Raw genomic sequence first — 255,621 nt, 5'->3', positions numbered from 1 at the left:
AGAGTGTACTGCTTAACCCTTTAAAGCTGGTCGGAGCGGAATGCTCCGTTTTGCATAACTATTTTTAAGTCCCGGTAACACTGCAACCATGTAAGCTAGCGCAATAAGTTTTTTTGCATATGAAACCAGAGTTGTACTTACATCTTGTGCCATCAGCTTGTCCTAGGTCACGGTTTCCTTCCACATATAACTTTGCAAAAATTGTATAAAAAGCACTTGCAGCAACAAAAACATAATATTCCAGAAACACGCTTTGCCGATCCGATCAGCTGTTTGTAACACTTCCTTGTCCATCAGCGCGAACTATCGCATGTCCGCCATGACCTGCCCGAAACCGGAAGTGACGTAATTTGCGGAAATGTAGGGGTTTGTTTTTTTTTGTTTTGTTTTGTTTTTTACCATCAGGGCCTCATGAGCCTATACTGGTGTTTTTAAAAGTTATGTTTGACTTTATGACTTTCTGTGTCGTTTCTGGGATGCTTAGGACTCATATTACACTGCTGGAAATAGTTTATTTTGATGCATATGCTGCTTTTTTGCAAATTTGCATTATAATATTTATTTTTGTTTTTCCTGCAGTATATAAAAATTGGTGTATTTCAAAAATAAATCTATGAAGACACTCAAAATAAATTTCCTGTGGTAGTGTGCAACTTTTATGTATTTACAGTTTTGAGGGATAAGCCTCTTAAATTTCTCTAACTAGAAATATACGTTAAAAAAACAAAAACGATTTTCAATTTTTTTGTAGTTTATTGCACTTTTTTGCAATTTATGTAATTACAATGCAGACATATTATTAAAATTTGGGCTATAATGGTTGTATTGATGTATATCAACTTGAAATGCTCCCAAAAAAATGGCTCCACAGCATGTAATAATATAATATAAGCTCTGGTGCATTTGGTTCTATGGTAGGTCTTAAAGGGTTAATGCAGACGTTCCCAAAGTGTGGGGCCCGCCCCCTAGGGGGGGCGCAGAGCCATTGCAGGGGGGGCGCGGCATGAAAAGGGGAAAAAAAAAAAAAAACAACGCTTGGACACTGCTAGCACGGGGCGCCCACACAAAGGCAAAGCAGGAGATGAAGCATCGCTGAATATGTTTCCAAACCAACTTCATTCTAAGCCAAAGACTAGAAAATATGGTGAAGCATATCTTCCCTTTGGTTTCACCTGCACAAGTGCCGAGGTAGGTCTCCTTGCAGGATTGGTTTTCCCTTTGTTGGGAGCAGCGCTGGGCTGTTTAAATCATGGACAAACAGTATCCCACATTCTTGATTTGTAGTTCACAAACACTTGTTGTAATGACTAACTACTCTTGACATTTTGGAGATGTTAGCTCTTTATACAGTAAAGTTACAGTGGGATACAAATAACATCAGGCTGATCCTGCCACAATTTGTTCCCCGGTTCAAATCACGGACAAACAGCCTCCAACAGTTTTTTATGTTTTTGAACCCATTTTGCAGAGGGATTTTTTGAAAAATGTATTGATAGCAATGTTGAATATTATTACACAGAAAAAAACAACTACATGTAAAATAATTACACCGTAACGCCTCTGCCTTTGTAAATGGAGGGACAGTAACTGCATGTATATGTAACCGTGTAAAACCTGCAGATAGTCAGATTAACAATATTTCGTCTCTACCTGCCATTCTGCAATTCATCTCATGTAAACAATAACGTGCACACAGTGTGACATGAAAAAAGGCACATACCTTTGACATTGCATGAGAACTCTGTATTCCTCGTCCAGTAAACGCAAAAAAGGAGTTTTAAAAAAATCTCCGTTCTCGGTGATTCGAAACGCCGTTTACGTGTGGACGAAACAGCTGCGTTTTCAAAAATACCCGTGTAGGTGTGGACATAGCGTAAAAGAGTTTGTAGTTTATTTTCTTACTACCTGTAATTTATTGCAGATTACTTGTAATTATTTGCTTAATTGTTTACTAAATGTTTGAGGTGTGAAATAAACCGCAATGGAGCAAAATATGGGTGTGTGTGGCTGGAGGATGTGTTCGTGCGTGCGCGTGCATGCGTGCGCGCGCGCGCGAGGGGGGGCGCGAACATTTTTCTTGTAAAACAAGGGGGGCCCAGCAAAAAAAGTTTGGGAACCGCTGGGTTAATGAATGCCTCATGGTAATAACCAACACACCATCGTTCACTAGTTGTGACGACTGTTCGATTCAGTGTGATTCATCTTTGCATAAAGCTTCACTGGCACAGATATTGTTCTGAGTGTTGCTGCTGCAGCAAAAATAAAAAAAATATATATTACATAATATAACATATAAATAAATTGGAATTACATAAGCGAGTGCAGAGATGCAGCAACTTTTTCTTGGATCATCGGCTGGGGATTGAGAGCTGGCAGATGATGGAGGGAAACAGTCAGAAAGAACCGAATCAAAGCGATGATTCAGCAGTGGAGTGAAAGCCAAACAGAAGGCATGTGGCCGCGAAGTTCGCAGTGACACAGCATTGAGAGAGAGAAGACGCTTCAAATGCAACCCGGAAGAAAGGAGCTCCCCTCAGAAAGACGAGAGAACGCAGCATGGAACGATCTCTTCTGATGTGTTTCTAATGAGCGTGTTTATGCAGTACTACTGTACTGCGTGGACACGTTAATGTAGCTGTGACATGGTTGATAAGTTGATTTAAGCTAAGAGAGGTGCCATGAGACCGTTCAGTGCTGTGATTATGTACAGAGTTCTCTGAATTCCCTTTATGCTGCTGCAGCGACAGCACTGTTTTTGAAAACGGCTGTGTCCATCAGTTATGTACTCAATGCTATTCCTGCATCTTCCAAACATTTCAGAGAAATGGTGATATCTTCCACTGTCCTCAGAGTAAATAAAGCAGCAGCACTCTTAAACTGAACGTGAACATCACGTTTGATTTCCTGCTTATTGTCTAGAATCCCACAAGACGACCAGGATAACAGGAAATATATCCTGCTAATAAAAAACAGAGAGATATTACAGAGCAGTAGTCTGGGGACGAGGTAAATCATGTCCTGCCTGCCTTATGGGGCCATAATTAATCATCCAGTAAGACATGAAAGTTGTAGCTGAAATTATAAACCCATCAGAGAAGTGTTTACTAAGGTCACAGACATATGAGCCAGGGGGCATTTTATGGTAGACTGATGGCGTGCTGTCTTTCTCTTGCTCTCAGGTGTGATAGAGCATGCCGGAGGTTTTATATTTCTCTGTTAAATCTAAGCTGTACAACTTCTGAAACCCTATGATGTAGCCTACACCGTCACCTGATGTGCACCTCCCTAGAAGTGTAACTAAATGTTGCATCTATGAAGCCTGCAATTATTATGAGTAGCCTGTTTAGCAGCACAGATCAGTGTTAGAACAACTAAAATCGCCTCGATACAAGGACTCACAGATATCAGCAAACTCTCCCTTGGTTCCCTGTATTCTGTCTTCTGAACTCATAACTGACTTCACAATAAGGAAACTGTTGGACCAGTGGATTCCCTACACTCCTGCCCAATTCCCCGTTTACCTTGCATTATATTTTTGAGTTGTCACTGTTCATTAAACTGTAAACCCATCCTTGCATTGTGCATTGGTGTCTTTTAGAGAAATGTTAAGAAAGTATAGCTTTCTAGCCCACTTAGAGAAACCATGCCCCACTGGTGCCTTTGTAGTGTGGTGGGAGACGTGTCCATGTAGTCACAACTAATTCCAGAGGACACCTGCACACAGCCTTGTGCACACCCTCAAATAAGGACATTTATGTCGGCCCAAAGTGGGCTGCTAAGTGCTCACTGAGGGTATTAAATGATAGTATGATGATTAATTGTTCTTTAGCATTGATTTTCCACAATCCTCTCCACTCTGAAAACCGTTTCTCAAAAAGATATTCCCTCATTTGAAGTTTTAATGATGATGATGATGATGGTGGGCAGTGCTGTATGATCCTAATCGTCCATAGGTGTCGTATTTACTACACCGCCTACTACTGTAAGAACCAACCGGAATAGAAATGTGTCACCGTAGGGTAAAGGTGATGTCTTGGAACAGCTGGTTCTCAAACTCTTTGGGTGTAATTATTTATTTTTTCGTAGGTCAGTCCTCAGATCCTGTGAGTCTGCACATCAGAGTGTGTTTGGGAAAGATACTGAACCCCAAAATGCATCTGTGCAAGTGTGTGCAGGATAGTTTGAATGTAGTGTGAACAGATTATGTGGATTAGAGTGCTCAGTTAGAAAAAAGTAGCACGTTAGTTTCACTTCATACTCTTCGCTCGACCTGCAGTGGCTTTGTGCCCACAGTTTGAGAACCACTTCTCTGAGTCGACACTAAGGTGGAATAAAAAATCTCCTGCAGTATAACAAACACTTTGTCACTCTCAACTCATCCCAGCCTAACACATTACCTGGAACCTCACCTTGTCATATTTTAATGTTAAGCCTGTCTCCTTTAGGGTAATATTCTGATGAGGAAAAATAAAACCTCCCGCTTTCCAGTTTAGAAGATGAAGGCGTGTGTTAAAGTCTGTCAGACCTCCCTGCATGGTGAAAAACGCCAGATTTAACGCAGGGTTTGGCTAATGCTTTTTCAATGTGCAACAGGTCCTGACCAGATATTACTCTGTCACTAGTCAGGAGTGAGAATGGGGTGAATGTTTGTTCTGGTATTGAAAATCCATACTGTTAAATACTATGCAGTTTAATAATATACCTTACTATTTGTATACAGACTATCCCAGAAGTCTGTGCACCTGTTTTGGTGAGTGAAATTCTAGCACTTTATTAGTCTGTAATTTCACCTTATTTAGCAGCTATACAGTATTTGTTTGTTCATTGCACTAATATTGTTTATGGATGTAGTTTGCTAAGCATGCTAGCTACCGTTAACTGATTAATAAACCCATTTCATCCAAAAACTGTCACATGTTACTTTAAACATCAGGTCACTGAACAGAGGCCTGTACTACAAAGCAAGTTCACCATATCCAGCATATTTTTTCTTTGGCTGACTTCATTTACCCTAACATCGGCAAGGTACAGTAAGTGTATAAGTTAACTCAGGGTTTATCAGTCTAGTGATGAGCAGCTTACATGAACAGCAGGGTGCATCTGCATGTGACCATAGACAGGTCCACTGGCAGCAGAGCAGCTGATGCTGGAAGCTTTGAATGGGCTTTGCTGAAATGAAAAAAATAGAAATGTTTCAGACATATCCTTTAATTTCATTAAACACAGGTTTGGTTGATCTGAGTTTGGACACCAAAATGCAATCAACTATTTCGGGACCCAAGTGCATCACATAATTTAAGTAAACCCACTTCTGGTAATACTTTATGCACAACCAAAAGCACTATGCTCTATAATATGAAAACCACAATGGCCTTACAGTAATTTGATGCTAGCTTCTTTATGATTTTAGTTCATCCTATGGTAGCACAAAGCACATTATTTAATAAAGTCATGTTAAATCTACTTATAATGATGAAAATCAATCATGGAGTCTCCATAACTCAGTTTTATCCCCAGTCTTGAGTGACATAAGCAAACATCTGCTTTTGGATGAAAACTGTTTGAGGGAATCTGATGGTCTAAGGCCATCACAGGAAGAGGTCCTGAGAAACAACCCCAAAAACATGTCTTCAGTCAAAGGCCCAGAGTCTAATATTAATGTTGTGCTGCAACTTTACCCCAAACAACTGTCAGCATCTTCTTCACAGCAACATACTGTAATGAATGAATGCTCCCAAGCAGCATCACACATTTAGAAACATTTGTTAGTAACGCATGGATTGAATTTAGATTAAAATCAAAGAGGATAGAATCATAAAAATGAACACAAGTTTCTGCTTATGTAGCAATCTAAATGAAATGTTTTTGATGCTGTGCATCTTCATATGACTAGAGGCAGCTGAACATAAGGCCAGCCAGCTTTTCCAAGTCTCCCTCATCAATGACTTCACTGCTGACCCAAAGACAGCTTGAATCCTGTGTCTGTTTCTCCTGTTAGCTACATGCAGGTAGCTCAAAGACTCATTAAAAATCCTTCTTCTGGTCTTGTGTTGTACCCAAATCCCAAAGGAATGTCTGGAAATCTCTTGCGATTCCACTTAACTGTCTCAGACTGACCTTCACACAGAAAAACAAGCAAATAAGCCTCCATGTATAAAAACATTTATTTTAACCTAAACCATTCATCTTTTTCCTAACGATGGGATTTTTTTGTCTGTACTCCTAACCCAGCAGTACGTTAAGTACATAAACTGAAAAGTAAGTGAAAACAAACAAAACTAAATGGAAAACACAAAGCTACGGTGGCCCTGAGAGGCCAAACGGACTGCAACTTCAGAAAACACTTGCAAAAAGAAAAATGCTGCAAAAAGAAAAACACTTGCAAAAAGAAAAATGCTGCAAAAAGAAAAATGCTGCAAAAAGAAAAACGCTGCAAAAAGAAAAATGCTGCAAAAGCACACACAACAGAACGGAAATGTTTCTGGGGAGACAATAACCGGACGGACCAGTTGCACGAACCAAAACATGTATGTATGGTTGTATCCCAATTCAGGGGCTGTTTCCCAATTCAGGGTCTGCAGCCTTAAAGTACGCAGCCTTAACAGTCCTCAAGGGCCGCGTACTCAAAGACAGCTGAGGCCGGAAGTGCAGGCTTGTAGGCTTGTGAAATGGGACAGTCCGTTGCGCTGCCCAGGTTGCCTAGCAACCATGATACTAACAGCTGGAAATGTTTCATACAGCTTTGTTTGACAGAAATGAAAGAAAAACACTTGCATTTTTCTTTTTGCAGCATTTTTCTTTTTGCAAGTGTTTTCTGTTGCAGTCCGTTTGGCCTCTCAGGGCCACCGTACAAACTTCCTAAATACACAATGTGAAATGTGGTCCACTGGTTGACACTCTTGTAATTTAGGTCACCATAACTCACCCCTACAGTCTCATTATGCAGACTTTGTCACTCTTGCAAACAGGACTTGTTTTCTCTCCGTTTCCAATACAGCTGTTACACAACAAAGTTTGTCTTCTACTGGCCTTGGCAGCGAAAAGGTTTTTGATAGCTGAGTGTTACAATTCGGAGAAATGAGTCAAGCTTTGGCTGAAACTTATTACACAAAAAAAGTACAAAAAGTAATGCATCAAGTAAGAGAGGAATGATATAACTGAAGGGAGGTTTTTAAATATTAAACCTGGACAAAAATCATTTGAATCAAACTGTAATATGTCAGTAAAATCCTGCCCTGCTCTCTGCTTCTGCCCAAGAAGCATCTGTTATACAGCTTATAAACATTTTGCCGTGTCATAGCAGGAAAATCCAATTTGTCATCAATAGCGCTAATGAGTACTGCTTTAAAATTTAGGTGAGTCAATATCCAGAATCCTAGTATTGACCATGCTCACTTAATGAAGAGACTGAGTGGTGCTGAGACATGGCTAGTTAAGCGTGTTCTTTTTCTGCTGGTAGACAAAGCAGAGAAGAGCTCTACAGTTCACCAATCTACTTTTCGGATCCACTTTCACAACTGAAACCTCTACAGCCAAACCAGGCAGCTATGAACTGTTGATGGGGTTGAAAACAAAGTCAAAAAAAACAGAGAGTGGAAAATACAATATGTCAGAAATGTGCTTTTACATTCATTAATAGTGTGAAGTTGTGCAGGTTTCTTAAAAGGCATTCGTGCTATCAGCATCTTGTTTTTGTTGGTTTGTTTTGGGTTTTTTGGAGCTCGATAGTGACCATTTTTAGATGAAAAGGTTGAGTACTAAGTTACCAGCTAATGCAAGCAAAGTGGCTCCATATACTGTAGTGGTGAATCACACTGACACAGAAACCTTCAAGCTGGTTACAGTTTACAGACAAACAGACAAAATCACTCACTAAAGCTGAAACCTTCTCACATCCTCATTTAAAATATTTGATACAGCAATACATTTAACTTCTGTATTAAACTGTAATAATTTTTTTTGAAAAAACAGATTTGGGCTTAACCGTGTAAGTTCTGGGTTAACCTTAGTTTCCCGGATGTTTACTGGGGTACATCACAGCGTACTCATCAGTTTTCTTGAAAATATCACCATCATTCCTTGAAGATCCTTCGGACCTCGAGTGGATGGACTATAGGAGGATTTAAGGCAGGGGTGGGCAATCTCAGTCCACGAGGGCCGGTGTCCCTGCAGGTTTTAGATCTCACCTTGGGTCAACAGACCTGAATCACATGATTAGTTCGTTACCAGGCCTCTGAAGAACTTCAGGACATGTTGAGGAGCTAATTTAGCCATTTAAATCAGCTGTGTTGGTTCGAGGACACATTTAAAACCTGCAGGGACACCGGCCCTCATGGACTGAGATTGCCCACCCCTGATTTAAGGTCTAATGGTGTGTTAAGTCTTTATACTTCTGGGTCTTACCTCAAATTTTCATGTAGACCAAGTGTCTGTTTGAACTATATTTTTATATTTATTATTTACTTGCTCCCAGAGTGTTAAACACCACCAGTAAGTGCAACTGACGGCATAAAAACTACAACTGTCTTTGCAGATCTAAATCAGATTCCCCCGACTCTAAATGAGTGTTATACTCTGTTGTTGACCTTTCTGGTTTCATACAGGCTAAACTTTATTAATAAAGGAGTTCTTTTCCTGTGCACAAACATTCATGCAGTGCTTTTAAAACTGAACTACTGTACCCTGTTTTCCTGTTACTGCTGATTTGTTACGCTCAGCCTGTATTGTGTGTTTAACCTCTTGACATTTTTCTAACATTGCAATTTTATTTTCCTTTGCAAAATCAGCTGCTCTGCTGCCAGTAGGCTTAAGCTGAGGACACTTTTTGTGCCAGTTTTTGGAATTTTCTGACATTTTTTTTAGCCCTGGAAGTCAGACAGGACTTCACAAACCAGTGGATGATACCACAGTGACCATTAGAGAAACCTCAGTGGTTGCCACTTGGTTCAAATTCATTACAAGGATACTGCTTCCCTTACATATGTTTATATCCTGTAGTAGATATAAACATTCATGTAATTGGAGGTAGCTGGAAAAATGTTAATGTGTTGATGCGGCGTTGGATTAGAAAATGCTCAAAAGACTCATGATGTGTTGTGACAAGTGATGCATTTTAGTATTTTGATATCCAAGCTTGCGGTGGGATTTATATTTGTTAATGTCACATCGGATGGAGGTAAGCAGACTCAGAGGCGGTGCTCGCTGGAGAAGTTTCGAATGTTTATTTACAGACAAGAGGAAACCACAGGGCACACAGATGAACAGGGTTAATCTGGGGGAAGATCCAGGTTATAGCGAGTCCAAACATCCAATCCTCAATATCCACGTACACGCTCACGGTTGAAGGGGGAAACTCTCTCTCTCACCACACTCCAGGAACACAACGAACGGGACAACCACCTGCACGCAAGGAAAACGAACAGTCACCGAGGGAAGCTGCATGGAAAAGCACAAGAAGTCAACTAGAGAGGAGCCAGGGTTTCACTGACGATGCAGGTCAACGTTCCAGCGATGAATGGCTGTCCATTTGTGCCTTAAAAAGGGCTGTGATTGTTCATCTGTTGCAGGTGGGTGATGAGCAACAGGTGAATGGACTCAGGAAGAGTTGAGAGTGTGTAGTGTTGATCGTGGGCTCACTCAAATGAGGGGGAGAAAACAGGAGAATCCACTGGGATATCCAGGGCCATGACAGTTAAGAAAGGATCTCTCTCCTCTTCTGGAAATTAGAGATAATTTCAGCACATTGATTTCTGATTCTGGATTGTCCTTGAAAACTTTGAGGATATTTTTGACTCACAGATTGAACCCTCACATTACACTTAAAGAGGTTAACAGAGGTTTTGCAGAGGTGAGAGACAAATGTAAATAGAGCTCTTTAGTTTCCTGCATTTCACTCTAATGCAGACAGATTCTCATCTGCTTGAACATACTGTGTTTCCCTCAACCAGGAAGGCGCAGGGGGTGTGTTCTTTATATTCGTCTTTTGTGCAGCTCTGTATATGATTTCTGTCTTGGCCTCTTTTATCTCCATCCAGCTGAAAAGCACCACAAGGTGCAGGTATACAGTAGCTGCTCCAGGAGGGAGACACAGACAGTTAATATTTAATGGCTGTAGACTTCCAGCTCATGAAGAGCTGGGGACCACATGAAACACTGTTTGATGGTTAAACCGAGTAGTGAGAAATCAGCTGGGTGAAACCTTCGGGATAAAAGCGACTGGAAGCAATTCATCTCTTCTTTCTGCTGGAAGTCGTTCATCTGAAGGAATTAAATATTGTTTTGGATCACAAAAATTGTTGTTTCCCATTTCTGTGATTCTGCACAAAGTATCAGTGACAGTGTGATGCTTACACAGACACCAGCATATCAAGGAATACCTCTCAGCAAAACAAAGAAAAACAAGGGAGTGTTATTCATCTACACATGATAAAAGGTCTGGATGTTAAGCCTTGTACTACACAGACTGTGTGAGACTCGGATTTCAGTCGCTGATGAGCAGATGTATAAAATGTCTGTTGATACACTTGTGCTGGTGTTCAAATTGGCCAATAGTGACTAGATTAAAGCAGGAGGCTTGAGGCAAAGAGGTGCACACCAACCAAATGTTTCGTTGGTGCCTGGCAGCCTTTAACAGACGAGCACTGATTGACCTACAAGTGATTCATTTGTGAAGAGCAGCCTGATCAACAAGAATAACCAGATTACATATATTAGACTGAATTTTAGCAAAATCCTTTATAAACCAGTCACCTAATTTAAATAAGATAAACACGCAGCCTGTAATTTCACCAGAAATTTCCAAAATATGTTTACATCTCCGTCTTCATTTGGTGCCTTTCAAATTACGTCCATGTGCACAATTTTTCCTGTGCTATCCCAATACTTTGTTATCTACGGAACCCCGCAGGGGACATGGGAGAAAAAAAAGATTAAGACGGACTTTTGCGAGATCTCGCAAAACTAACTTGGGATCTCGCAAAAGTTTTGCGAGATCCCGAAAACTCTCGCAAAACTCTCGCAAAACTCTCGCAAAAGTTTTGCGAGATCCCGAGTTAGTTTTGCGAGATCTTGCAAAAGTTTTAGCCGCATTCTAAACATTAGCTTTGAGCTAACGGGAGGTCGAGACCTTTTTTTTTTTTTTTTTCCAATATAAAACTTTATTAAGAAACAGTATACAGAACATGTATACAATCAGAACAAAATTAACATATGCCAGGGGGTGTAATACAAAGAATTACAAACATTCAAATAATTTGTAATTACTACAAATAGTAATAGTTTTCATAGCCTTTTTGTTAAGTGATCCACTAATCAATTTTATGTAACATAAAACATCATTATAGTAATGTTTAAAATTAGGTTTTTTGTTACTGTATTTGCATTTATGAAAATAAAATTTAGCTAAGATAACTAACAAGTTTATTATGAAGTAAACATCTTCTTTTTTTTGCTTTCGAAAGAAACAAAATACAACATTTTCCCATTTCACAGTAAAGTCTTTATAGAGATGTCCAGCAATGAATCTACTGAAGTCTTTCCAAAATGTTCTGTCGAGACCTACTACAGCCGGGAGGAACACCGCTTTCCCGACACATCGTGCCTCGACCTCCCGGTCGGCTTCGAGCCAGCGTCCGAAGAATGCGGCTAAAACGTTTGCGAGATCTCACAAAAGTTTTGCGAGATCCCGAGTTTGTTTTGCGAGAGCTCGCAAAAGTTTTGCGAGATCCCGAGTTAGTTTTGCAAGATCTCGCAAAAGTCCGTCTTAATTTTTTTTTCCCTCCCATGTCCCCTGCAGGGCTCCGTAGTTATCACAATATTTCCAAAATTGCCAGTGTGTGAATCCATGATTTGTTTCATTGAGAGAGAATTATTTCTAATGATTTCACAAACAAGGCTATTTCTATGAAAATTGAAACAAATGACAGAGGCATTTATTAAAAACTCGTTATAAAAACAAAAGGTAGAAACAAAGACAAGTTTCAGTCCTTCTGGCAGTTTTAAAGTTTAAATAAAGACACAAACAGTCAGACATGGCCTCCATCTTGACAACAAAAGGCCATTCTGCATCTGCGGCACTGTTATATAAGACTTTTTGAAGGATGTTACCTCTGTCTGTTGATTTGTTGTTATAACTAGCTGCATGTACAGTATTTTATAAGAGATTGTTCTAGGAAATGCTAAAAAAAAACATTTAGTCATTGAAATAAATATCTGTGAAAAAGAAAATGTCATTAAATAGAATATACCTTCTGTATTTCACATTCTGGTGGGTTTTATTTTCTTCACAGCTGTAAAGAAATTCGTCAGCCTGCTGCAGACTTCACCACAGACACTCACTTTCTATCTCTGATGACTCCACACAAAGGAGAGCTGAACTTTTCTCTTTCAGAAAACCACAGCCTTCACCTTCATCTCATTTTTGTTTGGCTTTGCTGCAGTTCTGCTGAAATGCTGCAGCAAAGCCTGCACTCATTTATCCTGGTCGTGCCTTCAACAGTTTGACTCTTTAGCACTTCCTTTTATTCTCGTTCCAGGCTTTTAAAGACAGTTTCTCCTTTTGCTGTGTAGGCTTGAAAAAGAAAGGAACTCCTCTCTCCACTGATGATTACTGCCCATTGCTTTATTGTCTGTATTTTCTCCTGACCTCAGTGGTTGAAAAATGAAACCAGTGTGGATGTGCTAAAACCTCCAGTTCCTCTAATGGCCACTTGAGGCTGGGTGCAAAAAAGAGGGTCAAATCCCATAGATTCCCATGTTAAACACACAGTAATGCATCATGTTCTGTAAAATCCTGGTTGTAGTGTGTCTGTCCTGATGACTATGTATTTCCAAAAAAAATATTAAAAAAAATAACTAAAAACTAAAAATATTTTTAATGAAAAATATCTAAACATCAAAGTATGTTTAATAATGTAGCTGTGTTTTAGCAATAATGCAGGTGACCTCTTAAATCTTCCGCATCACTCATGATGGCCAAGATGGTCAGTCAAAGAAAAATTATTGGTTAACAGAATATATCAGAGAAACAGATTTACTTGCTAATGCTACGCATATAATTTGGACACATAAGGCTTCAGGAAGGGGTGATTTAGTTTGACTGAGAAGTCAAACTAAAGTCAAACTAAACACATTCCTATTCCTAAACACATTCCTATCAGACAGGACCTTTTCTGTTAGGACTGATAGGTTCTCCTCTAACACTGCTGCCCTAACCTGCGGGGTTCCACAGGGTTCAGTTTTGGGCCCATTATTAATTTCCTTTTATATGCTTCCTTTAGCTGGCATTATTCAGTCTTTTAGTGGCCTGTCTTATCATTTCTATGCCGATGACATTCAGCTGTATGTGTCCTTTAAGCCTCATCAGCTGGATAGGCTGTCCACCCTAGTCCAGGCTTTAACTCAAATCTCTGATTGGCTTTCTAACAATTACCTTGTTTTAAACATGAACAAGACAGAGACCATGATCATAGCTCCTCCTGATCTACATCCTAACCAGTCAGGTTCTTGCCCCTTTCTGTTCTTCTGCTAAGCCAAATATTCGAAATCTTGGAGTAATATTTGATTCTTCTTTGGGCCTTGACTCACACGTAAAATCTCTGTCTCGTTCCTGTTTCTTTCATTTAAGGAATATTTCTAAACTGCGACATATGGTCTCCTTAGCTGAACTGGAAAAAATTGTCCATGCATTTGTGTCATCGCATTTAGATTATTGTAATCTAAATGTAAAAAGAAAAAGAAAAAATAGACTTTATTCATATGGTTCTATGGTTACAATGTACATATTTACAGTGGCTTGCAAAAGTATTCGGCCCCCTTGAACTTTTCCACATTTTGTCACATTACAGCCACAAACATGAATCAATTTTATTGGAATTCCACGTGAAAGACCAACACAAAGCGGTGTACACGTGAGAAGTGGAACGAAAATCATACGTGATTCCAAACATTTTTTACAAATAAATAACTGAAAAGTGGGGTGTTTGTGGCTGTATTGTGACAAAATGTGGAAAAGTTCAAGGGGGCCGAATACTTTTGCAAGCCACTGTAAATATGTACATTGTAACCATAGAACCATATGAATAAAGTCTATTTTTTCTTTGACATTTGATAAAATGTTGCTTTAAAAAATCAAAAAAATGCCAAACAATTTTATTTATGTAGCACTAAATGAAAACAACAGTTGCATCAAGGTGCTTTATGTTGTAAGGTAAATGTCCTACAATAAGAAAACCAGAGAACACCCCAACGATCAGACACCCCCTTGGCAACAGTGGAAAGGAAAAATTCCCTTTCAACAGGAAGCTCCCAGCAGACTAGGCCAATTGTGGCGTAACATTCTACTTTAAAATACCAGAGGAACCAAAATTACAGATTCCTCCCAGCGTTACTCGAATCCAGAGTAATGCCATTCAGAGTAAGCATCTAGCTAGATACCACATTTCTAAGATTTTTAGGGCCAAGTTCAATAACTTTAGTTTAATCTTAATTTAAAAGCAGGAAATTAAAGGTCACCTGAGTTCTTTATGTCTTTAAGGCTTCCTGCATGAAGGCAAGCAAAATCTGTAGTTAAAAAGCAGTGTGTGACATCATGTTGGTGACGTACGGGATATCAAATAATGGTTACGACTGAACTTAAAAACTAAGTGCAGTCAGAAACTCATATGCAGCAAGATATGTAACTCTGGAGAAGAGGCCAATATGAGAACTATATGAAGATGAAAATAAAAACAAGCCAAAAAGGTCATAGTTTATGTTCAGTCAAACAACTTGTTTCTTTAAAAACAACAGGGAAAATGGAGAAGACAGAAATGCTGCAGAGAGAACAATAGCAGAGCTGTCAGAACAGGACTGCAGGATCACTGTCCTCTGTCAGAGTCCTCGGGCGCTAAATAACGAAAAAGCAAAGACGCCCGCCTGCTCAGTGCCTCTGAAACACAGCGACCGAGAGGGGAGACGGAGGGGAAGATTGAGTGATTGCAGATGGGAAAACTGTGAAGCAAACAAAGAACTGCAGAAGAAACTGTCAGATTCTCTCTCTGAGTGTCAGCTCCTCCCTGACCAGTGAAGCTGAATGATCCAGTAACAACAGTTTACTGAAGACAAAATCCAAAAGAAGAAAACTCCAGTAGCATTTATACCGCTAAAGCCTTACCTTCACACAATTTATGGAAGACTGTAGTCACACATTAAAATATGACCAGGTGAGAGGCACAAGTAGGAATTTATGTGTGAAAGGTAATGCTCAGGTGCCTCAAACCATCATTTTTGTAAAGTTCAGGCTGAACTTTGGTTGAAATTTTTATAGATGTTTAACAGAATATTTATCTACTTCCTAAGCACACATCTACCTGATGGGTTTAAATGCTGGTTGAGCAGCTGAGCTATCAACTAGATCCCCTGTAAACAAGCATTTAGTTAGAGTGTGCTGGGAACTTCTGTCAGACACTCCAGTCCACAAGATGTCCAATTGCTTCCTCCAGCACAGCTTCAGTTGTATTCATCAGGGACTTTGAGTTGAATAATGAGTCATATAAAGGGTTGGTTAGCCTGTGAGACACCAGAGGCTCCGGAGGCAGAGTGTTTTAGGCATGTCCTAGTACAACGTGGCCCTAGAGCAGACCCAGGACTTGCTGGAGAGATTGTGTCTCTCAGTTGGTTTGGGAAAGCCCCGGTTAATTTGGAAGAGATGGCTGAAACTCGAACCTGGATAAGCAGCAGGTTGGATGTTTACATGTACAGAAACCTCTTAGTAGCAGCAAAACACCTTTCAGACCTCCTAGTTTCTCTGTTTTCAAAAGTTCTCGACCAGATTGCAATTTCAATGTATTTTTTTTTATAGATGGGGCTTTCGAATTCCCTGAGATCCCTGATCTCATCAGCGATCACTGCAGCAATTTTTAAGCAATATCAATGAGAGCAAACATTGTTAGTTTGCAATCAGTCATCAAGGATATCATCGCAGTCTGTTCACTGTGTATCTACAGTATAGTATTTGTCCAGTGTTATAAGATACATACTTCACTCGGTCCAGTCTGCGGTTTTCATCAGCTGATCCTCCGACCCCTCCTGCTGATCAATACTGCCCCATCTGACCACTTCTATTCCTGGCCACATCCCTGCAGAGTCAGCCCCCTTCCCCCCCCTGGCCCTTTTCCGCTTGCCTCGCTGGGACCAGGCTGGCACAGCGGTGCAGGTTGCCAAGTCCAACTCATTTAAAGAGAGACACTCAGCGACAACACGTACAGGATATGGCCAAAGTGATGTTTGTGTGCGGTTACCACATGCAGCCGTTGTAGCTCACAACATAATTCAACATGAATATTAGACACATATTAACAGCTGACAAGCACTCTGCGGCAGATCAAGGACATTTATGATTTATTTACAAGGTTCCCAGAGTAAAAAACTGAGTGACCCAAAAATATAATGAGAACAGTGCATAAAAAGAGCCACGCTGACCCATATTCAATTTAAATATGGGGCAAGTACATAAAAAGATACAGTTAATCTGACAGTTTCTTTTTGGCAGAGAGTAAAACAGCTTTGCTTTTAAAAATGACTACACACACACACACACACACACACACACTGATGGACTTCTAAGGTGTCTTCTGTACTTGCTGGCTTTTATCTCTGACATCCTTCTCTGCATCATTTGCAACCTGGCACAAGAGAAAGAAAAACAAAGAGCAAACAATTTAACCAATGACACGTAATACAAACTATTTCACTGAGTCAACAGTATTAAAGACCAAAAAAGAACAATCTTAAAAACCGTTTAAGTCAGCGTAACTGATGGTCACATTAAAATGAAAGTCATTTAGTATTCAGTGTCACCTCAGACTGCTAAAAAAAAACCCACTTGAGCTTTTGTCTATTAAGCATTTCAGAATTACTCCTAGAAGTTTAACTGAAAATTAACCTCAAACTGAAACGCACTCATACTAAGTGGGATGTGAGAGGTATTCATTATGCTGGAAGACTGCATAACATTGCTCTTTTGCGCTGCAGAGGAGTAGAGATTTTGGTCACATGTTGGTTTCTCCTACAGCTCCGGCTTTATAAATATTAGTAGTAAAATGTGACATGCAGAAAATATTAGCACTTTATTATGTGTCGATTTTATATATATATATCGGCATTAATCGATTTATTAACCTAACATTGATGGTTGAGATTCATCGTTTTGAACATATTACTGTCAGGGCTCTGTGTGCAGGCGGATGGAGAAGAGGATCCAAATGCAAGACTCTGAGACTGAATTGAAACTGAGAACCTTAGATTTATTGCTGGTGACAAACGAAAACATGAACTGAACAATGACACTGAGAACTGGACACACAGGCATAATTCTGAGGGTACGACGCAACACTGAGCACAGGAAAACACAGGGCTAATATACACAGGGTGGTAATCAGGGAATGGGCAACAGTAGGGAGACACGGCTGGGAGAAATTGGACTAACGAGACAGGGGGAGCAAAGCTGCACATACTAACATACACAGTGTTGGGAAGGTTACTTTTAAAATGTATTCCATTACAGATTACAGAATACATGCCCCGAAATGTATTCTGTAACGTATTCCGTTACATTACTCAATGAGAGTAACGTATTCTGAATACTTTGGATTACTTAATATATTATCATGCTGTTTACAACTACATGAATGTACTATTGCTGTGATTTATTACTGTTACTGAAGGTCCGCGGATCCGAACCGTAGTAAAGGGACCTCTGACTAATACATCGGTTCGGTGTTGGGCTCGTAGCCGAAAACTAGCTTTACTTTGTTGTCTGGGTCAACTTTGCTAGCGAGAGACAGAGAGAGGCGTTGAAAGGCTGCTCCAACGGAACTTATTGTTTTTGGAGGAAAACACGAACACGGTGTACAGTCGAGTCTTAATAGCTTACTTACAACTGGGCTCGTCAGGCTCTCTTCTTGGCTGCAGTGGTTATTATTATATTTACATGCTTCCAGCTCCCGTTTTTGCTCGATGACAGCTCGTACTTTTCCTTTTTCTCCCTCCCTCGCTCACAGACACATAACGGGTATGGCAGTCCATTCTCCCTGCAGCACGGACTACACTGCCCATGATGCTACATTCTTTAGAGCTATACCTGTAGCATTCTGCCTGTTAGCTTAGCACAACAACAACAAAAAGGCCTCTCTCACCCAGGAAACATGCAGAGAGAGAGCGTCACCCTGTAACCATGACAACCGTAACGCTGCCACCTGGAACAACAGAACGTAGCTGTCAAACAAAACCCAAACAGTCCTGACCCGCCACAATATGAAACAGGGAAGTACCGCCGTGTAATCCATTTATTTCAACAAAGTAACTGTATTCTAAATACCACCTTTTTAAACGGTAACTGTAACGGAATACAGTTACTCATATTTTGTATTTTAAATACATAACGGCGGTACATGTATTCCGTTACTCCCCAACACTGAACATAAGACATAGACTTTCACAATAAAACAGGAAATAAGACACAAGGACGCAGACTAAGAAACACAGACTTAACACGGGCAGAACTAAAAATAAACCAGGATAAGCTGGAACATAGAACATCATTATAATCATCATCATAAGCACTAAGAGAATAAGAAAACACACCAAAGTAACTTAAAACGCAGATTCATCATAAAACCCAACAAAGCACCAGAGAAACATAAAGAACAATCCATCATCCAAAAACAAACCAAAACATAACTCAAAATACTGGGTCAAACTAACAGTGGCTGGTGTTAGTTTGCAATTCACATAATTTTTTTCACAAGTCAGTGATTTGGATGTGTGACTGAATACTTTTGGCAATGTAGTGAATGTTATTTAATTATTCATAATGAAAGGTTCTTCTTTGGCACCAGGTGTGAAGAACAAAAACAAAGAAACATCATTGAAACAAACTGTAAACAGTATCAGCCCTGAAATTCTTAATTGGTGCATCCCTGGACTGTAAGCTAGTAGATGATGATAATATGATGATATTAACATATGCAAACAGAAGCGCTCTGGTGTCTTCAGAAAATGTCAACTGTTGAGTAAATATATCACATGATTGTTTTTAATTAAGTTGTAGAGTGCTCACACTGAGACGCCCAGCTGTGTGAACAGTTTGATTTATGAATCATCCACTCAAACAGTTATCACTTTTTTAAAAGCTTCTCTATTTTACCTTTATTAGACGGGCAGGTAAACAGGAAGACAGGAAACATGGAGATGGATGATTTTTTTTTAACTTCTAGAGTGAATCTGCTCCTCAATAATATTTTGCCACCATTGTCTTACAATAAACTTATAATTGCAGATACATTTGGAGTGATTTGGGTTTTCTTTTTTTTTTTTTTTACATTTAGTCAAGATTTGGACTGAAGGTGGACCAACAAAGACAAAAACATCTGAAACTGAAGTAAAAGTGAATGTTATTGAAAAGCTGATAAACTAAAGTCCAACAAACAATGGAAAGAAAAGTGAAAAACACAAACTGGTAAACTGGTATCAGAACCAGAATCAGCTTTACTGACCAAATCTGTGTACACATGTCACAGTCTGGCTGCAAAGCTGACTGTGTGGAGTGAGGAGGTAGACCCATGAGCAACACGCAAAGAGACAAAACAAAACTTGAGCGTGACAAAAACGAGCCATTTATTAAGGCTGACAAAAAACGAACAAAACAAAAGGCAAAGATGAAACTAAACAATAACCTAAACTGGGTGAACTAAGATTAAAACATGAAAAAACCTTGAATGTTGGACAGACTAAGGCTACGTTCACACTGCAGGCGAAAGCGCATCAAATCCGATTTTTTTGACCCTATGCGACCCAAATCCGATCATGCTGTGACAGTGTGAACGGCACAAATCCGATCTGGGTCACTTTCGTATGTGGTCCTGAATCCGATACATATCTGATGTTTTAGAAAGCGACTGCTGTTTGAACGGTCAAGTCGCATTAAATCCGTCTTTTACGTCACTGACACAAGACGGACGCCAATTATCAGCGCCAGAGAAGACATCGTGAACGCTTCCTGGCCATCCAGTGTAGATGTCAGTGAAACTGTTGGGAAGACAACGTGAACATTTTATTTGTACTGTATAATCTGCAGATTCTGACAGAAATCTGCAACTATCCTTTGAAGCACCGCTTCTCTCTAAAACAGCAATAAGGATCATTATTAGGTTATCTACATTATTATGTAAATAACAAAATAACTTAAAGCAAAAATTGGGAAACGTAAAGTCCGAAACAAGTCTTTATATTAAGGGCCATCAGTCAAACAATATTGTTTGGTCTGGGTCTAAACAGAGCGCGTTGTGTGTGACGTCTTCTTTTGCGCATGCGGGCCGCTTTGAGCGTTCACACTAGAGCACGTTTGCTGTCGCATTTTATTTGTAGTGTGAACGAGCAGACAAAAAAATCGGATTTGATCAAAAAATTGGAATTGAGCATTAAGACCTGCAGTGTGAACGTAGCCTAAATGCACACATGAGGTGATGAGGAGAAGTGGAAACACAGCTGATATGAATGAACATAACAACATCACAGGGGGAGAGTAAAATTAAAACATAGGAACACAAGACCTCTTCAAAATAAAAGAGGAAACATAATGAGGTGCAGACATGACAACAAGAACTTGACAACACAAGACACACAGACATGAAACACATGAAGGACAAGGGAGACTTAACACAGGGGTTGAAAACAAAGTGAATCTAATAACCAAATAACTATAACCTAGGCCTGGTAGAAATGAACTTAGAAAACCTTAGAAAAGAACTTAAACATCAAAATAAACTAAAACTCAAAATGTTGGGTCAAAAGATCCAGGATTGTGACAACACGTACAAGGAACTGGACTCTATTTCCAGAATCAGAATCAGAATCAGACAGACTTTATTTATCCCCAAGGGGCAATTAAGAGATGAGGTAGAAGAGACTCATGGGAGGGAAAACAGATGATCTGACAAAGTGAAAGTCAAGTCTACACACACACACGCACACACACATATATATATGTTTATACATAAAGAGCTGACTATAAAATGGGACACGGATGGTAACAATCAAACAAAGCTAAAATAAATGATTGTGGAGCAAACAGAGAGGAACAAAATTAGGAACTAAAACCAAAACAAGTGAGAAAACCCTTAAAGCAGGGGTCCCCAACCTGCAGGTTTTAGATCTCACCCTGGGTCAACACACCTGGATCAAATGATTAGTTCATTACCAGGTCTCTGAAGAACTGCAAGACATGTTGAGGAGGTCATTTAACCATTTGAATCAGCTGTGTTGGATCACAGACACATCTAAAAACTGCAGGACACCGGCCCTCGAGGCCTGGAGTTGGGGACCCCTGCCTTAAAGTAAAACAGGAAGCAACCACAAGAAGACAAAGGCTCTCATGAAAAGCATCAGTAAACCTTATGACAGAGAGAGTAATACAGAAGGCATGGGAAGAAAATAACAGAACAACTTCAAACTAAACCCGTATAGAAACCATACTAACCATAACTTAGCTATGTCACAACGAGAATTTTCAACCAAAGTAATGTTCCGCTGATCGATACGGACCCCATTCGCTTCCCGGGAAAGTATCCTGATGGTGGAGAAGTGATTTTACTTAAAGGGCAGTTTTCCGCCAGGGGGATTCATCATATATTACTGCTCACATTATAGCATCCTACCACAGCTCTGTGCTGCAGCAGCAAAAACTGGAGCCTAACAACGAAGCCCATTAGCAGCCCGTGTCATTATTTTTCCCCCTCACTGCAGAGGCCTAGCTTGCAACTCGAGTCCAGTTAGTTTGGGCCCTATAGCAACACTACACAAAGCAATTTGCTCCCAATGGCCACCCAGGATATTTCCAGCGCATTACAGAGTAGATCAGCATCAGCAAGTTAACTGGAAAGAGAGCAACACAGAGACAAAAGCGAGAGCCAGATGGAGAAGGAGATGGAGAACTGTCATCGCGTTACAGGTGACTACCGTGCTGGTCAAGGTGCTGAATGGGTAATAAAAGGGCATCGTAATGGAGTGGTAATGGCAATGTGGTCATTACACGAGGCTGAACCAGGGTCTCAGTTGGAGGAAAGAAGATGAGCCCACGCTGTGTCTGCATCAGTGAGTGACGGCCCCCACTGGAAGTGGTGTTAATATACTACCGGATATATTAGCTATTAGACACGGACACATTATGTCATGGCTGGTAATTATGTAGAGGTATTATTAGTTCTGTTGGTGGTCATATTGCTTCCTGGGAAATTACCTCTGTAGGTGGAGCTCTGTTAAATTAACATAGCACCCTTGAGTCTGTCCTGGGAGAATAGCACAACATCAAATAGAAGAGATTATTCTTCTCTCTTATTTTAAATTGTAGCTTTATAGACAAAAATATTCCAGTTCACTGAAAACTGCTCTGTCACAGCTGAGCCATTTTTAGCCTGCTTTAGTAATCAAATGTTTTACAACTTAACCTGTTTAGAGGACATCCATCTACTTATGTCTACTGATTATGGACTAGGGTGGGCTAGATCATTTTTGCTGTATATGAATGTTAATTGTGATGTGGTCACACATTAAACACATTGACATTAAACTGCTCCATCCTCGCTCCCTCTGAGCTGCTAAGTGGACAGGGTTACCACCTTTTCTAGCAGAAGCCTTTAATTTACTTTATTACTGCCACTTTTTCCATGCAATCCTACTTTCAGTGGCAGGATTAAATGATTTCCAGTGCAGTGCAACTTGTCCATAATTTCTGTCAGTACCTATCAAGAGATACCACACGGAAGGTAGATGGGCAACAAATACAAGCTGCCAGATATTAGACATACCCATGATAGTATGCCGTTATTTCTGTATTATGAGTTTTAGGTACCTGTGGATCCCTCTGGGATAGCTTTGTGTGTAATGAGCTGCAGGTGAGCTTCTCTAATTGGCTGACTGAATAATTGTGTTCATGAATATATTCATAGTTTTCCATCCTGTGACCATCAGAAAGCCCTGTAGACGAGCAAAAATGGGTAACAGTTTCAAGCCAAAACTCCAAAATTGTACAGTCCATTTTTTAATGTTTCAAATTATAAGTATATAGATTATTATTCAAAAGGAAAAAAGCACAACCCCAATTTTTTTCAGCCAGTAAAATAATTTCTGCTAGTACCTTTCATATTATCATATAGCAAATCCCTCCATTTACAATGTTTTATTCTGGACGAGTCAATAAAAGCTGACTTTTGTGTTGTATTTTCAAGGTGCCTGACATATAATCGATTACTCTTACTCCTTTTATACACAGCAGCATATTCAGGACTCACTCCCCCCCCCCAAACGCAGACGCACAGTTGCAGGTCCATACAAGGACTTAAACATCATGATCATATAATTTGGGGGAAATTAATAAGATTTTGGTATGAATAGAAATCAGTCTCTCTGTGCCATCAGTCATCTTTGTTTCCTCACTAATGCCTTGCTTCTTGCTTCCTGACAATTTTTCATATGCTATAGTTTGGTTTTCCTAAATGATAATAAGCATCAGTGAACAAGACTGAACTGAGGCAGCTGTCAAAGCCGACAGGCAAACACTGGTCCATTGGAGCCCAGGTTCACTGAATTGGAGACACGACTCCACCTGGTTACAGCAGGATGATTATGTTAGTTTAAAAGAATAAACAGTTTTATTTGTTGTTATCTATCATGTGCCTGGTCTCACTCACAGCTTCTGTCAGATTTTTTAATCCGATTTGGTGCTCAGCTCAGATAAAATAATCATTGTGGGTGATTTTAACATCCATGTAGATACTGAAAATGACGGCCTCTGCACGGCATTTAATTTAATAATTATTAGATTCAATTAGTTTATCTTAAAATGTAAAAGAACCCACCCACAACTTTAATCCCACTCTAGATCTTCTGACATACTGTTAAACTGAACATTTAACAATATTCCCCCAAAACACTCTTTTGTCTGATCATTTCCAAAAAACACATCACTGCAGAATTCATTTCATCACTCTACATGTCTTTCTGAAAGTGCTGTAACTAAGTTTGAGGATATAATTCTGCCACTAATATATTCTTCAATGCAATGTCCCAAAACAGTGCAGAGCAGCTACCTAAACTCTACTTTTACATCTTTGCTGCATACGACTCTGGATACTGTGGCTCCTCTGAAAAACAAAGCCTCATATCAGAATACTTGACTTCCTGGCATAACTCAACTGCGCTGTGATTTGGCGCTTTATACATAAAATTGAACTGAATAGCACCAAATTACAACAACAGTCATCTCACGGCACTTTATATTGTAGGGTAAAGATCTACAATAACTGAGATAAAATTTCAGAACCCCTTATGTGCAAGCACCTAGTGACAGTGGGAAGGAGAAACCTCCTTCTAACAGGACAGAAACTGTAGCAGACTAGAGTCAGGGAGACGCAGCCGTATGACACAACTGATTTGGCTTGAGGAAATTGCATCAATAATATTTTAAAGAGGTTAACACAAATAGTTATGAGAATATAAAATTGCTTGTTCTATAATTATTTTACATCTGTGCCAGATTGTATAATCTTGAATGACCCACCACAGCTAACCTTAAGTGCTCTGGACACGACGGGTTTGGTGCATTATGGCCACTGTGCTTGAACACCTTTCGAGCAGCTGTGAAACAGTATCTAGTAGAAAGTCATCCAATTTAACAGTAGTGATTATCTATGCTGACAGGCCACTGTTAGTCTGTCACGTACTGGTGTGTGGTGAATGGAAGGAGAGGACCCAAATGCAGGACTGCTGAAAAAGTGCCCGACTTTATTGACTAAACTGAGAGGCTAAACATAAACGACTGAATGACGGGAAACACGAGAGGAGTCGGAAACTCGGAAGTCGGAAGAGGACTGGAAACAACTGAATCTAATTAACCCTTTAAGACCTACCATAGAACCAAGTCCGCCAGAGCTAATATTATATTTTTACATGCTGTGGAGCCATTTTTGGGAGCATTTCAAGTTGCTATACATCAATACAACCATTACAGCCTAATTTTTAATAATATGTATGCATTAAGTGCATAGTAATTAAATAAATTGCAAAAAAGTGCAATAAACTACAAAAAAAATTTAAAATCGTTTTTGTTTTTTTTTAACATATATTTCTAGTTAGAGAAATTTAAGAGGCTTATCCCTCAAAACTGTAAATACAAAAAAGTTGCACAAATAGTTTCCCACCACAGGAAATTTATTTTGAGTGTCTTCATAGTTTTATTTTTGAAATACACCAATTTTTATATACTGCAGGAAAAACGAAAATAAATATTATAATGCAAATTTGCAAAAAAGCAGCATATGCATCAAAATAAACTATTTCCAGCAGTGCAATATGAGTCCTAAGCATCCCAGAAACGACACAGAAAGTCATAAATTTAAACATAACTTTTAAAAACACCAGTATAGGCTCATGAGGCCCTGATGGTATAAAACTACATTTCCGCGAAAATGACGTCACTTCCGGTTTTGGGCAGGTCATGGCGGACACGCGATAGTTTGCGCTGATGTCTATTCCAATGTAGGAAGTGTTATGAACAGCTGATCGGATCGGCAAAGCGTGTTTCTGGAATATTATGTTTTTGTTGCTGCAAGCGCTTTTTATGCAGTTTTTGCAAAGCTATATGTGGAAGGAAACCGTGACTTAGGACAAGCTGATGGCATAAGATGTAAGTACAACTCCTCTGGTTTCATATGCAAAAAAAATTACTGCGCTAGCTTACGTGGTTGCAGAGCTACCGGGATTTAAAAATAGTTGCGCAAAACGGAGCGTGCTGCTCTGACCGGTTTTAAAGGGTTAATGGAACAGAGGAAGTAAAATTAAACATAATGCACACTGACAAGAGACTAACACAATAAAACAGGAAGCAGGTATCGGTTCACTAAACAATGGCAAAAGGTCCAAAACTGAAAACACTGGGTGAACGACCCAGGAAGCCTGACACAGACAAATATAACTTCAGCTTCCTAACCTAAATACTGACAGCTCAGTAAAGTTTGTTTTCAATATTGTAGAAAACAGCACAAGATTTGAGACAAAGATTTGATGGCTTTGACAAAGAGTTTAATTGCTTTCAAAAGCTTATTAATAAGTAATGAGATGGATTACTGTTTGCAGTTTACATTTGCACTTTCAAGACAGTGTGACTGATCTGTATCACAGGAAAAGGCGTCATTTTCTGCTTTCTTATTGTTATTTTTTCTGTCTGTTTTTCAAACTGTTTATCACATCTCCATTAAACTCCACAACCCCCAAATCTGTATGAATGATTAACAATAAAAAAAATCCAAGCTGTTTTTTTAAAAAAAACATGAACAGCTTGATAACATCTGCAACTCCAGCTTAACTTAGTTTAATTTCCCTTCATAAATCAGAAGATTAATTTCACATGCCTCAAAGCACTGGCTCTGTGTCTCACAGTTTGAGGAACAACATGTTTTCATGTTTTGTCTTGCTTTTCACGTGTGGCTTTTACCTATAAAAATGTAAAAATAAAAACAGACAATGTCAGACTGACATAGAATAGTTTAAAAGAGCAAGGTGACCTATTCCCATTTCGTCTTGTATTTCTCTACTGTCCCATCTGGCCTTTCCTATTATAGACACTAATTAAAGTAAAAATATCCTCGCTGTTGAGTGTGGCCTCAATCTTTTTTAAACACATGCTTGCAGCAACAGATCTTGACATTGCATGTGTTGTCTATTAAAAGGTGATTGTTAATTAAAGACACTTAATGAGTGTTGGAACTGACAAAGTAGAACTTTGATGGCTGATGGCTCAGATAATTAGTGTTGGAGAGCATTACTCTAATAGGCTATTATGGATCTTTTCTAAATAGATGTAAGACATGACAACACATGAGAGGATACTGTAGGGGTGCACCACTAATTATGAGTAGGGGCCACTTTAATTGTTTTAAATACAACCAGACTTGATGCATTTACAAACAGAAAACATGCAGGTAGTACTTTTATTTTACTCCTGTGCTGTCTGCATGCAGGTGTCTGGCTGTGTTCAGGTTCAGCCAATAGCCTTGGGTTTCTTTGCTTCAGTCCTCCTTGCTGTGCTGTCAGACACCCCATGAGCTGTGTCAAGCAATATTGTACCATTTTTCAAAGGGAAACCCTGAGGTTCTTTGAAGGATGAAGGAAGAGGAAATCTACTGAGTCCCAAATTATTGATATTGTAGCTACAGGTAACTTTTGAAATAATATAGAAACTCTGAGTAAACAAAGCTGCTAGGCCTGATTTTTCAGGAAGAAAATCAATCACAAGTGCCGATGACAAGCAGGAAAAAGTTCTTTCAAATACTGGTTTGACTCAATTTAATGATCAAACATGGTCACTGTTATTCTAATAATGCAGTGTCATTTTAAGTGGGATCCCACAGGGATCTGGATTGGGACCACTTTTGTTCAACCTAACAAATAAATATATACAAATTTTTTTTAGTTTTTTTAAAATGAGACTTTCAGGTGATGTTATGGTGCTCGACATTTGCTGTTACCAGTTACCAGAATCATTGTCAGTCGACACTCTGAGCATTGTTTAAACAAAAAACTAAATGTTATTATATTCAGAGATAACAAGGTTCAGATAACAAGTCAGTATAATAATCAACCCATCTATAATGTATTTATTAGGGGTGGGGGAAAAAATCGATACTGTGTAGTATGGTGATATTTTGTTTGCTAATAATGTATCGATACAGGGACAGCAGAAATCGATATTTTGTTACAAAAAAGTTTTTGTGCTCTGACTTCAGAGCATGTTGATTTTTCTGAGCAAGAATCCTGACATTTCTTCACTGTCCAAATGTGTTTAACTTGTTTTTGGCAGCAATAAACATGACAGTTTACTTATTTTAATTTAAGACATGTTTTATTTTAATTAAGTTTAAAACTTTTTTATTTAATGTAAAATTATATTTTGTTTTAATTTACTTTCAAATTCTTCAGTTGCTGAAGGGGCTGCATAGTTTTCATAAACTGCATAGTTCAGAATAGCTATAATTGTACCAGATGGTTGCATTCAGTTAAGTTGGACTAGACTGTAATACAAACCGTTCAGTTTGTTAACAATAAAACTGAAATGAGAGAAAGACTGAGTGTGAGCCTTTGATATTAGATAAAATGAATATTGATAAAGTTTACCTTTATGTACAGAATCTGAATATCGCAAAATATTTTAAAAAATTGCAATAATATCGTATCGTGGGATGTATGGTGATTCCCACCTCTAGTATTTATATCTCATAACCCTTGGCTACACAAATTTATATATTTTTGCTGATGATATAAAATTGTTCATTTCCGTGTCCCTAATGATAAAATTCCATAGACTCTCTTTAGAGACTGTGTAGGGCTTGTTATAGATGGTAAGCTGCAGTTTCATAATGACATTTCTAATTTGATAATAAAGAAATATCAGAAGCTTCTCAGCCCTAATGTGATTTACAGTGCATTTTACACAAAGTTCTTTACTCCATTTCTCTCTTTTTGAACTAAAAAGCATTTATTACTGCTAAAAGCTAATTGTCCACAGAAATCTGCTCTCTGCTTGTTTCAGTTTTCTGTATTCAAATCAATTAAAGCTCTCCCAGTGTCCAAGACCCTTAATGGCTCTGAACAACATATCAGACCCACTTTCAGCCTCTAAAGTCTCAAGGCACTCATATCCTTCAGCATCCTAAAGCTTTAAGCCAAGGGTGTCAAACGTACGGCTTGTGGGCCACATCCGGCTGGGGATAATTTCATATGTCAGTTATTAATGGCCTGTCAGTATGTGGGAGCTGAATCTTCAGCCCTGCTGAGAATCCATGCAGGCAGTGGTGGGACTTTATTTTGATGGGCACACCATGCAGCCAATCACATGCAAAGGCAGACTGGGATGATTATGTGAAAGAACGAAGATGTTCCAAGACAGGAAGTGTAGTTGTATAGGGCAGGTACACAGAGAGACGGGGGAGCTGGATTTAAATGCAAGCATGTCGGAAAAAAGCGACAAAAGGAGCACAAATGTTAAATGAGGAGCATCCGGCTGCATTTTAATGATAGTGGAGACTGCAAAGCGGAGGAAAGAATTTATAAAATTAGAAGCTGGATAAAGTAATACCTGTTTCTATTTTCAGCCATTTTCCATTGTGGAGGACAAAAACGTTCACACTAATGTAGGCCTTAAATCTCATGTGTGTTCTCCCTCTTTTAAGTCCATTTTATGAAAACAAAACTAAATTTTAAAAATTCCTTCCTTGAAAAAGATTAAAGTTACAGTTCAGCATTGAATATTACATCCTATAAACTAAATAAAAGTGTCTTTGAATGGCAGAGATGCAGAAATGTGTGCATGTAGCTCACAGCTCAGTGTCTGAGTCGCTCAGTGAGTCTCACAGGCCTCAGCGTGTGCTTCAAGCCATTTAGAATTCTTAACTTGTCTCATCTGCTGCTCACCACAAACAAGCACAAGCAGAAATTTTGGACTTTTAACTGTACTTTCACAAGTTTTACAGCTTTTCGTTCTGATAAAAACCTCAGTTATGGCCATTCATACTACACAAAGTAATTAAGCAATAAACAACCCCAATGCCCCCGCTACCGGGAGCGAGAGGGAGAACATCTGGTTTAATGTGATGTAGCCTGATCTGTTATTTAAATATAGACATGTGTGGTATCCATAGAGACGTCAGGATCTCAGCTGAAAGCTCGCAAAACCGTTTCAACAACCACCAAACAGCTAAAGAAGCAAATGGTTAAAGACAGATTCCTCAAAAAGATGTAAACACAAAGCACGGACCCACCCGTTCACCTGACGGCACAGACATGCCCTCAGGTGCAGTTTCAAAACCACAGGTTTCGTCTAGCTCTGACCGAAATTCACTGAACCTGCCAAAAAAGGACCTCTGGCAAGAAAGCCTAATTTCTGCTATTCAGTACTGAAGAAGTTTAAACGTTCAGAAATCATGCCAAATTACAAAAGGCATGTCTCTAATAAAACCTCCATAACTTCTGCTTTACAGTTTAAAACAAAACAACAACAACAAACTGGACTGAACTACAGAACCATGTAAAATGAGTTTGACACCTCTGCTTCAAGCAAATCAGGTTAAAAGATTTTATGAAAATTCTTCAAAAAAACAAAAACAAACAGCTGATCTGAAACTTGCACAAGACCATGTGTCAGTTTGTAACAGTTTTTGACTGTTTATGGCTTTTAGGATTTAAAGTATAGTATACATTGTTGCTGATTTGAAATTCTCTTCAATTAAAATCAACCTATTTATTCGTTTTGTTCTCTTTTTCAATATTTTTTTAATATACTTGGAGTAAAAACTCCTAGTTGATTCAATATCAAAGGGCAGTGTTAAACCTGTATAAGAGTGTTTCAGCTGAACTTTAGAGCTATCTTTCACTAAGTGGTTTTTTGATCTTACAGAACGAAGGAAAGAGATAAAAAGGTTGACCTTTGACCTTAGCAGCCAGGTGCCATCTCTGCTAACTTGTCTGACCCGTGTGTTTAGTGATCCGCCTGAGTCAGATCTGGTTTCACTGCCCAACCACAGTCTAATTGTATGTCAGACACACAAGAGTGGACAGAGAATGAGAGCAGACCAGAGGAAATGAGACAGGATCTCTTAGTGCGTGCCAGTGAAAACTAATGGCAACGGAGCCAAAATGTCTCAGCTGCCATTAGAAAACCCTGCTGCACAAGTCTGTGGCTGGTTTTCTTTCACTTTAAACATGTCTACTTTTATTTTTATAGAACATTTTTTCCAGTCAGTATATTTAAACACAAACCGCATGCCTATTTTCATAACCTAAGTAACAATAGTTAAAACCCATTAACAACCCATTCTACAAAGTTGCAAGTTTACATTGCTATCAGCTTTGCCAGATAATGCATATCTAAAGGCTGTGACACTTTGTGATAGTTATACCTGCTAAACTCCAGCATGTTAGCTTTGCTTTTAAATAAGATGCACATGCTTTGCCTCACAGAGCAGCTATTTCAGCTGACATGTAACGCATTGTGAGTACCTGTCGCAAATCTGATAAATCATACTCCTTTGTTATTTGCTGATTATGAGGGGATGTAATATTTATTTCTGTAGTTGAAAACAATTTCAAACTGCACAGTATTGATCTGACTGTTAGAAAGAGGTTAAAAAAAAAGGAATCGGGCCTCTGCACGTCCTTCTTTGTACAACGTGCATGCAAAAACTGCAAATAACAGCAACATTAAGTAAACATTACAAGTACAACACATTATTAAGTCATAGAGATTTTTGAACTGAATGTAGTTGCGTGATATACACTTGAGGCTGGCTCCAAAAGCAATCTTACAGTAAAAAATAAACATGTTTGCAGCATAGTACAAAAATGATTTTGGTCTCTATGCATAATTCTTCCTCCTTAACAGCTTTATGGTGGGTGAATATTTATATAACATCCATCTGGATACTGGAGATAGAGGTATGGCTGCATGGACACACAGGTGTCCTGAGACAAGGAGCTGCAGCCAGTTGCTGTTTGTTTCCTTTTTACTAATTTGAGAAACTCAACTGGAACTAAAAGCTCATGTTTGTATTGTTGATGCCTTTGAGAATCTTTATGTAAATATCTATTAAACATTATAGCATATTGTGAGATACCAACTGTCCAAGAAGTTTGTTTCTTCAGCTTTGCTGAGTTTTTAGTCTGCTACTTAATTGGTAACCAAGTAACAGTGATTAGCAGATATGTGTGTCTGTGCATTGCACCCATATAGTTTATAGATGCAGCTTGCTAATTATGCTCGCTAGGGTTAGCTGTTGACTTAGTACCTCACCCTTTCATCCAAGTACGGTCACTTCTAGCACCAAAAACTCAACATAACAGGAGCCAAATGCTGACATTGAGACTTCAAACTGTGGAGTCCGGAAACAAACAGGATGATGGTGGTTATATATTTTATATGTGTTCATAAGGAAGTAATGACACTGACCTTTAATTTACATAACATGAACAAATGGGCATCGATTTATTGTGGAACATTAGTCAGCTTCCCTTTCACTGCACACCAAGATGAAAATGCCATATAGATTAAAAAAGAAAGAGGAGGAAGAAGAGAAGCACTGCTTATGAAACATACTGTACAGCAGTCAACAACAGCTGGTCTCAGGGTGTTTTTTAATGTACAACAATACATTTACATTTGATAACCCATGGTCTCACACACGCACAGTTCTGAAAATGCATCCGCGTGTGTAGAAACATTTGCACATAAAACTCTCTGCAGTCAGCACATTTGTAGATGGTAAACAAGCCTCCGAGCTTCTTTGCCATGCTGGTCAGGCTTTAGGCATTACTAGCGTACACAAGATTTCCTCCACCCCCACACACACACGCACAACCACACAGCTGTAAACATTAGCAATATTTTCCCATTTCCTCTGCAAGGCAGGCAGGAGAGCAGTAGATCTTCAGCCTTTCACCGGTAATAATCTCCTTTACACTTCACCGTGCCAGGGAGATGAATCGTGGTGGATGGGGTCACCGTGTGTGTGTGTGTGAGAGAGAGAGAGAAGGGGGCTCTGATGTACCATGCGAAGGCTGCCCTTTATGGTCTTTGCACGTGGGGTGCAGACAGAGGCCAAGGGCCTTACAGATACAGCCTGTGGAGGTGCTGAGCTGTTTTCACTAATGCATACGAGGTCACTGTTTTGTGTAAAGACCTCTAATTTTCCAAACAGCTTTAGGTCACCTTTTATGGCTGATATACATATTGTACTTTCAGTTGATATAGTAGCAATAATTATCTTAGATTATGCTATGTTTTGCTGTGAAAATGTGTTTTCTCGTATCAACAACACAAACATCCTTCCTTCCTGTGGACACAGAAATATCCATCCATCCAAAGAGGCTGATGCCGTCCCAGCTACAAACAGAGTGGTACCTCTGAGGCTCAATTACTAACATTAACAGCACTTCTATAAAATCTGCGTACAGTATGCAAAGTATAAACTTCTTGGTGGATATTTTTACTTCATGCATTTCTTAATATTCGGTGTATTTTTTGATTAATAAAACAAAACTATAAAATAAGTATTTCTTTAATGAGCTGCTGGCTGTAGTTTCCTATTTATTATTTATTTCATACCACGAGCACACTTTCAAACTATTACTTTAAAAAAGTACCAAGAAACCAAAATTATTGATGCATGTGCTCCCATGTGTCTCATACATTAATGAAATAGTCAATTTGTATTGTTGCTACACTGAGAGTTGAATTACTGCTTTTTTCCTCTTGTCGTACTTTACTATGATTATTTTCAGCTGCATGGGACAATCGTAACGTTAAATTAGCGAACCAGACATTAGCTCGCTGTACATCAGAGAGAGAAGCTAGACTCACACATAAGATCTTCACCTTGAGCCCTAATCACTAATGCATAATGGCATCAGACACTTAACCCACGTCACCTGTGTGGGTATCTGGAGTGTTTGGGTGGTTGAGTTCACAAAGGGCTCTAAAGGCAATAAAAATGAGCGATGTTGACCCACCATCATAAAATTCCAGTGTTTTATTTTGCATCTATTCTGACAGATTTTACTTTGCTTGGCCTTTTCTTGTTAAACTTTTCGCTGACCTTTACAAGTAAACATTCTGCTAGGAAAAACAGAACTGAGCAGTTTGATACTACAAATACTTTTTATTTACCTAGAATTCACAAAAGTCCAGCGACAGACAATAAATAACTAAACTGCTTTTTTAACTGAGGAATTTATTCCCTATTTGTTTTGTCTGCGTAACCAGTGTGTTCCTGTGTTGTGTCTGACGATGAAAGGTAAAAAGAAAGAAAGTCCTCCAAGTAATTAACTCGATCCAGCTCCTACAACCAAGTCGGGAAGAGGGTTAGCTCAACCCAACAACTTCCAAGCTAGCAAGAATTATCCATTCATACCCAGTGTTGGGAAGGTTACTTTTAAAATGTATTCCATTACAGATTACAGAATACATGCCCCAAAATGTATTCTGTAACGTATTCCGTTACGTTACTCAATGAGAGTAACGTATTCTGAATACTTTGGATTACTTAATATATTATCATGCTGTTTACAACTACGTGAATGTGATTTATTACTGTTACTGAAGGTTCGCGGCTTATTGTTTCGGAGGAAAACACGAACACGGTGTACAGTCGAGTCTTAATAGCTTACTTACAACTGGGCTCGTCAGGCTCTCTTCTTGGCTGCAGTGGTTATTATTATATTTACATGCTTCCAGCTCCCGTTTCTGCTCGATGACAGCTCGTACTTTTCCTTTTTCTCCCTCCCTCGCTCACAGACACATAACGTGTATGGCAGTCCATTCTCCCTGCAGCACGGACTACACTGCCTATGATGCTACATTCTTTAGAGCTATACCTGTAGCATTCTGCCTATTAGCTTAGCACAACAACAACAAAGGCCTCTCTCACCCAGGAAACACGCAGAGAGAGAGAGAGCGTCACCCTGTAACCATGGCAACCGTAACGCTGCCGCTTAAACAGAACGTAGCTGTCAAACAAAACCCAAACAGTCCTGACCCGCCACAATATGAAACAGGGAAGTACCGCCGTGTAATCCATTTATTTCAACAAAGTAACTGTATTCTAAATACCACCTTTTTAAACGGTAACTGTAACGGAATATAGTTACTCATATTTTGTATTTTAAATACGTAACAGCGGTACATGTATTCCGTTACGTCCCAACACTGAGCACAGGGGAGAGTAAACCTAAATGCAGTGAACAAAGAACACCAGGCCCTTTCAAAATAAAACTGGAAACCCAGAGACATGAAGATAAATCATGACATGAACTTAACATAACCACACAGACATGAAACATGACAGGTAGACGCACGAATCAGGGAGACTGAGTACAGGGGGAAATGACAGAAACAACTAAGAAATGAAGGACTAAATAGCCACCTAGAAATTAACTAGATCAAAAATGGATACAAAAATACATAAAACTCAAACACTGGGTCACATGACCCAGCCCATGACAGAAAAGAAATGACACCAACCTCTCCCACAGGGGAATTGTAGAAATGGGGAGGGGCCAAAGGGGTACTCTGGAATTTATAGGGGTGCACCACAGAAGAAGAGGAAAAGGATGAGGAGGGGACTGATAATGAACATAACTACAGGCTTGGAGGTCCTAAAAGTCAGGTATAAAAGGAACGGTTTGGGGTCTAGAACCCATTTTGTGTAATTATAACAATATGTAATTTATGGCCCAGTTACATCTGTACTAGGGCTGGGTATCGTCACTGATTTCTAGAATCGATTCAATTCCGATTCACAAGGTCCCGAATCGATTCGATCCACGATTCGATTTAATTCGATTCGATTCACTTCGATTTGAATCTCGGAAATTTTGACAGTCAGAAATATTATAATTCAGATCAGTACATTTACATTTTTTTGTATCTATAAAAAGGAAGCTGACACACACAAGACTTTATTAAAGGTGTGAGCGTCACAGCAGATGCCTTTGTGTCAAAGTAGCTGAAGATAAAACACAGAAAAACATGGAGATTTTCCTGGCCTGGGATTTTATAAAAATATTCTGCACTACATCAAAAACGAAAGAAAACCATTAATCAACACATGAACATTACCTCTGAAGTTACAGCGGTTTTATTAGAGACACAGCTAAGTGTTTTGTATTTTGCATAATTCTAAAAAGTTTAAATTTGTTCAGTATTGAACGGCAGAAATTAGGTTTTCTTTTCGGAAGTATATAAAACGGAAAAAAAAACGTTGGCCGACAGCGCTGTAAACAACGGTAGACTTGTGCGTAACAAGCGAATAATGCAGAAAACAGTACAGAGAGAGAGAGGGGGAGAGAGAGAGAGAGCTGTGCATCGTGGTCGAAGCAAAACAGCAAAAGTCAGAGTGAATACATGATGATGTTTATGTGAAGCGTAGTTTGGATCTTCTTTTGCTGCTGGTTCGGTCAATATTGTTTGGAGAGAGATCAAACTAACAGCTTTGGAATCAGCGCATAAAGGGCGTGAACACAAAGCGCGGACCCGCTGACAGATCAGAATCAGCGAGCTGTCGGCTTTCAGCCCCGACCGTGAGAAAGGCGACATCTAACTGATTCTGATCCGCTGGTCGCGCTGTGTGTTTAAGTCTTTGTGCAGAATCCGTGTTCCTGCTCTCATTTACTGTCTTAGCTGTTTGGTGTTTGTTGAAATTTTGTGAGATTTCACCTGAGACTCTGGCATTTCGGGCAAAATAAATTTATATTAAAAAATCGATTCAGGATTTTAATGAATTGATTTTACGTTATCCAAGCCAGAATCGATTTTAATCGATAAATCGATTATAAAAACCCACCCCTAATCTGTACCATAATGAATTTACAAACCACGGACAACATGAGTGTGTTAAGTGCTGGATTCATTACATGGACACAGTGTCAGTTTTGTGACTGAAATATGTACACAGGTTTAGGGGAAGAGAGCATTCAGATGAATCATACGAAGTGATTTACTACGATTCATAGCATGCAATTTACTGCAGACTGCATGTGTCTTATACTGGAACTTTCTTGCTTTGCATAAAAATGGCAGTAATTCCCACACAGTTGTGCAGTGTTGTTGTTAAAGGTCTTAAATTAAAGCTCGGTCTGCACCTCATTTACATTCTGATTGTTTTGATTCAATCCATCCAAGGCAAGATTACCCAAAAAAGTGTTACTGTCCCAAAACTTATCCATAACTGTACCATACTAAAATATGCTTTCTGTATGGTGAAAATGTGTTTTCACTTTTATGAGTAATTTATGACAGAACTAAAGTTTTGTATCTGGGTTGTTTTAATGAATCCTGAGGTGTCCCTTAAGCAGTATACATGACCTTGGATATGATTCTTGACTATTTTATCTCATGTATCTTTATTCATTTAAGCACATTACGCAAGTATAAATATTAATATCCCAGTCCAGAGGACATATATGAATGTGGGGCTGTTCAGTTTGTAGATCGCTCCGTCTTTGTGACATTTCAGTGTTTACACATTTAGAAAACATCACAAGAATATGTAAATCTCATGCTCACATTTAATTAAAATGCAAACAGCTTCACAAAAGTGCAATAAATAACTACACAAGCTGTCATTTACTGTAAGACAGCGCTTACCTTGAGCTCTTTTCCCTACACTATCCTTTGTTTTGTTTTGTTTTGTTGGGGAGTGGCAGTATGACCACATTCACGTGTCACTGATGGGCAAGTCTCTCAGGAAAGTGAATTACAGAAAGTGTGTGTAGGTATTAAGCACTCCTGCCTATGAATCCTTCACTATGAAAGCTGTGATTGTGCAATCGAAGTGCAGCAAGGTCGATAAACATCTGAAGTTTGAATGAGATCAATGTGCACTGTAAAAGAGTTTATGTGCAAATACATGATTCATGTGTGGAGACATACATTCTATTTAAAACCTTTTAAAAATAAAAACATCAAGGTTCAGCCTTTTACTTTAGCTTCTTTCACTTTAAGAAAAGTCAAGATTTTTTACAGCTTCATCGGTTTTCACCTTTAACTGCTCAGACCTCTTGTATCTATAGTCGGCCTCACATTCTTAGGCTCAGTGGTTCCCAAGAGTCATAGGGCCAGATCTGGGGATTGTGGGTAATCTCCAAAATAGTGCTGACAGGTGTGATTAGTTTTACAGGTGATTTACAGTTGTACTCTTTACAAACACAGGTGCAGTCAGTTCATTTCAATATCAAGTGCAAAAAATAAGACATGCGTATCACATTCTGATTCAGTAAAAGGACTAGATGTTACAATCCCTGACTAGGGATGGGTACCAGTATCCGGTGCCATGATGGCACCGGTTCTGACGTAAACGGTAGTAACCAGACCGAAAAGCAGCGCACATTTCGGTGCTTTATTTCAGTGCTTTTTTTCCCTGAGATGTCATACACTTTGGATTCTAGCCAATCATTTTACCTTTGCAAGCGTAGTAGGCGGGGCCAGGTACGTACGTTCTTTTAGAGCAGATTAAAAATGCCCAAAGCGAAGCGGTCAAAAGTCAAAGATGCAAACTCAGCAGCCTGCAACAAGTGCTTTAAGGTGATACTGTGATACTGTCAAAGGAGGTAACACCTCAAATCCGATGAATGGCAGATACTCCCTTCACCCTGGCCAAAAAGGCTAAAATGACCAAAGAAAAAGTGGAAAACAGTTAAACATGAGAGGTTTTTGGACAAAGTTTGTGTTTTTTCCATTGTTTAAGCACTGCTTCCAGCCAAGAACTTTACCAGGGGGACACATCATTGTGTGCCTCAACTTTCAGTCTTTTACCCAACCTAATCTGCCAATTTTTTCTTTCGTGGTTAGGTTTAGGGATTAGAGATCTGATCTACATTATCATATTAAAATTTGGGACACATCATCAGTAGTGGGCCTTGGATTCATCGGGTGTTTTGGCCATTATCACTAGACACCTTCATCTAAGGAGGCCCTGCCAGGGTTGATCAGGCCCCGGAGTGTCACTGGTTTATGTTAAATTGTTATTTCTCTTCTTCTTTCTTCTGTTTAGTTTGTACAGTTAATTTTCTTCTATCTATTCACTGCAACTGAGAAGTAATACTTACCTCTTTAACATTTATGGAGCCTCACTTCTTCAAAGGGATAGAAAAGGTGATAGAGAGAAGTAAGACAAAAGGGACAAGATAGGAGAGAGCAGAGAGGAGAGCTGGAAGGGGGCACCTGATCTGGCATCCCCCACCTCCCTCCCACCTCACATGCAATCCTGTCACAGCTTTCTCTTTGTAAATAATTACAGTACTTTTTTTAAGACAATACACCTAGCCCATAATCTCCCCAGCATGTCCTGGGTCTGTCCCGGAAGTCTAGACCCCCTCAGCTGGCTCCTGTCAATGTGGAGGAGCAGCTCTTCTCTCTGCCTCTAAGGCTTAGACCTTGAACCCTTTGGAGTGTCAGCTGTCTCTTTATTACAGAGATTTGGTAAAGTTTACTCTCCCCCAATCATGAACAACATCCTGACAAATTCCTCGTCTTGGGGCAGCACCTCTTCTCTAGCATTGTACTCTTTTCTGGCTGCTGAAAAGAGTGCAAGAGTTTTCAGTTTTTTATCTCATATTTATAAAATCATTGGAATAGTCTTACTCTCACTAGTCTTAACTAGTTTCCGTTAAGAAGAAGTCAATTTAAAAAAGTATTTACTGGTCACAACCTTGAAGTATCTATATGGTAAATCACCGGTCTCCAACCTTTTTTGCGCCACGGACCGGTTTATGCCCGACAATATTTTCATGGACCAGCCTTTAAGGTGTCGCGGATAAATACAACAAAATAAAACTAGTACCAGTACCGAAAAAAAGAAAATTTATTCATAACACACGTGAAAAGACCCAGGAAACCCGAGTAAACGATAAAAACAATAACAAAATAACGCTGAAAACCAATAAAAACCCTGAAAACTATACATTTCACACCTGAGCCTCAACTCTCGCGGCCCGGTACCAAATGACTCACAGACTGGTACCGGTCCGAGGCCCGGGGGTTGGGGACCGCTGTGGTAAATGGCCTGTATTTGTATAGCACTTTTACTAGTCCCCCCTAGGGACCCCAAAGCACTTTACACACCCAGTCATCCACCCATTCACACACTGGTGGAGGCAGCTACAGTTGTAGCCACAGCTGCCCTGGGGCAGACTGACAGAAGCGAGGCTGCCATATCGCGCCATCGGCCCTTCTGGCCAACACCAGTAGGCGGTAGGTGAAGTGTCTCGCCCAAGGATACAACGACCGAGACTGTCCGAGCCAGGGCTCGAACCGGCAACCTTCCAATTACAAGGCAAACTCTCAACTCTTGAGCCACGATCACCCCCTCTAGATGAAAGAGAGGAGAGGATGATTGACAGGTATCCCGTGATACTATAGAACTTGGAGTATGTGAGATGATGCACTTTCAGGCCTCAGATCAACACTGTGACGTTAGCAGTAACCTGACTGATAAGGACATGGCAGTGTGACAGAGAATGGGACACCTGGCACTGAGCCGGTCCCCAGGAGATGCTTGCTACCTACGCACAACGCTGACCGACTTATGGAGGGGGGGAAGAAAAAACGTAGACGCACCAAAATTTATGGCTGACATCTGCGGTGTGGTGACAGGCCACAAGTCAAGATCAGAGGCTGAGTTTGTAAGAACTCATGCTTTCATGATTCAAAATGACATCAACAGCACATTAGGAGCTGACACTTTTACCAAATATTTATGACAGAAACCTAGAGGAGCAGACTTTGCACACTGCGAATGCATCAGCTGTGCATAAAACATAATGTTGCAGATTAAACTTCTCATATATAAGTTTACGGTCATCATTAATTGGATTGTGCTATACAGAAATAAGTTTTTAATGAAGACGTTTTTACGTGGGGCGATAAAAAGGAGGCTGCACCTACTCCCGGGATAAATAAGGATGCACTGGCCAAGGCAGTAAGATATAAATATAGATATAAATGAGCATGCAGATGATGCAATTCGAATTTCAGCCAATGGTTTAAAGCTGGAATACTGATGCAGTGGTGGAGGCAATGCACAAGGATCCACAGAAATGTGCCGGTGAAAAGCAGCAAAGACGCAGCTCAGAGTGTGAGAGAAACACAGCCTGTGCAGAACACATTTAACTTAATGTCCAAACTGCAACACTGAATATGTTTGGACTGTTTAACTTGTGGCATTTCTTTATCAAATGGACCTCATGTCAGTCACAAACATGTGAAAAAAGTAGTTAATGTCACCATCTGATCTCTTTTAGCATTTTGTACTTCTTGTAACTAATGTTTTTCATGCTTTGAATTTAGTAACACAAAAGTGATTTTGTTACAAATTATTCTCTGGTGCTTTTTCTTTCTCTGTGCTCTCGCTCGGTTTTTGTTCATCTAGCATTTGCAGTCGATAATGAAACACTGTCGGCATTCCCTTGAAAACAATGGATCCTAATGAGATTATCCTGAAATCAGCTCAACAGTAGTATTAGTAATAGTACAAAAGGTGTTATGTTGGTCTACTGCTATTAGCAACATGTAAAGGCATTGTTAGCAGCAGAGACCACAGACTGCTTTTGGCAGTGTTAACATCAACAGCTTGCCTGCTGAAGCCCACTGGCTCCTTTCCAAAAAGAAATTATTTACAAAAAAAAGGAATATTCTCTCCTTTTCAGCCAGTGGAAGAGCGAACAGGAACAGAGCACTATTGTGACGGCTAATAAATGCTGACAGTGTGTTTAAATTCTGCTCAGGATTCAATAACTTGCACTACATCTCCATACCTAGCCTGACTGATTTGGCTGAACTGTCCCTACCACATGTGCAGCTTCTTGACTAATCAGTCAAAGAGAATCAGTGAACAGCGAGAAGTTCAGTTACAGTCCTTCCATTTGCTGTCCATCTGTCTCTATGGTTTCTGCTCTACAGCAGCTGCTTGCCAATAGCTGACAATCGCTTTGAAGAGATGCTCCTTCATACTGAATTCTGATTGGGCCAGTGCACAGTGTGATATGATTCACTGCCTTGCCTGACAGCTGTGTACCAGAGTGAGAAGGTGATGGACGGGAGGCAGAGTCATAGAGACGACTGAAGCTGGAGAAATGAAGGAGAGGAAGGCAAAGATAATAGGGAAAAAAGGACCGAGTCATCTGAACGGTGGACAAAATTGGATGTGGAGAAAAAAGGAGGGAGAAAGAAAAAAATAAGATTGAAAGGCAGAAGAGGAAAAAGTTAGAAAGAAAAAAGAAACGTACAGTAGAAAGATAAAGAGACAGGATGGGCAGAGGTGCAGGTGTGACATTAAAAGTCAGGTTTTAGCTGTTGAGCCTTGACACTGAATCCAAGATAAGAAGGGGGAGAAAAGATGAAGTATCTGTTACATCCTGTCAGTGAAGAGAACTGACATAAACATGCATACAGTGCACCTATAACAATCGGCCCTACTGCCACATAGCTACATTTTCTGTAGTTTAACAAAAGCTAAAACGATCAAGCACATTACTCCTATTCTCAAACTTTTCTGTGTCCCAAAGGAGAGATTTAAAAATATTTCTACTAGTTTACAAATCACTAAAAGGGCCGAGCTACATTTCAAATCTTCTTTTGCCTTACGAAACATCCTGAACTCTCAGGTCAGCAGGAACAGACCCTCTGTGTGTTGCTAGAATTAGAACAAAAGAAAGTAAAGCAGCTTCTAGTTTTGATGGTCCTCACCTGTGGAACAAGCTCCCTGAGATCAGCTAAAACTAAATCTTTATTAGGCTTATCAATAAACCATGTCTGCAACCTCCTCTTAAAGATTATTCACTGCAAGAGTTAACAGCTGTCTTTAGAGGACTGGATCCTTCTATAGTTTTACTGCTGTTTTGAAATTGCTTTCACAAAAGTTTCAGTAGTGAAACCAGAGAATCCTGTACTACACAACAGGATTCCATCTTAACCAACTTCAGGGTTAACCAAGGTTTTCAATGCTACAAAGGTAGAAAACATCACTTCTTTCTAGGGTAAATTGCCATGTAGTATAACCTGAACATGACAGTACGTTTATCAATACTTTTATCCATAATTGTGGTTGGTTAGAAGCTACCAACGGCACCCTTTCATGAGAGCGTGCAGGAGAAACTTGGGACACCAACTGTCTGCCATCTATAATCCAGTTTTGAGACGCCTTAACGCCCACTCACATCCTGGGCCATCTGACCTCAGGAATTCGCATGATAAGGTGGGGCCAGGTTTCACAATGAGCTCACCCGAAACCCTGGCTGATTGGGACCCGCTCAGGTGATTAGAGGATCATCAGGGGGTCCTTTTGTCCCTCTTTGGGGTGATACTCCCACCAGTTTTAAATCTGGGACTCTCCACCATTTGACCTTAGAACTGAAGAAGCTTCTCGGATGAGAGGTGAAACGTCTTCAAGCAACTTAAAGAAGTCCAGACGCTTTTCTTTGCAAGTTCCTTTGACTACGATGACCTGGATGACTGAGAACCTTCACAGATACTTAGGATTTAATAACCAGCTCTGCGTGACCGTTTATCCAGATTGCCAATGTTAAGGTAAATAGATCCTGGGTACAGTATGCTGAACTTGCATGTTGTCTACAGTAGACATTAGAGCACCAGATAAATAGACATCTGTGAACACTTCTAATTGTTGTTGTTACATTTCTGTCATCACTGCCTGTGCATGCTTTACTTAACAACATGCACAGATATACTGTTTATACATTGTAACTGTCTCTTTGCATTCCTCTTTCCAGCCCTCTGCATTACCCTGTGTCTAAATAATGCTATTCAGATAAATTTGACTTGACTGTGACAAGCTGTCTTTCATAAATTCATGAACGTAGAGTAGATGACGCTTGCATGCATGTGTGTGACATTTGACTTTGAAATCAAATACCAACATAGCTGATTCACTGCTCATCTCGTCAACAAATCACACTCTTGCCTCTTGCCTGGAGTAAAACACCATATTACTCTGATGCAAATCAGCTGCAGTGGGCGTGATGCATGGAACAGGATCTCTTTAGGAAACTTGCAGGCAATACAAGCCGCCACTACTCATGTTGATCTACTCTGCACCAACAAGCACATTCTGGCTTATGAATGGCCTGTGAGACGGAGCTTTACAGTGGGCTGCAGTGAAAGAGCCTGTGGGTTCTTTATAGTGACTAATGTGTGTGTGACTGAGCAAGCAGGGTTAGTGTGTGTGTGTGTGCATATAAGCTGAAGCTTTTTCCCACGGTGAAGTGTAAGCATGATGACATATTGCAAAATAAATAAATAGGAAAGCCCATACTCATGAGCTCAAACACATACCTGCAGCGGGAAGCTCAGGGGAAATGTGGGAAATGTGAGTGAAGAGCCACACGTGGGCGAGAGGGGATAATGGCACCGTGGGATGTCAATATGAGAGGCTGATGCTGCAGATCAGAACGTGATTATTTCAGAGGCTTCAAACTATATTTCCTCAGAGGTTATAATTAGTGTACATGGGCATGAGTGTGTGCATGTGTTATAAGAAGAGTTTAAAGTCAAGTGTGCGTGTATGTGGGTAAATATGACAGAAAGAGTGAAAGGGGACAGAAACACCGGCCTGAAGTCCTACCACTGCAGCACCTCATCATAATGAAGACTCACCAACAAAAGGTTTAGTGTTAATGCATCTGATATGATATGATATGACACACACTGGATACTTATGCAAACTTATGCAAAACTGCAAAGAGCTGTAAAGTGGGAGTCAGTAATTAAAAAAAAACAAAAAAACAACAACACAGAGGCGTGGATGTCCCGTCTCCTCTCTTGGAAACTCTCCTAATGCTCTGAATCCAGTTATTTATCTTTTATTTAGTCAGTGGTAGTTTTCAGCTGTGCTTAGTGGATTAATAAAAAGTTGGAATGGATCTGGATGTTGGCCCTGAATCTAGTTTTGTTGGAGATTTCTTCCTGTTACAAAAATAGGTTTTTCCCTCCTACTGTTGCCAAATCTGACTGATTTGGTGTCTCTCTCTAAAACTGTTGGGCCTTCAAATATAAGCGCTTCTACTGAACTGGCACTAAATAAATAGAATTCAAAGGGTCATCCAACACAGTGGTCCCCAACCCCCGGGCCTCGTCGTTTGGTACCGGGCCGCGAGAGTTGAGGCTCAGGTGTGAAATGTATAGTTTTCAGGGTTTTTATCGGTTTTCAGCGTTATTTTGTTATCGTTTTTATCGTTTACTCTGTTTTCCTTGGTCTTTTCACGTGTGTTATGAATAAATCTTCTTTTTTTCGGTACCGGTACTAGTTTTATTTTGTTTTTGTATTTATCTGCGACACCTTAAAGGCCGGTCCATGAAAATATTGTCGGGCATAAACCGGTCCGTGGCGCAAAAAAAGTTGGGGACCGCTGATGTATACCATGATAAAAAAGGCCCAACATTACCGCTTTAATTAGATTTTTAACAGCCTGGTACAAAAATGATTTTGGCTACTTTTACCCTTCACAATACTTATTCTATGGGTATTTTACATTAAATTAAGGCACATTATTATTTATTGGACAAATTCACTAAAAAATTTCCAAAAAGCACCAAAACCACAAACACAGAGTTCAGCGACTCGATTAGTTGTACAGCTACCTGTGCAGGCAAATTCACAGGTGTCTTTGTCGATGTTTGTATTCAATCTATGGATGAATACGTTATCCAAGCTTGCAAGCATTAGCTTACTGCTAATTACAACATAGCAACCATCAAAATGCTAACACTGAGGCTTCAGGAAGGGACTCCACAACCAACTATGCTACAGTCACACTGGTCCGTGGCGCAAAAAAGGTTGGACCGCTGATCTAACACAAAAGCAAACTTTAAAAAAACACCTCTGGCAGATGTTTGATGATGTTATCAGTGTGTATGACATGCTAGCACGGTATAGATTTTCAAACCAGTCTTTAGTTTGTTAAACAAAAGAAAATTAAGTGCAAAGATTTTCACAGGCAACTAAGTGCCTCAGCAATCCTGTATCAACAACAGCTCCACAGCTGCTAAAAGCCCCTAGTGACTTCGGAGTTCTTTACGAACCACAACACTAAATTACTTTTCAATCAATTTATTTATACAGCACAGTTCATATAACGAAAGTTAATAAACTAAATAAAAATCCAAGAATTAAAAGAGAAACACAAAATAGAAGAACTAAACACTTCATTAAAAAATAGAAAAGAGCCAAAAACGTATTATTAAAATTCTTATTAGTCCAAAAGAAAGTAATAAAGCGAAATAAAAACCTGGTGCACTCATTAAAAGCTAAATTAAAACAAAGGTTTTATGACTTAAATCTGTTTAAATCATCCAAAGCTATTTAAAGCTTGAAAAACAACAAACAAGCCTCAAAGTTTACGCTAAAATGTTGTCATACTCAGGAAACGATGGGTTAAGTGGTGGCTCAGCTCATTTTTGCCCCAACATTGGTTGGAAGGTTTAATAAAGCTACTGTTCTCTGAACACTTGAACATAAATGGCTGGACTGTTAATTTAACATCCTTATCATGGACCAGCAGGCACCTAGTGAACACACAACTCAATAGTTTAACGCAACAGTTCAATGTTATGCAACAAAGCTAAGGTAGGAATCTCATTAATGCCCAAAGCGTCCACGTCGGTGGGAAAGGCTTCTGAGAGAATTAATCCCACTCTTGACGAAGCCGACTATCACTGCTGACTAAAGCACCTTACAAGTGGGAGCGCAGCGGTCTGCTGCCAGCAACGGTGGAGCCACTAAGCGGGGTGGACTTCACATAATAGCCACTCAATGAAAACAAAAGCCTTGGCCCGTCAGCTGAGCCTCTCTTCCCCTCGCAGGAAAATCAAATAACCCCCAGTATCTCGTCTGCCTCGTCCAAGGCTGATACGTCCTTATTACAATGGATCGTCCTCAATTGATTTGTCTTTAGAAGCCTCAGGGGAAAAAAAGGCCCAATTGATTTTATGGTTTACAGGGAGGCCATGTGAGAAGTTTGAGCTCATGGTGAAGACACCTGCTTGGGGTAAAAACACACAGGTGTGATGCTGGTGTGGATGGCTGTGTTGGCGCCAAGGCTTCTATTGGATATAAACAAGGCAATTTGTCCGATGCTGCAGCAGAGCACTTGTCGTTATAAGTCAAGCACCAGGCGGTGTCAGCCCCACCGTCTATCAATCACTCACATGTCAGGTTGCCACAACAGAGCAGGAGGCTGCAGATAAAGGTGGAGACACGGTGCGAGGTCAAAGAGACACTGTTTTTCATTTCTGGGAGAATGAATACGAAACTGAACAAAACCCAGATAGTGTTTCTTTTTGCCTTTAGCCTTTCAGAAATATAAAGAAAAGTGTCATTAAAAGGTGTCAAACACACTCTCTGGACATTCATCTCTTACATTTAGATGCTGTGAAAATTCAATTGAAGCCCCTCATCATTTGCCTCTAACACGGCATTGAAGATAGGAACGGCATATCCACATGAAAGGGAGAATAATTTACTGCACAATAAGAACCAAGCAGTTAATCATGGCTAGATTGTTCAGACTAAAGGCACAGTGATTTATCACTTTGACTCATATGTCTTCAGGAACTAAAATATTCTACAGTTCTCCAACTTACAAAGTTTACTCTAATGATTCAGTAGTATTTGTATATCCACAGAGTAAGGAGGAATTTTACAAGAAAATTTAAAAAAATTACCCTTTGGATTATTTGTAATTATTTGCATTTAGAAATGTTCCTCAGACATTTTCTACCTGAAGAAAGATTAGTCATTTCTCATAGTTTCAGACTATGGAGCCGAAAGATAAACTGATCGTACTGTGTTAAATTGTTGGAATTCATCTTTGAGAGAATAACATTAACCCTTTAAGACCTACCATAGAACCAAGTCCGCCAGAGCTTATATTATATTTTTACATGTTGTGGAGCCATTTTTGGGAGCATTTCAAGTTGCTATACATCAATACAACCATTATAGGCCAAATTTTAATAATATGTCTGCATTAAGTGCATAGAAATTACATAAATTGCAAGAAAGTGCAATAAACTACAAAAAAATTGAAAATCGTTTTTGCTTTTTTAAACATATATTTCTAGTTAGAGAAATTTAAGAGGCTTATCCCTCAAAACTGTAAATACAAAAAAGTTGCACAAAATAGTTTCCCACCACAGGAAATTTATTTTGAGTGTCTTCATAATTTTATTTTTGAAATACACCAATTTTTATAAACTGCAGGAAAAACGAAAATAAATATTATAATGCAAATTTGCAAAAAAACAGCATATGCATCAAAATAAACTATTTCCAGCAGTGCAATATGAGTCCTAAGCATCCCAGAAAGGACACAGAAAGTCATAAATTTAAACATAACTTTTAAAAACACCAGTATAGGCTCATGAGGCCCTGATGGTAAAAAACTACATTTCCGTGAAAATGACGTCACTTCCGGTTTAGGGCAGGTAATGGCAGACATGCGATAGTTCCTGCTGATGTCTATTCTAACATAGGAAGTGTTATGAACAGCTGATCGGATCGGCAAAGCGTGTTTCTGGAATATTATGTTTTTGTTGCTGCAAGCGCTTTTTATGCAGTTTTTGCAAAGCTATATGTGGAAGGAAACTGTGACCGAGGACAAGCTGATGGTATTAGATGTAAGTACAACTCCTCCGGTTTCATATGCAAAAAAATTATTGCGCTAGCTTACGTGGTTGCAGTGCTACCGGGGTTTAAAAGTAGTTGCGCAAAACGGAGCGTACCCTCTCTGACCGGTTTCAAAGGGTTAAATTTCTAACCTGGTATTAAATTTAACTCATGATTTACTGTACAGTGAAGCAGCAAATCAGTCAAAATGTGGCAAAATTCAACTCAAATTTAGATCAAATCCACTTCAAGGTTATCTTATTGTGCACCTTTGAGCTTCTATTTCCAGTCTATGGTCTATTTTCACATTTTTCTGGATGTCCTGACAACATGTGACCAGATACTACAATTTCAACATGGACTTATAATAAAGCACATTACAAATAACTCCAGAATGTAACTGTCCGGTTTTGTGAAAGTGTCCACACACAGTGCAACAAATCAGGAATGTTGCCAGGAAGCTTGTTTTATTAAACACTGACGGGGCTGCGCACCTCGGCTTCATCCCTCAGGGTGAGACTGTCAGCACTCTCCTCTCCTGTAACATCATCACACATCTGAGGGAGAACTTTCAGTGCAAACAACCTAAAGTGTGGCTTCCTGCCTCCCTGAAGATTCGTCTTCTCGTAACGATATCCTCTTTCCCAAAATGAAATTCCAGTTGACAGATGACTAGTTTCAGCACACACCACCGACACATCGACAATGGAGGATGAGCTGGAGGTGGTGCAGAGATGCACTTGATCTTGCAAGTTGCAAGTCGAATTGTAAAACTTTATTGCACCTCATGCAAATCAAAAACCTTATTTTAACATCACTGTTAACAAATCTTATACCAGAACTAATGGGAAATAATTTATCTATTTAGTAAAACTGTCTCTAGTTATTTGTCCCACAAAATTAACCACAAGTTTAGCAAAAGCACAGCAAGTCTTGTTCCCCAATAATCCCTTTAGGTTCCTCTAATTTCTCCAAGTCATAGTTCTTCCTGCATATGGAGACACAGAGGGGGTGTGATGTATCCCCACATTTTACTCAGAAACACACAAACAAGATCTTTCCACCCAGTGATTTGTTGGAGCGGTTCATCAGTGCATGAACCTCGATATCAGGCATGACTCCTTCTCACTGACATTATTCACCAGCAGAAAAGGTCAAAGCACGATGGCAGCAGAGAGAAATTGATTAACTTGTCGATGTGTCTTTCCACATCTTTGAGTCACCCAAAGACCTTTCTCCTGCCGAACCGGTGTCCTGCGAACAGAGCAGCATCCGGCAGGAATCTGCGGTGTGACTCAAACCTTCCAACGCGACTGCCTGGGGGAATTTTTTTTCACCGTGATGTGGCTGGAATTGATGGCACTGTTGGGATACGGAAGCAGGCAACAAATATTTGTCGTGTCGTGCAGTGATGCAGCTTAAATTCACAACTCATCAGCAGCTAAAAAAAGACCTTAATCGTCTTGTGCCACCGTTTGAAACCTCGACGTCAATGAAATCCTCCTGTAGGTGAAACATTGGTCGTGTCCAAATTCATGGGCTGCATCCTCCTGAGGCCGTATTTGTAGACCGATTACGTCACAGCGACGCGCCGAAGGCTGTCCAAATTCGTAGACTCCTCTGAATGCAGCCGACAAATGCGTCCTCCTTTTCCCCGAATTTGAAGGATGAGTCGGGTGTGTTCTTCGTGGCCTACGATATCCCAGAATATCCCAGCCAAACTCCAGTTTCCAACAATGGCGGCCGCTACTAAGTTTTAAAATTATTCATACTAATCTTTCTGAGTCACAAAATAAACTTTTAACATATTTTCAGGCAAGAAAGTAGCTGTGTAAACATCAAATATCTGCTCGGTTTATCAAGATATTGCATATTTGCAAAAGTGCTTCGACGTTTTCGGCGACGTCTGCTACCCACCAGCTCGACAGCTAGCCGGGAGCTCGAGGGTTACTGATGCGGCCGAGAACGGCACAACTCCCGGCACATCATTTTCAGATCACCGCGGACTTTCGCTACTCGGGTTAAACGTAATATATAAGTCACTTAGACAACCTAAAAATGTTATTGTTGGGCTTTTTTCTGTGTTTTGTTTGTTTGTGAGTAAATCGGTTTGGCTGAGATTAAAGTTATTAGATTAGATTAGATAAAATAAAACTTTATTAATCCCTCGGGTGGGTTCCTCCTTGATTTTTACACAGCTGACTAAACGTCAAATAGAAAACTGATTAAACAGAAGTATGAGACGGTCGAGAATTTACGCCAGTGTCCTGTTATATTTTAGATAGCAAGGAGCAGACGGCTGAGTTTATTAAACTCCACCGAGACAGCGGTGACGCTAATCAGAAGGCTAGACCGTCCAATTTCCCCAGCCGTTTACTTCCCGTCTACCCAACCTTCTGAGGACCCGGCCCACGTAGACCGCGAAGGCCGGGTCCTCAGGAGGATGCAGCCCATGAATTTGGACACGACTATTGTGTCATGTGGGGACAGTAGAGCTATTCACATGACCATGTGTGTATATAAAACTGGATTTCACCTTTAATTTACTTAAAACTACACAAAGAAATTCTGCCGTAACATGGCGACCATGTTTACCCACAGCAACAGTGATGTAATGCATACAAATGATACTGTCCTGCATTGTTATGCTGAACAACATGTAAGTATGGAAGCATGATTATACATCAGGATTTGATCATCATTTAAAACTCTCATTGAAAAGTTTGCACACCCTGAAACTTACATGTCTTTTTAATAATAACACCCCATTTTTTAAATGCTTGATTTCTGCAACTTTTTCATCTTTATTGGAGCATAATGATCAGCTCCTTAAAAATGCAGCTGACCACAACCTCAAGAGGTCAGACACAACCTACCATTGTGCTTTATATATATTTTACTACTGGCGGTGGATCCCATACATCACTGTTCTCTATTCTGCTATTAAATGTCAGTCTCTGTATATTTTCTGACTTATCTTTGTACATAGATGTGTAAAAATCAGTATGGTCTTTAAACTAACAATATTTCACGTTTGTCCCCAGAGTCAGAAAAGAGCTAAGCAATAAATAAATAAATATATGTCACCATTCTTTCCTGAAATAAGCAAAGGAAAGACATAAAATCAGAACTGGCAACTGTGGGAGAAATTAAGTCGAGTTTAGAGGACTGAGGAAAGATTTATTGGTCAGTGTCTTGAAGTTGTTTTTCATATGTTATTGCAAATGATTAGTTAGACTTCAGAGATGGACTCAAATGCAGGAGGCAAAAGAAAAATAAGGGGCAAGGGGGGAAAAAACAAGCAGCACACCTTCACTATATGCTAACTGAGGGCTGATTGGGGATCAGACACAGCTGTGGAACGAGGTGCACGTGCAGGTAATTGACACAGGTGAAGACCATCAGACAAGGAGGAAGCAAAACCCAAAGCAGCAAACAAGAGGAAACATGTATCAAAGTAAAGCAGAAAATGAGCAATCACCATACGGAAACAAGGAGCCCCTCAACAATCAAAGATTAATGATAATCAGAAATGAATTCATTCATGGGGGAACACAGAGGAAATGACTTAAAGGCTACCAACATAGACATAAAAATGAACACTTAAAAAACACAGGGGGGACTAAGGCATTATTACAGAGATGGTCAAAGGAGCTTGCAAAGAAAAGCGTCTGGACTTCTTTAAGTTACTTGAAGACGTTTCACCTCTCATCTGAGAAGCTCGAGAAGAAGGTCAAATGGTGGAGAGTCCCAGATATAAACCTAGTGGGAGTTTCCCCCCAGCGAGGGACAAAAGGACCCCCTGATGATCCTCGAATCGCCTGAGCCAAGGTGTGAAACTGGGTGTGGGTCCCAATCAGCCACCATTTGACCTTAGAACTGAAGAAGCTTCTCGGATGAGAGGTGAAACGTCTTCAAGTAACTTAAAGAAGTCCAGACGCTTTTCTTTGCAAGCTCCTTTGACTACTATGACCTGGATGAATGAGAACCTTCACAGACATATTACAGAGATGAGACAAAAGGAGAAACAAACAGGGAAAAGTCGAGGGAACTAAAAACACAAGAGATAAACTCAGAAAAGGAACTGAAGCTAAATAGAGTAGAACTCTAAACGAGCACTAGAAGAGTAAAAAACTAAAGCTTACGGTAAAGATGTCAAAACAGGAATCCAGTATATCCAATATATATTCAATGTAAAAATCAAAACTCCAAACACAAAGTTATGTTATGTTTGCTGACAAATGTGAAAATGATGCCCAAAGCAAGTTAAACTAAAACTAAATTAATGTTTGCGGCTGTGTTTTCATTTCTCTGCCCCCTTCCTAAAACACACCTACTTATCCACCTCTCCATTTGTCCTTCCCCTCTATCTCCTCGTCTCCGATTCCTGGGGTTCAGCGATTGTTCCTGTTATTGCTGAGGAGCATACAGGGGTTTTGTGTCAGTGTGTTTGACGATGAGACGGCTGCGGTGAAAAATGAGGTGGGTGGTGGCAATTTATCAGCACTTGAGCGGCATCCTGCCAGAGGTAGGCAAGGCGGCACAAAATGCGATGCCGAGGGTTTACTGTGCGCGGCCATGGTGGAATTAATGCAGTTTCTCCTCCAATGCATCAGACAGACGGGAGGGAGGATAAATAAAAAGAAGAAGAAAAAGACGTTTCTCTATCTGCAGAATTCCACATAAAGCATCGGCTTTTCTCCTTTAGAAACTCCCTCAACATCTTACTCCTCTCCTCTTTCCTCCTCCTCCTCTTCTTATCCCAGGGAGTCAGTCTTTAAGTGCAACGTGTCCTTTTTACTTTCCCCTCTCTTCTGTTTTCTATGCAATTTGTATCTCTGCTGATGTGGAAACTGATGACAGAATGCCGATAGAAATGGAAAATATACAAGGAGAGAAACTCTTTTATAGTCCAATGATGCCAACTCTTCCTCTCGCCTCCTCCCAGCTTTTAGGTTTCAAATCATCTCGTTATTCATCTCCTTCCCCGTCATCTCTGCTCAAAACCTCCTAAATCTGATCACGCAAACTCCTGGCCATCCTTGCACTGCCCGACCCTTTTGCAATTTGTCTTCTTACTTATCACCCCATCGATGCATAAACACAGAAATGCACACTCATAGTATGCACACTCTTCACTGTTACTGTACTATGTCAGCCTCGGGCTAGCTGTGCAACTCTCTCCACTGGGAAGGGTGCAGGAAGGGAAACACACATCAAGGCAACCCAGAGTCAAGCAATAACAAGTAGAGAAGAAAACAGAAAGAAAACATGGATACCAAAAAAATGCCAGAGAGTCATGTTATTAAAAAAAAATCTTGGCTGAAGGTTGCCCTTCACTAGTTCAAAATTACTAATGACTCCATCTGCTAATATCTCAACACAGAGTAGAATGTGCCAGTGATTGCATCTGACTGCCAGATAAAGGAGGAGTCACAGAGCGGATTAGAGGCAGCTAAATATATACAAAGCACAAATAAATTTTGATGAAGCTGAGCCAGTGAAACTTGAACAAGTGAGTGGGGACTGTGAAATGAGGCCTAATAAGAAAAGGAAACGGGAGAAGTACAGAAGGGAGTCAGACAAAAATGGCTTCATCATAATTCCAGCTTCAATTTCAATATTCAATTCAACAGGGAGCATTTTCTGTTTTCTGTTGCATGCACACACAAAACACAGAGGCAAAGAAAAAGTACAAAACAGAAATGGTGAAAGAAACAGCCCAACAAACAGTAATAATGCGGTGACACTACTCGTCATGCCGCGCTGACAGGATGTGATAAAGCATATTTGGATTTGGGGATGTTAGAGATAAAGAGAGATTGTAAATACCGTAATTGTCGGGCTATAAGCCGCTACTTTTTGCAGAAGCTTTGAACCCTGCGGCTTTTAGTCAGGTGCAGCTTTTCTAAGGATTGTCCATGATTTTTGTCATATCGTAAGAGGATTTGTTTTGTTTGTTCCGCTGTTCTCCGGCACTACGTTGCCTGGCGGAAGGATTGGGGTTCAAGAGTGGTATGTTGGTCAAATGTCCGTCCGCCAGGCAACGTAGTGCCGTTCGAAGTAGCGCGAAAAACAAACTTCAAAGTAGCACTACGCGTTCAGCCGGAGCCGTGGATGATGAGCGGCGATAAACTTGCGAAAAGCAAGTTATGCTCAACTCCACCGGTGGATTCTGACAGCGTGGAAAAATGTGAAAACATCCACGATCACCAACGGATTTCGAAGGGCTGGACTGCTGCATGATGGAGAGGACACCGCCACGGCCTTTCTGAGGGTGTTCAACTCTGACACTGACAACGAGGATTTGTTTGGTTTTGAAAGTGACAACAAATGAGAGAAGCGGAGAGTGGATGACGAAGCCATCCTGAGCCTGTTCGTTTCCGACACTGGAGAAGAGGACTTTGGTGGTTTTAGTGTGCAGGAAGAAGAGAAAGATGGTGGTGAATGACTGACTTTTCTTCTTGTTAAAGCCGTGTCACTGCACCTGAGCCTAAAAGGTAGTCCGAATCTATTTTTCTGGTGTGCTGTAGGTTATTGTGATGTACTACATTTGTTACTCGTTTATGAAGCACAGTACATGTTTCGTACTTGTAATTACTGCTGCTTGTACATATACCTAAAAAGTTATGCAAATATGTACCCATAACTTGTTTTTCAAAATATTAATAAAAGGGGTGTGTCTCCAAACAGCCATCTCTTTCCTGACAATTCCCTTTGTGCATATTCTCTTACATATGATAAGTCAACATTGAAACACCTGCGGCTTTTAGTCAGGTGCGGCTAATGTATGTACAAAACAGGATTTTCCCCTGATTTTAGCTTGTGCGGCTAATATTCGGGTGTGCTTTGTAGTCCGGGAAATACGGTACACGCTGGGCAGCTCATTGGACACTTAAAAACACGATTCCATATATTTGATTATGAACAGAAGAAATATGTTTTGGATTTGCAGTTATTGTGAACGCCTACAAAACAAGCCCCGAGAACACACTGCACGCTTTAAAATGCAGGTTTAAGGCAGCATTAATCAGAGTTTTTTGCTGCTTGGGGCAGAATCGCACACAGAGGAGGCTGTAACCCAACCCTACTGCAGCATTAACAGATGACACTGGTTTTTGACAACTTAGGTTGTTATTTGTGTGTGTCATGTACTCATCAAAGTAACACGTCTGAGAAAGCATCGAGAACAAAGCAATGAAATCTCACCCAACAGAAGTGAGCACACAGTCAGACTGGCTGTTAAAAAGCCAACTGTTCAGCTAGACTATCTATATCACTTTAGTTGGAGGTAGAAAATGAGCACAGATGAAATGTCAATAAATTTTATTGCATGGGGAAAAAACTGTGTTTACGTCTCCATTTTCTCTTTAGCCTTTTGGTTTGCTGAAAACTTGTTTAACCTGCTCGTGTAAATCAGTGGCTCACAAATGATATCGGCTTCCTCACTAACAATCATCTCTAACTGTACTCCTTCACATTAACTTAAATTGTGAATTGACGGTGTGTGCGTTCAGCAAAGAGAATGAAAATGAGGAACAGATGGACACAGAGAGTAAGAGGAAAAAACTATTGTTACAGCTTTGAGCCCCTTATTCACCTGAACATGTTTTATTTACTGTCCCTCAGAAGCAGAGTTGGCGTAAGAAGTGTTTGTTCCACAGTCTGGGTCAGTCTGGGCCGAGCGCCTGACACACACAGCCGGAGGCTACAGTCCTGCAGGATACACTGAGCCGCGGCGCCCTCTGCACACAATGATGAAACAAACTTTGGGATATTGTGTCAACCTGAAATCTAACAATCATACTAAATTTGAACTTAAGGCACGACTTTTGATCTAAAATAATCTCTCTGTCACTAATGACATGTTTCAAAAGTAAAAGAATCCCTGTTTGATTCAATGGACTCGAGGTTTTTGATTCTACAGTTCAAAGTAACTGAAGTTAGCTAACATTAGGAAACTCCTCTACCTGTGCTACTGTTTTTCAGTCCCTTTAACCTATTGGTACATTTGGAGTTTATGTACTTATAGCGAGTTATCTGTAGTTTTTGCCCACATACAGAGCAGTTTACTCTGCATATTGTTTCATTTCATAATTTTCGTTGCATTTTCTTTGGCTTGTGTAGCCAACAGTAGTGTTTAGCAAGATTTAGTTATTAATAGGCCACCTTAATTGAGACTAGAAACAGAGGAGATGTTTCTGACATAACTTCAGCCACCCCCACGGTCTGCTGTGATAGGACATGATGATGTGAAGCAGTTAAAGTTCCAGTAAAACTTACAGAATCTGCAAAGAGCAGAAAAATGTGAAAAACAACCAGTTGCATGAACATATACATCTGCCACCACGGCACCAACAAGGATGGGCTGGTCATGTAAGCACATGGTTTAGAGTCAGGCGATGGGGAGTGTCCAGTGAAACAAATCTGGGTGGTTACAGTGCCATAAGGTGTTAAGATGCATCTGAGCAATGGCGCTTTAAGTTTTGCACCAGCCAAAGTCATACAAATCCACTTAACTCATTTACTTATGCTCTTTAAAATGTTGTACAGGTATTCTTAGCTGTCTAAGAAAAACATTTAGGCCATTTACACTAATATTTTCTGACTTTAATTTGCTAAAGAGAAATGAGAGCTAATTTACTTTGCTAAAGTATTAAGTTCACGTAACGTATCTTTTTTAAGTACGGCACATTAAAAATGAGTACATTTCTACCAACATATTTGCGTGAAGAAGCATAAAAAATCTCTCCTAACACGTGCCAGACTCCAAAAAAAATGTTAGCTTAACTCCAATATAACGCAGTCTGGGCACAAACACACATCTTCGCTCACGACGGGCCCGTTAATCAGTCCAAAGTGAGCTGAGACTGAGTGACTGTGTTTAAAAGATGTCAGACTGACAGCCGGTGATAGGCGGTGGTACCTGTGTTTCTGATGTGGAAGAATAGAAACACCAAATGCCTCTGTAGCTCCGTCCTCCAGTTAATACTCATGCTGAATACTACTTCCAGCAACAAGCTGTGTCCTTGTACTGCTATAAGTTTTTAATGAGTGCGGCTGCTCCCAACAGAGCTCATCGGCCCAACCTTGGCCCGACTAGTTCGCCAACATTATCCTTGACATTTTAGAAATGTTTTTGTAAAGGGCAGTAAAATTAGTATAACAGCAGGGTGTCGATTGAACTGATCTCACTAACTCAAACTGAATAGTTTGCAGATGGCTTATTGAAAGTTTGTGACAATGCTACAACGGGGCTATCAGAAGATGAAACAACAGAACCTGGACATACTGTAACTCACAAATACTAGCACTCAACCTGTTCAGCCTGTGGCTCATCAGCTTCTTCCCTCTGTCATTTTCTCTCCTATGGAGATGCACATACTTTCCAGCTCAATCTTTCTTCCTAGCCAAAAGTCCTTTTCTCCTTAGTGTCCAGCCTCACATGCTTCTCCCTCTATCCAGAGGATACAACAAACACATTCATGGCAGTTTCTTTCACCGCATCAGCTGGCAACTCCTTCCTACCACTCAGAGCTTGTCTCAAGTCCTTCCTGGACTCTTGCACAACATTCTTCCCTCTTCAGCTTCCACCATTTAATCCTTAACGTCTGCCTTCACCTCCTTCCTCTTCTTCTGAATCCATCCTACAGACTATCATTAAATGTTGCCTAGCTACAGTCTTCCCTTGACACCACCGTGGAGTCTCCTTTTTCAGAATGCACCTTCTGCATAGGATGTAGCCCACCTGTGTGTCACCCTGTGTTCCTCCTGGTTCTTGAATTAATCAAAAGATCAAACTAATCTATATTAATCTTATACTTGGGGACTTGGGGAATCCACATAGTTCATCATTTTTCTGAAACAAGCTATGCTTTCCCTGCTCCCTTTAAACCTTACTTACTAAACTTGGTAGTTTTCTCTCTGTCTTGTTTTCATCGACAACATTATTATGGAGCACAAAAAAATAAATGCTCACCAGAAACTTCATTAGTTATAGTCTGACCTGGTGCTCACACACACAAACGACACCCTTTTTGGCTCCTACCTCAAAGCACACTGTGCGCTGTCGATCTTACGTGCTGCACAATAATGTTTAATATTTAGTATTTACTGTTATATTCCCATATATCATCGTGATGTTGTTTATTCTATTACTCTCGTTTTCTTTTGCTTGTTTTCTTTTTTCTTTCTCAACAGGTGATCCAGGTGATTGATATATGTATTTTTTGTGTCTGCTTATTTAGTTGGTTTTTGTTTTTGTGCCCTTTATCTCCATCCCTCTTCTCCGCTGTTTTTCCCCCTCTTCCTTTCTCCCTTTTCTTTTCCTCATTCAAGTCTGTCCCGTATCTAGCAAGTGAAAATAAAAAAATAAATAAAATAAACAATAAAAGGTGAATCAAATAGACCATTACGACAAGGCTGGGATGGTCAATTTGGTAAAGTAAATCCGTTGGGCATCTTTCCTCGCCTTTATTCAATAATTCTGATGGCAAAAGAACCAAACGGGACAGGCAAAAAAAAAAAAAAAAAAAGTTATAGTCTGACCCAATTCTCTGGGTGGTCCAAAGACATGCATGGGGTTTGGTTATCTGGTGATTCTAAATTGGCCATAGGCATGAATGCGAGTGTTAATGGCTGTCTGTCTCTGTATTAGCCCTGTGACAGACTGGTAACCTGTCCAGGGTACACTCTGCCTCTCGCCCTATGGCAGCTGGAATAGACTAAATCCAGACTTGGATTTTTACAGTAATTCCCATGTAAAACACACAGCACCAAGTAGATCACTGAGCCCACTCAGCCTATAGATGAAGGGTTACATAAAACCCTACTGTAAACATAATGGATACTGTTATGACGCCTGTCATTTACTTTGTGCTGTGTTTAAATGCAGAACTGAGACGGCAAAACAGCAGAAAGACGAACTGAAGTCGAGGCAGAAGCGAACTGTCATGCAGAGTAAATCACAACAGGTAAGCACATCCAGCATACCTCTCTATCACTCACATTACTGATAAGCTTTTATCGTCTTGCCTTGACTCCTTTCCTTTTCTGTCTTACACAGCCATTGATTTGTTTTTCCACACTCTTGCTCTGTCTCTCTCCTTCTGCAGCTCCTGTTGTTTCCCTCATTTATTGGATCTCCTCATCTCCTCTCCTGCTGCTCCATCTTTCATGCATCTCTCCTCTTTCCAACAGACACAGAGACTATTTCTCTTCCTCTGCCACCCAGGGACAGAGTCTTCACAAGGTTAGATATTTTAAATCAGATAGGCTAGCACCGCCGGAGTAGTAAGTGTCCAAAACGGGTCAAAATTAGAGAGCTCCTTTAAATGATGTTGAACAGAAATACCTCACAAGTCTAAAGCTTCAAACACACTTGGAAAAGAGCTCATAAATCATTAGAGTCACCCAAAAATAAAAAATAATAACGATAAAAAACAAAATTGGATGATGAAATATTTTAGGCTTATGTTTTGTTCACATTACGTCTGATCCACCACAAACAGAAAGAGAAGAGAAACAAAAACAAAACAGAAGAAAATGAATAGATGGATGACCAAACAGTACAAAGCATTTAGTTAATTAAAAACTGGCATCAAAAATAACCTATTATGCTCTTGAAAAATATGTATTTTTAGCTTTAAACCTTAAACGAGCACTCTTTCAATTGGCTGCCCCTAAAAAACAAAAGCGATGGAAACCTGCAGATCCTGGAGTAAAAAAGTTTTCAGAAATCGAGCACTGAAATCAGTCTGATGCTCAGACAGACAGTAAAGAAAGCATAGTGGATCCACTCAAGTGTTGTTGTAGTGGGGTGTGGTTTGCGGCTCAGCTGTGGGAGGACAGAGGGGGCGGGTGGTTCAGGGGGCACTGCTAGGGGATGCTGCGTGGAACACCTGTTACATAACGTCCAATCAGCCTCCTCTATTCATGCAGTAGCACGTTGGGACCAGGTGGAGGAGCTACAGTGAGGAGGAGAGTTGACGGCAGCTGAAAATTCAGTATCGAGGCACAACGCCCAATCCGAGCACTGCGCAACAAATAAAGAGCACAGCAACTTGTGTCTGTGTGTGGTGTTAGGAAGGTGGTTCTCACCTGCTCCTATGCAGCATCCCCTTTTTTCTGATAGAAAAACATTTCAAAGTAGCAATTTCCTACAAAACGTTCAGCATGCATACAAATCATAGTCTTGCTATTCTTTAAATGAAGCGATTACCTGCCTAAAGTGTGTACTTCAGCTCAAACCACTAAGGTACAGTGCATCTGATCGAATGTGCCTGCAGTGAGTGAGAGAGTGAGAGGGTAAAGCTGGGTTAAGGCCTGGAGGAACCCGCTGTAGCCCTGCCTACTCAGCACAAAGCCTCTCTCGCTGTCTCAGTCTCTTTGTAGAGAGGGTGATCAAAGTGTGGAGCGCGCTCAGAGGATTCACAAAGTCAGGAAGCTTCTGAGCGGATGAACACGGACATCCCATTATGTTTCCAAGTAGGGTATCAAGGGACGTGACGGTGCACGCATCCTCAAGCGCGTGAGCGTGAGCTCGCTCGAGCATCTGCCCTCCAGACCTAAAGGTTTGATTCTGTGCACGATTAAAAAATACTCGGGGAAAATGAAAGATGATTGCGTTTTCGAAGCATCGGAGTGTGCTAACTGTCTACAGCTTTGATCCGTAATGAGGAAGGTAGGGTAAGATTCGGCAGCGCTGCCTGTTATTTCAGATGAGAATCAGAGGATCAAAGGCTTTTTCTCTCCTCATCCTTCCCTCTCTCGGACTGCCTGTGTGTCTCTGCTTTGCCTGAAGTGTCCTTGGTTCACCTCTGGCCTGTCCACACCCCCCTGAAAATGCAGAGAACCCGTCAAAGGCTCTTCAACATAAACTTGTCCACTCTTCTGTGGCAGGATGGAGTTATTTCCTGTCACAGAAGACAAGCTGTAGGACTGCAGCTTCACAAATACTGTAGATGACCTCTGACCTCCCTGAGGATGAAGGATAAAGCTCAAATATTTTCTTACAGACATCGACATTTGTGCCGTGCAGTCCATAGATGTTTGGAACAGCTTTACAGGTTCTTTCCTGCCGCTCTCCCTTCAATGCTTGAACTAATAAGCAGTAAGAAAACTGACTCTGAGACAATTTCAGTTTTCTGAAGACAACTCTATCTTCTGTTTGTTCATCTACATAATAGATTTGCTTAATTCCGGCAGCAAATTAGATGAGAATGATGAGGCTTTGTACCAACAATCTGGGCTTTACTTTTGGATTTGGGGAATTTCCTTTGAGTCACTGGCTTTAAAGCTTTTTTTAAGACTGCAAATTACTTTAGCGATGAAGTCACTACACATACTTTGGAGTGTGTATGTGTGAGCGTGTACAACAAAGTGTGAGACCCACACATGTAAGATTTTTACGCTTACCTCATTCTCTGAGTCACGTATCTGCAGATGGGAAGTGTATGCGAAGGTATTCTCTGGAGCGACAGTCGGCCTGCGGAGGAGGAGGGGGAGGATGAGGATGAAGTGAGAAAAAATGAGATTCCACATTTAACACAATGTCCCAAACTGTGGAGCTGCGATCCGAGGTGAGCAGGAACGCCCTCACACCCCGAAGTCATTCCTCAGAAGTTTGAAGTTAAAATTAAGTGCCTCGATGCTGACTTTGTACAAATCTCTTCTGTTTGCTACCAAATCTGGCAAACAAGCCAAATGATACAGCAACTGTTTGCACATACGTTTCCGAGGCAGCATCCTCAAACATCATTAGATTTCAGAAATTTAGTTTTGGGTGAATTAAAATCTCCAATTCTTAAATAGCAGCTCTGACTAAACTAACAGAAGAGACGACACGTGCAATATGATCAAGGGGCCAAAAACTTCCCCAGTTTGTTACTTTGGGATATCTTATATTTAAATATGTAAATGAGACACGATCTATTATCTGACACCACAAAGTGCAGGCTTGCCTATGCTTCCTTCCTTCCTTTCCTTTGGAATCAGCTCAGAGTTTGGGTTTAGGATACAAACACTCCCTACTTGGAAAACCAGGCTTGGTTAACGCTTCTATTTTCTGTCATTTACTTGTGTCTACTCTCCTGTACTTTCTGTTTTTTGTTCATGGCCTTTCTTTGCCCCTCTTTTCTGTCTTCTCTTTCCTCTCCCTGCGCCTGGTTCTGCCAGAGGTCTCTTCCTTTTTAACGGGGGTTCTTCCTCGCTTTCATGAACAAGCGCTTGCTCAGATGGGATCAGGAGATCATTGGGGTTTTCTCTTTAATAGAGTCTTTGCTGCTGACATTATAGAATACCTTGAGATGACTGCTAAGGGGAACTGGTGCTACATAAAGAAAATTGATTTGACCTTGCTGTGGGTCGGGGGGGGGGGGGGTTTAAAGTTTGATGTTTTTATAACACTTAAATGTACACGCACACGTCCTTGACACATTTTTCTCTAATACTCTGCAGGAAAACATGTTATTTCAGAACAGCCACAGTCTCAATGTGAGACGATACCAAAACAAAATATGTAACAGGTGAAAATGAGTTCATGAGGTAAGGTTTAACATTCACGTTTTTTCAAGCATCTTGGTATATTCATCAGATTATTGGTTTATTTGTTTTGCACTTGCATAAATTTCCTTCCAAAAACTGACTTGAACCTTTTTTACATTTGTGTGTTTTGTGGATATACAAATAAATCAATCCCACACTGGAAGAATAGCAGTGTTACCTGACATAACAGCAAAAAGTACAAAAATAAATAAAGAAAAGATAAAAAAAAATAAACCTCAGTTTGATCGTTTTTGGTTAATTTGTGACTTCTTTCCAACACATCAAACAGAAGTTACACTCACCAGCGTTTGATCAACGCTTTGATTCAGTGAGGCTGTTTCAGTTCATTACGCCACACTGATGTGAAATACTTGCGGGATAGCGGTGGAGTGTGGGTGTGTTGAGGGAGACGAGCACTTTTAAATCAAAAGTGAAGCTGCAGTGTGAGACAAACAAAAATGAAAAATAAAATAAATACACTTGACAAAATGTAAATCATCATGTTTCTCCCAGTGCAACATGCTTACCATAAAGCTGGGATTTTCTTAAGACTGGAAAACTAATAACTGGATCACCTCTATCACTCTGCTGAATACTTCTCATGCTGCCTAAGGCTACACTTAAAGGCATTTTAAGCCATCGGCACTCTCATCTAATCTGAATGTGGTGACGTCACATTTCCAAACTGAATCATGGATCTCGTTGAAAGACGATCGTTGAAAGTTCTCACAAAGTCGTCCAGCCACTCTGACGGAGCTGTGTGTTCAGACTGTGGTTGGAAAAGAAGGAGCTGATCACATTGGTGAACCGGTAGCACTACTGAACCACTACTACTGCACTACTGGGCTCCAGTTTCATCTGCCAGGTTCCTGTAGAACACTCCCACAAAAGACATTCTTTTTCTCAAGTGTTAGATAAAGATAACCCTTTATATGTGAACAGACACCGAGTGTAGCTCATGTTAACAGCTCACAGATGGTTTATTAGCATGGATGTACGCAGCGTCCAGCTGTGAACAGTGAAGCCAATGAGGAAGCGCTTTAAACCTGCATCCTTTTTCATAAGAACTTAGAACTTAATTTATTGTCATGTGTAAAGTTGCCTGCACAACTAAATTAGGTAGCAAAACCACAAAGGTGCAAGAAAGTGACAAATTTCAAAACAACAATATAAAAACACTATATACACAATACACAATATATATACTGTAATTGTCGGGCTATAAGCCGCTACTTTTTGCACAAGCTTTGAACCCTGCGGCTTTTAGTCAGGTGGCTTTTCTATGGATTGTCCATGATTTTTGTGATATCGTAAGACGATTTGTTTTGTTTGTTCCGCTGTTGTACGGCACTACGTTGCCTGGCGGAAGGGCATGTCCGTCTGCCAGGCAACGTAGTGCCGTACAAGTAGCGCAAAAAACAAACTTTAAAGTAGCGCTACGCGTTCAGCGGGAGGCGTGGATGACGAGCGGCGATAAACTTGTGAAAAGCAAGTTATGCCCAACTCCACCGGTGGAATCTGACAGCGTGGAAAAGTGTGAAAACATCCATGATCACCAACGGATTTCGAAGGGCTGGACTGCTGCATGATGGAGGGCAGGACACCGCCACGGCCCTTCAGAGGGTGTTCGACTCCGACACTGACAACGAGGATTTGTTTGGTTTTGAAAGTGACAACAAAGGAGAGAAGCGGAGAGTGGATGACGAAGCCATCCTGAGCCTGTTCGTTTCCGACACTGGAGAAGAGGACTTTGGTGGTTTTAGTGCGCAGGAAGAAGAGAAAGATGGTGGTGAATGACTGACTTTTCTTCTTGTTAAAGTCGTGTCGCTGCACCTGAGCCTAAAAGGTAGTCCGAATCTATTTTTCTGGGGTGCTGTAGGTTATTGTGATGTACTAAATTTGTTACTCGTTTATGAAGCACAGTACATGTTTCGTACTTGTAATTACCGGCACTTGTACATATACCTAAAAAGTTATGCAAATATGTACCCATAACTTATTTTTCAAAATATTAATAAAAGGGGTGTGTCTCCAAACAGCCATCTTTTTCCTGACAATTCGCTTTGTGCATATTCTCTTACATATGATAAGTCAACATTGAAACACCTGCGGCTTTTAGTCAGGTGCGGTGTCCTTTTTAGTCCGGGAAATACGGTATACACTTTATACGATGTATAAGTTACCAAAGAAAAATGGGATTATTGCACATTTGCCAAGATATTGCAGAGAATAACTGTATGGGGGTCTGCTCACGCGTACACCCACATCCACCCACGCTGACATACACACACTCAGGTTACCATAAGTTCAAAGGGGAAGGCCGCAGGTTTGTCAGTGTTCTGGTGCATTGAGTGTTCTGACAGCCCAAAGGTAGAAGCTGTTATTGTCTGTTGGTTGGATCGGAACCTTTTTCCAGAGGGCAGGATGTTGAATAGGTGGTGGTTAGGATGGAGGTGGTCTTTTAAAATCGCCCTGGATTTGAAGAGACATCTATAACTGTCAATGGAGTCCAGGGAGGGGAGTGGATGGCCGATCACCTTCTTTGCAGTTCTCGTGACCCTCTGGAGTTTCTTCTTATCGGCTGTTGTGCAACCGGCGTACCACACGGAGATGGCGTGCACCAGCACATTGTGGCTGATAGAAGGACACTAGTAGGTCAATCTGCAGCCTGTTCCATCTCAGAACCCTCAAACAAGGAAGGTGCTGCTGGGCTTTCTTCACTAAGGCGGTTGTGTTTGTAGTCCAAGATAGGTCCTCGGAAATGTGGGTCCTAAAGAACTTAGAAGTTAAAGGAAGACTCTCCACATAGGTCCATGACCACTTGCTTGGTTTTCCTGGTGCTGAGGGTTAGGTTATTGTAGTCACGCCATTCTGTCAGATGCTGGACCACATCTCTGTAGGCGGTGTCGTCATTGTTAGTGATGAGCCTTATCAGAGTGCTGTCTGTGACTTCGATGATAATGTTGCAGGGATGCATGGGGATGCAGTCGCTAGTGTAGATGGACAGGAGAGGACTCAGCTCACATCCCTGTGGTGAGCCAGTGATGAGTGACAGGGTGGATGATCTCTGGTTGCCAACCTTGACAGATTGTGAGTTTTTGATCCATGTAGAAGAGGGGGGAGTCCAAGTTAACCAGCTTGGCTATGAGGATGTCTGGGATAATGGTATTAAATGGTGACGATGCTATTGATAACCAGCAGGGGTCGACTCCTTGGGCTGCACAAAGACGTGTGGTTGTATAGAAGTTTGTGGAATAACAGCCCTTTGGCTACACCAACCATGACACTACGCTGAAGAATGGGTAACATCATGATGGCATTACTTGCTGTATATGATACACTGAGAAAAAGTAACCTGAAACAAATGTGCAATGTTATACAGTTTTGGTCGTGTGATTAACAATTTTCAATGGCTTTTAAATACATTCGATATTTAATAATAATTTAACCTTGACAATTAAATTCACTTCGGAAAGTTTTCTCTCAGTCTTCTTACTTTTACAGTATTTGAGCCCTCTGATTTTTTCTCTCTCATGCAATCAGCAAGCAAATGAGTTTCAAGGAGCATCCCTAACTTTTATAAACCAAGCATTTCCTGCTCTACGTATGATTATCACACTGCACCTGTTTGATCAACAGAAAACGGCAGTATAAATGCAGAGAAGAATCTGTTTAAAACTTGGCAGAGCTGTGGCCAAGGTGGGAGCTCAAGAGGTGAACAGATGTGCACCGTTGGCTCTCTGCAGGGGCTTTCGATACATTCAGGCCACACATATACAAACACTCACACAAGAAGAGCAAAGGCTCTGGTCCAGTGGCCCACGGCATGTCTTTATCCTCCAACTCCCCCAAAGGCCCTTAAGCCCTGCAGCTACGCCTGCATGCTCTGCTCTGTCTTCCCTTGAAATCCATCCTTCCTTTACCAATTCATTCTCCCTCTACCTGGAATTCACCTCTCATCAAGCCAAATCCTTTTTTATCACTCTACTCAAACTTTTTCCTCCAAACCTCATCCTTTCTCCCCCACGCCTCTCTCATGTCCACCCCAGGGCTTCCTCTTATGCTTCTTTCCAACTCTCCTCCAGCTTCTGTCTATGAAGGTCCACAGTCCAGTGACTGCAGCACCAGAATGTCAGACAGCCATATATTAACATTTAGACAGCCTCAGGGCCCGAAGGGAAGCTCCAGTTTTAAACAGTCACATCCTCTCAGCACATTCAGAAAAGTTGCACAGTCCGACTGCTACAGCTGGCACCGGTGGAGCTCTGCTGTCAATCTTCACCAATGTTTTATCCTGTCAGCTGTTCGACGTGACTGTTTTACGGCTGTGTAGCCTTCTCGTTCTCTGAGTTTCTCCTCACAGGCATGTCTCTTTTCTCTTCCACTAAAGACATCGTGCTGTGATGCTATCATTATCAAGCCAATGAGATGCTGCTCCACGGAGAATCTGGTCTTTAAAGCAGGACAAATGAGGAGATTCATTCTTGGCCTGTGAAGTTATTTACTTCGATTAATCTGTCAGGTTGTGTTATTTTTTTTAAATTGAGCCATAAAATGTCTAAACAAAAAATACACAACCCATTTAACCCATTTGGCAAAGCAAACTGAAATATGTTCGATTTTCAAAGAAAGAAAGATTAATCATTTGAGTCGAAGTCACTGTCAGACTGCCAAACAGCTGGTTTACCATCTTAGTCCAAAATAAACTATTGTGAATTGCATGCTTGAAAAACTGTGTTGATCCCCTAATTGAGCTAAATGGAGATAATGAACGGATGAACTAAAAAAGTATTATATCTGCTGCATGAGAATAGTTTAATGTTTGCACGAAAATTAAGCTTTACCGTGCACGACAGCCCTACAGATGATCGTGCAGAGGCACGCTGTGTCGTAGAAAACATACTTTCTAACCAGGAGCGAACATTTGTCTGCATTTTTGTTAAACATTTGCAACTTCTAGAATCATTCGATCACACACGTTTAAAGCACCTAAACACTAAACAATACCACAACATGTGTAAAGGTAAAGCAGCGGTCATAGTGTGTGTCACGTCAATTACAGACTGTGTGTAAAAGATGGGCTTAGCTATCGCTGGACCCGCTGCCTTCTGGATTCTGCATGTTGAAGACTCGTCCTTATCATTTTTGTACTGGTTAACACATTTGCCTCATATGCATCAGATCAAAACCAGGAAGAGACAGAAACCCAGTTGTAGGATAAATGGGAGGTTGTGTCAGGAAGGGCATCCCCAAAATCTGTGCCAAATTAAGCATGTGGATCAATCTGTTGTGGAGAAAGTATCTTTTTATCATTGTTGGTCACTGTCGTGTTTTCGTTTGTTTGTCTGGTTTTTTCGGGGAGGTGTTTAGAGCCAGAAGTGTTACGGTTCTGGGTCAGTGTTGACCCAGCATTTTGAGTTTCTTATATTTTGGTTTATTTTTGCATTATGGATTGTTTTTTGATGTTCTGGTGCTTTGTTTATTATTATTATTATCATTATAGATCTGTTTCTGTTATTCTTGGTGAGGGATCAGTTCTTAGGTTTTGGGTTCTCATGTGTATTGCAGTTTCTGTTCAGTGTCTAGTCTGTCTCTCAGTGTCGTGTCTGCATCTTTGTTTAGTGGTTTCTTGTTTCCTGTTTTATTGTGAAAGTCTTTGTCTTATGTTAGTGTGTGCAGCTTAGCTCCCCCTGTCTCGTTAGCCCTAATCTCTCCCAGCTGTTACCCATTCCCTGATTACCACCCTGTGTATATTAGCTCTGTGTTGTCCTCAACCCAGTGTCGCGTCGTACCCTCAGATCCTGCCTGTGTGTTCCAGTTAGTGGTTTCATGTTTGGTTTCTGTTTTGTTGGTGCCAGCAATAAAGCTGTGGTTTTCCGTTATATTTCCGTCTCAGAGTCCTGCACTTGGATCCACATCTCCACCTGCCCGCACACAGAGCCCTGACAAGAAGTGCCCATATTTAATGTGCAGTGAAAAAGCATCATTACTTGCATAAATACACTTTGTAAGTGAAATGCAGAGGCGTGTATCTGCTAATTAGTTGTAAGTAACAAACTAATAAAATACTAGAATTTCATTTACTAAACTGGAGCACCACCAAACGCCAAACAAGCAGTTTTATTTGTTAGATAATTCGATAAAAAATGTTCCAAAAGGTCAAGTTTAGTGACGTGATTTAGGGAAGGTGAGGCATCGCAAACAGCAATCGGCTGAGGTAATCTGTGCAGCACACCTGTCAATCAAAGCAGCCACGCCCCTAACAACAAGACCTAGCAGCATCCGAAGAGATGCTGTGTAATGCTTTCCTGAAATAAGCTGTAATAAACTTCTTGGTATATAGTTAGTTTGTTAGGAAGTGACTAATTGCTGGATGATTTCTTGATTCGAGAGTTATGTATTTTTCCATGAAGTTCTTGGAAAACATTTTGGATGCTGGACCCTTACTCCATGAATACTTTCACTATTACAGCATTATCATGTGAGGTCTATGCTGCCCCTTCAGGATGTGCCGAAAAGTCCCTCGATGATTCCTGACATCCACAGGATGCAGTGAAGCCTCGAGCATTTTATGTACTCAAATATTTTAGTGTTGCCTACAAATTCAAAACTGGCCTTTAAATAATATGTAAATGTGTTGCTTTATTCAGCAGATTTTACACTTAGCTTAATGATAGATTCTTGATCTCAATGGGACTAATGAAGACAAATAATGATTACATTTATAAAACCAAAAGTCTGGCTTGTAATGACTTCTAAATTTATTCCAGAAACTGCCTAAAACCCAAAAGTCAGCACATGCACGAAAACAAGTAGAAGTAAAGGGAAATCCATGTGAGCAAAAGCTCTGAAAGTTTCAGAGTTTTTCCTTTCCCCACAAATTACTCGACACTCCAACTTTGTGTAACTTTCGAAGACAGAGAAAAGTGAGACATATTATTATTCAGCGCTGGAACAGCAGGGCAGAGACGGGGTGGAGCGCAGTGATGATGTGAAGTCCCTGTAAGTACGACTCTTAGTTAGCGAGTCTCAGCGGTCTTACAGAGTCTGGTTCTTTTCTGTCTGCATCGTTTGTGAGGACCAACACCCACGGGTGTGCTGGCGTAGTCGTGTGTGTACGTGCATGCACGCGTATGGGTGAATTTGTGTTACTGTTGAGGTGACAACAACCAAAAATACACTAGCTCTGCAGGCCTGAATTATTCAGAGAGTGGAGACAGAGCTGCGGGTGGCGGGGGGTGGAGGTAGATGGATGGATGAGAGGTGGTGGCGGGAGAAGAAAAAAAAAAAACAAGCACAGCAAAGACGAACAAAGTCAAGAGAAGCAAGAAGCGAGAAAGCTGAGAAAGTGGGCACTCGTCAAAAGCATAAAACACACATGCCATGTACAGAAAAACATATTTTGTTACAGTCGGCAGAGGGTCTAGAATAAATTCATGCATCTGTAGACTGAAGGTCTTAAAAAACAAAATATAAAGCTATACTCTGTACTTCTTACACAAAATCTTTCTGGGTTTCAATAACTGCACACAAACCATGCATCAGCAATATCTCTCAAGCACATGCATACCTCCTCCTTCTCTTCCTCTATCTCTTTTATTCTATGCATGCAGGCTCCCCATTGCCAATCACTCACATTGAAATTCCATCTGTTTTTGCAATCTGGAAGCACAGCTGTCAAACATTTCTGTCTCTCTGGCCGACGCGGGGGATATATCAGAACCCAAAAGGGAAATTGGAGCGTGGAGTCACATATAGCGCCTCTTAGCATGGGAAACGCGTGCATCTTACATCCAAAGAGGAGTATAGGACTGCCAGGGAAGATGTTATTAGCATGGCTGACTCTGCAGGAAGGCTGTTCAGATGTAGTGTAAATAAATGTATATTGTATGAGAAAAAGAAAAAGAAATAATACAAACTTTATGATGCCTTTTAAGAATGTTACTTGTGTTAACTAATTGTTACAGAAGCACACAGCAAGTCAGATGTAACATCTGTAGGAGGAGCAGGAACATAATTAGCTACGTGTGTTTTGTAAAGCATCCAGGAGAGGTGAGGTCTGGAAACTCGCTGTTACTGTACATCTCAGCCAAATCCACAGAATCCTGTTACCAGTGGATGTCTTCCCATTAGTGTGCATAATAATGGATTTCAATCCCTCAAGTAGGCTTTGTTTTTCTTTTTTTCAAAATTTCTGCCTAAAAATCATCCTCCGAATCTGTCAGTTATGGCTACACAACCATACGGCCAAAATGAAAGATACGAGGCTGGATAACCTTGGATAATGTTGGAAGTCTCGCCATAGTGGGATTTGAAGTAGTCCAACAATTACTTTTTCAAGAAAACAACATATACCATTGCTTCAGCGATGTGTTTGAAAAATTCAATGCAGCTCCACCAAATTAGATGCAATAGCCTCCTGACTACCAGCAATGCAAATTTGTCCTCTGTAGAGCACCTTTCTAAACCTGAATATCTCCCATGCACTGCATACTACAGAATTGCCTCCTTTTGGTATCTACAGAGGACATTTAGGGCTTTCCAATGATACCAAATGTGAAGGGGTGGAGCTTTGGGAACTTTAGTTTTTTCATTAAGGAACATGGCGGCCATCGCTGCAAGCACATTTTATGGGAAGAAGAAAAGTAAGTGCATAAAACTTCTTATTGAGCAATTTTTAGCTATAAATGTTGTTAAAATATTTTAAATAAGTCTCTTAATAACACATAAAACCTAGTATGCTTAATTCTAACTTCATTTTAGTATAGTAGTGAAGTGTTTAAAAAATGTCCTCCGTAGTGGACATTTGTAGTCATTTCCTCCATTTTGTTCTGTTTTTTTAAATGACCAGAAAAGGAGTCCTTTTTAGAAGCAGAAAGAAATGTATTGCAGTTTGATGAGGGAAACCCAGATCTTGAGTTGTCTGATGAAGAAGATCATAGGGAATAAGCCCTTAAAGAAGAAAGAAGGAGGAGCATCAGAGATGGTACTCAGACCTGAACTTGGGGTCATTAAGTGGTTGGACAACAAGCCAGTTGTCATGGCATCCTCTGCCTATGGCAATCAACCTCAGGACAGACGCACAAGATGGTCTAAGAAAAACAAAAGGTTTGTCCATGTGCCAAGGCCACTGGCAATTGCTGAGTACACTACCAATATAGGTGACGTGGACCTTGCTGCCAAATGTTGAGTTTCTACAAGATGGTCTCTCGCACTCAGAAATTGACAGTATGTGCATTTTTCTACTTTTTGATCTGGCAATCACCAACTCGTGGCTTCAGTATAGCAATGACTTGCAGTTTTGGGGGAAGAAACAACTACAGTTCCTTGAGTTCAAACTTCTCCTTGGTGAAGAGTTGAAGCAAATATTTGCCATCAAAGTTTATTTTTACATGTTTGGCCTTCCAATGTCCTCTGCAGTGGACATGTGATATCTAAAAAATTAAAACTGTTTTTTCCCAAAAAACTATTTCAGTCTTCTAATTACCTTACAAACATTGGGGGATTTAAAAAATTTTTTGATTGGACAACATTTTTTTCCTGGTAGTCAGGAGGATAGAGGCAAAGCACCACCATCACCACCAGCTGAAGTGATGACAGCTTGATATCTTACAGTACTTGATCTATTCTCTCAGTGAATACTTGAACACGTGATAAGATTAAGATTTCAAACATCACAATGTTCATTTACAATTTCAGAATAAGGCAAAGTTTGCTCATTGGCTAACAGCTTGTGATGAACAAATTTTGTAGTTGTAATACCACTAGTCTGTATTACTAATAGTAGCACAAAAAGTAGTAATAGTTGTACCAAAATAAGAAGGAAGCATCAGAGGCCAGTTACATCCGAGTGAAGCCGTCTGACAGGATATAAATATGTTTGTCGAGGAGCATTAGCAGCATTAGGTTTCACTGTTGTCCATTAGCGCTTTTAACTGACTGCTGATGAAAAGGGTGGAAGGAGGAGGAGATCGATTTGTTGTGCGTGCGTATGTGCGCTGGATGTGTGTGTGCATGTATGTTTAGTGTCTGTATACAGCACGTCTGAGCGATGACATCAGCAGTGTGAGCACAGATGCATTAAGAAAAAGCTGCTCCTGTGGTTGTATTTTTTATTAATGGATTTCCTAATAGATTCTTATATGATTTTTCAGTTTGCTTTTAACTGGAACATACTGAGTGAAGCTAAATACTAAAGCTACTTATATTATTTTGGATGCGAACACAATTGCTGGTTCACAGAGAAATGTCCTTACAGTTATATTCTCTCTGGGTAGCATGACGTGAATAAAAGTCGAAAGAAAATATTAGAAGTGGTAATTAATTATCAAGCTCAACTGGTGAATGAAGCATCATAAAAGATGAAAGATAAAAGAGCCTGAAAAGGTATGTTTTCTTAAAACATAATATGTGACACTAAAAAGAGTGAAAAAGCACAAAAGGTCACCTTAGACAAGAATATTCATGAAGTGGAGTCTGCCAAAACTCACAGTTTCAGAAATCATTAGGTTGGTGGTAATTAATGTTTCTCATTTATCATTTAATAAATGCAATCCATTATTGCACCTCCCAGTTATTGTCTCCATTCATCATTTCATCCATAACATGTCAAAAAATATGAAAAAAGCTCCACTATAGCACCCAAGCTCTACATTATGGTATTTTTGGTCTAGCTTTCTTAAAACAGCAGTCCAAAACTGAAACATATTCGTAAACTAATTAGAGAAACAGGAACTAAATCACTTGGCGGGTAGAGGTGGCTGTGGCTCAGGGGTAGAGCAGTCATCTACTAATCGGAAGGTTGGTGGTATCATCCGTGCTCCGGTCTGCATACCAAACTATCCTTGGGCAAGATACTGAACCCAGAGTTGCTCCCGGTGTGTTCACTGGAGTGTGAATACGTGTAAATAGAAAAACACTTTGATATGTTTGGAAAGTGCACAAAGTTACTGTTGAGACTGTTTTGGTTGGTTAATAAAAGTCTCTTAAGTGGGCTTTGTGCCAAAACGTGATGCAAATACCACAGCTGAGGTTCCTGTTGAATGTTCGCCCTCATTGTGTTACAGTAAAACTCGGCCTGTCTTGTCTGGCAGCTTTTGCAATCAGAATTCGCATCTTAGACCGATGTTGTGCCACACACGTGCTGTAGGGTCTTGCCCGAACACAAAGAAGTACATGGAGTGACTTAGCCAGCAGAGATGGGCAATCTGATAACTTTTTTCAAGTAACGAGTAAAGTAAGGGATTACTATTGAAAACACGGTAATTAGATTACCGTTACTTTCCCGTAGGAACGCTGCGTTACTGCGTTACTAAAACCGTGAGTTTTTTGCGAGAGTGTCTCATGACAGTGACGTAAGCGAGTGCGACGTTCGTGACAACAGCTGTGTGCAGATCAACAATGGATAATATATCGAGTGCGGGAGAGAGTATGAGCGTGCAGCATTTAAAGCGTGGAAGTACTGACCTTACTTTGAGTTTGATTCCATAAAAAGTGACAAAAACATTAGTGTCCGTTGTGCGTGGGAAGAAAACTTCTTTTTACAGCGAAAAAAACCCTAAACTTCCAAGCAAGCACCGAGTAGCTACGACGTAATGGGAAATTCACAGAGAAACTCGCGGATTCTTCCACTGACCGCTGCGGCACACCTGCACCAGGATAAACCTCCGCCTACCCCACTCCTGCTTTACAGGTGAAAATAGAGCAACAGGACCGCTAGTCTTTGACTTTATTTATTTTCTGCTGTGTTTTACTTGCATCTATTTGAAAGACTGAGAGTAAACACAAAAAAATATTTTATTTTATGTGCTGGAATGTGCAGAAAATAGGTTTAAATATTAAACAAATTTCTTCCAGTCAGAGAATGTTGCATATAATTTAATGTTTGCTTTATGTGTAAAGTTAAAAGATTAAAACTAATAAAACAAGTTTTAAAAAGAGACTTTTCCATTTGATTACATTTTGTATGATGGATTATGCAGAAAAAAAAAAGAATTGGGCTGAAAGATCTATCACTTTATCACCTATTCAGGGTGTAAATCATGTTTTTAAAAAGTAACTAAGTAACTAAGTAATTAATTACTTTTGAAAATAAGTAATCAGTAAAGTAATGGGATTACTTTTTTGGGGATGTAATCAGTAATTAGTTACTGATTACTTTTTTCAAGTAACTTGACCAACACTGTTAGCCAGTCTCCAGCCCTCAATCCTACAGAAAACATGTGAAGGAAGCTGAAGCTTCAAGCGTCAGCCAAGAAACCTGAGACCAAAACCCTCCTTAGATGTGTGAAAACCTGGTGACCAACTACAAGAAACGTCTTACCCCTGTGCTTCTCCACCAAGTACTAGGTCATGTTTTGATTACTTCACTGACATGCAAGTTAATTGATGACTTTTATGAACTGGATTTTTCCTGGATTTTTGGTATTTCTGATATGATATGATAGATGATATATGATTTTTGATATTCTGTCTCTTGACTAAAATGAAACTACCATAAAAATTAGAGACCGTTCATGTCTTTGTAAGTGAGCAGAAATCAAATTGAGCTGGAGATAAAATCATTATTTCCCCCGCTCTATATGAAGCTATACATCTTAACACTGCAATCTCTGCGAATTAGAGAGAGCTGCCTCTCTCTAGAGATCCACGAGATACAGTGAAGTTCTCTACGAGACAATGAACGAAACCCAGAAAAGCTTTTACACGGATTAGATTTGTGTTTTTTTGATCTGCAACATCCCTCTGATGTGTTAGCCTCCCTTATCTGACCTCTGCTTGCTCTGCTCTTGATGTCACGGGGACCACAGGGGATAAGCTGGAAGGTGTCTGCTGGTCTTTTACCTCCATCACATGTTGAAGCGTGGGATACCAAAGGAGTGTGAGAATTTAATGGAGTGAGGGAGCACAACTGAGCTGAGGCGTGAATTAGCTCTGTGTGTGTGTGTGTTTAAGTCTTTCCACGCTAACATTCTGCTGCAGTGCATTCACACATGAGCCTTCACTGCAGAATCCAACCATGATGTCATCTTTCCCTTTCAACTTTTTTCTTTGTGAATCTCTAAAGCTGCTGAAGGCGGGGTTTATTTCAGTCGTGATGCAAGGTGAGAGGATTTTATCAGGGGCGGGAGAGAAGAGCAGAGAAGAACACAAGAATTATAGAACACAGGATTCAGATGCACTTGTGTTTAGTTTGAAGACATAAAAAAAGCCAAGGTCATTTTCCAGACTTATAACTGGAATAACCAACGAAATGGGAAAAAGCCCCACAGATATTAAAATCGGCTTTCCTTTAGTGTCATGAATAAGAACATTTGCTGCCTCTTTCCATCATTGTATGCTAAAAAGAATAAAAATAAAATCCAGCTCCCAAAAGAACAGTTCAGTTTAATGTTTTTAAAAATAAAAGGGCCATTTTTGTCATGATGGAGTTTATCAGTCTTTCAGTTTGTCATTACTCATGTTAAAGTTTGGTTCTGGGGCGATCGTGGCTCAAGAGTTGGAAGTTCGCCTTGTAATCGGAAGGTTGCTGGTTCGAGCCCCGGCTTGGACAGTCTCGGTCGTTGTGTCCTTGGGCAAGACACTTCACCTGTTGCCTACTGGTGGTGGTCAGAGGGCCCGGTGGCACCAGTGTCCGGCAGCCTCGCCTCTGTCAGTGCGCCCCAGGGTGGCTGTGGCTACAATGTAGCTGCCATCACCAGTGTGTGAATGGGTGGATGACTGGATATGTAGAGCGCTTTGGGGTCCTTAGGGACTAGTAAAGCGCTATATAAATACAGGCCATTTACCATTTCTTCTTTCCTTTTATTTATAACCCTGCCTGTGTGTCCTCTGTATATCTTACTCTATCACCTGAATTTTTATTTTACAATATGTTTATGTTTAGTTCTCTTTGTTTTCCTGGTATTAGTTTAGTATTTCAGTTGTCGGTATTCTCCCTCTGTTAAGTTCTCATTTCTGTGTTGATATTGAACACTTCCTGTTTTATATCGATAATGAGTTTCTTCTGTTTAACTCTGTTTAATTTGACTTTCTCCTGTCTCAGCGTTTTGTTTGTCATCACCTGTTTCTTGCTCCCCAGCTGTATCCATTTTCCTTGTCAGCCCTCAGTAGTTCTCGCACAAGTAGCCTTATCTTTCATTTGCTCGTTGTGCAGTTGTACTGTTCCCCCAGGTGCTCCAGGTGCTCCAGGTGCTCGCTTCCCTTATTAAAGGCTTTGGATTCTAATCAGCCAAATCAGCCAAAATAAACGGTTTGTTCTTCAAAATTCTACCTCAACTCTTGCATTCAGGTCCTAAACCTCCACATATTCAGAAGTGCAAAAACTTTTTTTTTTGGACATAACTAGAGTTCTGAATTAAATGATTTGATGCAAAAATAAAAATCGGTTGATCATCTAATTCAGAGAAAACAGAAAAAAACAGACTGAATCACATTATTTCAAACTGGAATAATAGTAATAGAGTTATTTTTAGAAGGTACACATGTAACATAATTTCAATGTTTGTAGGCACAATTTCAGCTAAGACATGATTATGAAAAATACAATTCAAATGAGAGGAGCATGGATGAAATACATTTTTAATGGGAGCATGATAAATTATATCAACATCTATGGATCATTAATGATTAAACAGCACAAAATCTGCGATATTTATAATATTGAATAGCACAAAATAATATATCAGTGATTAAACAAAATAGGCAGAGCAACTATTCAAACCATTAATTGCCAGACATGCCAGCAAGAATTTCATTAAAGTAAAGAAACTAGTTAGATTCAGGTTAACAATATTAGAAAAAACAGCAGCTATGTGGTGACAATCTTATTTTTCTTTTTTCTGCAACATGTTTGTGGATAGACTGATCAGCGCCTGTATGTGGCTTTATGAATTACAAATACACAACAGTGCCTTAACAGATTTACACTTTTATTACGTTCACAAGGTTGGTGGGCCTCTGCAAATGGAAATTGGAAATCCCAGTTGAGGGTTACGTTCCACATGTAACTATATATGTATTTTTTTAATATGTGTTTTTTTACACATATATGCACTGATGAGCACAACTTGCCACGTTGTTGTCAACAGGTTGTATTCTGTTTTTTTTTTTTAAAAAAAAGGTTAATTAAATAAGATGATTCATTAAATAAGACATTTTTTGCAGTTAAATCACCATCGTGCAGCAACTATATCACTATTTGTGAACATATTTCTAAATTTTTGCTTTAAGTTAATGAAGCTGTAACTAGATTCTGAATTTAAGTGGCTAATATGAATTTCTGTGCACGTAGACAGCAACTGATTTGTAACAGACAAGAAGTTTGCACTTTATTACTGTTTGTCACAAACAAATTTGATGTAACTGCTAACTTGTCCCTATTGAATTGAAAACTGATAGCAGACTGACATCTAATTGCTGTTTTTCCTGGCATGACTTTAGCATAAAGGCTGTGCTCTCTGATTACTAATTTGTAAGCAATTAAATAACTGGTTATTTGTATAGAACAATCAACACATTACTTTTTCCATTGCAACAAAAAAAAACAAACAATTTGAATACTCTAATGTGGTTCTTTGTAATCGCTGGAGGGAAAAAACTGAGGTTTCAGCCCTTCGTCCTGAAGCCAAGGAGCACATCCTCTTATCCTCTGAAATCATGAATTATCTCACATTTCTAGTTTTCATGGATCAGACTGAAATCAGTAATTAGGTTTCTCATTTCTCTCTCCATGCCTCTGTGGCAGTGTACAACAGCATCTATTCTTCACCCGTTCTCTTCATCGAATTATTCATATTCCTACCCTGTGCTTAATTTGTAAATCAGCTGCCAGAACAAAGACAGGGAGATACTCCAGCGGGTCACAGAAAAAAATGTCACAGAGCCCATCAAACAAATTCACAGAGCTTGGAGCACATCAGAGCTAGTCAGCTCTAACACTGCCTGATATATGTGATTCATGTAACCAATGGCACAATCTACACAGCTTTAACAAAGCTCACACCAAATAAAAGGAAGCCTGAATGCAAATGTTTATATATATATATAAAAAAAAGAACTTAGATGCTAAACTGACTTTGTGTGCACAGAAAACTATGAACATCAAGGGGTTTTTGTTTTTGTTTTTTACATTTTGTAACGGCGGATATGTAAATCTAGCTCATATTCACGTAATATAACGTTTGTGCTTTTATTTTGGCAACTTCCTGTGTGACCGGAAGTGAATGTAACGGTAAACAACTTGATGTACAAAAAAGACAGAAGAAAACGGTAAACTATTGCTAACGGAGAAAAGGGAGAGGAAAAACATGGTTAAATTGTACAAAAGTGAATGGTTCTAGCTACAGTCGACAGGGGAACAAGGTTTGTAATGTACATGATTTAATTTGAGCAATCTGAAATGCATAATATGTATTATATAGTTTAATAGAAAACGGTTAGACCAGCGTAATGAGCGGTTAAAATGGTGTTACATAAATAACATGGTAATTGTTTTATTTGTTTGTCTAGCTCTTACGTTGGTTCGTTGTCTGATACACGGCAAGGAATAATAAAGGTCATTCAACAACCATCAGTTCTGGCCTTCTCAGTTCGACTGGATGCTACACATTTTATTTATTAAAAATCCCCAAAACATCACAATGACCTCAAAAGAGAAAATTCAAGCACTTCAACTGAACGAGGTGCACACTCCTTTAAGAATCAATTACAGGAACATAATACCACAAATAAAGTTAGTTTTAATGTTTCTGTACATCCCAGCTTCAAAATAGAGGAGATCTGAGTTTGTCTGTTTTTGCACCATCAGCCGCTCAAGGTCACCTTCAGTACATTATGCTCATTTCCAGCTTAATTTTTTTATCGCTGAACTCTCATAGAGCAACTTTGAATGACTAACAGTTTAAAATCATCCATATTTATCTCATGCTGGTCCAGTTTGCTCCTCTCCTTTCACTCTAAGATGCTTTTCCTCTGATTAAACGGCGCTCACGAGCAGAACATTTGAACAGATCCGACCATATCAGAGCTCTCACTGACAAGCAAAGGACTCACAGTATTTGCACATGCATTGACCTCATTACTTGGGTCCTTTGCCATGTTTAATATGATCACTCACCATTTTAACATATTTGATTACAAATAAAGAAAAGCACAACAGGTCCCCCTTAAAAACCCTGTCAAAATGAAACCAGTGAAGGATGTTTTTCATCAAATCCTCCTTCGTAAGAAATAAGTAAGACATTTTTTTCTTACTTATTGCAAACACTTGTAATGGAGGTCGTGTTATAAATATATAATCTCAAGGCCCAGTCAGTAATAAAAATGTAAGTGCAGCATCAAGGACAAACTAAGGAAGGAATCTCTTTACTTAATATTAAACATGTTCCGTCTGGTTCAGCTCGCCTCTCTTTTTGCTACATACAGATTGGTAAAGGCAGAAGAGCAAAAACAACTCTTGAATACACGCTGAACCTTGATATAACCAAGCCAAAGAAATAGGAATGAAAAGCAAGCTCTCAGGAATACACATGCAAGCAAAATATAACAAATGCAGATGCTTCCATGTTTATTGAACAGTTTGAGGATGATGTGAATCATAGTTTTTGACCTTCAGCCACCAGACGGCAAGCAAGAACCTGCAGAAGATATCAAGCAGTCCAGTTTCATCATCAGCTCCAAATGAGCCAACATCTTTCTGAAAATTTTTTTATATATTTCCAGAAAAATTTAAAAGACCTGGAGAAACATAAAGAGGCGCTAAAGTTACTAAACATCAGCTGACTGACCTTTGCTTTATTGCCCCTCCTGGCACAAATATTAAGGACTGTAAAAATCTTGTATGTCTTTCACAATAATGCCCTGGCTGATCTTATTACTGACATTTTTAACAGTGATGCAGCACCTGTTCAGGAAGAGTGTCACCCCAGGCTATCATAAACTCTGTGTTTTGAAAACAGGACAGCTACATGTACGACATTTAAAATCTGTTTGTATGTATAACTCGTTGTAGGTTGCAGCTTATTGCTCGTCCAAACAACACAAGTGACTGAAATCATTGGTGACAGCAAAGACAAAAAAATAAATACAATGAAAGGCAAACGTGTCAACCTATCTTTCTGAGAACCCGTTTTTGGCCCTGTGAGTGATGCAGTTTTCTAAATGCTAGAACTTTTTGGCAGGCACGCATTAATATTTTACACCCTTCAGTCTTTTTAACCGTTAAGGTGCGACAGACTTGGAAAACTTGGACTCGTGTTAGTGAATATTCCCTGAGGCCTGTGTGTTTATGTTTGTCCTTCCCTTTCTCATACTAAAGAGAAAAACGGGTTATAGAGGACAACTTTTAGCCAAATTATGAGAAGTTCTTATCTAAATAACATCAAACTCAGCACAGCAGTTCCCAGCAACACACAGTGCATCGGATGAACTGTTGCTAAGCTACAAGAAGAAAAGACAGGTGGACAGAGAGGGATTTCTTGAATTATTCGTAACATCCAACAACCAGTTTTTCACTCCAACCATCTCACACGGTCATGACATCTGGGTATGACCTTAATGTCACAAACATTTGTGTGTCACATGCTCCAAAGTAACACGTTACTGCAATCACCCTTTTTCGTGATGTAATAATGGAAATGCAAATATAAAAATCTGCAATCGCACTACAGTTACAATTATTATTACTTGTATAACAAGAGTTTATTAGTTATCTGCACGATGGGAGGATAGGACGAAAAAGCACGTCTTTTTCTTCCTGGTAGGGGGAGGAAAATGGTGACGCAGTTTATGACTTGAGAATGATGTTAAACCCGAGTGTATGCTGACCCCAACCCAGCAGCCAGAGCCTGAACTTTAACAGGTAGCAAAGGCAGCGATGAGCAGTCGACAGAGACATAGTGTCACGATGAGTTGTGTGGCTGTCAGTGGCTGGACCCACCTTCAGGACTCAGAGACAAAACATGAAATTAAACGACAGCTTTATTTGCTGGTGAGTCACACTTGGCGATACATAAACAACAACTTAAACTAACTAGACTGGAGATGCTGAAGGTAGACGACAATGAATACACACAACAAACGTGGAGGACGCAACAACTGGCAGGGAAAAACACAGGGCTTAAATACATACTGAGGTGATTAGGGAATGTGAAACAGGAGGAGAGCACAGCTGGGACTCATCAGACATGACAAGACAAGGGGGGGCAAAACTCAACACATTGACATAGTACACAGACTTTCAAAGTAAAACAGGAAACTGAACAGACGTTGACTAAACTAGGGGATACAGTGACAGAACAAGAGACACACTGACAGAAATGACTGTATACTAACAGAAGTAACACAGAACCACGACCTAAGAAGGAGAACACAAGAAGTGCCAAGAACCCAGGGAGTTAGGAATACTAGCGACAGAAATCAAACCCAAGAGAATCAAAACACATCATGAAATCAAAGATAACTAATACAGAAAAACACTGAGTCCACAGACTCAGGACCATGACACATAGTACACATGTAAACACTAAAGAAAAGTCGTATGTGTGCCCTCAATAGAACACTGGTTTGTGTCGGTGAGCAGAATGCAGCATAATGGTTATGTTGTTACCTAGTAACTATGTGATGGTGTGTTTCAGGTCATTTTATGGAGTAGCATCAAAATAATGCAATAAGTAGTGTAACAATTTACTTTCTCAGGTGAATTATTAAGCAACGTAATGCACAACTTTTAAGAAAAGGAACAAGTAATGTGTAATATTTTTGAATACAATCAAGTGAAATGAGTTTTGTCTGTAGGATGGCAGGGCTCAGCCTTACAGGAGCTCAAACATCCACAGAGAGCTCAGCTGTTACTCCTTTTGTGTTAAAAGGAGCCAAGTGAGACGATTCAGTATCTGATCAGGATGCCTCCAGCGCACCTCCATTTGGAGGTTTTGTTGGGCACTTTGAAGACCCAGAAGAAGATCTGGAACCCACTGGAGAGATTATATTGTTGGGAGCCCCTAAGAGTTACTGCAAACCCATGCTGGGGAGAAGGACATCTGGAATACCCTGTTTAAACTGCTGTTACAGCAACCCGACAAGATGAGATGAGCAGAAGATAATGGTTTAAATGTCTGGCCCAGTACATTAAAGATAACATTTCAGTCAGGCTGAACCATCAAAGGATCAGATCTCCACTTCCTCCCACTTCGCCTTGAAAATCAAGGCACAAATATCTGTATGTTGTTTGTTGATTTCAACTCAGCACTTTGGCCTTTAGCGCCACAATCTGACGTTAGATGTTGGACTTCCTCAGACAGGAGCGTCACACCACAAACCTGCAGGTTTGAGTGTTCAGCCTCATCCTGTTCACACCGTTCTCCCACGATTGCGTTCAGAGACACAGAGAGAACTCTATCGTGAACTCTGCAGAGAGCGCAACCGTTCTGGTGAGATTATAAACACTGATGAGAGGAAGAGAGGATTTATATCTAGAGGAAATCAATAATCTTACAGCATGGTACACAGAGAATAACCCACTGCTCAACATCAGCAAAGGTAAAGAGACAAGGAAGGAAAAACACTCTCGCTGGAGCTTAGGTGGAGCCGACGCAGAACAAGAGGCTTACTAGATGGTCAGCCAAGCAACCTTTGGATGTGGAGTCCTACCAAGTATGTGCAAGTGTGGGACTGACACAGAATCTGTTTAAGTGTGGGTAGTTATATATAGTTGCATCTTTTTAGTTTGTCCACGATGAACATTTGCACACAAAAACCTGTCAAACGTATTCAGTTATTCAGTCTTCCTGTCAGGTTGATCTCTTTTTGATTTTGCTGTTTTCATGAGATGTGACTGTGATTTCAAAAGCCTGAAGGAGCGAGAGCAAACAGAACTCTGGACGTAACATCGCAGCTGGATCTATAAGGAGAAAGTACCTGTGGCAGAAGCCGGGAGAGAACACGAGGGCAATGCTGGGAGACACAGAAGGGAATGTGGATGTCAGAGACTGAAAGCAGAGCAGTCGGGCAAAGAAAGGAGGATGAAGAGGGAGGCACCGGTGACTGGACAGAGGAAGGTAAGATTGTTCCTGCTTCTCTCTGATGTCCACAGTCAGTCATTGCTGCTGCCGGCTGCCCCTCTCCCCACCAGCTAAAACACTTTGATGAAATAAACACACACAGGAGGAGGTGAGTTAGCCGCTGCTACTGTAGCTCCCATGGTGAAAAAACTGATTTTGAGTGTGAGTGTGTGTGTTTACAGTGCAGTCAGGTGGCTTGCAGTAATCATATGGTGCACTGCAGAAGCACAGCACAGCCTAGTGGCAGAAAGAAAAAGATGAGGTGAAGCTTGTTCCTCCTCTTCCTCAGGAAAACATTTAGTGGTTGTTTTTGCTATTTTATGTTGTGAGTAAAACTTTTAAGGCATTTAAAAAAGCACTCAACTTTCTATCCCGACTTACCCTGTTAACAGTGCCAGCATGCACTGGGCAGGAGGCAGAGTACGATATAGCTGAGCAACAAGAGAAAAGGGACACTAAAAAATTCATAGTGAACTTAATCGCCACCACTGGGCAACAATTCAGCTCACTTTATTGGGTTGTCTTAAATTTTTTGCGGGCTGCAGTTAAACAAAAGGAATCAACAGCACATTGAGCTTCACGCATAAATATTTTTTATCGGTGGCATTTTTAAAACCAAAACCAATCAGTGCAGAGGGCTCATGGGAAATCAGTAATGTCTATCAGAAAAGGAAAAACAGATGAAATCAGGTTAAAAAAAAATGTTGATTGTGGACACACCTCCAGCCTCAGTAAACATTTAATCAAAGGTTTGGTTGCCTCATGGCAGTGTGGCAGCTCAACTGAAGCACTGAGAAGAGCTAACAAAATGCACTCTGGCTTAAACTGCATTTATGTTTCACTTTAAGGGCACGATCTGATATCCTCGTGTTGGTGTTGTTCCCAGATCATCATACTAAAGGTTGTTCCAGGATCAACATTGCAAGTGACCAATCAGAATGTTGTGATGTCATACTTTTGCGACTTCGGGAAAAACCGGCGTAAAACAAAAAACTGTACTTAAGCTGTGAGAAACCACCTTTGTCCGCCGATCAACGGACCCTGACCCTGACCCTTTAATAAACGCTAAGCAGAATTGATATTTTCCTTGCAACATTGGAATTTCATAAATGCACGAATGGGTTGGTGCGCAAAAGAATAACGTCACAACATTCTGATTGGTCACTTGCAATGTTGAACCTGGAACAACATTTTCATGATGATCTGGGAACAACACCAACACGACGATATCAGATCATCCCACTTTAAGGAGCGATGGAAGCGTCTCACCTTTGCAAAGTAAAGGATGAAGGAAATTGACTAGTGGTGAGGGGAGCACACTTTTATACAAATGTATCATTTTGCATCTATAATTAGCGAAAGACCAGGAGGAAGCTCTTTAAAATACAAACAAACAAAATGTAACTTAAATAGCAAAAGATAACATACCAGTTATGCTCAAAACAACTGTAATATTTGTGCCTTTTTATTTTATTTTATTAATTTTTATATCAAGTATGAAAAGTATTTGAAATAAAGTATTTTAACATATCAAAAATTACAATAATAATTAAAATGAAAATGTTCTCTCTCAGTTAGAATATTTAAATAAATAAATATTTAAAATTTGAATTAAAAAGATAATTTAGCGCATATTTTGATCTACGAAGGCTCACTTTGTAAGCACAATGCACTCTGTGTCAATGTGGTGAACTGGTGGCACTACAGAGCTGTCATTAGCTGATTTTAGGTTTTTTGAAGCAACCAAAGCATGGTTACGTGGCTCTTAGTCGAATAAAAGAGCTTTTACTTGTTGTTGGTCATAGGGAACGTCTAAAGTAAGTCAAATATCATTGGTCTAATTAAAAAAGTTCACTCTGTTCATCATCCATTCATTTCTGTGCATCCCAAATATAATAGCAAAGTATGAACCATATACTTTCCACCTTTGCGAACATCCTGTCTGCCTTGCAGTTAAAAATATCTTCAGTGTCACACTATAGCTTTGTTGCACTTGCGTCTGACAGCCGGCATCATCTCATCGTTTGAAACTGTCTGCACAGTTTTCTGCGCCGGGGCTGGAATTCATATAAAAATACAGCCAAAATTGGAACATCCCTAATTTGGCTGCATATATTCTTCTTCTCTCCATTTTTACATGTCTCCCAGGCCCTGCTGCCAATAAAGCACTGCATAGCGTGATGCTCACACCTCCTCGCTTCACAGCAGGACACTGTTACACAAGTGGTGAGCACTGCTCGCTCCCTGAAACAGTGTTCTGCTTCTAAGATGAGAAGTTCAACTTTTGTTTCTGCTGTTCACAAAAAAGGCTTCTAGCGTTCCTGCAGCTGCTCTGCTGAACACTCATGATGGCTCAATGCACTTTTACAGTGTGTGTGTGTGTGTGTGTGTGCACATAGGCCCACCTGTCTGATTGGCTCAGGGACCCGGTATCGGCAGCATGCGTGTGTGAGGCGGACAGCTGTGTCCAGGCTGATCTTGTGGCCCACGGACACGTACACTGGCTTCGAGCTCTTGTCAGAGCTTCGCAGTGCCTGAATTCAAAGACAGAAGTCTGCTGTAACTTTTCAGCATCCATCTCGCTCTCCAGTTGTGATCATCATAAAAAATTTGTTGCGTTTGACTTTCGGCAGCGAGGGTTTTCTTTGAAGTCAGCAGCAACAAGACAACGCCTTTGTCAGAGGTATTTATTTCTATTTTCTGTGCATCTGTCCTTTGCCGCACCTTTCCGAGCACTTTGCCTGAGGCGCCTATGAGTGGGAAGCTGTCTCCTCCTCTTTGCAGAGCAGCTATCTGTGGAGGCAAAGAAACAAAAATCAAAGTCAAAACAGATGTACAGCTTGCCAAAACAAATAGCAGCAAGCTGAAACAAAGTATTAACCTCCTGCAGAGCCTTCACACTCGCGTCACTTTGTCTCTAACCTCTGCGTGGCCCCACTTTGCTGTCCAACTAGAGCTTCAAAATGCTAAAACAGGACCAAATCTTTATTCCACTGAAAGGACGGTGGGTTATGACTTTGAAAAAGAAAATCCAGACAGTCTTGTTCCCAGAAAAAAGCACAGCACAAAAAATATTGTTTTAAATTTTAATCTGTCACAAAAGGGTACAATAATAAAACTCCTAATACAGATTAATGATAATGTAATAATAATGCACTATTTACTTTATTGATCCCCGTGGGGAAATTCCTCTCTGCATTTAACCCATTTACTTAGTGAAGCAGTGGGCAGCCATTGGGCGCCTGGGGAGCAGTGTGTAGGGACGGTACCCTGCTCAGGTGTACCTCAGTGTAGCCGTTCAGTGGAATTGAACCCCTAACCTTCCGATCATGGGGCCCCCACGCTACCTACTGAGCTATCCCTGCCCCAAGTAGAACAATTAAATAAACTGTATTTTGAAAAAAAATGTTTTTATTATCTTTGTTATCTAATTTTTCACAAGTAAATAAATAAAATTATGAATGAATTCATTTAAAAATGAAGGCAAAAACTTTATTTGGACTTTTTCACTTTTTGGAAAAATGTCAAAATCTTTTTTCTTAAACTGTTTTGTCTCAACAAATTCAAATTCATGACATTTTTTAATATTCCTTATTTTCAATTAACCGCCACATATCTAAAGTAAATGTTCAAATAATTATAAAAAGTTAATGGTGAACTGGACTTTACGCAGAAGCAGAGCATAAAGTGTTTTATGAGCCAGCTGTTCCATGCAGGTGATATGGCCAATGATCAGACAAAACTGAATGAAAAAGCTGTGCTCCCCCCCTTTAGCGTTATTTTGTAGTTTGCAATCCTCAGTGGCTGTGTTTTTCCTTGAGTTTGAGTAAACTAGAGGCCTAGGACCATATTTCAAGTTGTGTTTGAGTTTTGTGAAACGAAAGCATGTGATCGTGCAAAAATATAATTATTATGTATGAGATTCAAAGAGAGCGATTTTGACTCAGCTAGTTACAGGTTAGAGACGGTCTTCTGTCAGAATCACTTGGATATGCCATCTCTGCAAGCTGTTAAATACAACCTGAAGCAGGACCGTGCAACAGATCGAATTTAGATTTCAACTGTAATGTTGTCTGCCATCAATTATTGAAATAAGATAATCAAGATAAAATGGTTATTGTGCCACAATCTGCTCATTCTTTTCTGTCACCGCTCCAACTTTCATTTCCTTCTGTCGCCCTCCTGCCACTTTGATGGAATATAGTTTCTTTGTTCTCAGTTTGTTTGCTGTCTCAGTTTTGGTTTTCTTTATTCCGGGTAATATTTTAGTTTAAGTTACTGTTTGCATTTACAGTGTTAGGAAGGTTACTTTTAAAATGTATTCCATTACAGAATACAGAATACATGCCCCAAAATGTATTCTGTAACGTATTCCGTTACGTTACTCAATGAGAGTAACGTATTCTGAATACTTTGGATTACTTAATATGTTATCATGCTGTTTACAACTACATGAATGTACTATTGCTGTGATTTATTACTGTTACTGAAGGTCCGCGGCTCCGAACCGTAGTAAAGGGACCTCTGGCTAATACGGTGGGTTCTGTGTCGGGCTCGTAGCCGAAAACTAGCTTTACTTTGTTGTCTGGGTCAACTTTGTTAGCGAGAGACAGAGAGAGGCGTTGAAAGGCTGCTCCAACAGAACTTATTGTTTTTGAAGGAAAACACGAACACGGTGTACAGTCGAGTCTTAATAGCTTACTTACAACTGGGCTCGTCAGGCTCTCTTCTTGGCTGCAGTGGTTATTATTATATTTACATGCTTCCAGCTCCCGTTTTTGCTCGATGACAGCTCGTACTTTTCCTTTTTCTCCCTCCCTCGCTCACAGACACATAACGTGTATGGCAGTCCATTCTCCCTGCAGCACGGACTACACTGCCTATGATGCTACATTCTTTAGAGCTATACCTGTAGCATTCTGCCTATTAGCTTAGCACAACAACAACAAAAAGGCGCTCTCTCACCCAGGAAACGCGCAGAGAGAGAGCGTCACCCTGTGACCATGGCAACCGTAGCTGTCAAACAAAACCCAAACAGTCCTGACCCGCCACAATATGAAACAGGGAAGTACCGCCGTGTAATCCATTTATTTCAACAAAGTAACTGTATTCTAAATACCACCTTTTTAAACGGTAACTGTAACGGAATACAGTTACTCATATTTTGTATTTTAAATACGTAACGGCGGTACATGTATTCCGTTACTCCCCAACACTGTGCATTTATAGAGGTTACGTTTTTTCTTCTATGTGTTCCCCTCTTTTAAGCTGATTCATGTCTCTCTGCTCCCCTGCTCAGTTACTGAGTTATTACTTCCTTACTGTTTTATTTTGGTAGTTATTTGTGTCCTGTGCCTTGTTTATAGTTTCACTTCCTTCCCATCCTTTCCTGATTGCCTTCACCTGTCTCTCCTAACCAGCTGTTTCCATTGCCTGCATTGATCTTCATATCACTGCCACCCTGTGCCATGTTTACTTGCAAGCAAATGTTCTGTTAAAAAAGACAAGTTTTTGTCTTTTGTTTTTTTAAGTTTTCCAAATTCTCTGAGTAATGGTGTTATATAATCACGATTCAATAGTGGCTAAAATACTTGTGATGAGAACATTTGTCCTAACCTAATCTATGTTATAAAGTTTGGACTTAATATTTCAGACACATTCGACAGCAAAAGCAAACATTTGATGTGATCATTCAGGCGTTAGACTTGAAGTGTCACTGAGATATAATGAAACAGCCAGACAGGACATAGAAACAGTCCTTGAGTCTGAAAAACCTTTAAATGTATATATTTTCCAATTAAGCTAGTTTTAAATCTAAAAAAAAGAACTAACTCTAATAAAAGACTAGAAAATTATTGATGTACTAACTGGCTCATCTTTGACGTCTCATGAGAGCCCAGACCAGATGCCTCCATTTTTCATTGAAGGATGTTGGACTCAAAGAAAGATTTTAAATGACCTCTCTCTTGATTTCTGTTAGAGCTAAAGTTTTGTTCTCACAGTCAAAGAGACGGTGCAAAGTCAGATGCAGTGATGCGGGCTGCTGTTGACAGGTGTGCTCTGGGTTATGGGCCAGAGCGATGAAGGGAGTTTAGCCTCCATGATGGATGGAGTGTCTGCTCTACTATGACTGATTACAGCAAGCAGCCAGCAGGGAGACAGGAGGGGCCGCACGGGGCATCCAATCCCGGCTGGGATGAGGCCAACAGTGTGTGTGTGTGTGTGTGTGTCTGTGAAAGAGAGGGTTTGATTCAAGAATAGGACTGAAGCCAGGGCACCAGAAGTCAGAAACACGGGGTAAGTCATCAATAACACACTAGTTTGAGTTACAGCCAGGCTATCAGCGAGAGAAGAGACAAAGAGAGACAAACAGGGAGAAGGAGCGAGAAAGGGGATAGAGTATGAGAGGAGGACCGATAAACTGGAGGTTAAGGGAGACAGGAAGAAAGAGAGGAGAGGCGACAAAGACCCGAAGGACTCTGAGCAACACAAAACTTCAACAGAGATACAATTTTCCAAAAGTGTACTGAGGACAAAAAGGAGGGAAAGAAACATTTTCTACCCTCTTTCATCCCGTCTCTTTTGTCTAAAGCTCGGCTCACACAAAGGCCCAATGCATCACTTCCAGCACAGGGACATCATGTTCAGCTTCAAATAAAAAACACCGAGCAGAGAGAGAAGGGCTTTCATGTTCATGGACACTGCAAGGGGAGGCACGTGCTTTAATGACGACAGAAGGCAGGCAATACAACCTAAAGATTGTCCATCTTAACAAGTTATCCGTTGTTCTTATTCACTGCTAAACAAACAAACAGCTGTCTGTTTTCAAGGTCTTTGTTACTTTGTTTTACTGACTATTACTGTATATAAAAGATGAACTTGTTTGCTTTAAGATTTCTTAAAGCCTCGCATCTGGCATTCTGCCCGTTGTTTTCTTCGCTGACACGCTTTTGACAAGAGGCTGGAGGTCTAAAAATCAGCCAATGCTTACTCGTTCGCTTTATTAGCAAAGTGAATCTATAAGTGCAGCACTGCTCATAGCACTGGAATTTCCCTCTCCACAACTGGAGTTTAGACGGTGTGTTAGTACCAAGGTTATTATCGTTAACGAAAACTAATGAAATAACGAAAACTAGAAGTGAAAAAACATTTTCGTTAACAGAAATAAAAACAAAAAAAGGAAAACTAACTAAAACTGGAATGAGTGTTCACAAAACTAACTAAATTTAACTGAATTTATAGCAAAAATGTGTTTAGTTTTTATAGATGTGTGCGTGTCATACAATAGTCAAGGGTGAAAATGAAGTTTAGTTTCCAGATTTTTTTCTTGCTGTGTCTCATTATGCCAGCAGGTGGCAGCACGTTAGTCGAGTCGTCTGTGTTGCTGCTCCGTCCACGCGCAGAATCATGTCAGGAAAAGTCGGAAGAAAGCGCCAGAGTCCAATTTGGGATTACTTTGAATATGACTGTGTTTTGGATAAAGCAAGTGTCTTGTAGTGGAAACAGACAAATTATGAGGGACATTTCTAAAGGGGAAAAAAATCCCACAAACCTTAAAGTGCACTTGAAAAGCTCACACAAGAAGGCTAACCTAGCTTACCTTGAGAAGGTAAGGGAGCACACTCAACCCTCATCCCCAGAAAACAGAAGCTAACCCCAGGCAAGGCAGCGTGATGCATCCCGAGACAACAGGACGGGGATATCTACACAACTGTGTGAGTCAATTACCTTCAAAAAGTTTATCAATTCACTTGAACCAAAATTACGAACACCCGGTGCTGCGAGAGTTAATAGTCTCATTGGGGCCAAGATATACGTTTTATAGTTGCCTGGTATCAATGGTTGTTCATCTGCCTTTATTTATTTATTTAAAGAACCCATAGGTGGGAATGTGAGTTGTCTGTCTCTGCGTGTTAGCCCTGCAACAGACAGGCGACCTGTCCAGGGTGCAGTATGGTAGCTGGAATAGCAACATACCCAAGGATAAGCAGAAGAGAATGACTGATATGATGAAACTGGGATTTTGTTACACTTAATTATTGCAAACACAACTAAAACTATAACTGAAACTAATCAAAACTAAACTGAAACGAAGGATTTTCAAAAAAATAAAAACTAAACTAAACTAGCAATCAAGCCATATTAAGCAGATAAGTGCACAAACACGACTGGGATTGAAATTAAATGAGGTGAAGCAAAATGCTATTTTTATACTTAAAATAGAATTTAAATAGGTGAGTTACAGAAAAAACACAACTCTATGTGCAATAAAGCTTCAAATATAAAGTTGGCATTTTAACCAGGTACTGTAGGCAGGTGTAGCTTTCTGGGCTGAGTGAAGCCACTGTTTTCACAGCAGCAGAGGGTGACTCCCCCAGTTTAAAGTCTGACTGTATAAAACTGTGAAATTCCCCTCCTGCTCACATCTATGACTTCAATAAACACTTTACTGATGAGTGTTATGTTTGACACATGTAGCCTTGGATCTAATATCAAAGATGCAACTGTACCATCTATTCATGAAGTGAACAAAGTTATCCGTAAACTTAAGGCAGAGAAAGTGACTCTTAAGTTTCAGCACTTGGGTAACAGTGAGGATCTGGCATTGGTAGCAGAGGATGGTTCCCAATTACAAAGTACCACCAAAGCTTGATGAAGCCAGGCCATACGAGTGCTGGAAGAATGAAGTCAATATCTGGAGACGAGTTACGGAGCTGGATAAAAAGAAACAGGCACTTACTACTTGCAAAACTTGACGCGGTGTTTCAGAGAGAAGCGAAAGGCCGCGCTTATGAAGCCTACTCGTGTTTTGAATCCATTGCAAAGAACCATCCTCTGCTACCAATGTTAACTCAAAAGACACGACGTCGTACTCTCATTCACAGCGCTTTATTCGTTCCGCCAATTTTCATACTAACAACAACAATACTTCGTGGGCAACAGTACTCTCGCGATAAAACAGAAAATAACAAGTTAACAATGAGTTTAAGATGTCTTTGATGTAAATTATGGTCGTCGTTGGACTCAAAAAGGATGATAAAGCAAGTTGAGCTTTAGGAAGGTATACCTTGTGATTAACAGCCATCAGTATTTGGTCTCATCTACAAGTTTTCACATTGGCTGGGACTTTACTAACTAATCGCTGATGTCATGTTGGCCTAACTTTACCATATGATTTTAAGACTGAAGTCTAACTTTTGTATTCAGCCTCAAGCGGTCATTTGATGAACTGCAGTTTTTGGCACTTCCCTGTTTCCGTTTTCAGTCTTGGAGGCTGACATTCGTTTACAGGCTCTTTTCTTTGAGTTTTTAAACTGATTTAAATCACTCTTACAAAATAGTTAATTTTTTCCCCCAAGTGATAAATCAGAAGATTGATGAAACTTTTAAATAAGTTATTAAAGCAGAATTCATATAATTTTATGCATCTCTAATAAAGGCAACCAAACTCCAAAAAATATCCCTGAGTTACATTTAAGTAAATAAATGGTGAAAATGTTTTGACCTCTGATCTTTTACATTTTGTACCTGACAAACTTTGGGTGACACCAAGACCACTAATTGCTATCAAGCCCAAAATAAACAGATAAAATTGGAGTGACATTAATATTCTCATCTCAGATGATGCATTGAGTATTTCTTCTTCAATCACTCACTATGTGTTAACAGACCTCTCTGCATAGAATCACTTGTTATTAATCTCTGTCTCTCTTCCACAGCTTGTCTTTATCCTGTCTTCCTTCTCTCACACCAACCAATCGCAGCAGATGGCTCCGCCCCTCCCTGAGCCTGGTTCTGCCGGAGGTTTCTTCCTGTTAAAAGGGAGTTTTTCCTTCCCACTGTCGCCAAAGTGCTTGCTCATAGGGGGTCATATGATTGTTGGGTTTCTCTCTGTATGTATTGTTGTAGGGTCTACCTTACAATATAAAGCGCCTTGAGGCGACTGTTGTTGTGATTTGGTGCTATATAAATAAAATTAAATAGATGTCTACTGTTTCTTAATGGAACTCAAACCTCCATGCAAAAATATATTTGTTTTACAGTGCGTCTTTAAAATTTATGTATATTATAGTTTCTCTGAGCACAGGCTCATCCTGCAACATATTATGTGCGTTTGTACATTAACACAATCCCTGTGCTATACAGTGTTTCATTTTCACCTTTCCAAGGAGGCTCCATCTGATAAAGACACACATACACACCTTTACTTTCGAGGTTTGCACATTTAATTGCCGCAACTAAGAGAAACTTCTGTAACCTTGAGAGACACTTCTCAGACTGCATATTGGTTTTCAGAAACCCTGTTTGCTGGAAATGTTGAAAGAAACTCTGACATCTGATCTAATCGAGTATGGCAGCGTATCGCTCGTCAGTGGTACGTGGCGGTGCGCTCGTAGCTCCAGTAATGGCTAATCTTGTTTCAAAAGAGCTAATTTTCTGAAATTTGGTAGGAAGCCTGATATGGCTTGTGTTTCACAGATTACTTCACAGCTAATTTCCCACCAAGCGCTCAAGCGCCAAAGCATCAAGCGTCGCAATCGTGTGCGTGCCTGTAGACAAATTAGAAAGAGCCCCAGAGAGTGACAATTACATCAATATGGGCGGGAAGGGACTTCTAAAATTTCACGCTGATCCAAAGCTAATAGCTTGAGCCAAACATGCAGCATGGCCGTGTAATGCCTGTGCTACCTGATCCTGAAAGTAAATGAGCCACATGTATTTGGACACATATTGTTTCAGTAGATAAGTGTGACTGGATCCTCAGGGGTGACCATGATAGGTGTAAACAAAGATCAGATTCCCCCAAGGGGAAAAAGGCAGGCGTAGTTTTTCTGACGCCAAAGCCACTAACACTAATTCATGAGATGGATACATTGCAGAGAATCGAATTAGCATCTTACGCGACTACATGAAGATTGCCGGGGTTGTAATCACACTATGTATCTGATGCTAACTGAGAAGTGGATCAGATGTCTGTCCGCTCCTCTCCAAAACTTTGGAGGACCACTCAGCATTAAAATGCTCATAACTGCAGACCTTTAGATTCTATTTAGAATTTGCATAATGGCTTTTCAGAAGTGACCACGCTTAAGCTCAGCTAATTCACTGTCAACTCAGACAAGAAGGCCACAGGGTGCGAGCTTTTTCTGTGAGGAATCTGGAAGTTTCCGAGGAAGATGACGTCTTAAATAATCTCCTGGAGCTGCATGAGCATGTGAATGTGTGAAGTTCATGTAGGATTCAGACAATGCATTTTTATTGATCTTTTTTATGTATCAATTTTTGCTTGGTTGCTCCTCCCGCCTCAAAAAGGAAATAGCTTTCACAGTTTTCACAGGACTGTGCAGTTCTCTGAAAAATAAACTTCATGATTCAGTTCAATAACTTCCTATAATTTCTATGGATGGAGTGAAGGTGTACTTACACAGATTCCTGTAAAAACCTCGGACTGTATAAGTTGTTTTACTCAGTTTGCACTGGTTTTGTTGCAGTCTATGCCACATGTAGTTTTCGGTTCATTCCTACTCATTAGTTGCATTCGGTTTGACTTGATGTTGCTTTTCATCCTTATTACATTAAAAATAGGGAACAGTTTTTTTAATATTTTCCTGTGGCTTTACTGGTCTGTCCCTCTTCAGTTCAGTTTGGGCTGAAGTGAAATGAAACTGACGCACCTGCTCGTTTCATCAGGTAGATTTAACTTTAAAGTGTTTTGTGTTTTTTCCCTCAGCAGGTCGCTGAGCTGCAGACTGAAACAAAGGGAGCATTTGCATATTAATGAAAACCAGGTTTTGCTGTCCCACAGGTATACTTTGACCAGTGCGCATTTGTCCCAGCTTGATTTGTATTCAAAAAGTCACATTAGCGTTAGCGACACAGCAAGGCCTTGGCTCGCAATTAAAGTCACAGTGAGAACAGTATGCACCCAAACAAAGCGCACTCTCACACACACACACATGTAGAATTAGAAGTTGTGAGTTTACATGCACACAAAGTCACACTGAAAAACAACTCTGTCCTTTGCTTCGTCCCTCTCTGACATTTCTTTGCTTTTCTCTTTACGTGCAGCGAGCAGAGAAAGCGATTACACTTTGAAAACTTAAATAATTCATCCGGTGACTCCTGTCAACACTGGGAGCTCTTTTACAAGAGAAACATGTGTACACGACTAAAAGAAACATTAAATATGAAGCAGGTTTTCTTCATCTCTTTTACATCAAAGAGCTCTGAAGGCCAAACCGCAGAGTGACGAGGCTCTGCAGCTCGCTGGGAGAAACAGACGTTCAAGTCTTAGACTCATCGTTTTGAAATGGCCTTTTTATAACACTGGAAACCACAATGGATACAACAATGCTGTATGACTGGAGACCTGAGCACAACAAAGTGCACACAAACCTACAGAATCTAAGTTTAAAACAAAGAAGATCTTAAATTTTAAAAAGAGATGATGTTTTCTCACTTGTGACTGATGCTCCTCACTCTTGTTGACTCCTTGCACCTGCAGCAAGTTTTTGGCCACGCCCACACAGGGCAGCCCTGACAGCACTCCCAGGTGACACGCCAAGCCAAACTCTGCAACGATCCAAACAGCGACAATCAAGTCACATCCAAAATGAAACAGCGGAGAGTAAACGTGCTTCAGCGAACTGCGCGATGCAAAGAAACGTTACAACAGAGGGCTTCACGGTGATTCACTCAGGGTTGATTTTATCAGTTGTTACACCCAACAGTCCCTTTAGTGAAAGCCAAAGTTTATACAGCTTGTCCTCAAACCTCGCTACACTCACCTTGAACTCAGTTAGTATTTTTAACAAGCTCGAGTGGAGCTGAATGCAAATCTGTGAAATAATGATCAGTGAAAATCAGACTGAAAGTTTTAGCTGTCTCTTTTTTTGAAGATGCGCTGCTGACGAGTGTCACGCTACGTACGACCCAGAGACCGAACAGCAGCATCGGCATGCACGTCATTTTTTCCATTTTCCTTTCTCAGAGATGAGTGTACTCTAACATCCCGAGCCGGCTCATGGAAAACAATCATTGGACATAGGTTATGTGTCACTTCTTTGGCCACACAGACATACAACCGCTGGTCACTTCCCTCCACCCTCGACAGATCTGAATCCCTGCAGCTGTCTCTTATGTCCCAAAATTAAGTTCAAGCTGAAGCTGTGTTGATATAAGCAACCAGGGGCGCTCCAGAATCTTTTCATAGGGGTGGCCGTGTGGGGGTGGCACACCAAAAACAGGGTTTTCAATTTTATTGCTGTTGTCAAATATAGGTTACTTGAAAAATATGGCAAAAAAAAGAGAGAAAAAACTGAATTATATACCTAGTTAATTTCCTGCTATTAGATTTGATATCACTCAAAATATGTTCATATGAAAACCAAATAAGATTTTAAAATCCAACCATCCCTTTAAAGATTCTTCCTCACTCTTGTGTTCACGTTTTTTAAAATTATTACCAACACAGAGGTCACAGAGGCGACTGGGGGGCGGGCAGCAAATTTTAAGGGGTGGCCAGCAGAGATGGGCAGTAACGCGTTACTGTAATCCGATTACTTTTTTCAAGTAACAAGTAAAGTAAGGGATTACTATTGCAAAAACGGTAATTAGATTACCGTTACTTTCCCGTAGGAACGCTGCGTTACTGCGTTACTAAAACCGTGAGTTTTTTGCGAGAATGTCTCATGACAGTGACGTAAGCAAGTGCGACGTTCGTGACAACAGCTGTGTGCAGATCAACAGTGGATAATATATCGAGTGCAGAGAGAGTATGAGCGTGCAGCGTTTAAAGCGTGGAAGTACTGACCTTATTTTGAGTTTGATTCCATAAAAAGTGACAAAAACATTAGTGTCCGTTGTGCGTGGTAAGAAAACTTCTTTTTACAGCGAAAAAAACCCCTAAACTTCCAAACAAGCACCGAGTAGCTACGACGTAATGGGAAACTCACAGAGAAACTCATGGATTCTTCCACTGACTGCTGCGGCACACCTGCACCAGGGTAAACCTCCGCCTAACACTACTCCTGCTTTACAGGTGAAAATAGAGCAACAGGACCGCTAGTCTTTGACTTTATTTATTTTCTGCTGTGTTTTACTTGCATCTATTTGAAAGAGTGAGTGTAAACACAAAAAATATTTTATTTTATGTGCTGGAATGTGCAGAAAATAGGTTTACATGTTAAACTAATTTCTTCCAGTCAGAGAATGTTGCATATAATTAAATGTTTGCTTGATGCATAAAGTTAAAAGATTAAAACTAATAAAACAAGTTTTAAAAAGAGACTTTTCCATTTGATTACATTTTGTATGATGATTATGCAGAAAAAGTAGAATTGGGCTGAAAGATCTATCACTTTATCACCTATTCAGCTGGTAAATCCTGTTTTTAAAAAGTAACTAAGTAACTAAGTAATTAATTACTTTTGAAAATAAGCAATCAGTAAAGTAACGGGATTACTTTTTGGGGGAAGTAATCAGTAATTAGTTACTGATTACTTTTTTCAAGTAACTTGACCAACACTGGTGGCCAGTGCCCCTCCTGGCCCCCCTTTGGTGGCGCCTCTGAATCCAGCGTTAATCGCATAGGTCCAGATGGACAAGAAGATGACCTTGAGGGAAAACTGGGCGATGATTGTTAGTTTCTCTGTACCTGTACAAACACATTATTCATTAAATGTGTGTTTTGTTTAGATTTTTGTTGTTTGTTTGATTTTTTTACAGTGAACTGTTAATATTTTTATCAGTGTTATTAAAAGTTTATTACATTATGTTATCTTTAAAGTAAAAACAGAACATCTAAAATCCTTTGTTCGGTCAGTCGCCTCACCTCTGTAATGAAAGAGACCATTCCCATCCACAAACACCACCTGTAGAGAGAACACAGCTGAAATGAGTTCGACTGCAGGAAGCTCGATATTACTCGCTTTTTCCACAGCAGACTTTTCCACGTGTCTGAGGATTAAAAGCACAGGTGAAATAATAAACAGAGCTACTTCAAAAGCCGAAGTTAGCAAGAGCTTCTCAAACTGATATTGGAACGCTTCCAGCTCCAACACACCGATGAATTTTTAAAGCCAAAGGTGACTCCGCAGACATATTTCTGCTTGAATCATAAGTCACCAGGAACACTCACTTGAAAGGTTGCAGATAAAGGGAGCAGTGACTGCATCTGTCCAGAGCTAAATGTCACTGGAAGTAAATCTGAGCTTGTGTGTGTGTGTGTGCATGAATTTCTAAGTGTGAATGTGTGTGCTTCTGCACACCTGCGTGCACGAGGACGACAGAGGGACAGAGTGGGAGGCGTGTGGGCTGCGACAAACAGAAGCGAGTGGGTGAAGATGAACAAGAGGCGTCGCTTTAGAAAAACAACAAAACCGAGAGGACAAACAGAGGAGCTTCATCGTCGGAGCTGCACTTCATGTGCATGAACGTGATGCGAGGTTTTAAAGCACTTGTCCAAATCCAGTAACGTTAGCAGGTTGTCGGTCTTGTTGGATTCATAAGTAACTTTTTCCACCTTGGAGGATTTATCGGTTATTAAAACATTTCCAGCTCACTGTGCCCTGGTGATGGGGATTATATCACTTCTTCTAGTACTACTACCATAAATATAATAATAATAGTCTTACTGAAGAAATTTTAATTACTTAGTTTGCCCAAAATCCTCAGGTTTCTAACCTTATCTGTAGGAATTATGCCAAAACTGCAAACCAAGGTTAACAAGCACAAACTAAAATGTTTTCTTTTCACTCTATTGTGAATATGAACCATCAGCATCAACAAAATAATGGAAAAAGAGTTTGTTTTACTTCCTGATCAAATAAAAATGCAAAAAATTATATATTTTTTCCTTTGTCTGTGTAGCTTTGAGTAGTTAATCTGACAGAAACGAACAGAACTCATTTCAGTAGTCACTAAAACAGGGGAGGGCAACTCCAGGCCTCGAGGGCCGGTGTCCTGCAGGTTTTAGATATCCCCCTGGGTCAACACACCTTAATCATGTGATTAGTTCGTTACCAGGCCTCTGGAGAACTTCAGGACATGCTGAGGAGGTCATTCAGCCATTGAATCATCTGTTGGCTCAAGGACACATCTAAAACCTGCAGGACACGACCCTTGAGGCCTGGAGTTGCCCACCCCTGCACTAAGAGGTCATTATTCAAGTTCTAGCACGTCCAGACCTGAGGAAGGAGTGTGGGCTGGTTCTTCTTCAGCCTCTGCAGAGCCTCCAGGAGGAAAGGAGTTTCTCTGAATGCCAGAAAGCCGGCTATGTAGGGGGCCGTCAGGGTCACCATCTGACTGTCTTCATACAGCACCTGGCAGGAGGGAGCAGAGACTGCTTCATTTCTTGTGACTGAATTTTACCACACTGTCAGATTATCACAATATTTCATTTCTCCATTGCAAGCAGCAATCTCCAAAGTCTCCACAGACACCCACACTAACATCTTCATCACCTTCATTCATCATAAAACCTTTTTTTGTTTTTTTAATAACCCATCTTTTTTAAATTTTGTTAGGGGCTGCTTTGATTGACAGGTGGGCTGACACAGCCAGTATCTGCCAGGTGTCACTTCTGCTGGCCTAACGAGTGTGTTACTGTTATTAACCTTTAAACCACGTTGGATAATTCTGCAGGATATCCATATTTCAGTCAGTCAGATGACCACAAGTATACAGAGAAGTTCATGGTAGACTCAGTGACTGCGGAGTGCCCAGGTCCTGTGGCTGCACAACAAGCCCAAGCACAATCATTGCCCCTCCATACAATACAATACAACTTTATTTGTATAGCACATTTAAAAGACCAGCGGTACACCAAAGTGCTTTACAATAAAAACAGGAAAATTAAGACAATAAATAAAAGACTATTAAGAAAGTACCACATATGTCATCAGGTTAAGGGCACTAATTATACAGCAATAAAAGGGAATATAAGAACAAAGTTACTAAGAACAGATATAGCTAAAAGATAAAGTACATAAATAAGAAATTGAACCAAATATAAAACAGGGACGCTAACTAGATGGAAAAGCTATGTTGAATAAATGAGTTTTTAAACGGGATTTAAAAGATAAAATGGAGTCTGACGCACGGATAGCGATAGGAAGGTTGTTCCACAGATTCGGTGCAACCAGGGCAAAAGCTCGGTCACCCCTAGATTTAAGTCTAGATCTAGGCTGAGCCAGGAGTAATTGGGCTGAAGACCTGAGGGCTGGCCCCGGGACATATAGACTAAGAAGATCGACAAGATAACGAGGGGCTAAATTATTTATAATTTTAAAGGTGAACAACAATATTTTAAATTCAATGCGATATTTTATGGGTAACCAATGCAACTCAATAAGAACTGGGGTGATAGAGGCTTTCTAGTGCCAGTCAGGAGGCGAGCCGCAGCATTCTGGACAAGCTGAAGTCTGTAAAGGAGAGCGGAGTGAAGACCAAAGTAGAGGGAATTACAGTAATCCAATCTAGAAGTCACAAAAGCATGAATGAGCTTTACAAGATCTTTATGAGGGACGTAGTGCTTAGCCTTAGCAATAAGGCGCAGTTGGTAAAAGCTAGATTTGATTACTGAAGACACTTGTTTGTTAAATATGAAAGAGCTGTCCAGCAGGACACCTAGGTCACTCCTGAGTCAGAGAAAGAAGTGGCAAAGGAACCAAAGGTATCAGCTGATAGGCCTCTAGGGATATGGTTGCCAAACATCACAATCTCCGTTTTCTTTTCATTCAGGATAAGGGAATTGTCTGAAAGCCATTCTCTGACTTCTCTCATGCACTCGAGGAAGCAGTGCAACGAAGGAGCAATGTCGTCATCATCTAATTGAAAATAAATTTGTATATCATCGGCATAGAGGTGATAAGAAATGTTATATTTTTCAAAGATTAAGCCTAGGGGGAGCATATATAATGAGAATAACATTGGGCCAAGCACAGAGCCTTGGGGCACACCACAGCATAAGGATGCAGTTGAGGAAGAATAAGTACCCAAGGTAACGTAGAAAGACCTGTTCAAAAGGTATGATTTGAACCAGTTAAGGGCTTCACCCCGAATGCCCACGGTGCATTCTAACCTTGTTAATAAAATATTATGGTCAACCATATCAAGAGAAAAAATCCAATAAGACTAATACAGCAGAATGCCCTGAATTAGTAATTAAGAGAAGATCATTAAGGACTCTCAGCAAAGCTGTTTCAGTGCTGTGGCGTGGTTTAAAACCAGATTGAATCACCGTGCTTACAGTTGTTATGAGGTGTTTGTGCTGATATGTTGTTTTTTTTCCAGATGTGGTGCTGTGCATTATAATCAAACATCTCTACTTTGGTTCTGCAACTCTTTGTTCAGATGCAACTTTGGGGGTTTTTGGAGAGCAGAAGAATTCTCTCGACAACCATTTGAACAAAAAAATATTTTTTTTTCTTTTAACATAACGTTTGCATGCTAATTGAGGCCTTGAGAATCTGAGATGGAGTTCTTGGGCTTTTGCAGTTTCTCTGACGATTGCATGGTCTGACCTTGGGGTGAATTTGCTGTGACATCCACACCTGGATGTTTATGCCATTGTGTTGACACACACCTGAATCCTACAGACCAGCAAACTGCCCAAACTTCTGCTTTAACAGCGGTGCTGCATTTGATTAGCAACATTGGCGCTTCTCAGCCTTTTATGTTCTAAGGAAGCAGTGAGTCTGCACTCAGCTTTTCACAGCACTGCACAGAGTCTTGTGAAAACTTACATTATTGCATGACTGTACATAAACGAGTCAGTCAGGGACACTGTCAGGGTGCTTTGGACAAATGCGTCCACCCTAGTGTATATGTAAGGGTGAGTCCAAAGGCGCAGACAAGCTGTACAAGATAATCACCAACATCGCCCATCTGGTACAAAATGAAACATCTGCTCCCGGTTGATTAAAGGCTGTGAGTATATTCTGAACATCTGACAATTTATTTCATTTAAGTGACCTGGTGAATTAAGTGGACACAGTTACAGTTTAACTGTATAAACTCCTAAAATTTTGGTGTACATCTGATTTTTAATCTCATCCTCGGGAGGCCTGTAGTGCAGAGCAAGTTCAACAGCAGGATATCTACTCATTGTCTGTCAGCCCATATTTTCTAAATCCCATTCAAATTAAACAGGGATCACCAATCATGAACATGGAGATGTCTAGAGCCGCAAATTTCTCAGAAGAATACACAACTATAAGGCTCAACACATACGAGCCAAGCAAGAGCAACAACATTGTTTCTCCATGCTTCATGACAGTTAGCTTACAGGAAGAGGATCTAAACTGGATGATCTGATATCCTCGTGTTGGTGTTGTTCCCAGATCATCATGAAAATGTTGTTCCAGGTTCAACATTGCAAGTGACCAATCACATTATTGTGACGTTATTCTTTTGCGCACCAACCCATTCGTGCATTTATGAAATTCCAATGTTGCAAGGACAATATCAATTCTGCTTAGCGTTTATTAAAGGGTCAGGGTTAGGGTTAGGGTCAGGGTTAGGGTCCGTTGATTGGCGGACAAAGGTGGTTTCTCGCAGCTTAAGTACAGTTTTTTGTTTTATGCCGGTTTTTCCCAAAGTCGCAAAAGTATGACATCACAACATTCTGATTGGTCACTTGCAATGTTGATCCTGGAACAACCTTTAGTATGATGATCTGGGAACAACACCAACACGAGGATATCAGATCGTGCATCTAAACTAGTTTTTAATAGGAGACTGAACTCAAGAGCTGCACCGGCATAAGATAAATGAGGGTTATTTTGAACTGTGAATCATACAAAGATACTTATCTGTCCATGAATGCAAATCTGGAGCAGAAAAGAGCCCCTTTGTTTATGTAAAACACTATCAATATTGCCATGCAGACTACATTTTGAATAGAACCACAGCGGGTTGTAAAATCAGCACAATATATAGTGTAAACAGGCTTTCCCATGTTGGCAGGATCCATGCATGTACCTCCCTCCCTCGCTGTCCTGTCTATTTTAAGCAGCATCGCCGCAGGTAAACATGTCTGCCATGATCTCCTTCCGAGTATGTGAGGTACCAGCAGGGTCCAGGAGACCCTCTGAGACCTTGTGCAGATTACAGGTGCACAAGCTGTCACAACTTTCTGACCAGCATAAAAAAATCCTGTTCTGCTCACAGTGAAGAGATGTGCTCACATCTCGAATGATGTAACATCTAACAGCATCACGTGTTATCGAGGCTGTTATCGGGCACGAGCTACAAATAAAACACACAAAAGCTGTCCGCTGAGTCGAGCTCGCGGAGGCTCACAGCAGAAACGTTTCTGAATACCTGCCTTGTCATCTGGCTTTAGAAATGCCAAACACCTTTCAGGATATGTCATTGTCATATTGTCGACTGCCGTGACCTTCATCTCCTCACAGGCGTATTTATTCTGTGAGATTGTAGGGCTTTTGCTTTTTTTCCTGTGTAACTTGCAGCAGCAGTGAGCACACCGTGGAACGTGGAACTAGCATTCTTTTGAGCCCCAAATAGCCTCAGGTGGCAATGTTGAAGTAAATTGAAAACAAGCAGGGAACATAATCACATTATTGAACAACATTTCTGAACACATTTCATTAGCCTCACTGGGTCCATGTATCAACAATGTATGGTGACATATGTCATTAATTATAATTGGAAGTTGCCAGCAGGCCGTGTTAATGCACAGATAAATAACTGCGAGGAGCAGTGCTGGTGAAAGGCTGCTGGGAAAGTAAATGAAATGAAAAGCCGGACTGGGAAGGTCACTTTGAGGAGCTCTGTTGCATATTAACACTTTCACTGCCACTGTTTTCAATTTATGTGTATATTTTAAAAATAAGCACATTAGGATACATACAGGATGGCGTTCACGCACAGCTTTCCTGTGTGTTTGCAATTCTATTTTACTTTAAATCAGATCATAATTTACAAAATTAGAGATCACGCTGCATTAAAGAAAAATTAAAAGGAGCGGCTGAGTGCATGAACTCATCAGGAAAGATTTTATTCAGGTTATAAATAAAACGAAAGGTTATTGTCTTCTTCTATACAACTGGATCAGAAGCTATATCTATGCATGAAGTTTAATTATATTTAACATTGTAATTACTTGACATAAACGTATATATTTATCAAAATGTTTTTCTCAAGGCCAAGAAATTTTTTTTTTGTCTTGGAATAAAGAAAGCCAACAGAAGAAAGCAGCAGCTCTGAGGAAAACAAATATGTGCTCCTCGGGGTTTGCATTCTTATATGCCTTAAATAACGTTGTTGGCATATGACTGTTCATAAGCCCCACAGGCAGAAGCTCACAGGAGAAGTTATCAAAAGGTGAGGGTAAAACATTTAAAATCACTTCAGCGGCTCCCTAGAATATACCGACAGCCCCGGCGAGAGCAAGAATAATTTCTTCCTCATGCCGCCAGCTTTCAGGAGTCATAAAAAAAGCTGTGACTTCAAGGCGAGGAAGCAAGAGGAGAAAAACGCCCATAAGGACTTTGTATTCAGTGCCCAAACAAAGTAAATGCGACTACTTTAAAGGTTAACAGCTGGCCTTGCGCAATATTCCAGCTGCACGTATTACAAAGCCTTCAAAGGCCAAGCATTTTTTTAAGGATAGCATTTTGTAATGTCATGTGTTTCCTTTTCATTAAAGGTGTCACTGGTGAAAAAAAATGCAGCCTGTGGAATTCAATTTCTGCTCCACGAAGCACTGCTGCTGTTCCCACCTGTCACCACTAGAGGTCAGAAAAGCTTAGATGTTTTTAACTCAAGTGTTTATCGAACTTTCTCACAAATTGAAAAATAGAAATTAAATTTTAATTTACATATATGAGTTTTAATCTGTAATCTTTTATTTATCTCAAACAAACAGAAACATATAAAGGGGGTTAGGGTTATAATGTTTTATGAAATATGATATATTTGGCATTACTGGGTTATTTTATCTCTGTTTGCTGGATGTAGCGCCCAGGTAGCTCACCTGCAGATCTGGGTAGCTGAGTACCACGAGCTGGGCACAGGCATTGACGTCATCCCCTTTGATGAAGGAGAGGTCCACCCCACCAACTCGCTCCAGACCTGAAAAGTCTGGGCTCCTCTGCCAATCCTCTGTGTCCTCCTCCAGCACCTGCTGCCTCAGACGTGCCTGCTCACTGCATCGGGAAACAAATATATAAATATAAACACACTCGCTGGCAATTACTTCATGAAAAAATACGAGGTAAAGTCTATAGCAGACAAAAGGGCTGTTAACAGCAACAAATCTGAAAATCTCACAGTGGCTTGATGAACCCAGGTGGTTTGACTCCCGCTGTGGTTTGTAGAACTGCAGCTAATTTAATTATTCAAAACAAGGGCTTATCTCGACAGCTTTCAAAACCACTGACATTCACGTCATGAATTTTTAATAATGTCTAAAAGAAGAATCAGTCAGCTGATTGTATTGTACTGTTGAAATGTAAATATCTGTAAATGCTGTAATTGTGTCTCTCTGCAGGACAGCAGGAGCTTCACACGCTCACATTAAGAGACATCAGGACATGATACAGACTAACGTGATGATATCGCTGCTCTTGTCTTTACAAACAAGTAAATCAATGAAAGGCTGATGAGGTGTGGAGGTGGCTCAGCTCCAAGAGCTGCCTGTGTCGTGCCAAAGTAGTTGGCCCTGACAGAAATTGCATCCCCTGCACAGCAGCATCTGTCAGCACAGTCGCTGCTTTTTACTGACAAATGACATTTTTACAAACTGTAAGACGGGTGAGACAAGCATTTACTGTCAAACAATTACTGCTGCTCTAATGTAGGATGAACAAACACTGAGTTCTTAAAGATACAGAGACACAGAGAGAAAAGAAGAATATAAACAGGAAATAAATACAATCATGATGAAATTAAATAATATGCTAATGAAAATACTGAAAATATATATTTTTAAAGAATAGAGACCTCTGGTATTTTAAGATATCATCACTCTATAAGTAGAATTTTTATCATTTTAGGATCCCAAAATATGGATGAGGTCGTTATAACTGTATCCTTGCGTTAAACGATTATAAGTAAAGCCTAATATGATTACACTCTACCACTGGTGCTGTTTTGGTATTTCACCAGCCACTGAAGCTGACTTCTTCTGGATGGGACACTTTGGAAAACTTTGAAGATAAAGAATCAGCAGCGTTTGGAGCAAAACGAGTCTAATGGACTTAACTGCAGAATAAAATCTGGGTTGTATTTAAGGTGTGCTGTGAGTAGCTGAGACAGAAAAGCACTCTGACCTTTCCCACTGCTGGAGCAAATCTTCTGCGGGAGAAGCGGACATCTGTCAGCCTGCTAATGAAGACACGACCAGCTGTGAAATTACTGTTTTTAAGAAAAGAAAACACCAACTGACAGCAGCAGGGAGCAGGCTGTTTACTTCCGTACTGCTGACGCGACTTTGAGGGCGGGGTCACTGGTGTAATAATGTGAATTCTTGTTTGCAAGATGGTTTGTTCCACAATGGATTGTGTTGCTGCACGGACGTTTTAGAGTGTCACACAAGTAAGGATTGTTAGGCTGTATGTTGCTGTTGTACATGGCACAGGACCAATCTGAGTCGCATGACTTGTTAATAAAACTTACTACCCCGTTGGGTAGGAAATAGATATTCTGGAGTCTGTCGTGAATGAGACCAGAATATAACAACTGGGACTATCCGGGTAAGTGCTGCCACCTAGTGGTTTAAACTGTTAACTACATCAGGTTTCTGCTCACACCGCATGCAGCAGGATGTGTTAAGGTCCGAAATATGGCTCCTCGTGTGGCAGTTCAGAGCAGGGCCGTGCAGAGAGGTTTAAAGGGGCAGGTGCTCAAAGTTAAAAAGGGGCACATTGAACGAGGCTGAATAACAACAACACACATTCATCAAGAACCTAATATGGGAAGGGCAGGGCTGTGTTGATCTGAGACTGTAGACATTAAAAAGTCCATAGGAGAGATGGTAGCTGATTAAACAAGTGTCATGAGATAATAACAAAATGCAAAGATTGGTGACAGTGCTTGGAACCATAAAGCAACAAAAAACTGTGAGAAATAAATTGGGCTCTGCCTGTGAATCACTCTTTGCTTCTTCCTTCCATCCCATCATTTCATATATCACTCTCCACTTGCTGTCTATCTGAGAACAAGGCACAACTTGCTATTGCAATAAACTATAATCTAATTATCCACACCTAACAACTCTTGCACTTAATCTATAATAAAATGATGACAGAAAAATGTTATAGCACTGCCTTTAGTAGCCTCACACAGCTCTACTGTTTCCTCCTCATGTCCTTACCAGGCATGTCTGGACAATGTTATATCATGAGTAATATTTTTTTTTAAATCCATCTAAATAAAACACACACATGCACGTACGCACAGTGACATTTTAGACCTTCTTCAGAATACTGTATATACTATGGGCATCATGGTGCTGATCCAGAATCCTTACATTGTTATTAATTACTAGAGCTACAATAATAAAGCAATGAGGAGGGGGAAGTAATAAATATGAAATAATGTATTTATGATTATTCCATTTGTTTCACTATCCACTCTGTGCAGGGCAAAGCTTATTACATTTTTAAACTGTAGAGATACAATAATTTTACTGCTGTAAAATCCAAATTTTGTCTTATTTAAAATATAAATCTAATATAATCTGCTTCTTAATGTATGTTCTTTAAAATGCAGCGTGTGTTTTTTAATATATTATAATTATAATACTGCATAATTATGTGGACATGCATATTAGATCGTTTTTTAGTGAAATATAATCTCCCCAGAAAGGCAGGGAAAGCCCGGAAACTTACTTTAAAACTAAATATGTTCCCTAAAACGGTGACAGAGCTACAGACCCATGACAGCGTTACACAGGCAGCCAGCAGCTATGACCAGCACTACTTGTGCAGGTAATAAAAGGACAGGTAATGTTTGTCGCGCTGTTGCACACACAGCACGCTCATTTGTTTCAGTTCGTCAGTTGCAACAAGACAGCTTACCAACATGTACATAATAAGCTAATACTCCTGTGTGCTATACACTACAGTGTACGCTGTACACCTACTTACTGGTTTTGTCACATCGGTCTGTGTCTCTGAGTTAACTTGTGTTTCTCCTACAGCTCCGGACCGCAAAAAATGCGCGTGCTCTTTGTGAGCTCGTTCCCGGCTCGTAACCAGCGCGTTCTGCCGTCAAGGGCGATCATTGGTTAAATGCGATCATGTGACTGATGCAAGCCAGATCCTTTTATTTAGCAAAACTGTGATTAATAGTTAAATATTATTGTTGAGGGGCACAGACAGGACTCCGCACGCGTGCACACATAAAAAAATAATAATAATATTTTTTTTAAAAAGTTGCCTCAACAAAAGAGCACTTTGGGCACCCATCAGGAAAGGGGCGGGTGCTCAAGCCCCTCTAGCCCCCCCCCTCTGCACGTGCCTGGTTCAGAGGATCCCTGTTCGCCCGTCTTCTTGTACCTTCTCCACATACTTGAGACAGCAGGTTTGCAGTTGGACTCGCAATGGTTTCTGTTTCCTAACTGAACAGATTAATATCCCTGAAGTTAAAAGTGATTTTGCCTTTTACCACCTCAGACGCCGTGCAGGATGGTCATGGACTGAGGTTATTAGTTAATTGCAATTAAAATAGAAACTAAAACCAACTGAAACTAAAAATGATGACTACATGACATGTTCACGTCCTCCACAAAATGTGGTATTTGAAAATATTCTCTAGTTACTACGTGAAACTAAACTTAAAAAAATTTACAGGACAAAAGCTAAAATATATAACTAAAATACTTTAGCCAGGTGAGAATATGGAGCAAATCTAGAATGACTGACTGTAATTTTTCAGTACAAACATTTTATTAATCATTGATGAAAAAATATATGGGCTCTTAAATGAGGGGTGAAATAAAAAGCACTGGAAGGAACGGTCAGTACAAATCATTACACAGTGATCATGTTGGACCACCTTTGTTCTTGATAAAACTGGATCCGGATGGGAGTCATCTCCCACCGCAGCACAGCAGGGGTCACTGAATAGTTTGATGAGGATGCAAATGATGTGAATCATCTGCTACGGCCTTCACTGTCCCCAGATCTAAGCTCATCTACAGGAAACATGTCTCCAACCCCAGTGTGTCAGCAAATAAGAGGATATGCTCTGGAAGAATGGTCTGAAGTGGCTCCATTAGATGTGCAGAATTAGAAAATAATTGCTAAAGAGCACTGAAGTTATTTAAGACCTTACTTAAACAATTTATGTTAGTTTTTAGAGACATTCAAGAGTGAGATAAATTGAATAGAAGATATTTAAGTAGTATTGTTTTGATAACCTTGTAAATTTTTTGTCCATTTTTATCCAGACAGGTTCTGAAATATGAAAAGCTACACAAATAAACAAACAAACAAGAAATAATACATCAGTGTGGCGCTGCCATGAAATCAAAGCCATAAACTTCACGATCCAAGGAAATAATCAGCCAGACCTTCAAGACAGACTCAATACAATGCATGTTTTTTTTCTTATTTAATTTCATCACAAATCCTTACCAGTACAGTAAAACATATTCAGCGTGTGTTCTGCATTAGTAGAAGTACCAACACAGATTTATTTACAGTCTACATAAAAGTCTGCGAGCGAGCCTTTCGTCTCTGTGGCAGCGACGCCTCCACAGGTTCACTCCTTGAACTTCCACTCCTGCCGGCACATGGGGCACTGCTGCTGGACCTGCTGTGAGTTCAGCCACTTCAGGATGCAGTGCATGTGGAAACAGTGGGAGCACTGACCCCAGACCAGCGGGCAGTCATCCCCAGGCACTTTGCCTGCAAAACAAACAAACAACAACAACAAAAACACACATTAGAGAGACTGGGCAGGATTTTGCATTCAGTTGCTGATTAGCAGATATCTTCTTGTAATACTAAAACAGGATACAAGTGTTTCCCCACAGACCACTTAAGTATATTTAAGAACTCATTTCATCCATTTATGTGAGCAGTGCCATCCCCGATCAATTTAGGCATTTGCTCTTATTTTGAAAGTTCAATTGCTGTTAATTAGCTACCCGTGACCTTTCCCGTGTTGCCTTTTCTCCAGTGAGTGGCTCACAGGCCTAGCTGCTGTTGTGGCGGTCTTCAATATCAACCTAAAGAACCTACGGGCAATACAAGATACTGCAGCTGGAGTTGATCTCCAAGATGGGTCACTGGAGCGGCCATCAATCCATTTTCCACCACCACTTATCAGTGATACAGTCAAGCTCTTCATCCTAACTCGGGGCCTCCTCCCAGTTGGACATGCCTGAAACACCACCAGAACAACCTCAACTGTCTCCTTTTGATCTAGAGGAGCTGAGGTTCTGCTTTGAGCGTCTCCTGACTAAAGTGCTCACCCTGTCTGTAAGGCTGAGCCCAGACAACACAAGAAGCTAATTTCTCCCACAAGATATCCAAAATCAATTTCTTTCAGTCGCCTCTCAGTGACACATTTTCCTTTATGCTACCATGTCAACAGCATCTGTGCTGTTAACAACCAGGAAGGTTCCTCTCCTCTTTAATCCAGAGGATGTGGTGACCATGTTTTCCAAAAAACAATTTAAATTCATCTGACCTATGAACAGGTTTTCTACTTCCCCTCAGTTCATTTTGAATGAGCCCAGAGGAGATGTTGATCATCATCACATACAGTTTGCTCTTTCGATATTCTGAGGCATTGCAATTTTATCTTGAGGAACATTTTTCTAAAATTGTTCCACAGCTTGTAGAAGCGTTTTTTTGTAGAGTGGTGATTTTTTGCCATCGTTCTCACTACTTAGTTTGTATAAACAGGAGGGCCAGGATAAATTTGGCATATTGTCGGTCGGATAATACGCAAAGCGTTATATGTATTAGAAGAAAACCCACCAAAGAATAATCTTGTTTTGTTATGTTTGCATCATTAATGCAGCCACTCGTTACTTAGTGCTATGTTATTAGCTCTGATACTCACAGTCAGGACAGCAGCCGTTAAAGGCCATCCTGCAGATCCCACAGTTGTCATCGTTGGCCACCCAGAGCCAGGAGGCAACCCCGTTCCACTGTTTGATTTTCACCTTCATCCTGCGGATCTGACAGGAGCACAAACGCATCACACCGGAGCAGCTAATGCTAGCACGATAGCTAATGTTGTTACGATCTCTGAATATTAATGTTCAGCAACACGTTCTTACTTACAAGGCAGCGACCACCGTCTCCTTCAGGTATCTCACACTCGTTAGGTTAGGCCGTTTCTTAGCAAAAAACAAATCATTTAGCGCTGGTTTGACCGACGTCTATAACATAAAAGTGATGTTTTAGCAACCCGGGCAAAAATCGTTTCTTCTTCTTCTGCTGAAAGACCGCCAGGCTGTATCCTGGGATGGGACATGCTGCCCTCTACAGTCAGTTTGGGGGAAAACCTCAAAATAAAAGAGCACCAAAGATCTGTTTTTGAATTTTTTTGAAAAGGTGATGGTGTCATTCTAATGTTTACAACTGCTTTTTTTTTTTTGACAAACATACTTATTTTAATGAACCTTTATTCTATCATTGAACATTTGAGGCAATCTCATTCATTTGGGCCTATCTGATATTTTCTATAATATAAGAAATAAATAATAACAATTATTTTTTAAGGGGCTAAACAGAATTGAAATTGAAAGATTTGCAGGATGAACACTTGTACAACAATAAATCTGTGATGTGCACATAAAAGCATAAAAGCGGCAACATCAAAACAGACAAGAGCATTAATATGAAAATATAAAGATACAAACAGCGAGGTAGTATATGCAAAATAATAGTGCACGATGATTATAATATACAGTGCAAAAAGAAAATGAAGAATGAGAGGGACAGGGGTTAATGCACTTGTAGTTCTCGGGGTAGGGGTTTATTGCAGTAGAATAGGAGAAGGGGGGGGGGGGGCATGTATTTGACTGCCTGTTTGAAGAAGCTGTTTTGTAATTTGTAATCTGTGAGTTCTGCTTCTGATTGAGTTCTATTTCCAGAGGACTGTGGCATTGCTTCGGGTGATGTAGATGATGAATCCATTAAATTTACAGGTGGCTCTTTTTTTGGCACTCATCCTGCGTAAATCTCACCGAGCGATAGTGTCACACGTCTGGAACCACCCATGCAGGCCTTTTCTGCTTGTGATGAACCACACCATGCAGCACTAGATGACGAGGCCCGCTATTGTTGACTGAGAGAAGCTGGTCAACAGGTGATGAGAGAGAATCTTTAACTTCTTAAGGATGTAAAGCCTTTCCCCAGCCGATGGGAGATGTGGTGTGGGTGAGATTGACCAGGATGTGCACACCAAGGAACTTAAAGCTCTCCACTTCCTCCACCTGTACGCCTGAAGCAGAGCGCTCAGTATGCTTCAGTTTTCTGAAGTCTACATTGCTTCTCTGCTTTTTACTGGGTTTAAGTCCAGATTATTGTGACAACATCACAGCAGAGGTTGAACTCATGGTGTATGTGTAGTCATGGGCTAAGAGCGAGCTGAGGACAAATATGCGAACACCCATGAAAACCTTGACGCGTCTCCATTTCCTTTTCTTTTCTTTAAAAGCAATTGTAATGCTAGATGTCCACTAGATGCAGTTGGTCTGCAATCCAATGTGCTGAGGTAATGCTCACACTTACAGCACTGGGAGCACATCTGGTCTTCCTTCTCCAGGACATTTTTGAGTGCTACGCTTTCAATTCCTTCATCTTGTTAAAATCTTATGTATCCGTTTCTATTTTTTCCTAACATTATTTTTACATTAAGGGAAACAAGCACCACGTGATGACCTTAATTTTCCATTTGACAGAATCTGAGATGATGAACTGTCAGTGATGAAATGCAGGTCACTCAGTGCAGAGAACCTTTGATCATTAGTGGAGCTGGAGATGCAGCATGAGACCCTTTTTGTAAATTCACAGATTAACCACGTCACTAACAGTGTTGGGGAGTAACGGAATACATGTACCGCCGTTACATATTTAAAATACAAAATATGAGTAACTGTATTCCGTTACAGTTACCGTTTAAAAAGGTGGTATTTAGAATACAGTTACTTTGTTGAAATAAATGGATTACACGGCGGTACTTCCCTGTTTCATATTGTGGCGGGTCAGGACTGTTTGGGTTTTGTTTGAGAGCTACGTTCTGTTGTTCCAGGCGGCAGCGTTACGGTTTCCATGGTTACATGGTGACGCTCTCTCTCTGCGTGTTTCCTGGGTGAGAGAGGCCTCTTTGTTGTTGTTGTGCTAAGCTAATAGGCAGAATGCTACAGGTATAGCTCTAAAGAATGTAGCATCATAGGCAGTGTAGTCCGTGCTGCAGGGAGAATGGACTGCCATACACGTTATGTGTCTGTGAGCGAGGGAGGGAGAAAAAGGAAAAGTACGAGCTGTCATCGAGCAAAAACGGGAGCTGGAAGCATGTAAATATAATAATAACCACTGCAGCCAAGAAGAGTGCCTGACGAGCCCAGTTGTAAGTAAGCTATTAAGACTCGACTGTACACCGTGTTCGTGTTTTCCTCCAAAAACAATAAGTTCCGTTGGAGCAGCCTTTCAATGCCTCTCTCTGTCTCTGCTAGCAAAGTTGACCCAGACAACAAAGTAAAGCTAGTTTTCAGCTACGAGCCGACACAGAACCCACCGTATTAGCCAGAGGTCCCTTTACTACGGTTCAGAGCCGCGGACCTTCAGTAACAGTAATAAATCACAGCAATAGTACATTCATGTAGTTGTAAACAGCATGATAATATATTAAGTAATCCAAAGTATTCAGAATACGTTACTCTCATTGAGTAACGTAACGGAATACGTTACAGAATACATTTTGGGGCATGTATTCTGTAATCTGTAATGGAATACATTTTAAAAGTAACCTTCCCAACACTGGTCACTAACAGATGACTGCAAGGAATAGAAAAGCAATTTTTAGTTCTAGGCAATAAAAACATTTTGATACAGAACGTAAAAAAGCGGGACAGGAGTCTGCAGTTTCTTATAATTCAAGTTTAATGCTGAAAAATGTAAAGCCACCATTTTCTCATTAATCCAAACATCCTTTTTACACAATATCTCACACAAAGGTAAAGAGAAGATATGCAAAGATGAACACGGAGCAGAGAGACTGACGAATGTGATGAACAGTCACGACAGACAGTTATAGCCCTCATTTTTCAGTGAGATGTTGGTGAGAGGCGCTCACCCTCCAACAGCTAAAGTCAGAGAGGCAGGTTAAACTTCTGGTGTTCAAGAGAATTAACTGAAATGGAAATGAAAACCCGTCCCATCTGAGCACACTTATTTATGCCTACAGCTTCAATTTAAAAGAAAAAAAAGAGGTCCACTCTGCTTTCTAAGATCTACACACAAAACTGGAGTGTGAACGTGTGAGAGTAGCAAAAGGAATATAAAGCAGTAGTCAGGTTTGAACTGTTGCCTCATCAGTCAAACCTGTGAAGAGATGAAGATCAAATCGCCTGAAGGAATAACCAGGTGAAGTCAAGTGTGCCGAGAGAAGAGTGGAGAAACACATTTTACAGGCATCTTCCTCCCCCCACTGTAATTAACATTCACCCCTTTACCCCATCACACACCCGTAGCCCTCATCACGAAGAGGGCCACTCAGTAAAACAATTCATGTTATTGCAGTTAATGACATGTAGATACCACAAGTTAACCAGTAACTATTAAAAAAAAAGCAGTTTTGTGTATCAAAAACAGGCAAGGTCCTTTTTTTTTGTAGGAGGGAAAATGAATATGAACACAGATGCCACAGCTGTCTTGCTCACGAGCTCTGAGCATTTCCTGTCATCCAGTCCTATAAATAACGCCAAATTTTGTGCTTTTTGATGTTTCACTGAAAGAAATGCTAAAACTTTCCACAGACGAGAACTTGTTTTACCGTTACAAATGTCTTTAATTTGGTATACTAAAAAGTAGTCCCAAGCTAACACTGTCATATACCAGCTAAAGAAGAAGATTCATATTTTATTTATCATTAAATATTTGATCTGATATTCGGTCCGAGAGCTCCAACATGCTCTAGAAAGACTCCGGAAACCCATGTGACCTATACCTGAACTGTAGCTACAGAAACCTACAGAGTTGCTTTAGGTGGGACCTGTTTGTTTAAAGAGTCCCAAAGAGTAACACTGGCTCATCTGCAGCTCTCTTTTCAAGTCAGACTTTGACGGGACAGTAGAAACGTTAAAGTGATGAGTAATCCTCTTGCTCTTTACAGCAGAGTGTCACAAAGAAGCAGCTGCCGGACTGTAACATTATTTTAAGCATTAACTGTTTCAGCACATGTATCATAAACACAGTTTTAACGTTTGTAACAACCCGAACTGCTCGAAAATCTGTTGAAAATTCAGCGAGGTACAACGATCCGTGATCGTGTGCAGATGTGTGCTCCCCCCGAGCAACGTGGTGCCGCGTGGCGTCATTACAGTGAGGAGGAACAACCAGTGTGGCATCTGTGTGTATATATCTATGAGGAAAAAACCCCTCCCGCCTTTATTTTTTGCCGTTGTTGTCAGCTGCACTGTGTAACCATGGCAACAGCACCCAATGACTCTTGGCAAAGTTGAACATTTCTGGAGTCTGATCTGTGCGAAGTCATCGATGCTCATCAACCAAATAGAACACGTTTTAAAAAAAGAAAATGAAATGTTCATTTGACTCACGATCGCTCGTCTATTACAGTGGTGACTAAGTGATGCTTACAAAGGCTAAAATGGTATTATTTATTGACACATGGCTCTTAAAATGGCTATATCTTAAATCTTAAATAAGAGATCCGTAAACCCAATCGCCGCGTGAGCATGCGGTATTGCCGCCATGCCACTTCACCCATCAAGTGTCTCCAAAACACAAACAAACCAACGCTAGCACTTGTACAGTATCGATGTGGTCTACTGGCGCGCCGTCAAATGATAAATCACAAAGAAACATTCACCCCCTAAAGCACACTGAAATCTACATCACTCTGGAAACGTAACGATGGCAGTTCCGCCCAATTCACCACAACCGTCCAAATTCAGGCATTTTATTGGTTAGCAAGCGCCAGCCAATCAGTAGCACATTCACCAATCAGTGACAAGGCATTTCCTTGACCGCTTCATTTAACTTGAGTTCCTCAAATGTGCAGACGCTCGACAGAAAGCAAACTAACTGCGGCCGTTCCACGTTAAGATTATTTTTATATATATATATTTTCAAAGCATGAGGTAGGGATGCACCGATGAATCAGATGGCGTTACTGACTTTTGCGCTGGCTAAATGTTCAAAAACTGTTCCGTGAAGAGCTAAAACACATGCATTTTTTTTTTTTTAAATAAAGTTTTTTTTCTTTTTGTTTTACCTGGAACAAAAAACAATATAAAGACTAAAAAAAAAAAAAAGTCAGTATCAGTGCTGGATTACGGCCTAGTATTTCACAGTCAGTGCATCCCTTACTACGAGGACAGAGCACGTGTCGAGGAGAAAATCTGGCAAATTATTTTTGTTTCGCTCCTGACAAAAAGTCTGTAGACAAGAAACGGTGGTGCCGCAGAATTCAGCCGTTTACCGACTCGAGTTTGCCCGTCTGTGCGCCTGTACGCAAGAAAAAAGTCCATCTGCAATCTGCACCCGTGATGACGTTGGCCCAGCGGTGCAAAGCAGACTTAAAAAGAAAAAGACAACATTTCACTGCACAAGAAGAGGTAAAGACATTGTTTTTGAAATACCAGAACCAAAGTCAAAGGACAATCATGATGTACTTTTTGACGCGACTTTAAAACGTCCTGAAAACACACCGAGATAACAGGGCGGCGTGTGCATGCTGGTTAGGACTGTAGCCAGAGCGCAAACATTTCTTAAGCAAAGTACGGCCTCTGTGTTGTATAACCAAAGACAAAAAGGTAGCACTCGCACAAGACCTCAGGAATAGGTCACCTTTACCAATCATGTCAAACATGAGTCAAGTTTAGTCACATGACAGGAATGACTCAGAAAATGATCTGTCAACTTACGCCTGAAGTATTGTGAGTGCTGCCTTTTTATCTTTGGTTATTCAGCACTGGGCCTACATCACTTCGATAGTTCAAGTCTTTGACTCTCATAATACTCTTTTATCAACTTTTTTATTCCATCCTTTCAAACTTTAAATTCATGTCAAACCTCTGAAAGTATTACTGAAACAGGAAATGACATCACTCTAACATCAGGTACTTTGGTTCTGCCAATTCAAAAACAAAAATGCATCAAATGTCCCGTTTTCAGAAATGTTACTGGTATAAGTTTTGTCATCCTGTTTTCTGAAATGTAGCATTTTTACTTTTGTTACTGCGTTTTGCACCTTTGGGCCCCCGCAAATGATTCTCCTCATACATTTTCACGTTAAATAGAAATATTTCACACAGTAGAAAGTCAAACTTGTGTTATTGCTTCTAGTGGATTTACTTTGCTAAGCGTCAAGATCTGGGTCAAATATTTAAAAGATGTGATGCAACCTGTACAGCAATGCAACGAGTGTCAGAAAGCTCAACTCGGCCACAGGAGCACGCCGGGAAGATTTCACCTGTCAATTGCCGAAGTTACCGACACCTGTACAGACAGCTGATCTTATTTGACCCAGATCTATTAAAAGATGTTCACCCCACCCACATTTGACCTATATACAGCTCACCAGAGACAATAAACCCTCCAGTAACAATATGGCAAACACTGTCAACTTTTTTCCTGTGCGTTTGTGACCGACTGGCGTTCGTATGTAACAGCTCATCCAGTCTTTATCAGCAGACGCACATGAATGAGGTATGCGTCGCCTCGGTACTGTTTATGTGTGTGCACGTGTAAATGCATATATGTAACAGCGCCTCCAGTGTCGTCATCCTGTTCCGTAGCTCCTAGGATGAGAATATTGCTTCTTTCTTTCAGCTTCTGGTGCCTGAAAGGCGCCACTACTCACCTCCTGACGTTTATCCGCTCCATCGTGCACAAAACATTCTGCTGATGGTCTTATTCAAACTGCTGCCCAGCTGAGATGCCAGGCATGGAAAATATATGACCCTTTGTGCAAAAATCAGCCCTTTAAATTGTACATTTAGTTTCTTTTTGCCTCAGAATTTTTTAATTCTTTGTCTTCCGTTTGTGCAAGCATGCATCAGTTCCACAGAGACTGGCTGTGCAATAGGAACAGAGTCCAAAGATGATGGTTTAAGGGTATGGGGGTAGGAAAAGTTGGCGTCCGTGTTGACGGTATGGGCAGTGGAGAGGGGACGTGGGTTTTGGGAATTGAAGTCCTCTGACACCAATTTCTACCTGGAGATCATGGAGCTGGACTGGGATTGGTTGGAGTTGGTGGTGGCGGCGCTAAGCTGAGAGAAGCCGCTGTGGCTCGACTCCAAGCTGGTCATCGATCCCCTGAGAGAAGAAACAAACATGCGGTGAACACGTGAATGCACACAAAACTCACACTTCAGCTAATTTCATGTGTACACGACACCTGTGCAGCCTTAAGACTGCTTGGCACTAACTATGTGTGCATGACCCGTGCTCATGATGCAGAACCATGCAGTCAGAGCAAACCTAAAGGAGGGAGAATCACTCTGGACCCTACAACATTCAGGCCCTGCCACAGGCTGCAACAACTCAGGGAACGGTTTTACACCAGCCACTGGTTTTAATTTAATGAATAAAAACAACAACTAAACAAAAAAACCAGCCAAAGGTCAGGGCATTTCGTTAAAGGCAGGAGCCACTTAAAGGGGATCCATTGTTAAATATGGCAACATTTTCCAATAAGGGAGGTCCATATAACAATCCCTGGAAGCTCGAGACACTGTAATGTTAGCAGTCATCTCAAGCACAGAAGCCACACCCACGTGCTGTTCAAACTGTCTGTTTACAAAAGGCACCAATCAGAACAAAGCTGCTTGAAAGTGGGAGGAGCAGCAAGGCCCAGTATAAGGTAAACAAAACTAAACTGTATCCTACAAGCTAATCTAGCGAAATCTAAAAATAAAACATGCAGCTGAAAATGAGCGAAACCGCCCACTTTAATGAGGCTTCCTGTGGCAAAGCACGAGACACCATTTTTCTTCTATTACTTTTGAATGAATAAAAGAAACTTTAGGTATTAATTCCCATGTATAGGTAGACTGGTTTTGGATTTATATGGATGCAATATAAAATTACCATGTGCATTGACAAAACCAATGTCTGTCTTGGTTTCATATGTGCCTGAATACATTCAAAAGGTTGGCTTGTATGAAGCCAAATTAGAATAATTTACAAAATATGACACATGGCACTTTTATTAACCTCATCCATTTCGTATGAAGTTATTAAATCCTCTATAAAAATGGTTATGGTTATGGATGATTATGACCCGCGGTACCTCAACTTGCATAAATGTTATTCATTTTTGATTCCTTTTAACTGTTAACTGTAATAACCCATCCTAAGTAATTGGAACCGACCTAGATAAGTCTGAGGGACTCACCAGAGAATTAAAAATGAATAAAAAGAGCAGCTTTAAAGAGGATGACTTTAGTTCACAGGAACCCTTTAACTCTCAACTCTACAATATAAGGAGCCATAAAAAGGTAATAGAGACTTACTGTTATGGCATGTGTTATACATTACAGACATGGGAAGAAATATTGCCCTAAATTCTACATTTACTTCACTCAAGAAGGCATTTCACATCCTCAGAAGTGTAAATATCAACCTTGATCAAAACATCTTGTTAAAAACTACTAGTATGAGTTAGATGATCACGCCAAGTCTGTTTTTGAAGATAATAAACTGAAGCAGCATGTGCACTGAAAGCAAAGTGAGACTGAGCTGGTAGTGCAATGTGATGAGCGAAGAAAAGCAAATACAAGTCAGAAAATGACAGTGTGTATGTGCGTGTCAGTTGGGCGGCTGTTTGCTGACGTTAACCAAATCAGTTAATCCTGAGAGTTTTAGTTATGCAAGCAGGGTGATTAATGCCAGCAGGTTGCACCGGATTCTTTCCTCAGTGTGAAGAAAGCAACAACATCCTGTTAGCCAACGCTAACAAAAGTCATAAGCAAGAACAGATGCAAATTAGCATCTCTTTGCAGCATCAGAAGCAAGACTGCCATGGAGGGAGGGAAGGAGAAGGGCGCTCAGATTAGCAGCCAAAAGCAGCGATGATGATGAGCTAGTGCTAAAGAAAAAAGGGGCAAACACCGAGCCACTTACAAACTCCGCACATCACAGCAAGCCGTTCTTCACAGGAAGAAGACAGAGCAGGAGGAGGGGGTTGTGAGCGATAGAACAGGAGTGGATTGGAAAGAAAAAGCTTGATTAAAGTCGTCTTCAAGGAAGGGAACAGTATCCTCATCTCAAAACTGTGGGTCTGGAAAACTCATTATACTCCAAAGGCATTTCAGAAAGTCATCTTAGCAACATTACAGATTTCATTCATTCAAGCACCAAATGTCATACGTGGCACTATGTGGAGGATTGTAGAGAGGGAAAAATGAAAGAAGACAGGAGTGAAAATGAGCAGTAATAAATGGATGATGTCTAAAATAAAAACCTTATCAAAACAGCAAAAATATGAATACATGACATATTTACACATCACAGACGCATATGTCTCCATCGTTCACCCACGCACTAACCTGAAGTCCTCAGAGCCCAACACCTCAGTGTAGTACATGACTTTACACTTGTGTGAGGAGACCTGGAGGGTGGCCAGCACGTCATCCACTCTGGGCAGGTTGGTGGCCGAGCAGGCCGCCATGTTGTGGAACTTCCACTGGAGGATGTAGAAACCCGGCCACCTGGTTATGTGGGAACCCTGAGGAAAGGAAGGATTCAAAGTGCAAACAAGCAAAAATGAGGATCCGTAGAAGCAACGATGATCCAAGAAGACATCAAAAGTTCACGATCATAAACCAACCTGCACGCTCTCGCCCTCCTTGCAGGTGAGCGGAGACTCGACCATGCTGTAATCCTGACCCAGCGTCCAGGACTTGTCGATGAGCTGCACGTTGTTGCCTCCTGGGGAGGTGATGCCGTGGGCTCCCAGGGTATCTTTGCGTGGTACTTGCGGAGCTCGCTTTGAGTGGTAGATGTTGAAAACGATGTCGCCTTTGCACACGTCGAAATCCCAGGTAATAACCGAGGAGGCGTCGATGATCTCGATCACAATCTGATGGAGGTGGAAGAAATTAAGCAGGTTTACATAAAGTGCATGGGTTGTATAAGATGATGTTTTTGGCATTAAATGTGAATCGACTGATTGCAAAAAGAAGTACGGCTGTGAAGACGTGTGGGAAAATAACTCCAGGATGCCACACTTTTTTTTATTATTATTATTATTATTATTATTATTATTATTATTATTATTATTATTATTATATATAGCTGCCTCCACCAGTGTGTGTATGTGAGAGTGAATGAATAATGGCATTGTAAAGCGCTTTGGGTGCCTTGAAAAGCGCTATATAAATCCAATCCATTATTATTATCATTATATGTGGGAAAATGGTATCACTTCAAGAGGGGAAAGAGAAGTATCTAAAACATATGACATATGAATGCAGTTTTTAGGCCCGGTGACTGCAGGCAGATTATATTTCAAAGTCACGCTACATGTGTTCCTCGTCTGAATTCAGAATCTACCTAAGATGCGTTTAACAAGTTACAACCACTAGGTGGCAGAAAGTTTCACAACACCTCCATCAGAAGCACTGTCCTGACCTACTATTCATATCAGAGCGACACAGGCCTTCCACCGTTTTCTTTTACTTTCCGTGCATTCAGCCTCACCTCATGAGGAGCTCCTTTGAAGATGCTGGCGCTTTGATAGATCATCTCAGTCCACAGACGGATGTCCTCGTTCTCGACCTCCTCGGCCGTGCGGTACATGGACTTGGGAACCAGGCCGCCCTCCGGTACCTCACACTGCAAAGAAAAAGCACACGTGTACACTGGGTCAGTAAAGGAAATCTCGATGTGGGCGGTGTCATGTTTTAGGATCAATTTTTACTCAGAGCTTAAATCTTACAGTGACACTCACCATGCACTCTCCTCCCAGGAAATCCGGAATGATTTCCTTGTCTATGTAGTCCACGAGACCTCCAGCACCCTGATAGTCATTGCCTGCGTAGATCAAGAACTTCTTGCGGGTGTTTTCATCAATAAATGGGCTCACCTGAGGGAGAAGGCACATATTAAATGCATGACCTGCCTGCAGTAACACGAGGAAACACTGGTGCAGCATATGAAACTTGTGTTTGATAACAATCCACATTCCTTTCCTACCCTAAACCTTATAAATGCTAAAACAAGGAAGTTTAACCAGTTTCTTGGTTAATATATTAAAGCAATAATGTAATAATGCAATAATATGCAACAATTCTACCTTTAGATAACCAGTCAAACCCATGTTTAAAATACATTGACTTAATTAAGTCAGGAAGGTAAACACTATAAAACAAACTGAAGTCTTTTGTGACGTGCTTTTTGCATGAGCAGTCAATAGGCAGCAGAGCTAGGTGACCAGGTGTTCTATTTTATGTGTGACTGCACAGCATTTTTATCCCTTGTCCCTCATTCTACATATTGAGTCAGTGCTCTACATTTAAAAAGTCAACACTGCAGGACAAAGCCTGGCTCTTTTCCAAAGACTGTAAAGAAAGCAGGAACGTTATCATCATGCATCAAGTACAGGCTAACCTGTAACCTATCTTCATATCTTTTCCTAAGCTATGTGTAACAGGGAAAACTGAATCCTGCCAATTCAAATTCACAAACTAGACATGTATTGTCACAATATGATGGAAAACCAATTTTTAAAAAAAAATACAGGTCAAACAGCTAGAAGGTGATTCTTAGAGATGGCTCTTCATAAAGAGTAAAGCGATCCTTCACATGCCAAACCTGTAACCTACAAATTTCAGTCTATCTGCACTTTGTTATTGATATTTATATTTAAAAGTACAATACTGTAATTTTCTGCTGCTCATTCCTGTGCAATATCCCATCTGCCCTCCCGTCATATTTCTTTTCAAGATTTTCTTATTTAATCACTAGTGTACATATATTTATATTTATAGATACATATATATTTAGTCATCTTTTCTCTTTTACCATATCTCTCTAATATTTTGCTCCCTACTATTTTTCTATTTTATTATATTTTATTATATTTTCTCCTAATGTATCATACTGCTGAGTGACTGCTGCTCGTCAAACACATTTCATTGCAATGTTGACCCTGTGCTAACTTGCATATGACAAATAAAACTGAAACTGAACTGTCTTGTCCACACTACCAGATGCAACCATACTCTGTTTGCTGGGATCCTGTCACCTTAAGTAGAACCCAGCAGAACTTCCAGGACTTGAAAGCTCTTATTTCCATTTGGGGCCAACGATGCTGCTGTTGCCACTGCTTAGCAAATACTACACATTTGTGAACACTGGCAACTTCTGCATGTGTCAAAATAAGGGTGTGAAGCAGACTGAAAATTCACTGTATGCATAATCCGGTGCTGCAGGATGACCCCCACAGGGTCTGAGTTACTCTTATCCTGAGTCTCACCAGTGTCCAAAGGACTGGGAAGACTCTTGGAGCTCTCAATATAAGCAGCCGTCCTAGAGTCTCAGGGTAGTTTGCCTCCACGACCTCGATGATCCTCAGCAGCGCCTTGACTCCTGGTCGCCATAGGTGACGCATGTTCAGCCCCTCCAGATCTACTAGACATGTCCAACAGCTAGAGAAGAGGACATGAGAGGATTAGGGATGTGTGTGTACAAGGACGGCCACAAACCCATAAATGGGCTACGGCCTCTTTTTGACCACTTAGCACTTGTCACTCTGAAGTAAAGCTTAAGTGGTGAAGGCAGTGCTTGCTAATTCCGGAACCCTCCAACCCTTGCAGCACATTCTTCCTTTCCTTCTATCTGTCCTGGCAGAGTGCTGTGACGTGACAGCCTCTCATAGTTCACATGCCTTCCTGCGCAGCTCTTATCCCAGGCACCTCCTCCTCCTCCTCCTCCTGCTTCAGAGAGCTGACAGATGACAGATACCATCTCTGTTCCCTCCCTCTCACTCTGTCAGTTGCCATCTGAATGAGTCCCCTGAAAGGCGAGCCTCATGTGCGCTTTCCATTTTGGGGGACATAAATTCTGCTCTGGACTCACTGAAAGTGTGTGTGTGTGTTTGTGTGTACCTGTGCCCAGTTCTGACTGCTGAACCGAATCTAAAACGGCTTGCGCGTTTTTAAGCTGCTTTTAACCTGCATTTATATTCACCTACGACCACATTCAAAGCCGTTTTACACAAGCACTGGACTATACCTACCACTGATGCTGATTATTTTTCTTTGTCAACACTGACACTGTTATTAGTTCATATTAACTGTCTAGATCACAGGCAGTACGGTGAATTCTGTCTTCATACTCTCAACCACTACGGAGGCTTCTTAAAAAACAAAACAAACAAACAAAAAAACAAAAACAAAAACCAAAAAACCCAACAACATCTAAATTCATTTAGACTGGCATAATGTATAAAAACAGCAAAAAACAAACAAACAAGTAAACAAACAAACAAGTAAACCTGCAAGTTCTGAAACTCCAGAAGCTGGAAATAAAGTATCCTGAAATGGTTCCTTCATATGCAACAAATAACTGATTAGCAAAAATTGCTATTACTCTTTTTTAAACGGGTATTAGATACATGAAAGTAAAAACAAAAGAAAACAAAACAAAATATCAATCTTAACAACAGAAATAGTACAAAAATAATAATTTTCAGAATTAAAAAAATCGAGGGTGATGACATGTAAATGCTACCTTTTAAAATGTTGTAATAAATTATTTTTCGGTAGCACATCACTTTTCTGAAGCAGCAAAATAATTGAGATCAGTTTTTCTATGGTCATTGTGAATAAGAGGTGCAGCCTCTGTCATACTGTCGTGTGATGTGAGAGGAGGTACTGTGTTTAAAAGTAACCAGAGAGCAGAGATAACAGCTTTTGAAACTGAGCCTTTTAAGTCAACGTCACACAGGACTATTCTCTTGTTTGTTATGGAGGACTATCAAACTATTGTATGTTGTAACATCAAGTGAGAAAAGTATCACTTGTGATGAAGCACAGTTTAACAAATATGTTTTATATTTATATAAAACATCACAATAAACAAACACAGACAAAACAGGAAATTGTACAACGGTGTTATGAGTAATAGAAGAAAGAGCAATTTGTTTCTGTATATAGTACATATGTATTTATATCAGGTCTTTATCTTCAGTTTTCTTGAGTTGTTAATTGAGCTTCCAGTCAAAGCCTTGTTTGAATATGTGATGCATTTCAGTTTTACTCTTTTCTTGAACTAAACTCAAAGGCAGTCTGCAGATTTAAAGCAAGGACCAGTGGAATATAAAGTAGTATCACCTTTGAGAGGCAGAGATATATTGGTTTACATATATGGTGAATAATAGAGGTCCAAGAATTTTTCAACAATCAAACATATTGACAGGTTGTAAAGGTTTACCTGATTGGCCGACCGAACACCTTTGTGTTCTCCTCACAGCGTCTCAGACCCTCCTCATTGATAGAAAGCACCTGCGGTGACATGAATTGTACATTTGACACACTTGGCTCCCAGACTCCACTCCACAGTCACGGCAGCATTATAAATCAGCACCCTTTACACAGCCTGTGTTCTGTATATAGCCTGGTGTTAATTTACCTGTCAGGAAATGCCACCGGACATTAATTCCCTAACCTGTAATCCAAAACCGACCTGACCCAGCGCTTCCGCCCGTGTATTACAAACCCAGCGGCCTGCCTGGCCTGAATTGCCCACTTCTTCTCTCTCTTGCACCAACTGTGTGTAGAAATGCAACTAATAGAACAAAGCATCAGGTTGATAACAAAGGTAAATTAATGAGTGCGTTATCAAATTGTCCTGTGCGATTCAAAGAAGCAGGAGTTAACAAATATTGTGGCAGAAACCCTGTCTGACCTATAAACTCATCAACCTGCACTACAAACACAAACCTTAACTGCAGCACAGTGTGTGTTACATACATGTCTGAGCAAAGACTCCTCCCCGAGAGCGCGCACCAGTCCTTTGGTGTCCATCTGGCCGAGCCTCAGGATGTACAAAGGACGGCCGTCTGAAAAATTAACAATTAAATGAATGTTTACATGATATATCACATGATTTACATTCCACAAAGACTACAAGCTAAGTGGAAAGGTCAGCATTGCTGGCCATCTGCTCTTCTTACATAAGACAAGTTATTGTGTACACCGAGGAATGCTTTCATGTTTTGTCCCTGTTGTTACAAGGCTAATACTTGTGGAAAATTTTAAATGAGAAGATTAAATAGGCTCTGGTGTGGCAACATAAAAGCTTTGTTTGACTTATATGTTCATTCTTTTCCCAAATAAGGAATCTACTCCAAAGAAGACTGTCACTGTGAGTGTGTACTATTTGGGTAACCAAGTAGCACCAACAAGATAGATCATTTTTATTTTACACACTTGGCTGAGAGCTGCGGGTTGCTAAGAATGGTTGAGATCTGTTTACACTGTAAAGTCACATAAGAAAACATTAGGTTGAAAAACTGCAAACACGACTGCACGATTGTGTAAGTGGAGTCTCCTCTACGGAACAGTGCAAGTTTAGCTCTGACATAACCTACACAAGTAGGGATGCACCGATACCGATACTGGTATCGGGTATCGGGGCTGATACTGTAAAATGTGTGTGTACTCATACTCGTAAAAGTTAACCGATACCAACTTATTTCATTAATCAGAGGGTGGCTTGTCATTTCTGTTGTAGTTTTTTAGATTGGCCACTAGGGGGCCAATTATTATTTTATTTATTATTTATTTTATAATTTTTATATTTGTTTACAATATGGACACTCTGCAATAATTTAAAAGTTTCTTTTATTCTCAAACCTAATTTGTATTTATTTTATTCCAAACAGAAGTGTTTATTTATTATTCTGAAAGCTCGAGACAGTGCCAATAGTTCAGTGATATTTTGTAAAATTACAATGTGGAGACTCTGCAATAATTTAACAGAAGTGCTTATTTTTCACTTGAAATTTTTTTGTGGTCATTTTTATTAAGATTTTATTTTTTATCGGCAGGGAATATAATAAAACCTGTCTTCCAATTAATTGTATTTTGTGTGTGTGTGGTAGAAGTATCGTTTTTTGTACTCTGTATCGGCAAGTACTCAGATCCAAGTATCGGTATCGTATCGGTTTGAAAAAAATTGGTATCGTTGCATCCCTATACACAAGTCATAAGATCATGTGTTTCCATACTGATGCACATGCAAGATTTCAGTATGCCTAATAAAATTATCTTTAGGTGCGGCTGCAAATACTAACCCACCTTTGTCGTGGTGGTGCCAGCCGCCGGTGTAGTAGTCCTGAAGAACCTGTGGGGAGCTCCAGGTTTCCAGCAGGTAGTCCACCTGGTGCTGCTTCCTCCAGGTCAGAGACTGGCACAAGATCTCCCGCGCTTTATCCATGTTGAAATCTCTGGCCCGCAAGAAACGAAGGATGTGCTCATCTTTGGGGATCTGAACAGAGTTGGAAATGGTTACACTTGCCACCATAAAACACATCACTGTTATTTAAAGACATTATAAAGCTAATTTGTGAATAGTTAATGTAAAATACAACATTATCAGTAGGGGTGGGGGAAAAAAATCGATACTGTGTAGTATCGTGATATTTTGTTTGCTAATAATGTATCGATACAGGGACAGCAGAAATCGATATTTTGTTACAAAAAAGGTTTTTGTGCTCTGACTTCAGAGCATGTTGATCCTTTTTCTGAGCAAGAATCCTGACATTCCTTCACTGTCCAAATGTGTTTAACTTTTTTTTGGCAGCAATAAACATGACAGTTTACTTATTTTAATTTAAGACATGTTTTATTTTAATTAAGTTTAAAACTTTTTTATTTAATGTAAAATTATATTTTGTTTTAATTTACTTTCAAATTCTTCAGTTGCTGAAGGGGCTGCATAGTTTTCATAAACTGCATAGTTCAGAATAGCTATAATTGTACCAGATGGTTGCGTTCAGTTAAGTTGGACTAGACTGTAATACAAACCGTTCAGTTTGTCAACAATAAAACTGAAATGAGAGAAAGACTGAGTGTGAGACTTTGATATTAGATAAAATGAATATTGATAAAGTTTACCCTTTATGTACAGAATCTAAATATCGAAAAATATTTTAAAAAATGCAATAATATCGTATCGTGGGATGTATGGTGATTCCCACCTCTAATTATCAGTAGCCTAGCTAAAATAGAGTAGTAGTGCTAAATATTACTTTTAGCAATAACTAACTCAAATGTATCAAAATGTATCAATAATGTATCCAGTCATATTTTGTTATTATTCCTTTTGAGAAACAGTGCCGTACCTTTCCCTTGTGTGTCTCCTGAAGCCACTTGCGCAGTCTGATCAGGCAACTCTCCTGCAGGGGTGTCAGGTCACCCAGGTAACGTTTGATATAGTCTGCATCCAGCTTGTCTGCAACATAAAAAACACAAAAAGTTAGACTGCTGGATAGTAAATTAATGTGTAATAAACTTTTACTGAAATATCACCCATAAATCACAAATTCTAATCAAAATCTTAGATTCTGTAAACAAGGCCTTGCCCTAGCTGTCAACAGATATGTAATTGGATGTCACGATTCACAATAAGAAATATGTTTTTCCAGAAATTACATTCATAACTGTAAACAACTTTTCAAGACGCTGAATTCCATTCTCACACCCATCCCCATTCTTGAGCAACTACTTTTCCTCAGTTATTTAAATTATTCACCAAACTGTTTTTTCTTTTCAACGATGCTTGGAGATGACAAACTGTTGCGGCAGTGGTGTAAAGCAAATAAAATGTCCCTCCAAGTTTAGTTACACAATACGATTTCAATATTAGCCATTTTTTGCAGAATATAGTTATATACACAATTATAAAATAAGCTTCTAGGATTCATTTTCTGAATCGTCAGGTACAGACCTTCTGGTGTCCCCGGCAGAATCTCTGCAAGGCTGTCATTCTGAAGCAAGTTGCTGTCCTGCTTTGCATCCTGTGAGGGTCCATCCCTGGCATCTGCAGACACTGGGACTGAATCGGCAGGCACGATTCCAAGCTCAGGTTGGTTCGTTGAGAGGCTGGTCGGGCTGGAGAGAGGCAGGGAATGAGAGAAGGGACTCCAGCGGGGCACATGAGTGATCCCCTCATCATCTAGCTCCTTTAGGTAGTATTCTATGATTTCTTTTCCCTGTTAGAAGGAAGGAAAACAAGCGTGAGAATACCGAAAAACATGATCTACATGTGTTTTTATTCAACCAAGAAAGGCCGTGTAGCGTTTAGCATTTTCCAACTCGAGCGTCATTTCAAACTGAAGCATCAGTTAATGAAAACAGAAGGAAAAAATAAAAGGACTGTATTCAACATTGTTCATTAATGAAGGTGGATGACTCACTGGGTCCATAACAAAAGAGCCCTGTCCAGTCTAAAAGTTTACACAAGCTTATTTATGCAATTACAGTGTGAGATGGACTGAGTCATGTTCCAGAAACATCCAACCTCGTAGGACAGAGTGATCTCTGAATAATTCATAACGCCGTCGTCGTGTTGTTTAATGTTACTGTGCATCGGTACATTCACACATAAATGACGGGATGAAACAATAAGCACACACAAACACACCTTTTTGATACTGCTGGCATACTGCTTCATAGCAATCTTTTCCACGGTGCTCTCAAAGCCGAAGAAGGACTTGATGTCCAGACTGGCGGTTTGCTCAAAACACGTCCAGTCTTCATTCTCCGGGTGGACCTGGACACACACACACACACACACACACTTTATATTAAAGCTGTAAACAACACAGAACCACATAACCATGTTACTATGGTAACCATACACCCAGCTTCATTACATGATGACGCACAAAGAAGGCAATTTTCACACCGAGCACTGTGAGTGGGAGTCTGTGTGTCAGTCTGTCCATGTTAAAATTAGCCAGCATTTCACACATGAACAGTCATGAAGCTTGAAATACACACATTTCCCTCAGTGCTGTGTGAAGGTCATCTTCGGCAATAGCAAAAATCATTCTACAATCATGCTCGGCAGCTGGAATTGATTTCTTTTTGAAGTTATGGCTTTTTGAAGTTATTAAAGTGAGTGGGAGAGAAACTCAACATTAGTTTCTGTGGGTCAGGGACATAAACAAACATAAACATAAGCATAAACAAACTCACCAAATTCAGTAACTTTAATAATTTCATATTTGTCTGCTAGACTTTTATGCACAATCCTTAAAGTGTTGTTTTCAGGCCAAACTGCAGTAGTAAGGACTGTCTGGCCAGTATATAGCACACTACACTGCATCTATTTTAGATCTATGATGGTTCTAGAAGGATTTGTTAGGATGACACTTATGACAAAAAACATTTTTAAATGTATTTTAACAAAAATGTCATTTTGATTCAAGCTACAATATCAGTAAATAAAGAGTCACACGCTTCTAAAGCCATAATGATGCTAACTTGGTCACCCTTGACTACCAAAATATTTCATCTTTAGCCCGGTCCATTAGCTCAGTCTAACAGCACTGTCCATCCTGGTTACTGTTATCACAGCATGTTAAAGTACACAGTATAAGCCTCTGTTTGGCCTTAGACCTAAAATTAGCACTCCAGTTGGTTGGAGGCTAATACAATGTGCTTGACCTCATTAACTCAGCACACATGCATTCATGGTTTCGTTTCAGTATTTTGTGAGTAACCAAGCAGAATGCAGACGACTAAATAATTCACGAGGAAAGATGGGCCGAGATAAACAGAAGCGGGCTCAGTGGTAGTCCGAACATGGATGCAGGGAAGAGATTACAGGAGGCACAAACATCAACATGGCTGTGCTGGTGGCAGCTTGCCATTCAGCAGGTGAACAACAGCGTTACAGAACATGTCAGTGTTTGCTCATTTGTCTGTATGCACAAGTCAGCCTAAATAGCCAAACGGGTTGAGCGTGTCACACTGCCAGGATCTGGCTTTTAGTTTGCCTCTGGAAAACCTGCCCCAGGAATACACACTTTCATGTTACAGCCTGCTTTGTATAATTTATACACACTTCTCCCACCTTAAAATGAATATGTTACTTTAAACCAGGAAATGGTCATGCAAATTGGTTGTGATGTACCTTGGCTGTACAGGACCAACAAAATAAGTGGAGACAAGGATCTGGTGCACGTGGATTGAAGAAACCTTGCAGTTATTTTTAGATCACTCTCTGGAAGCCCCATATTGATCACCTAACTAACTCAGTGTTTGTGGTAAGGATCATTACTGGTCATGAAAGACATTTTCTTGAGCATTTTTCCAGCAGTTTCAGTGAAAGCATGCTAGGTGTAGAGCAAAACCAGGAGAGTGGAGTCTACTTAAAGCTAAAAACAGCAGCTGCGCGGAAACAAGTGCATGAGAAATGACTTTCATTAAAATTAGTGAGGGATTTTAACAGTTTGTTCTTTGTTTGAAATGCCTATTGCTGATAGTATGCTACATACCGAATAGCAGCATGTCTCGTGGACGACAACCCTGTTGGAGAAGGTCTCATTGTGGGACTCAATGTGCAGAGTCCTCTCCTTTCGGTTCAGTGTGTTTTTCTGGATGAAGTAGACATAGTCTACACCTGCAATCTGTAAACCGCAACAGAACTTGTATTATAAATGCAACTGGCATGAAACACAGACACTGAAAATAAAATTAAAGAAAAACTACCTTTGCAAAAATTAACACTTTTATTAGCTAATGCATTCTGTAAAAGAAAACAATCATGGCGAGTACTGAAATGTATTGTTCTCAAAACAATATTAAAAGTCATTAGTAAAGCATTAAAGCTATATTTATGATACTCAATTGCTGGAAATCTAAAGTACAACAAACCCTTTTGAGAAGGCGTGGGGCATCCACATCCAGGGCACAGCGGCGCTCAATCTTCTGGGTGGAACCATCCTCACTGGTCTCCTCATTCACAACGTCACTCGCCACAAACATGGGGATGAGGTGACAAGTAGGGAAGCGGCGCTCATAAGCCTGAGAACGAGAAGAGGAAATGCATAGCCCGTTAACACCAGAGCTTATAAGCTGGAAACACATTTTTAGATTTCCAAGGATAATTCCAGTCTGCTGACTCGTTAATTTTCAGAAGGGTTTTTCCCTCTGTTGTTCTCCAAACTGACATCTAGACATGATTAGTCAACAGAAGCCTGACTTAAATAGAAAACCTGAAGGGCGTATCTCTTGCCTACAGATTTGATATATTCATAAGCCGGCACGTTTAGAGATTACGGTTCGTTAGTCGACAGCGCCTGACATCTATTATAGGGCTCATGGTAGGGCTGCACGATTTTGCATAAAATGAGAATCACGATTTTTTGGCTTAGAATTGAGATCACGATTCTCTCACGATTTTCTTTTCCAATATAAATATTTATTGCACTTATTAACTGCACATCAACTTCGTAACAGTTGAGACTGAACATAAAAACAACAAATAAACATAAAAACAACAAATGTCTCACGTTTTGTCGTTGCCACAAAATGTTGTACTGCTTGAAATTCCGTCTCCACCGTTGCGCAACACTGCGTGTATAGAGCAGGTAGTGCAACAATAGAAAAATAGTTGCGGGACGGCACTGTGTAGCGTTTGTCTAGGGCAGGGGTCTGCAACCTTTAACACCCAAAGAGCCACTTGGACCCGGTGTCCATGCAAAAGAAAACACTGGGAGCCGCAAATACTTTTTGAAATCTAAAATGAAGATAACACTGTATATATTGTTTTTTTTTACCTTTATGCTTTGTGTGAACAACTAAAGTAAGTAAGTAAAGTTTATTTATTAAGCGCTTTTCACAGACAGGCAGTCACAAAGCGCTGTACACAAATATTAAAATAAACAATACAATTAATAGACATTATACACAATGTAAAAGATCAAATGTAAATAATGTAAATAATATAAAATACGTAGATCAACAAAAGGCTTGTTTGAACAGAAACGTTTTTAACTGCTTTTTAAAAGAATCCACAGAGCAACTAAGGTGTGTTGCTTATGAACTCCATGAAGTGCTACAGAGAAAATTACATTTTATTTATGTAATTAACACATTTTGAACTCTTGAAAAAAGTAAAAGTAATTGGGAAAAAAAGCACTATGCTGCTAAAAAATAGATATTTGCAAAATTCTGCCTAAATATGTATTTTACCTGGTTAATGTGTGTGGCGGGGCGTGGTCTGCAGCGCCGCTGCAGGGGAGGCGGACGCACCTGAGCTGCACCCGCAATCACGCCTCGCTGCCTTAAAGTATGTGCTCTCTCTGCTGTTGTGTTGTCGGGCTGTGAGCTGCAAAGCTACAGCCGGCTGTATGCGTACAGCAACCGTGTGTGAAAAGCGGTCAATAAAGAGATGCTGAAAAGCATGTTCATGCAAACATCGTCGGGTCTGCCGTGATATGTTTACATTAAGACTTATCGTCCCGAACCTCTGCGCACAGCATCTGCAATTCGGGGCTTTCATCTTTACGCAGGACTGTAAGCTGTGATCTGTGAGGCATGAGCGGTGTTTGTTTTAACATAGTTCATGGTGGAGCTGCTGACATAATGTGGATCCGAAGATCCATAACTGGCCTACCTGGGGTTGAAAGTCTCGATAAATGCACGGCGTTTCGGCGGGTATACCGGCTTCCGCTAGTGTGACGCTTATTTTGAGCGGTGAAAAAATAATAAGATATAATTTTATTTTTATATTTCAAAATCACAATAATCTTCCAATTTAGAACTACAAGTTAAAAAAAGAACTAAACACAAATAAAATACACTTCAGCTAAATACTTCTCATTTATTTTCCCAAACCACCGGAGCCGGAGTATAAGGACAAAAGAGCCGCATGCGGCTCCAGAGCCGCAGGTTGCCGACCCCTGGTCTAGGGTGTTGATCGTTTTCCTAAATCCCTCGTTTTGCACAGTGTTGATGGAGCCATATCTTTGGTCAGGTGATAAGTGATAGCCTCCGTAATTTCTTTGTGCCTGCGGGAGTTTGACGTGTATAGGGAAGCGCTGTATAAGGTTCCCGTTATTGATGTTTGGGTGGTTGACCGGGACGGATTTTCTCCTGTCACTTTCTTGTCATCCCTGACGTGCTCTCCGTTGTTTTTTCCCTGCTAATTTTAGCATCACACGGCACAGCTTGGGTATCACGTGGTATAAGGCTCCGCCCTTGTCATTTGTTGAGCAGGAAGAGTGAGCGCTTGTTTTCATGCAGATTACGTCCCGGATCAAAATGCGGTACAATCGTCGTCGTCTTTTTCTTTTTTTTTTCTTTTTTAAATCGTTGTCATTTGGAAATGAGATCGCACATAAGTATGAATCGAGATCGCGATTTTCTAACGATTAATCGTGCAGCCCTAGCTCATGGTATATCAAAATCTGTTGAATATTTTTTTATCTTAACTAGAAATATTTCACTGGCTTATAAGCAGAAGTTTGGAAAGAGAACAGCACTAATGCTTGTTTCAAATTAAACAACTGAGGCTCAGGAAAACTTCAGCAACAATGGCACCAGCCAGTTTACATAAACTCCATTAGAAAACACTTCACGTATTCTAAAAGGGAGGGATTTAAATAGGTGGGACGGGCAGAGGTGAGAGGCGAAATAAAGCTCCTTCAACTTTGAAAGTGTACAAACTTCTTACTTGAGCTGAACCACAGTGGCATCAAAGCAAATGAAGCGCTTTTCAGTTGTTTTACAACAAAGGGTTGAACGCACAATAGCAGTTTTTGTACTTGAACACAACACCGGCTCCATAATGCGTTTAGTCATAAATGCAAAACACAGGCAAATTCAGCTCTATTGCAGGGGCCGGCCAGCTGTTATACAACCGAGTCTGCTGGCACAATGTGCAGGAACATTACTTCATCTTCTATCATCAACATTCATCCATCTTAGATATGATCACTGTGGTTGCGCAAGGAGCAAGTCCAAACAGACGACTGGAAAGGCAAGTCTAAAATAAAAACAGTGATCTTCCAGATAACGTGCTGGAGATAGTCCAAGTTTATCACAACATTGCACTAGCCTGAAACTCCCTTGTCACGTATCCTACTAACGTGATATTTTCTCTTTTGTACTGTCTGAAACTGGATCCTGAAATTTAATTCCCTAAAATATGAATGGGAGCATTTATTTATGACTCAAAGAGCACACACACACACACAATAAAAGGACACAAAGAAGGAAAGAAAGAACCAAAAACAAAGGGAAAGGGAAAACACAATGTCGGGAATGTGGTGGTGCAATCCTATCCACGGCACGTTTACCATTTCATGAAAACATGGCCCGTAGGTTTCAAAATATCCAAGCATAGAGTGAAATTCAAGTCTGTGGACAAACTACAAGATCAACTGGAAGATCAACTGCTGCTCACAAGACTGTTGAGGTTGGTGGAGTTGGATGTCAGCTGAATCTCTGACAAAAGGAGCTTTATTTTGTGGAGCAAAGGACAACCAGTAACCCTGAGGTCCTTTGAAAACCACAAGAACAGCAAATTGGTGTGAAATAGGCTTCAAATTCATCATCAAAGCTCAAGTTTAACATTCTTAAAACATTGAGCCATTTGCTTTTAAAATTCACTATTAAAATATTTGTTTTTTTCTATATTTAAAAATATAAAAAATACAAAAGAGGAGGTTTCGAATGTTTAGTATGCCGAGTAACAGCAGTTTTGTGTTGGAGGAGGCAGTCAGTGGGGTTCAGGAGCTCCTGGCATTCCTGTGAGGAGCTGCCCACCGTCCACTGACTGCATGAATGCTGAGCTCTGTTTTTCAGCCCCAATGCTCTGGAACACTGGGCGTTTGGTTTTTGTCCTGCCGTCAGCACAACATCACTGACTGTAAATGTCAATTTCATCCCTTTAAAAGAAAAAAAAATCATACGTCAACAAAGTCAACCACAAATGTCACGTCTTCACAAACAGCACTAGGTTTCATTCCAGATCCTGTATGGTTCAGATCATTCAGCAAACCATGAAGAGGAATACGTTTTCTTCAGAGCCTTCACTTCATGCGGAAACAAACCAGCTTTTAACTGCTTTGTGTTCCCAAAATAGCCAGGCTGTTGTACTATTAAAAACAGGAAACAGAAGGGTCGTGATTCTAGGTTATTCCTGAAAACATTTTTTATTTTTTCCTTCTGGGTAAGTCGGGGCTTTTCAAACCTTGTTTTAACTCAAGGCTCACCGAGGGACATTCAGGCCTGGATTTATCTGTGAAAAAAAATACAGTAGTTTTTAAAGCAGACACCATCCTAAATCAGCACCTGGATATTGCATGTGAGCGCATAGACAGTGCAAAAATTGGTTCCAGCGTCCACGGCTTAAAAAAGTAGAGTCAAAATAAAAAAGCAATCACTTTGGCTCCAAGACCGTATAGGCTGATAAGGAAAGACCCTCTCTTTGCGACTTCAATAAACACTGATACATCACTGATGAGTTGTTAATTTCGGGTCATGAAATAAATCATGACAAAATACAATTATTATTAGAATCAGAAGAAATGATTACCCTGGTGTTCTTATTGGCAAATCACAAGTCGTCAGTCAATGAGTGCACGGTGACCTCTGTCTCAGTCATATCCACCGCTCGCTCATCAAGTCCAGCTTCAAACACCAAGATGGCAATGACAAATGTGAAGGTTTCAAAAACAGATGGGCCAGTGGTCTATTATGGCAACTCTATCTTTTCTACTGCCCAGCTCGCCTAGCATAGAGCTCCATATCACACTTTCACATGGTCCAACAAAGGCTCCAGAACTCTTCAAGGTGGCCAATTTTCTCTCAGTATAAATCCTCAAATTCTAAATACCTCCTTGGCTTGTTTGCACCATGACAGCATCTTAGCTCAAGCTGATGGTTCTTGGCTGCTAAAAGCATGAAACAACAGGGCTTCTTTTCTATTGGTTGTTAGCCATTTGCTGCGCAGAAGAAAGTGATTCCACTAGTGTGAGTAAATTCACTTGTGTGCGCAGTTATGCATCGCAATAATAATAATAATAATAATAATAATAATAATAATAATGTGTGGCTAGCACAAAAAAGAAAAAAAAAAAATCACTTATACTTAAACAGAAAGCCAGTAATACACCGAATATTTTGAACACTGGTGCAACTATAAATAATTAAAGATTTACCATGACCAATGAGATGCAGGACTGAAAATAAAAACTTTAGGCAAAGGCCAAAACATCGTCTTTTAGAACCAGTGCCTGAGGTTATCAAACATTATAGCTTATCTAGGATGTGCCAACGCACCACAAGAGGATCCAAACCTTCCTTTAATGATGTAGCCATTCGTAACATGATGCATCATGGTACAAATGGCTCTCCACGCATGACTCAAATGACAGCTAAATGCACATGTGTGCCAGCATGAAGTAAACATCCAGGCTATTTGGCATTTATCCTGATGATTACTCTGCATTAACCTACAATCAAAAGCTAACAAATAGTTTGGCTTCAGTTATTCCATTAAAGCTTTTCTATATATTTTTGCAACGCTGTTATAGCGGTGGACACTTATATTAAACATAGTTAAAGTTTTGGTTAAAGTAGTTTCAGTGTATCTACTTGTAATCCCCGAGACAAAAGATTGGGCTTCTCTTGTCCAGTGTTACGGTAAAAGATAAGAGGCTTTCCTAGATGTTTCAATCGAGTGTATAAAAACAAGTAATGTATAACCATCAACAGGATGCGTGTTTTATTAAAGCTGATACCTGCAGCACTTGAAATCCAAACACAGAAGTTTTCTGTAAGGAAACAAACCAGCCGGAACAAGACAAACATTTTCCCGCCCTCGACTGAGTCACTGAAATAAAAAGCAGGCACTGATGACACATCAAGCCAAACATACATGGTAACCAAACTCCACCACTGTAAATATTCATTTGTCCTTTGCCAATACTCTTTCCTGGAACATAACAAAACAAAATATTTCCGAGTTTCCAGACTCCGGGTATTTTAAAGAACAGGTTTAAGGACACCCTCCACCCCTCCTCCACCAACTTCCTCGGTTTAGGGAATCAAACATACCTCAAGTGGCCAAACCCTGAGTAATGGTTCCTGGAATTTGTTTGTTCTTTCCAGGAGTGAATGAGAGAAAATATATAACAATACACTGTTACTTACATCCTTCCTGCATACACAAAACAGTTTCTCCCTTGGAGAAAAACAGCAGTGTTGATTAAGGCGCGGGTCTGGAAAATAAAGCTAATCCTGCACAGGAAGGGAGATTCAGGAAGTTCCAAGAGTTCTGGGCAGTACACAATCAACTTTAAGACTACAAAGGACCACATAGTGCGTGTGTGTAATATAATACCAGGCAAGAAGTAGTAGTTCTGGCTGGTAGCCCAGCTATTATCTGGCCTTAAATGGTGGGATATAGAAAAAAAAGAAAAGACAAAAAAAAACCTTAAATATAGCTGCAAATCCAATCCAAACAAATTCAGGAAAAAAGTCAAGTAGTTAACCATCTGACTAATCTGCCTTTGTTGTTGTCTTATTTCTGTTATTTGGCTCCAGTTCCTCAAACAATTGTATCTATATGGCACATAAACATCAGGAAAAAAAATTCCCAAAATATCTTCAACAATCAAATTACAAGCAACTGTGCAGAAGCACTGAAGACGTGTTTTGACAAAATCTGGCAGCTAAAAGAGAATGGTGTCGACCAAAAACTGGTCGCTAAGCCCTGAAAGCTTGATGAAATCCGATACACTAAAACATTTAACAGGAAATTAGCTCTTGCTTGCTATCATCTGTAATTTACCTTTATTTATTTATTTAGTTATTTTAAATTAGAGATTTAAGTAGTTAGAAACATCGTGCCAGAGCTATAAAAAAAAAAAATAAATTAAAAAAAAAAAAAAAATTAGCCAGTTGGTTAATTTATGTCTTTTCATCCAGTTCAGTACTAAGCATTTTCTTATGTTGTGGCTAAGAACGTGACTCGATGTCATCATCATGTCCTTTAGTCTGCACCTGGGCTCTTGCTGATAAAGTGATAGCGCTGATGTTTTTGCGCTAAATGTTCCCAGTCGTGTTTCTTTTCCAATCTTAAGAGCAAAACTAGGTCATTTTCTGCCACCCTTGATGCTTACGCGTGGTTTCTGCTAGAAAAGTTGTTAGACTCAGCAGCTTTTATTGTGTGGGGGTTGAGAGATATAACATGGCACTATCCACCTGCTGCATGTACAGTCTGTGTCGCACAGATTGAACAGCAGGTCTGTAGGTAGAAATCTCACTGCTGATGAGAGGAGAAAGCGAATCTCTCTCTGGTGTAAATGCATGCGAATGGTCTTAAATGGTCAGAGGCAGTAGTCAGTTTGTGCAGAAAATAAAGGATTTATGTGGTGTGAAACTTTCAGGCTTGAATTTATTAAATTGTTCCTGACGCTAACAACATACTGTAACACGATATAACATGATTCTGTTTAGCAGTATTGTTTTAATCTTACATCTGCAATTGACCTAGGTCAGTGCTAGGTAAAGATGTGCTAAGTTAGCTATTCATTTTCAGTATATCCGAAACTATGCACACTGGGCATAAACTGGGTCGCTTTCTCCTCTCATCAGCAGTGAGATTTCTACCTACAGACTTGCTGTTCAATCTGTGCGACACAGACTGTACATGCAGCAGGTGGATAGTGCCATGTTAAATCTCTCAACCCCCACACAATAAAAGCTGCTGAGTCTAACAACTTTTCTAGCAGAAACCACGCGTAAGCATCAAGGGTGGCAGAAAATGACCTAGTTTTGCTCTTAAGATTGGAAAAGAAACACGACTGGGAACATTTAGCGCAAAAACATCAGCGCTACCACTTTATCTGCCAGCGAGAGCCCAGGTGCAGACTAGAGGACATGATGATGACATTGAGTCACGTTCTTAGCCACAACATAAGAAAATGCTTAGTACTGAACTGGATGAAAAGACATAAATTAACCAACCGGCTAATATATTTTTTATAGCTCTGGCACAATGTTTCTAATTACTTAAATCTCTAATTTAAAATAATTAACTAAATAAATAAATAAAGGTAAATTACAGATGATAGCAAGCAAGAGCTAATTTCCTGTTAAATGTTTTAGTGTATTGGATTTCATCAAGCTTTCAGGGCTTAGCGACCAGTTTTTGGTTGACACCATTCTCTTTTAGCTGCCAGATTTTACATGGCTTAATCCCACTTCTTGGGTGTGCTGCGTCTTAGATAAAAATGGCACCTTGTCAATCCTGAGAGACACTAGGGTCAATCTGCTAAAGACTAAGTCGAAAATGCTTGGCCCGTAGGTCTCTGGGGACTAACACTAATCAGAGAACACTTCCAGCTTCCTCGGCAGCAGTGTCACATCTCTGGAGCTTATGAAAATGGTTGTGTAACAGAGACGACAGTCGCTCAAGGGTCAGACTCGGCTATTTTTAATAGCTGTCTGGGAAAATGGGAACATTTTGGTTGAGGAGGTGGGGCACGGTGGGGGGGCTGCATTATTAAGATTAAGATACTTGATTACGACAGATTAGAGACGATGTCAAAACAAACCAGCACACGCAACACAGCAAAGCTGACATACAGCAGCTAATCTGGCTGTGCTGCCTCAGAGGAAATTCACAAGAACCACTTGAATGTTTTATTCACAGGGCCATTCGAGTGTACACACAGTAAACTGGGGCTCTTTTCCTCTTCAGTTACAATGACTAACACGGTTTTTTCTTCTGTCATTTCTGTGTATTTAAGTCACGCTTATGAGGCCCACTCTCAAAAGGTTTCCTCTTAAAGACCCAACACATGTTGCATAACAAACACCACCCTTGACGCAAGACAAACAAAACCTGGTTTTGTGTGAGGGCTGCTGGCATGGGTGTGACGTTGGTTAGCCTGTATTTGGTAGCAAAAATCATTAGGAGTTCCCTCCCACCACCTCAGGCTATCCGGGGTTTGACCCGTTATGGACGTCATTATATAGCGTGTTTGTTTACTTTTGTTTGACATTGCCCACCACATCCATATATATTTAAATTGGGGTGGTCGTGTTATGTTTGCCGCTCCTTGCAAAGAGGATACCAAAAACCATTTGAATGAAAGCCATTAAGGATGCAGATGAGTGTTCCAGTTGTGGCTATTACTGGGCACTGACGAAACCAGTGCTGCCAAATGACAGATAACGTCATGTTCATTCATGAGACAAGTTTTCAATGAAACCCAAAACCTGCCCCTGAAAATAATGGCCCTGACGCACAAGACCTTGCTGACTTGCGTTTATATAATTTGAGGTGACCAGGTGACGGAGAATGAAGTAGGAAGAATGGAAAATGGAAAAAGGGGAAAAAAGAAAAAATCCTGATTTTACTTCAGAGAGCAAAGCTTAAGCTAAAACTAGGTCATTACCGAAGAGGAAAGTTATGAAAAAGGCAGCCTGAAATTGTGGGTTTCTTCTTGCAAACTCAGACACGGTGGAGTGTCCAGACATGCTGGAAAAAAAATGTCAATGTTAAATATATTTAAAACTCATTTTCTCTGATAAATACTTTACATCCAACAAATCAGGGTGTGCATTAGGGATGCACAGATTAGAGATAATAGCCAACAGAGCCTTAATTTTTTTTGTAGTAAAACCAAGGTGAGAATCTCTTTCATGTCTGCAATGTGATTGGTTTTAAATCTTTCGGTTTATTTAGAAACATCAAAGTACAGGAAGCTCAGAAAGAAAGAAAGAAAGAAAGAAAGAAAGAAAGAAAGAAAGAGAAAGAAGATTATGATTAGTTATGAATGGAATTTGGAGTCTAAATTTCACTTTCACCTTAGAGATTTTACACCATTTTATCTAACATGTAAATTTGCTGAAAGGCATCACTTTCAAAATTTGTTGCATGCAATAACAGGGTTTGTGGAAGCATTTTTGACTCTTACTTTAAAACCACCTGCATTTAGGTTTTAGTCTGGACTGGCACAAATTGAGACTAACGAAAACAGCCATGTTTGCTACTTGATGGGGTCTTATAACTCAACAGGTGCCTCTTTCTTGATCACAAGACAGCAATTTTGGGCATGTGAGTAATAGCTTAGATGTACAGAAGATATGTCCAGTGTATATCAATGACATTCAAGTATTGGCATAGTTTGATTTAAAATATGATAAGTACAAGTGCGGATTTAGCCAAAAAACTATGACAGCCTAAAGAGAAGCAAATTTTAAAGCTTTATTTAAAACTGTGACATCAGCTATTTCCATAGCACAGCCCAAGGAAATCAGACATTTAAATAAAGCAATATACTTGAACCCTAAATTAAGGAAAATAAATGCATGAAAAGCACAGGAAAAAAAAAAGATTTTTTTACAATTATTATTTAGTAAAACTTTTTTTTAAAAGTTTCACCCAAACCAGTTTGCTGAAACAGAGCTTTCAGTGAGACTGGTTTAAATATGACTCACGTTACCCTTTGAATGCATATGTACAGATCGAGCATTTGAATAGTTTGTAAGAGGTCAAGTAAGTGAAACGTATCCTGCAGTTTCTTAACCTCCTCCATGAGTTCAGTCTCCGATGCTAGGCCAGCTAGTTTAACAGCTGTAAACCAGTAACCCTACAGGAAAGCTGTGCCTCCAGCCTTCAATGTATATCTCTGTGCTTACACAGTGCTAATACTGCAAATAATTTATATATACTAGATGCATTTTATTCTTCAATGGGAAAGATGAACGTGTAGGGCAATTGTGGCACTTTACAAAGACGGTGATTATGATGAAGATTTTGTTTACCTTGTTTTATTGCCAGGTTAAAAGTCTGAGCCTAGGTATAGTCTCATGAGGGGCAGGAGCAAGAACAAGCTGTTGACTGAAAACACAGCAGAGCCTTTGGTCCGTGCATGCCATACCACCCACTTCTCTCCTTGCAGTGATCTCACTGTGTGCATTGTAATGGCAGAACCGCCTGGAACTACCAACTCGGAGGGAGGAGGGGAAATCTGCCAAGTACACAGACCTTACATAAAGCTCCTAAATTTTTTGCTGGCCTAAATAATATGCTAAACTGTATTGCCAGGGTGTGCATGCATGCATGGCTTGTTAAATGCGTGCACGAGGGAAGAGGAATCAGCAGATGGCCATCTGTCTGTAATCAAAAACTCATCACTGTAAAAAAAATAAGAAAAGCTCAGCTATAGGCATATTTTGCTTATGTAAGAATTACTAAGACACAAATCTGTCAAGTAAGCTTCAACACTGTCAACTCACAGAGATACAAAAAGTGCTGAAACAATTATGTGTCAAATTATAAAAAACCCTTACTAAGACTTTTTTGTGAAATGCATTATCATTTCACAACAAGGTTTCCGTGTTTGGGCTACACTGAACGTTACGAGTAGACTATAACTTATGTAAAAACAATAACAGTTACCCTGACCAAAAAAGAAATGATTTCCTACACCCATTTCTGCAGATTGCAATTAACTAAAGACCATACTAAAATTAAAACTAGGTGTAAAAAACATCTTCTTTGACTACATTGATTTACAAAACGACTCTCAAGTCCAATTTAGTTTTACTCTTTCATAATTTGGTCAAATTTGCCAACACAAACACTATGAGGATGATTTGGTACAAAGCTGAAGGTGTATTTGTGTGCACTGTCAACATGACTATGAGGAAAGTGCTGTGTTCATATTATAATACCCATTCTAAAGAATAGGCATGGGTATCGAAAACCGGTTCTTGTTGAGAACCGGTTCCCACTGTTTCAATTCCTTGGAATCGTTTGCCATTTTTGCAAACGATTCCCTTATCGATTCCAGTCGCCCCGAATGACGTCACCACGTTGCTGAGCGTCGCTTACCTGGCAGGAAACACGGCGCCTAAGCGACACAAACGCTCAAAAGTTTGGTTACGCTTTACAAGAACGGAAGACAACAGGACAACTTGCAATACTTGCAAAGTAGATATTTCGTTTAAGGAAGGAAACACTACGAATATGCAAAAGCATTTGCTCACAAAACACGCGATGACCTTAAATGAATGTCGTGTTTGCACGTCCTCTCCCGTTAATGCGGCAGGTAAATAATCAACTAACAGTGCACATTATGTTAGCGCGATCTGCCTTATTACAAAACCTGCCATTACTGTGCATTTAGGTGACCATGATGAGAGAGACAGAGTCAGGCTGGCGCTCGCTGGCAGTTCTCGCTGCAGTCTACCGGTAGCGTCTCCTTTCAGGCCAGGATAGACAAATGTCACCGAGCAGTGACTCAGTTTGTGGTAAAAGGCTTGCACCCATTTGCCACAGCAGATGATTTTCAGTAAGTGAATGTGTTTAATTGTAGGCAGGGACATTACTGGATATTCTTGTGTAATTGCTACAGAATAATTTATGTTATACTTTGTTATTGCTACAGAAGAATATTTATTTTATTATTTTACATTTACAATTTTTTTCCTGGGGACCCTGTGACACCCCATTGAAGAGCTGTAGGCTGTGGATCTCTTAAGATCTCACTGTTGGGTTTGTAAGGCCATGTTACTCCTAAATTTCTATCTTGTTCAAAGAGAAGATAAAAAACAAAGTTCTAAGCTAATCGACCTTAGTGTTCTACTTTTTTTTTTTTTTTTTAAAAAGAATCGATAAGAGAATCGAATCGTTAAACAGAATCGAAAATGGAATCGGAATCGTGAAAATCTTAGCAATACCCATCCCTACTAAAGAAACAAACCCCCATTCTATAATAAAACCACAATGCCAATAAAATGGTAGCTTAGTCACTGGCCATGAAAACAACAAATTGGACGTTGTTCTTAAGCAGTTTGGGTGAAGACACATTAGGTGATCGGTGTGTTCAAGTCTGATTAAATTCTATGAGCATCATTTAATTGGAGGAGCAGCAATTGTTGCAAATTGTTGGACGGGTGGACAGATATAGGTAGATTACTGTTAGCCAAATTTGATACATCAACTTTTATTTGATGAGAAATTAAATTAAATTAAAAATCCTATTAAAATTGACTGGCCCTGCATTAAAAGTAAATGGTAAATGGACTGCTTCTTATATAGCACTTTTCTGCTCTACCTGAGAACTCAAAGTGCTTAACACAACTTGTAAAAGTGCTTTAACACTCCTATGGACGCATCAGAGAGCATCCTGGGATTAGCATCTTGGCCTAATGATATTTGGCAGACCAACTACTGATTAGTGGATGGCCTGCTCTACCTCCTGAGCCAAAGATACCCCTATTATAATATGAAGCACACATTATTTTTAGAGGTCATTCCCCCCCAACACAAACACACACACACAAAAATCAATTTACGAGCAGCTGACTCTGAAATGAAGAGTGAAAAGATGACGACATCTGCCTCTACCTGTGCCAACATGCTCACCATCCAACTATTTGAAGTAGAAAGCAGCTTATGAGAAACCATTATTAAAACTGGGTTACGGGAAACTGAAGCTTTATAAACATCCCACTTTACTGTAAAAGAAAGAAGTGCTGGCACATTATATTTACTGCTGCCATTGCTCATTCTCCTATCATGGGTGAAAGATGCAAATTAACATTTTATTGGGCAATTTCTGTAAATGCTGAAAAAACATCACCGATTTATTTTAGACGTGGCTGAAATAACTGCAGTGCATGTTAAGAAAGCTAAAAGGCATTCACAGCAAGACTTCTTGGGCTATTTGTCTGTAATTTCACTGGGGGCGGGACTACTAAACATTAAATCATCAAATTATGTAATTTGCAAGTGAGAAGGAGCTTTACCCAGTCCCTAAAATTATGAGAAAATAAGGCAGTGAACGCAAACATACTAAAAATGTTATAATATACTGTACAAATACTCCTAATGTCACATCTCTGCCACACAAATCTGAGTCACAATTTCTTGCCATACTGCAGGATGACTGCATTTTAAACAGGCAAAAGGGTCATTGTATAAGAGTATGAGTGAGCGCGTTCATCTCGCAAAGGAGAGCAGGGTGGGGGAGGGAAGCTACAGGGGCAGCATCTCGACCTTGCAGCAGGAAAGAGGGTGAATCAGTGTCTTGATGATCAGTGAATGAAATCAGCGGCAGAGTTTTCTCATTGGCTCGCACGGTCACATGGTGGTGCATGATGGTCCTCGATTAATGACGTTTGAAGCAGCACACCGGATGATAACGCAGGCCATAACTCTTCACTGTTTCTGGCAAACATAATCTAGCCGAGTGAGTGAATTACACACTGCAGGAGTGGATGAAATACTGAATCAGAAGCGCGATGCTGGGGAAAGCTAATGATAAAAGCATTTTTAAATAGCTCAATAATCAAACATTTCACTAAAGCAGGCTCAATTCTGTTCTGATGCATCTCCCTTGAGGTACTGTCTAAATTGCCGGCATGAAAGAATTAACTGTGCTCTCATTTTCAACAGAAATATGTCATGTGAGAAAAAAGAAAGAAAGAAAACGGGTGAATTAATAAAATGACCCAATTCCTCTGTTTAACTATGACATAAAAGAAGGGCTTTTGTTATACAAATAGATTCCTTTACATGTGAGACCATTAAGTGATACAAGCCACAGTCAATCCTATGGCTCAAACAGGGATTAAAACAATAGACTAAAGATCAGGATGCTTCTGCAAAAAAGAAGTGGGGTGAAAAATCCTCAACCAGACCTGGTCGTAAATGGGTCAGAACATGGTAGGATAGGACGCCACCCTGGCAGAGCTGCCCTGCAACGAGCCAGGCTAGTCAGAGAGAAGGGGGACAGTAGGATGAGCCAAGTTTAGAAACACTGGCGAGGAAGCAAACGCTCACTAAACAGTGTGTTGGCAAGTCCGGAAAAAAACGTGTTAGGAATGACCTACATCCAGACTGTGAGAGGAAGCACAAGATGCTCAAAGGATAAATCACCTGTTTGCAGGGAATTAAAAGCTATAACATTTCATTAACAACGCCTGCTTTGTTCACACTCTGCAGCACTGTCATCTCAAACATGTGGGTTTGGTGGTGTTATGTAACCATCAGTGGACACACACGCACAACCTTGAATAAAACGTTTTTATTTCCAATTTGCATAACGGAAGAAGAGACTGACTGAACTATTTCCTACATCGAATTTGAAAGCTCATCTCATGCGCCCTGTTGGCAAAGGTTTCATGAAACAGTTTTTGAGAAAGGCCCTAAAAGAATAAAACAGTAAAAGGAGAGACAGTGAGAAGGAGGAAAGCAAAAATATGGGACACCAAAAGGGAAGAGAAAATGTAATCGACTTGCACGGAGCTACTCTGGTTTTTCTTTGGGTGCACAACAATTCTGTGCATTTACTTGACACTTTTGCCCATTTGATAAACAAAATGTATGCATAGGCTTGAGTTAATTATGAGCCACTGTATGCAAAATCCCCAAGTGTGCATTAAAAAATAAATAACATCGCACCACTCGTGTGTGTGAAGGTTCTCAGTCATCCAGGTCATCGCAGTCTACGGTCCTTAGATCACACCGCTCAGCACGTAAGAGGGGGTACTCATTTCATTAGTAGGTTTCTGTTTAAATGTCATGTGTGTCACACTGCTGGCTCTAACCTGTATATAACTAACACCAAAGAGATAGATAAACAGCACTTTCGGGCATACACGAAGGGCCTCATTAAGGAGCATTAGATACCAGCTTCACACAACAAACACCAGGTTCCGGTGTACCTTTGTGTTGTGTGTACCAGTGAAGTAAGTGTGCGATACATGCTTTCGCTCTCCAACCTCAACCTTCAACTCTAACAGTGTTCGTCCCACAGAGAGAAAAAAAGCAAAAAAACAAACTGAAATTCAGAGAATCGGACGTCACGCTGCTGTAGCCCTAGGTGGCTGCATTTATAGGTCAAATTCAGTTTAGTAAGTAGTTAACACCATCTGGGCCCCTCATTTTTCCTCTTCAGTCTCTTCCCCCCTTTCTTCTTGTGGCATCCTTTAAGACCCGCAAGTTTAGTTCACCCAGATACATTTTAGGGGTGGGGGAATAAATTGATACTGTGTAGCATGGTGATATTTTGTTTGCTAATAATGTATCAATACAGGGACAGCAGAAATCGATATTTTGTTACAAAAAAGGTTTTTGTGCTCTGACTTCAGAGCATGTTGATCCTTTTTCTGAGCAAGAATCCTGACATTCCTTCACTGTCCAAATGTGTTTAACTTTTTTTTGGCAGCAATAAACATGACAGTTTACTTATTTTAATTTAAGACATGTTTTATTTTAATTAAGTTTAAAACTTTTTTATTTAATGTAAAATTATATTTTGTTTTAATTTACTTTCAAATTCTTCAGTTGCTGAAGGGGCTGCATAGTTTTCATAAACTGCATAGTTCAGAATAGCTATAATTGTACCAGATGGTTGATTCAGTTAAGTTGGACTAGACTGTAATACAAACCGTTCAGTTTGTCAACAATAAAACTGAAATGAGAGAAAGACTGAGTGTGAGACTTTGATATTAGATAAAATGAATATTGATAAAGTTTACCTTTATGTACAGAATCTGAATATCGAAAAATATTTTAAAAAATGCAATAATATCGTATCGTGCGTTAAGTATTGTGATAATATCGTATCGTGGGATGTATGGTGATTCCCACCTCTACTACATTTCCTCTCGTCCTTTGTATCATCTGTTTACAAAACTTTCTGTAATGCATTTATGCCACATTTTGACAATTGTAAAATGTCGTGTTCATAGAGCTGGGCGATACAACGATAACGATATGTATTGCAAAATAACTATAGCTAAGCTATACAACAAGGAGAGGTTGAGAATTTCCTTTCAGTTCTCAGTTTATTTGATATTGACAAAAGTTAGTCAATTTTGTCTGTTCTTCCGTAACACAAACTAAGATTTATTTTTAGAATTAATATTTTGTTTCTAAGTGGAATTGACAATTTAGTAGTCTGCTTTGTTTGTTCTATTTTGAAACGTAAACGCTTTAGCGGCTGCCTTTTGTGTAGTTTGCAATATTTGCCTTTATTTATCTGAAAAAGTCTCATGTTCCTTAAGTACCCTGTTGAACTTATTATGGGAAATAAATATTGAAATCAAAACAAGCTGCTGATTATTTCACATTTTACTTGTGAGCAACGGCACATTTAAATCTTACAAATATAGCTATTTGGCTTATATCGTGATATATATCGTTATCGCCTGAAATGAAAAAAACATATCGTGATATGAAAAAATCTTATATCGCCCAGCTCTACTTGTTCATATTCTGATCATCTTTAAAACAATCCAATTTCATTCTGAAGCTCACCGTGGAAACATTAATAATCTAAAGTACACTGTATCTTTTTGGTGCTCTAACTAATAAGGAGAGTTCAGTGACTAAGAAGCACGTTTCCCCCGTCGTTGCTGCCTGTAATTCCAGTAGGTATTGTACCAACATGGAACATCCTGTTTTTTCTCCACAGAAACTCTGCTGGGATTGGAGAACAGGACCAGAGCACTTTGTCTTTGTGGATTAGCCACAGACGCATATGTTTCCATGGAGCAGGTCAGGCTAACGAAGGGCTTTCATTCGCTTAATACCCTCTCTCCCTCTGTAGCATGAGTATTAATCTGGGAGCTGAGGGACTTCAGGAATAGTTATTGTCCTTTAAGCTCAACTATAACAGCATGGACTTAGTGGATAATAACTACTCCAGGGTCAGCCAAATTTTGATTTCTCCTGTGGCTGTTGAAGTCATTCTTCATCTGTGGATGTGTTCTAGAAACAACCCTCCCCATAAAACAGCAGCAAGGGGTGTATTGCGTTGCGTTTTTGACATTCCACTGCGACTCCCTGAGGATAAACTGGAGGCTCTGAGACTGGACTGGTGCGATAACAGCAGCAACAACTATATTTCCTGTTATTGAGATGTGGACAGAGAAACAAGGGACTGCTGTGGCCAAGGGAAATTTTAAAAAATAAAAAATAAATGCTGATATATTTCCTTACTTCAGTAATCGAGAAACAGACCCACTTTGTGGAGAGATAAGAAGGTTATCAAGGTCAATACTAATGCACATCAATGTTTGTGTACTTTCAGACAGCTCAAACAAACCCAGTAGGCAATTGCTGATACAAAGCCACCAACTGAGCTGTGCTTTCCAACGGACAAGAGGTTTTGTGATTGAGTTACCTACAAAAGTTAATTATGTTTTATTAGGATGCATACTGAACATTTCTCACCAGTGACTCACAATTTCTTAAAAATCAGGGAGGAGAATAAAGCTGAACCTGCCATGTGTAGTTCTGACAAGTCTATTTGGATACCTTTTGGTAATTACACTGCAATGTGCTTCACAGCGCCAACAAAACAAATCAAAACAGGTATAACACCACTCTACGATACACAATATTCCCTTAACAGTTGCTTTCAAGGGACTGATTTAAAGTCAGATTCGAACAACAACAAGCAGAGCTGGGCATGACTGCACATTTAAGGTCAACTGCATCGCATTCCAGCTCCAAAGCAGCTGCAGGAGCTGATACGTGCAACACAAGTCACCAACACTGGGAATACTGAGAATCCATGTTCAGAAGAAGGCGCCGTAAATGCTGCAGAACAAAAACAGCTAACGGGCATCTGTGACTCGCGCCTGATTTATGCAACAGCACGATGAAGCCACAGCAGTGTTAGATAGATCTTGGAAACTCTCTGATAGCACCTGTCAGTGAGCCGAGTGGCTTCTCAGGGTTAAGAGAAGAGAGGCGGTATTTCATCTTGACAAAAAGAATGCAGTGTGTGGCTTTCAGAGGAGAACATGGAGCCTCGGTTTTTAGCTCAGGAAAAGGGTTTTTCAAAGCACTAACAGTACCCAAACAACAGACTCAAGTGGACAGAAAGCATCAAATTCCTCAAAGCTAAGTGTCAAATATAATCCCCTACCAGACCAGAAAAACAAGCCATTACTGGCAAATTTTTCAGAAGAATTGTAAGAAGAAAACTCATTGTAATCTGTGTGCCACAGAAATCCCAATTTGATTTTGAGTGGGCCACACACTACATCCATTGCATAATAACCAATAAAAAGCCCTCTAAGCTGATTCTCTTTCTGTAAATATGTTTAAGTTAAACCCTAACTTTTCTTTAGCTTTACAAACTTGATGAGCAGTCTGACATATCTGAAGTTAAATATTATATGATATACATATATATATGAGCAGTTTTTCCACACTGCAAAAAATACAACTGTATGGAAGCAAATAAAAATCTGTTAGAATGGTTCCCACACTTTGTTTGACACCACGGACGTAAACCAAAAATGAAAGCAGCCCTCACACAAACAACCTGGTCTGTGTTGGTACAGTGCATCAGAAGTAGACATCGGTGTTCATGTTGGCTTCCCACAAGCCCAGGATGTTCTTATTGCTGTATAACTGTACTGCTGTGGTGACAGACCTACTACTATAGAGGAAGTGAGAGGAGAGGTTTCACTGGGTTTAAAAGAAAAAAAAAAAAAAGAGCCACCAAGGGTTGTGACGCACCATTAAGTCTGCTCTGCAGTGTCTGCAAAAACACTCACTGCAGAGAAAAGTCACAGGGAGGGGAAGAGACTCCAAATGCAAACTCAGCTTCAAACTGACTGCAATGTCCATTTTACCCCAGCAATAATTCAAATTACAAACACCGTATTGTGCACGAGTCATAATGTCACACAATACAAAATTAAAAGCTAAAGAGGTCCGCCGTCTGTGGCCTAGTTTAAAAACATCAAGGGGTTACTCCATTAGTTTTGTCCCATCTTCAAAAAGCACACTTGGGTTATCTGGGGCTTACAAATGACATACAAGTCAGTTTCACTATTATTACCGTTTCCCCCCTTTGGCTGCGTGTGTACAACCAGGTGTGGGTACGGGCCATCTATTTATAGCCATCTCTTTGCCTGCTGCTCAGTCCAGCCTGTGCTAAGGAGATTTAGTGTTCCTGCATCGTGGTTCTTGTCCGTGTCGAAAGCTGATTTCCATTTAAAGAAAACTGCACCTGCAGCACGACACAGTGCTGAAGGGAGGTGAAACTACAAACCAACTTCATGCAGGAATTTAAATAGATAATTAAGAAAAAAGTACATATTGCCGACGTTATCGGCACAGTAGAGCCGTTTGTCTAAAACTGGTGGTTGTATAATCAGAGCGAGTGCCTGCAAACGTGTACTGATACCACATTACTGACAAGCAGCAGCTGAGGTCAAAGCACTGCTGAGCAAAGCATCCATTGGGCTTGTTTTTACAGAGCAGTTTGCCTCATTCTTTTCTCCATGTAAAAGCAAAACAGGTCTCACTTAAATGACAGACCATTGCTGTGACAAGTGAATCTGATTCATGTTACAGGCCCAGAGTTGTCATGACACCACAGCAGGAAAAGACATTACACCATAGGGGTTTAGTCAGTTCTGTTTTCCTGTGAACAAACTCTTACATCAACCAATCTCCTGCCCCTGCAGCTCTCCAGCAAGGACAGATTAGTGAATATGTGAGGCTAAATGCCAAAAAAGGGTAACGGAACAAGTCCAAATTTGAGGGATGGAGAACACAAATCGCACTAGGAACACTTCTAAGACACCCATTTAGAAAAGTGCAAAAAGAAGAGAGGAACAAGTAAATCCATTCTGTGCACTTGACACAGGCACTCGTGGCTGACAGTGTACAAAAAACACTAAAAGCAAAGCAGGGCAGTGAATTTTTTATGCTGCAAGCAGACTACCGGCACAAAGACTGCTGGGACTTTCAGTTTGCCATAAAAACACAGTCTTGTTGTACATTCAGCTACCAACAAGTGTGCACAGTGGTTCTACATCTTACTGAACAAATGAACAGATCTTAAACCACAAGATGACAAGCCACATGAGGCAGTCAGCTGTATCGGGGGGGCTGCATGGCCCATGAGTGTGAGTGTTCCTTGCATGGGTTTGACCTCCTAATTATCTACCAAATCTAAAGCTGAGTGGGAGGCATCCTTTAGTGCCTTTTATCTGTCTCTTCACAGGATTACTTTGAAACGACCAAGCCTACGTCTGTAAAAACCTTGCGGAGAGGTCTACAAACCTTCCAAACAGGCTATTGAGGATGTTCTCTTCTAGCTACCCTACAGTTTATCGTTGCAGTTAATCATTGGCTTCTTCAAGACAGTAACACAAAACAGACTGCATGCATTTTCAATCTCTGAGCTACTCGCGTGCAAGGTGCATAATTCAGTGACTAACTCCAAACCTTTGAAGCAACCACCTGTGTACATTGCATAGCTGCATCTATTGCATACAAAATACATGTGGACGGGTGGTGTACTGCGAGTAAAGATAAAAACACTTACCGCCATCACCAGCTCAAAGGGATGCTTGTACACCCGCACAGGTGACTGGTATTTCTGCACCATGATTGGGATTATGCCAACGATCTGAACAGAAGAACAGAAGATCAAAATCAATCAGCAGTGATTACAGACATTTGGGGAAGAAATCTAAGAAGCGGGGCTGTATCTGAGTCATTCTTTAGAATAACCACTTGCTAAGTGCTAAAATTACAGCATTATAGCTGCATCTGGTCCTTCAACGAGAGGCTCGATGTGCAATTAGGATGAGCTGTGTTTTGGCTGACTGATGGCGTGATGCCGAGTGAAGCCAGGTGCTGCTGCTGTGTGTGTGTGTGTTTCCTTATCTGAAGGGAACTCTCCTGACCAAGGACCTCGCTGATCAATGGATGCAGCATTTCTTACTACTTTATCGCATAAGCAGTGCTGCTGCAATGGCTTATCACTGCAAACTACAGGAGTATAACTATGCTAACATCAGCTGCACATGACAGCGCTCTAACAGGGTTTTTCCTACCCATCAAAAATGTTTGTGCACAACAGAGAAGCTTTGGGGTTCCAAAGGAAAATCACCAAGATGGATAAAAATATATTTTAGTCCAGTTCAGTTTTAATACAGGAAAAAAATCCTGTCTATTTAAATATAAAACAGCAAGGTAAGGTAAACAACTAGAGCAGTGGTGCATCAAATATGCAGCCCAGGGTATTTCCACTTCTTTGAACTGTAACTTACAGCTGTGACATGAGGAAAACCTGAGATTTCTCCCACTGTCTAAAAAAATGCTTAAAAAAATGAAAGAAAAAAGGATTTAACAAGTACTAACTAATGATATCTGGCATTTGTTTTTCTGGGGAGTAGTGTAAGAGGTCTTTCACATGGGCTAATAGTTGCAGTTTTTTTTAAAAGTTTGAATCTGACCCAGGAGTTGTGTTATTTGTCAGGTCCATTTGAGACCCACAAACTGGGTGTGACACTCCTGACCTAGAGCACTAACACAGAGAGAACTGCACGAGAGTCAATTTAAATAAAAAAAAAATAAAATTAGTACAGATCAGTCCCTTGGATTTCATGTGTTTTTGCTCAGCGTGTTGCTACATGTCTGTAACTCCTGCTATGCTTTGATGGGTATATGCCTGCAAGGAGGGGTGTGAGCCAACGTCCCTGCACTACTTAATAAAGGGATCAGGGCGGACAGACTAATAATAACCAGTCTAGGTCACACAGGATACATACTGCTACAGTATCCCTTTGCTAAACACCACATGTCTTGACGATTGCTACTGCAGTACATAATTACCGTCATGCTTCAGGATCTGTTGGCAACTTCAAAGACACAAACAAGACAATTACTTCAGAACGTGCTAATTAGGAGACTTCAGTGACCGATATGCCCGTTAAGTTTAGTACCCAACCATCTTTACTGATCGCTTCCCACTGATTTCAAGCAGCCTCTTCTCACGGTTTACTCGTTTTTGTTTTTTGTTCTAGCTTGTTTTGGTCTTCTGCTTAAAGGAACTATTTGTAACGTCACAGTTTTAACTAATCCAAAACTGACTTTTTTGTCCTCAATTTTCAACACTTTTAAAAAATATTAAACAAACATTTTTTTTTAAAAAAGATGGGGCTTTCGGTACTGACTCATAGTGGTTAACAGCATTTGAAACGACGGTTTGCTAGCTGCCACACAAACAGCTCGCTGATACTAGCCGCGTAACTACTGCTAACTTTATAAGTCGATATTATCTTGACACACATCAAATTAACGCATCTTACCTGTGATTTAGAAAGGTAAAGAAATGTTGTTAACAGGTTGATTCTTGTCAGTGGTCGTTGCTTCTGTGAGGGCTATCCGACGGAACTCATGCCATTTCCCTCTTCGGCTCTACACTTCTCCGGCTCCAGCGGCTAACAGCAGTTAGCTTTGTTATGCTAGCTGGCCATTAAGCCGGAATATTTATCAAACCCTTTGGCGAGTCCTCGTCAGAGCCTCACAGCGACGAGCATCCCAAGATCAACAAACTGAATATCCCTTATAGCTCGCTGTTAAATCACGCCTATAAGTAGATGGTGTTTGGACACAGGAGACGGTCTCCCTCCCTCGCTGTCATGCCTGTGGTGCCGTCGCTCCTCCCCGTTTTCTAAGCTCAGTTTTTTTCCACCTCTTTCATAAAACCCGCAGCGTGCCCGACCTCTCCTGTTCAAGTGAAGGACACACAGCAGAGGACAGTCAGCATTATCATTGCAATTCTGAAAACATTAAATAAAAAAATAAAAATAAATGCTTCTCTGCTTTTACGTTTTACATTTTAGCTCTAAATATTGGGAGTTTTACGGTGCAGCAGGTGAAACGAGCTGTGTTAATCTGACAGATGACGCTGCGCTGGTTGCATAAGCTGTAAATGCCCCTTATGGGCTGTGCAATGTAGTTCATGTTCTCTGCAAAAAAATGATAATTCAGTTGACATGAGGACGTTTTTATTATTATTCTGATTTGATTCTTAATTTAAAGTTTACGTAGATCGGGGTGATTAAAGAATTTTCAAAAGTGTTTGTGTGGGGGGTAGAGGGGCACAAGAAATTTGAATATTTGATCGTTCACTGACATAGAAAACATATGCAGGTGACAGGTAAAGGGCCTGGTTTACTCTAACTGCCTATGTGGCTCTCACTCTGCCATAGAGGTCAATATATATATAAGTATGAATGATTATTAGGAGGATGTAAAGAAAGAGAGGACAAAAAGGAGGAACTTATGTGCCAAAAAGGGGGCTACCACCTTATCTGTCCAGATTAGTGGTGTTTCTGTTATGAGTTAGATCATGTTAATTTGTGAGTGCAAACAGTGTCCATACATATTTTAAGTGGCTTATATAGCTTAAATTTTTAGAGTTTTTGAGTTTAATTACTTTTACTTAGTTGTCTACACGCCCTGCGACAGACTGGCGACCTGTCCAGGGTGTACCCTGCCTCTCGCCCTATGACAGCTGGGATAGGCTCCAGCGCCCCCCGCGACCCTGACAAGGATAAGCGGAAGCGAATGGATGGATGGATAGTTGTCTACACTTTCTGGCCTCATCCTGAGAAGTTTACCCTACAAAGAAAAGTTGTTTGGTGGTGGTCTCTTACAGCTGCTTTACGTGTGTAGTACTAACAGCATTGTGTAATACTAACACAAAGACGTAAGATCAGGCACTGTCTCAGCGACGCTGCAAAATAATGTTGTGAATACATTACAGTTATTTTCCAAAAAGTCACTTTTCACCAGCCCAGCACCAAAGTCATTTCTATTCACCTGAGCCAACTCATGTCCAAATGATCTGAAATGTACATTTCAGATCATTTGGACATGTGTTAAATATGGAACTGCTAGGAAATAAAAAAGAGGAAGGAGGACATGCTATGAAGGAGGACATGCAGAAGGTTGATGGGACAGAGGAGGATGCAAGGGATGGGGTGAGATTGAGGTCACCTCTAAAGGGAGCAGGGGGAAGAAGAAGAACTCAATTAGTTGTTTAACACATTAGTTAATGAAGATAAAATTAAGTCAAGTCAAATCAAGTGGCTATGTAGTCATTTCAGCCATGTACAGTGGTACAGTACACAGTGAAACAAGACAGCGTTCCTCCAAGACAACGGTGCTACATATAATAGACAGTCCACACAGAACTACATGAAGTGCAAGTGTTCAGGTGGGTGAGGCCAGATGTAGGTTCAATTCAATTCAATTCAATTTTATTTATATAGCACCAAATCACAACAAAAGTCGCCTCAAGGCGCTTCATAGATACAGAGAAAAATGTAGGTTGGTGGTAATGGCGTCCTCTGTTGACCGGTTGGGGCGATAGTCAGTGGAGTGGCAGCAGGGTCTTAATGAGCCTCATGACGAGCCTCTGGAAGCACTTCATCATGATGGGTGTGAGTGCAACGGGACGGTAGTCACCGAGGCAGGACACAGAGGACTTCTTTGGCACAGGAACGATGATGGTGGCCTTGAGGCACATTGGGAAGACAGCAGTACTCAGGGAGTATAATACTGTCACTAGTTTATGAGTAGTAGAAATGCAAATAATCATGTCTTTGTCTGCAAAATAGAGTATATAAAGAGTTACAGGACTCTCTCCCAGACCACAGCAGGAGCTTCACACACTGGCTCATACTCATAATCAGTGTTGGTCAAGTTACTTGAAAAAAGTAATCAGTAACTAATTACTGATTACTTCCCCAAAAAAGTAATCCTGTTACTTTACTGATTACTTATTTTCAAAAGTAATTAATTACTTAGTTACTTAGTTACTTTTTAAAAACACGCTTTACACCCTGAATAGGTGATAAAGTGATAGATCTTTCAGCCAAATTCTACTTTTTCTACATAATCCATCATACAAAATGTAATCAAATGGAAAAGTCTCTTTTTAAAACTTGTTTTGTTAGTTTTAATCTTTTAACTTTATGCATGAAGCAAAAATTTAATTATATGCACCATTCTCTGACTGGAAGAAATTTGTTTAACATTTAAACTTATTTTCTGCACATTCCAGCACATAAAATAAAATATTTTTTTGTGCTACACTCACTCTTTCAAATAGATGCAAGTAAAACACAGCAGAAAATAAATAAAGTCAAAGACTAGCGGTCCTCTTGCTCTATTTTCACCGGTAAAGCAGGAGTCAGGCAGGCGGAGGTTTACCCTGGTGCAGGTGTGCCGCAGTGGTCAGTGGAAGGATACCGCAGCTTCTCTGTGAATTTCCCATTATGTTGTTGCGCACTCGGTGCTAGCTTGGAAGTTTAGGGGTTTTTTCGCTTTAAAAAGAAGTTTTCTTCCCACGCACAGCGGACACTAATGTTTTTGTCACTTTTTATGGAATCAAACTCAAAGTAAGGTCAGTACTTCCACGCTTTAAACGCTGCACGCTCATACTCTCTCCCGCACTCGATATATGATCCATTGTTGATCTGCGCACAGCTGTTGTCACCAACGTTGCACTCGCTTACGTCACTGTCATGAGACATTCTCGCAAAAAATCACAGTTTTAGTAATGCGGTAACGCAGCGTTCCTACGGGAAAGTAACGGTAATCTAATTACCGTTTTTGCAATAGTAATCCCTTACTTTACTCGTTACATGAAAAAAGTAATCAGATTACAGTAACGCGTTACTGCCCATCTCTGCTCATAATACAAGTCAGAGCTTTACATTAAAAATGTTAAGTGTGTTTTCAAAATTGGAGTTTGGCAGTTCATGTTTTGCCATAGCTAAAATGACATATTTATACTTCCAATAGCATTAACATACTACAGGTCATGAAGAAGACCTTTGTAATTTTCATTGTCAGTGGGCTAAAGAACTTAATTAAAACATTCTAACAGAAATGAAAATGCTGTAATTTGATTCTTTTGATAAACTATGTAACTTGGATGGATGTGATGGTGGCGTGACCACAGTGCACACGTGTGATGTTGCTCACAGTGGTCCTGTCACAGTGCAGGGAAAGTAGGACCCAAATGCAGGACTTTCTGAATGGAGATGGTGCGTTTATTTACAATGAAAAGAAGCTTTAAAACAGTGCCAACAATCCACAGCGTCTGTGTTCTCTGAGCGCTCGTTCCTAATCCCTGTGGTAAGTGTTTAGTCCTCCTCGGTGCCTTTGTACAACAGTGTGCTGCTCCCACCACACGTTTCCACAATCCACCTGGAAACAAGGGAGTCCACAGTGAGTACTGTCCCATCCACTGGCCGACAAAAACACTTTAACCATTCCAACAGGAGAAGTTCAGCGACCACAGTAACTAGAGCAAGAGCACTGACTATGTTCCTAGTTTAACAATCTCGCGCTGGCTGCCTCTCCGATCCTCTCTTGAGTAGTGTTTCCTTGACGATCCACAACAGGTGGCTGATTACACCAGGTGTGGCTGGCTCAAAGGCTGAAGACTCTCCAGGCCTGGTATGGCAGCAAAACTCACACACCGCAACACACACACCCAAACACAGAGACAAGGAAACAAGGGACCAGGAGCAGATCACACCAACAAACAACAATAAACAATCCACATAGTCAGATAGAAATTATAATACTCATTAAACCCAAGAACAATGCATGAGCCCTGACTCAGGCCCATCAGGTCCATCGACCGCTCAGGGAGTTTGTGTGTTTGCTCAGACACATGAAACGTTAGAGGGAACATTATCTGCAGGAAGAGCTGTATTAGACATTCTTATTATCAGAACTGCTGTCTGAACTCTGTCATACCATCATCTTCATCACAGCTTTGGCACGCGTCTCTGGAGTTTGGAAGATCCTGAGGTATTCCTCTCTGACATCCTTCAGTGGCAGTTACATAAAGTACATTATATCTTATTGGCATAAATATTGTTCACAATGGGTTGATTTTTATTTTCAAATTAAGAAAAATTGTTGAAAAATGTCCAATTCTGTAAATGAAAGGTTGCCATCTTGCTGTCTTCTTTTCCAAAACTCACTGCAAAACTTTAAGGTTGTTTAGACACTAATTAAACCGTGTTTTAGTTAACAAATAAATGTGAAACTTCATGATATTAAATCTCATTTACTTTAATAAAACCAGTGTCTGGCATGAAGTTCAGTTTGTGTTTGTCTCCATCTAGTGTTTAGTTAGAATCATTACAAAACTGTTTGACTAAACCGTGTCGTCTTTTACTATTAAAAAAACTTTTTAAAGCAATTCTCGACCCAAAAATTCTGTCTGTAGTCTCAAAACATATTTTAACCTTATATGTTTGTATGTTCCCTATTTCCTCCAAGACAAGTGACCCAATCTTGATGAAACTTTAACTAAACAATGCCTAGGCCACTGTGAGTGCCAACATTTATAAGTTATACGCAAATATTTTTATATAAATTCCTCAATCATGTACCACTGACAGTTCAGCTGAGCACCAAAGACAATGTCATAGTATAGGATGGAATGTCAGATCACAATGGTGTCTCACAATGTATCATAATAGCATTGTAACTATGTATGTGTGTTTATGTTTCTATATTTAAAAAAAATTGGGGTAGTTCAAGACTTTTGCACAACACTGCTATAACTGTTAGATTATTTACTTTTTAAATTAACAACAAACAGAATAATTGTGAAATTAACAGCATCCAGACTTGGTGAAGAATTCTCCTGGTAGGCTAAAATCAATGCTGAAGGAACAAATGTTTCTGAATACTTAGGGAGCTCTGGAGTTGGAGGAGGACTCAGATTATCCGTGCACAATGAATTCTCTAAGGAACAGTCACTTATTTGTGGGATTTCTGCATCTTCCTCCTCCTCCACATCTAGACAGCAAGTCTGCTTACAGTTAGAGTCTGAGCATGTCATGCTGTCAGATGCCTTGTCTGTGATTTTTCTGCTGATATTCAAGATGCATTCAAAAATCTCAGTCACATTATACACCATTTGTATAATGCTCATACCTGTCACTGAGTCATGAGTTTTTGGGGTAGGAGCTGGCCCTGTGATACGAGCCAGCGACGTGTTGACTTTTTTAGTAATTTCTGCTGAAAACAGCTTTACTAATCTATCCGAGTTGTGGGACTTACCTTGTGCCATGGACAGGGCTTCACCAAAACAGTGATGAAGGATGTTTCTGAAGCTGGCTTGAATATTATTTTCTGTTACTCTGCAGCAGCTGCACCCATCCTGCAAACTTACCTTATCTCCACATGCATGATTGTGCCCCTTGGCAAGAACCTGAGGTTCTACAACCTCCAGGACCAAGGCGCTAATTTCTTCTATAATCGCATGGCACATGTTGGACAACAGAATGACAACTTTTGATCCAGGGTCACCATCGGCTAAGGACGCCCACTGACTAAAAGATGAAAAAAAGATAAATAGTTGAGAAAACAAACATTTAATCAGAGTATGTGTGTGTATTAGTGATCATTTTTGCTGCTTGTAAGTTTGATGGCTTTAAATGTGTGACTTACTCCTGTGAAACATCTTTCACATAGGGGGTGATGATTTTTCCAAGATTTTCCAGGGTCAGAAGAAGCAATTTCAAATGCCTGCAATCCAATTCTCCCATTTCCTCCAACATCTAGACAGAAATGGCAGTCAGGCTTTTAGAAATCTTTGACACAATAACAAAATGTTCTGCAACGGGATTTTAAAATCGTCACTGTTAAATGCTTTGCACTACAGTTCACTAATGAAATCCAACAACTGATAAGACAAAAATATATGTGTGATATGTCACACTAACAATATACAGTATATTAACAATTTGACATTTTATATAGCAATGTACTGAAGCTTATTTGATCAGGAATAAAAGTAATTTATCCAAAAATGCTAAATGCTCAACTTTGTTTTGTTTCCTTCGTTTTTGTTGTTGTTGTTTTGTTTTTTTTACCTTATCCGGTTGGAGCAACGAAATGATTTCCACAGATTTCCTTCTGTTCACTTCACTAAATTCTGTCATGTCTTTACCGTTTAGCGCAATTGCAAACTGCACGTTTTTCAAATTATTTCCAAGTATTGATTAACCGCTGAAACTTCTTCACGACGAAAGTCTGTCTACAGTTTGAATTCTCGGGTTCTAGATAATAAAGCTGACATCACAAAGCTGACATTCGATGAGTGCGTCACTCAACAGAAACCGCATTACTTAAAGTCTCTAGTGACATTATGATGTCAGCTGACTCCGGAGCATCCTCAGTTGGACTTGACATATGCCTTTGACACCATTTGACACGTCTGGCTCTGGAGTGGTTTCGGTCGTACCTCTCCAACAGATCTTTTAGTGTTTTTGCGAATCGGTTTATGTCACATTCTAAGGATCTGACATGTGGGGTACCGCAGGGTTCAGTTCTGGGTCCTATTCTTTTTCTTTTGTACATGTTACCTCTAGGACTTATAATCAGGCAGTTCCCTGAGGTGTCTTATCACTTCTATGCTGATGATATTCAGCTCTATTGCTCTTTTAAGCCGATGGAAGTCCATAAACTGTCCTCTTTAATTAAATGTTTAGCTTCCATTGAACAGTGGCTTGGTGACAACTACTTACAGTTGAACTCTGAGAAGTCAGAAACATTAATTATTGCCCCCGACAACCAGATATCTCTAATCAAACAGCATCTTGGCTCTCTTGGCTCATCTGTTCACCTGAGCCTCAGGTACCTTGGTGTGATCTTTGATTTTGCCATGTCCCTAGAACAACACTCTCGCCAGTTGATTAGGAATTGCCTTTTTCAGCTAAGAAACATCTCCAAACTGCAAACTTTTCTGTCTAAATCTGAGTTAGAAATGGTTATTCATGCTTTTATTTCATCTCGCTTAGATTATTGTAACAGCCTTTTTCTTTGTTTGAGCAAAAGAAATCTTGACCGTCTCCAGTTAGTCCAGAATGCTGCTGCAAGGCTTTTAACTAAGGCATGAAAAAGAGAGCACATTACACCAGTGTTACGCTCATTACACTGGCTTCCAGTACATTTTAGAATTCATTTTAAAATCTTGGCACTGACTTTTAAAGCTTTGAATTGCCCCTGCCTACATTTCTGATCTTTTAGAACCCCACGCTCCCTCTCGTAGTCTGAGATCATCGAATCAAAGGCTGTTGGTAGTCCCACAAACTCGTTTTAAGACCAGAGGTGATAGATCTTTTAGAGCGGTGGACCCCTGTCACGGCTGGGGAGCAGTCGTGTGGTGTATTGAAAAAAAGGATCCAAAATGCAGGTACTGGCTGGGGTGCGAGTGAGTGTTTATTTACAGAGGTGATAAGGTGACAAAAACAGGAAGAGCAGAGCGGGGAGTAAACAAACCTAAACTGGGAAAACGAAAGAACTAAACTAAACCAAACACTCACGGGAGGAGGAGCAAAATGCACAAAGAAAGCTAGCAGAGAGACACAGAATGAATACCAGTTAACACAGAGTAATGCAGACTGACATGGAGTTAAACAGACAACACGACAGAGAGCACAGGAAAACACAGGGCTAAAATACACGGGGAGTAATCAGGGAATGGGCCACAGGACGGAGACACAGCTGGGAGAAATTAGGCTAACGAGACAGGGGAGAGGTAAAACTGAACACACTGACATGAGACATGAACTTTCAGAATAAAACAGGAAACTAACAGACACAGAACCAGACAGGACACTGAACTTGACAAGCAGACTCAAGAGCAGACACAATAACACCATGGACAGACAGAGGGAACACAGGCAGGCATGAAACAAAAACACTAACACATAGCAAACCTAAACAAAAGACAAAACAAAATAAACGAGAACAAAGAATAATATAAAGAAACACAAAACACCGAGTCCTCAGACTCAGGACCATGACAACCCCAGGTTGTGGAATGCTCTCCCTCCATCATTACGTTGTCTTGATTGTATTTATTCTTTTAAAAAGTAGCTTAAGACTCATTTATTTAGATTGGCTTTTAATTAGATGTGTGCTGTATGTTTGATTATTAATGTATTTTATGTATTTCTGTTTTATATTACTGTGAAGCACTTTGTGGTTTTTATCCTGTGAAAAGTGCTATATAAATAAATTGATTTGATTTGATTTGAAGATGACGTGATATCTTCATGAGGGATACATTTGATATGTTTCACATATTATAGACCAACAAGTTATTTATAGCAGTTTAAATACAAGCAGTCAGTTTTTGGCAAATACTGGAAATCAGTTTTTGGCAGACAATCACTTTTTGGCACAACACCTGTCCAGCCAGCCAGAGAACCCCCGGCCGCCCGCTCCGATCGGTGCCCATGCAATCCCCAAAATGCGCTGGCATGATGTCGGGCAGCATGGGTGCGAGCAACTTTTTTTTGCCGATGCCCATGATGCCGCACCCACCTCGACGCAGCGCTGTAGTCCACATAAAAAAACCGCTGCTGTCTGTACCACATTTTTCTTGTTAAGGTAAAAGGTAAATTGTTCTGCAGTAAATCAATCGACCACCAGATGAAGACAAACACTGTGACCTCCACAAATGAATCTAAATACTTTGCGATTTTGTGACTGTAGATTCATCTTAAATATTAATAACTTATTGTATACTTAAGTATACAGTATTTAGACATTTACCCGTTTATCTCTATTATTTTCAAATGTTATAGCTGTTTTTGGCTTGAATTGTAAACAGAACAAGCACTTCCTGCAGCATACATCATTTTTGCCAACATTTTGAGGAGTTGTACAGACATGCTGCTTTGTGAAATGCTTCTTTTGTTGTGCTTTAAGAATACTTACCAGCAAAGATTCATTTTACTGTTAATGTTTAACTTCAAATCCTGTTGTGATCAGTATTTGTGGTTTTCAGGGTTTTTATGGCCAAGAACAGTGTTAACGTACACAGAGCAACCTTGACCGAGACTCTCTGTTGACACTGAGTCCAGATCAGTGCCCTTGTTGTTCAAATGTTAATAAATAAAGTGTTCTTGCAACTGCACAGTGATAAACCTCAGATTACTGCCTCTTATCACATAATGTAAATATTCAGCTTTTAGCCTTTTAAATAAAATAAAGGACATTCATACGTAAATGGTTTTAGTTTATTTACCACAAAATGCTCCAAAATAACATTATAAAACATCCTGTCGTGTAAAATTAAATGGACCCTTTTACTTTTAAACTAGTGTCAGGTTATATGTTGATTATAGTTCTAAAAGACAGCACACACATTATAAACACTTTCAAACTTCAGTTACAGTTTTTCTTTTGATTAATTACATTTAATTTTAATTATATTTTTATGTGGAGGCAGTCAGTTTTCATTGATTACGTTTCAAATTTGACCGCAGCATATTTTCGATATCAAATGCCCCCGGCCACTAGAGGGCCTGGACGAAACAAGACAAAAATGTAACTCAGTGTTTTCACACACTCAGCTCTTTATAGAAACACAGATACAAGCATGTTGATACTGTATTAATGTTACTGTGTGAATGTGATTCTATAAAACCACTTCCCAGGTATTTTATAGCTTAAAGAACTAGAGAAGTGAACTAGAGAAATGTTCCCAATGAAAAATCTAAAAGTCCTGCTGTACTCCACCATTACTACTTTACTACACCATTAGAAAGACAACATCTGACCATATTGCTGGCAGTTCACCCCACTGGCACACAGAAATACCCTGCAGGTGTGTACGAGAAAAGAGCAGCATGAGAGCAGGAAGTGGTTTTCATAGTCAGTTTCCTGTAGCTTTGACAGGAAACTGACTCTTAACTGTCAACAGCTTGTAAACTCTCAGGTAGCTGATACCACATGATGTTTATTTCTCACAGATATCAGTTTAGTGGTCTTACTAAAAAAGTAAGACTGGGTCCAGAGTCTTCCATACAATATTTTTCACATATATTTGACAAAAAAGATGTTGTCCTTGGTGGTTTATTTCATTCAAGTTACCAAGAAAACGAATCTTATTAACTGTATAGGGACTGGTGATTTATTAGATTCATCCATTCATTAAATATCTTCATATTACACATCTTGCCTAATATCACGATGGATTTCTACTACTTTGCAACATGCAAAACCACATTTCCCTTGCTCATAATGTGACTGACTGAATCTGACAAGTAGGCTTCCTTTGAGGTCAAGGTGGACAACCTAAAACACACATTTTATTATAACATCTGTGGACATTTCTTTGAGTTTCACACAAATTGAATGCAGATTTGTTTTATTTTTTTTTGACAGAACAGGAAGAACAGACGGCAGGAAGTATTAAATGAAAACACTGAACTTCTCTGTGTCATTTCATGAGGAAGCAAACAGCCCAGAGAGATGGGAGTAGTGCTGCAGCACAGCAACCACAGGCAGAGCAGCTAAGTCGCGTGTTGTTGATCAACGTTTTTGCAAGACAGGAAATGAGAAACAGACAGTTAGAGGAGATACAGACTACGCTGTCTTCCTTTCGCACACGCAGCAATCTCCAAAGCGGCGGTAAATTAGGAGGGAGACAGGTGAATTCTCTTGTGAAGGTTTTTGATGCAACCTTGAAAACAGAGAGAATTTTAGTTACACCCTAAAAGTGTGAAATGGGCACTGAGGAGAAGGATCCAGAGCCTGCAGCTCAGCCAGCATCAAAGGAGCAGGGATCACCTGAGAAGGAAAATGAGCCTCCACAAACATCTGAGACCAGCGACCCTCTCAACACATACAAGTGGCACACTGGCTCCAAGGGAACCCTCAATGAGCAGAAAGAAGAAGGAGAAGGAACACCGGCATCCTCCACATCTGCCATGGAAAAAATTCAGAAGGCCTCCAGCAACAAGTGGAGCAAGATGCAAAACTGGCGCAAGGCCTTGAGCGAGGACCCCGGAGAAAAGAATTCATCCAATGGAAAAAGCAGCGATGCAGCCAAGCCTGAAAAAGCCTCCGGAGGGACAAGAAAGAACCCCTTCAGGAGGGCCCTGTCCGAGCCTCCTGGGTCTCTGTTTGCAGCCCTCTCCACTGCCAATTCGGCTCACGCAGCTTCATCCTCTGCTGCGGCCACTTCTGCTGGCACAGACGCCTCGGGCGCTGCCTCCAGTGACCCCTCACAGAAAGGGGGCGGAGGGGCACTTTTTAAAAAATATCTTCGGAGTGTGTCCCAGAAGCTCAAGAAGCCAAAGCTACAGCCCCGCAACAGCACGCCATCCCTTGCAGGTAAGACTAGTACAACAAAAGTGCAGCGTACACACAAAGCCCTGCGCATTAAGGTCATTACTCAATCCAAATATTATGTGAAATATCAGAAAATGTTTCCTATTTGCGATCACACAATTTGTGATTTCCTGTTAAGTAGTTAGGACCATTTAATAACACTCAGCAGTAGGAGTGGTTTGGGTGACCTCTGTCAAAAGTGCATCTGGAAATTTCATCTGCAATGTTATTATTAAGACTATTTTAGCATCTGGCTCAGTATTAAACACATGTAGAAATAATTAAAGAGAGAAGCTGAGAAATAAATAGGCTTACATTATGTTAAAATACATTATAAATATAAATCATTTATAAATCACAAGTAAAAGAGTGGATCTCGGAAAAGTTACAGGTTATGAAAGTGATGAAAGAGTTAAATACAGCCAAACACCACTGAATGACTTTGACACTTCCAAAATATCTTAAACATCAGCAAACAATTTAAACAAAATGTTGTAAAGATATTTGAGCCATTACCCAGTAAAGTAAATGATAGTGTGAACTCGGATATTGTGACAAATCTGATGTCTATTGATGGCTATTTAAAGTCCCCTAACCTCAAGAAAGCTCTTTTAAAAGATTTGTAGATGCCACATTTACATCCTCAAATAAACAGTAAAAAATATCAGTACAAAGACAAAAGGAAAGTCTGTAACTGTTGGAATATTTTCTAAACAAACAGTAAGTATTATAGGCCGAGATTAAAACATTAGTAGTAGCAGCAGTAGTGGTAGTAGTAGTAAATCTCTGAGGCAAGTGTGGAGTCATTGGACAAGCTTAAAATCTAAGCCCTGCGCCCTTCAAGTCTATGTTTAAGGACTCTCTCCTTGTAGATAACAGATTTCTCTCCTTCTAAAAAGCAGAACCCAGACAATCGTCATTATCTCATTTCAGACATGAATCATTGCGAGACCAAAACCGCCAAAAGAGCAGAGAAATGACCCAGAAATTCAAAGCAACTGAAGAACTGCAAACCAGCACCCACACTTAACTAGATTCACTAACTTCCCCAGCGCTGAGACACAAATGCATACTAAGAGGTACATGGCTAAAAAATGTACAGCAACATAATGTGTTGTTGTGACACAGAAGTGTCTGTGCCCCTTATGTGAAAATGGTAGGGAAATCCAACCAGAAGCCTTCCTGCTGTTAAGATACAAAATATGAACTCTAGTCAGATTTGCACACATTGTGCAGAAACTAAAAAGGAGTGTCCTCAGACAGCTAATACAAATGATGTCTGAACATTTGTCTAATGAATCAGAAACCTCAATCCACCTCAGGACAGATTCAAATAGTTGTACCTATACTGAAGTTCTCTAGACGTCTTTCATCTCAGCTGACAGGAAGTGAGAGAAACATCTGCAACACACACAGACAGATCATGCAGGTGTGAGCCAAATGAGGCATGGCTGCATGGAGAAGATACCATATTTTATTATTAAAAAGAACAAGAAGAAAATATAATTGCTTTAAAAAACAAGCATTACTTTTCCTGCCACCTTCTGCTCTCCTGGGCTTTTATGCATGTTTTAGTGATGCAATATTATCTTTATCTTCTGCTGGCGTTTCAAGAACAGCGTATACTTGATAGTAAGATAATGTAAACATTAAGACGACATAAAAGCACAATGGATGTTGACATCGAGTAAAAAAAAAAAAAAAGACACAAAAAACCTAACGACAGCCCACAGGATGTGCGCAGGCCTTCATGGCGTGTAATAAAAAAGAGAGACCAATAGCGTCAGTGGCCAAGGCAACACCTCAAATGGGAGTGGCCAATCGCTGTGTGAGATAAGTGTCATTACCAAAAATCAAAAACAAACCAGCCCGGCAGCATACGCCTCCAGTTAAGCAGTATCTGTACATCATAAACAATTGACTGTCAGTTCTTCAAAGTGAGAGAAATCAGCACATATTCAGCATGTGATTACATGTGTATACTGACCTTACATGATTGATCAGTATCAAAATGTGTTTGTCTGTGCGATGTTTACTTGAATTGCAGGTTTGAATGAGGTTGTGCCGACACCAGCCGGACCCTGCGAACTCTCAAGACTGCAATGGGTCCCGCCTCAGGAGGTCCCCTTATGGGACATCAGCAACTGTTGCCTGGAAGATGGGCAGATTCTCATTTCCCCAGAGGAAGAGGTACCCACAGCTAACAGCATGTTATTTACACTGATTTCAAATCATGTTGTCATAACCACGGAGAGTAAAAAATGCCCGTTTTTGTGTGTCCGTCTTAGCCAACAATGTGGACTCGAAACCGTGTCAGCAGCTGCTTGTCCAACCTCAGCATGCAGAACCTTGTAGACATTGACACAGGTCCGTATACACACGTAAAGCGAACAAAATGATGTGCAGATTAAAATGCAATGAAGAGAAATCATCAAACACCCCCAGCTTAACTGCTACTGACATCAGCCATGACTATTGCACTATTTCCGCAGAAGACACAGAGGAAATAGCTAAATGTTTGTTCTTGGCAATGTCTGTAAGATCGCTTCCTCTGTGTTTTTTTTTCCCTCTGGGGAAGATAGCATCAAGACAGGGTTTTAGCAGTCCAATGAAAACTCGCAGAAAGACAGAGCGCTATGATATAGTCGGTATCTTCCATCCATGCAGTTTAGATATTTTGCTTAGAAGAGGTTCAGACACTGCACTGTGGAGGTGTTCGATCCTGCAGCGACTGGCCGGGTGACTCAATCGGCTCTTTTGAAGACGACAGAAAGGAAATGATAAAGACACAGAGGCTGAAGTAACAGGACTTTTGCACACACCTCTGGACTAAATGATAGGATTTAAACGCTGGATTGTTTGTGGTGGGAATTTGGGTAAGCAGCGAAAAGAAAATCGGACACCTGTGTAATCTTGTAATGAAACACATCAATATCGCTGACTTTAGATAAGCAAAAGAGGATATCGTGATCTCCAGTTAGAGATATAAATTTTCTGACTAAAAGGTTAAAATGTTCACACAAAACAGGAAAAATCAAAATGGAAACATTTACGTTTGTTCTATGTAAAGCTGCAGTACACTATGTGTTATTTAGTGACATATGTGCAATTAGTTAACTTTACTGAGAAAGGTCTAGCTATCAGATTACAGCTATAAACCACATCCTGAACCGGCTCATCTGAACCCATCTGGAAATATTAAAACCTTTTGCTTGATGTTTTTGAGAGTCTTCAGTAGAAATTATTTGTGTTAGATGAGTGAAAAAAAAAAATTAAATTAAAATTAAAAATTTTTATTAAAAAAAATAAAATGTTTGTTTTCATATCAGCAAAAAATCACAGGTTATTTAACCCCAGGTGCTCTCATATGACCTGGAAGTCACTTACCATAATGGAACTTAGCCAATTTTAATTGTATTAATATTCATGCTATTCCTGCTTCACCAGCGCACAATATCTGCTCTAAAGTTAGGCTGCCAACCATTTGATTTGATGCCTGGAAACAACTGACTCACAAAAAGGAAGAAATATGTAGAAGTACTGACCACAAACTCTAAATGGAAATAATCAGTACTGCCTATAATTTCATTTAGTTAAGCCAACTTGTCCTGCCAACACTAATGAAAAACTGACAGAGAATTTCATTTTCATCCCATTCCCTAGAATGCAGCCCCGACCATGGGGGCCAGCTTGGTCCTCGACCAAAGGCTCAAGATGGCGGTGTGAGGGTGAGTGCAGTATGCGCTAGAGACAATCTTTGCGCTAGTTTTCCTTTTCCTGTTGATACAACACATAATTGCCCAAATGCACTGTGTTTGCATTCTTCACCCGTAGGGACTGATCAAGCGACGTCTTGAGAACAAAGCCAAGAGGAATAGCAACACCCAGCTAAACCAACAGGGACTTAACAAAGGACGCAGGTAAAGTGCACTGCTGTGTTTTTCAAAGCAGATATACTGCACTCCATATCCACCTTTGGTCTAAAGTAACTTCTCTCATTGTCTTTCATAATTTAAGGCCAAACTCTTATCTTCAAAAAACCCTGCTTATAATCCATCTATCATGTTCTTAATCACTTCTTCAACAATAGACTAACCGATCAGTTTCATAGTAAACCTCACTAAAAGTCCAAGAAGCTTGCAAAGAAAGCAACTGGACGTCTTTAAGTTTTGGAAACTTAAACAAGTTAAGCATGACCTGGTTGACCTGGTTGAGAGAGAACCTACACACAGATAAAACCTCACTGAAGAATAATTCAAACATGTTGGCTAAAAATTTGGGGAAAATAAGACTTTGCAAGATGTTCTTTTTAAAAACAACCACAGTGTTAATGTAATGTCTCTGTAACGCTCTGCAACCTTCGGTCCTTCTTTGCCGTTTCTGCAGGACGTAAAGTTTCTGACTCGCGCTCTTGTTAAGTAGCTTGGATGCCTTCCGGTAGCAAAAACGAGGTGAAGGAAAAAATGGGCAAAACATTTATTTTCCATATAAATCGAAAGGTACAAAAAAATGCCTCTGGTGGGAGCTCCGTTTACATTCCCTCTATGTTACAACAAAAAAAACCATTAAAACGGCGACAGTCAGAAAACTGTTGCTCCACGTCCTGCTTGCTTACCTAACCTTTTACCCACACCTCTCCGCATGCGGGCCAAATACACACCCCCTTTACGACATCTATCAACACTTTACAACAACAACAAACTAACAAAGCAGGATTAATTTATGGAGCACAGCCTATTACATTATAACATAAAATGATCAAGATTATAATAGAAACTTAAAGATCATGACAAATACTTAAATATGGCATGATGTAACTGAGTAAAATATTGGCCTGGACTATCCAAGCTCCAACAGTCTCGATGGTAAAACAACCTGCAGGTAGTGAAAGTGTACATTGTGAGTACCTTTGACAAATCTCCATCTCCTTTTTTCGACTGAATTCTTCCACTGTGTTTAATTTTAAGGCTCTATGAATCCCGAGAGTCTGTGTCAATTCCAGTCAGTCCAGTGGGGACGCTAGATCTGAGTGCAGACACCAGCACCGTCATCAGACCGGTCCACAGCTCCATTCTGGGGGAGAAGTACTGCTTTGAGGTAGACTTTAAAGGGGCACTCCCATAGATTCATTAACGAGTACCGTAAAGTATTCCACGACCACTAACTGTTAGTTTCAATGTGTTATAGGTGATAAACTCTGAGAACACCCACTGCTTCGGCTGCTCCTCGGCTGCTGAACGTGACCGCTGGATTGAAGATCTGAGACGAGCTGCCCAGCCCAACAAGGTGAGCTTTCAGCCGCCGGTCCCACCGGTCACGCAATATTCAAATTGTGTTGTGCTACTAATAACATTCATTGTATTCACAGGACAACATCGAGCGCACGGAGAACTCGTTGAGTCTGTGGGTTAATGAAGCCAAGGATCTGCCACCCAAAAAGCGTTATTACTGTGAGGTACACCTGGATGGCACCTTGTTCGCCCGCACGACCAGCAGAGCTGTTGGCAAGCTCCCAAACCGTTCCAGCCTGGCAGCAGATGGCTCCGGTGGGTCTTCGGGAGGCCTGGGGGCCAGTGGAGGTGCGACTGGAGGGTGCCAACTGTTCTGGGGAGAATTCTTTGAGCTCGACAACCTGCCTTGTATCTCCCAAATCAGCCTGCACCTCTTCCGGGAAGAAGAGCCCAAGAAAAAGCGGCATTCCCGAGACGACTCCAGTCTACACCCTCTGGGAAGCGTGACCATACCTTTAGCTGACATTCGAGGGAGGACCTATCAGGAGAAGTGGTACCCCATCACTCCATATAAGGCGTCAGGCTCAGCAGGGAACAAAGAAGCTCTGGGGCCGCAGGCTTCACTCCGCATCAAGGCCCGTTTCCAGAACTTGCAAGTTCTGCCGATGGAGAAATACAAAGAGTTTGCCGAGTATGTGACTGTGGATTATGTAGAAATGTGCAGAAACTTGGAGCCACTTCTGAATGTGAAGGAGAAGGAAGAGCTGGCAGGAGCTCTGGTCCATGTACTCCAGAGCATCGGCAAGGCCAAGGTAAAGAATGAGCATAAATTAAAAAATTTTTTAATGCAATTTATGAATCAAACGTTATTTTTTCACAATATGTATCAAAAATACAACCGGAAGCATATTCAGACGTAAGTTTTTATTCCTCAGGAATTCCTCATTGATTTGGGCAACGATGAGGTGGAGCGTCTTGGAGAAAAAGAAGCAATGATCTTCAGAGAGAACACACTGGCCACTAAAGCTATAGATGAATATATGAAGCTGGTTGGTCAGAAGTACCTTATCGACACACTAGGTGGGGCAGATCAGTCCTAAAGGTGGCTGCTTGTATTCAATCGTACTGGTATTGTATGTACTGGGTTTTCCTGAACTCTATGCTTTCTTTTCATTGCAGGAGAATTCATCAACCGTCTATATGCATCGACTGAGAACTGTGAAGTTGACCCTCGTAAATGTCCTGCGGCTGAACTGTCAAGCAACCAGAAGCACTTGAGGGAAACCTGTGAGGAGGTGGTGCAGAAGATCATTGAGCTCCATGGGTGAGAGAAATCAGCTTAACATACAATAAATGATTTGGGCATCTCTCACATTCAGAGATCTCATACTTGACATGCTTCTTTCTACTAGGCCTTTTCCTGAAGAGTTAAACAGGATCTTCTCCAGCTGGGTGGAGGTGTGTGAAGACCAGGGCAAACCGGAGATTGGCCATCGGCTCATCTCTGCTTCCCTCTTCCTTCGTTTCTTGTGTCCTGCTATCCTCAGTCCTTCCCTTTTTGGTCTGACGCAACCGTACCCGGAGCCAAACACCCTGCGTACCCTTACGTTGACAGCCAAAGTCATCCAGAATCTGGCCAACTTCACCTTGTCAGTAGTTTATGTCACGTTTGTGCATTTGTTCCTGGGCAAATTGTTTGCTTTTGTTTGTTTGTTTTGGCATACTGAAAGATATAATCTGGGAATATGGATAAAGATATTTTTTGTTGCACCTGTACAATAACAATAAAGGGCCTGAAATAAATACCTAAAGTAAATTAAATTTGTTGTTTTTACTTAGGTTCGGGGAAAAGGAGGAGTACATGCTCTTCATGAATGAATTCCTGGAGCAGCACTGGGATGGAATGAGAGGCTTCCTACAAACGGTGTCGAGTGGAGACACTGAGATTGCAATGACGTCATTTGACGGCTATGTGGATTTGCCTCTGCGTTTGGCTGTGCTCCATGGACTGCTGGTGGACATCATCTACCAGAAGGACCAGGTAGGCAGGCAAACTAGTCCAGTTTGGTAGTTAGTTTTAAATTGTGTGACTCTTGCATTGCATGGCTCCACTAGCTAGCTTAACCACAGTGGAAGACAATTTATAAGCAGCTATCAGGGGGATACTTATAATTATAGAGTTTATATGAAGATTTCATTTCATTTATTTATTTATAAAGCACATTTAATAACGACAGGGAGTTGACCAAAGTGCTGTACAAAATAACAATTAAACAATGACATTAACAACAACAACAGGTAAGAAAATTAAAAGAAAATTAGGATAAAAGAATTGGTAACTCTCATACAGTTTCAAAAGCCAGAGTAAAAAAATATGTTTTAAGATGCGATTTAAAAAGTGTAACAGTTGGGGCCTTTCTAATGTGGAGAGGTAGATCATCCCACATTTTTGGTGCCACAACCGCAAATGCCTGATCTCCTCTATGAACCATCCTAGACTTATGTAAGGTAAGGAGCAGGTGATTGCTTGATCGAAGGGCTCTAGAGGGCGTATAAAGCTGCAAAAGGTCAGACAAATAGTCCAGTGCTTGGCCATTTAGCACTTTATAAGTCAAAAGTACGATTTTGAATTTAATTCTAAAACGCACTGGAAGCAAATGAAGGGACGCAAGCACCGGAGTAATATGTTGGTGTTTCTTCACACGAGTCAAAAGGTGAGCTGCAGCATTCTGTACAAGTTGGAGCCGGGCCAAGCTGGACTGACTGACAGCCACATATAGATAACTTCAGTTCCAAATGTCAGTTATACATGGTGTACTCACGCACTAATTCTAACCTTTAAGATTGTGTTGACAAGATGGAGGCTGTACAGGACTGTTTCCAAACGCTTTTGCTGTGGCCCCCAAGTGGACTATGGGGGTACTGCAGATAAAGTCAGAAGCATGACATAAATAGATAAATATTATTAGAAGATATTATTTTTATTTTTCTGACCCCCCCCCCCCCCCCAACACACACACACATACATTTTTTTAATCTGTCAGGTGACCTAAGTAAAACTATTGATAGTGAACTACAGATACAGAAGGAAATAATCTTATTCTTGTGATCAGATTTCTGATTAAAGATAGGGTTTGATTTTTGTTATCTAGTTACACAGATTTAAGAGATTCACAGCTACCCCTTTATCCCATATAAAGATTTGTAAACAGAATCCTAATTCTAACACTAAACACAGGAACTCCCAGAGAGCAGCCATTTGGCTTTTCTACGTTTAAAACCCGCCAACCAGCCAAATGGCAGGTAGGCTTTTAGCTAATATCCTGAACTGAACTGTGGACTGCTGCTTTTGTTATGTAAATAAGGTGGTGCTGAGCCGTTAGGGTTAGGGGTTAGGGTTGGCCTAACCCCTTAGGGTTAGGCTAGGGCTTAGGGGTTAGGGTTAGCCTAACCCCTAACTGTGAACTTCCTTTCCTGTTGAGGTCAATGAAATTGTCATCTTGCGGGGTTTACTAGGCTGCTGGTCAGCAAACCTTTGAAACCCACAGTATAACCCTAACCCTGCAGTATATTGCAAGGGTTATTATATTGCAGGTAATAACCCTTGTGGGTTAGCCTAACCCTAACCCACAAGGAAACTTGTGTTTCTGTTTGCCATCTTAGGGAGAAATCAACACACATGGGTGTATTTCCTTTGTTGCTGAGATTTATTGATAAAAACAGTACAAAAAAAAAAAAACAACAAACAAAAAACTACCATTTGTACACATATTTACAAATAATAATAAAAAGTGAGTGAGTACATTTCAACATTTTCAGCAATCACTCACTATCCTGGCACTGCCATGGTATCTGTAGTCTGCATTTACCACATGTGTATCTGTAGCAGTGAACACATCGCACAGTGGCATGATTGTTCTTGCATTTGTGTTTGACCTAACACATGGCTCTTTTTCCAGGGCTAGGTGTGGAGGGTTGTGTCCAAAGCAACTGTTCTTTTCTTGCCTTCTTCCCAGCCATATGAGAGTGAGCCAACTCTCTTGCAAATGTACTTCCCTTGCCAAGATATGGGAAGACATTGCAAATGTACTTGGATTTTAGGTCGCAAGCCACCCAAAACTTGATCCCAAACTTGTCAGGTTTACTTGCAATATACTGCAGGGTTAGGGTTATACTGTGGATTTCACAGGTTTGCTGACCAGCAGCCTAGTAGACCCTGCAAGATGACAATTTCATTGACCTCAACAGGAAAGGAAGTTCACAGCTTTTAGCAGCTCCCCACCCCCACACACTAACAAAGAGGCAGTTGGCAGTTAGAAATCGGCAATCATTCAGTAACAACCTAATTTACATATGAATTGATGCTAAAAAACTAGCCAATTTAGCTTCCACTTGGCTGACTTGGGCTTAGAAAAGCCTGGGACTTCCAGTGTAAATAGGTCACTGGTAGGTTAAGAGATTAAAAGGCCTTGTAGGTGTGTGTGGTGTGTATCACTGTGTTGTTTGGTCATAGATGTAGTTTTTCTCTCAAGTTTACCAGAAGCAATTATGTATCCATTCACTATATAAATATACTTATTTCATGCTTTGTGTATAAGTGAAGGTTAACATGCTACTTGTTTCTCCCTCAGGAAACAGTTGACAAGCTGCACCCTCTGCCTTCAATTCTGAACCAAATAACAGAGTCACTAGGCCCTGAAGCACCTCGGATAGATATTAACAGGTATGTTGATTTGTGTGATTTGTCTATCATATTAGTTCTGCTGCGTGTTACTAAAACAGTGCTATTCCTGCAGCCAAACAGGACACATCAAGCCAGTGTATATTCCTCCTAAGGACTTGAGCAAGTACAGCCCTCTCCAGTCGTCTCTCCAGCATATTCCTCAGGAATCCAAAAGCACACGTGACAACAGGTCAGTTTCAAAGGGGCACAGTGGAGGTCAGACACAGCTCCTCCCAATGTCAGTGTGGAGGAAGGACTCACTCAAGCTATTCAATTACAAATCCAGTTTGGGTCAGATAGATTTGATTTTTTATTCCATTTAGCATCCTTTGTCTGTGCATTTTAAACATGATACAATGTGTTCATTGGCATTTAAATAATTAACAATGATCCGTTTATTCACCGTGGATGTCAGGAGTCAAAGGAGGAAACCGATCGCCAGAACTCAGAGTGCCCCACACAGACGTCCGGCACAAGTAAAACGTGAGATGAAGAGGCAAACGAGCTCCGAGGCTCTGCCGACATCTGACCACGAACAGGAGGCGGATCCCAACCAACCACTTATCTCACCACCAAATACTGTGAGTATAAACAGGAACTGTGAACTGCCTGTAATAGCAACTGAGCTGCGCAGCTCATGTTCTCGTGTTTATGCAAAAAGGACTTCAGCTTTTCATACAGGACGCTATAGTTCATACTCTAAAGCCTTTACACAATAAACAGCCTTGGCCATTTTTAATAACCAAGCATGACTAGATTTTATACAGAAATACTATGAATCTGTTTTTGTTTATCTTATCTCTACTGTATCTTTTGTCTGCGAAAGAAATGTTGTAATATAATTACAACATTAAGTGTTTAAAGACATTACAAAACATAATTACATTTATCTTCTTCTTGCAAAACAACTTTACTCTATTGTAATAAAAGTAGAAAAAAATGAATAAAGTTACATCTGAGTCAGTTTATATATTACAGTGTGCATATGTCATATGATATGTCAGTGTAACAGCAAAATACAGATAAATTTGTTTCTAATCAACAACAAAGTACGGTTCTTATCACAGTCAGGCTGGTTTTTTTTATCCGTTGTTACTTCCTTTCTTTTGCTCAAGTTAAATCTGGATCAGATTGTTTCTAGATTTGTAATATTTAAACATTTTACGCAGAAACACTCAAAATATTCAGATTAATGGAATTCCTGAGAGCCGTACATTATTGCAAAACATTACATTGCATTGATTGGAAGTGGACAAACACTTATCCTTGCCACACTTGCCAGGTCCAAGTTTTATGAGTAGTGGATAAAAAAACATTTTTATGTCTAGGAATATCACAACAGCATACATAAACACAGATCAGGGGTCTTAAGTAGCACCTCTGAGTCTTCTGTAAGTGCACACATATTTTTTCAAGTTTCACCGAGAGGAATAACACGGGGAGTTTCTGCTCATGTTTTCCCAGAGCATCTCTGTCAAGCGTGCACCTGCACCGGTTCCCTGGATTAAACCCGGGGACCCCAACCCACCAGGCAGCCACAGCCGGCAACCGAGCGAGATCAAGACTGAGAATGAGCAATTCAGCTTACTGGATAAGGTATGTCAAGCCTCCTACATATTATAGTGACAGTGTAAAGTGTTTGCTTTCAATGCTACAGTTTATATGATGTCTACGTGTAATGACAGCATGCTCAGGAGCTGTCGGAGCTTCGCCTGGGCATAGAGCAGGTGACGGAGCGCGAACTGGACATGGCTAAGCGCCTGGAGGACTTCATCATCCAAAGTCAGGACCAGAATGCAATACTGCAGGAAGAGGTCAACGAGCTCAGGAATGTGCTGGCTATGCGTGAGGAGCAGCTTGCCAGCGCCACCTTCAGGTTAGTCTGTGCATTAATGTGTGTGTGTTCCATTTGAAAGTAAACACAAGGTGTGACTAAAGAAATTGAAAAAATCTTTATCCAGTTTAAATTTGGAGGATCTCATACTTTAAACCAGAAGGTCGTGCATCTCTGGACAGTGTTGAGAGCACCTACTATTTTAGATCTCTCAGTGACAGTCATGTTCGATCAGCTTGCACTCGTGCAGTGGGATCTCCCTCCATGTGTCAAAATCTTCTGACCTCTGAATCCTCTTTCTCACACTACACAAAAAGCTGCACACTTGTAAATCGTGCTCATGCACCGCTACAACTGCTCCAGAGCACTGGCACCAAGGCATCATCCTGTCTTCCTTAAAGTACTGCACCTAAATTCTATAGCTACCTAAGATTTGATCCCACAACGAACCAATCAGTGTTGAGCACACACATTTAAAAGCACACTCTATCTGAGCTCGTAAACTGTGGACTCTTACTTACTACAACTAGACGCCTAGCTTTCATCAGCATTGATTATTCTCCACATTTAATTCATGTCAGTTTTAAAAAGTGTTTGGTCTCTAGAAAGGTCAAGACCGAGGTGACCACACGCAGAAGATCAGCCAAAATTGAAATCAGGAAAGAGTTTTTAGATTTGAGTTTTTTATCGATCAGTTCTCAGAACGTTTTGATCACACCTCATATATTCTGTTTTTAAAGCATGCATTTTGTTTGTGCTTTATCCTGTTCAATCTGCAACCTCAGTGTTTCTCTCTTAACAGCATGTCTTCTTATCTGTGTGTTTTGCAGGCTGGGTGTGATTGAAGAGGAAAGGGAGGAAGATGAGAGGAAGCTGAGTGTTGCCATTGCAGCAGCCGAGAGAGTGAATGTGCTGGTAAGTGAGATGAAGAAAGTCCACTGTCAAAGAACAGTGCTTGTAAATAGTTCACTTCAAGATCCACATTTTTATTCTCCTGAACCCCACAGAGCAGTGTGCGCTGGTGCTCCCTGGTGGGCTATGATGGTACTGCAGGTCACCTGCCTTGATTTGATCTAGAGAGTATCCGGTATTTTGTCAGTCATCACGAAGGAAGTCCTTATTCTTAGCCTAATGAGTTGATCAGAGATGAGGTTTAAGGGTCCAGTGGGATGCAAAAGATTTTCGCATTTTAAGTTGAGATAGAAAAATAGAACCAAACCACTGATTTTTAAAATTTTCAGAAATCAAAAACTTTCTGGTAAAAGAATTTGTGTCCATAGAGAGAACGCTAACATAAAACAGTTCACTTAAATTATTAACTAGTAACATTTAGTACTTTTATATATAATTATAAATTTAATGATTTTATTTTCTGCTCTGTTCTGACCTGTGCAGCTACCGCAGGCTTTGGAATTTAGCCTAGGAATACCTACTTTTTTACGCTCTATATGCAATTTAATTTAATTTATGAGCCATATAACTGTATGATATTTATAAATGACACTTTGAGTCATGCTACCAGTAGAGATGGTCACCTCTCTTTGCAAGCCCAGTGAAGGAGTGAAGACAGCCAGAACTGGCTTAGAGCATCTCAGTCCAGCCCTAGAGGTCCTTAAATTAAAACGTAGCAAACTAAAAGGCAGAAATATATTCATTAGTCTCTTAAAAACTGTAATGGAATCTGCTATTTAATAACAGAGGGTGCAGGTTATGTTTACTATGCAGGCAAACACAGTCTGCCTCAAATCGTAGAAGCTACCTGTGTTACCTTAATCATCAGCAGTCACTGAATTCTCTGAGATTTGTGATCATTTCATAAACAACAGTGTATTTTACGCCTGATTAAATTAAACCCTCAAAATATTTAACAGAATGCCGGTGACTTTACTTTAGGGGAATGCCAAAACCTTATGCAGGAAAAAGCCCGGGTCACTGCTGATAGATAAACATCCTCTGCATATTTCAAACACTGCCTCTATTGTTATCAGTAGGCTAAAAGATTACAGTTTCATATGCTGTAGACCCATAAAAACTGAACATTTAAAAGCAGTTAAATGCAACTATGCTGATTAAGTTTTATAAGAAATGATCTGAGAGTGGTTTAAGTGTATTTGATGCCCTTTAAACAAGCTAATTTGTGTTTCTTAACCAAATATGTTCCCTTTAAGGTACTGGATATTTAAAGTTTAGCAACAGTGGATGATTTCAGCATATTAACCGCTGTTTTTAATGTGCTCACACAGGAGGAGCAGTTTGCAGGTCTGCTAAGGGACCTTCAACAGCTCAGCGAGGCGTACAAGAGCAGCCAAAACAACACACAGCATCCTGAAAAACCACTCAACACCACCTGAACCCCGAGAAAAAGGGTTACGCTTTGGGCTTCACAGTTTTTATACACACACACACACACACACACACACAGCCTGATGCCACAATCATGAATTCCTGGTTAGATATAAGTTTATTTTATAAAGATACCCATAATGAACTCCAGTTAAGGTGAACATGAAGGCTGTAGGATTTGTTCGCATTTCCTCTTTCACTGTATCTCTGCTTGTAAACCGTTCTTTTTAAATAAAAAAAAGCTGCTCCCCAATGTTTTTCTATTTAAGGACTCTATTTTGCATGTGTCATGGTAAGAGGTCTATTTTGTGTCTATTTTAATCAAGAATAATCACTGTAACTTGATTATGATTATGGATTTGTAGGGACAGGTAGCCCCAAAATCTATAGTTTTTCTTGCCTGTAGTCATAGACTGTATAAAAAACAGGAGAGCCACTATGATGTTACCCATTGGTTAGTGAAGAGTGTTTTCTCTGTCACCATCTCAGTGTATTAAAACTTGTGGAAAAATCCACCACAAAGCAGGCCAACCAATCAAACAGAAAAGTAATACAATTCTAACAGAAAATGAAAATTAAAAAAGAAAAAAACAAATGAAGAAAAACACTTTAAAATTGGTTTGTAAAAATTTTAATGTGCAAGAACCTCCTGCCTCCAGAAATCTGCATTAGTAAACTTTGCTGTCCTATAACTAAATCGTAGTTTTAGGTCAGATAGCAATGACCAGTGTTGGGAAGGTTACTTTTAAAATGTATTCCATTACAGAATACAGAATACATGCCCCAAAATGTATTCTGTTACGTATTCTGTTATGTTACTCAATGAGAGTAATGTATTCTGAATACTTTGGATTACTTAATATATTATCATGCTGTTTACAACTACATGAATGTACTATTGCTGTGATTTATTACTGTTACTGAAGGTCTGCGGCTCCGAACCGTAGTAAAGGGACCTCTGGCTAATACGGTGGGTTCTGTGTCGGCTCGTAGCCGAAAACTAGCTTTACTTTGTTGTCTGGGTCAACTTTGCTAGCGACAGACAGAGAGAGGCGTTGAAAGGCTGCTCCAACGGAACTTATTGTTTTTGGAGGAAAACACGAACACGGTGTACAGTCGAGTCTTAATAGCTTACTTACAGCTGGGCTCGTCAGGCTCTCTTCTTGGCTGCAGTGGTTATTATTATATTTACATGCTTCCAGCTCCCGTTTCTGCTCGATGACAGCTCGTACTTTTCCTTTTTCTCCCTCCCTCGCTCACAGACACATAACGTGTATGGCAGTCCATTCTCCCTGCAGCACGGACTACACTGCCTATGATGCTACATTCTTTAGAGCTATACCTGTAGCATTCTGCCTATTAGCTTAGCACAACAACAACAACAGGCGCTCTCTCACCCAGGAAACACGCAGAGAGAGAGCGTCACCCTGTAACCATGGCAACCGTAACGCTGCCGCCTGGAACAACAGAACGTAGCTGTCAAACAAAACCCAAACAGTCCTGACCCGCCACAATATGAAACAGGGAAGTACCGCCGTGTAATCCATTTATTTCAACAAAGTAACTGTATTCTAAATACCACCTTTTTAAACGGTAACTGTAACGGAATACAGTTACTCATATTTTGTGTTTTAAATACGTAACGGCGGTACATGTATTCCGTTACTCCCCAACACTGGCAATGACAAAATATAGCCTGGTAAAGACTACAGTATACATATTGAATTTAGTAGTGGGTGGTAGTATAGAGCACGTGACAAGGAAAGGACAGCATCAGCAGACGGGTCAAATTTCTTTTAAGTGTACTTTATTTCCTTGCATGTCCATTCTACTATTTTAAAATAACCCCGGTTGTCAAAATCTCACTTGTTTTATACAGAATTTTACACACATCTCAATTTCATTATTCTCTACCATTAAGAGGTTAGACCAAAGAAGATAATCAAAACAAATAAACAGGAATAAAATTATTCATCCAATTGACAGACTCGTTTACACAGCTAAATGATTTGAAAAGTAAAACACTGCATACAGTACAACTCAAAAGGTTAATTTAAAGAAAATAAACAATACTATCAAAAGGAAAAACCCTTCATTTGGTTGAGCCCAGTGAATCAATCAGTGACCTCGTGACCTTATATAAACAGGAAGTGCTGGGTTGGCCCCTCCCACACACCTGCTTTGGATATATGACCAGAACAAAGGGACAAACAAAGGTAAGTAAAGCCAAAGCAACATAAGCAAACATAATTTACCAGGAATTTACCTGTCAACAGAAGAAGATTCAAATCACCTGATGGTTAAGTAGTATTTGCTTTAAAAGAATATGCGTGCATGTAACATAATGCTACCACAAACAAACCCGGGATAGTATTTAGAGCAAAGTTATACCAGCAATATCTAAAATAAAGCATTATGGCCAGCTGTAAAATAACATGTGATAAATTATCAAGATGTTTAAGGAACAAGAGGTAAATAAGTTCTACCATTTTTGGCTTCACAACCCCCCCTTCATGGTTCATGCACATCGAAGTTCAGTTTGCTGAGGGAGGGGCTGAGGGAGTGGAAACAGCAGGTGATGGAGAAGGTCATGATGCTTTTCAGGAAGGCATGGTAGAAAGTCATCATGATGGGTGTGCTGACTCCAAAGGAGTTGAGTTTCCTAAGGAGGTAAAGCCGTAGAGCTGTCACACCACTGTACAAACTCCTGCAGAGCGGGCCCGTGTTGTGAGGGGCCTGACAGCAGTGACAGGAGAACTGTGTCGTCAGCATATTTCACCAGGTGACAGTTAGGCTGTGTGGATCTGCAGTCATTGGTGTAGAGGGGGAAGAGCAGGGGGGAGAGCACACAGCCCTGGGGGGAGCCAGTGGAGGTGGAACAGAGACCAGAAAGAGACTTGTTGACCTGAACTTTCTGAGTCCTGTTGGTCAAAAAGTCCAAAATCCACAGGATTAGCTGATCATCCAGGTGAAATCGGGTGGAAAGTTTAGTGGCCAGGATATGAGGCTGCAGAGTGTTGAACGCTGATGAGAAATCGGCAGACAGAAGTCTGGCAGAGGAGTCAGGGAGCTCCAGATGTTTGTGGATGGAGTCCAAGATGAAGATTTTGGCATCATCAACACCTCTGCGTGCACGGTAAGCAAACTGGAGTGGGTCCATCAGGGGGTCAGTTGCTCTTACGATGTGCTGTTTTATGATCGTCTCCATGGCCTTCATCACCAGGGAGGTGAGGGCCACAGGACGGAGATCATTCAGAGACTTTGGGTTGTTTCTTTTGGGGATGGGCATGACTGTGGAGTGTTTCCACAGCTGGGGGACGGTGTGACTGTCGACTGAGTGTTGAAATAGAGTCCAGAACACACTTCCTAGTTGCCCTGCACAGTGCCTCAGAACTCGACTGCTGATGTTGTCAGGGCTGGGTGAGCTCTTCTCCCTGGTCCTCCTGAGGGCTCTCACCACATCCTCAGTCCTGAAGGTGAGCGCAGAGCTGCCAAGCTGGGCCATGTTGTCCGTCTCAAACCTGGTGTTGAACGCGTTGAGGTCGACAGGGAGGGAGGAGGGGTTGCTGCCCTCCACCTGGATGGTAATCTGGTATACCACTAGCCGCGTCGGTGGTCCGACGCACTTTGTGGCCAATGGGACTGGCCTGAAGTGCCTCTGCGCACCTTACATGCTGACAGTGGCCCATTCATTCGTTTTCATTACTGACACTAGATTGCCCAATCAAACCTCTTAAAAGCCCCTCAAGTGTTGTGAGGGGCCTCTCCCCTCCCTTCGCTGTCCGCTAGTGCGCCGTGTAGAAAAAGTTAAGCACGAAAGTGGCCAAAAGGTGGAGTAGTAGGCTGAAAGAAAACAATATAAAAAAACAAAAATAAATGCAGCAAATGTGTAAAATTAAGGACTGCTGCATCAGCTGCGGAGAAATGAGGAAGAGACTGAGGAAGCTGAAATGAACGTGGTGAGAAATTAGATGGAGGGAGAGATTAACAGGATTCAGGCAAAATGAATGGCTACTTTGGTGAAAAGCTAATTATTGTCACGTGCTGCATGACTAACCCAACAACAACTGTACCAACCTGATTTAAACCTGTTTCAATACCAGTTATTTGGCCGCCTGGACCAAAAATGCCAGGGCCGATTTTTATTTATTTATTTTGTCTCAGTCCAGCCCTGATGCCCGGTAAGCATCCTTGTCAGATGACTCGAATCAGAACGACTTCTTTAAACAGCGATAATAAATAAAACACAGATTCTATTTAATGTGTAGCAGTTATTCAATTTATATGATCAACTTAGCTTCAGGTAAAATATTGAATTCATTTTTGCACAAAATGACTTTGTGGATAAACCGGATCACTGATGGTGCTGACACAGCGAATGCTACTAAAAGTCTAAACAATGATGACTGTACACAAAAACAGGGAGAAGCTTTCCTTCTTCCGTTCTTTTGTCATTATCCCTGTTTCCGTGTGACCTGTCACGCGCTTCCCTCAGGTGTGTGTTAGTTTGGTTTCAGGTAGAGAGATTATGTAACTGGTTTCTGCCTGTGGTCCACTGCGTGTGCGCAAGTGCGCTTTTGAGTCACACGTACAGGGTTACAGGGTGGGAGGAGTGACTTCGGCAGGAACTGCGTACAACACGGCAGCGGAAAGTCCGAAGTTGTTTATCGATTTGGACTGCGTTCATTCTGCAGCTAGACTGCTGTTGCACACCCAAACGAATCCAGGTAATGACGGATAGTCCGAATATATTTAAACGACTTTAATTTTGTGATTTATGTAAAAACGTGTCGCGCTTTATATTCAAATGTATTATAGCAGGGTGGTTTATATGTTACATTAGCGGATTTTTATTCATTTAAAAACAAAATTTACCGACTGTATCGAATATTAGGTTCAAGAAATAACGCGAAAATTTTTACTTTCGTTTTCCGCCTCCTCAAGTCAGTTTCGTTTCTGCCTCACAGGCTCACTCACATCAGTCCCATCATGGCCGCAGTGGACGAGTCTCAGTTTTCTATCATGAGTCTGGAGGATGAGCTGACCTGCAGCATCTGTCTGAGCACCTTTGACTGTCCGGTGACCATCCCCTGCGGACACAACTTCTGCCAGGACTGCCTGCTCGCCACATGGAAGGAGTCGTACAGCTGCCCTCAGTGTCGGACCCTGTTCGCCACCAAACCCGAGCTGAAGAAAAACACGGTCCTCACCGCCGTCGTGGAGACCTTTAAAGTGAGATCGAGCAAGAACGAACCCAACCCGACTGCAGAGGAGAGCCAAGTGAAGAAAAAGGAGATCATTCGCTGTGATTCGTGCATGGAAGCAGAGGCGTCTAAGACCTGCCTCACCTGCATGGCGTCTTACTGTGAGGAGCACCTGCGCCCTCACCGGGAAAATCCTATTTTCCGTCTGCACAGCCTGAACGAGCCCGTCGGGGACCTGTTGGAGCGCATCTGCCCCGACCACCACAAGCTGATGGAGCTCTTCTGCACCCAGCATGATCGGCCAATCTGCAGCTTCTGCCTCCAGCAGGTCCACAAAGGATGCTCCTTCACAACCCCTGATGAACAAAGGAGCCGGAAAGAGGTGTGTGTTTGTCAGTATTCACCTGAGAAGTTTAAAGAGCCACATCTAAACAAAGATGGGTTTATTTTCCTTTTAAAACATAATTATGTCTTAGTTTCTGTATTTTCATCAGGATTGCTAGCCTGAGTTTCACTTACTTGAGAAAAGTGGTAGATGCCGTGGATGAGTAGTTGTTCCCGTTACACTTTTCAATCCAGCAATCAAAATTTATTTATATAGCACATTTAAAAACAACAGTTTTTTCAAAGTGCGTCACAAGTTAGGAAATAAATAAAATAAGACAAATTTACCAAACAACAAGACGAGACAAACATAGAAACCAACCAAATGATAATAAACTATTTTACATCAGAGCCAGAGTAAAAAGATGGGTCTTTAAACGAGATTTAAAAGACTGAACAGTCTCAGAAGCGCAAATGGCAATCGGGAGGTTGTTCCACAGTCTAGGAGCTGCATTAGACTGGACTTTTGTCCAGTACCTGGATACAGTCTATGGATGTAGCTATCATGACATCTCCCACTATTTAGAGGAGTCCTGTAAAGCCTCGAGCTGTGTAGTTTTCCAGATGTCACAGATCTAGATAAGAAACTGAAACACGGATGATTATTGAATAACATATGCTTAGCCTGATTCATCCTCCTTTCTGACAGCAAATAGGACCATAATTCACAAAATGAGCATCGTATCTTATTCATTAAGAGCTCAAACTAGCAATTTAGACCAGTGACCAGTAAAATGTGTACTGAGCTGAAGTAAGCTTCAGCTTGGTACTCAGTTGTAATGGAAAACGACTGAAATCAAGTAGAGTAAAGTTGAGTCGAGGCGAGTAGGTTCTAATGGAAAAGAGATATTAGACATGGCCTTTACTTTTCAGACATGGAAGCTACGTCCATCTTTTAACTCAGTTGTAGCAGTGCCTTGTGGACAACTCTGCACAGATCTTTGCATTCACCCACGCAGATCCTCAAATAGTATAGGGCCTACAAACCGCACGCTACAACCTGATGAGGTCGAGTAGTCATTCCTACATTTTGAACGTCCGTTTGGAGGCTCAGAAGGATCCATACATAATTGCTACATCATAGCGTGGCATTTCACAGAAACACAGGTGTTTGCACAGAGCCTTACGTTTACCTAAGAGACAAAATTGATGAACCTTGGTAGTCCTTGCACAGCTGCAGATGCAGAAACTAAGGCTACGTTCACACTGCAGGTCTTGATGCTCAATTCCGATTTTTTTGATCAAATCTGATTTTTTTTGTCTGCTTGTTCACAGCACAACTAAAATGCGACAGCAAACTTGCTCTAGTGTGAACGCTCAAAGCGGCCCGTATGCGCAAAAGATGACTTCACACACAACGCGCTCTGTTTAGATCCAGAGCAAACAGTATTGTTTGACTGATGGCTTTAATATAAAGACTTCGGACTTTACGTTTGCTCTAAGTTATTTTGTTATTTACATAATAATGTAAACAACCTAATAATGATCCTTATTGCTGTTTTAGAGGAGCGCTGCTTCAAAGGATAGTTGCAGATTTCTGTCAGAATCTGCAGATTATACAGAACAAATAAAATGTTCACGTTGTCTTCCCAGCAGTTTCACCGGATGGCCAGGAAGCGTTCGCGATGTCTTATCGGGCGCTTCTCCGGCGCTGATAATTGGCGTCTGTCTTGTGTCAGTGACGTAAAAGACGGATTTAATGCGACTTGACCGTTCAAACAGCAGTCGCTTTGTAAAACATCAGATATGTATCGGATTCAGGACCACATACGAAAGTGACCCAGATCGGATTTGAAAATATCGTATTTCTGCTGTTCACACTGTCACACCATGATCGGCTATGGGTCGCATAGGGTCTTTCGCCTGCAGTGTGAACGTAGCCTAATACTGGCAGGTGTCTCACAGTTTGAGAACTGCTTTAAAATATGAATGAGTGGAGTTCCCTTTTAGCTGCTCACAGCTTTAAAATTTTGGGTTGAACGTCTGTTATCTTTCGATATTGGTTATGCTGTCATTAGAATATCTGAATTATGAAAGAGATAACCTGAGTATAACCATATCATCCATTTAGGAGTTTACCGTCATTGTGAAGCCAGAAAGCCAAAGTTATCACTTATGCCAACAAACTTTTTTTTTTTTTTAAAGAGACAGGGCTAAAGTAAGTGACGGTATCATGTTTCCCTCTTTGCAGTCTGACCTGAGGAGCAATTTGGGTTTGCTGGATGGGAAGATTGTGAAAAATGAGACCATCATATTTGAAATGAAGGACATGCAGAACAAGCTAAAGGTAAGACTTCTCATTTAAGATAAATAAGCAAAAACAAAGACGAGGCTAAAGAAACATTTTGTATTATTTTGAAGTATTTCTTTGCTGATCCAGTTATGAAGGTTTTCTCACTCCTGTCCTCCAGGACTTGGCGACCAGCAGAAAGAGAGCTTTGACAGCTGAGTATCAGCAGATGAAGGAGATGTTGGTCCAAGATGAGCGCGATGCTCTGAACGCAGTGGACCGAGAGGTGGAAACTGGTCAGACCAAACTCAGAGTTCTTATGAAGAAGTTTGGTGACAACATTGACAACATGACGAAAGCTAAAGAAGAAATCCACAGCCTGCTGAGTCGCTCTCAAACCCAGGCCTTCCTGCAGGTGGGACGTCTGTGATTGTTAATTCATACAGCTGCTAGTAATAATAACATACTAACGCATGATAAAAAAGTGTGTAATGGTTCTAAAATAGAGATTTAAATCACGATAAAAGCAGCCGCACCCTCATGTTGCCTTTCCCCTTCCTGCAGTGTGAGCCGTAATTTACAAAGTGAACAGCATGTTCATTTTGCTTGGCAAAGTATGAGAATACAAACTTGACCCATTCAATCGTAGACTGATATCAGGGTCTGGTCCTCTACTAGTTAAATGTTCTGTGTGGAAAATTGCTGGAGGAATTTCAAACACCCCACTTACTTTTATGACAAATGGCTTTTGTTTCCAAGGAACAGAGGGGGTAATGAATAAGGTCCATGGTGATGTTGGCCAAGAATTTCATAGTTGGTGTGTCTCGAATCTAAAATGCCAAGCAAACCACATTTCTTGGACCTTGATGTTTGAGTTTTATTGCTTGAAAATGGGTGAAATGTATCAAATGGGAATTTTAAAAGAAGTTGACCGTTTCCCTATGACCACAAAATAGCTAAGGAATTCTTTGAATCTTTGCTATCATAACTCTAATCACTTCCCCTCTGTTTTGGAGAACCAACCATTGCCTTTATTATGAAAAGCTTTGATAGGTTTTTTTTTCTAAACATGTTAGAATATTTCAGGCTCCTTGAGCTCCCTAAACGGCACTTACGACCTTTAAGCCATAGATCTGTCGAGGTTAGGGGCTAGGTCTGTTTTAAATGAGGTAGTGTTTTAAATAATGTTGGGTGTGCTGCCACCCAACATCGGTTATGGATAGACACTTTAAACAAGAAGTTAGGGTTAGGTCAAGCTGTTGGGTTGGCTTTAAATGCCATTGTTGGTTGGGGTTGGACACCACACCCAACCTGTTGAAGGTCAGGTTAAACAATTGGGTCACATATAATTGAGTTTTGTAAGCTAGGTTTGGGTACAAAGCCTAGGTGACGGGGCTTAGGTTCAGAGTCGGCAGCAGACCATTTAAACTTGAGGGGCAACTAACTGTAAACAGGAGAGTATTTGGCTTACGTCTCTTTGCTGTTCCAGCCAAAAACAACCATATACACCTAATATACTCACAGAGAAATGTAACCACCCAAAATGACAAAAGTCCCAACCAGTCAGGGCACATAGTTGCCTCTCCTTGAGCCTGCTTCTGGCGTAGGGTTCTTCCTGTTAAAAGGGAGTTTTACTTTCCCACAGTCACAGAGTTGTTGGAGTTTTCTCTGCTTTATTTTAGTGTCCTAACCTTACAATATAAAGCACATTGAAGCAAATGTTTTTGTGATCTGGTGCTATATAAATAAAACACTCCCTATATATGTTTTATTCAGCGAGACTAAACTAGCCAATGAGGTCATACAATCAGCAGTAAAGCATTTAGAACCAAACTTGTTAAAAGTCAGTCTCCGCTTGCTAGGCATTGTCAGCAACGTCTAATCACTATATTGCATGTAAATAGTATTGTTTGGGGACGATGGCTGCCCCCACCTGAGCCTGGTTCTGCTGGAGCTTCCTGTTAAAAGGGAGTTTTTCCTTCCCACTGTCACCACCTGCTCATAGGGGGTCGTTTGATTGTTGTGGGTTTCTCTGTATTATTGTAGGGTCTTTATGATGCAACATAAAGCCCCATGAGTCAACTGTATTTTGGATTTGGTGCTATATAAGTCAAATATAATTGAATTCTAAACAATTGTTGTTCTATTTAAATAGAAATCTCTAACAGAGATGTGATTTCTGATTTTATGATCGTGTGTTAGAGGGATATTTTAACACAACCATCACAAAAACCCCACACATGTACACAGATTTGTTTGTTATAAATGTATTACATCACATAGTAGTTCATTACATTTTGTAAAAGGGGATATGATTATCTTGACTGAGCGCACAACATTGTGTTCCTCTCTTCTCAGGCACCATTTAACCTCCCCCAAGCTATTAACTTTGAGCCTTACTCCCCTAAAATCAACCTGGACTCCAAGAAGGTTTTGGCATCACAGGCCTTTGCTGCTGCCCTGAAGCAGCATCTGACCGAGATCTTCAAACAGCCCGTCGAGAGCCGACTACCATTAAATGCACCAGGTGAGTGCATGGACACGTTTTGTCTGACGTTTTAAAGTTTAAGGTTCATTGAGAAAGTTTAGTGAAGATAGTGTCCAATTTTGTTGCAGAAGTTAACCCTGATATTTTGGCAGCTGGTGAGTTGTTTCATGTGGGGACCAATGAAAACAGGATTCCAATCAAACTGCTCAAAAACTTAAGGGAACACTTAAATCGTGTATTGGATCTTGTTGAAGGAAAAATTCAAGTTGAACGTCTTTACTGAGGGCAGGATAAAAATCACACCAACTATCAAGTCAGTTAAGATTGTTCAAGTGTTCCCTTAATTTTTTCTGAACAGTATATTTTGAAAATATTCAAATTGATACCGCATTCTGTGGTCGAGGTTGAATACATTAAGTGTTGATAAAGAGTCAGTACTGTAATGACTCCATGTTCATGCTTTCATTGAAAAATCAGGTTCAGCCTACACTACTCGGTGGTCTACAGTGGGGTCTCCACTGGGCTCCGGAAATTTATTGGACTATGGTAAGTCAATTCATCTGTCCAGTACCAGGTTTATAAAACAAGATTTTTATAAGAGGTCAAGCATAAATGTCCTTTTATTTACTGCTTCTTCAGAGGTGGAGTCCAGTCCAGGTCACCTTAAACTCCCCAGGTCTCACAGTCCAGGTCCTCAGGCCAAAACAGGCCAGAAGAAAAAGACTCAAAGTATGAAAAAACTTTAATTTTCATTTTGCGTTGCCGTCTTGTGGTTGAACTGTGTTGTCGACACTGAGCACATAACGATATGTTTGTGGAGATTTTTCATTATTTTAGTTGTACGGTCATTCAGTTTTTTTAATGAACTACAGGTGTACAGGAAATGACTTTAGCCTCTGCATTTACTGATGTGACTTGTACAATACCACCATCAATAATGATAAATTATTCAGACATTTTATATTCATGCATTATTTGTAATTTAACTCATAGTTCAAAGAATTTAGTTAATTCACTTCATGAAATCAGTCCAGATTTGTAGTGTTTGATAAGGAAAAAAGTCATCTTTCATTTAATTGGCACAGCAACTCACTCAAAAACAAGCAAAATGTTTATAGATGTTATTCATATCTAATAAGACTAAAAATAGATTTTATTGTAATCCTAAATTCTGTTATAATTTGTTTTGACTTCTGTGATTTGCGGTCAGCACAGAGGGCTGTCAAAGTCTCTTATTGTGAAAGGCAATGACAGGAAGAAGCACTTTTATTGCACAGAAATGGGTTTCTGGTATGGGTCAGGCAACAGCCATTAAAGAAGTATTCCTCTACATCAGTGATTCCCAGAGTGTGGGCTGGGACCCCCTGGTGGGCTGCAAGAAAATGTAATCCCATTACATTAGAAAATGTAATGTGTGACCCAGTGGCACTTGGGTTGCACATTGACCTTTACACTTTGCGTATGAATGCGTGGCATTATCAATTTATAGCCAACAGCCTGTGTTGTTTATGGTTATTGGGGGTTTTTTTAATAACATTTTTTAGTAAATATATCTCTTTATCTATATTTAGCATTATCTTATCTTGGGGCAGCACAGTGGTTAGTAGGGGTGCAACGATACACAAAATTCACGGTTCGATTCGGTTCGATACTTGAAATCAAAATGGCTCTTTCCAAAATAAAAGCTATACTATACGCTTCTTCTGGGCTATATTCTCAGCAGCATATTAAACATATCAGGTCCCCATAAGGAGAATCATGTGCTAACGGCTGTCTAAATGACTCGGGTAAAGTTTGTAGCATGCGTGCTTGTTGTTTTTGTCTGCTTCCACTTGTCTTTGCACTAGGATGATGTCTGAGTAAATGTGCAGTCATATTCGTTGTGTTCCCACTAGTGCTGTTAGCGTTAATCTCGTTGAAATTATGTTAACGCCACAACACGGCAAATCTCCGTTAACGAGCTACCGCGGATCGCCCCGTGCCTGGGGCTGGACGCCGTCAACATGTTAACAAGCTAACTGCGCTAACACACTAGTTCCCACCCATGTAATTGAGCATTGTGTGGCACATCCGACATACTGTTTTACTTTTGTCCATGACGTGCTTACCTTCAGGGTCATACGTCACATGAAAACCAAAATAGTTCCAAACGCCAGATCTGAATGAGGGTGGGGGAGGTTCAATTTGCCATGTTGCAAGGAGAGCTTAACTTGTGTCTCGCTAGCTTGCCCTGCGCTTAGTGAATCTGCGTTCGACTACTCCGCCTAGGCTGCACTGTCGAGCGCAGATCCACTGAGCGCTCAACACAGACAGCACCGTCAGAAGGAAAGTTGATCAAATAAATTAAAAATTTGTATTGTTCGATACATATGCATACTGAAAGCACTGTATTGAACGGTTCAATATCGATACAAGTATCGTTGCACCCCTAGTGGTTAGCACTGTTGCCGCACAGCAAGAAGGTCCTGAGTTAAATTCCACCGTGAGGCTGGGGTCTTTTTGTGTAGAGTTTGCATGTTCTCCCCGTGTTTGCGTGGTACTCTGGGGACACCGTCAAAGACATGCAGTTTGTGGGGATAGGTTAATTGATTAATCTAAATTGCCCAAAGGTGTGAATGTCGGAGTGATTGTGAGTGCGAATGATTGTCTGTCTCTGTGTCAGCCCTGCAACAGACTGGCGACCTATCTAGGGTGTACCCTGCCTCTCGCCCTATGAAAGCTGGGATAGGCTCCAGCAACCCTGTAAAGGATAAGCGAATGATGAATGGATTTCTTTATCTTGTATTTTGATCAGAGTGAAAATTTAGATTGAGTGGGAAAGATGGGATTTTCTTGTTTTTAAGTTGGCTGCAGAACTCTTGACTTTGGGAACGGCTGTTCTACATGTTTGCTTCACATTTGTACTGCGCTTAATTTGAAGCTCCTCTCTAAATGAATGGGAACAGTTCCATACTGTAAATTTGTTAGTCAACAGGATAAAAAAACAACAAACTCCCACATATTTGGAATCATCATTCATTTCTGATTAAAAAACCTTTAAAAATATTTATACTTGTAATTTAATATTTGTACTTTCTACTGTGCACATGCAGCTGTCTGCAGCTTCATTAGTGGCTCATTTCAGAATGCTGATGTCTGACTCACCCACTGAGCACACAGAAAGCTGAGGCAAAATATGCTTTCCTATATCATTACTACAATAAAAAGCAGATATGCCTGATATCACTGTTTACATGGGTGAAACGGCACAAATGGCTCACTTGCTTCCTGGTTTGACTCTTGAATGAGGGGGGACAAAAGACCGTCGTTGCTGTTACAAAATCCTCCCACAAATTTGAGGTCCATGCCGCTGTTTCGTTTAGGAGTTTGTCTCTTAAATCTGATATATGCACATTTAATTTTATAAATACTTCTTGTTTTTCTAGAACCCAAACCAAAAAATCCTCAGACCACTGGGGACGGTATGGGTGATAAAGATACTGGCCGTTTGATGGAAAACCTGTTGGAGTTTGGAGGGAAACCCAGAGGCCGTACTCCTGCAGCTGAACCTAAACAGACACCAGGTAAACATCAGGTTTTTGCGTTTTATGCTAAACCTTGCTTAAAGCTCAGAAATTGACTAGTTTATGGAAGCCTGTTCCTGTTGTTTGAGATCTAATCGCATTTGTCTTTAATTGTAGAAACTACAGATATTCCCCCAGACATAAGCACAGCTGAAAAGAGAGGTGAACTACTGAAATGTAAGTGTAGCAGGTGTCTTTCCATCATGCGGTAACAGCAGCTGTGGCTGTTGTGAAATGATCTTCCTTTTTGTCCGTTCCAGACGGCACAGTACTCACCTTCAATCAAAGGACCGCCCATAAACGCATCGCGCTGACCGAGAACTTCACTAAGGCCTCGGTGTCAGACGATCACATAAACTACCCCGACTGCCCCGAACGCTTTGCTGTCTGCTCCCAGGTGCTCGCCTGCAAGGGTTTCTCTACAGGGCGCCATTACTGGGAAGTGCGGCTGAGCAGCAGTAACTTCGTTGGCATAGGCTTGGCTTACAGCAGCATCGACCGCAAAGGCCCGACCAGTCGACTGGGCCGCAACGCCCAGTCCTGGTGCGTCGAGTGGTTTAATGTCAAGTTGTCAGTCTGGCATAACAGCAGCGAGACCGTGCTCGCTAATCCAAATCCAAAGCGCGTAGGCGTGCTGTTGGATTGCGAGGCCGGCACCGCTACGTTCTACAACGTGGCCGACAGGGCGTATCCCTTCCACTCCTTCATGTTCCCCTTCGCTCAGGCTGTCTATCCAGCCTTCTGGATTTTCTCGAGTGGCTCCTTCATTACTTTGTGCAAGCTGCAGCAATGAGTTTGCAGTCAGCCAGTCGGCTCTTTGCTAAAGGTGCCCAGTGGAGTTTTCTTGTAAACACGTAACTGTTATTGTCACTATGTAACTATACGTAACTGTAGAATATTCATTAAACTTTTTTTTTTTTTTAGGTCCCAAAGTCTAAAAGTGCAGGAAAGAAATTTTGCAAAGTTAATTTATTAAAGTGCATTATGTAATTAACAAGGCAATTATTATGGTTAACAAGCTGCCTTCTACTTAACTGCATGTGTAGGTGTTAGTCGCTGCATTCTTTGGCTTGTTGGATTCATGAACTGGTTCAGTAAATAACCATGAAACTAAATTGAGGCATCATAAATCCTATGCATCAGTGCCGACAGTAGTTAGACGCTCCACAGGGCACCTTTAATCAATCGCTCGTTATTACAGACTTAATCTACATAAAATTATATCAAATTATTTAAGTGGAGGAACAAAAAAAGATTGATTAGAAAAAGTAATTAGTTAGCAATAATTTTTGAATGTTAATCTTAAGTTGAACCACGATATTTTTCACATCAGGACCGATTATAGCTGCTCTCGGGGAACTATTTGTTCAGCTGTTGTTGAAGAGGAAAATGTTGTCTTTACACAACTGATCAGCATCTTTATTGATGTTTGTTCAGGTTAAATATCACTGTCTCGTAGAAGAGATTTCTGTTACTGCTTTTCATGGACATCAGGGGTGTCAAACATGAGGCCGTGGGCTAGGATCGGCCAAACAAAGATTCCAAACTGGCCCACTTTGGAAAATGTGAAGAAAGGCAAACATTTGGACTCTTAACTGTATTTTCATAGGTTTTACAGCTTTGGCTGAGGGTATAGACCTTCCCATGCCGATCTACATCGAAGTACATGGGTAACTGATAGACATGAGTAGAAATGTCACTGTCTACTATAGAAATGTGATTATTTTTTCAATGGGTCCACATAAAAAATATATTTTATGTGAATTAACAAAAATATTCTGTTTTATAATTACAGTCTGGGCAGTGAGCAATGAGCGCCTTCCTGTAATTATACACATTAATTTTCATTTTAAGCCCAGAGACATGCTGACAGATGTCTGTTTGCTACAGCAGGACTTCCTTATGATGTAGAAAAAGAGATGTGCTTTTGAAACTGCATCTTTATACTGACAGAACTGGGAGTTTCATTGGTTCAGCCCACTTAAGATCAAAGTGGTCTGTATGTGGCCCACAGTGGGGAATTAGTTTGACATTCCTGATGTACGAGAAGCAGAACTGTTGCTCTAGTTGCCAAATCTTGGGGCTATTTCCAACTTTTTTGAACCTCTGACCGCCCACATGACCATCCACCCGTTTACAATAACTGTGACATTGCCACAGCACGTAATGTTAATGCCTAAGTTAGGCAGCGAAGCATTCTTGTTGCAATCAGTGCTGTTAATGCACTGTCCTGCTACTGAGTGATAATATCTTGGTGGTATTTGAGGGTAATGAAACGTTCAGCTACACGTGTGCATCCAAATACTTGCTGTGCAATGCGTGTAGCTGTACTTACCGATCTCAAAATGGCAAGTGGGAGAACAGAAATGCTCGATATGAGACGCAGAATGTGAATGTCCCGATTAGTAGTGCTTTCTGCTAATGACGTCTGTAAGATCTGAGGAATATATGGCGGCGGTTTCTCTGTCCTGTCTGACAGTACTAGTAGACAGTTACGCAAATAACCGAAGTGGGTATCAAGAGTTAATAGCATGTCATATCTGATGTTAACTTTTGTTATCTGTGCCGGATGTGATATTCAGCAGCTGATTCATTTAAATGAAGCTGTCTCAAAACGCAGGTATGGCACTATATCCTGTTTTTTCTAGTGACCGTGAAGCAAATATGTTTTCAAGTCACTTTATGAAAAGTCTTTAAAAACAAAGTTTGCTTTTAAAACTGCATCAAGTCAAAATGAAATGTCTTGGTGTCGAGAGAAAGCAGGATGGAAACAAACATCAGACCTACTCATTACTTCACTTTTTCCCCAGTAAACTCAAGAGAAGATAAAAACCATATACATGTTTTGTTTTTTTTAAATGTATACAATAATTTCACTTTCAATGGTGTCAGGGTTTCCTTGTGGCGTTTTTATGTTTCGGAGAGTTTATTTATTTCCTGCTTTTTCTGCAGTTCTTGCAGAACACACACACATACGGTGTGTGTCCCGTGCAGGTTATGTATCGTGCACTGTAGAACAGATGTGACTACAGCTGGATCAAGCAGTGAGTCTACCTGTGCAGCACATGTTTGCGTAGTGTTTTGATATCAATTCTGCATGTGGAGACTTTGTTTTAGAGTGTGGGAACTGAGGTTCTAAGACTGGGTGATGCAGCGGTTTTTCGTGATATGAACAATGTGCGGTGACTTTAAAGATTTCCTCAGCGTTACATTACAAAAATGCTCAAATCTGTCCAAACAAAGAAATTATTTGTAAATACCTGACATCTGAAGATAGATATGAAGCTAGAGTGACTTCCATTTGTCAGTTTCTAAAAGGTTTCTGTGACATGATTGGCTGCTTAATGTGCACAAGCACCGCACACGTCATGGAAGTTTTATCAGCATAAGAGAATCTATGCTGTAGCTTGTATCACCCAGCTCCAAATGCTCACTTCTTTCAACTGATGGGAACAGAAGCCATGTTTCCTCTGTTTTCATCATGTTCTGAAAGTCTCGCTCTTCTCTTTTGTATTTGGGTTGTTTTTATGGCAAGAGTCACCGATTATCTGCAGCTGATCAGATCCTGGGCTGGATTTGATCTTGGGATATCATGCTTGCCCCATAGAAATAAAATGCTATACACGTTTTCCTATGGTAGGCATACTAAACTAACGAGCCATCAGAAAACCTTGTTGGCTTGTAAAAAGGTGGAGGAAATGTTTCAAAGGGGTAAATTATTTGTTGTAGCAAAGTTTACTCCGGCCTGTAAGAACAACGACTCGCTTCCTGATGTGGCATGCTCCAGTCCACCAGGTGTTAAAGTGTTTAATATAGTGATCACTTTAAGAGTCCGACGTGCATCTTATAGAAATGAGACTAACATCTTCGGTGTGCTTTAACAGTGACGTTTGTGGTTCAGTCACAGCTCCTAACTTTGTTCTTTTTGACAAAGTTGGACAAACTTTACTATATTTAAAAGGTTCAAAAGACACTTTTGTTCCGACTGACTGATAAGCAAGGAAAGGTTCACACGTAAACAGCGTGCAATCCATAAACTAAGTATAATTTTAGGTTGTACACTGGTATTGGTGTACTGGATCTGAACCTGTGTGGTGCAATCAGCTTATCACAGTGGAGAAAGCATAGAAGGGTTTAAGAAACTATCAATACCTTTCCTGGACCGTGGTGGCACTTGTGTACTCTTACTACCTTACGGTGAAATCTCATAATAGTGGTGTATACAATTAATCGAAACTTTTTTACTTCCTGTAGTACTTTTCGAGTTTAAGCAGACTCCAGGACTGTGATGATTTGTTCTGTGTAAATTAGTGAATGCCAGCTTAACTGTGGTCTTTGCATCACACAGAAGCGTAGCAGTACGTGTGTTTCTGTAACGCTTCAGTGGTTAACCACCTTGTGCGCTCACTGTCTTTGAAAAAGTGCTTGTTAGTACATTATATTTAAGGTGTTCATGCTGTGTTCTGTTTAATCGCTATATTGCATAATCAAAAACTGCATTACAAGTTAACCAGTGAATATTGCTAATAAAGGGTTTTTTCTGATTCTGAAATGGCTCTTTGTTTCTTTTAAAGACACTTCAAGCCAAATAAGATGCAGGTCAAAGAATTTTGCTCTTTTGCTGCCACATATCGACATCACCCGCCCACATCTCACGTCTAGTTCGGATGTAAGACCTGAGGCTGCCTTAGCCCTGTTATGGATGCCACACTGTGGATTATATGGCGCTGATTAAGGCAAAGTTCTGACAACAGCTGCTTTTTTTTTGCACAATGTATATAAATGTGAATTTTACAAATTTAAAATATTTTTTAGACATTTAGATCTTCAATTTGGATATCCACTTTGTCATAACACAATCTTTCCCTTTCCTGTCATGATTTTCATAACTAACCTTTATAAATATTATTAAACACTATTATTTGTCTATTGTCACCTTGAATACTTATCAAATGTATTTAAGCTGCTGTTTAATTGATCCTGTTATTCATTATAAACACTCAACCTGTGTTATATATTCTTTACGTGCCTGGTAGCTCCATATCCAACATCCTTTATCCAATATATCCTTCCTCTGACACACACGCTTATCTCTCTAACTTTTACTACAAAATGCTCAACCTCAGCTGTCTCACTGATGTATTAATTACTAATCCTTCGGTTGTGCTCACGCAAAATTAAAATCTTAGCCTCTTCACCTCTGCCACCTTCGGCTTATCTTTTTTGTCAGTGCCACTGTTTCCAGCCCAGACCCATCACTGCAGGTCTCACTACCATATTTAAAACCTTCCCTTTCACTCTTGCTTTTATCATTCATACAAATCACCCTGACACTCATCTCCTCCCACTCCACCCTGTCCACACTCTCTTCTTCACCCCTCTTATGCCCAATCTGCTGCTGTAGATGGTTTACACCAGGTATTTAAACTCATCCGCCTTCACTATTTTGACTCCTTGCATCTTCATTGTTACATTTGTCTCCCTCTCATTCACACACATGTATCCTGTATTGCTACTACTAACTTTCATCACACTCCACTCCAGGGCATACCTCCACCTCTAGAGGCTTCAAGTCTCTGTGTGTTAACAACTAAAAGTACTTTAAAAAGTACTCATCTGAAGTATATTTGTTTTCCTTCCACCATCCAGTTTTTCTCCAAGATTGTTTTTATTTCTAGTGTTTAAATGAATATAACTAATGATCTCTTTGGTCATTTAAACATTAAAGCTTTTTCAGCTAATGGGGTTATTATCACAGCAGTATTCTGGAAGATTTTAAATATGTAGGCAAAAAAACTGCATAAATAAAGATATAAAAGAGCTGGAGAAGTCATCAGTTAAAACTGAGCTGGCTGTCTTTCAGCGTGTGATGCAGGGCCGGTGTCCTGTAGGTTTTAGATGTGTCCTTGATCCAACACAGCTGATTTAAATGATCTTCTCAACGTGTCTTAAACTTCGTGTCCAAATTCATGGGCTGCATCCTCCTGAGGCCGCATTTGTAGGCCGATTACGTCACAGCGACGCGCCGAAGGCTGTCCAAATTCGTAGACTCCTCCGAATGCAGCCGACAAATGCGTCCTCCTTTTCCCCGAATTTGAAGGATGGGTCGGGTGTGTCCTTCTTGGCCCACCATATCCCAGAATTCATAGCGCGGCCCAGCCAAGCTCCAGTTTCCGGCAATGGCGGCCGCTACTAAGTTTTAAAATTACTCTTATTAATCTTTCTGGGCCACAAAATAAACTTTAAACATATTTTCAGGCGAGAATGTGGGTTAGCTCGTTGATAATTAAAAATGAACACAATAACGGAGAAAGATTTCGGGTCCATTTTCGATTTTCGTGCCGTGGCGCTGACAACCGGAAATACTCTGAATTAAGGGCGGGAGTAGATCGAGAAGGCTAGACCGTCCAATTCCATAGCCGTTTACTTCCGGCCTACCCGACCTCCTGAGGACCCGGCCCACGTAGACCGCGAAGGCTGGGTCCTCAGGAGGATGCAGCCCATGAATTTGGACACGACCAAAGTTCTCCAGAGGCCTGGTAATGAGCTAATCACTTGATTCAGGTGTGTTGACCCAGGGTGTTAACTAAAACCTGCAGGAAACAGGCCCTGGAGGCCTCGAGTTCCCCACCCCTGCATGCATTCATAGCCTGCTCCTTGTATTTAATAAAAGGTAGTGTTTATATATTAAATTAAATAATGTCATTTTATATCAAATGTTAAAAATGATTAAACATAAAGAGCTTTGATTTTCTTTCCTAATGTTTAATTTCTTTGACAGCGCCCTAAAACAGGATATCAAATAAGTTAATATATCTGTCTATTCATTTATTCATTGTTCAGGTTGAATCTGTGTTTATGAAAAAATAAATATTCAGACAGAAGTTGTGGTGACTTTGTCATAAATCCTGTTACATTAGCAACTTTTCAGTCGGGATTTATGACTGTTAGCTGTCTGACTAGGCCTGACTAGCTTAAATGGGACTAAAAGGAAGATTTACATATGACAGCGAGAGCGAGTGATATAAGCCTACAAGTTTATAAGCCAACAACTTTGAGTTAACTAACTTGCATAAAGAGCATAGAGCATTTTGAAATCACTGAAAGTTAGGTCAATTGTGGACAATTTGAAAAGGCTTTTATTTTTGAGAGCAAAATCAGAATGACTTGATATTGATATGGTATCACTGTGGGGCTGTATACTGTTGATCGAAAGTGGAATTACCCTGTGGAAACAAGAATTTTTCATTTTAGAGCATTTTGAATCGTTAGAAGATTAAGTCAAATATCTGCAATTTCAAAGGGCCATTACTTTGAAAGGCGAAATCAGACTGACTTGATATTGATATGGTATTACTGTGAAAAAGACTGTGGTTGGAAAGTGTTGATATAAAGTTCAAATAGTCTTTGGAAATACGACTTTTGAAATTGAAAGAGTAGTTCAAAAATGAAGATTCACAGGGCTTTTACTTTGAAATCCAAAATAAGATGGCCTTGATAGTGACAGGGCACAATTAGGGTACAAGGCTGTGTCATATAGATCTAACATTAGAGTTTGTAAAAAACAAACAAACAAACAAAAAAAACAGCCTAAATTATATGTTATTATGTTCTTAACATATCTGTTAATTCACTCGAAGTTGACTTTTATTTTGAAATCCAGTTTCCACATCCCTTCCCGTAATACTTTGAATACACAGGGAACAGAAAATAAACTGGAGGCTGGCTTGACACAAGTCATAACTCGGGGTTTGGCCAGTTATTATCCACAGAGGTTTCGCTTGTGTCTCGCAGGCTCACTCACATCAGTCCTGTAATGTTCAGTTCTTAATCTCATAAAGAACATTTTTTAAACTGCTTCGTGAGCCACCATTTGCTTTATTGCCAATCTGTAAACATAATTTTTTTTTAACTTTATTTACAAACAACAGTATAACATACAAGGCACCATCATTAATCCGAATATGTAACATCCTCGGTTGAGCAATATAGCAAAAAACAAACAAACAAACAAACAAACAATAAACACAAAGCTAAAAGAGTTAGTACAAAAAGAAAGAACAGTCATTGAAGGATTTGAACCAAAGGCAAAAAATAACATGAGCAAAAAAGTGCAGTCACGATTATAAAATAAGGAGGTTTCTTTTATCTGTAAACATAATAATGACACACTTCCACTTCCATAATAATTCCGTACACGCCCCCCACTGCCACTACGGTAAACCCCAAGGCACAATAAGCACGGATTGCACACATTGTAAACGATACAACAAGTCCCATCATGGCCGAAGTGGACGAGTCTCAGTTTTCTATCATGAGTCTGGAGGATGAGCTGACCTGCAGCATCTGTCTGAGCACCTTTGACTGTCCGGTGACCATCCCCTGCGGACACAACTTCTGCCAGGACTGCCTGCTCGCCACATGGAAGGAGTCGTACAGCTGCCCTCAGTGTCGGACCGTGTTCGCCACCAAACCCAAGCTGAAGAAAAACACGGTCCTCACCGCCGTCGTGGAGACCTTTAAAGTGAGATCGAGCAAGAGCGAAGACAACCTGACTGCAGAGGAGAGCCAAGTGAAGAAAAAGGAGATCATTCGCTGTGATACCTGCATGGAAGCAGAGGCGTCGAAGACCTGCCTCACCTGCATGGCGTCTTACTGTGAGGAGCACCTGCGCCCTCACCGGGAAAACCCCATTTTCCGTCCCCACCAGCTGAGCGAGCCCGTCGGGGACCTGTTGGAGCGCATCTGCTCCGACCACCACAAGCTGAAGGAGTTCTTCTGCAGCCAGCATGACCGTCTGATCTGCAGCTTTTGCCTTCAACAGGTCCACAAAGGATGCTCCTTCATAAGTCCGGAGGAGCAGAGGAACCTGAAAGAGGTGTGTTTGTTAGTATTCACCTGGCACTTCCTTATATTCAGGATAATATTAGAGTTTTATGTACAGTTTGTGGTCACAATGAATGAAAATCGGAACTTAATGGTTAATTCTACAATGTGTCCAAATGCTAGCAGCCAGTAAATTTAGGTTAGACTTGTACTTCATATTAAAGGAGGGGCCTGACTTTAGCTTTCCCCTTCTCAGGTCATAATCAATGGCTCCTCTAATCAACATTCCAATGCCATAAATTACCTTGTACGATGTTTTATTATCCTTCCTGATATAAGGTCAAAGCATACAATAAATTCAAATTCAAATTTTTTATTTGTCACATACACAGTCATACACAGTACGATATGCAGTGAAATGCTTGGACAACTGCTCGTGACCTAAAGAAAAAAGAAAAGGCTATGAATAAGATAGGAAATAAATAAATATGAAAATAAAAAAGGGTAAATTTACCAGGAAGGAATAAAATAAAATATAAAAAATTAAGTTAAGAATGAGATAACTGTACAACACAAATTAGAATGAAGGGTAAATTTAACTGGGAAAGAATAAGATAAAATATATAAATTAAAGTTGAAAATAAGATAACTGTACAACAAAATACAAAGTATAGACATATATAAGAATGTAAGAGAAATATAAATATATATACACACACAATAACAGCAGCCATACCGGTCCACCGTTTACCTTTTATTAGCTCTCCAAAGAGTGAAATGGACACACTTTACAATGATACTGGTTTACACATTTATGATGGGAAATGAGAAATACAAATAACATTGGACATAATGAGAAAGACGGCACGTTGACATCATAGGTGCAGTTAAGTTGCTCAGATAAGATCCTCAATAACTTTGAGAGAGATGAGACATATGAGAGAATGAATCATTTAGTTGTTGCATAATCCTCACGGGTGAGTCAGTTGATCACACCCTACTGCTAAAAGCTGACAACGCCTTCAAAGTGCGAGCAGGGCCCTATGACAGTAGCACCCCTCCCTGACGTAGTGTTCAGTGGAGTAGAGCGCGGTTCCTCTTCCCATTTGCTCTTGTTGGTTGTCAGCTTAAGGTGGTGCTCAGTCATGTGCTTCACCTGTCTGTAATTTGACATAATAGAAGAAAATGTCACTTTCACACAAAACTCCTCACACAAGAGCAGTTTTTATACATTAAACAGGTTCAAGCCTGTAGTGGTTGGCTGTGCAACTGTTTTCCAACTAGGACAAGCTTATTATAGTAAATTCTAAATTCATCCTTGCAGCACTGTTTGTCAAGGCCAAGTTTATTTATGTAGCACATTAGCAACAGTCCATGCTGCACAAAGTGCTTAACAATGTAAAATGCCACTAAAATAAATAAAATGCATAACAGTGATGCAGGAAAATATGAAAACAACAACTAAGGCTGTTAAAACCAAAATCATTTTACATTTGACTTAGGAAGATAAAGGGCCCAGAACACTGTCAGTGTGTTTATTAATGAAGTTACCAAAAATGACAACTTCTGTTGTTTGAATTAAACATAACAGAAGTTGTTTAACATCATCAAGGCAGCGTAATAATAGCTGAAGTGAGTCTGTATCTGCTTTTAAAGGCAGATAGATCTGCAAGTCATCTGCAAAACAGTGAAATGAAAGATTGTACCGTGTGAGAAAATAGACCCCAGTGGAAACATGTACAGTGCAAACAAGACAGGACCCAAAATAGAGCCTTGAGGTACACCATGTGTACATGCATGTACATTTTCTTGTCTTCTACAAAAGTAGTTCACTTATGTAACCAGCTGGTAGTCTTCACTAATAAGACCATAACAATTCATCAGGGCCAAAAATGTGAGTGTCAGGTTTAAACCTTTCAAGTTTACCTACTACTACTATCGCTAACTCATCAATCATAATTTTTATTTGGCAACAGGAAAATCACAGACATGAGATATTTGCCAGACTCATTTTAGGTTAGACAGCTTCATTTGGTCTCAAGTGAGCCCAACCAGAAAAACATAATTACCTATAGAACAATAAGCTCAGATTTTTTACAGTTTTTCAGTGTAAGGACGCACAGAATATGATGAACAGTCCACTTCTTCTTTTGACTGCTCCCTTTAGGGGATGCCCAGCAGATAATCTTCCTCCATCTCACCCTATCGCTAGCATCCTCTTCTGTCACACCACCCCTCTGCATGTCCTCCTCCATCTCCATATTTAGCATCCTTTGTCCAATATGTCCACTATCCCTCCTCTGCACATGTCCAAACCATCTCAGCCATCTCTTTGTTATCTTTTAGCCTTATCTTTATGACTTTGACTCCAAACCACTTGACCTGAGCTGTTTCTCCGATTCACTCCCGTCCAGTCACTCCCGATAAAACTCTTTCTTTTCTCCAAGTCTGCAGCCTCCAGCTCAGCCTTCTTGTCAGTTCAAACCTTCTCTAAACAATGCATCATAGCAGGTCTCACTACCTTTTATCACAAATTCTCTCCTGACTCTCCTCTTCAACCACCATTCATGCACTCACTTCTTCACCTCACTTGTGCATTGTCTATTGCATTGGATGGTTGATCCCAGGTATTTAACCTCATCTACCTTCATTATCTCCTTATCTTCATCGTCCTTGCATCTTTAAGCATATCTTGGCACGGCTGCTTGGGTTTATTGTTTTCTCTTAGTGTAGTATTGCAAGCCATGGGTCTTTATCACTAAGATAGCTGCAAAACTGACCATAATTTAGACTTCTGGCTAAGATTGAGAGTTTGAGCAATGACTCTTATGACATGGGATGGGATAAGCAAAGGGCTCCCTGCTGAGAAAACAGTAAAAAGAACAATTCTTTTACTTCTCAGTAGCTTTTACACTTTGCAAATCCATCCACTAGTCAGAATGGATCCTGTTACAGCAGACACGATATCCCACTATCTCTGGAATATGGTTCAGCCCTTTCCCTATTATCGCTGCCACACTTTAAGCACACAACCTTGCTGGCGAGTAGAAATGTGGTTCTGAAACTGATGCAAGTAGGAAATAATATCAACATCTCTTTCAATAATTCAGCGTCTTTCAGATGACGTATTACAGTTAAACCACAATAAAATATAATGTTAACCATGGGATAGAAGCAGATAAGAGCAGCATAGACACAGAATCAGAGCTAAATTGTATTAAATCTCTTGTTTGTGGATCAGCACGGCCCTAGTGGACCCAGGAATTCCCTCAAGTGCCGCTCTGAAACATAGAGCTTGTCAGCACAGGTGCACGTTATCACACTAAATTACAACAGATTAGACTTTGTTGCAAACACTAACTTTACACAATAACAACAATCAGCTTATTCATAGAAATTAGGGCTGCCACAAACGATTATTTTGATAGTCGACTAGTCACCGATTATTTTTGCGATTAGTCGACTAATCAGATCATCATCCATTGGACATAAAACGTACAGCTTATTGCACCAGCAGCATCTGCTCTTATATAACTATCATTAGCTTACAGCTTTAAGTGTTTAAGGTATGTGCTAACTAAAAATAAAGACAAGATGAGAGTTTATTAACTTTTAATGAAATTTGAAGATTGTTTCGGTGAAGTTTAATAAACTCCTTGCTATCTAAAATATAACAGGACACCGGAGTATATTCTCGAGCATCTCACACTTCTGATGATCAGCTGTCTGCTTGACGTTTATTCAGCTGTGTAAAAACTATAACTTTAATCTCAGCCAAACCGATTTACTCAGGAACAAATAAAATACAAAAAAAAGCCAAACAATAACATTTTTAAGTTATCTAAGTGACTTATATATATTTAACCCGAGTAGCGAAAGACGGCGGTGGGTTTGAAAACGATTTGCCGGGAGTCCAGTGTTCTCACGGCTCTAGTTAGCCTAGCCCCCGGCTAGCTATCGAGCTAGTGGGTAACAGACGTCTCCGAAAACGTCGGCGCGCTTTTGAAAATATGCGGTGTCTTGATAAACTGAGCAGATATTTGAGGTTTACACAGCTACATTCTCGCCTGAAAATATGTTAAACGTTTATTTTGTGACCCAGAAAGAATAATAAGAGTAATATTAAAACTAACTAGCTGCCGCCATTGTTGGAAAATGAGCTGGGCTGCGCTATGAATTCTTGGACACAGCTTCTTCTTCTTCTTCTTCTTCTTCTTCTTCTTCTTCGGGGTTTAACGGCAGCTGGCATCCTTGTACATGCAGTGCTGCCATCTTCTGTTTCAGTCCGTTATTACACTCTTAAATCCTACTACTTATTCCTGCGTCTTTTGGGATCAAACGACCGTCGACTATTAAATTACTCGTTGACGATTTTGATAGTCGATGTAATCGTAACTAGTCGACTAATCGTGGCAGCCCTAATAGAACTATAGCTTGTGAAGCAATGCTATCACACAAACCAGCATTATGGAGGGTCTCAAGTACCAAAATGATGTTTTTTTAAATTATATCTTTATTTGGAATGGACATAGCAATATATGAGAACGGAGTCCTTCCAGGTTTTCAGAGTTAAGTCCAGGAGAGCAAATGTTAAACACAGTGATCGACAGGTGCATATTATCCTCTAATGGATTTCAAAATGAATTAATTAAATGTGTCATTAATGAATTAAAATAGAAAATAATTAATTAAATATGTACGTAATTAATTCAATGTTCAATTAATTTCATTTAAAATATTTAGTAAATTGTTTATTTCCAATATTAATTAGTTAATGAAGCAATGAATCACTTAATGATGTATTTAATTACATTGTTTTGGCACTCAGCACCCTCCGTACTATAGGTGAACACTGATTGACTGCTGGATCATTTCTATTGGACCCTGTGGGGATCATGCTCCTCCCATGCAGGTAAGGCATGGGCTAACAGGAGAGCTTTTTAACAGATTCTTTGAAGCCTAGTTCAGTCCTCAGGTTGTATTATTGACACTCCAAGTTTAGGGTAATGGATCTTTTTTCCCCTCAGCATCTAAACGCACGTCTTTATTCAAGGCGTCACTTTCTACAGATAACACTGATCTCATTGTAAATGAAGTTTAACAAGTATGTAAGCATTACTTGCAATCTTCTGCAGGCCCACTGAGCTGTGTCTGTATGACATTTATGCGCTGAAGCTGTTCTGTGTCTGTTCTTATAGTCTGACCTCAGAGACAAGTTGGGTTTGCTGAATGAGAAAATGGAGAAGACTGAAACTGTTGTGTGTCAAATAAATACCATGCAGAGCAAGCTGAAGGTAATTTCCATAGATTACTTGTCATATAATTTAATCAGAGACAAATGTGTAAATGCGCTGATAAAACGTCATTATTTTCATATTTTATTGTGTCTGTATTTATTCTGCTCCAGGATGAAGCAAACAAAAGAAAGACGGCACTCGCAGCTGTCTATCAGCAGATGAAGGACATCTTGGCTCAAGATGAACGCGAGGCCCAAAATGAGGTGGACCGTGAGCTTGAGCTCGGTCAGATGAAACTTCGGGATCTCGTGAAGAAGCTAGATGAAAACTGTAATAAGATGGGGAAAGCCAGAGAAGATATCAACAGGCTGCTGAGTCAATCCCAATCCATGGCTTTTCTGCAGGTGAGACAAACATTATCACAGGAATGTGAAGCAGGAAAGAAGAAAAGGGTGAAAAACTTAAACTGAAGAACAAGACAGAGCATTTATGGTACTAGATAAATAATTAGGGATTCAAAATCATGTCACAATAAACAGCGTTCCCTGTCTCTTGTTCCTCACAGGCTTCAGTTGTGTTGCCCAAAGTTGTAAAGATTGAGCCTAAAGTGCCTCCAATCAATCTGGACTCCAAGAAGATGATAGCGATGCAGAGCTTTGCTGCAGCCCTGAGGGAGACTCTGATGGAGATGCTTAAACAGCCCACTGAGGCCAGATTACTATTGTTTAAAGCAGGTCTGTGTGCAGGCACGCATTAGCAGGAGGTTTTGTTCAAATTTTGTTGCAGAAATTAACACTTGCACTGGTGCAATTTGGTGAGTTTGTGTTATGTTTAAAATGTTGGCAATCGAAGGAAAGATTGAAGACTTTGTGGTAAAGGGTTGTGATTTTTTTTCTTCAAGGATGGCCATGCAGTTAGGCTGCGAGGGCAGCAGCCTAAGTCTAGTCCTCCCTCTCCTCAGTCACCTGAGTAGAGGGAGGACTCCAGCTAATCCAGGTGACACAGATATTCCCAGGCCAGCCAAGAGATGTAATCTCCTCAGCATGTCCTGGGTCTGCCCCGGGGCCTCCCTCTGCTGGGACGTGCCCAAAACACCTCACCCAAGAGGCATCCTTGCCAAATACTATGGAGGTGCAAAACATGGTCCATTCAGGACATCCATATGTTCAAACATGGTGTTCGTTATGGACAAACTGTGATTTGCAAAGAGGTCCAATAACAGAACACCACTCAGGTTCAGGAGGGTGGGCCCATGTAGCTTTTTGGGCTGCACCTGGAAAGGCCCAATGGGCTAAGGCCCAGCCAGCAGCCACTCTCTGTCAAGCTCCCTCTCAGGGCTGCCTCCCCGGTGGGGCCCCAGTAACCATACACTGGGCAGATTAAACTAGTCCCACAAACAAGAAGTAAAGTGCTGTTTAAATGCAACCGTTTACCCTCCACAGGTCAAACTGCAGCTCCTGTCTCAGGACCAGCAAGACCTGAAAGTACCGGAGCTCAGCCAGAGTTGGGTATGTTCTTCTCAGGAAAGACAGTCATTTAAATGCAGTCACACATGCAACAAATATCTGAAAACATCTGCATAAATATTTGCTTATTTTTAAATAATATTTGTGTACGTACTTATTTATTTATTGCAGATGTGCAAAGCATATTTGTGCAATATACTGAAGGTGCCACAGCCTCTCCTATAAACGTTAATAATATGCATAACTATGTATTTGCATGAAAAATAATATTTTAATAAATAAAAATCGCATGTTACTACTCTAAAGTGCACTATTTGGTACTTTGTATTTTCATTGCAATAATAATGTGTTTTTGTTCCATTTAAAATATTACAAATTGTTCTCCCCAAAAGGGAGGGGTGATGTCAGTGGTTCAATTTGTGTGTTAGCAGTGTAGCATCCACAGTTTTCAAGATATCAGTTTCTAATTTATGTTTGATGGTCAATCTCAATAACATCTCAAACTGATTTAATTTAGCTGAAAATCTGGTCAAGATCAAGGTCGGATCAGAGGGAGATGCAAATTGGAGGAAAACTTTATCTTTTTAGCATGTTTAGGCCCAGATTTAAAGACCGTAGCTGTAAAGGTCTGCAGGCCACTTAGAGTCCTGCCTATGTTTGTATAAATGATTCAAATTCAGTAGAAAAAGAAACGAACTCTTTCAGTTGTTTAAACTTATTACCCAGGCGGTGGCTGGATACCAGTTTACTGGCTGTAGTTCAGCTCTTCTAGTGAAATCTGCGTCATTGTCAAAATATGCATTAGCATCATACTGATCCCAAATTGTTGTCTAATGCATGTGTTTAAACAAAAGCATGAGGCCCATTGGGAAGTATTTTTTCTACACACTACTTATTCTGTAATAATAGTACATTATCATTATAACCCACATAAACACCTTTTGGAGATGTTTGTGTTGGTCTGCATTTATTTTACCATTTTACCGTTCAGTAAACTAAACTTTTTTATTGAAAATCGATTTCCAAAGGATTATTTAATTTATTTTACCAATATTTAATATAACAAATAACCAATTTCACCTGGTCTCCTGTACACACCTGCACACATTGGAGTCCCCCCCTCATGGGCCAAGGTTAAAGAATAAAATGCCTCTAATCTTTTTTTAATGTTTTCTCAGAAGTGGAGTGCTCTCCTGGTCAGCCCAGACTCCCCGAGTCCAACAGTCCAGCTCCTCAAGCCCAAACAGCCAAAAAGAAAAAAACTCGAAGTAAGGAACATGTGATTTTAATTTTTTTTTTAATGAGCCAATAGATAGCACACAGTCCCTCGACAGTTTGTTTCCAGGACTTCTAATAGAGGATGACACCATAAACCGAATCCAAGTCAAACGTTTTGGTGGTGGTCGGTTCTAGAAGCAAGTCTATTTTAAAGCCCTGCACAAAATAAACTGGGAGAGATCCATAATTGTAATTTTAATGTCATAAGGACATAAAGACTCCATAAACCCAAAGAAAGGTTTAAAAAGCTTTTTTCCTCTGCTCGTGCAGCTGTGCGCAAACATCTGTTATGACTCAGTTCACAGTGACGATGTGAAGGATTGTTTCAGTGCCAAATCTTTTCCTGTGTCAGTTCTTACTGGTAATGAACTCTGTTTTTCCACACACAGTCCTGATGAAGATGGAATAATGAACCTACATAATAAATATGGAGAATGTCGGGTCTTCCCTGCCTGTATTTAGATCTGATTTATGCATATTCAGTGTTATAAATACTCCACTGGCTTTCTCTACTTTCTAGAAACCAAAACGAAGCCTAATGAGTCCACTGGCATTATGGGAATTAAGAAAAACGCCCGTTCAATGGAAAACCTGCTGGAGTATGGAGTGAAAGAGAAACCCAGAGACTGTTCTCCTGCAGCTGAACCTAATCAGAAACCAGGTAGACAGACATCAGGTTTGAGCACTGTATGCTGAGTTGCTAATGTAGTCCCAGCACCACAAAACAGACTTTAGAACAGGTGCCATTCATCTTCTGTTATCTCTGAGCTTGATGACAAACTCGGTCTATGTCTTTATTTCACTTATTACAACTCTGACAGCTGTGTGGAAAGCAAACAAAATCACCAAATCATCACTATCACCATGTAAATACACCCCAACTGGGCACAAGCTACAATTCCAGTGTTACAGTAACCCTGTCCATTTTCCAATATGGCAACACAAACGATTTACTTTTTTGTCTTTAATTGTAGAAGCTCCAGATATTCCCCCAGACATAAGCACAGCTGAAAAGAGAGGTGAACTTCTGAAATGTAAGTGTAGCAGGCATCATCCCCTCATGCAGCAACAGCAGCCGTGTCTGTTTTTTAAAAATAAAATGGCCTTTCCTTTTTTCCCTTTCAGACGCCACAGAACTCACTTTCGATCCAAGCACCGCCCATAAACGCATCGCGCTGACCGAGAACTTCACTAAGGCCTCGGTGTCAGACGAGCACATAAACTACCCCGACTGCCCCGGACGCTTTGCTGTCTGCTCCCAGGTGCTCGCCTCCAAGGGTTTCTCTACTGGACGCCATTACTGGGAAGTGCGACTGACCAACATTAACTTCATTGGCGTAGGCTTGGCTTACAGCAGCATGGACCGCAAAGGCCCCACCAGTCGACTGGGCCGCAACGTCCAGTCCTGGTGCGTCGAGTGGTTTAATGTCGGCCTGTCAGTCTGGCATAACAGCAGCGAGACCGTGCTTGCTAATCCAAATCCAAAGCGTGTCGGCGTGCTGTTGGATTGCGAGGCCGGCACCGCTACGTTCTATCGCGTGGCAGAGAGGGCGTATCCCTTCCACACTATCAAGTTCCCTTACCCTGCCTTTTTAGAGGCTATCTATCCAGCCTTCTGGATTTTCTCTAATGGCTCCTCCATTACCTTTTGCAAAATGCAACAATGAATACCATACACAGTCAGCTGGTGCGATTGTTGCTATAATTAAAGGTGTCCTGTGGTGTTTCAGTTTTCAGTTTTTCAGTTTACTAAGCAAGAGATTAGATTTTTCCTCCTGAAGTAAAAAAAAAAAGTAATTTATTTTAATAATCCAGTTTATCAAAAAAAAAAAAAATGGCCTGTATTTATATAGCGCTTTACTAGTCCCTAAGGACCCCAAAGGGCTTTACACATTCAGTCATCCACACATTCACACACTGGTGATGGCAGCTACATTGTAGCCACAGCCACCCTGGGGCGCACTGACAGAGGCGAGGCTGCCGGACACTGGCGCCACCGGGCCCTCTGACCACCACCAGTAGGCAACGGGTGAAGTGTCTTGCCCAAGGACACAACGACCGAGAATGTCCAAGCCGGGGCTCGAACCGGCAACCTTCCGATTACAAGGCGAACGCCCAACTCTTGAGCCACGATCGCCCACAAAATATTAACATCTTTGTGCATAATTTATATCCATTGTTACCAGACAGCCTTCTTATTCGCTGTTTATCCAGGTGCAGGTCTTGGCTGCCACATTTGTTGGCTTAATTAACTGTATCAGTGGAAAACCATGAAACCTTACAGATCACATGCAGAACATGTAGTAATGTGCTAATATTGGTCAAAATCTCCTCTCTTAAGCACTGGTCATCGATTCTGCATCAGATTAAGATCTGGTGTTGAATCCAAAATGGTGATTTGATCACTTTGAACCATTTATGACTTTTGGTTTGTGACATGGTGACCCATCATCACCAAATTGCTCCCAGATCTATGAAGTCACCGAGGATGTTTTATCGTATGGTCAGTGCATGTGTAACACTATAAATACTGTGTTGTTGTTTAAATTTGACTTCTTTTCCAATAAAACTCTTTAAAATGCTTATGATTGCTCCTCGCTATATAATAGAAACATGTCAAATAATAAATAAACAAATAGTGTGAATAAAGATTGAAGCAAAGGGGTTTCGAGTTTTGTGTAAATTCATTATTCTTTCTTTTGCATTTGGAAGATGATTTGAGTTTTAGCTTTGTACAGTCTCGTCTTTTGAGGGTCTCTGAGATTTTTTTACTTCATGGTGTCTTGTTTTGATATTAGGTTTCTTTCATGGCTTTGTCTCGTCCCCATGTTTTGTCCCTCACTCCCCCCCTCTCTGTGTCTCAGTCATGTCTCTGTCTTCGGTCTGCCTTACCCGTTTCCATTTCCTTTGCGTCTCATCCCTTGTCTCCCCAGTCTGACACTTGCTTCCATGTCTGTTAGTCCCCTTTCCTAATGTCAACCTTACGTGTCCTTTTCTGGCTCTCGATGTGCGTGTTACTTCCTGTTTTATTTTGAGGGTTAGTCAACCCTCAAAATAACTGTTCTGTTAGTCAGATCCAGCTGTGTCACGTCGTTGTCTCCCTGGCTGTGCGTGCTCCTTGTGTCTTAGTGTTTCCAAGTGTTCACTGCTGTTTCCAGGTCACCATGTTTCTTGATTTGAAAAACTTGATTGAAAAACTAGTTCATGCATTTATTACTTCCAGGCTGGACTACTGCAATTCATTATTATCAGGATGTCCAAAAAACTCACTGAAAAGCCTTCAGCTAATCCAAAATGCTGCAGCAAGAGTACTGACAGGGACTAGAAAGAGAGAGCATATTTCTCCTGTTTTGGCTTCCCTTCATTGGCTTCCTGTTAAATCCAGAATTGAATTCAAAATCCTGCTCCTCACATACAAGGTCTTAAATAATCAGGCCCCATCTTATCTTAATGACCTTGTAGTACCATATCACCCTATTAGAGCACTTCGCTCTCGCTCTGCAGGCCTACTTGTTGTTCCTAGAGTATTTAAAAGTAGAATGGGAGGCAGAGCCTTCAGTTTTCAGGCCCCTCTTCTGTGGAACCAGCTTCCAGTTTGGATTCGGGAGACAGACACTATCTCTACTTTTAAGATTAGGCTTAAAACTTTCCTTTTTGCTAAAGCATATAGTTAGAGCTGGACCAGGTGACCCTGAATCCTCCCTTAGTTATGCTGCAATAGATGTAGGCTGCCGGGGGATTCCCATGATGCATTGAGTTTTTCCTTTCCAGTCACCTTTCTCGCTCACTATGTGTTAACAGACCTCTCTGCATTGAATCATATATGTTATTAATCTCTGTCTCTCTTCCACAGCATGTCTTTTATCCTGTCTTCCTTCTCTCACCCCAACCGGTCGCAGCAGATGGCCCCGCCCCTCCCTGAGCCTGGTTCTGCCGGAGGTTTCTTCCTGTTAAAAGGGAGTTTTTCCTTCCCACTGTCGCCAAAGTGCTGCTCATAGGGGGTCATATGATTGTTGGGTTTTTCTCTGTATCTATGAAGCGCCTTGAGGCGACTTTTGTTGTGATTTGGCGCTATATAAATAAAATTGAATTGAATTGATTTCTGTTATGTCAGAGTTTCAGCTTTAGTGCAAAGGTTTAAAAATGGTATTAACTGTTTAGGAATTAGACCTATTTTTATACAATAAAACCCATTTTTAGAGGCTCTGAGATAACTGGACAAACTAATGTGATTTTTACTATCAAGATTGCTTTTTAATGTTTGGAAGAAAATCATTTGCAGTCAGTGCCTGCCAGCACTCAGCTAGGCATAACCAAATGTTGCTTTTCCCATATGTTTTGGGTCATTATCTATTTGCAGTGTAAAGCGTTCACTCCTTTTTACAACATTTGGCTGAATCTGAGCAGAGAGTATAACCCCGTATACCTCACAATTCATCTTGTGGCTTCTATCAGCAGTCACATTATTAACAGCGAGCCACCTCTACTGACAGTCGTACACGCCTGTGCCATAACGTTGCCTCCACCATGTTTGACGGATGATGTCGTCTGTTTCAGATCATGAGCTGTGTCTCCCCTTCTTCATACTTTTCCTAACCTGTTGTTCCAGTTTCTTAGTGTAACCAGTGGTTTTCATCTTGTTCTAAACCGTCTGGATTTACATTTATGAAGGCATCTCGTGATTGCAGACCTTGACAGTGATACAATCAAGAGTGTTCTTGGTTTGGCTGGATGTTCTAAAGAGCTTTTGTTAACCAAGTTAATTATCCAGGGACTTTTGAGTGTCTGAACATGGAGGACTATGCATAAAAATTACTGTAATTTCTAAACAGATAATGTAATATTCTGATTAACCCCCTGAATTGCACCTGAAATTCAAAACTTCAGTCACAGCTTGATTTTTTTTTTTCATTTAAAATCCACTATAGTTGTATACAGCGGTAAAGTCACACAACCTGTGTAACTGTCCAAATACTTGTGGATCAGAGTGTAAGTAAGTATATTTGGTAAATTATTGCTACAATTCATTTATTCTAGTTTAAAAAGATGTCTTCTGAATTCGCCAGTGATTATTACTAGTAAAAAAAAGACAAGAAAAAAAATCTTTCTTTTGAGAAGGACAGGTGGCATAAGGAGCAGGTGCAATACATTTTTACTACAACACATATTTACTGTCACGAACTTAACACAACATTTTAGGTTGAAGCGGGCACAGTTACGGTTTTAGATACGGGCGACACGGGCGGTTGCCCGGGGCGGCATCGTGGTGGTGGGCGGCATCACGGGCAATAAAAAAAAAAATGCTCGTACTCATGCTACTCCGACGTCATGCCAGCGCATATTGGGAATGTCACAGGCACCGATCGGTTTTTTATCGCCCATTTGCTGGGAGTAAGGGCGCCCTCCGTTAGCAAGGTGCGCCTGCTGCTTGCGGCACAGGGAGGAGAGGGCGGGGCGGCGGGGGATTCTCTGGCTGGCTGGAGCAGCATCTAACCAACTCTCAAAATAAAACAAAATAAAAACAAACCAACAAACACGAAAACAGCGGACATTATAATACAGACTTATAATTTGCACCGATGTTTTTTCGAAATTCTATACACGAAAAGTGAGCGCGAGAGCCCTCGGTGCGCCTGCTCGCTGCTGAAGTCAAAGTAAACTTTATTGTCATCTCCGCTACAGACAGTCCAGTTTATAGAGAGACGAGACGACGAGGCTCCAGTTACAGCAGTGCAAGTAAACAAACAATAAAAATAAGAAGAGTAAGAAAATAAATATACACGTTAGGACTCGGGGTAAAGGGATCAATAACAATTTAAAATTTACAGTTTGATGATTTAAAGTCTCACACACAACCCTTCGAAAGGGGAGGGGGGCCGGCTGCTTCCAAATAGAGCACATTTCATTTATAATGTTGTAAATCCAAGCCCATTATGTATTCATGATTTGAATCCTGGGTTGTGTGAAATCTCAGAAATGCACCCTAGACAAAGTGAATCTGTGAACTAAGGTGTAGGTGTGTTAGATCATGTTGTGGTGATCCTTGGGTTGAGGGATGGGTGTTCATACTGGAGTGCAAAATTAAAACCAATGGAAGATGGACAAGAAAAGTTCAGAGCCATCAGGTCCTCAGTTTAGAAAAAAGAGAAAAGTAGAGGAGGAGAAACGATGCAGGTAAGCAGATGTGTGATTGGATAATGGCAGGTCATCCTGAAACAATCAGAATCAGAATAGTTTATTAATCCCTAAGGAAATTATGTGCGTTACAGTTGCTGCAAGAAGAAATGGTAAAAATAACAACAGTAACAGACTAAACTCCAAACAATACATTATGTTACAGTTTTTAATATTAATTAGTGTCAATTGTTGATTTGTCCTGTTCTCATTGTATGACGAATTATGGCATACTATGCATACTCTCTCTGTCTTCATGTGTGTGTGTGTGTACAACAGCTTTATGTTAATGTCCTTAATATGTTTTGTCTGTATGCGTGTGTGTATGGGGGGGGGGCGCCAGAGGGAGTGTTCGCCCAGGACCGCCACTGAGCGGGCACACGACTCTCTTCGAACAGACTTTTTCACCGTTTTCCATTTTAAAAAATGTTTTGAATGTGTAAAAAGGGATGAGAAATAACTCATTTATTTCTCACAGCGAGAATCAGAATGTGTTCATAAAAAAAATGATTTGGCTCTGACGTGCGCTCGGAGGATGGTACCTGATCACGAGTCCTGTTACGCAAGCAGGAAGACTGTTTTTTTTTTTATAGCCAGAAGAAACTCTAGTTTTCATCACGCGCAGCAGAGGCCTGTGAGTATAAAGCGGTCTGCAGTGTTTTGTTTTGCAGACAGCAGCTCCGCGTGGATTCTTTGTTATTGGTTATTTATGTGCAACGTCATGAACTTTACTGCAGTAAAAATGGCTGTTCTGAGTTTTGGTGCGATTGCGTTTGCTGTTGTTTAACTACAGGAGGGGTTGGCCTTCGTTGATTATCTGCTGTAATGATAAGTTTCGTTTGTGTCTCGCAGCTTCACTCGCATCAGTCCCATCATGGCCGAAGTGGACGAGTCTCAGTTTTCTATCATGAGTCTGGAGGATGAGCTGACCTGCAGCATCTGTCTGAGCACCTTTGACTGTCCGGTGACCATCCCCTGCGGACACAACTTCTGCCAGGACTGCCTGCTCGCCAGCTGGGAGGAGTCGTACAGCTGCCCTCAGTGTCGGACCGTGTTCGACACCAAACCCGAGCTGAAGAAAAACACGGTCCTCATCGCCGTCGTGGAGACCTTTAAAGTGAGATCGAGCAAGAGCGAAGACAACCTCAATGAAGAGGAGAGCGAAGAGGAGAGAGGCTATGAGAGCGAAGAGGAGAGAGGAGAGGAGAGCGAAGGGGAGAGCGAAGAAGCAAGCGAAGGGGAGAGCGAAGAAGCGAGCGAAGGGGAGAGCGAAGAAGTGAGCGAAGAGGAGAGCGAAGAAGAGAGAGAAGAAGAGAGCGAAGTGGAGAAAGACGATGTCATCCGCTGTGATACCTGCATGGAAGCAGAAGCATCGAAGACCTGCCTCACCTGCATGGCGTCTTACTGTGAGGAGCACCTGCGCCCTCACCGGGAAAACCCCGTCTTCCATCTCCACGAGCTGAGCGAGCCTGTCGGGGACCTATCGGAGCGCATCTGCTCCGACCACCACAAGCTGATGGAGTTCTTCTGCAGCCAGCATGACCGTCTGATCTGCAGCTTCTGCCTCCAGCATATCCACAAAGGATGCTCCTTCCTAACTCCGGACGAGCAGAGGAACCTGAAGGAGGTGTTTGCCTTCACATTGACGATTGTACTGTATTAAACACTGGCTTATGTACAGAGTTAACTGTTTCTCCTTAATACATGTTTTAACTTATTTAATTTGTAATATTATAAATCAATATGTTGGTGTGTATATCTTTAAACAAAGATGGCAGTCAGCTGACTTCCTGGAGAGGAAACATTCCATCTGTATAAAAAAGATGGAAGTGGGTTCATACCTGAAAAGGGACCCTTGTGTACAACTGTTTGTAAATGACAGCCAAGTTCAAGTCTTTCTTGGTTTAACAAGTTTTTCTTAGTGTTGTATGCCAGGCATTGAGCTGTTCTGTGTCTGTTCTTATAGTCTGACCTCAGAGACAAGTTGGGTTTGCTGAATGAGAAAATGGAGAAGACTGAAAATGTTGTGTTTCAAATGAACAACATGCAGAGCAAGCTGAAGGTAATTTCCACATGTCATACAGAGACAAAGTAAATGTGCTGGCAGTAACTATGAAAAACTCACAGTTGTCATATCTCATCTTATTGTCACTGTTCCAGGATGGAGCAAACAAAAGAAAGACGGCACTCGCAGCTGTTTATCAGCAGATGAGGGACATCTTGGCTCAAGATGAACGCGAGGCCCAAACTGAGGTGGACCGTGAGCTGGAGCTCGGTCAGATGAAACTTCGGGATCTCACGAAGAAGTTCGACGAAAACTATAATAGGATGGGAAAAGCCAGAGAAGATATCAACAGGCTGCTGAGTCAAACCCAAACCTCGGCTTTTCTACAGGTGAGACGAACACGAAAACGTAAACTAAAGAATAAGATAGAATGGGCGTGGTTAAGTTAAATAAATAAACCTTTCTTTTGCCCCCCCACAGGCTTCAGTTGAATTGCCCAAAGTTGTAAAGTTTGAGCCTCACGTGCCTCGAATCAGCCTGGACTCCAAGAAGGTGATAGCGACGCAGAGCTTCGCTGCAGCCCTGAGGGAGACTCTGATGGCGATGCTTAAACAGCCAGTTGAGGCCAGATTACCATTCTTTAAAGCAGGTCTGTGTGCAGGCACGCATTAGCAGAAAATGTAAATTAGGATTAATATTCTAAAAGATTAACGAAGCCAATCATTTTCACGTTCTGATGCAGCTCTTAACGCTGGTGCATTCGGGGATTCTGGTGAGTTTGTGTCTTGTGGAAAATACTGTTGAGGATTTTCTGTTAAATGCTCATGAATTTATTCTTCTTCAGTGGTGACTATTTCTGGGGAGGATTTGGGAAGTACTCTTTGTTTTTAACAGGTGAAACAGCAGCTCCTGTCTCCAGACCAGAAAGTGCTGGAGGTAGTGAATCCCAGCCAAATTCTGGTAAGTTTATATCAGTGAGGTGTTGTTATAGGATAATATTTGAATACAGTAACATGTGAACTGAAAGAGTATCTGAAAACATCTGCCAATTTGACTATCTCCTAGTGTGATATTCACTGTAACTAAAGTTAATTTTAAAGATGATCTCTAGTTAATAATACACGTACGATAATGTGGTCTTGTTGTACAGCTATAATTACTGACTACACCTCCCTGCACTTGTTATTTGAGCATATTTGCAAGAGAAGGCACACTGTGTAAAAATACGTATATTACATTTTGATATAAAGTACTGCAAATCATATTGTAATATTGTTAATTTCCTTCCTCAAGCACATACGTGAAAACTATTTAAAACATTACAAGCACTTTGTGACACGTGATTCTTTACAGTGTGATAAAGATGTTCAGAGTGCGTTCTCATTTCACTGTTTCATTACTCAGCAGCGCCTCAGCAGAGAAGCAACCCCACGTTCCAAAGTCCACTGAGCAGTCCACCCATCCAGCCGTACTACCAGCCGGTTCCTATCCCCCTTTTTATTGGACCGCAGCAAAGATGGAATCCACCCCATTATCCACAGGCCCAACCTCGATTGCAACATTTTGGGCAACCTCGATTTCATGCCCAACAAAAGACAAGTAAGATACAACCTAAAATCTCTCTCTTACACACACACACACACGTCTGTAATGACAAAAATCAGATATGTCTGTGTAAACAGCTTAGTTTCCAATCACCACAAACGGGACAATGTGTTAATTAATTGGTGCCCTAACAGCTAATTAAAAATTCAATGACACGTAATACTCAATACAACATAATACCTACCCTTTAAAGTGCTGTTATTAGTTTATAAATCTTCGAATGGGTTAGCACCAGAGTACATTAGGGATCTGCTATCATGCTGCTACAAACCATCTAGATCAGTCAGGTCCTCCAGCTCTCGTTTATTGACCGTCCCTAGAACCAGAACTAAACATGGAGAAGCAGCTTTTAGTCTAAAATTAAAACTTACTTATTTAGACTTGCTTATGAGTAACTGATCCTATTATGGCTCTCTACCTGTTTGTTTTAATTTTTTCATATAAATTATTTTCTTGATTATTGTTTTATTGTAAATGCTTTCTTGTATTTTACTTTTATAGTGTTTTATGTTTTATTTTAATCATGTAAAGCACCTTGAATTGCCTTGTGCTGAAAGTGTGCTATACAAATAAAATTGCCTTGCCTTTGCAAGCCAGCTTATAAATGATGAAAGACAGAAGCAAGATGGAGCCCCATTTTTTAATAAACAGTATAAGATTTATCCAGGATATGACTTGTTACAAGTCAGCGTGCTTAAGGCAAACTCGATCAATCTGATAGTGCATTTAGTGTTTTAACAACTTACCACTGGGCGTGTCTCTGTACTGAAAGACAACCATGATCGTGGAGTCAGTTAAACATGTGAAGAAGGTTTGTGAAGACCTCAGACAGGGATTGGTTCTAAAATTACCTTACTTCATTGCCCATACTCACCCAGAAGCTTACGGATATTTGTAGATGTCCTTCATGGTTTGGCAGTAATAGTATGCAGCTAGGCACTTTTAAAAGCTATTAGGCCAGAAGCACTTTGAGGCCGAGTCCTCCCATAACCAGTAAACCCATCATAAATTATTTAAACTTTCAAAGTATAAAAGACACATGTCAAAACGAGCCTTGTGCCATAGTGTTGTCTTCATTCCTGGCAGTCATTATTAAAATTGAGGTCATAAACTGATCGACCGTAGCATCAAAGCCACCTGTCCAGTATTGTGTAGATCCTCATTGTGGTGCAAAAGCAGCTCTGTGACACGTTTGTGTTTCTCGTGGCGTCTGGGAGGATTCAGCTTGTTCTTGTGCATCTTGCAGATGCTCAGCTGGATTTTGGTCTGTGGAGTTTGGAGTTTAAGTCGATGGGCTGAACTTTATTATGTTCTTCAAGCTGCTCCTAAGCAGTTTTTAATTTAAATTTTTTTTTAAAAATTTAAAATTTAAAAATATTACTAAAACTAAAATGAGAGAACAACTATGCAACATATTCAGTTTTAACATTTATATTCAGTATTGACTGTAACTACGCTCAAACTGTTAATGCTATCTTATTTTAATAAACAACACTGTCATATGCAAAACTGGGGTGGCACTTGGGGTGGCAAGGGATCATTTTAGGGTGGCACTTGCCACCCCATGCCACCCTTCTAGATCCGCCCCTGGTCTCAAGGCTGGAGCTGAACAAAAACACCCTGAGAACAGACTGTTCTTCCTATCCCACGCAAGGCCACCGGGGTTGGCTGGAAGACTGTTTACTTAGCCTGGCAGAGCGAAGGACACTGTCTCAGCTGAACTCTGGACACACACACACACATACATATGCAGATATCCTTCCCCCGATCCAACGCCTCCTGACATGCTTACCTCCCTGTCGATGGAGACAGCGGCTCAGCTGGAGGCATGAGGAATTGCAGCGTCTACGACCACTGTGTACATTACAGTTCAGTGTGCCGTGCGTGTCTGCAGCACTGAAGTTAACAGCAGCAGTAACCAAAGTTCTGGGACCTTTCCAATAAAAACAGCTTCTCATTGAGCAGATGTTGTATGTTGGGTTTGTAAATGCGGCTTTAAAAGCAACTTCACAAATCAAACATTTATAGTAATTCTAGCATTCACACTGTTCATTTTAAACCTGACAAAATGTAATTCACTATGCCTGTGTACAGTTCAGATTAGTGGACGCGTTGCACATTTCCTGTGTTAAAGACAACCGACTAACTGTGGAAGACGTTTTGCATATTTTCCTTTAGATCAAGACAGAAAGCCGCACAGTGCTCCTGGAGGAGGTAAACCAGCCGGGAAAGGATCTGATTTCACCAAGAAAGATAAACCAAAAGGCCATCCTCCTTCTGAGAAATCAAGTATGAAGCACTCACATCCTCATGTGTTATAAAAAATGTCAGACTGCCAGTCAAATGATCAATAACAACACTATTCCACTGATTAAATGAACAGTACACATATAACAAGAAGCCCTCTGAGTGCAAACCTCACTCTCTGGGCGGTGTTTACTTTTGAGGGATTATTCCATTTTGTACTTAAGAACTATGTAGGAGGAGGTAATGGCTAATATGTATTCATTTGTGAATAACTGGCCATGTAAAACTTGGGCTTATATAATTGTATACCGCAGCATATTTCCAGCTAAATCGTCAGCTCATTCTGTTTCTCTTCATATTTAAAATAAAATGCTTCCAGAGAAGGTTCCAGCTTCTGATCTGACCATGGGTTTCTCTACTTTTTGATATTTAATAAATTTAAATCAGATTAGTTTAGCAAGTGTCGCTCATCCTACATTAAAGACAAATTACTAACTACTGTGTTTTCCTTCAGATCCAGACAGGAGGCCGCACAGCGCTGCTGGAGGGCATAAGTCTTCAGGATCTGGGAAAGGATCTGATTTCACCAAGAAAGATAAACCCAAAGGCCATGCTTCTTCTGAGAAATCAAGTATGAATCAAATCCTCACGCGTTATAAAAAATGTCAGCCTGCCAATCAGATGATGAATAACAACACGATTCCACTGATTAAATAAACAGGACACATATAACAAGAAGCACTCTGGGTGCAAACCTCACTCTCTAAGCGGTAGTTTTAAGGGATTGTTGTATTTTGTACATAAAAACTGTGTAGGAGTGTTATTTGTTTGTTGATTTGTTTAGCAAGTGGTGCGCATCCTACATTAAAGACAACTGACTAACTACTATGTTTTCCTTCAGATCCAGACAGGAGGCCGCACAGCTCTGCTGGAGGGCATAAGTCTTCAGGATCTGGGAAAGGATCTGATTTCACCAAGAAAGATAAACCCAAAGGCCATGCTTCTTCAGGCACACAACACTCACGTCCTCATAGAAATCAGAAGAAGTAGAACCAATATTTGATTTTAATCTGAAGCCTGAATGCATTGTGAGTTTTTTTTTTATCTATCTATCAGTCTCTCCCGTACTCCACTAGCCTGGTTTAAATCATATTTGTCTGATTGCACTCCGTTTATTCAACTTAAATCCTTTACTTCTCAGCCCTTTCCTCTGGTCACTGGCGTGCCCCAGGGATCTGACCTGGGGCCCCTTCTTTTCATTATCTACCTTCTCCTGCTTGGACACATGTTTTGTAAATATAATATTCAGTGTCACTGTTGTGCTGATGACACCCAGGTTTATCTGTCCACCAAACCTGATTCTGCTCTTCCCCCATCCTCCCTCAGCCTGCTTAGCTGAACATGGTTCTCATCTAACTTTCTTAAACTCAACAGTAACAAATCAGAGCTTCATTTGGTCGGCTCTAAATCAACATCATCCAGAACTAATAGCTTTTCTATTACTATCAATAACTTGCTACGTACATATTTCCAACTGTGCAACTGTCTCACTCCACATGCCACCGTGCCACTGCCATTCTTGTTCATAGCCTTGTTACTTCTCAGATTCACTACTGTAATTCACTTCTTTTTGGTCTTACTCAAAAATCCATCCACAAGCTCCAACATGTCCAGAACTCTGCTGCCCGTATTACCACCAGGACCCCTTCTATTCACCACATCACCCCCGTCCTACAGCAGCTTCATTGGCTCCCGGTCAAATATCGCATCAATTTTAAAATACTTCTGTATAAATGTGAGGCTGTTCATCATTTCTCCCCTCCATATTGCTCTGATTTGGTTCAGATCACCCATCTCGGTGTCTTAGATCCTCTTCTTCTTTCTCTCTCTGTCCCCTCCCCTCATCTTGACACCATCAGGGCTTTCAGCTGCTCTACTCCTTGACTTTGGAATTCCCTTCCTCCTGACATAAGAAATGTCACTTCCTTTTCTCTTTTTAAGTCTAGACTCAAAACTCACCTGTTCAAAATAGCTTATCCCACGTAACCTTTTCCATTCTGCTATTTTAACTCTGTTTTATGATTTTGTAAATTGTCTGCTTTTATGCTTGCTTTCTAATTTTCTGCTGCGTACAGTGTCCTTGAGTCTTCTGAAAGGTACTTTCAAATAAAACGTATTAGTATTATTATTATTAGTAGTAGTAGAATTACAGACCTGCTGAGACCTTATTGGAGCAGTTAGCCTCCGATTATCGGGTCAGGTTCTTTGAACTGTTCCACACCGCTCTTTTAACTTATTTAACTTTAAAAGTGCTGTGCAATCATCATCATCATTATTATTATTATTATTATTATTACAGTTTTGTTTAGTCTTGGATGATGTGTGATTAACACTTGCATTAATACTTGATCTTGGCCTTGGTGGAGACCATCAGTTTTGTTTTTCTTAAAGACTTTGGGATCCTCTCCCTTTAGATCAGAACCTTAAAAATGACACCCAATGTTTCCTTTTTAAATAATGATTTGATGATTAAAAGGATCCAAGTTGAATATTACGTGAATGAAGGTCAGCACAAAACACAGTGTAAGTGTTGTAGCTGCTGTTTCAAACGGTCTCTTTATCAGTGTTTGCAAAACCGGTGAATGATTAACGAATTCAAACATCATGTGTCATGTTTGTTAGCGTGTATGTAGCTGCTGTTGTAATCTTTGACCAGAGATCATGGCTGCTGCTTTTCAGATGTCTATATAAAAGTGAATAAAGAGACAAACACAGTTGGTTTATATATGAAAATATTTATGGGAATGTCATCAAATTCAAAAGATCGCTTCATTACATTCATTTCAATCAAAATGAGTTTCTCTCACCTGTAGTAGTAGTAACCCATCAAACCCTCGCTACTATTCTTTTTGTAAACAGCTTTGTTTGACATGATTGTTTGATAAAAGCTTTTTTCCCCCCAGATGGCGTTTCTGTGTTTAGCAGAGGACATTTAAGTTTTTCTAATGGAGTCATCTTGTAATAAAACTTTATGTGATTTTTGTGTTTTCTGCAGATGTCTCTCACTCTTTATAATTATTATAATTTTACCCATGTCAAAAAGAAATAGCTATATTCAAATATGCAATAACGAAGTAATATCAACAGCATTTTTGTACACACAACACAGTGAAATGTAACAATTGAATTTCAAATGCAAAAGCTGAGCTCTAGTAATCTAATCCCAGTGAGGGACAGCTGCACAGCTTCACACAATTTGCCTTAAACTCTAAATAAATACTGTTCTGTGTCTTCATAAATAATAAACTATAAGCTATGACTTGGCAGAATTCAAAACAACCATAAATGTCACAGTCATATCTCACAAACAAGTTCATTAGCCGCGCTAGCATCACAGAGAGTGCAGTTCCTTGAATGACCACTTGAGGCTCTATTCAAACGAGAGTGCGGTGTTCGAGTGTCCAGCTTTACCGCAGAAGAAAACACGTTCACAGCTTGATAGAAAAAATGGTATCGCCTCAGTTGAGGGTTTCATAACAGCTTTGCAGCGGGTGAGTTTTATTAAGGCTTATAGTTTGCTTTGTTAGCGCTGTAACAGGTGGATGTCAACACAGACGGCTGTAAACAATCGCTGTCTTCTAGAGTTCACCTCAGATAATCGGATTAATGCGATGGAAAATGTAGTTACACTGAGCATGTAATCTTTTCACTGCAGTTATCTTACATATAACTTAGCTTGCTGCTACACTCCATCCAAGAAGGTTGTGCTTCACTTTTTATAACTTAATTATATTTTTAAAATTTGTAAATAAAAAACTGTAAATTTTTAAAAAGCATGCAATAAGGGCTGTTTTATGCATGTTGCGCTCATATTCAATTAATAATTTAATTCAATTTTATTTATGTAGAACCAAATCTAGATAGCAGTCGCTTCAAAGCAAAGCACTATAGATTCAACAGTAAAGATCCTAAAGTGTACAGAGAAAACTGAGTCGACCCCCTATGAGCAAGCGCGACAACAGTGGGAAGGAAAAACTCCCTTTTAACAGGAAGAAACCTGCAGCGAGCAGCTAGGTGTAATAATAATAATAATAATTAATGATTAAATGTAACAGTCTTTACACACAGAACTTGGTAATCAAGCTAAAAAATGTGGCACTTCACCCGCTCATACAAATATGGTGACTTCTAGCTCAAAATAACCAATTTTATACGTTTGGTAAGATTGAGCTAAAGTTACAGAAAAGCTGGTGGAATCAGCAGTCTAATTCACGTTTCATATTATTAAATTTTATTTGAAAATATGTGTATCTGATGCAGCCATGACACCCACTGCAGCTGTATCCAGCTCCAAGTGGGGATGTTGGCATGTTGTTCCTGCCATGTTAATTATGCTAATTCTCTATAAACAAAAGTATATATAGAATTAGCATCATGCTAACATTTCTCAGGTTGTGTTTGGAGTTTGAAAACTGTAGCTGAGCCTGAGTCAGACATTTAGTTTTACTGTTTTGAGTATCACATCATGATCTGAAGTGCTCTAAGTCAACCAAACATTAGGATTCATTGGAGATGACATTCTCTACAAAACTGTAGCGACTCCTACAAAAAGCAGGGTGTTTTCTCTATAAATATACTAGAAGCATGATGCTAGCGTGGCTAAGGACCTAGTGGCTTTAAAACCCTGTCACATTTAAGCAGAATTCAGTGCAACACAGACAGCTCTGGTAAACATGGATGACAAGGTAAAAGTTCAAGCAGGTGTCCTTGAGCGACAACATTTGCCAAACAAATAGAGGGCGATGAAACCATGCGGTTTGGTTAATTCCAGGGAGGTGCATATTTTGAAAGCAGTAGGCATCGCGCGGCAAGACTCGTATCCCTGTTCAGCCTTCGGAGCAGCTCCGGGTTCAAAACGAAGCACAAACTAACAGCTACAGACATTCCTGATATGACTCCGAGCAGCAGACCACCTCAAACAGCAAAACGCAGAAACACAAAAGTCCTCCTGCACAAATTCTGCTGAGTACAGAATAAACAGGAATTAGTATTTCACCTGAACATTACATGGATACGTACATGCGTGTGATGATCCTAATATATATGAAGACCACTCTATTATCCTGTCTACAGAAATACTGTCTTAAGTGGGACACCTTGTGGTGATTTTTGGGTTAATGGGAGCATAATCTCAACAGCAGCTATTACGACGATCGGCAGTAACATCAAAGGTCAACATCCTGGGCAGTTTAAGGTACTTATCAGTGTAAATGCCAAAAAGTGAAACACAAAATATGTAAACAGGAGCAAAACAGAGGAAAAACAACGGTTCAAAAAGAAGGCAAAAATGGACCCACAAAACTACGTCTACTTAGCAGTACTCCCCAAACAAGCCTCAGCAACTCTGGCTATTTCCTGTAGCTCACACAGGAATGTCAACCATAGTTTATACACTTTAACGTATTATAATTTGACAGTTTGTCAAATGGCAGTGCACTTTAACGTAAACACTGATGTCTGCTGATTGATAACACACTGCGGTTTTATCAGATCCACGCCCCATCGAGTCCACACATTTCAAAGCCTGTGTGACTAAAAACCTGCCGGCAGTGTGACGATGAGGATCCTCAAAGACGATAACACATTTGACACATGAGCCACTGGGGCCTGCCAGCAAACGCAGGTCTTTCACTTTTTGTGCTTTTTGTGGAATACAAAATTTGTGGGAAATAAAGCATCAAGCAGACAGCGCAACCTGCTGTTCTCTCAACAAACACAACGTCATCACCTGCTGTTGATTTAAACATGGCTTTTAGGGGTCGGTTAAACCTGGGCAACCTGTTAGAATGGCTCACCGATACCTGCAGGGCAGCACGGAGAATTCAATTGTAAATACAGAGTAATAAATACAGTATCGTCGTCTATAGATTATCTATGGCACGGAGGATCAGTGCAATTAAAGAGCAATCTGTCCAAGGAGAGACTGCCTGAGCTCTGAGTTAAAAGGGGAGTGTGCAGATAAAAGACCGAAGAAACAATTCACGCCAGCTCAGTAACAAACTAATCTTTCTCCGTCTGTGAGCTCTCTGAAAAGATTCTAAATTAAAACGTCTGTTCTAATCATCACGATGTGACTGCAAAGACCTCGGAGGAGGAAGACTAATGCAAAGGAGGGAATAATGCAAACTAGGCAGAAATAAGTAACGAGGATAACAAGAGCTTCACGTCACACGATGTTTGTGGCGGGTCACGCTCGAGCAGACGCCGGCCCCGGCGCCCTGGGTGAGTCGTGAGGAGTCGGGCTCTCCGTCTCAGAGGCGCTGGTTTCATCGTCGTCATCGTCCGTCTGCTCTGCGCTGTGGTACAGCATAAAAGCCTGGGTCTTATGGGTGATGGTGATGGTGCAGGGGCCCTGCGCCCACGGCTCTCCATCCACCTGCATGGGCATCGTGGAGCTCTTCAGAACCAGCTGGAGATGGAAGAGCAGCGCACAATGAAAAAAATGTTAGCTAAATCATACATGGGCCTATAGGTTAGCTTAGGCCAATCATTCGCAGTCTAAATAGCGATCAAGTATACATACTGGTACAACAGTGGGTGCTCATGTTAAACACGACCAAATTTTTAAATCTATGTATATAAAAGTGATCACTGTTTCAGTTTTTTATTCTACTTTTGGCTCTGTAGATGACCATATATGGCACACAGGCACACAGCTCCAGATGTGAACACAGATGTACAAACCTTCTGTTTAGGAGAGGCAGCCAATCAGAAGAAAGTTGACTTATAGGGAGACATGTATAAGATAAATAAGACTTATTTTGAACTGTGATTAATGCAAAGCTACTCCAGTAGAATCCAATAATATAAATATGTAGCTCAGAAAAGGTTTACTTTTTTTTTTTCTTCAATTTCTTTATTGTCCCACAAGGGGAAATTAGTTTAGCAGCAGGATAAAAATAAACAGAACAGTACTATAAAATAATAATAACAATAATAATGATAGAAAGTTCAAGGACAATTATTTGCCATTAAGGAGACAAGACGCGGTAGGGATAAAAGAGACCTGGAGTCTTTTAGTCCTCCTCGGAGGTACTCTAAAACGGCGGCCGGAAGGCAACAACTCAAACTGACTGTGAAGTGGATGGTTCAAACAATTAACAATAGAATGAGCCTTTCTAAGCACATTTCTATTGTAAATGGCCAAAAGTCCATCTTGCCAGCGCCCTGAAATTTTGCCCTGAAAGTCCCAACCGATTCTTATTCTTCACCGTCAGGTTACCAAACCACACAGCGATACAAAAAGACATCACAGATTCGATAAAACTTCTATAAAACAAGGACAACATCTCAGATGAGACATTAAAGGATCTCATTTTCCTTAAAAAGAACCGTCGTTGTTGAACTTTTTTAGTAGTGGCATCAGCATGAGATTCAAAACACAGTTTATGGTCAAGTACCACACCTAAATATTTATAACTCTCAACTATCCCAATATCGGCAGTTTTAATGATAGCAGGTGATGAGCTATAAGAGGACTTCCTAAAATCAATAATCATGTCTTTAGTTTTTGACACATTAAGTGAAAGGAAGGACTCATCACACCAATTCACAAAATCATCTACAACCTGTCCATGGCCTGACTCATCCCCATGGACAGGTTGTAGATGACTTTGTGAATTGTGAATAAAGGTACTTTATTACCTTTAATAATAACAACTCAACGTGAGACTAAAATCAGTAACTTTTATCTTTGTTCTTCTTTTTTTTGTGTTTTTTTTTCCTTTAACAACTTTATTTCAGATCAGATTGGCAACAGTCCAGTTTAAAGCTTTCCTCGCCATTAACAGCCTGTTTTTTAATCAGTATTTATTTTTTATATGAAAGATTTTATATGTATTCTCTTATTTTTATTTTTGTAATGTGTAAGTGCCACCCTAAAGTACCTTCAGAGCCCACCAGGGGGCTTCAGAGCAAGCTTAGGCAAACCCTGGATTTGGCCATTAATAGCAGTATTTTAAGCCTTATTTCTAATTCTTCTGATTGAAGCCTGTGAGAGCAAACAAAACAAAAAATGTTACTGATATAGATTATTTTTCTTCTCATCTATAACTCTGTTCCTCCATTACCTGCACCCTCAGTTAGCAGCGATGCTTTTAAAATGTATTTAGTTAAATATGTGAGATATTCAAATACCAGTAAAATGAGTTTGTTGTTGTGGGTGCGCTCTGGAAGCAAAGTCAAATCCACACGCAGGCGCGCCTTTGCAGTTTTTACAAAATGATGGTTGAAAGTAGCTGCTGTAATCTTAAGGCTTTACACAGCAGGCGTGTAAAATCTGTGCAGTGCTGGAGCCATTTATTCTTTTTTTCCTTTTTTTTTGTTCTTGGTTTACTTTTTTATCTTGGGTTATTTACAAGGTTTATTTTCAGGTTAATAATTGCTTAATTTTTTGTTTTGTATCTTTGTAAGTCAGACAGGAAGAACTGTAAGGCCATTTTCTGTAAGTAAAAGAACTAGTATAGGACCAGCATGCACTGGGGTGGGCCTGTGGTTTTTTTCCAGAGCAGGAGAAGCAGCACGAAACAACATAAAATGGATCTTTGTTTGTTGCTTGCTGGATAAATAAACCATAAAACACAACTTTCAAGTTTTGGACATTGGACTTGTTTTTGCCTGCATACAAAACATCACCACAGTTACAATATTTATGTAGTTAAATATGTGAGATATTCAAATACCAGTAAAATGAGTTTGTTGTTGTGGGTACGCTCTGGCAGCAAAGGCAAATCCACACGCAGGTGTGTGCATTTATAGTTTTTACAAAATGATGTTTGAAAGTAGCTGCTGTAATTTTAAGGCTTTACACACCAGGTGTTTAAAATCTGTGCGAATATCTCCTGTGTTACAAAAAATGCACAAGATTAATTATTCTCAAATCACTCCCTGATATCATGAAATATGTTCAAAAGCATGCATCAGTATGTCTATTCTGCAAAAACGCATCGCTTTTTCACTACATGCTTGGTGTGTGATGGCCTTAATTAACAGTGATTTTTTTAATGAACGCTCTTTATGTCACAACGTAAAAGGAGAATGAATGAAGGTGAAAGCAATCGAGGGTAAACGGACACATGCAGGAGCTCAGTAACAAAAGCCTAATCAGATTAGTCACAATTAGATTGGATTGAGGCGAATGGCAGTGAAAAGTAATTACTGTCGTTCTGCGCGGCCAGTAAATGAGGTAAACAGGAAGCCTTACTCTGACAGTGTGAGCCTGTCCCAGCCGTACAGGGTTGGCCAGCTTGACCTGGATCTGCGCACAGTGGAAGGAGCCAAACACACCCACCACCTCCAACAGGCCATCATCCAGCCTGCAGAGACAGGAAATAGCATGTTTACTTTCCATAGTAACCTGAAGCAGTCGGCGCCAGATGGACAGTTTATATTTTCCTGACCAATATGCTCTTAAATGACCTACCGGGTAGGGGGGCACGGTTCGTCTCCCATACCCTCCCACAGCCTGCAGCCTCCGCCCCAGTAGCCGATGTTACAGACTATGATGCCTTCCAAACTGGGAAGCTCCACCCTTTCCCCATCCAGTTCCAGCTGTGGCAGGAACACATGCAAACACACATAAATGTTTCACGAATCTTTATGTGTTATAAAAACATTTTTTAATTTCATTAATTTCATTTAATTTAGCTGTAACTACGATACACACTGATCGAGACATTTGTCAGTAAGATCACCTCAAAATGGGCAAATATGTCTGAAAACGTTGATCAAAACATAGAAAACATCAACCAGGTAAGAAAAATAAGACAGTGCAGACTATAAAATATTTAATTTGTGTTTACACATTAAATAAATAAATTAATTAATCTTACTAAAGTTAAGATAAACATCTTTAGCACCTGCAAAGCTGAGTAATTAACACTTCTTGATTCTGAAATGTTGAAACCTATAATTGAAAAGCTGTCAGGTTGTTTTTTTAACCTTTGCATTTTCATTAAAGTGTAATCAAAGCTTGGCTACATAACAGCACCAAAACCATCTAAACACCCATTCAGCAAACTGTACGGGATCTGATAAAGAACTGGATTCCTGCACAGCGTCTTTGGGCTCTGCGACAGGAGACTCTGACCAATCGCAAGTGAGCAGAGGACAGAAGGATTCAAATCCTGTGTGAAGATAATTATTTCTAAAGTAAATTTACATGTTTGTATTTTGGAACTTTCTTTTCATGTCTCATCAGAAGCTTTTGGACCGACTTGGCAACACTGGGACCAGTCGGCTTATATATATACGCTGTTTACAGTCAAAAAGAACACTGAAAAGTTTAAAAGATAGTCTTATTTTCTTTGGACTGCAGTTTCTGTGGGTAATACATTTTCTGTGTCTGGACCTTTCAAGAGATTTGCTGCACAATATAATAAATAACTGATGGTTTCTCTGCCTCCTGCTGAAGTCACAGGACAACCAATTCACATTCATAGAGAAAGCTTGATATGGAAGTGACTTACAGTGACTCTGATTCTCTTTATGAGCTTAAAACAAAAATTGCATAATGCTTCATCACATGCACAAGTCCACCGTACCTCGATCCTCTTATCCAGATCTTTACATTCCTGCACTAAACAATCTCTGGTGCCATACAGGAAGTACACAGCCTGTGGGAAGAGGAAAGTACTCATTACTACAAAATGAAGCTGCATCTTTATGTCTCTACAAAAACAACAACAATACAATACAATTTTATTTATATAGCACATTTAAAAACCCGAAGGCACACCAAAGTGCTTCACAGTAATATGGAGAGTCAACATAAGTCAATAACAGATCGGGCACAAGCACAGACAGGATAGAGGCACTAACAGACCAGGAGAGTTAGATAAATACAAAATATGCTAAGAAGACAAAAACAGCAGTAAAATTAATAAATTTAATAAAATCTAATAGAAGATTTAAAAGGGTATTAACTGGTCGGGAAAGCCAAGTCAAATAGATATGCTTTTAATCTTGATTTAAAGGACTGGATAGAGTCCAAGGCTCGAATAGAAGCTGGGAGGCTAGTCCAAAGGTCGGGTGCAGCTGAAGCAAAGGCATGATCGCCTCTGGTCTTCAGTCTAAACTTAGGTTGGGCCAGGAGTAACTGACCTGATGATCTTAATGCACGACAAGGAGTGTACAACCAGTGTAGATCAACAAGAGCCGGAGTAATAGGGTCAAATTTTCTAGTGCCAGTAAGAAGGCGAGCCAACATAACAAAAATAACAAAAACAGTTACAGGATTAAGAGGTTTTTGCGTTCATATTTAAACCCTGAGCCTGCTTTGTTTATTCAAATTACGGACCTTGTTGATGATGCGGCTGGAGAAGAAGGAGGGCGTTTTCTCACGGTGCGCATGGAAACTGAGCGCCATCAGAGCGTCGGGCCCCACAGAGAAGTAGTTGTTCATGGACAGAACCTGAGGAGGAAATCCAGCGTCTGCTTTATAATACAGCCGAGTGCTTCCGCGGGTCAGGCGTTAACATGTCACGAAAGACATCGGTGTTCATCAATCAGCACAGAGAGAAAAAACTCACCTTTGGTTTACGAAAGTAGACGCCTTTTGATGCTACCTGGACTTTCCATCTGAAAATAATCACGAAGGTGTTTAACGGAATTAAAACAAACACAAACGGGTCTAAACTTTGGATTTCAGGAATCAAAGTTTTATTTCTATTTGGACTATTTACATTTCCTCACGTCTCGGTACTCATGCTGACTGTAAGAACATTACACAGCTCTAATTTTTTAAACGTAAATGATAAAACGCAAATGTCCTTTTCATTTGTAATTCACATGCTTTTGAAAGTGCAGCTTGTGACATCAGATCACAAGTGGAAAACATTAAATCCAATGTAAACAACCACGAGGACACCATGTGACCCAGCCACTCAAACCACTTCTCGAGGTCAAGTGAGACGCATTTGACCACATGTGATTTGCGGTGTAAACGACTACGCGCCCACACCACTGACTGAACATGAGCTACAGCCACCCGATGACGACCCTACAGAAGGCCCCAAGCTGAAACATGTCATCCTGTAAAGTTTTTTCATATTCAGCAACTGTTGCCGGAGTTCTGACCTTTTCGTACTTTACCCTCTCACCCAAGTACCTCTGGAAGGAGGCTAAATTGTGCCAAAAACCGAGGTTTAAGTTTTCTACGAGAATAACAAACGCTGTACCCCTTGATTTATGACCTCAGTAAATACTTTCCTGATGAGTTCATGGTTATGGTTAAAGGTATGGATCCTATTCAACTCAAAAAGGACAATAAAGTAGGGTACATCTTAGGGGTTAGCTAGACCGTTAGCTAGGCCGTTAGCAAGGGGTTAGCTAGACCGTTAGCTAGACCGTTAGCTAGGGGTTAGCTAGACCGTTAGCTAGGGGTTAGCTAGACGGTTAGCTAGGGGTTAGCTAGACGGTTAGCTAGGGGTTAGCTAGACAGTTAGCTAGGGGTTAGCTAGACCGTTAGCTAGGGGTTAGCTAGACCGTTAGCTAGGCCGTTAGCAAGGGGTTAGCTAGACCGTTAGCTAGGGGTTAGCTAGACCGTTAGCTAGGGGTTAGCTAGACGGTTAGCTAGGGGTTAGCTAGACCGTTAGCTAGGGGTTAGCTAGACCGTTAGCTAGGGGTTAGCTAGACCGTTAGCTAGGGGTTAGCTAGACCGACAATGGTCAAAGTGACTCACCCATTAATTTCCTAATATAGAAAGAAAATCTAAATACTAGCCGTCAACTAGAAGACACATCTGACCGCTTTTGTATAGATATAGTCCCAAAATACCTAAGAGACTACAGTTTTAAAAAGACTAGTGAAACTGATCAGTCTGTTCAGGCATTTCTGACTGAGCCTGGGGAGTACCTGTCATCAATATCAACACCGCTCACCTGTCCATTTTCACCACTTCAGCATCAAGGATGTTACGGAGAACCTGCTCCACGGGGATCTCTCCAGCATAGCCAGCTCCCCAGCCTAAAGTGTTAGAGAGGTCATTTCCTGTCCCCAGAGGCAGGATGGTCACCCTGGGGATGAACTGGTCCTGGCCCTGACAAAAGAAAGTAGAAAAGTGTCAAAGCGAAGAAGTAATGTGTAAAAGAAAGATCGCTCTTTTTTCTCGAGCGCACCTTTAGCTTCATAGCATCGATGGCATCGAGCACCCATCCCACTGTGCCGTCACCTCCGCACACCAGCACCTGGACGCTGCCGGGGGGAAGGAGGGTGCACAGCTGGAGGGCTTTGGAAGGAGTCAGCTGAGATAAGTCAAACACCTGGAGGTGAAGCAGAAAACACGATTAGTTCCAGGATCTGAAAAAGAGCAATGACAAAGTTTGCTCTCCCTGAAACAAAAGATGCAGGCGAGCTGCGAGCTGACCTGCACCGGGTTGAGGAGGGTGCGAAACTCGCCCAGCAGCACCTCCCCCATGTTGTTCCCACTACGCGTGTTAGCCAAGACCAACACTGGAGTCCAGCCGCTGCCACAGGAAGAGCCGAGCTACAAGACACAAGCAGAAAACGCATTTTTTAAAACGTCTCCGGAGCACCTGACGTAGGAGCACTATGACAAGGCCAGTCGTGACTTCAACACCTTGCTGTACTCGTCGGGGTGCCTGCGGCGCAGCTTGTTGACACGGTAGAGGTAGTGAGGGGGGATGATGAGGTTGTGGAACTCGCCCAAGTCGCACACGTCTCCATCCGTCAAGCTCTCCATGCAGTCATCGTGCACCGTGGTCTGGCACCACACACACCTGAAGGAGGAGCAGGGGGAGCGAAACTATAAGAAAGGTGATGAAGCACATAAAAAGAAATGCTGCCAATGAAAGGAAGACCCTGAACTGCTCACAAAGCGGGGTATGAGTGTCATACCGAGGTGGGGTCTTTTAAGATTGAAATTTGTTATGTTGAACAGCAGCAGGAGCCCATTAGAGGTGGTTCCGTTATTACACGTAAACCCTAAAGTCCTTTTGAGTCGTGAGAAAACCCAGATTTAAAATTCTAACGAAGAATATATCGATGTGATCCAACCGGTCGCAGCAGATGGCCCCGCCCCTCCCTGAGCCTGGTTCTGCTGGAGGTTTCTTCCTGTTAAAAGGGAGTTTTTCCTTCCCACTGTCGCCAAAGTGCTTGCTCATAGGGGGTCATATGATTGTTGGGTTTTTCTCTGTATCTATGAAGCACCTTGACTTTTGTTGTGATTTGGCGCTATATAAATAAAATTTAATTGAATTGAATGTGATTTAAAACCAATCTACAAATATAAAAAAGACTAAATAACCACAGTAAAGAGTGAGGTCTTTTATCATCCAGCTCTAACTCAGGAAACTTGATCATTTTTCTTTTAACTCGTGGGTGTAAAAAGAGGCTTTTGGTTGCAGAAACACGGCTGCACATGTGTTGCATCCCTTCACGCTACCTGAAGTCGCAGAGTTTCGGCTGGGTCCCACACTGCTGCTTGCATACAGCACAGTAACTGGCCAGAGGCACATTCCCGCGGACCCAGCGATGCTCCATGGCTCCTTCGGGGCTGGAGGGGGCCATGATCTCCTTGCAGGACAGGCTGCGGTCGGCCCGGCGCAGGCACTGCTCGTCGGCGCACACGCCGCAGCAGTCGCAGAAAGCGCCTTGCAGGATGTGCTGGGAGCACACGCAGCAGTAGGTGGGCTTGTTGAACAGGTCGGTGTAATGCCAGCCGTGCTTGCTCTTGCGAAAGAAATCCTTCATGTGCGACTTCCTCTTGGAGCGTTGTGCGCTGCACCACAGCGTGATGATGACCGGAACCACGACGGCCACGGAGGTCCAGAACAGCAGCGTCCACTCCTCCCGGGAGCCGCAGTCGTCCTGCGCCTCGTCCCCTTCTCCGCACATCGCTGCGGGACTGTGGCGAGACGCTAAGGAGCGGAAATCAGTAGAAGGCAGATAAACGGCACCTAAAGCAGACCGGACACGCTCCACAGCTCCACGCGACGCTCATGATCACAAACACTGGCCGGAAGCTTGTTCTGAATCCAGCTAAAATATATTTTCACGTATAGGAAGGTGTAAACAAGAGGAGAGATATGACGTTAAAACCACGAGCCACCTCCTGATAGAGCATCAGCAGAGAGTTTTCACATGACAAGATGATCAACCCACGGAGGAAAAAACGTCATGACTCACATACTGCTGGGTAATTTCAGTAATAATGATACAGCAAACTAAACACTCATAATAGATGGCACGAAGCACAATGTAGGCCTAGAATATTTGTAAAATGTTTAAAGTTTTATATTATAGAAGTATTTATCATATTTAAGGAAGCAGGGTGGTTTTCGTGGTTAGCACTGTTGCAAGAAGGTCCTGGGTTTGAATCCAGCATCTCTGTGTGGAGTTCATTATAAGGTTAACAGTACTGTAAGAGGAACTGGGATGCCTGAGGGGTGAGACTATTTTCCGTTTCCGTTAGAATGTGAGCGAACACGGAAGTAACTGAAAGTCGACATCTCACAATTCAAATTTCATCTCTGATTCAGCTGCCCCGGCTTGCTAGCAGCTGGTTATCAGCACGCATGCGCCTTGCGAGCGCAGAGCGCATTAGATAATCGCGTCGAGAGGACAGAAAGCTCTCTGGGTCCCGGGAATTAATCAGAGCAGTGACATTATGAGGCCGTAACAAGTCCACGTGGTTAATAGGACACGTGCATTAAGTTAAACGTGTAAAGGGAGTCGCGAGGAAACGGTAACAATGACGCACAATGACGTATTCCATCGAACGTCACCGGAGGCACTCCTGTACAGCAGCTAAATAAATAATAAGGGTTAGATTAGGATGACCAGACTTCAGCAAACTAAATGTAGGCAGGGGAGAGAGAGTGTGGGACACTTTACCCGTGATGCTCAGAGATATTTGAAACGAACACAAAAGTTGGATTTCGGGGACAGAATCGATTTATTTCTCTCCCAGAATAACGTTTAACATTGTTCATAACTGTATTTTAGCTGCTGGTTTATTGAGTTTCGTTAGGATGCATCTGTTTGTATGCTACGGGCGCACTTCAAATAACTGATTTAACAAAAAAAGAAAAGAAAATAGGAAACCCTGCGAGAATCACATTCAATCGGCTCAATCCAGTTTCTAGAGATTTCCCATATTTGCTGTAATTGCACTTCCTTTTCCTTGTGGCAGTTTTTTTTAAATGAAATTAAAAAAAACCCAAAAACTCTTAACTTTGCTGTGATTCAGATTTTTATTTAGCGCAGACATCGTGTAAGGTTTAAGCTGCAGGGGTAACTTAACATGGAACACCGTCCGAATGTGTGTGACAAAGGATAATGAATAACAACCCTGCTGATAACGGCTTGACTGCTACTTCACTTTAATTAGTGACTATTCAGTCATATCACTGGTGTTTTGGAGAATAAAAATTAGAAATGCAAAATGGAAAAACTGAACGAGAAAAAGGCGGAACATGCCGACTGGTCTCCAAACGGGTTAGACGGAAACAGCGGATCCTCCACTTCCCATGATGCCGTCTTTCACATGTCCGGTCATCGTTATTTCCTCTGACTCGCCTGCTGCGCCACACAGTACAGACTCTATTCACAGGTCAAGCAAAGTGACGTTTCAGTGTACTTTGTGTGGAATATTCTTTTTTTTAAAAAACGCGTTTATTTAATAATGTTGTCTTACAAACAATTTTTTTGTTTGTAAGAAAAAAGGCAGAAAGAAAGGGGAAAAATAAAATGTAGTTAACAGACGGATACATGTAAATATTACATTATGAATGGGGTGCACAGCTGGTATGACATAAAAATATAAGAGCATCTAAAAACAGGACTATAACTGTGCATATGACTATGCTTGCAGCACCATCTAGTGGACACACTTTTACCTGCAACCTAACCTAACACCTACGTTTAATACATTGAAATAGACTTATTCTGCTTTTCCTTGTTTTTACATCTTTGCTGTTCCTAGGACTACGTTCTTCTGGACAGAGATCTCGGATGTTGTTCCTAGGATCTGCTGAAGCCACCAGCCCAGCTTGGGGGTCACTGCACTGATTACCACTGGGACCACTGTTGCCTTCATCCTCCACATCTTCTCCAGCTCTCTCCGCGCCCTTGGTACTTCTGCTATGGTCGTTTTCCTCTGCTTGTCCACTACTACTATGTCCGGTTGGTTAGCCATCACCAGTTTGTCTGTATCTGTGAGCTAGACCCCAGCCTCTATGGATCTTGTGCTCAGAGCTTGTTCCTGTGCTGCCATGATTAGTGCCTCTGTGCTGTCTTTCAGACCAGCCACTGGTTGGATTGTTTTGATTTTGTTTATAGCCTGGATCTTGTTTGTCCCATTCCGCTGACGTGCCTCATCTCTGCAGGTATTTGGTGGTTTAAGACTTCTTTTTCTACTTTTTGCTCTATATGATGTCACTGAGAGGATACAGAAGCTCCGCCCAGCTGCTGTGCAAATCTTCTGTTTACATGGATCAACTGATCATAACAAATTTATCTTAAAGGGGGAGGATCTAAAGCAGCTTGTTTCAGAAAGAGGAGGAAAAGCTCAGCATAAGATAATATGGATAATTTTTAACACTCAATCATGCAAAACTACACTGTTAGATAAAAATAAGGAGCTGTAAATTAATTAGTTATTCACAGGAACTGTTCACCTTTAAAGCATTAATTGGTAAACTATATATCTTTACATGTGCTAATGTGTCACTAATATTTACAGTTTATTCGAAACCTTGGTAGTCTGAGGCAGTGTGTTGTGGCCAGAGTCGAGGAGGAAGCAGAGGAGGAGGAGGATCTCCTCTTTTCACCCCCTCTGGACTCTGGTCAGGACCTCAGAGTTGAGAGGGCTCCGGCAGGAAAAGGGCGAAAAAGAAAAAGATGAAGAAGCTGGTGGTGTTTTTGCTTTGCGTGGTCCTGCTGACCATTTACACAGGTAGGAAATTCTCAGGGAATTGACGCAAGGAGGACAGTGACCTGTCACATCAGAACACCTTTTCAGGTGCTCTGCGTCTTGTTTTTTGCAATTGTGAGGGAGCTGGTGTAGTTACATTCTTAGACGTTGAAGAGTCATGCATGCCATTGTGGTAAGAACAGGTTATTTTAAGGGTAGTTTGCTCCACCTTCCTTTTGTTGTGGTAGAAATATTTAGATAGATGTACAGAAGATCTTTATTTGTATTTTTAGCCCAATCTTTTTGAACCACTGTTGTATTTTATAACAATTGACTTTTGGTCTGATTTAAGCCAGAAGACTTACACGTCATCAGGATGGTTTATTTTTGTGGCAATCCACAGTCTGTCTCAATGAGCTAGGTGGACGTACACCGTGAGTATTTTTGCCACGTTGCTCTGAGGCTCCAGGCAGCACCAGCAGCTCAGGCCTTGTGTTGACAGAGTTTCACAGCAGCTCCCTGTGGCAGGAGAGGAACAGAAAGCCTGCTGGGGTCACATGCTGCATGGGCTCGACTCCCTGGGGAGCGAGGGGGCTGAATGGGCACTTTGTTACCTTCCACCAAATACCCTGCTTCCTAATGCAGGCCCGGGCTTAGAGAGAGAGGGAGACAGAGAGCCCTCACTGGTGTGTGTGTGTGTGTGTGTGCCACTGGGGAATAAACAGCCTCACATAGACACTAGCTAAATAGATCAGGCTGGCCACAGCTCACGAGCAGCAAATAGTGTGAGAGGTTTATTTATGGGCCTGAGTACAGCTTTCAGTGAGAGGAATGCTATTCTTATTAACCAAAACGTAGCTGCCAAGAAAACAGATGTCACAAACAAAATATTAAATTCAAAGCAGGCAGTTTTAGTTCCTGAGTCTAAGAATAGGCAAAAACAGAGGAAGCTGCCAAAACACAAACACTGACTCACATCTACAAGGCAAGAGCAAAACAGTCTTATCCTAACCTGCTAAACCTTCTTCTACAGCACTGAAATAAGTCAACGTAAGTAAACATTTGCTTCCAAACTCTTATCTTTACATTTTTTGACCTTCAGATGCAAACCCCATAATCAAGGAGAGCGTAGCTAAGCAGCTGCTCCGTACCAAGAGGCAGGACCGGCCAATGAAGGCTGGCTACCCCGATGAGCCAATGAGGGTAAGGTCCACTCAGAGCAAAGAGCACAATTAGTATATTGGAAAAAGCACAGATTTAACCAAGAGTATTGAACCTATTCAGTTCTGTTGCAACAGTTTGTGCTGTCCTGTTTGTCAGCAGGATAAAAACCGAACATTGCAACACAGTGTAAGCGCTGCAAGCAATTTAAATTTAGGTTTTTCTGGTAAATTTGAGACCTGCTCATGTCACTCGTCCATATAATGAATTCCTTCTGTGTGTGTTTGAAAGCTTTTAGTTCTAGTGTTTAATCACATTTATGCAGGTTAAACAGTTTTAAGTTGAAAGATATAAAAGCATAAGCAAATCAAAAGCATTGACTCAGGTGAGGAGCTTTGCAAAGGCAGTATTTTTAAAACTTTCATAGACCTTCAGAGAACATTTAAAGCGCGTTACAATATTTTATAAAACATTTATTATTATTGTTTATAGTCTGCTTAGAGATGGTAAGCGTTAAAGCTTTGTGAGTGTTTTTATGAATGAATTTTTAGAATTTTTGTACATTGCAAATACTTTTGATTTCACCTCATTTTATTAGTCTTTGTTTGTTTAGTGTAATTTAGTGACTCTTCCTGCGTTAAATCACATGCAAAATTTAAATAGGTCAAAAAAGGTCAAGTGGCACGAGAAAAATATATATTAAAAAAAATTAAAATAAGGTAAAAAAAAAACAAATGAAAATTAAATAAAATATAACAAATAAATACAATATAATTCCATCTATTGTATAATTAAAGGAATTTTTTTTTTACCTAGGATCATTTTTCAGAATATATTCTATGTGTATATTTATAATAAACTGTGTCATTACATATTATTTAATACATATGGTACCTGTAAAAGAAAAAGCAACAAAAACCTTTGACCCTTTCTCTGTGCGCACAGACACAAAGGTCCGAGTCACCTAATCTAATTTACAGGTTACAGCTGAGACTCTGAGCTTGTCGGTTCCTGTCAGTACCTGAGCTTCTTAAAGTAATCTCTCTGAAAGCACGTGCGCTGCTTTTATTACATCCCCCAGCTCTGTACGGGACACGTGATATCGCCCTCGGTTTACTCATCTCTGTCATTTTATGTTGTGCTGTGTTTCAGTTTGCAAAACGAGCTCCAGCATTTTTCTTTCGTTGTTTCTTTCAGTGTGCACTCATCTGTCCTTTGGTTCGCCTTACTCAATGATGTCAATCTTCTCCCTGCAGGAGCATCTGCTCCACATGCAGGCTCTGGATCTGAGGGCCCGGGAGACCAACTTGGAGCACTGGCTGAACCCTCACTGCTACCCACGCTGCGACAGAAACTATGGACACCCGGTTTAAAAGGTGGCAAAAGTTGCCCAACTTTCACTTCTAACCCCAACTGCAAACTATTCACGAGTGACTACAGCACAGTGCATCTACACAGCAACAGAACCCTCAGTTTTCATCTCAGGCACCTTTTTAGACACCTTTTATTCCCTGATGGCTAAAGCTCTTGTCTCTTTTGAACTGAATGACTTGTTTCTGTATTGGAAGTTTGTCTCTGCTGTTGTGTTCGTGCTCTTCCTGTTTTTTGCGATTTTATCAAGACTGTTTGGCACAACAGGAAACCTCAGAAACCTGTGAGAAAATATCTCACAGCCAGGGCTCTTTTCTTTGAACGCTATTAGTTTTCTTGCTGAACTCATTTCAAAAGTCAAACTGGCTCACTATCAGTGGTTAAGAATTCAGAAAATGAGTTAGTTAAATTGTGATAACCCCAAAGTGTCACTTTGACATGAAAGAGGATCTGAGTTCCCTGTGATAAAGTTTCAGTTAAGGGTGAAGTGATGTCCATGTGGTTTGGTCATAAAGATAGTAAACCAAGTTTGGTGGCCTGCTTGAATCTAAACTATACCTGAATATTAGATGTTAATATGAATATTAAGACTGATTTGTGCCTCACTTCACAGTACATATGGATTTAAGGGGATATAGAATTATTTTTTTAACTACACTGACAAACTTGTTTTCTCTCTCTGCAGTAAAAGGCCTGCTGTGACTGACTGACGTGGACTGAAGCTGGAGTCTCTTTTCTCATTATGTTTCAATCTAATGACCAAAATATGCATGTGTTGTATTATTTCTAGAGCAAATTCTTTGTAATTTGCTCCTTTACGCCTTTATTTCTGTAGCTGCACAGACTGAAATTTGTTAATGAATAGAATAAAATAAAATAAAAAAATCATAAGCTCCAATAAAGTTGTATTTATTTGTTTGAATAAGAGCGAGACTGCAGACCTGCATGCAGATCTTAAGCGTTTCCTTTTTTCTGAAGACAGTCGACTGGATTCTGGTTTCAGTGACATAAAAGTTTTAGCGCCTCAAGTTATTTGCATATTAGATGGCGTTTTTTTCTCTGCTTAACACCTTGAAGCGGAGACAGGCCAGAATGTTTTTTCCTTAGCCGTGTTCGTGCGTCTAAACGCCCCCTTCACGCACCTTTCCCCCCGTCCTCACGCTTTGCTTTACAAAAGCTCTAAGAAACGTTTTATTTCGTTTTTGGGGAAATGAAACAAACACGAAGGATTTTGCTGCTCTGATAAAGTATATTTGTGTGATAATTACCGGATTTCACACTTGGATAAACTGGCTGACCGGATGCATGAAAACTAAATGTGGGACAAAACGTGCGCGCGCACAAGCAAACGTTGAAGGTGCACCGTCGTTCACCTGACGCAGGGCGAAGGGAGGCGCGCGCCGTGAACAGGTCACCACTGTGACACCTCAGAATGACCAGTTAACCCAACGCGCGTGTCCTCGGGCTTTGAGAGAACACAAACTCCACGGACAGTCGTTCAGAAAGTTTGAACCCACATCAGCCACGGCACCACCCGCATCATGTTGAGGACAAATACAGGCCTGCTGTATTCGCCCCCCAGTCTGTCTATACAGAAATTACGAATGAAGCTAAAGAGGGTTTGTTTTTGTCATATTTTTTTATAGGCGACATATTTTATTATTGTTATTTTATTCTAAAAACCGCTAAAATTGATTGTTAATGACCCCACCCGTTTTCCCGTCTGACCGCGTCGCTCCTGATTTTACGCCACACACGTGCGGTGATTGAAGCGCTCCAATCTGTACAGCACGAACGCCGTAGAACCCGCGATCGGTCCACATATGAGTAGGCCTGTGTCGCGGATGAATAAAGCAGAGCCGCGCTGCATAGAGCTGTGAAATGTGTGCACCTGCATGCCGAACATTTTACCCGTTTCTCATTTTTCACCGCACTCTGAGGCTGTAGTCTAAGGCCTGTCCTGGCGCAACCGCATACACAGAAAATATCATTAAATCAATCAAAAACATTAAAAATGTGTTTGCTTTTAAATATACCTTGAATAAAAATGGAATAATTATTGGAATGACTGGCTGCATTTGGTCATTTCAATAGTTTTCTCTTTCTTTTTTTAATAATAAAACTAAGCGGGCATGCAGCCACGTAGAGTCACGACGCATACAGAAATTAAACAATGAAAGCAGATTCACGGACTTTTATTGACCAGAGGGGGGAGAAATTTGTGCTGTTGTAACTCTGGAGGGAGAATCATGTAGGCCTCCCGCAGGACTGTGCGAGCCGGGCTGGGTGATGAGCCCGAGGCCTTTAACTTTTGGCGCAACTTTGCAGAAATTTCAATAAATAAATAAATATTAAACAACGCGTTGAAATTGAGATATATTATTATATATGGGGAATATAAAACTAAGCCCGGCGGTTAAGTCGTTTGTCGGGTCTAATTGATGGATCTAAGCGGAACCCGGAGGGCTGACGATGGTTTAAAAACAACACAAAGAGAAATTCAAATGATTTATTGAAAAGCGTCTAAAAAGCAGTTTGACAACAACCTCTTTTTTTTGTCAGTTACAACAAAGCTGTATGATCGTTTTTCTATGAAAATGTAAAATATAGGAACTATGTTAATGAAAAATGTTATATTAACTTTGGGAAAACTTGAGAGAGTGTGTTGAGTTTGTTAATTTACTTTAGGTTTTAGAAATCTCCGAGGCAAACTCGGTCTTTGAACACAACATAAAGTTTTTTTTCTAATACTTTTAAATTCAAAGTGCTTGAGTTAATTTTTAAATATTATTCCAGGATTTGAAATCAACCAAAACCTTTCAGTCAAATCAGTTCAAATAAAGAGAATTATTCAGACCACAACCTGAATTAAATATCCTGGCTGCACAGCTCAGGTGGGAAGAAACACGTGGAAAAAATACATTCTTGTTAGTTTTAAATGCAAAATAGGAAAAGTCACATGATCTGTACAGGAAGTAGCCACTCGCTGCAAAGGAAACATGCAACTCATGTTAACCATTGCACAATGTGAAAGGGACTTCATTTGATTTGGTCAATACATTAAATAGATGTCCAGCTTTATATTATATACACATATGCACATTATGTTATTTGCCTTTTTACATTACATACAAAATCTGCTTTGCTTGATAATCCCACCATGTCCTATAAACTTCAGATCTGCTCAAAGTCAGAAAACAGAGCATCAGTCAGTCATCTTTTGTCCTTGAAGAAGCCTTTAGAAGTGCTGCTCTCCTTGATGGTGACCGTCAGGAAGTTGGCGGTCACGTCTGTCACCAGGACCTTCTCCACGTTGCCGAGAGACGGCCTCCACGTCACTTCGTCCAAGTCGTCGTCGAGCCGCGTTGGGGACGGCCTGTCCAGAAAATAAGGCTTTTCCATTTGGGGGAGCTCGGCGGGGCGACTCAGACTCATTTTGGAGTGGTGCTTGAAGTGTGCAGGTACCAGGTAGGCGGAGACGTCCTTTATCCTGTGAGTGTCCGTGTCTGTTCTGTGAGGATGCAGGCCGCGCTCTGAGTACAGCTGTTTGTAGGAGCTCTCCCCAGAGCGCTGTGTGTGGTGATGGTGGTGGTGATGGTGGTGGTAATGATGTTTATGGCTGTGGCCGTGGTTCTCTGGATGTCTGTGGGCCAGTTTGACCAGCCTCATGTCTTCGCCCCCCTGGAGCTTAGCCAGTTTGTGAGGGCCGTGGCTCTCCTGCTCCTCTCCTCTCCTTTTATGGTGCTCAGAGAAGACGTCGTTAAACCGCGGCTTAGGCTTCGGACCTCTCTTTTTAGGTATGTGGACGAGGTCTTCTGAACTAGCATGAAGCAAAGACTGCTGGTGCTCACGAGGGCTCAGTTCAGGCGGTCGGACGCGTACGCTTTCTCCACGGTTGACGGTACTCGGTGGGAAGATGGTGGGCACCACAGCTCTCAGGCCCTCTCTGGCCCTGGGGGTGGCAATCGGTTCTGGGGTCGGGTAGGTGACGCGCATTCCTCGGACTGCTTCGCTCCTGAAGTCATAGGACTTGGACTTCACCTTTGCCTGAGCCTATCGGAAAATTTTTGAAATTAGTATTTTAAGAAAATGACACCATTTTTCATAGCGAACATCAAACTGAATCAGTTATTCTTTCTTTTATCGTCTGCTTTTTCTATTAATTTGTAAAATGTAATTTAAACAGCCAATTGATTGCTTCTACCTACACCTGTCATATTGGACTGCTATTAAACTAACTATCGAAAGTAGATATTAATCTTACATCAATAACTAGTTTCAGGGCACCATGTTTATTACTCAACTTCTACCAATCCCCTTTAAACGAGCCCTGTCAGTGGAGACTCTGGCATTTTGTTCAAGACAAACTGCCGCTCATTAAGCAATTTTCACGGCTCACCGCTCTGAACAGATGAAGCATCAGGCCGTGATGTTTTCCTTCGGCTGGTTGGAAAGTAACATGTAATCATAAAATTTTAATTAAATAATTTATTTCAGACACATATCCATTTCAGTATATAAACTATTTGTTTTATATATTTTTAAATATATTTATAAATTACACAACAGGGACAACAAATGCATAAACGGCATGTGTTCAAGAAAAGAAAAACACCTTGTGTCATTTAAAGTAGTTTTATAGTTCCTAAAACTATATTTTAGAGGCAAATAAATTTGTACATTAAAATTCAAGTGAGAATTTTTATTACTGATCTACAAAATTGGAGAACTTAAACATTTCCGAATTCTAATTTATTACATGCCACTTGGAGCTTTTCCATTTTTGCTTTAAAAGTGGCTTTAATAAAGAGACAACAGACCCAGAGCGTGTAAAAAAAGAAAAAGATGGAAAAACAGCCTGGCTGTTTGTTAAACACATTTTATTTAACAGGACACAAACAGTGTAAGCTAGTCCATTAAAACAGCTGCATAATATCTGGTTTTTCTCTTCATTTAGAGAAGCAGAAATAACCAGATACATGCCAAACTCTCTGGGTCAACCCATTTGTCAGGACCTAGAAATAATTTTATCATATATATTCTGGTATCACCACAAAATTAACAGTTCAATTTCCCCAGTTAAAAAAAACAAAACAAAAAACCCTGATGGATGCCCCGATGGGACACCTTTTGCGATGTGCTTCTGGCCCCAGGGGCCGCTTGTTTGACACCCCTGTCTTTAGGTATTCAAAGCCCGTTTTAGCATGTCAATACATCCCCATTAGGCAATAAACAAACTGAATACACTCCCATTCATGGGCAGGCTGTCCTAATTATGCATAATTAGCATATTTAACCTGCTCATTCACCAATGCATTCAAAGAAAAAAATTAAGAAGTCACAATGGAGTGGCTTGGAAGTGGAGAGAGCGCAGGAAGGGTTTGTTGGGGCTTTATTAGAGACACGCAATAAAAAAAATAAACCAAGCTGCCAGCTTTACCTTAAGCAGAAACGTCTTGGGTTTTGGTCCTCTCTTTTTGGGCCCGTAGAGCTCCCTTTCACGCTCCCTGTGAAAAACCAGACACCCATTTTGAGTGTCACGGGAGCAAAGTGCACCGAGGACAGCGTACAGTTACCGAACACTCACTGGCTCTGCCCAGAAAGGCCACACAGACATCTTACCTCTGTTCAAAAGCGGCGAACAGGCGGGAGTCCAGAATATTTTCCTCCGGTTCCCAAGTGCTGTATCTGCGAATTAAAAACGCAGAGTTAGACAGAGGGAGCGGAGACTGACACACGGCGCTAGCCTGCGAGCTAAAAATCTCCACCGTGCTCAGTTTTAATCCCGCTGTCTCGCTAGCTGTGATGTGCTAACGACAGCCACGGCCGAGACAGTGCGGGCAGGGCAGCCGCGGGGTGAAAACATGATGAGGCTCAGTGTAGCGGGACTTACTTGGGAGACCACCCCTTCCATTTCACGAGGTATTCAATGCGACCCTGCATGCCATCAGAAACAAACAGACAGGACTTGGTTAGCTCGCAAGGGTTAACAGTAGTATGAGAGTGCGGCGGTGGTGCTCTTATTCAGCATTCTGGGAGAAAAGAGCACGTTACATCTCCCGCCTACCTTCCTGATTCTGCGTTTGATGATAGACTCGGCAGCGAACACCCTCTCCCCGACGGCAGAAAGCTCCATGTTTACCCCAGTGCTACCTCCCGTTAGCTGGGTGGACGCTAACGCTAGCAGAGCAGATATTTTTCTCCAGTCCCAGCCACTCTGAATTCCCGACAGACCATAATACTCCCGAACAGAATGGACGTCAGCGCAGTTTTTTCACAGCGTTGCTAAGGAACCGCAGTCGGTGGAACCTTTAGGCGAGCACCCATTGGTCGAATCGTTGCTACGTGCTCTGGTTGCTAAGTGGAGAGGAGGAGCTTGAGCCTCTGCGAATTCTTCGGGGAGGGGGAAATGGTGGCTTTTTTCCCCGCGCGAGTGAATCATTTCGCGCAAGTTATGTGCGCAAAAATGCACGCGGTCTCGTTATGCGGACACGCCAGCCTTGTCAGGCAAATAGAGAGAGAGTAGGAAATAACGAGGGCGCCTGAATTGCGCGCCAGCGCGTAGGTAGTTTCCCCCATTTGCGTTTGGTCGCTACAGCAGAGCGTTCATCAGCTGATGAAGCGGAGGTTATTTTTTGTTATTCCATAAACACCAAACGATCGCCTCCACGTCCTCCCTGCGTCAGGCCAAGTGCTACATATCTGCCCGGTCCGTTCACGTGATTTTATCTAATTATTCTCTGCGCGTTCACGTTAAAGAGAAAATGTTGTAATTATATTCAGCCGTCTGATTTACCGCATATCACACGCTCTGTTGTTTAAAATAAATGTAAAGTGGGTGATACATTTAAATCAAATACACGCCTGTAATGTTATAAAATAAATGTGTGGTTTGGTAAGAGGTCAGTCCATTAGATCGCAGCGATTAAACTGAACCTGTCAGTGACACTGATTCATCAGACGTTAGGGAAACAGCTGTCACGGCCCAAAGATAAGCAGTAATAAGACAAATTTTCCAGGAAGAGATCTGGGAAAGCTTCTCGCTGTGTGAGGTTTAAAGGCATCTGATTGGTCTCTTCAGTGAAACGGGGAGTTGTGATTTGTTTCTTTGAATTATGAAACACAGCCAGCTTTGAGTTATTGTTTAATTTTTCCCGATAATGAGATTTCTCAGCCCAGATAATCGGAAATTATGGATGAGCTCCTGCGAGGCCCCTTGTTTTTAACGCACATCAAACAAAAAGGTGAAAGTTAAACCGCAGTTTTCACTTTTCCTTTCTCACAGTGAGGCGCCCTTCCGCTCATAAATCCGATCCCTGTTTTTCCATACAGTGCCACATTTATGTAACCCGCAAAAAACAACAACAAATTAAATAAATTCGATTATTTATGCATTTACTTTGGTATCAGTGTAATGATAAAAATTTATAAAATAAAAAATAATTTAAAAACATTATTATTATTTTTTTTTTTTATTATTTTTTTCATTAGACTTTTTTTATATTTATAATTTTTTATTTGCTCATTTTTTAGATTCGATTTTATTAGGTTGAAATAGTAAGAATAACTACGTTTATATATATATATATGTATATATTATTTATTTATATGAACAGATCTGTTTAACAAACGTTTATTTGCTTGATGTGTCTGTTTAGCGCGGACGGTAACGGCTGAGTCAGCATAAAGAGCGGTTAGTCTTGGCTGAATCATTTGAACATCTTTGCTGGCTGATCTTTCTTCGTCAGTTAAAAATGAGATGAAATGAATTCCAACACAAGGACAGCGGCGATAAAGGGAAGCGAATGAGTAAGTAAGTAAAAAAAAAAGCTGGCCATACAATCAAAGGGGTTATTTGGTTATTAATTATGCATTTAATTCCTCTTGGGTTGGAATATTTTTAAATAAATTTCAAAAAAATTCAAAAATGCCTCAGACTCATGACTCATCATCTAAATCTATTACGTCTAAGCAGCAGGTCAGCTTAAACTTAACTGCGATCATTTATTGTTAAATATGTTCAAGCACAAAACTGATGTAAGAAACTCAACTTTTAAATTCTTTCACATACACATTTTATTTATTTCGTCCTTGAGCACCACTCCCAAATATTCTTTTAGGAGTCATTTGTGTAACGCTAGGGTAAACCACAAGAGAGATATGATTTTTGAAGACAGAGAAGCTTGGAAATGTTTCAGAAACGTAACATTACATCTATCATTCAAACTCTGGCGGTGGTGCGCTTGAAGAAGAGGATGAAACTGATCTCTAGCCCCTTCCAAAACGAGTCTGCCCCAGGACCCCAGCTCAGCAGCACACTGCGGGACCGACCAATTAGCAGCCAGCCAATCAGCAGCCAGCAAGGGATAAAATACGGATCTGAAGAAAATGGTCTCCCTGCACCAAAGAAAGAAACACCCGCAGAGCTGACAGTGTAAAAATGCAGCACCGATGTCATTTCCTCAAGTGCTGGATATCCAGTCTTCCTTTTAACCTTTTCTGGCTGTGCCGGATTCATTCAATCATTCTGAGGTGCATTGATTTAGAGGGAAGAAGCGTTTTTAGAGAGGGATGAGAGAGATGGCCCAAATCCACTCTCATGCACTCCTTGCTGGGGTTTCGGATTCTAACGGGAGTTCACAGAATTCCTCTGGGACGAGCATTGGTGCCATTTATCAGGAAGCTCTGCAGGGCTGCTTGTGCTTATGCTAAGTCATCAAATGAATTTAAATGCAACTTGCATCTGTTTACAGGGAAATTATGCAACATGCAATAACGTTTTTATGTCACACAAACTGTGATCGGAGGCTCTAAAGAGGAAGCAGACAAAGGTGGACCGTCCTGAACACAGCCCAGACACAAATCTTTCAGCTCTTCCAGGTGTGCGTTCACAGCCCAGACCTCCTAGTGTCCTACATAAAAAAGGAGAAAAATCTGTCGCACAAGGGTGTGAGAGTGTTTGAGCAGGAGCATCAAATACCGGAAATCATCATGGATTATAATCCCACAGAGGGACGGCTGGGCGACATGGGCAAGCTGGTGGATGGCTACAGCTGCAAAATGAGAACCCTACGCTATACTTGTGATATGTTTCAACATCTTAGACATCCCAGCGTGAAATGCTTTCATCATCTGGATATATCCAAACCCACACTGGAACAGAGGAAAGCTCCAGAGCAAAGGATTTTCTCGAGGAGCCTGGCAAGGCCCTGGTGCAAACTACAAATGCGGAGAAGACAAATTCAAGAACAAGCGCTTCTGCAACCTCCGTGAGGAGCAGGAGGATGATGCCTTCACTAACTATATATTCTGTGTGTGCGTGCGTGTGTGAGTGGGAGAGACAAATCCATAATTTAACGAATAAGATGCCCTAATTCATCTTAAGTAAGCTGCACTTAGTTTTTCTAAGGCAACAAGTTTGCATAATTTTTTCTGAGAACTAATTACATTTTACAGTATAGGTCTCTGACACACACACACACACACACACACACACACACACACACACACACACACATACACACACACACACACACACACACACACACTGTCCCTCGTCTGAAGTTGTGCGAAGTGATGAATGTTGTTTTATTTTGTTTACACCGACATAATGTGTTCAATTTAATAACATTCATCATTTATATTTATTGAATAATAAAACACGTTTTCCTTTTTCTTTTTCACGTTTCATCACTTTAAAATATAAACACTATCATGTAAAGCTAAATATGTAGGTACATGGTAAACAATATGCTGCCTTTATTCCTTTAAGTGTAATAAAACAAATAACTGAGGTTGGTTTAAAATCTCAGTCATGCGCGCGGGTCCAGCAGGCCCACGATCACTGACTAAGAACAAAAACGTGAAAACCACACGGGGGTGAGGAGGCCTCACATCGGGATAATTAAGAGCAGAGATCGACTGAGCACCAACAATTTCGGGGAAATTTAAAACTATCCGGAGCATTTGTCGTTTTAAATTCCGAAACTGTTGCTAATAAAAAGGTGTGACTACCGGCTGAGTGAAGATGCCACGACGCATTAAAATTCCCCAAATTTCTAATAAACCAAATTGAAACATTTTTTCTGTTCTTCTCAGTTTCTGAGCGAAAGGATCTTCGAATAAAACTCAGTAAAACCGGATCAAAATCACCTGAAAGAGCCAGAACAGAAATTGACTCGCAGTAATTTGGTGTTGCGCGCACAGAGGGAAATATTTACCATTTATGTAAGATAATTTTCCCCGGAGGTGAAACCCAAAGGGAATGGTCGAACACCAAACCCAAACTAAATATTTGA

General features: G+C 40.6%; 11 protein-coding genes across 17 annotated transcripts; 5 read left to right on the top strand and 6 right to left on the bottom strand.

The window, feature by feature from the left end:
- Positions 1 to 16,303: 16,303 nt before the first annotated feature.
- Positions 16,304 to 107,306, bottom strand: LOC102783144 (endonuclease V-like). 3 transcript variants are annotated; one of them, XM_087842637.1, is made up of 11 exons: positions 107,155 to 107,306; positions 105,858 to 106,029; positions 100,045 to 100,179; positions 98,691 to 98,730; positions 96,318 to 96,430; positions 86,582 to 86,650; positions 86,263 to 86,391; positions 84,038 to 84,094; positions 83,715 to 83,936; positions 61,671 to 61,740; positions 16,304 to 16,661 (listed from the first exon to the last, which is right to left on the bottom strand). In XM_087842637.1, the coding sequence occupies exons 1-10, from the start codon at positions 107,196 to 107,198 to the stop codon at positions 61,684 to 61,686; spliced, it is 1,038 nt and encodes a 345-aa protein (XP_087698763.1). In that variant the 5' UTR covers positions 107,199 to 107,306; the 3' UTR covers positions 16,304 to 16,661; positions 61,671 to 61,683. The 3 variants fall into 3 exon arrangements, with proteins under 3 accessions (XP_087698763.1, XP_087698761.1, XP_087698762.1); XM_087842635.1 differs by lacking the exons at positions 83,715 to 83,936; positions 84,038 to 84,094; XM_087842636.1 differs by lacking the exons at positions 16,304 to 16,661; positions 83,715 to 83,936; positions 84,038 to 84,094 and adding an exon at positions 55,634 to 55,999.
- Positions 107,307 to 110,423: 3,117 nt separating this feature from the next.
- On the bottom strand, positions 110,424 to 112,312 carry anapc11 (APC11 anaphase promoting complex subunit 11 homolog (yeast)). Of its 2 annotated transcripts, none has more exons than XM_087842634.1 (3): positions 112,122 to 112,312; positions 111,902 to 112,019; positions 110,424 to 110,736 (listed from the first exon to the last, which is right to left on the bottom strand). In XM_087842634.1, exons 2-3 carry the CDS (start codon positions 112,008 to 112,010, stop codon positions 110,591 to 110,593), a joined length of 255 nt encoding a protein of 84 aa, XP_087698760.1. In that variant the 5' UTR covers positions 112,011 to 112,019; positions 112,122 to 112,312; the 3' UTR covers positions 110,424 to 110,590. The 2 variants fall into 2 exon arrangements, with proteins under 2 accessions (XP_087698760.1, XP_087698759.1); XM_087842633.1 differs by having other exon boundaries at positions 112,126 to 112,311.
- A 2,621-nt stretch (positions 112,313 to 114,933) lies between these two features.
- LOC102783427 (SEC14-like protein 1) lies at positions 114,934 to 156,521 on the bottom strand. Of its 2 annotated transcripts, XM_087842144.1 has the most exons (17): positions 156,159 to 156,521; positions 154,388 to 154,471; positions 132,927 to 133,076; positions 132,548 to 132,679; positions 130,687 to 130,815; positions 129,991 to 130,255; positions 129,386 to 129,495; positions 128,340 to 128,529; positions 127,011 to 127,099; positions 126,472 to 126,542; positions 124,514 to 124,685; positions 122,987 to 123,121; positions 122,737 to 122,871; positions 121,865 to 122,116; positions 121,584 to 121,762; positions 121,159 to 121,185; positions 114,934 to 119,349 (listed from the first exon to the last, which is right to left on the bottom strand). In XM_087842144.1, exons 2-17 carry the CDS (start codon positions 154,448 to 154,450, stop codon positions 119,244 to 119,246), a joined length of 2,205 nt encoding a protein of 734 aa, XP_087698270.1. In that variant the 5' UTR covers positions 154,451 to 154,471; positions 156,159 to 156,521; the 3' UTR covers positions 114,934 to 119,243. The 2 variants fall into 2 exon arrangements, with proteins under 2 accessions (XP_087698270.1, XP_087698271.1); XM_087842145.1 differs by lacking the exon at positions 121,159 to 121,185.
- A 4,900-nt stretch (positions 156,522 to 161,421) lies between these two features.
- Positions 161,422 to 169,396, bottom strand: LOC148102620 (uncharacterized). Its single transcript, XM_087842143.1, has 3 exons — positions 169,365 to 169,396; positions 162,343 to 162,452; positions 161,422 to 162,224 (listed from the first exon to the last, which is right to left on the bottom strand). Exons 2-3 carry the CDS (start codon positions 162,450 to 162,452, stop codon positions 161,459 to 161,461), a joined length of 876 nt encoding a protein of 291 aa, XP_087698269.1. The 5' UTR covers positions 169,365 to 169,396; the 3' UTR covers positions 161,422 to 161,458.
- Positions 167,281 to 182,399, top strand: rasal3 (RAS protein activator like 3). Its single transcript, XM_087842142.1, has 19 exons — positions 167,281 to 168,024; positions 170,069 to 170,211; positions 170,310 to 170,388; positions 171,685 to 171,749; positions 171,856 to 171,941; positions 172,989 to 173,118; positions 173,209 to 173,307; positions 173,390 to 174,064; positions 174,188 to 174,332; positions 174,432 to 174,576; positions 174,665 to 174,901; positions 175,092 to 175,293; positions 177,884 to 177,975; positions 178,049 to 178,165; positions 178,391 to 178,556; positions 179,440 to 179,571; positions 179,661 to 179,851; positions 180,640 to 180,724; positions 182,053 to 182,399. Exons 1-19 carry the CDS (start codon positions 167,415 to 167,417, stop codon positions 182,158 to 182,160), a joined length of 3,507 nt encoding a protein of 1,168 aa, XP_087698268.1. The 5' UTR covers positions 167,281 to 167,414; the 3' UTR covers positions 182,161 to 182,399.
- A 4,367-nt stretch (positions 182,400 to 186,766) lies between these two features.
- trim25 (tripartite motif containing 25) lies at positions 186,767 to 199,293 on the top strand. The gene is made up of 10 exons (XM_006799634.2): positions 186,767 to 186,879; positions 187,120 to 187,738; positions 189,932 to 190,027; positions 190,152 to 190,385; positions 192,329 to 192,497; positions 192,936 to 193,004; positions 193,098 to 193,187; positions 195,884 to 196,021; positions 196,139 to 196,198; positions 196,282 to 199,293. Exons 2-10 carry the CDS (start codon positions 187,142 to 187,144, stop codon positions 196,812 to 196,814), a joined length of 1,986 nt encoding a protein of 661 aa, XP_006799697.2. The 5' UTR covers positions 186,767 to 186,879; positions 187,120 to 187,141; the 3' UTR covers positions 196,815 to 199,293.
- A 4,965-nt stretch (positions 199,294 to 204,258) lies between these two features.
- Positions 204,259 to 215,499, top strand: LOC102793559 (E3 ubiquitin/ISG15 ligase TRIM25-like). Its single transcript, XM_087842140.1, has 9 exons — positions 204,259 to 204,899; positions 210,046 to 210,141; positions 210,255 to 210,488; positions 210,650 to 210,818; positions 211,527 to 211,592; positions 212,729 to 212,818; positions 213,349 to 213,489; positions 213,803 to 213,862; positions 213,954 to 215,499. Exons 1-9 carry the CDS (start codon positions 204,303 to 204,305, stop codon positions 214,493 to 214,495), a joined length of 1,995 nt encoding a protein of 664 aa, XP_087698266.1. The 5' UTR covers positions 204,259 to 204,302; the 3' UTR covers positions 214,496 to 215,499.
- Positions 215,500 to 219,440: 3,941 nt separating this feature from the next.
- Positions 219,441 to 226,372, top strand: LOC148102619 (E3 ubiquitin/ISG15 ligase TRIM25-like). 2 transcript variants are annotated; one of them, XM_087842139.1, is made up of 11 exons: positions 219,441 to 219,636; positions 219,855 to 220,629; positions 220,969 to 221,064; positions 221,163 to 221,396; positions 221,488 to 221,656; positions 221,750 to 221,779; positions 221,902 to 221,967; positions 222,415 to 222,606; positions 224,791 to 224,901; positions 225,374 to 225,490; positions 225,761 to 226,372. In XM_087842139.1, exons 2-11 carry the CDS (start codon positions 219,877 to 219,879, stop codon positions 225,907 to 225,909), a joined length of 1,917 nt encoding a protein of 638 aa, XP_087698265.1. In that variant the 5' UTR covers positions 219,441 to 219,636; positions 219,855 to 219,876; the 3' UTR covers positions 225,910 to 226,372. The 2 variants fall into 2 exon arrangements, with proteins under 2 accessions (XP_087698265.1, XP_087698264.1); XM_087842138.1 differs by having other exon boundaries at positions 219,520 to 219,636; positions 222,412 to 222,606.
- Positions 226,373 to 227,638: 1,266 nt separating this feature from the next.
- On the bottom strand, positions 227,639 to 239,993 carry dgke (diacylglycerol kinase, epsilon). The gene is made up of 11 exons (XM_087842137.1): positions 239,321 to 239,993; positions 238,496 to 238,655; positions 238,283 to 238,402; positions 238,035 to 238,178; positions 237,798 to 237,955; positions 236,448 to 236,496; positions 236,216 to 236,329; positions 235,461 to 235,532; positions 234,341 to 234,468; positions 234,122 to 234,233; positions 227,639 to 231,328 (listed from the first exon to the last, which is right to left on the bottom strand). Exons 1-11 carry the CDS (start codon positions 239,770 to 239,772, stop codon positions 231,107 to 231,109), a joined length of 1,731 nt encoding a protein of 576 aa, XP_087698263.1. The 5' UTR covers positions 239,773 to 239,993; the 3' UTR covers positions 227,639 to 231,106.
- Positions 239,994 to 242,503: 2,510 nt separating this feature from the next.
- c6h17orf67 (chromosome 6 C17orf67 homolog) lies at positions 242,504 to 246,215 on the top strand. Of its 2 annotated transcripts, none has more exons than XM_006799636.3 (4): positions 242,504 to 242,833; positions 243,894 to 243,994; positions 245,209 to 245,328; positions 246,006 to 246,215. In XM_006799636.3, the coding sequence occupies exons 1-3, from the start codon at positions 242,779 to 242,781 to the stop codon at positions 245,323 to 245,325; spliced, it is 273 nt and encodes a 90-aa protein (XP_006799699.1). In that variant the 5' UTR covers positions 242,504 to 242,778; the 3' UTR covers positions 245,326 to 245,328; positions 246,006 to 246,215. The 2 variants fall into 2 exon arrangements, with proteins under 2 accessions (XP_006799699.1, XP_035767419.1); XM_035911526.2 differs by having other exon boundaries at positions 242,511 to 242,833; positions 246,009 to 246,215.
- A 1,633-nt stretch (positions 246,216 to 247,848) lies between these two features.
- On the bottom strand, positions 247,849 to 251,589 carry cbx8b (chromobox homolog 8b). The gene is made up of 5 exons (XM_006799637.3): positions 251,391 to 251,589; positions 251,217 to 251,260; positions 250,946 to 251,011; positions 250,764 to 250,830; positions 247,849 to 249,376 (listed from the first exon to the last, which is right to left on the bottom strand). Exons 1-5 carry the CDS (start codon positions 251,457 to 251,459, stop codon positions 248,537 to 248,539), a joined length of 1,086 nt encoding a protein of 361 aa, XP_006799700.1. The 5' UTR covers positions 251,460 to 251,589; the 3' UTR covers positions 247,849 to 248,536.
- Between the last annotated feature and the right edge of the window lie 4,032 nt (positions 251,590 to 255,621).

The sequence above is a fragment of the Neolamprologus brichardi genome, chromosome 6, assembly GCF_056152115.1.
Source record: "Neolamprologus brichardi isolate AB-2024 chromosome 6, ASM5615211v1, whole genome shotgun sequence".
In the NCBI taxonomy this organism is placed as follows: domain Eukaryota; kingdom Metazoa; phylum Chordata; class Actinopteri; order Cichliformes; family Cichlidae; genus Neolamprologus; species Neolamprologus brichardi.
This window is presented reverse-complemented; position numbering and strand designations above follow the sequence as displayed.

Coding starts and splice junctions, on each gene's coding strand:
- LOC102783144 (XM_087842637.1), bottom strand. CDS start 107,198: ATGTCCGCTTCTCCCGCAGAAGATTTGCTCCAGCAGTGGGAAAG. Junction 100,180..105,857: donor TCAGCTACCCAGATCTGCAG/GTGAGCTACCTG, acceptor CCCTCCTGCCAG/GTGCTGTATGAAGACAGTCA. Junction 86,392..86,581: donor CAGGCAAAGTGCTCGGAAAG/GTGCGGCAAAGG, acceptor CTTTGAATTCAG/GCACTGCGAAGCTCTGACAA.
- anapc11 (XM_087842634.1), bottom strand. CDS start 112,010: ATGAAGGTGAAAATCAAACAGTGGAACGGGGTTGCCTCCTGGCTCTGG. Junction 110,737..111,901: donor TAACGGCTGCTGTCCTGACT/GTGAGTATCAGA, acceptor TTTGTTTTGCAG/GCAAAGTGCCTGGGGATGAC.
- LOC102783427 (XM_087842144.1), bottom strand. CDS start 154,450: ATGGTGCAGAAATACCAGTCACCTGTGCGGGTGTACAAGCATCCCTTT. Junction 127,100..128,339: donor CTGGCACCACCACGACAAAG/GTGGGTTAGTAT, acceptor TTAATTTTTCAG/ACGGCCGTCCTTTGTACATC. Junction 122,872..122,986: donor TCCTGGGAGGAGAGTGCATG/GTGAGTGTCACT, acceptor TTTTCTTTGCAG/TGTGAGGTACCGGAGGGCGG.
- LOC148102620 (XM_087842143.1), bottom strand. CDS start 162,452: ATGTTGGAGGAAATGGGAGAATTGGATTGCAGGCATTTGAAATTGCTT. Junction 162,225..162,342: donor GTGAAAGATGTTTCACAGGA/GTAAGTCACACA, acceptor TTCATCTTTTAG/TCAGTGGGCGTCCTTAGCCG.
- rasal3 (XM_087842142.1), top strand. CDS start 167,415: ATGGGCACTGAGGAGAAGGATCCAGAGCCTGCAGCTCAGCCAGCATCA. Junction 171,942..172,988: donor GGACTTAACAAAGGACGCAG/GTAAAGTGCACT, acceptor TTTAATTTTAAG/GCTCTATGAATCCCGAGAGT. Junction 178,166..178,390: donor AAAAGCACACGTGACAACAG/GTCAGTTTCAAA, acceptor CGTGGATGTCAG/GAGTCAAAGGAGGAAACCGA.
- trim25 (XM_006799634.2), top strand. CDS start 187,142: ATGGCCGCAGTGGACGAGTCTCAGTTTTCTATCATGAGTCTGGAGGAT. Junction 187,739..189,931: donor AACAAAGGAGCCGGAAAGAG/GTGTGTGTTTGT, acceptor CCCTCTTTGCAG/TCTGACCTGAGGAGCAATTT. Junction 190,028..190,151: donor ACATGCAGAACAAGCTAAAG/GTAAGACTTCTC, acceptor CCTGTCCTCCAG/GACTTGGCGACCAGCAGAAA.
- LOC102793559 (XM_087842140.1), top strand. CDS start 204,303: ATGGCCGAAGTGGACGAGTCTCAGTTTTCTATCATGAGTCTGGAGGAT. Junction 210,142..210,254: donor CCATGCAGAGCAAGCTGAAG/GTAATTTCCATA, acceptor ATTCTGCTCCAG/GATGAAGCAAACAAAAGAAA. Junction 213,490..213,802: donor TGAACCTAATCAGAAACCAG/GTAGACAGACAT, acceptor CTTTAATTGTAG/AAGCTCCAGATATTCCCCCA.
- LOC148102619 (XM_087842138.1), top strand. CDS start 219,877: ATGGCCGAAGTGGACGAGTCTCAGTTTTCTATCATGAGTCTGGAGGAT. Junction 221,065..221,162: donor ACATGCAGAGCAAGCTGAAG/GTAATTTCCACA, acceptor TCACTGTTCCAG/GATGGAGCAAACAAAAGAAA. Junction 222,607..224,790: donor TCATGCCCAACAAAAGACAA/GTAAGATACAAC, acceptor ATTTTCCTTTAG/ATCAAGACAGAAAGCCGCAC.
- dgke (XM_087842137.1), bottom strand. CDS start 239,772: ATGTGCGGAGAAGGGGACGAGGCGCAGGACGACTGCGGCTCCCGGGAG. Junction 238,656..239,320: donor CCGAAACTCTGCGACTTCAG/GTAGCGTGAAGG, acceptor CTCCTCCTTCAG/GTGTGTGTGGTGCCAGACCA. Junction 235,533..236,215: donor CCAGCCGCATCATCAACAAG/GTCCGTAATTTG, acceptor CTCTTCCCACAG/GCTGTGTACTTCCTGTATGG.
- c6h17orf67 (XM_006799636.3), top strand. CDS start 242,779: ATGAAGAAGCTGGTGGTGTTTTTGCTTTGCGTGGTCCTGCTGACCATT. Junction 242,834..243,893: donor CCTGCTGACCATTTACACAG/GTAGGAAATTCT, acceptor TTTGACCTTCAG/ATGCAAACCCCATAATCAAG. Junction 243,995..245,208: donor ACCCCGATGAGCCAATGAGG/GTAAGGTCCACT, acceptor TTCTCCCTGCAG/GAGCATCTGCTCCACATGCA.
- cbx8b (XM_006799637.3), bottom strand. CDS start 251,459: ATGGAGCTTTCTGCCGTCGGGGAGAGGGTGTTCGCTGCCGAGTCTATC. Junction 251,012..251,216: donor TGGAAGGGGTGGTCTCCCAA/GTAAGTCCCGCT, acceptor TTTAATTCGCAG/ATACAGCACTTGGGAACCGG. Junction 249,377..250,763: donor CCAAGACGTTTCTGCTTAAG/GTAAAGCTGGCA, acceptor ATTTTCCGATAG/GCTCAGGCAAAGGTGAAGTC.